General features: G+C 46.9%; 7 protein-coding genes and 1 pseudogene across 12 annotated transcripts; 4 read left to right on the top strand and 4 right to left on the bottom strand.

Annotated features, from left to right (window-relative positions):
• Positions 1-10021: 10021 nt before the first annotated feature.
• TPX2 (TPX2 microtubule nucleation factor) lies at positions 10022-61802 on the top strand. Of its 4 annotated transcripts, none has more exons than XM_081034472.1 (18): positions 10022-10111; positions 12944-13037; positions 24098-24271; positions 26114-26236; positions 29556-29682; positions 35731-35859; positions 36731-36853; positions 38212-38333; positions 39388-39539; positions 41247-41418; positions 43336-43477; positions 44126-44342; positions 53176-53268; positions 54298-54471; positions 54850-54996; positions 57776-57887; positions 58549-58736; positions 60268-61087. In XM_081034472.1, the coding sequence occupies exons 3-18, from the start codon at positions 24166-24168 to the stop codon at positions 60376-60378; spliced, it is 2238 nt and encodes a 745-aa protein (XP_080890598.1). In that variant the 5' UTR covers positions 10022-10111; positions 12944-13037; positions 24098-24165; the 3' UTR covers positions 60379-61087. The 4 variants fall into 4 exon arrangements, with proteins under 4 accessions (XP_080890598.1, XP_080890599.1, XP_080890596.1 ...); XM_081034473.1 differs by having other exon boundaries at positions 10026-10111; positions 58570-58736; positions 60268-61802; XM_081034470.1 differs by lacking the exon at positions 10022-10111 and having other exon boundaries at positions 12933-13037.
• Positions 13416-14384, bottom strand: LOC308490958 (eukaryotic translation initiation factor 3 subunit F-like; annotated as a pseudogene). The gene has a single exon. The product of its transcript is annotated as a eukaryotic translation initiation factor 3 subunit F-like (transcript).
• Positions 61803-75431: 13629 nt separating the features above from the next.
• On the top strand, positions 75432-91518 carry MYLK2 (myosin light chain kinase 2). Its single transcript, XM_081034100.1, has 13 exons — positions 75432-75531; positions 75629-75728; positions 76161-78012; positions 78789-79090; positions 80684-80789; positions 81343-81436; positions 83669-83778; positions 83862-84003; positions 87111-87181; positions 87313-87441; positions 88001-88153; positions 88302-88434; positions 89447-91518. Exons 2-13 carry the CDS (start codon positions 75677-75679, stop codon positions 89525-89527), a joined length of 3225 nt encoding a protein of 1074 aa, XP_080890226.1. The 5' UTR covers positions 75432-75531; positions 75629-75676; the 3' UTR covers positions 89528-91518.
• A 7748-nt stretch (positions 91519-99266) lies between these two features.
• Positions 99267-104524, bottom strand: FOXS1 (forkhead box S1). Its single transcript, XM_081033764.1, has 4 exons — positions 104199-104524; positions 103505-103623; positions 103116-103284; positions 99267-100599 (listed from the first exon to the last, which is right to left on the bottom strand). Exons 1-4 carry the CDS (start codon positions 104424-104426, stop codon positions 99514-99516), a joined length of 1602 nt encoding a protein of 533 aa, XP_080889890.1. The 5' UTR covers positions 104427-104524; the 3' UTR covers positions 99267-99513.
• An 11382-nt stretch (positions 104525-115906) lies between these two features.
• On the bottom strand, positions 115907-124614 carry DUSP15 (dual specificity phosphatase 15). 2 transcript variants are annotated; one of them, XM_081033981.1, is made up of 8 exons: positions 124432-124614; positions 123560-123593; positions 121800-121882; positions 119700-119749; positions 118962-119062; positions 118655-118729; positions 117343-117514; positions 115907-116453 (listed from the first exon to the last, which is right to left on the bottom strand). In XM_081033981.1, the coding sequence occupies exons 5-8, from the start codon at positions 118991-118993 to the stop codon at positions 116181-116183; spliced, it is 552 nt and encodes a 183-aa protein (XP_080890107.1). In that variant the 5' UTR covers positions 118994-119062; positions 119700-119749; positions 121800-121882; positions 123560-123593; positions 124432-124614; the 3' UTR covers positions 115907-116180. The 2 variants fall into 2 exon arrangements, with proteins under 2 accessions (XP_080890107.1, XP_080890106.1); XM_081033980.1 differs by lacking the exon at positions 118962-119062 and having other exon boundaries at positions 124383-124614.
• A 6462-nt stretch (positions 124615-131076) lies between these two features.
• Positions 131077-168581, top strand: TTLL9 (tubulin tyrosine ligase like 9; the record flags this gene model as incomplete). Its single annotated transcript, XM_081033655.1, has 15 exons — positions 131077-131091; positions 133753-133796; positions 137144-137236; positions 140903-141014; positions 141721-141906; positions 148709-148777; positions 149444-149518; positions 150711-150801; positions 152381-152421; positions 153274-153361; positions 160094-160152; positions 161002-161198; positions 162717-162830; positions 164030-164154; positions 168113-168581. 15 exons carry the CDS (start codon positions 131077-131079, stop codon positions 168187-168189), a joined length of 1386 nt encoding a protein of 461 aa, XP_080889781.1. The 3' UTR covers positions 168190-168581.
• A 1645-nt stretch (positions 168582-170226) lies between these two features.
• Positions 170227-176754, bottom strand: PDRG1 (p53 and DNA damage regulated 1). The gene is made up of 5 exons (XM_081034107.1): positions 176589-176754; positions 174991-175066; positions 173889-173963; positions 171814-171894; positions 170227-171193 (listed from the first exon to the last, which is right to left on the bottom strand). Exons 1-5 carry the CDS (start codon positions 176673-176675, stop codon positions 171111-171113), a joined length of 402 nt encoding a protein of 133 aa, XP_080890233.1. The 5' UTR covers positions 176676-176754; the 3' UTR covers positions 170227-171110.
• Positions 176755-191820: 15066 nt separating this feature from the next.
• Positions 191821-216997, top strand: XKR7 (XK related 7; the record flags this gene model as incomplete). The annotated part of the gene is made up of 3 exons (XM_081034693.1): positions 191821-192404; positions 214324-214526; positions 215908-216997. 3 exons carry the CDS (start codon positions 191821-191823, stop codon positions 216861-216863), a joined length of 1743 nt encoding a protein of 580 aa, XP_080890819.1. The 3' UTR covers positions 216864-216997.
• Between the last annotated feature and the right edge of the window lie 3538 nt (positions 216998-220535).

The raw sequence follows: 220535 nt of genomic DNA, 5'->3' as shown, positions 1-220535 counted from the left end.
TTCAGTAAGAGTGAAGTTGAGAAATTTTTCATATTTATGGGTCTTCTGGGTGGGGTGTCTTGTTCTGGTGAATTCTCTGTTCATTCCATTTGCCCTTTTTTCAGTTGGTCTTTTCAACTTTTTTTCTCATGGATTTATAGGAATTTTTATCCTTTTTTTCTACATATAACTTGTAAATATTTTTCAAGTTTATTATTTATTACCATGGAAAGTTTATTTTGCATGTATCTTATCAGTCTTTTCCTTTGTGGCTTCCGGGTTCTATGTTATTCTTAGGAAGATTGTCGTGCAGGGCAGCCTGCGGAGTCTCTGGTCCCGCTCCCCACATAAGAACGCAGGACATGGTGAGGCCAAAAAGGAACACCCACGGAGCCATAGATGGGGGAGTCATACTACTATATTCTCGCTGGCGGCACTATAGTCTCACTGGAGGCTGGATCCACACTGTCCGCAACCCGCCATCCTAACTGTAATCCACGCTTGCCAGCTCAGCCACCATCTTCTTGCTAGCCCCCATTTTCTGCTAGCAAAGCCATGGCAGTTATATTAGTGGCCAATGGCTCACTGGTTACAGCTGACGGCCAACTAGCCACAGCTGATGGCCATCTGATTACAGCTGACAGCCATCTACTACCTGAGCCAGCACCTTTCCATGTGAGGCCGAGAGCCTGGAAACTGCTCTCTGGGGCTCTGTCCCCACAAAGATCTTCTCCAGTTTGATATTATAAAAATAATTCTGTTTTCTTCGAGTTTTTATATGGTTTTATATTTTATATTTCAATCCTTGTTCCATCATAAATTCACTTTGGTGTAAGGTATGAGGCAGGAATTCAAATTTTTTTTCCGAATAACTACCCAGTTATCCCAATATTACCATCTTTTTTCAACTCATTTGAAATGTCTCCATTAACACAATCTACATTCCAAAGTGTGTTTGGGTCAATTTCTGAACTTTCTATGATGTTCCATGGAAGGGTTTTAAACTGGGCAGGACATGATCTGCTTTCATTTTTAAAAACCTGTGATGAGATGATTATTTCATGGTGAAAATTAACATGATGGAAGTTTACGATGTGCTTTGGGAGCCCAGCAGAGGGCAGATCAACTCTGTCCAGAGACATGGGATTCATTGAACTGGCTCTTAAAAGAACCGGATTTTGCCTATGGTAGGAGAGAAAGGAGGTAAGGGACATTTTAGGCAGAAGGCACTGATTGAGAAAAGGCATGGAGGTCTAACGTGGGAGCCCATGGTGTGTTCTAGAAATAAATTGGGATGGCCAAGAGAGGTGTGGTCATAGAGGAGAATGAATGTAAATGTGTAAGACCCTACGTGTGCAGGACATTAAATAGGCACCAAAGGAGCCAGCCAGTCTTTTTAAACAGAAAGGACATGACGAGATTTATATTTTGGAAAGATGGATAGCGTCTTTTGGGAAAGAAACTTTACAATATTTATGAAGAGCCTTGAAAACAGCTCTTGAGAGATCATTGAGAAATGATGTTTGATTGGAATCTAATTTAAAGTAGTGAAAAGCGGCTAGAGATTTATCTTTAACAGAGATGTTTATCTATAACACAGGAAAGAAAAATGAAAACTGAAAAGTTCAATAAATAGGATGATGTTTTATAGGGGTTAAATTCACACATTACAATTGTAATTGAGGAATATGTAATAATGTGGGAAAATGCTGAAAACATAACACTGTAAAAAATAGATTATAAAACTATACTGAGAAGTATTCGAACTTATAAAAATGTATATTACATGCAAAATATAGTTGAAGGAATTAAACCAGAATCCAAAAAGGTGGTTATTGTTGAGTAGCAAGATTATGGATGCTTTTATTTTATTTTTTAATACTTTTCTGTTTTATCTAAAAATGACTGGATTTTTTTAAATTGGGAAACACTATTTTAAAAACTTGTTTGCTGAGATTTGGATGATGAGAAAATACTTATTGTCTAATGTAAAGTGAAAATAAAAGTATACAAAATTAGATGTGTGACATGATCTCAACTCTAACTAATACTGTGCATGGGAAAAAGCCTGGGAAATCAATATGATAAAGACTAAAGAAAAATGGAGAAACCCCTTGCAAAGATGCTAAAGAGGAACAGAATGAGAGTGGTCAATAAACCTGAAAAGATGCTCCCCCTCACTAGTTACCAGGGAAAATGCAAATTAAAACTTCAGTGAGATAACGTTTTATACCCACTAGATTGGCAAAAATGAAAAAATCTAATCAAATTAAGTGTGGTTCAAAAATGTGGAATAACTTTGGAAAAAAAATTTGTCACCTGGTCAAGTTGAAGATGCCCATGACCTATGACCCAGCAATTCTGTTCTTTGATATATGCCTTAAAATAATGTATAAGGTTTATAGGGCCAGACCGGTGGCTCAGGTGGTTGGAGCACTATGCTCCTAATGCCAAGGTCGACTGCCGGTTGGATTCCCACAAGGGCCAGTGAGCTGCGCCCTCTACAGCTAAGATTGTGAACAATGACTCTCCCTGGAGCTGGGCTGCCGTGAACTGCCATGGGCTGCTGAGTGCTGCCATGGGCTACCATGTGCTGCCAGGAGCGGCCGGCTGCCAGTATGAGCGACCTGCAGCCATCGTGAGAGGCGGCCAGCCAGCGAGAGCTGCTGGCTGCTGTGAGCAGCCAACCAACGATCAGCGACCGACTGCCTCAGCTGGGGGAGCACAAGGCTCATAATATCAGCATGGGCCAGGGAGCTGCGTCCTACACAACTAGATTGAGAAACAAGGGTTTGAACCGGAGGGGGGGAGTGTTGGGGGGCTAGAGGGAGTGGGGGGAATGGGGTGTGTGTGAGGTAGGGGGGGTGGGGGTGAGGGGGTCGGGGGGTGGGGGGTGGGGGGTGGGGGGTGGGGATAGAGGGTGGGGGGTTGGAGGGTGACCAGCGTGGGTGGGGGGAGGCGGAAGAAGGGGGGGGAAGAATGTTTATAGCTTCGTTACTTGTAACAGCAAAAATTGGGAAACTACCCAAGTGTCCATTATAGCAAAGTGGATAAATACATTCATTACTATTTGTTTATACACAGTACTATGATACAGTGAGAAAATAAGTGAATTTAGCTACACAGAGCATGAAAGGATCTCAGATACATATCACAAAAAATTATGCAGTATGATTCCATTTATATATAGTTTGAAAACAGGCAAACTAACCAACATGCTGTTGAGGGTTTGTGGTAGCCAGCCACCTCCAAGGTAGCCCCCAAAGATCCCTGCCTCCTGATATTCACATCCTTTTGTAGTCCTCTCTCTCACTGCACTGGAGTTGTGTGTGACCGATAGCAAATGGCAGAGATGATGGTATATCACTTCCAAGACTAGGCTACACCTATCTCTCTCTCATCACTCCCTGTGGGGGTAGCCAGTTGCCCTGTTGTGAGCAGCCCTGTGGAGAGGCTCCTGTGTGGTGAAGATAGGAAGTTTCCTGCTGAGTCACATCGGATCCTCCTGCCCCAGTCAAGCCTTCAGATGACAATGACCAACTTGACTACAACATTATTTGAGACCCTGAGCCAGAACCATTCCTTTAAGCTGGATTCCTGACCCTCAGAAACTGTATGAGATAATAAATGTTTGTAATTTTAAGCTGCTAAATTTGGGGGTAATCCACTCTGCAGCAAAGGTAACTAATACAGGGATATATGCATATGTGGAAAATTATACAGAGATGTAAAGGAACAATGAACATGAAATTCAAGATAGTCATTGCACATTAATAGGTGAGTGTACAGGATAAAGCAGGGAACAGAATTAAACTGGGAGCTTGAAAAGTCATGGAAATGGTCTTATTAAATTGTGCATATGCACAGAGAATTTGTTACCTCATTATTCTTTGTACCTTTCATACATTTTACATATGTATGCGTAAATATATTTGTATATGCACTACTCAATATCTAATAAAATAAAAATTTAAAAGACAGGAAGGAAATATATTCAAATGTTAATGGTGGAGACGTTGCCTGTAAAGCCTAGGTTATAGTTACCTCTTCTTCTTTATTATTTTCAATATTATCCAAATATTACAGCTAAGAAGGCATTACTTTTGAAATGAGAACTATAAAATGTATAAACAAATACATACATAAATATATCAAAACATCAAAATACATACCTCTGTGCATGTGTAGCTATAGCTATTTGAGGGTATTAAAAGATCTTGTATTTTCATTAAGTGATCTCTAGATACACAAAAGATACACACTCATCTTGTAGCATTCATTTTTAAACTGAGGAGTGGGATGTGTAGTGGGAGGAATTAGGTATTTTCACTTTTCATTTCATATGTATTTATGAACCCAGATGGATCTGGCTGCAAATCGTACCTGTGCTGTGTGGTTTGGGCAAGTCATGTCATTTTTCTTCAGCCTCAGTTGTTTTTTTTTTTTAATCTGGAAATCAGAAATAATAGCACCTAGTTGGTAAGGGTGTTGCAAAGATTAAAAAAAGTAATGAACGTACAGCACCTACCATATATGCTGACGCTATCATAAACATAGTACAAAAATTAATATTTTGTAATTTTAAAACATTTTTTAAACAGAAGAATCTCACATATTAAAGTACCTTGACCTAGGCACCGAGCCAGTGCCCACTGCAAATGCAGAGGATGGAGTTTCAAGGGATTCCCTCCTTCCTCCTCCCAGAATAGACAAAGGCACCACTTGAACCTGGCTACCACTGATCTTACATGAGCTTATTGAAAAGAAACCCCATGTATCAGTAGTCTCTCTCCATTCCCCATCCTCTGGCTTTCTGTCTCTATGAATTTACCTATTGTGGAAATTTCATATAAAAGAAATCATAATATTTGTCTTTTTGAGTCTGGCTTCTTATACTTAGTATAATGTTTCAGGTTCATCTATGTTGCCGTATGTATCGGTACTTCATTCCTTATATTAAAGAATATTACTCCGTCCAATATATGGTGAAGGAAAGAGAACTGACTGGGTGGTGAACACACAATGTGATATATAGATGATGTATTACAGAATTGTACACCTGAAATCTATGTAACTTTACTAACAATTGTCACCCCAATAAACTTTAATTAAAAAAAAAAAAGGGTGGTCAGATGGCTCAGTTGGTTAGAGCATGAGTTCTGAACAACAGTGTTGCCAGTTCGATTCCCACATGGGCCAGTGAGCTGCGCCCTCCACAACTAGAGTGAAGGACAAGGACTTGGCGCTGATGAGTCCTGGAGAAATACACTGTTCCCCAATTAAAAAAAGTTAAAAAAATATTACTCCATCGTATGGATTTACCACATTTTATTTATCCATTCATCAGTTAGTGGACACTTCAGTTGTTTCTCAGTCTATTGCTTTTAATCATAGTGTGCTAAGGTCTCTGTAATCCTTGCCCCAAAATAGATTCTACATCAGCCATGAAGGAAGAGACCAGGAAACACACTCAGATCTCCCTTTGCTTGGTTGAATGGAAACTGTGGGAGACAGAGTGGTGCCCCTTCCCCAGGGGTCCCTTTGATGGATGTCACCAATGGCTCACACCAGCAACCTTCTCCAGGGAAGCGTCCCTGGGTGATCGCAGCCCACTGCCTGGAGGTGTCTGACAGTTACATTGCCACCCAGAAGCAACGACTTGCTGGCATCTGTTCTCCATGAAGTCAGAGGCCTCTGTAGAGCGAGAAGTCAGGTCCAGATTTCTGGCCTGGTGACTACTGGTCAGATGATGGAGGGAGTGACAGACATAGAGTGAAGGAGCAGATTTGGAAGGGGCAGGAGGAGAAGTTGATTCTTTCTTTCTCTTTCACTTTTTAAAAATAGAGTTTGGAGAGCCCAAATAATTTTCTACCCCATTGGCTCCTCCTCTTCTCTCCTTTGCAGACTTCTCTCCCCTACCAGACTTCCATTATGAAAAAACAATACAAATCGCACAAATAATACATGGCTATATTCTTTTAAGTTTTTTTTTTTAAATAAAGCTTACATTATCTATCCTTTCTGTCCACAAGTCCAATTTAGTTCTTCCCTTCTAAAGTTCCCACACTTGTCAATTTGTTGTGAATTCTTCCATACCTTTCTCTCTACATATGTATCTACATTTAGAAGAGTCAGTGTAGAGCAATGGTTATCGGTTTGACCTCTGGAGCTGGCCTCCTTGGGTTCAAATCCTGGCTGTGTCACAGATAAACTGTGTGACCTTGGAGAAGTTGTCTAACCTCTCTAAGCCTACATCTTCTCAATCTATAAAATAAAAACGATAACATTACCTACCTCATAGGGTTATTGTTACGATGAAATGAATAAAGTACTTCAAACAGTGCCTGGCACATGGTAAGTGCTAGATGTTATTACTTATACATGGAAAAGTAATGAAAAAGGAAAAGTGGAGTATTGTTTTGCATATTTTTTTAAAACATAATGGTTTCACAATAAATTTATATCAATCAGCAATTTGTTTTTTAACTCAAAAACGTGTCTCAAAGGTACCTCCCTGTCAGTTCAGATCTACTGAACCCTGAACGGGGCTTAGTATTCCATTCTATAGATAGTTTATTGAAATAGCCCCCTACGTATGGACATTTAGGTGGTTTCCAATTTCTCACAAATACAATGCAACAGCTGCTAATTGATTTCCTTATTTCCACTCTTGTTCCCCTTCTGTCTGTTTTCAGCACAGCAGCCAGTTATTTCAGTAAAAGCAGAAAGTAAATCAATGCTCAAAACCCTCCCAGGACTCCCACCTCATTCAGAGTAAAAATCAAAGTACTTATAATGGCCTAGTTGGTCTGCATCCTGTCCCAGAATATCTCTGGGCGCATCTCCTCATACTTTCTCCTTGTCCATTTGATCCAGCCACCTGATTTCCTAGCTATTTCTAAAACATGCATGTTATGCTCCTGCCTTTGCACTTGCTGTTCTCTGTGCCCGGAACACTCCTCCTTCAGTTATCTGTATGGCTCACTCCTTCTTCTTCAGGTCTTTGTCCAAGTGTCCCTGAACTACCCTATTGAAAATTGCAAACCCCTTTTACATAGATAAGACCAACACAGTGATGGCTGAAATTGTAGATGGGATGGACCACATGTGTCTGTGCTTCCTTCCAGCTCTAAAATTCTGCTTTGCTGATTTCGGCCCTCCAGGTCTCCCACTGATGAAGAATGGGAACTTGAGACTCAGCCTAGAATGTAGCTGATGCAGAAGGAATGAGAGGAGGGGAATCCCTTAAGCCAGGCTTACCTCGTGTTAATTTGGAAGGACTTGGGAAGTTCTTGCACACATCCTGGCCTCCTGGCATTGCCTCCTTCACTCACGCGCTGGCTCACTAAGCACCTTCTGCCTAGTAGGCCTTGGAGACAACACAGGTCTGACGTCCTCTCTGTCCTAATATAAAGCAAGCTATCTCTACCTCTACGGTCACCCCATGCCTGGCCTCTCCACGGCCCTGCTTTTTCCTGGAGTTGGGGTGATGTGTTTGCTGAAAGTGAACAATCACCACAGCCCAGGCAGACCCTGCCCTCCCTTTGTCTGTCCACCCCACTTTGCCCTCCTTTTATTGCTATCCACACTTTGGGGCCTGGAGAACAAATGGCTTTGCATTTATCACCTCCTAATACACTACATCATTTATTTATTTACGATACTTCATATCTGTCTTCTCCACTAGAATGTCAGCTCCTTGAGGACAGAGATTTTGTCTGTCTTTTCACTGCTGTATCCTCCCCACTTAACACAGTGGTTGGCACATAGTAGGTCCTCAATAATTGTTGCAGTGACTGTGCCTCTGCGTGAAAGTGGATTAGTATGTCTCTTAGAACTAAACCTAGAAATAGAAATTTTAGGTCACAGGGCATATGTGTTTGACATTTTAGTAGCTGTTGTCAAGTTGCCCTCTAACGCAGCTGAACCCATTTATTCTCCCACCTGCTGAGTTACCTTGCAAATCCAAACTTTTAATGTTGGTCAATCTGAAGGGTGAAAAATGGTACCTCCTTGTTAAAATTGCTATACCGCTGGTGAGTCCAAGAATCTTTTCATGTCTTTCATGGCCAGTTTTGTTTCTTCTTCTAAGGATTGGCTGTTTTCCCCATTTTTTTCCTACTGAATTTTTTTTTGTCCTTTTCTCACTATTCATAGGACATTTTTTTGTTTGTTTACATTCTGGGTTATAATCCTTTGTTATATGTGTTAGAAATATTTCACCCCTCAGTCTTGTTTGTTTGTTTTCCTTTTGTCAAACGGAATTTTAAAATTTTGGTTTGGTCCCTTTTTCCTCTGTCTTAAGTTTTTCCCTATGTCTTATTTAAATATTTCCTACCCCGATGTCATAAACATATTCTTTTAAAACTTTAAAGCTTTTTAATTTTTAAATGTCCTTTGGGTTTTAATTCATTTGAAGTTTGTTTTTGTAACTGGTACGGGATAAAAATCTAACATAGTATTTCTCCCAAATGAAAAGCAAATGTCCCAACTCCATTATTTGTTTTGTTTCCATCTGATCTGAAATTCTACTCAGCGTTTACTAAATTCTGATACACATGGTCCAGTCTGTTTCTGGACTTTTAAACTTTTGATTTTTTTTATGGCAATACCCTACTTAAAAAAAAAAACGGTGGAAAATTTTAAACACATATCTGTATATGAGTATGTGTATGCGTCATGAACCTGTCCCTCAGCTTCAACAAGTCTCAATTTGTGGCTAATTTTGTTTCATCTATGTTACTACTTCCCTCCCCTACATACTCCCAATTATTTTGAAGGAAATTCTAGTCATTTCATCCCTACTATTTCTATATGTATCTGTAAAAGTCAGAAGTATTAAAAAACAAACTAAACCAAACCAAACCAAACCAAAAACCCTTGCAGTTTATTTTTTGAAGAAACTACATCTTTTGTCCTGTAGAGGTTTCCCACCTGGATTTTGCTGATCGTATCCCCGTAGAGTGAACCATACTTTAAAAAATTACTATAACTTCATAATTTGTTAATGTTTATGAAATATGCTATGGCAATTTCCCCCTATTATTTTTCAAAATTCAGATGCCACTTCTTGTGTTTTTCTTCTTCCATATGAGTCTTTAGAATTAACTCGGCAAGTTCTGTAACAAAACCTATTGGGATTTTCATTGGAATTGCCTTGAGCTTTTAATACGGAGAATTAATATTTTTACAATATTGGATCTTCCCATCCATTAATACAATATATCCACCTCATTTAATTATTTTTAGTTATTCAACGACGTTTTACATTTTTTGATTTTCCCATAAAGGTCTTAGGTTTATTTTTAAAATTTTTGTAGCTTCTGTTGTTATTATAAATGGCGACCTTTTTGTTCTAGTCTTTGCTATTCTTTTCTAATTGATTATCGATGAGGTATAGGCCCAGACGTTCTTAATTCAAATGCTGTCTCCTCCACTTAATACGAGATTTTAGACAACTTCTCTGAGCATTTGTTTTCTCTTCTACACTACGAGGATATCAACAACATCGATGTGCTTGGAATTAGATCAGAAGGACGACGCCTCCAATAAACCGCGGCTTTAGACCAGTAACATCAGGGAGTGGACTAGATGAAGAATTTGAGACTCATTGGCAGAGAGGCTGAGGTCGAGTTTATGTTGCATGCAGGGGAATACATATTAATTAATTAAGTGAATTCCTATGAATATACAGGTACAATGCATAACCACAGGAATAATGAACAAATCTAGAGTTTTCTTCCGTGAAAGTTTTGGGGAGGTCCAGGATGGGCGCTGTTCTGTTATCTAAATCTATTCCCCACCTCTTCAATTGGTACCACCTTCCCCAAATAGTTAGGAGCCGAGCATTCTGGGCTTTGTAGTAAATTCCTTATCTGAGTTGTCCCAATGAGCTCACGCAGTCGCCTGAGACTACATTTCCCAAGAACCTCCAGGCCCGGTTGTTTGCCTGTCCCTCATCCTGACTTCCGGCGTCGTGTGATCTCTAGGGCCAATCGGGGGGCTGGGATTGCGGGTTTCCGGCACTCTGATTGGTGCATTCGACTGGAGAGCCTGGGTTCAAATTTTCAACGGTATTGAATGAATCCCGCGGCGGTTCTTGCGGGCGCTCGGGTGTTACAGCTGCGACAAGGTGAGCCATGGGGAGAAAAGGGGAGCAGTTGGGCACGGGAGTGCCTTTTTCCTGATTTTCGAACGGCTGGTGGTCGCCTCCATGCCCCCAGTGCGGTCCATGTCTCTATGCCCGGGCTTCTGAGGCTTTGGTTGTGGGGCGCGGTCCTGGCCCGGCGGAGTCGGAGCCGGGCTTCCGGCTCCCCTTCTCTTCGTTACAGGATTTTTTCCGGGAAGTCTGTCCGGACCGAGCCTAGGAGGCTGTGTCTGCAGGTAGATGTGGAGACTGGCCGTGGGAAAGAGCGGGGAGAAGGAGTTGTGAGAGGCTGTGGGCCCCTAGTAATGGTAACAATTTTTGTTTTACCACACATACGTGACATAAGCATGTACTGGGCTAGGCATTTTCTCGTTTAATTTTCGCACCAAGCCAGTGAGGTGGGTGCTGTTCTTAACTCCACTTTATAGAGGAGGAAACTGAAGTCCACCGTCTAGATACGTTTAGAGAAATGGATGAAACAGTAGCACCGCCCTCCAGAAGTGTGGCGTTTGGTGGAGGAAAATAGATGTGGTCAGAACCAACTATATTTTAAAACGATTGCGTAAGGTGGAAAGGTAATCGAGGTGGTGTGAGAACATAATTGAGGGGAGAGTTTAATTCCACTTGTAGTTGCCTATTTGGGATTTTAAATTAACTCTGTTTTATCCACATCTGCCCAGTCCTCCCCCCTTTGCTTCAAATAACCAGGTATTAATTGCCTTTCTAATTTCTTGTCCTAGAACATTTAAAGATCCGAGAGGAATGAAGTGTGAATCAGGCTATAATATTGTTGGATTCCTCCACACCCCCCCCCTTTTTCTTCATAGATGGTTTCTTTTTCTCATATACAATTTTCTAGTAGTTAAGTACCAAGGACTTCCCCAAGATCAGTCCCTTGTAGGACAAGACAGCATCCAGGTTCAGTCTTACCTCGTCTTTGACATCCTGTTGCCTTTTTCAAAAATTTGTCTCACCATCATCATATGTCAAAAGCGAGCTATTTACTGCTACATAAGGCTATTCTTGTGTTGTGGCCTCAGTGTATCATACCCCCGGTGAGGCCACCCCTATACCCTGTTTCCCCAAAAATAAGACCTACCCGGACAATCAGCTCTAATGCGTCTTTTGGAGCAAAAATTAATATATAAGACCCAGTATTATATATATGTTATATTTATTACATAAGACTCTGTCTTATAGTAAAATAACACTTGGTATCATATTCTATTATACCTGGTCTTATAGTAAAATAAGACCGGGTCTTATATTAATTTTTGCTCCAAAAGACGCGTCAGAGCTGATTGTCCAGCTAGGTCTTATTTTCGGGGAAACACGGTATAACCCTTGGTTGTTTTGGCGTAGCATTGTTGGGTGTGTCAGCTCAGTATTAAGCTATCACTCTTGGGACCAAAATTGTGGCTCCCAGCTCACTTAGCTAATTAATTGAGCTTTTAGGGTGTGCTGTGTGCTGAGGTTAGTGTTAAATACTGTGGGTGTACATGTGTATGATGTTCTTAGGGTTTTCTGGTATGCTTGAGGACAAAAGACTGATTCAAATTGACAAGTGACAATCAGAACAAGACGAGAGAGCATCTGAGTGCTCTACTGTTTTGTACTGTAAATGCCCTGGCAATTTAGAGGAGAGGGAGATCAGTGAGGCTTAAAACAGGCAATGGTAGCTTTGTGAAGCAGGTGGGACACACATTGGCTCTTGATAAGCAGTTTGGTGAGACAGGAACTGAAACAGTGTTGGTGCATAAAAATCACCCGCTTAATATCTGTTGAATTGGATAGGCAGGAGGGCATTATCTAAATTGACTGCAAAATTGCAGGTATGAAAAACTGGATGTATTCAGCTGGCTTGGTAAATTTGTTTAAACTTTCAAATTGTGTAAATAAAACAGGGTTATTAATATTTTGACCAGCCTTATGCTTAAGTCTGTATATTCTAACCTTAATAAAGTTACTTTATCCTACAGTTGCAGTTAAGCTTCTCCAGGAGATGGGATTATGTGGGAAGGTCCTCCATTTTTTATTTAGGTACCAGGAGAGGTTTAGAGTTCTTCTATATCCCTTATATAGTTTTTCTTCAGCCTTTCCTGGGTCTGTTCCCTACTTCTTTTTCAATTGCTGGGGAAGAAGGGAGGAGGAGAGATTTAAATGCCCTTTGGCGCACTTAATATTCTTTGCCATGCGTAAAGGTAGGAAGCAGAATTGACTATAGGGAGATTGAATGGCCCAAACAAGTCTGTGAATAGGTTAGACACAGGTTTGAGAGAGGGACATAGAGATCAGCAGCCCAAGGTACTTTGTGAAAAAGGTGTATAGATAACTGGGGGGGGCGGAGGAGGGGGAGTCTGCTTTTGTTTGTTTGCATAGAGAAACTTGATTGGGGGAAATTAAAGATTAGTGAGAAAGGTATAAAATTGTATATAGGAACTTTGGAAATTTTTTTAAAATGGTATTTTTACTTTTTAAAATAAAAAAAGGTAGTAAAACAAAATTTTTTGTTCAGACTCTAAGTATGCCTACTATTTGTCCTGTTTGAGTAGGATACAAGTGCACTCTACCACCTCTTGGTGTCAGTGTTCCTAAATTGCAGGTTTTGGAAAGACTGCTTTAAAGTGGACGTAGGTAATATCAAAAGATACCAGGAGACAGCAAAGGTACACTAAAAAATTTTAAGAACGCTTTTGTACTGATGAAACAGCAATCTGTTAAGACGTTTAAAGGCATCTAGGGGGGATCCATGCTATTGAGAGAGTGGGTATCTAAATACTTTACCACAGAGTTTCATCATCTTTCTGCTTCTGCCAGGTTCTTTAAAAGGAGTACTTTCTAGACTTCAAGATTTCAGAAAAGAGGTGAAGGAGTATATTGCAACTTTGATTGGACTGACATTAAACCACAGGTAAGGTTATGTCCACAGGAATAAAGGGAACATTAATATCTTCAAAAGTGTTTAAACACGTTCAATGTATCTTTATAAAGTAACGTTTTGAAGAAAATTTATTTAATATTGGAAAAGCAAATAAAACAATATAACCCATTACCCCAGTTCTCATATAAACCATGGCTAATATTTTGATAGATTCCTTTCCAATGTTTTTCTGTGTCTATATATATTTTTTTTCTTTTTACAAAAGTTCAGCTATGTTCATTTAGAATCACAAGCAGTTGACAGACTCAGTGTCTCAAACCACAAGAAGCCATTTCTGCTTCATTCCATTCTGAGTCCTAGGATTGGGTTCCCGAATGGCAGGAGTGCTGTTTGGGGCCCCTTCCCAGGTTACAAGTTTCTCATCGAGGCGATCTGTGACTGTGTGAGATGGGCCAGGTAGGTCACCATCACAGGTCATTGATGTTGCTGTTGAGCATGGTCTTGATGTCCTTGGGAACTATGTTGGGTACCTGGTTAACCAGACTCATCAAGAAGCGGCCCACGGTATTGTCAGCTGACACCTTTCTAGACAGTACGTCTGCGTACTGCAACACTGCTTAGGGCATCCTGGATGCGAGCTGAGGACCCTGCCACTGGCCACACGTCACTTGAGAGTCCAATCACCTGGTTGGGGCAAAAACAGGTCTTCATGCTCAGGTCAACTCCAATGAGTGCAGTGTCATAATACGCATATTTCACTCTGATCACCCCCACGGTCCTCCTCAGGACACGCAGTGAAGTGCTGCCATAGACCTTAATGCTCATGTGGCCGTTCTGGAGCCTCGTGTCCACAGTGAGGTGAATGGGGTTGGGGGTTTCCCAGCTGTAATACTTATCGATCAGCACAGAGTGCTCCATGATGTCATGGCCGGAGTGTACCAGCCCAGGATGAGCTCACTGGGAGAGACTTTCTTGTGCAATTCATACATATTCATAGCAAATCCCATGTCATCAGCCACCTCATCTTCTCATTGTGTGGCACTGACAAGCAATTGGTGACTTCCACTGAGTGCTTGTCAGTGGTTCCAACAGGGTCCCGATAAGTCGGGCAGCCCCACATTGCATCGTTCGTAGCTGTCCATGATGGAGGCCAAAATGACAGGATTCAACTGGATCACATGGTTGCCAGGGAAGGGGTCCGGTGGAGCAGGACCAGCCAGTGACTGTTAGGGTCTGTGCTGCTGCCACCGGGTCTGGGGATGAGGATGGAGCTGGCGCTGGAGCTGAGGTTGCGGCTGAGGCTGAGGCGGGACCCGCAGTCTGGGCTAGGGCTGGAGTGGCAGGGGAAACACTCGCAGGTACTGCTGGTGTGGCCATCTTATTGAGAGGGCTATATTTGGTTTTAAAATATCATGCACTAAAAACCATTATTTTTTTCACTTAATACTTAGGTTGTGAACATTTTTTCATGCCGTTAGAATTTTGTGTAGCATAATTTTAATGGCTATATGGTATTTCATTATATGGTTCTACTGTAGTATTTTACCCAGTGAAATCATTGGTCAAAAAGAATGCTTATTTTTAAGACTTTGGTACATAGCACCAAATTGCCTCATAAGAAAATTGTGCTGCTTTACCTACCTGCTAACAATGTCTATTCACATAGGCACAAATTTATATTTTAAAAAATATGTAACACATTCACACTGTGCAAAAATCAAAATTATATAAAAAAGATTTGCAGTAGTTAAAAATCTTCCTACGCTGTCACTGTCTATCTCACTCCCTGCCACCTCATAGGTAATCACTTTTTTAGATGCGTGTGTCTACTTCCCAAACCTTTTGAAGGATATAAATCTCTACAAGACTGAGGGATTGAGATTTGATGAGGATTGCAACCTGTAGCCCCACTATCAACGCTTACAAACTTGCAGCTTCTTACTGTTGGAACATCAGAAGACTCTGATATTCCACAAAAATTTCCCCTTAATCTACAAAGATCTGTGTCATTATTTGGCCTAGAGGTAAACAGCGTCATTGATTCCTATCCAGGTCCTATTAGTTGTATAAGAGTGGATTATGGTTTATAGAGTCCATGGATAAATTAAATAAAGCAGAACTAATTTTGTACTTCTTCAGAGAGATGATATGAAAATGACAAGTTTTGGAGAGAAATGATATAAAATATATTTGCTTGAGGTTTCTGGACAGTGACGAGTTAGAACAAGTGTCCATGTGTCCTGTGCTGACTTCTGAGTGGACGGTGAGGGATTGTCATTGGATTTTAAATTGACCCAATTTTGGAAGCTTCATAGATCTGTTTCTGTAAACAGATCCGATTTCAACATAGAAGTTAGCAAACACAAATGTGGAAACACAAAGTCCATTAACTTCCTTCAGACTTAGTTTGTGACTTTGATTAACAGTTAAAATTGCACGCTGGATTATGTTGCCATTTATTGACTCTTGCTGATCCCTTATGTCCAAAAAAAAAAAAAAGTAGGTGTTTTCTCCTTGGGTAAGATGAAAATAACTCTATTTAATTTGTAGTACTGTAATAGGATCTCTTATCCCTTGTGAAAGTAGGAGAGGATGTCCCTGGGGAAATGGCACTGCCTGGGATGGGACCATCTTAACTAACTACACTTCGAAATGAAGTCTTGACTTGCCCTGTTTATTCTATTAAATGACCAGTTTAATTCATGATTTTTCCTTCAATAGAAATAGGCAGGACGATGCTTGAAAGCTGGATAGTGAGTGAGGTGCTCAATTGAGAGCATCTATCACACTAATCTTTGGTTTTCTTAGGAGCTGCTAGTCCACTATTTCAACCTTAGAATGCACCCTTTTGCCACTTCCCCCACCCGCTCTGAACCTGCACCTTTTGATTTATAGGGCTTGTCAAGGCTAGTTATTTTTGGTTTGAGAGTGAAGAGAGACAGGAGGTGATGGAGGTTGATTTCAGATGACTGTGGATATAGGTTACATTGCCTCTTTTGCAGTCTTCCTCAATTGTGTACTCACATTTGTTTGCCCTTTCCATTTGTCTCTTCCCTTAGGAAAGGTCAACATTCATCCTTAGCCTATAGAGCTCTGCATGTCTGACTGTATCTTTTGGGTATCAGTTTCACCAGGAAGCCTGCTCTGACCCTTCTTCACTCTGTTCCCCTTCTCTGCACTTGCTTCATTTATTGTTAGTTGCCCTTGGTTTATTCCCCATTACAGCAGGGATCACCCTGTATCATAATTGTATTCTTCATTCAACTGTGAGGTCCTTGAGGGAAGGGATTATATCTACCCTTTGTTATTTTTTGGAAACAAAAAAATAGCTATATGGTATGGTGGATGGTACTTGATAGGCAGCTTTTAAAAGGAACCTAACTAGTTTGGGACAGGCGTTTTCCTCATGTCTATTGTAGGATTATTGGTCAGAAAGAGCTATTTTTTAACTGACAGTGTTTCTAGATTTGCAGAAGTCTGAAGCTATGGTAGATTCCGATAATTTTGAAATGTGATGCTGATTCTCTTGCTTGGCAGTTTAATTTGTTTGGGGGAATGTGGTTGACGCATATGCCTTTTTTTTTTTTTTTTCCCAGTGAGACCTGTTGACAGAAATTCAATCTTGATTAAGGGGTGCAGGAAGGCATCCAGTTCCCACCATGCGTGAGGTTCTCTCATTTAAACAGTTGGCTTTGACCCTGGCCTGCTCTATTTCCCAGTAGGCCTTGTGCTCTTTAATTTTTGAAGGTTTTACATCCTAATATTTATTATTTATGGGAGAGGCAGTGTGGTGAAATTGGCATAAGCGCGTAGTTACTTTTGGCTTTGCTCATGTACTTGTGCTGTCACCCTTTACTGAGGGGACTCATGCTTCTCAATGGATATGTATTTACTTATTTGTTCCCGTTTTGGGGCCAGGGGATGGTCTTCTGAGTTGGCCATACTACACCAAAAGATAGTTCAAAAGAAGCTTTTTTTTTTTTTTTTTTTTTTTTTTTTTAAGATTTTATTGGGGAAGAGGTACAGGACTTTATTGGTGAACAGTGTGTACTTCCAGGACTTTTTTCCAAGTCAAGTTGTTGTTCTTTCAGTCTTAGTTGTGGAGGGCACAGCTCAACTCCAGGTCCAGTTGCCGATTTCTAGTTGCAGGGGGCGCTGCCCACCATCCCTTGCGGGACTTGAGGAATCGAACCGGCAACCTTCTGGTTGAGAGTCCACTGGCCCATGTGGGAATCGAACCAGCAGCCTTCGGAGTTAGGAGCATGGAGCTCTAACCACCTGAGCCACTGGGCCGGCCCAAAAGAAGCTTTTTTTGAAAAGGAGTCCTGTTAAAAATAGTGTTTGGGTTTTACAATTTCAACTAAATAAAGATTGGGCATATTTAGGTTTGAGCCCCTTGCCTTTTAACCCTCACCATTCAGTGTAGTCCTAGATCTCAAAAGACACGCCTCCTCCTGAGGCTGACTAGCCTCTTCATGGTCTCCTTTACTTAGAATATCCACTGAGAGGCTCAGGCTAACTTCCATCGTGTTAGGTTGGTGCAAAAGTAATTGCAGTTTTTGCAATTATTTTCAACCTTTTAAAGCACAATTACTTTTCCTCCAACCTAATATATATAGTGAAAACTTTATATGCAAGAGTGCAAACTTAGCAAAAGACATTAAGGGGCTGTGTTTTACTTTAGGGGAAGATTGAGCTCAGAGCTTTCCCGGTATATTTAGAATAGGGCTTTTAATCCATCAGAATGTTTTTTATGAACAACTTGTCAGGGATGCTTAGTGTTTTATATAGAGCAGAGTTTATTTTTTTTTTGTCTAACAGGTTAGCAAGATTTGGTCACCTACTTCATTTTTGAAGGGATATTTATAGAAAAACTGTTATAGGGACCCCAGATTTTGGAATCCTACAGAACTGGCCTTAGAATTAACACTGCTACACTAGTTTGTGATCTTGGAGTAGCTTTGCTTCTCTGAGCTTGTTTCCTTGTTTGTAAAATGGTGATGATGATGATAATATCTACCTTCTATATTGTTAATTCTATGTTGTTTAAGTGAGATGATTGATGTGCAGTGCCCGTTAGGGTGCTTGGCCTGTAGTAGACATTCAGTGTTTGGAAGTTATTACCTATAAGTGGTTTTGTCTCTTGTGCCTTGACCGTTGATATTGACCTATACAGATATCTATATTTAAATAAACATGAAAGGTAGTGGATGGTGCAGTGGATAAAGACATATCCTTTAGGGCCTATCTGGGTTCAAATTCTGGCCCTGCTACTTCTTAGCTGTGTGACCATGAACTAGTAGTACTCTCTCTGTGCCTCGTTTTCCACTTCTGTAAAAGAAAGGTAATAACAGGACCTTCTTCATAGGGTTATTGCGAGGATTTAGTGAATTAATATATGCAACACACTGTCAACAGTGCCTGGCATGTCATAAGTACTCAGTACTCAGTAACTCATAGCTTTTATTTTTAACTTGTTTTTTCAATTTTATATACCATTTTGTTAAGTTCATACCAGGAACGTTTTATTTTTATACAGAAACAGAGAATGTGGAGTTAGTAGCCAATGTATATAGACTGTAAATGGGAAGCATTATTTCCAAAAATCAAGAGGTTTAACAATTATTGCTGGATTTAAGACTATTTAATAAAAATTCCAGAAATCCCAGTGTCTTATAGACTGTAAACATAGATTTAGGGGGAAATAAGTACTGCTTAACTAGTTTTTTAAACTGAAAAGATACGGATTTATACAATAAAACATATTTAAAGTATATAAAAGTTCGTATAGTGAAAAGTCTTCCCCGGATCAAGAACTCCCAGTTTTCTTCTCAGACCCAACTGCTGTTAACACTTTTGTGTCTCCTTCCACAATACTTTATGTATATACAAAGGTATATATGAGTATATATTACCCTTTTTTTCTTTTTTAACGTGAATGGGAGCACACACTTCTTCATTAGCTTTTCTCATTTAATAGCTCTGGAGCTCATTCTATACATATAACCACATATGTAGAGTTACCTAATATTAAAATTACTATTTCATTATACATTTGTGCCATAATTGATTCAACCAATCTCCTATTGGTAGAATTTGGGTTTTTATTTTTTTTACTTTTAAGAACAATTCCATAGAGTACTTTCATATACTTACTTATGCATAAATACATATCTGTAAGATAAAGTTCTACATTTGGCAAGATCTCTCAAAAAGAAAAATGCAAATTGCACTCCAAAGAGTGCTAGCAGTGTAACTCCATAATTAAAAAAAGAGAAAGGGGTGTGAAGGGTTAAATTTGAATACTTTCCAGGTGGTTTTCAGCAGCATGCTTTGGTGGAATCTGGGTTTTAGGAGGCTAAGTGGGGTTGTTGCAAGTTACATTCCAGCCTCTTCCCTCCCCCAGCTTTAGTTGTCTTCATTACATTCCTGCCTGGGAAGTGTTCCCAGTGACCTGGGTTAGGCATTAAGATCATGGGAATCCAAGATTTTCCCATGTCTTCCAGCATGTTTGTTCATAAGAATAGGAAAACTTCCTCTTTGCTGAAGGGGAATTTTAGCCACTGTCAGTCATTTGGAAATCTTTCAGTAAGCGTCTTTTGAATAGAAATGTGGTCAAGGAGAGGAAAGGTATCAGTAGGTCAAAAGACAATGATTATATCTTCTGGCAGTATATTTCATAGCACTCGAAATGTTTATGGGAAGTAGGTAGACAGAAAAGTAGAGTGACTTGCCCATTGCCATATATACAGAGAGTGCCAAAAAAAAATGGTGCCAAAAATGTATACACATTTTAAGAAAGGAATCTGTATTAAAATTGTAATCCTCAACATATACTGAAAACAAAAGATGAATACAAGTCACGTTTGACTTCTGCAATTACAAGAGGTGCTCAAAGTGGTTACCATCGGCGTCCAGACACTTTTGATTACAGCGAACTACTGCTTGAGCAATGCTGACCAAAGTGCCCACTTGTATACAGTTTTTTGGCACCCGCGCTATGTCTTGTAAATGCCGGAGACTGGGCTAGAATCCTGTACTTCTATGTTTGTTGGCTGTAAGATAAAAACATAACTCTAATGGTTTATACAAAAAGAGCATTACTGTCCGGAGGTAAATGATTGCTGATATTTGTTCATTAGTGATCAGTAGCTCAATGATCTCAAGGTCAATGTCTGTTATACCCTTGGCCATCCACTCATGTACACAATGGCTGCTATGACTGTAGCCTTACGTCTACCTTCAAGGCAGGAAGAAGGGTGAAGGGAAAGGGTGGGAACAAGGGCTATAGCTACACCTGGAAAGTAAGAGTTTTCCTGTAAATCCCTCAGCAGATTTCTACTTTCTTCTCATTGGCCAGAACTGTCCTGTGGCTACTCTAAGCTTGGAAGGTGGCATTCAAGGAGGTGACTTCCATTATAGTGTGCTTCCTGCTTTTTGGGTTTTTTTTACAACAAAGTATGTCAAGTTTTATTCATGGGTTTATGTCCACATTGACAAAACCACAAATGGCTTCTCTCAAAAGCATCACGAAGGGGATTACAATAGATTAAATTAATTAAAATCATGTAAATATATAAAAATAAAATGTCGCATGACATCATTAAACTGGGCTACTTTTGTGTTGCTGCTGAATGTCCACGGGCACAAGCTTCTAGATTTCATAGATGAAAGGCTGGGTGAAATTCCTTGGAAGTGAGTAATTGCGTAGTCCATCAAAAGGTGTTGACTAGTGTTCTCTGAAGTGGGCATAGCCACATATCGCACAGTCTGTCCTGTACCAAGAACCATTGTTGAGTAGGTGGGGGGTACGACGAAGATACTACTCAATTCAGTGCTGTTAGGTGCGACATAGGAGCTGAGAACCATACACATCCAGATGAAGTTCAGCAGAAATTGATTCCTTGGTGTATAAGTAAGTTCAGGATTGAATGGCAGTCCATCAGAGAAAATCTGTTACAGTTCCACAGAGACTAACAGGATAATCAAATTCGAGTTCACACTTGAATTGTCTAACAGCCAGTCTCTAGAAGTAATTGGTCAGGGCCTATCAATTCATCTTGATAAAATAGTGCTCTTTTAGCTATAGAGCGAAAATTAGGATGGCTGCATTCCACCAACACTGAGAAACAACCGTAGTGGCAGCTCCTTGAGACTTTATTTGCTGCAGGAGCAGAGGGCCACGTCTTTACCAGGGCACCCATACCAGTATTAAGTTCCCCAATACCTGATGTCCTTGGAAAGCTTGAGCTCTTTGAAAATAGATCCCATCTTTTAACTTTTTGTCCATGGCTGTGTGCCACATAGTAGCAGATTGTGCAATCAGTATGGAGAAAATGAAATGACTCAGGGTCTGAGAACTGAAAAAGAGCTGGGGCTGAAAATCATACTTGGGTCATTACTGTTTGGACTACATTACCTTGGGAGGTCAAAATGTTACGTCTGACCTAAACATCTCTCCAATTAGCTACTAGATATCTAAGTGGATACTTGAGATAGTCCACTCAAAAGGTACAGGTGCTATACAGAACTGATTTTAGCCCATTCTCTGTTTGTCCTCTCCGTCTCAGTCAATAGCACCATAATCCATCCAACTTCCAACCCAAGAGATGCTAGGATTTACTCCCAATTCCTTCTTTTCTCTATCCAGTCTGCCATTGAATCTTCTCACTGTTACCTTTAAAGTTTATCTCATGTCTGTTCACTTCTCCATGATCAATATCTTGGCCCAAACTACCACTGTGTCTCTCCTGGACTTCCACCATAGCCTTGTTAATAATATGCACCCTGCTTCCAGTTTTGTTCTCTTTCTAGGGCAGCTGGCTTTTGCAGAACACATCCAAATCAAGGAAACGAGTAAAAACAGCAGTCCTAACTCCACAAAGGCAATAAGAAGTTGACTGCTTCCTACTGTTTTGATGTTGTTCAATGAAAAATATTTAACTGTGGCTTGATTTAAGCCATGTTAATTTCTAATTCTCTTTATACTTATAGTTCATACTATATAATTTAAATATTGTATACTATCTTATTTATTGAGTGTGAAAGGACTTCAGCTACTGTCTAGATTTTAAATTCCTTTGTGTCTGAGACTATATCTTCTACTTTTTGTATGAGACTTAGTGTCTCATCCTTGAATATTAGTAAGAAAGGAGCTTCGACATCAAACCCGCATGTTATAGCCCTTAGTAAGTGTATAATATAAGTGGACTGCTAGTATCTTTAAAGTGAAAATATTGGGAGAAGTCTAAAAATAGGGGAAAAGTAAATTATAGTACAGCCATCAATTGATGGGATGTCGTTATTCATCGACATGGAAAATGCTTACAATATGTAAAGCAGATGCAAAACGTCAATGATCTTATTTTAAAAAGTTTCTATACAGAGGGTGCCAAAAACATGTATACACATTTTAAGAACAGAAAAAAACTATATTAAAATTACGTTGATGGTAACCACTTTGAGCACCTCTTGTAATTGCAGATGTCAAATGTGACTTGTATTCATCTTTTGTTATTGGTATATATTGAGTATTGCAATTTGTTTCCCCTTTTTCCAACTCCCCCCCCCACTCCATTTCAAGCTTTCAAGCCATTGTTTCTCTTTCAAGTCTAGTTGTGTAGGACACAACTCCCTGGCCCATGCTGGTATTATGAGTTGTGTCTCCCCCCATGCTGAGGCAGTCTGTCACCAGTCGGCTGTTCACAGCAGCTCACGATGGCTGCTGGCCACTCACGCTGACTACTGGCCGCCCATGGCAACCCACAGCAGCACTCAGCCCCTCAAGGCAGCCCAGCTCCAGGGAGAGCTGTTGTTCACTGTAGAGGGTGCAGCTCACTGGCCCATGTGGGAATCGAACCGGCAACCTCGGCATTAGGATCACGAGCCCGGTGCTCCAACCACCTAAGCTCCAACCACCTAAGCCACTGGGCCAGCCCGTAGATGTTTTTGAAAATAAAGGCTTTTTTATGATCTAATTTTTATATGAGCATGTATTTTTATAATAAAATAAGGGCTAAAAGAAAGATACTTAATTCTGTAGACATGTATGTAAATGATTACTGATACCTACCTTTCTTCCAAGATCCAGAGTACTTTTAAGTACATGTTGTTCCCTGGATGAGGACAAATGGCTTATTGGGTTTCATAGGAAATTATCTGCCAGTGAATGTGGGCTTTAGGCTATTTTTTACACTACTTCCAACTGTTTTTTTAACTGTACAAGGCTGGAGTGGGGGCTGACTTCAAGTCTACACAGGTTTCCACAGGATGGAGTGTACAACTTCGTACACAGGAGTAGGATGGGCCCATATCATTGACTCGTTCCTTTTACCTAATCTGCATGTTGTGCCTTTTATGTATTTTTTAGTCTTTTCCTTCATGGCCAGTAACAATGTTTTTATGAAAAGTGGGAAAGAAAACCTATACTTGGCAAAACTGTATTGAGCTCTTACTAAAAGTATAAGATACTTACTATGTATAAGATAAGCACCTTGGTGGATGAGGGTATACACAAGTAAGTAAAATCCATTTTTTAGGAACTTACATTCTACTAGGAGAGATGTTTGCATAGTTAACTAATATAAAACTGGATGGTAAACAAAGCACTGTGGCTTTGGAGAGGCAAAAATTATGTATGATAGGTAGAAATTGCAAAAGAGTTTATAGAGAATTGAATTGGACAGTAAATGATGAGTAGGATTTTGGTTGGTAGGTATAAAATGTATGGTGTGTTCAGAAATTGGGTTATTCAGGGCAAAGAGAGTAAATTAGATGTGGTAGTGGCTAGAAGTAAGAAAATGGTATATAGAGAGGGAAAATAAAATAATGAAAGTAAAACTCCTAGCACAGTGCATGGCACGTTGTAGGTACTAATCAGATTCCTCTTTCTAATTCCCACATACCTACCTCGAGGAATGTCTTCAAGTTACCCAAAAGAGCAGTTAACTTTTAGTTTGATTTGAAAAGTAAGACATATTGTCCAGGTGATTTTTCAGAGTTGCAAATGTGGTAGTAAAAGCAAAGCAGTTGTTATGTAATCAGTACTTTAGTTAATGGCAGCCAAGTTTCTGACCCATTTCTTTCCTTAGAAGGTGACCTGTTGCGAAGTGACACAGATACTGGGAAAAACCGGCTCTTCTGCGTTAAGGCAGGGACAATGTCACAAATTAAATTCTCTTATTCCTATGATGCACCCATGGACTTCATCAATTTTACATCTTTGAATGATGAGGAAGAAACCCAAGACGTAGATTCTTGGTTTGGTAAGTGTCTGCTTTCTCTGGCCATTTTAAGGGTTAGTGGCTTGCTTTGTAGAAGGGACTGTCTGTACCAAGATGCTCGTACTTTGTCATCCATGATATGAGAGAAATAACTGAAGTGCCCAGTATTTGGGGAATAGACTATAAGTATAAATTGATGTTATTTTGCAGTTAAGAATGACAAATATTTAAGCTTTAGGGATATATAGGAAAATCCAGAAATCCATATTTCCTTAGAAATATGATGAAACAAAGTTGAGTGAAACTCTAGGACTCAAAAACATGTCTGTAGTGATGGCAGCCACATAATAACTTGCTCTACTTGTCACTAGGCATGGAGTATAATACTACAACTAGAATACTGACATACAATTCATCCATCTTACTCAGATTTCCCATTTCACGTGTACTCATTTTTGTTTATGTGTACTAAGTTCTATGCAATGTTATCACCTGTGTAGGGTCATGTATCCACCAACAGAGACAAAATATTGAACAGATCACAAGGATCTTTGTGTTGCCCTTTTATAATTACACTCACCTCCCTCTTGCTACCCCTCCCCATTTCATTTTTAAATGGAGGGACTATGCTACTCAGAACCCAATCTCCAGAGATAGGATTGCCTGATGTTGAGTCATGTGATAATGGCACAAATCCTGACACCAGGTCAGCACTAAGGATGTGGTTATACTTTTATATTACTTTGGAGTAATATGTGAGACCAGTGATATTGCAAGCTGGTAGTTGATGGGGCCTCTTCATTTTATTCTTTCTCATGCCTTAATCCTCCTTATTAAGAGAAGTCGGTTTGTGATGGGGACAAAAATGAATCCATTGCAGCCGCACTTATCACTGATAATGGAGTGTTCAAATGTGATGGCATATGCCATTCTCTTGGAAAAAGATTTTAATGGTATCCACCAGGGAGCCTGAGAGGAGAGGTCTCTTGGAAGTGGTGTGGAAAGAAAGGTGGATAAGAGGACAAACTGCCCTGCAGGGGTCTTCCTCATGGCCTTGCTCCACTGAAATCCTGAGGAAATGGCTGGGTTGTCTGACTCTTTTTTCAAGTGTTTCTTTAAAACAAACAAGAAAAAATATTAGTATAACAACACTATTAACTACAATTTGGAAGAAAAAAATTAATCCCACTACTTTTTCAAGACCACCTTAGTTCTAATACATTACTTTCTAATTCTAAATAATCACATCTTTTTACACAGTTGCAATCAGTGTACATGCACAGTGTTATTGCTAAGGCCCACCATGTTTTTGACTCTTCTGTCTATTGGCAGGCTGTTGGTAAAACAGGTGTTTCACTGCTTTGTGCTGACTTTCGGACACAGCAGAACCGAAGATAAAATTCCTTGAGAGGGCCTATCTCGGTTCCATCCTCACACACCCCACTCTCCCCTCTCACCACCCAGTTGAGGAAGAACCTCATCTCAGATAGACTATTAAGTGTCCCTTGTAAGCCCAGCAGATCTTGGTGGCTACAGTTTTCTTTAAGAGGAACATGATGTATTTAGGTGGTAGATAAGGCCAGTTCATGCTTGGACGGTCCTAAATGTGTAGCAAGCGAAGATAAGGAGCTATTCACAATGCACGCAGAGCCTGCATGTCTCCTTTTCTATAGCACATTGTCAGTGTTGCCAGTGATTTAGTGATAGGTTTACAGTCTCTGTCTCTGATGTATAGTGTGTACTCATTTCCTTTGATCACTAGAACTTGGCTTGTACTTGCCAAATGAGTTAGATGTGTACTGAAGCCCATTTTAAGTGTATGGCATTGACTTATTTTACTTCCTTGCTGATTGTGTAGATGATGACACTCTTACCTTTTCACAGAAGAGAAGGCCAATTTGGAGAATAAGTTTCCTGGGAAGAATGGGACAGGAGGGCTTTTTCAGGACAAAACTCCTTTGAGGAAGGCTAATCCTCAGCAAGCTATCGTCACACCTTTGAGACCAGGTAAGAGAGACATTAGAAAAAAGCTCTTTGGGAGAATGGTGGGGCAGCATATTAGGAGTCTGAGGGATCTGGGGGAATTACCTAAATGCTGTATCACTCGGTTTATTATTGGTGAAATGGGCTAATTCATTTCATGGTGAATGTGAAACTAACAATGTGCTACACGTTTTTAATAATCTCTTGGAACTTAAGTTAACATAGAATTTTACTGCCAGATACATAACTGTCTTCTTTTTATGACAAGATTTAAGTAACTTCTACAGGTCTGGTTGGGAAACAAAATAGTAGGCGAGAAGAAGGCACTGCTTGCCATTGTACAAGAATTCTTTGAGTCATGTTTCGGATTTTAACAGATGATTGCCATTTAAACTGGTGGTTACTAAATCTGTGGAATATTGTCTATTTGGTCAGAACAAAAGAGGCATTCTTTAAGAGGTCATAAATCTTTGAAAATAATTATTTTTTAAAAGTTATAGCTATATTTCAATATAATTCATATATACAATTCACTTAAAGTGTACATTTCAGTGTTTTTTATAATTTCCCTTCTACTTGCTTTGGATTAAGTGTACTTTTCTTTTCTTTTCTTTTTTTTAGTTAAGGTGGCAACTGAAGTCACTGATTATAGAGATCTGAAAGCTTTCTTTTTCTTTTTTTAAATGAGTTTACTGCTATAAATTCCCCCTTAAGAACTGCTGTAATGTCATCTGACAAATTTGATATGCTGTATTTTCATTTTCATTCAATTCAAAATACTTTTAATTTCCTTTTGATATCTTTGACCCATTTTTTAAAATTGAGATGTAATGACATATATATATAACATTATATAAGTTTAAGAGTACAACACGTTGATTTGATATATATTGCAATGTGATTAACACCTCTATCGCATCACATAATTATTTCTTTTTTGTTTTGAGAACAGTTAAGTTGGCAACTTTCAAGTTTATAATACGGTATTGTTGAGAATAATGTCTATGCTGTGCACTAGCTCTCCAGGACTTATCCTCTAGTTGCAAATTACTTAGCATGTTATATTCTCATTGGGTGGAGAGTTACGTAAATGTCAGTTGGGTCAAGTTGGTTGATAGTGTTGCCCAAGTCTTCTATTTCCTTATTGATTGTCTATCTAATTGTTTGAACGTTTTTGAAAGTGGGGATATTGAAGTCTTCAACTATTACCGTTGAATTGTCTTTCTCCCTTCAGTTTTGTCAGTTTTTCTTTATGTATCTGGGTCTGTTATTAGGTACGTGTATTTTTATAATTGTTACATCTTCATGATTTGATCAGAACTTATTTTTGTAAATGAAATTTTATTGGAATACAGTCATGCACATTCACTTATATATTATTTATGGCTGTTATATTCTTACTGACTTTTCTATCAACTTCTTGTATCAATTAGAGAGAAAAGTATTAAATTTCAGACTATAATTATGGATTTGTCTTTTTCTCCTTGTAGTTTTTGCTTCATGTATTTTGAAGCTCTTATGAGGGGCATAAATATTTAGATTGTTGTGTCATCTTGATGAATTGACCACTTTATCATTTTGAAATGATCTTTCTTATCTCTGGTAATATTCTTTGCTCTGAAATCTACTTTGTCTGATACTAATATAACCACTTGGGTTTTCTTTTGATTAATGTTAGCATTGTGTGTCTTCTGTTTTAAGTGTATTTTTTATAGGTAGCATATAGTTGGGTCTTTTTAAAAAATTAATGTAATCACTGCTGCCTTTTAATTGGGATAAGTGCCTCTGTTATAGTCTTGACATAATATGTTATCATTTTTGTTTCAATATCTTTTTCTTCCGTTCATAAAAACTTATTTAGGGAATGAGCCAGATGATTGTTCTCTGGAATAAAAAATTATGAAATGTATTTTCATGGCCTGTTTTTTCCTGTCATATGTTTCGAGTTTTCTTTTATCAAATCAAGGCTTAGTTCATCAGCTACCATCAAATGCTGTTTCTTCTTCCAGCCTTTACTTGATCCTTCTCAGTGTTCTCATAGCACTTTTTTCTGTCTCTGATTCATGATGACCTTGGTAACATCAGAATATTTCATGATAAAATATCTTGTTCCGCTTTCCACCCCTATACCCAGTTTCATTTCTCAAGTGCTACATCTTTTAACTCTTACTGTTTTAAGTTGTGGTTACACCCATAATGTCTGATAATATGTTTATATTTACATTATGATTATGTAAATATTGTGTGATGTCAGGTCAGTTAGTGCGATGCAACTGCATTCCTTCTTGGTTCTCCACAGTTCCATTGTCACAGCCCCTGGGCCACATAAAGATGATCCTGACATCAAGGTCAGGTAGATTCTCTTTTTTTGAAGCTTCATTAATTGCTTAAATTTTTGTCATACTTTAGCTTGCTTCATGTTGGACAATGATCCTTGGAAGTTATAACTGCTTTGTTGGGAAGGGCATTGTTTTTCTTACTATCTTCTTAATATCTTTGCTGTCTTATTTCCTGGATCTTAAAAGACTCTTAACTTGTGTTCTTTGTCCTTCGTTTTGGTGGAATACATCCTCAGGGAACTTCCTAAGATTAGGTGCAGGAGAGAACTTTGCATTCTCTCATGTCTGAAATGTCATCATTCCATCTTCATATACAGTTGAACATTTGACTTAGTATAGAATCGTAGATTAAAAAAAACTTTTTGACTACCCTGAGGGCACTGTTCTTTTATTTTCTACCATCCTGTGTCACTGACGAGGAATTCAGCTTATCCTATTTTCCTACTTCTTAGGAGATTTCTTTTTCCCTATGGGAGCTTTCAAAATTTTATCTTTTTAAAATGTCATGAGGATGTGTTTGGGATGTTTTTCTGATGTGGTGCCTTAGGCTGGCAAATGGGCAGAGCCCTGAGTACTTAATTTCTGCTTCAACCAAAGTAGCTTTTATAAATTGCATAAGATTTCTTCTTCTGCATAAGATTTCACTGGAACTAAAGATTCCACTGATGAGGAGGCTATATGTATATACACACATATATATAAAATTTTCATTCTAGAAAATTTTGGTTGATAGTGTTGCTCAAGTCTTTTAAAATAAGCCCTACCGTATTTCTCCGGAAATAAGACCAGGTCTTATATTAATTTTTGCTCCAAAAGACACATTAGGGCTTATTTTATATTACGAGCATCTGAAAAATCATGCTATGGCTTATTTTCCAGTTAGGTCTAATTTTCGGGGAAACACGGCACGTGTGTGTGTGTGTGTGTGTGTGTGTGTGTGTGTGTATAAAATTTCCAACTTATTTCCTTGAGATTTGAGTGCTGACTAGTTTTTGCTCTCGTAGTTGACAACACTTACTACAAGGTGGCAGAAAAAGAAAATCTGGTGCAACAATCCATTCCATCAAATGCTTATTCTTCTCTAGAAGTCAAGGGAACCACCTCCAGAAACACTCAAGCCCAGTCTCAGAGGTAAGATTGTTTCAGGGCTCAAAAGAGATGGTTATATTAATAATATTAAAAAAATACTTACTGGGCAGAGCACCTAATAGTGTCCCATACTATATTAGACTCTTTGTTACCTTATTTAATCTTCATAACATTATGGGTTGTAGGTAATATGTTTAATTTATAGATACGGGCTCAGAGGTACTAAGTTGCTTGTCCAAGGCAAGTGTATTTCAGAGCAGGATTCAAACTGATTACTCTGGTTCCAAAGCCCTTGTTGTTTGCACCATCAACATGGGTTGCAATTTTCATTTAAATTTGGCTATTTGACAGATTTTTTTCTCCCCATTGTAAGTAAACTTTATAAGGGCAAGTATGTAACTCGAGTACCTAAAATTCTGGCAGGAGCAGAAGCTGAATAAATACTTAATGAATGAACAAGTGGGTGGATGATGGATAGGTTAACCTGTAATCTTGGCACTAGCAATCTCAGAACAACTAATGTCTTTGAATGCTGTATTTTACATCAGTAAATTCCTTTTGGTAACAAAAACATAGTGTTTGGTTGCTGTGAGTCTTAAGGTTAGTTGCCTTCAGATGGCACTAATCAAAAAATATTCAGATTAAATTTTTTACAACTTTGTACCATCTAATAATTACCATCAATCCAGAGTTTAAATTGCAGGACTGTTTATTGCTTTATACTTTATTGCTTGATGTTGCCTAGAATATCCTTAAGGAAGATGAATGGTAGAGTATTTATAATATTGCTCAGAAATGATGAAATTATCCTTTGCAAAGCCTTATGCTGGCATAAGAGTATCACCTTTTGAGGATGGTATTATACAAGCTTATACTAATCTTTTATGATAAAGAAGCCCATTTTAATCAAAGAATTCTTTGAAATCTCAACCAGCTAGATGTAATATCACAGTAGTCTTAAGAGATTGCTATTGGTTAACTCTATGGTTTCTGGTCCATGCTTAGATTGTCAATTGGGGCATATAGACAAGGGACCCATTGTCCTATAGGTTCCTTCCGAATCTAAGAAAGTGTTAGTGTCTTGGCCTCCCCATATAGTATATATACATGGTTACTAAAATTGTCCCTTTCCCTGACTGAATTCTAGAATGCTTTTTGGAAATGATGGTAGTACAGGAAGCCACCTGCTCTCAGAATCAGAAGACCTGAATGTTTGTTTTGTTTTTTTTTGTTTTTTTAAGGCAGGTACCCTCTACCATTTAAAACCTCAGCTTACTGAGAATAATCATCTCTCAAGCTAATTGTAAGAAAGGGCCAAATAAGATAACATTAACAAATAAGATAATCATTTACTTTGTAAATGATGCTGCGCTATGAAAATGCTTAAGAGATAAAACATCAGTGCCATTTACCTCAGATCAGAGATTTTTCTTAGTCCAGAGATGCCTAATGTAGAAAGGAGCAGCAGATGGAGCAGGATGGTGTAGACAATCATACAAATTCCCTACTATTTTATTTTCACATGATTTCGATGGATAGGCTAAAAGTGATCAAAACTCCTTTGATGAGGAATAGTTACAAGTCAACAATGCTCCCTGTAGTCTGTAATAATAATTTTTCCACGGAGCTGTCATTTTTCCACAAATACATGTTTTAATTTTTTGGAATCTCATCCCTTAGCCATTTCTCCCTAAAGACACCCAGCAATTCTTCTTTTCATTTTATAACCTCATTGTGTGTTAAATTTAACTAATGATCAAAAATGGTCATGTCTTTATGTGCTTTGCTCTTTCTAATTTTTATGATCCCCAGTCTATTTTTAAAAATTAACTAATTTTATTGGGGTATAATTTGCATATAGTAAAATGTACAGATCTTGAGTGTACAGTCTGAATAGTTTTGACAAATATATACCATCACGCAACCACAACACTACAGTCAAAATACATAGAACATTTCCATCACCTCAGAAAGTTCCCTCAGCCATGCCTCTTTACAGTCATTTTTACTACTCATTCTACCTTCTTCCACCCAAAAGCAACCACTGTTCTGATTTCTGTCACCATAGATTAATTTTGCTTGTTGTAGAGATTTTTATCAATGGAATTGTATAATGTGTATTCTTTTATATCTGATTTCTTTCACTTAGCATGTGCTTTTGAGATTCATTGATGTCATTGTGTGTATTAGTATTTTTTTGCTTTTTATTGCTGATAATAAATTTTATCAAATGGATGTAACACAATTTATCCATTTACCAGTTGATGGACATTTGAGTTGTTTCCAGTTTGTGGCTATTGTGAATAAAGCTGCTATGAGTAGTTGTTTATAGGTCTTTGCAAGGACATGAGTTTCTCTTGGGCCATACTATTAAGTGTATGTTTATAAGAAACAGCCAGATGTTTTCCAAAATAACTATACTATTTTACATTCCCACTAGCAATATATGAGAGTTTTAGTTACTCCACATACTAGCCAACATTTGGTGTTGTATCTTTTTACTGGTATTTCATTGTGTTATTAACTTGCATTTTCCGATGACTAAAGATGTGAATCACATTTTCATGTAATTATTGGCCATTCATATATAGCTGTTGCTTTTTTCTTGTTAAGGAGGGCACAGCTCACAGTGGCCCATGTGGGGATCGAACTGGCAACTTTGGTGCTATTAGCTCCACTCTAACCAACTGAGCTAACCGGCCACCCATAGCTGTTGCCTTTTCAGTCTGGCTCCCTGGAGTCCCCCCTGTGCCTGCAAGTCAGTGGTCAGCCAAGACTTAGACTAGAGTTTATACTCAGATTTAAGCATTCATCCTCTCTGTGGTTCTCTTGCCTCTGGAGTTTTTTTTTTCCCCTTAATTTTTATAAGAGTTTATTTGAGCCAAACTGACGACTGCTACGGAGAGCAAGATCTCAAATGCTCCCTGTGTATGGAGATTTGCCTCTAAATTTCCAGCTGTTCTGCCATCCCTGATGTTTGTCTTCTGACACCTCATGCTAGTAAGACTTTGGCTTTGTGCACTCATTCTATATACACATTACAGAATGCACTTAAAAAAAGCAGCAAACTGACCAGTCTAGTATAGTTACGTCTTTTAAGAATGGACACCTCACCAGTTTCTGCTTGCTTTTTCACTCGGCCCCCTGGGTCTCTCCTAAACATGCATAGTTTAGCAGTCAAACAGGAATTAGTGCAGAGTTTTGCTCAGATTTTGAGTGACACAGTTTCTGTGGCTCTTTTACTTCCAGGATTTTTTCAGCTGCTGTATTGGTATTGAGTTCTGTCTTCTGTTATCTGTAGCCAATGAGACTAGAGTTTTCTGATGTTTGGAGAAGACTCTCAGGCAAAAAAAGCTAGTAACTCATAATTCTTTCCTTTTTCAGTTGCTGTTTTTCATGGATAAATATTCCTCTGTTTTCTGCTTGCTTTTGGTTACTTTCCAGTGCCTTCAGATAGTTGGATTTTTGTATTTTGTCTACATTTTGTAATGTTATGTAGGCAGATTTGCCTGATAAATTTACTCTTCATTATTCCATGTATTTTTTTTTAGAGATTAGTATGCAAATATTTTTAGATGAAAGACATGAAATTTGGGAGAATTTGCTTCAAAATCTAGAGGAGTATATGGAGGCAAAATTGATGCGTGATTGGCTATGAGTTGATAGTTTTTGAAGCTGGATGACGAGTACCTAGCAGTCCATTTTATTCTCTTCATTTTTTAATACGCTTATAATTCTCCATAATAAAATTTTAAGTAGGTACTCTATGCAATAGCATAAAATTTTGAATATATAATTTTTACAGTGTTTAAGACTTTTACACAAAAAGTTTTGAGAGAAATTAAATGAGATCCTAATTAAATGAGAAATTAAATGAGATCCTAATCCTAATAAATGATAGGATATACCATGTTCATGGACTGGGAGACTCAATATTGTAAAGATATTGTAAAATTCTCCCTAACTTATCTATAGATTTAGTACAATACCTATAAAAATTCCAGTGGTTTTTATTTTGCACAATGATAAATTGATGCTAAAATTTATACAGAAATATCAAGGTTCAAGAATAGCCAAGATACTTTTGAAGCGTTAGTAGCTAGCAAGGCATATTATAAAACTATTGTCATTAAAGCTTTGTAGTACTACCCAAGGATCAGTGAGGACAGTGGAATCAAATAGAAACTCATTTTCTAATGTATGGACATGATGTATGACAAAGGTGGTACTGTAGACCTATTGGGAAATGGAATTTTTTCACCTCCCTCCATTAAACAATGCTTGGACAAAGAATATCCAAAAAGAACAAAATGAAACTTGGCCTCTACTTCATTCCATATAAAACAGTCAGTTCTAGGGGTGTCCGGATGGCTCAGTTGGTTAGAGTGTGAGCTCTCAGAAACCTTAATAACAAGGTTGCCGGTTCAATTCTCGCATGGGATGGTGGGCTGTGCCCCCCGCAACTAAAGATTGAAAATAACAACTGGACTTGGAGCTGAGCTGTGCCCTCCACAACTAGACTGAAGGACAACAACTTGGAGCTGATGGGCCCTGGAGAAACACATTGTCTCCCAATATTCTCCAATGAAATTTATAAAAAATAAATTAATTAAAAAAATAAAACAGTTCTAGGTAAATTGTAGAACTAAATATTGTGTAGATCTAAATGAGAAAACTAAAGCTCATATAAGGAAATACAGGAGAATATCATTATGACCTTGGAATAGGGAAAGATTTTTTTCAATAGGATATACACAGAAAAGCACTAACCATAACAGGTAGGGGGGTTGATGTGTTTGAGTACGTTTATCTATTCAAATGATACTATATCTTTTTCCCCTACAGTGGGAAAAGACATTTGTAACAGATAAAACCTACAAAGGGCACATATTTATAGTATATAAAGAATCCCTACTAATCAATTAGAAAAGGATTGACAACTCATAGAAAGCAAGCAAGAGACTTGAACTAGCACTTTATGAAAGAGGATAGTCAAATGGCCAATAAACATGTGAAAAGTTTCTCAGCCTCACTGGTAATCAGTGAAAAGCAAATTAAAACCACAGTGACATTCTATTACATACAACTAATATGGCTAAAATTAAATCATCTGATAATACCTAGTGTTCAGGAGGATGTAGAGCAATGCGACTCGTATAAATTTGCCAGTGTAAGCATAAATTGGTACAAGCACTTTCGAAAGCAACTTTAGTTTTAACCAATGTCCTATGACTTAGCAATCTTATGACTTAGTATACCCAATAGCAACATGTGTACATGTGCAGGAAGAGACACATGTGACAGTCAATAGTAGATTGTATAAATAGCGGTGCATTCCTACAATGAATGCTGTACAGCACTGAAAACAGTGAATTAAAGCTAATGAATCAATGTGGTTTAATCTTCCAAACAATGTTGAGTGAAATAAACCAGACAGAAAAAAATGCTTGCAGCAGTCGTCTCATTACATTATATAAAGGGTGTTTTTTTTTGGGGGGGGGGGTAGGGGTTTGTTTCCTAAATAATGTACCATGTTTATGGAATGCATTGCATGTTCATGTGGTAAAATGATAAAGAAAAAGTAGTGATTACTGTAAGAAGTGAAGATAGCAGCTGCTGTGTTAAGTTTTGTGTGTTTTTTGGAGTTTGTTATATTTTAACAAAAAAGGGCATGACTAAAAGAAAATGACAAAATAAATACTATAGTTAGTTTCTAGGAGGTCTGATCTCTAATTTCAATTCTGACAGCAATTAGCTATGTAACAAGGTTGGTCAAGTCACTGCACCTTTTTATACTTTTATTCTTATCTGAAAGAGGAAGGAATTCTATTTGGTGATTGCCAGTGCTTTAAAAAAATCATCTTTATTGAGATCTCATTTACAAACACCAATGCCTTTAAGTACCAACATTTTATGATGAAATTTCAAAAACTATCAGACAAGAGATTAGATTTTTAGAGTACAAATAATACCACTAAACTTTTTATAGCCCTTTGTAGTTTGACATACTTTCATATTTTTGAAGAACATTTGCATATCTGTAGTAGACATATTGATTTTAGATAAATCTTGACAATTCCTCTACCCTAGGAGATCTGTTAGGCTCTCTGCTCGGAAGGATTTGGCACAGAACGAAAAACACCAAGTAAAAACGAAAGCCAAGAGATGTGGTACTCCTGTAATCATCAATGAAATTCCACCGTCCAAAAAAATGAAAGTGTAAGTAGCCACAGCTTCTGTCTGTTGGCATAGGTTTTACCCCTGTCTGCTCCTATGGTTAATAGCAAGCAGAATATATGGTATTTGTTCTTATTTTTATCAGTTAGAATGTATTTTGTTATACTTAATAGCCTATTCAGCTAGAGTGGTTTACAGAATAGTTATTTGCTTCACAGAAGTTTGCTGTTGGCTTTGGTTCAGTGACTGAATAGTGGCAGGGTAACGTCTCTGAGTCTTAGCTTTTATGTCGTACTTGTTGCTCAAGATGGCTCCTCTGTGTTTCTTAGTTTCTTCCTTTTGCTTGGTGTCTCATCATCACCTGATAGCTGATGTCATATCCATGTTCAAGAGAAGAAGGTGGCAAAGGAAGAAGGGCAGCACCCATATCACTAAAGTGAAATATTTCCCAGAAACCTTTGTTTTACCTCAGTTGCCCAACTGTGTCATAGATCTGTCCTAGTTGCAATGGAGGCTGTTGACGCAAGTACAATACTTTTGCCTTTGTACATTGTCGCCCCAAGCAAAGTTGGAGTTCTATTAATAAGAAATAAGATGGAATAGATATTGGGAAGACAACTAGCTGTCTGCCACTTGTGCATTTGATGATGAGCAGTTGGAATTCCTCCTACCCTCCTGAAGCATCACCATACAACTAATACCTTGACTTCTGTCGACGTTCTCAAAGTTTACCCATCATAGCCATTGGTACATCTGATGATACTATTGGAAGAATCGTGCAGTTGAAACATGCTTGTTGTCCTCAAGAATGAGAAAATTTAAGCCATATATATGTGGCAGATTTGGGGAGGAGAATAGAATGGGGTATGCTTTAGGGAATTAAAAGGATTTTTTTTGTCCTTTTGAACTCAAGTTCTAACAAAAAGATGCCAGAAGAGGAAGAAGGCAGTGCTCATCAAGATACTTCTGAAAAGAATGAGTGTTCCCCAGAGAAAGCCAAGGGCAGACATACTGTGCCTTGTATACCACCTGTAAGGTACGCTTCTTTTCTGAATTTAAACATTAGGGTCAATAGAGTAAAATTACAAATGGGTACATCTACGGTCTGTTTGGTGCAAATGGCGCTTGGGAAACTCCTAAAACTTTAATCAGGGTGAGGTGAATTGTTTTGTCCTGGTGTGTTCTCAAGTCCTAAACATTGGGAAAAATACATTATTAGAGCAAATTGAAAGAAATATAAAAGGAAAAAGTAAATTTCTCTTACTATTTAAATTGAACAGTTTTTTTATTTTGCCAAGCTCCATTCTGGTCTTTATTCAAGTAAAATAAATATTTCCTGTTGAAAATGTATTTTCCAACTTTTGATGACTGTAGGTCAGTGAATATCTTTATAGGCAGATCCTCTTCTCTGAGTAGTCCTCAGGAAAAGGGAAAAAAAATCCTTGATCGAAGTTATGACTAGTTTTATGGCTATTGGTATTTATTGCCAATTTTAGTTCTGAAATTAATGTATGAATTTACAGTGTCATCAGCTTTGAATGAATATTTATATTTCCTTGTAGTCTCATCTACATTGAAATTTTTTTACTTTTAAAATTGTTTCAAATTCAATTGATATAATATTGATGGCATCAAGTTATTTTAATTTTTATTTGCTTGATTGCTAAAAACGTATTACTAATACTGTAACATTTTTTTCCATATTTCCTCTTGGGTAAATTGAGTGTTTCCTGTTCATCTAGAAGTCGTCTTAGTGATGTTCTCATCACTAAGAATGGCTACTCTAAATTGAACTGTTACAATGTGTTGAGGACTTCAGAAATGTCTCAATGATCACAATATTCTGTTGCCATGAGTATAGTCTTCATTTTACAGTGGAGAAACCTGAGGCTCAGAGAGCTTAAATTGTTTCCTCAAGATCACATAGGCAGAAAATGAGACTGCAGGGCTGGGATTTGAACGGGTTGGCTTTACTCCTAAGTCTGTCCTCCCTTTCACAGTATAAATTTTGTATATATTATTAACCTTTGGCCATATTTGTTGCAGATATTTCCCCCATTCTACTAGTGTTTTAATTTTAGTTTTTCTTGTCCATAAAGCTAATCATTATATAGTCAAATTTGTGGATCTTTTGTAATATCTTCTATAGTCTATTTTAGTTATTTTTTCTGAAAATTTGTTCAATATTTTGGTATAAATTGTGCATCTTCTCCCCCCCCCCCCAATAGGTTATCTAATTTAGTCAATATCAATCTATTAGATAATACTTTTTGGTTTGGATGATTATTTTATCACAGGTAAAGATCTAATCTATATAAAGCCATTAGATTATTTTGAATCACTGAGTCTCTTTCTCCTCTCCTCTCTTATGTCTTTTATTGATTTGCCCTTTAGGCAGAAGATTCTAAAAAGTACGGAGGAGCAAGAGTTGGAGAAGAGCCTGAAAATGCAGCAGGAGGTGATGGAGATGCGGAAAAAGAATGAAGAATTCAAAAAACTCGCTCTTGCAGGAGCAGGTCAGCTTGGTCTGGTTGAATCTGATTTATGAGGGGTGCCTCTCAAAATCTTGGTGGGGTTTTTTGGAGTCTAAAGCCAAAAGGGCTTTCTCGGTCGGTAGTTGGTGTAAAGAGATGTGCTTATATAGAAGGCTGGACGTGGGTACCATTTATATTCCAAAGATCGTTCCCTAGAACGTTTTCGATACATTGGCTCTTTCTTAGAACATGCTGTTCCTTCTGTCTCTGACTATAGAAGTTACACCCACCTTTTAAGGCCTTTTTCCATGAGGCCTTCCCTCATTTCTTCAAGTAGAATTAATTCCTCCCTTCTTTCCCCCACTAATTCGTTGTTTTAGAACAAGGAGGGACTAGGATAAAGACAGAAGATAAAGCAACTGGGCAGTCCAGTTTTTTGCTGTGTTCCCAATTTACCCGAGGCAGAAGGAAAGACAGCTGAGTGAATCTGTAGCTCTGGAGGAAAAATATGACTGTGGAGTTTGTAGCTATGGAGGGAGCTGAAGGGGCCAGAGTTCTGCTTTGCTCTGATATGGAGTTATTATTGGTGGAATCAAAGCTATAAAGCCCTGCTGACTGGGTTGAAAAAAGCGCCCCTGGAGTTTATAGGGGTAACCTCTTACAGATAGTTAAGTGTGCTTTTTTAAAGTCAATTCAGAGCTTTGCCTATCAAAAGCATTCTATTAGGTTGGTGCAAAAGTAATTGCAGTTTAAAAGGTTACAAATAAATGCAGAAACTGCAATTACTTTTGCACCATCCTAATAGTTATTCTGTGCCTCCGGAGCTATAACCACACCTGCGAGATAGGATTTTTCTCCCTTATGCTACCTCTGTAGTTTGCATCTGACTGAAGGGCTTCAAACCCAACAGGACTCAATGAATAAGGCAAATATTTGAATGTCCTTGAGGACTGTTTAAAATGTTGGGTTATATGTAGAGAGTGAACAAAGTTAGATCCATGCTAACAGAAGCACGGAAAAGACTGGATAAAAGGGGGTTTACTAATGTTCTATATTCTTAGTGATACCTGTGTGTTTCACTCTGTTCCTCACTCAGGGCAACCTGTGAAGAAGTCAGTGAACCAGGTTACCAAATCAGTTGACTTCCACTTCCGCACAGATGAGCGAATCAAACAACATCCTAAGAACCAGGAGGAGTATAAGGAAGTGAACTTTACATCTGAACTGCGAAAGCATCCTCCATCTCCTGTAAGTTGATGGATTAAATGAATATTCCTGTTACTAATTCAGTGAGGATTTCGGGTGTAGCATTTGTGGTCGCTACTTATAATATAATTGAGTTAAGATAGAGCTAAATCCTCACTTTGCCCCATTAGCTGTGTGATAAATCACTCTGTGTCTCTGCGAACCATCTTACCAAGTTGCTATGGAAACTGAATTGAGAATATACATAAAACACATAGAATTATGTGTAGCAAATTGTAAGTACAGGCTTGTTACAGCTTGTGCTGTTAAAATATTCTTGAAAAACGTCTTGTGTCTGCAAAGCTGTGTACAAAATATAGCAGGGTTTATGGGACAAATGAGGTTGGGGCAGACCATTCAAATCCTCTGCAGTTTTGTTACCAGAGCACTAACAAAAACAGTAAGAATCCCAAATAAAAATTCTAGTACTAAGAATCGCTAGTTGAAATTTTAGTCATCATCATTTGTTGTAGTCAGTCCTTTCAGTCTTAAACCTTGGGCCTTTCTTTTTTCTTTGAGATGTAGGTTCTGGAAGAGTTTTGTTTCCAAGCAGAGATCAGTTTTATCAAAATTGATCCAAGGAGTAGGCTTCTTCATCAATCAGTTATGGGGAGCATGTGTGAGAATCTTGATTCAGGCAGCTGCCTGACCTGATCAAGACCCAGAAGCCCAATCAACTTTTTTTAAAGAGTGACCATATAATTTATTATACAAACTGAGACACTTCCAAGAGTGAAATGAAACAATATTACTAATTATATGGAGACAACAGGAGTAAACCAGGACTGTCCTGAGCAAATTGGGACTAATGGTCACCCTACTCATAAGTCATGTTCAAGTGGTTGGACCCCCAGTGAAAGCATAGATTGGATGCCTTCTCTTTCTGTCTTACACGTTTTTCTTGAGTGACTTCATCCATGCCTTTGCTGTTACTTATTTCACAAATACCAGGATGCACTTCTGGGCACTAGCTCTCAAGATTGACATGAGAGTGGACCACCACATTCTCTCATCATTGTGTCTTAGTTTGGGCCTCTGAAGCCCAGAGAGGGGATGGTTCTTTCCAAAGAAGATAATTACAATGTTCCAGAAGCATCTGAATAAAATGCACCCTGTTCACTCTTAAACCACTCGGTATGGTTAATCCATGAGCTGTACTCCAAGACCAGATTCCAGAGGCAGCCACTGCTCGCCATCCTTGGGCCCAGCCCCTTAGACTAAGTTTGCTTGGTTCAGGGGAATGTGATTACTGGTCAGACTCAAAGTCAGGCAAGCTGCTCACAGGCATCCTCCCAGTTCTCTGCCAGAGGACGACGGTGGGCACATGGCAGGGCCCCAGTGGGGGCTGAGGAGGCCGTGCCAGCGGGATGGGGGAGGGCTGGGGTGCCTTTCAGCTTTTTTTGTTCTTTCTAATAAGAAAACTTGCTCTTGATTGCTTCAAAACATTAACATGCTTGTGAAAAATCACCTTATTACTATTGCAGGACAGACAATTTACTAAGTGCTAGATCCTGTCTTGTTTTTTCTTTAAAACACAAAGGTGGGAATAGACTTGTTATACCCAGTGCTCAAGGACTGATAGACTTAAGAATACTGAGTTTGGTTTTCCCCAGACTCTATTTCTTCTGATCCTCTGTGCTGAATATGTGATTTGTGGTAGATCTGAGCTTCCATGTCATTTCATTTGGGAAACAACTTGTTTCTTTACAGGCCCGAGTGTCTAAGGGATGTACCATTGTAAAGCCTTTCAACCTGTCCCAAGGAAAGAAAAGAACATTTGATGAAACAGTTTGCCCGTATGTGCCCTTTGCACAGCAGGTCGAAGCCTTCTATAAACGAACTCCTAACAGATACCACTTGAGGAGCAAGAAGGATGATATTAGTAAGTTTCTTACCGATATCATAGCTGGCTGGAACCTTCCCTAGAATTCCCTTTGCTTACATCTTAGGCATAAATTTGCCTTTAGCTGAAAGCTTAGCTTTTGAACTAAAGTATGGCGTGTGCCTATATGCAGACAACTGATGTATGGTTGACCATTTCTCAAACTACCCGGCCATCTGTCCACTTACGCCCATCATCCACCTTGATCTTCCTGGCTAATAAATGGCCAAGGGGAATCAAGGTTCCCTGCTGTGTTGTTACACATCAAGGATATCTTTGCCATGTATCACCGTGTCACAGTGCATTTACTTATAGAAAATGAAGGCATTCCATTCATTCAAGGGTGTTTTCTTTTTGTTCAGTGATTCAACAAGTTTTTTTACTAGTACAAACCAGGCACTGTGTTACTTAATACAGTGGGTATAGAAGTGAACAAAATGGACTTGGTTCTACTCAACTCAACATCAAGTTTTCAGTGAGGGACATAAACAAATAGATTATTACAAATTATGGTAAGTGCTATGAACGGGAGGGAGATGTCAGTCAGAGGAGATGGGAGCTAGGTAGAGTGTGTGTCTGCATGCTGAGAAGTCCCTGGAAGAGAAAGAAGTTGAAGATATAGGGGAGAAAGGAGATAACCAATGGTTAGGTCCCTGCAGAGGCAGCTAGGGATTGGTCCTTAGCACAGGTAGAGGGATCGTTGCTTGCAAGGAGGATGGAAGAGTGACGGGAATGGGTGCAAGTGGGTGTGTAGATTTGGTGGTGAACAGATGAGAGGATTGTAATCTAATAGCGTCTATTTTTATGAAAGTAATTACTACAAGAGGGAAAGGAAAGAAGTTTAAGATATGGAAGTGATATAAAGTACTCGTAGTTGTTCTGAATATCAGGCTAGCATTCTGGATAAAGCAGAATCTGATAAATTTGCCTTCAAAGGTCTCAGGTTTTTCTAGCCTCGCATAGACGTTGTTTAGTGCTTTGTTAGGGAGCCAGACAAGTTCTTCTAAGTACAGCATATTTTAATGCTGTTATTATATTATTCTAGTAGCATTTTTCAGATTTTATATTATGAAAATAAAATGTATCTTTTTATCCTACTGGAAATTTATATATTAAATGTGACTCTTCGAATAATATATGACTTTCGAAGTCTGGTATGTCCTGCTCTTAGACTGTCAGTCCTGGCAAATAGGAATAAAAATTATTTTCTGTAATTTTTATTTAAAACTTTTTACAGTTATAGCTCAATAATGATTATATGTATACTTGAAGCCTGGCTTATTTCTAAAATAGACTTGGTTTCTATCTTCTGATCTTATGTGATAAGATCTAAATTAGAGGATTCATTCTATATAATTATGAAAATTTGCAAAATTGTCCCTGGCCAGGTAAATCAGTATTTTCTGTGAGTGGTAATGATGATCTTTATATTGATGCTTTGGTGGATTTTTTAAATTTCTCCATTTGATTTTCTATGAGAGGTGGTCTTGATACTGTGATATAGATGCTTTTAAGAAGTTTATAAAATTAGGAATTGTCACTTGCTCTTTAGAAAGACCTTATTTTAAAGCTGGAATAAGCAAAAATATTGTATCAGTAACAAGCAAAATAGTTGGCATTTTCAATAGAAAGGCAGTGCAGGCCCGTGCAGTTAGTGACAAAGAATTTATCAGACACAAGTGGTTTTTAAGTTCAGAAGATGATAGTAGAGTTTACCCAAAGTCTCCTTTCATTATACCTCGCAATAAAGAGTGACAGGGAAGAAGGGACTGAATGTTTGTCAAGTTGACTGACAGGAACTGGGTGCAGAAGGCCAGCCACTCTGGTTGGGCATCTCTGGGCTGCCAAACTGAGTCAGCACCCACAGGTAAACATGGTCTTGGGAGCCAGGTGAATATCTGTGATCTCCGTTTACAGCTCTGTTACCCTCCAAATCTGCTGTGGCCAAGATTTCCAGAGACCCACAGACTCCTGTCCTGCAAACCAAAAAACGCGCAAGGCCTGTAACCTGCAAAAGTGCAGCGGAACAGGAGGCCGAGGAGCTCGAGAAACTGCAACAGTAAGTGGCCATGTTTGAGGAAGAGTTCCAAGAACCTGCCCACTTGCTTTTCAGTTCTATAAGGGAACAGTGCTATTTTTCTTGCCATGAGAATTTATGGCGTTTGAGTTCCTGGCTCTGCAGGCGGTGCCCTGTCTCTGTGATTAAAGGATTGAAAGTGGGCCTAGGGAGATGTCCTGGAATGTAAACTGGTGGAAACCTAATGCAGAGATTGGGGTGGGAGAACTTACGATTCCAATCAAGGAGTGTCCTCTGAGGTCAATCTCTGAGTAGATCCCACCCTTTCTTTCATGGCCATCCAAGGGACAGTTTAATGGAGGGAATTGGAACTTAATGTGGGTAGCACTGGAGTTTGTCTCCTGTAGCCTTCCTCTATTCCTTTCTGTACTTTTTTTGAGAAGGGGGAGCTTCCTCTGTGAAGAGAAACCCCGGTCTTTAGAGAGGTGGGAATGTTAGCACTTGGTCATTTATTCTTGGCTCCAGAGGTGGAGGTAATGGCTGTGGGGAGAGGGGAGATTTTGCTGTGCATGATGGCCAATCTTAATGATGATTGTTTTTCTGGTTTTGACCTACTTTGTTGTTTGTGTAGTTTTCATTTTATGAATTTTTTTATTGTGTCGGCGGTTGTCATTTAAACTCACTTTACAGGTACAAATTCAAAGCACGGGAACTTGATCCCAGAATTCTTGAAGGTGGGCCCATCTTGCCCAAGAAACCACCTGTGAAGCCACCCACTCAGCCTGTTGGCTTTGATTTGGAAATTGAAAAAAGAATCCAGGAACGTGAGTCAAAGAAGAAATCAGAGGATGAACACTTTGAATTTCATTCCAGACCTTGCCCGACTAAGATCTTGGAAGACGTTGTGGTAAGAATGGTTGAGGCACTGCGTGCAGGCGGAAGTGTCCTGCTCTGGCCACATATCCACCCGTTTGCACATGTTTGAGTAGATACTATGATCAGAGCGTCATATTAGGAGCTGTAGGTGATAAAGAAATATATCAGAGGTGGATTTTGGAAACTTAAAATCCAGTAAGGGAGACAATACGTGTGTAAATAATGTAAAATGAGACAGAAATGTTCTAAGAGAAACAACAGTTAAAAGTACTGTCGGAATTCAAAGGAAATAATGGTTTCTTCCCGATGGAGGCCTCAGGGATGCTTTGTGAAGAAGGAGCCTTTGACCTGAGCCTCAAGGCTGTGTAGTCGAGGTTGCCCTGGTTGTCATCATATCGTTATCACTGTCATAATAGCTCAGACTTTCACTACGTGCCAGGCACTGCTCTAAGCCCTTTTCATATATTAAGTCATTCGTTTTGACCACAAGCCTTCAAGTGGTTTACTCTAATTATCACCAGTTTGAGATGAGCCAGTTGAGGCACAGAGAGGTTAAATGGCATTCCTAGGACATTCAGCTAGTCTGGTGGAACAAGGGTAAGAATTCAGGCACTTTGGTTCCAGAGTTCAGGATCTTGTATTGCCTCTCTCTTCGTTATGTGGTAGAATCTGGAGTTGTAGAAATGCAAATGATACGGACCGACGGGGCATTTCAGGCAATGGGAGTGACAAAAAAAGCCTGCAAGTGGAAAACATGGGGCAGTTACTGAGAACTGAATGGGTCAGTTAAGTTGGGAAAAGAGAAGTATATCAAGAGGAGCAACTGGAAACTAGATTAGAGAAGTGGGTTCCTATAGTTTGATGGTGAGGAAGAGATGCCACAGTCCAAGAATAAGTAATGGGAGTTCCGCGTTTGCCTAAGTGCAAAGATGGTTTTTAGATCCATTTCCAGGTAGATGAGGAAACACCCTCTCCCCTCAGTTTGGATTGACTTATGTTTAGATACTAAGAACTCTGTTTTTCCTGTCCTCTTTCTTTGTACTTGCCCTTTAGAGTCACCATGGTTTCAACTAAAACTGCGCCAATATATTGCCTTGGACTGGGTACTTTTGTGTATTCTCTCTTCTTAGCACTGTCAGAGGCTTTAAAAAAGCATGATAATGTTTAGAAATGGTTCTTTCTCTCTGCCTACCCCATATCTTCTTTCACTTGAGAGCTTTCTGCATTAGACCTCTTTTCTAGTCACAATGTTTTCTTCCTTCTTTCCTTCCTTCCTTCCTTCACTTGAGAGTTTTCTGCATTGGACCTCTTTTCTAGTCACAATGTTTCCTTCCTTCCTTCCTTCCTTCCTTCTTTCCTTCCTTCCTTCATTTTTGTTTTGTTAGTTTCAGGTGTACAAAACAACATAGTGATTAGACATTTACACCCCTCACAAAGTGATAACCACCCCACCAAGTCTACTACCCCTCCGACACCATACATAGCTGTTATGATAACACTGACTATATACCCCATGCTGTACTTTACATCCCATGACTATTTTTTTAATTATAGTTGACATTCAATATTATTTTATATTAGTTGCAGGTGTATACTGTAGTGATTAAACATTTATATGTTTTATGAAGTGATCCCCCAATAAGTCTAGTACCCATCTGGCACTGTGCATAGTTTTTACAATATTATTGACTACATTCCTCATACTGTATTTCACACCCCCATGACTATTTTGTGACTACCAATTTGTACTTCCTAATCCCTTCACATTTCTCATCTCCCCCATCCTCCCAACCCCCCTTCCATTTGTTCTCTGTATCTATGAGTGTATTTCTGTTTTGTTTGTTTATTCTGTTCTTTAGATTCCACATAGAAGTGAGATCATATGGTATTTGTCTTTCTTAGTCTGACTTATCTCACTTAGCATAATACCCTCTAGGTCCATCCATGTTGTTGCAAATGGTAAGATTTTATTCTTTTTTATGACGGAGTAATAATATACTTCATTGTATAAATGTATCACAGTTTCTTTATCCAATTGTCTATTGATGGGCATTTTGGTTGTTTCCATATTTTGACTATTGTGAATTGCGCTGTAGTAAGCATAGTAATCCAATTAGTGTTTTGGATTTCTTTGGATTGATATCCAGGAGTGAAATTGCTGGGTCATAAGGTAATTCTATTTTCAATTTTTTGAGGAACCTTCATATTGTTTTCCATGGTAGCTGCACCAATTTTTAATCCAACCATCAGAGCACAAGGATTCCCTTTTCTCTGCATCCTCACCAACACTTGTTTGTTGATTTATTGATGATGGACATTCTGACAGGTGTGAGGTGGTATCTCATTGTGGTTTTTATTTGCATTTCTCTGATGATTAGTGATGGTGAGCATCTTTTCATATATCTGTTGGCCATCTGTATGTCCTTTTTAGAAAAATGTCTCTTCATGTCCTCTGCCCATTTTTTAATTGGAGTGTGTTTTTTTTATTCCCTTTGGTGTTGAGTTATATGAGTTTTTTTAAAAAAATATTTCAGGTATTAACCCCTTATCAGATGTATCATTGGCAAATATCCTCCCATTCAGTAGGAAGTCTTTTCATTTTGTTGATGGTATTATACCAACTTTTAAGAAAACTCTTTCCACCCAAATGATTAGTCTTTAAAAGCTGTGCCACGTTTGTCATTACCCGCCAAAGAAACAGAGTTCTGAATACAACAAGGAAAATGTAGGTTATATGCAGACTTCAGAATCCTAGAGCCCTAAGGACTCAATGTTTTCATTTTACACACAGAAAATCAAGGCCCAGAGGAGAGAAATAACTTTCTCCAGATTTCTGTAATATTCATTTGGCACCTTGTTTTTAATAACATCTTCTTTTCCCCCTGCTACAAGTTTTTATTTAATTCACATGCCACCCTTTCAATTTTTGGTACTATATTCTTGTATCTCATATACCAATATTGACTTTACATATTCTTAAGATCAACTCATTTTTCAAGTGATTTTAAAGGGAGCATTAAATCACGACGTAGATGGAAAAACAGTATTTTTGACATGAATAACAACAAAAATAGCTACTACTTGTATAAAGCTTATAAGGTGCCAAGTTTTAATCTAAAATCTTTATATAATAACTTGCTTCTCATAATAACCCTGTGAGGTAAACACTGTAGGTAATATTATCAATGTATTTTATGGTTAGGAAATATGGAGGTTAAATAACTTGCCACAGATAAACTAGCCAGGGGCAGAGCTGGGATATGAATCTAGGGAGCATGGTTCCAGGGTCCATGCTCTTGAATTAAAATAGAAAGTTCTTAGGAAAATATGTGATTATTTAAAAAGCAATCTGCATCCCACCTAACATCCTCTGCCATATCACTAGTCATACCTGTACTTCACTTTTAGAAACTGATTTAGGAAATTGGTTTGGCAATTTGTTGTACTTCGGAAATACTTGTGTCAAGTGGTAAGTGGGGGAGGGTGACTAGAATTCATTAGGACTTAGTTGAGATCTTAGAATAGCGTTGTACCAGGTTATGCCTTGTTGAGAATTCTGGATGAACAGATCAGCACATCACTAGTAAGTAAGTAAGATGCAACTGAATTGGTGTGTTACGCTGCAGGGAAGTGGGCCAATCCAGCTGGTTCTCAGAGTCCTCTGGGGATCTTGTTACGTAAACAGATTCCTGGGCCCCGCCCCTGGAGTTTTAATTTGTTAGGTGCAGCAGAGATTAGAGAGAACCCGTGAGGAGTTTAGTGTCTGACACGGAGTAAGCAGGCCTGTTATTAATAATAACTGTCATTTTGTTGCATGCTTACATTGTACTGAGCATTTTATGTAGATTATTTTATTTTTCATAACAACTCTTTTAAGAGGTAGGTTCTATTTTTGTGCTTATTTTTCAGATGAGGAAAGAGACCTAAGTGGTATCTAGTATGCAGAACCAGGATTTGAACCGTCATCTCCTTAAGCACTATCATTCCACCCCACAGCGCTAACTGTGAGCGTTGTTTATTTTGGAGAACATAGTTTTTGAGTTAGACGTTGGCTGTTTGCGGTGCTCCCAAATTTCCAGTGATTTCACTTCAACTCTTGGTTTCTAGAGAAGCAAAGCATAGGAGACATCAGATGTATTCACTTCCACCTCTTCATATTTTAGAAAGGGAGGCAGTGGAAGAGGAATGTGACTTGCCCATTTTTGAAAGTTGGTGGCAGAACTGAAATTAGGTCTCTTAACTTCTAGTCTTGGATTTGTATAGCAGCGCACAGGAGCCTGTCTCCCAGAGCCCAAATGGAGCTTGTCTGTCTGCCACTGTTGTTCCCCACTCGAGCCCTCCTGGTGCTGAAGCTCTCTGTTCATGTTCCCTTACAATATTTCTTGTGCTCTCCCACCTGTGGTTGATAGGTGGCAAGGAGACAACGGGGCTGATGAGAAATGGGCTTGGGCAGCAGCAGGCCCGGAGGCAGAGATGAAAAAAGGGCTCTTGGGGCAGAGGTGGAGTGATGAAAGCCTTGAGCCCCAGGGTGTGAAATGTGAACTTGGTGCCGACATCTAGTGTGGGAGCTGGGGCACCACAGAGGTGGATGTGGTGTCAGTGAGGCCAGTGAGTAATTTTAGCAGTGATATTTTAGGGATGACTTGGGGAGACCAGCAGGCTTTTTTTTTTCTGCTCCCTGAGATAACACTGCTTCATAGCAATTTCCTAACTACTCTGGTACACGCCTGAGAACTTGTCCCAGGGTGCTTGGGGGCATATCCTGCCTTAGGGAGAAGTGCTCACCCCTAACACCCCCATTCCCTATCCTGGGCTGCTTTTTCTAAACGTGTCATCTATCCACCCACATTGCCCACTTCTGAGGACTCATGTCATTCTAAAATAATCCCTCTTTTTCCTATTTTCCCATTCTGCATCCTCTTTAGAGCTACCTTCCCGAGCTTCCCATTAGAGCTTCCCTCTGTTATCCTTTAGTTCCCTATCTGCTAGGTTTCTTCAGAGCACTTGTGAAAATTGGGAAATACTTAATTTGTTCCTTTTTCATTGTCTCTTTCCTCCACTAGAATGTGAGCTCCCTGAGAGCAGGGACCATGGATATCTATATTGTTCACTTCTGTATCCCCAGAACCTAGCATCACAGCATAGGCACTCCAATATTGATAACTGAGTAAGTGACCATACAAGCTGAAATGCTCCAGCCTATGTTTCTAGCCTGTGTTAGAAACTGGAAATTTAAAGGTGGAATATGAAACAGTCCTTGTCCTGAAAGTGTTCACTGTCTGATGGAGCAGATTGACTTGTAAACAAATAAGGATAGTAATATTAATCAATCTCTGTTCATTGAACAATTACTGCTACCTGTAGGTGCTGTGGAGAATACAATTGGCAACATCGCTGCCCTGAAGGAACTTATAACTAAAAAACAATTTAAAATAGAAAAACTAGAAGCTAACTTTGTTTCTATAAACCCAGTTTTTTCTTAATTTCTGGCTGAGCCTTTAGTTGATTTTGGTTGCAGTGGAGATGGGGTGTGGGTGGATAGTTGCTGCAAAGTTGATTTTCATAAATCACCCTTCTCTCTCTCCCAACTAATTAGGAAGATTTTATAAGTAATCTCTTTCATGGCTTACTTACTAGAGATTTCCATTGCTTTTCTTTTAAAATGCACATCTCTCTTCTGGGTAAGTGCACAGGAGAAAAACAGGAAAAGAGGGATTATTTTAGAACAAAATGAGTCTTCAGATATTTATTTCCAATACTTTGTCTTATGAAAAGAAAAAAACAAAAATCTGAGGCCTGAAGGCTATGTAATGTGCCCAAGGTTATACTAGTTGGAATCAAAGCTGGAGCTGACTCCCTGTTCACTGTTCTTCCCACTCCCACGTGCCCTGGTGTGTTCAAGCAAGAGGTTGGTGCCCACCTTTATAGGATGTAGTAGAACAACAGATTTTGTTTTATGTGAAGCGTTATTTGAAAGCTCATTTCATGGACCTTTGTCACTCAGATGACAAGTTTTGCTATATTGGATTTCACTATGCTAGTGCTCCTGGCTTTCTTTAGGGAAAATATGAGAACTTTCACTGCAAAATGAGCATTCCCTTTGCAGTGGCACCTTGGGAGGGTATAAATTCTTTCCAGTGATTGATATTGTCCTAAGCATTTTGGAAAAGCCACTTGTCTTGGATCCTATGGCACAGTCTTTTGGATCTCTTTAGTGATGGAAAATCTTTATATTTTAAAGACTAATTTGCTTTTAGAAGCTAGTCTAAAGCTAGCTTCTAAGTAGACTAGCTAGTTTAAAGCTAGTCATTTGGAACTGAAATTTCAGAGTAGTCCAAGATAATAGATCTGGAAACGGTTTAAAAGTAAAGATTGAACGACTGCCTTCCATGGCCAAAAAATGGACTTTGAAAGCCACTCTAAGAAAGACATCCCAAACATGTTTTGAGCAGTTGCAGTGTTGCTGGGATTAAGGAGAGGTCTCCCAAGGTATAAATTAGAGTCCAAGAGTCTTAGAGTCCAGGGTATAAATTCTATTATTATTATAGTCATTCAACAAACATTTATTAAATGTTTGGCCTTATACTTGTTAAGGTCTGTGTTAGGTGCTAGAGATGATGGAATACCAGTCCCCACTCTCAAAGCACTCAGGCTAACAGGAGAGGCGTATCTAAATAAACAAGTGCAATGAAGTTTTGTATGTACTGTGATAGAACTGTATACAGGGCAGAGAGGGGTCAGTTCTGTAGCTTCTGGAAGTGGAGAGATCTATTGAAAGGCTTTATAAAGAGGAGATGCTTCAGTGGAGACTTGAAAAGAAGGGTTAAATGCTCCCAAACATTTCAGAGAGAGCACAAGCGGAAGTATTGAGTTGAGAACCAGTGTTAGATTTTGGCAGCTGCCATGAAGTAGATTATTGTTGTTGGACGGTGATGCGGAAGATTGGGTGAGAGATAAGGCTGGAGAGTCAGGCAGGGTCCCAGATTATGAAGTGCCTTGTACTTCATGCCAAGACATTTGTTACACTGTAGGCAGTAGGAGCCATTAAAGAATTTTAAGTCAGGAAATAACATCATATGTGTATTAGAAAAATAACTCTGACTATATACAGGAGATGGCTTGGAGGAATGAGATGAGAGGCTGAAAGACTATTAGAAGGCTTGTGGAATGGTGGCCTGTGGTATGGCAGTGAAGAGTTAGAGAGGAAGCAGAATGGAGAGCTGATGGGGGCAACATATGCATATGAGAGAGGTGTTGTGTTTTTTCAAATTGACCTGGTCATACACTTCTTTCAAAATAACAGCCCAAGAGATACTATTTTGTAGTTGGTATTAATTACCAGATTCATGATAGAGTATAAATTCTATGAGAATGAGAAAAATGCTTATGGAAGGAACGTCTTTCTAAAATGTGTTAGTTTTGAGTGATGTGCTCAGTATGGTACACATAATTCAGTGTGCAAGGATTTGAAATGTTGACAGTGTTTTGGAATCATGAAGGGAAAAATCTTTGGAGTAGTTGAATGTATTAGAATTACAGAATATAGAAATTACAGAATATAAATACCTCTTAATCCACTCTCAAAGAGATGTGAGAGTTAACGGCTTGGTGTTCTTTTCAGAGTTTATTTTCTATGATTAGATTGATTTTATATATACATTTTTAAAACACACAAAAACAATATTCTCTGTTTCAGGAACTTGTTCCTCCTCCCTTAATACCGTGAACACTGTCTTATGTTAGTAATAAAGATTTATTTTATTTTTTTTGATGGTTGTATAATATTCTGTTGTGTGTATGTACCACAAGTTAAGAAAGGATAAAACCGATTCTTCTTGATAAATAATTGAGTTATTTGCAATTTCTATTCTTTTAAAAAATGTATTGAAATATACCAAAAAAACCCCAAAACTGAACTAAACAAGAGATCAAATACTGGAGGTATAATATTGGGTGAAAGAGTATGACCCTGTAAAAATGCAATACCTAATTTCCAAAGGTCATACTGGTTTATGTCCCATGCCCTTAACCCAGGTGCCCACTTAACACATACCAACACTGGTATTAGTCAGTCTTTTAAATACTGTGTTTCCCTGAAAATAAGACCGGCTCTTATATTCATTTTCACTCCAAAAGATGCATTAGGGCTATGTTCAGGGGATGTCATCCTGAAAAACCATGCTATGGCTTATTTTCCAATTAGGTCTTATTTTCGAGGAAACACGGTATTAGTCTTATAGGTGAAAAACACCTTGTTTTAATTTATATTGTTAAAAATTATTGAGATTGATCCTGTTTGACTATCTTTGTGAACTGCTTCTTCAGATCTTTACCTATTTATTTGGCAAAAGGAAATTAGTCTTTTGCCCAATTCTTTCCCATTTGCCTTTTGAGGGTAATGTTGTTGAACATAATTTCTCATTATAGAGCTATATGTGGAATAGGTTTGAGAGGATGGACAGTGTCTGCTGTAATCTTAGATGCATTTGGAAGGTTTTTTGTTTGTTTGGAGGGATTGGGGTATAGAAAAGAAGAGAAAATATTGGCATTAATTTGTCTTTGTTATGGTGTGTTTTTCATAAATACCAAAAAAGATTTTGATGAATTCTAGTTTTACTGAATTTACAACTCACACTATGTCCCTGTTGTCTGCTGCTCTTTTGTCATGACAGTCTGCCTTTGGAGTGCTACAGCAGACAAGGTCTGCCTTGCTCTTAGCTGGGTTAATAATGACACAGTGAAATACTAGCCTTTTCTTGATTCCTGGTATGTGAATTTCCTTTTAAGCAAGGGATTTAATCTCATCACACAGCCTTGGGGGAGATTGTTCTGGGATGTCTAATTCAGTTGCTTACTCCTTCAAGGGTGTTCCTGAAAAGAAGGTGCTTCCAATTACTGTCCCAAAGTCACCAGCCTTTGCATTGAAGAACAGAGTCCGAATGCCCACCAACGATGAGGTAATTTCCTTGGGGTGGTGGTTTCTTCTTCCTTCTGCATAATCAATCTGTCAAGCATTATTCTTTCTTAAACTTAATGGAATTCAAGGCAGTCACTCTTGTCTGGAGTTGTCTTTAACAGTGGGTAAGAACATTTGATCATCTTTTTTGCTCCTTTAAGAGCAAAGCAGTTGGTAAGGGTATGCGTCTTCTTGCAGTGGTAACTGTTTGCAACATATTGGAGGCCTGTCCCTTTCTATAGCTTTGAAAATCAGCCTATCATTGTAACACGAATCAAACATTGCCCGATCCCTGTACTCTGTTTTGACTGAGCTATTGTCACCATTCAGTGAGGACTTCTAAATTCACACTAAGCAGTTTCACGTTCACCTGCCCTATCTCCATTAACCCAGGGGTTGCAAAGGTGACCGTGTGGTGATGGTTCATGAAATATTGGAATACATATTTGGCATTGAAATACAACTAACTGCCATTGGTCAGGCTAGTTTCTTGTTACATCGCCCATTTTATCTATAAATATCCAGAGTTAGGGTAATTTTATAGCAGATCCCAAGCATAAGTCTTTTTATAGGTTCATTTGAAACTAAAATACACAGTAATCTTATGTTACCAGCTTAAACCCAAACAACTTACTTCATCCTATTCTGAGTTTGGCAACCCATTAACTCCCAGTCACATGTTTTAGTGGAGTCTAGATGGAGGGTGGGTCAAAGAAGAGACCAAGGTGTGTGCTTGTTTCATACTTTCCTTCACACTGTTTATCTCATTTAGTTTAAAACCTTCTGTGAAAGACTTTAGACCCCTTAAGAATAGTTGTGTTAGGCCTTTTTTATATGCTTTCACATTGGCCTCATCCCTGTGAGTTGGTAGGTGACTTAAGTATTATTCCAATTTGACAAGGAAGCTGAGACACCTCAGAAGTTGAATGACTTGCCTTAATTAATGACTTCTCTCAAATAATGTCTTCTGACTCCACATTCTGAGGAAGTAAGAGTGAGGAGTCTTGATAAACTGTACTTTTTTCCTTAGGAAGAGGAGCCGGTGGTGATAAGAGCTCAACCTGTCCCACATTTTGGGGTGCCTTTTAAGCCCCACATCCCAGAGGCAAAAACTGTGGAAGTATGCCCTTTCTCTTTTGATTCTCGAGACAAAGAACGTCAGTTACAGAAGGAGAAGAAAATAAAAGAACTGCAGAAAGGGGAGGTAGGTGTTTCCATTTCTACAGGTAGCATAATACTATTTTTTGATTCCTCAAAGGTAATCTTTTGTGTTGTACTTTTAACTATAAAATCGCTGACTTCCTTTGATCCCTTTAAGAACCTTATGAAGCATAACTAGGACAAGTAACTTTAGTAACCTTTCTGGCACGGGAGGTTAAGTGTCTTGCCCATGATTATGCTGCCATTGCTGCCAATATTGGGAGGAAAACCTAGATTTCCTTTTAAATCTTTTACTCTTTCTGGTACACCACGTTACATTGAAAACTAGCCTTTCCTATTTTTCAGATTCATCCAAGTATTCTGGAGCAGCTATTGTTTTCTGGCTAGGAAGTCCTCATCTTAACTCTTTCTGTCCTATCAGGTGCCCAAGTTCAAGGCGCTTCCTTTGCCTCACTTTGACACTGTTAACCTGCCAGAGAAGAAAGTGAAGAACACAACCCAGATTGAACCTTTCTGCTTGGAGACTGACAAAAGAGGTGCCGTGAAGGCACAGACCTGGAAGCACCAGGTAAGGGACGGGAGAGCAGCTAAGATGTTAATTGCTCGATTGTTGGTTTGTTAGAATGGGTAGACCTGCCACACTGAAATTCATCTGGGAACTAATACACTGGATTATTTTAAGGTCTCTTGCTCTAAATCAAGGGTCAGCAAACCTTTTCTGTAAAAGACCAGATAGTAAACATTTTTAGGTTTTGTAGGTTACATTTGGTCTCTGTCACATATTGTGTGTCTGTGCGTGCGTGTGTGTGTGTTTCAACTCTTTACAATTGTAAAAACCATTCTTGCTGAAGGGCTGTGCAGAAAGAAGTTGTAAGCCGGAGTTGGCCTACAGGCTGAAGTTGGCTGAGCGCTGCTCTGAGTGCTCATCTAGGGAATGTGTGAACTGGCGAGCTTTTTTTTGTGTCGGGAGTTTCTTTAAGATCTCATCTATTTCATCTGTTAGACTTACTCATTAAATATTCACTCCCTTCTATTGGTGTTCTGAAAAGAAATGGTGAGAATAGATTCTCAATATGATATGCTGTTTTCTCTACATAGTGTGCTATTTGCTATTTATAGATGACAGGTGATTGATAACAATTAATTGGTTGTTGGCTGGTGTAATTGTGTTCTAATTCTGACTTATCTGGAAAAAAATTTTCTTGAATCCCTAAGTTTGTCGGTATTTTTATTTTTTATTTTTTAATTTAATTTAATTTTTTATTAGTTTCAGGTGTACAAAACAATTTCAGGTATACAAAGCATTTCACCCCTCACAAACTGATAACTCCCCTCCCCCAATCTATTGCCCCTCTGACATTGTATATATTACAATTCCATTGACTATTCCCTATGCTGTACTCCATATCCCGTGACTATATATATATTACATTATAGTTGACATACAGTATTATTCAGCTTCAGCCTCAGGTGTACAGTGCAGTGGTCGGGCATCTACACCGTCCATGAAGTGGTCTCCCTAAATAAAACAAGTGCCCATCTGACACCCTACAAAATCTTTACAACATTATTGATTATATTCCCCAAATTGTCTTTCATATCCCCATGGCAATATTGTAATTACCAAGAGACTCTTTCTGTTTACCTCGCTGATTTATTCAGTTCTTTAGATTCCACATATAAGTGAGATCATGTGGTAGTTGTCTTTCTCTGACTGAGTTATTTCACTTGCATAATGTTCTCTGGGTCCATCCATATCATTGCAAATGGTAAGATTTCATTCTGCTTTATAGCCGAATAACACTCCATTGAATAAATGTACCATGGTTTCTTAATCCTGTCATCTACCGATGGGCTTTTCGGTTGTTTCCAAGCACTATTGTAAATAGTGCTGCAATAAACATAGGGGTGTCGGTATTTTTATATCATCACTTATCCTGGACTCTGCCGTAATTTTTGTAGGAAGTCACCCCTCTCGAAGCCCAAGAGATGTGATTGCCAACATGACTGAACATAGGCCTCTTGTTGGCATCTCCTAGGAAAGCTTAGGACTGTTGCTTTGAAAGTACTACTGAGTCTCTCATTCAAGGACCGTGATACAGAAAGTCTGTGTGGTGTATTTTCCATAATAAATTTTTTTTTTTTAAGTTTTTCAGACATATACAGAAGTAGAGAGAATAGTATCATGAACTTCCATGAATCTGTCACCTGGTTCTATAATGATCAAAACATGGAAAATCTTATTTCATCTATACTTCTACCTACTTTTCTCTACACTAGATCCTTCTACTTTCACGGGATTACTTTGAAGCAAATCCTAGGTATCAGCTCATTTCATCCAAAAAAATTTCAGTATGTATCTTTAAAATATAAGGATTATAAAAAAGTAACACTATTATGATAGTAAAAATATTAATCCCTTGATAGTGACAAATAGTTAGCATTCATTATTTCCCCAAATCTTTCATAATTTTTTTTTTAAACAGTCGAATTGTTCAAATCAGGATGCTCAGAATATCCACATATTGCGTTTGTTTGATAAATCTCTAAATCCCCTTTAATCTATAGGCATTTTATGTGTTGAATAAACTGGATTGTTTGTCCCATAGGTTTTCCACAGTCTGGGTTTCGGTGACTGCATTCCCATGGTGGTGTTTAATATGTTCCTCTATCTCCTGTGTTTCCTGTAGATGAGCAGTTAGAGCTAGAGGCTTGATTAAATTCTGGTTAGATTCTTTTTATGGTTGGCAAGCACTTTACAGGTGATTACATCCGGGAGTGTACAACGTCTGCTTCTTTTGTGGGGGAGGATTTTAAGATAGGATTTAAAAGTACAGTTGACCCTTGAACAACGCAGGTCTGAACTGCACAAGTCCACTTACGTGCGGATTTGTTTCAGTAAATAACTGTACATGTATTTCTCTTCCTTATGATTTTCTTAATAACACTTTGTGTTCTCTGATTTACTTTATTGAAAGAATACAGTATGTAATACATACACAAAATATGTATCAATCGATTGTTTACATTATTGGTAAGGCTTCTGGTCAACAGTAGGCTATTAGGGAAGTTTTGGAGTCAAAAGTCATGCGAGGATTTTTAACTGTGTAGAGGGTCAGCACCCCTAACCCCTGCACTTTGCAAGGGTCAAATGTATCTTAAAGGTACTTTCTAGTTCTCAGTGGGTTTAGATGTTGTCAATCTGATCTACCCATTGTAAAGCAGGTTGTAAGTGGGGTTTAGATGAAATCATCTGTCTTTATTGACGAAGCAGTTAGAAACATTAGAACTTGAGCCCTGGAGGTGGTAGTCATGGCAAGTTATCTGACTGACTTTCTTTTTAATAGCTGGAGGAAGAACTGAAACAGCAGAAAGAAGCAACTTGCTTCAAGGCTCGTCCAAACACTGTCATCTCCCAGGAGCCCTTTGTTCCCAAGAAAGAGAAAAAATCCGTTGCTGGTAATATTACATGTACTCTTAAGGGATTGGGGCAGAGTCGTCAGCCTTCCAGGGGGAATGCCTGGGACTCAGTTGTGTCAGTATAACAAGAAGCGTGTGCCTTAAGAGGATCTGGTTGTTCCCCCCCAGACCCAGTATTTTGCCTTTCTTGAACTCAGCAGTTATGTTGAGTTGCAGAATGTGGTGGGGCCAGATTCCTAGAGCAAGAGCCTAGGCAGAGGCAGCTGGCATTTCAATAAGTTCCAGGCTTTGCCCACCCAAGGGGTAGCAAGTAAGTGAGGGAGGGAGAGCTAGGACCTCTTTCTGGAGTTCACCCTGAAACAAGTCTTAGATACTAAACATTTGATTCCTTAAGCATTGGGCAGAATGTCAGAAAATGGGGATTCTTCTCTTACATCTGTCTCAAGATCACTGGTTTTGAGCAAGCTACTTCACCAGTGTGGGTCCTGTTCTTTTCCTAATTAGATGATTTCCGGGGGCCTTTCCACCCTCAACATTCTAAGACTTTGTACATGGTTTACTCCACTTGTCTTTCAATAAAGGTTCCTTAGAGCTCCGCTCTTCTGTGGCCATGCATGTCTGTGCCTCTCTCTGCATCTGTGGGGCTAGGTTTATGCAAGTGCTGCTTGTGCACCAATCTTCTCTCTGTTTCTGTAATCAGAGAGCCTTTCTGGTTCTCTAGTTCAGGAACCTTTTCAGCTGGCCACTGAGAAGAGAGCCAAGGAGCGGCAAGAGCTGGAGAAGAAAATGGCTGAGGTAGAAGCCCAGAGAATCCAGCAGTTGGAGGAAGCCAGGCAGCAGGAGGAAGAGCAGCAGAAGAAGGAGCTGGCCAGGCTACGGAAAGAACTGGTAACTGGGCAGCAGGAGTGCTGACTGACCTATGGTTGGCTGTTTTGTTTTATCTGTACCTTGCCTTGTTCCAGAAGGATCTATGGTGGTCTATAGCAAAGACGAGTACAAGCAGGCAATCACACAAACCACGGGTGGTGACAACATGGAGATGTGAATGAGGCTAAAGCTGTGATCCTCGTGTCTGCTAAGTTTGAGCCATAACTTTGGCCCTTTTTAGGAAGCAACCTGTCAGTTACAGAACTCACAGTGTTCATGAGATATAAAAAAGCTAGTTGTTTTAAAAGTACATTTATCCTTAGTAACTAATTTAGATAGAATTTCTTCCAAGGGTCTTCATAAAGAGGCATAACTATACACAGTGACTCATTACTTGACTTATTTTTATTTCCTTAAGGCTTAAGAAAACCAAGGTGTTTTACAATTAGACAAGAATATACTTAGGGAAGGACATGGGAATTGGGCAGTAACTGTGTTTTCCTTTTCCTGTTAATACTTGCCTCAAATCCTTTGGAGTAATAGTGCATATCGGTCCATGTGACCCTGCATGCTAACACTAGCATAATGATTTAGATATTACTTATCCAAAAAGAAAGCTTAATTCCCATTAAGGCGCTTTTCATTGATAGGGCAGCAAACCTCATTAACCGCAGTAATGAGGAAGAACCCAGTTTTAGATGGAACTTCATATGATTAATAAAAGGATGAATATAGAAATACGTAAGTTGTTGAGATTTTGTCTAAAAGTGCTAAGCCAGCTGTGGATACAGTGGTTGGCAGAGGTGACTGTGGCCGCAGGAAGGCTCTAAGGACAAACTATTAAAAGGGACTAGCTTCTCGGCAATATTCAAGCTATCATTTTCCGATTGGATGAAAAAACAATACAATCCCCACTCCACGTACACTCGCAAAACCAGCCTTTTTTTCCATCCTCAGGTTCTCTGATTTTTCTTCACCACTTAGTTATCCGCCTCTTTTGTTTGTCCTCGTCCCCATCATAGAGCTGTTTCTTCCAGCGACTATCCCACGGCACAGTTCAGCCAATGCTAGTTAGCTCTCTGCTAATCTGGCTTCATTCAGCATTGATTATAGACTGCCCAGAAGGATGGATGGGACCATGCCTTCTCCCTGCAACCCTCCCTCCTTAGTGTTTTTTTTGGTCCATGCTTTTGGTGAATATTAAGACTAAATAAGTTTAAGATTGTACTCGAGCGAATTCTTAGCATGTATCTCTTCTCTGCTGCAAATTGAGTCCAGCCCCATTGCACCCTAGTAATAAACAGTCAAATGGGGATGGGTTTGACATCTTGAATGTAAGCTGAGGGACTGTGCAGACTGGAATAGAAACCTACTTGGGCTCCAAAGCTCATGTGCTTTTCCATTATACTTTGTTGCCTTTTCCCCCCTCTTTAAATTAGTGACTGGGATCTGTCAAATTATACTAACATTTTCTCAAGGAATAAAAAAGAAACTGTAAGCATAGTTTTCTAACATTCTTATCAGTGGTAACTTTATTTTCTTTACTTTGCAGGTGCACAAGGCAAACCCAATACGCAAGTACCAGGGTGTGGACGTAAAATCAAGTGAGCAGCCTCTGACTGTGCCGGTATCTCCCAAGTTCTCCACTCGATTCCACTGCTAAGCTCAGCTGTGAGCTGCAGACACTCCTGGGAACAGGAGCTATTCTTTCCATCAGACCAAGGGCCTTGTTTCTTTGTCACCAGGGCATGGAGAGAACCCATTGCTGCAGACTTTTCTTGACCAGTGCCAAGCAGAACATACCTGACAAGTGTGGGCTCTGATTTTGTTGGGAATTGTTTTCCTACTTTACTGAGGCTAATAATGAGACTCAACTCATCTATGTCTCGATCAGACTCCATGTAGTTACTTCCTTTGAACCGTCAGTTGACCTTTAATATGGGTTTTAACTCTGACTGGAATTTAAAGTCTCTGTATCAGCACAGTGTAATTTCTATTGCCCTTTCCCTCACTCCTTTTTTTTTTTCTATTTTAATCAGAAAATAAAGATAGTTAAATACTGAGATAGGATTTAAGTCATGGCTTCAATGAGGAACAATCAGGGTATCAGATTCTTTCCTCTTCTGTGCACAACCTGAATTTAGAGTTAAGGAGCCCCTTTGCTGAGTGAGGGGGATCGCCTCACTGCGCAGCCAGGAGGAGCCTGCATGGAGTGCTGGCGAACCTTACAGCCGCCGTCTGCGGGCGTTGGGCAGAGCTGCTGCTAAGGCATGGCCTTCCCTCCCCTGTGCTTAGAACCACGGAATGCTATGCAGCACACATTTAAGTCCTCCAGTAACCTGGGCTGGAATAAATATGTTTGTCTTCCTCTCCTTGACTTTGTAATGTGATCTTTTAAAATTTGTCAAGCCCCTTTGGAGGTCACATCTTATTGAGGAAATGGGTATTTTGAGAGGAAGGTCCAGGAACTTTAGAAAGCACAGGCTTTCCCTAAAGGAAAGTGCTTTGTAACGTTTCTGTCTCATGTCAGAATATCCTTCCATATTTGTTGACTCCCTCCTCCCTCCCTCCCAGGAGCCACTCAGGAAGGCAATCACGTGTGTTACGCCTTTGCATAGGCTGTGCCTTCTTCCCTAAGTGTGCTTTTTTTCATCTGATAAACTCTTCCTTATAAGACTCAGCTCAAGTAAAATCTTCATGAATCATTCCTTGACCACCTGGCCTCCTCAGGTAAGGACTCTCCCGTTTTAGTGCCTCCCACATATTCCTTGTTTATATGTCTAGTATAGCAGTTACACCACTGGTGACTTGTATTCGTTCACAAACTAGTAGGGACATAGATATTTAAAATTATCTCAATGCTTGAAGACAAAGATCTTAGTCATCTCTGTATCTCTTGTAGTTGGCACAGAATTCACCAGGTCCATGTTAAATAGTATATTTTCTTTTAGACTTGACATTGTTTGTGGACTCGACTCTGTACCAGTCAGCTAATCCTGTGCCAGGAGATGTAAAAGCATCCATATATTCTGGCCGGGCCAGTCCTAGGTACCAAGTATAATATTAAACCTGTTTTATATTCCTTTCATTATTCATTCAGTGAGCATTATGTACAAGCCATTGCAGATTCAGCAAGATGTGATTTGCAGATTCCTGGGCCTCAAGTCCCACAAACTGATGCAAAATATGGTGCCTTTATTCATTTCCTGAACGTACATGGTGTACAGTTCCTTAACTACTTACATAGTTCATTTAACAAATATTAATTTGGTGCTAACTCTATATAACTTGTCAGTGTTCTGGCCTCTGGGAATATAGCAGTGAACAGAAATAGAAGACCTTGTCTTCATGGAACTTACTTTTTAAGGGAGACAGACAATAAGACAATAGCAAGTGACTGTCCTCTCTGTCAGGTGACAAATGTTTCCCTGACTGACTGCTGTGTGGAGAATAGACTGGGGTGGGGAGAGGGGCATGTGAGATTGGAAACGGAAGGTGGGGAGGTTCCTGCAGTTGTCCAGGTGAGAGCTAAAATGGCTTGGGCCAGGGTGATAGCAGTGGAGGTGGTGAGGAATGGTTGGATTCTGAATGTATCGTGAAGTTGTAACTGTCAAGACTTGCTAACAGATTGGACGTGGAGAGTGAGAGAAAGAGGGACGTTAAGGAGGGCTCCCAGGTGTCAACCCCAAACAGATACAGAGTTCTTCATCCCTTGTGCTCTGAGAAATCCAGTTCTACCCCAGGCCTCATATCTCCTGTGGATTCTCAGGGTTCTCCTTTTTTTCGTCTGATCACCTCTTGCTTTGGTTTTTCCACTTCTGTTCGTCTCTTAATTCCCCTCTGTGTTTGTCCCTACTTTATACCAGTGGTTCTCTTCTAATGGTTGACTGTCATTCATACATTTCCATCTGATATATTTTCTTCATTGTCCATTTTTTGGTTTTGGTGGTTTCAGGTAGGAGAATAAATCCAGCCCTCAAGCTGAGGGTTTTGGAAAAAGCATTATTGACAATTATGGACCTATGGGATCCTTCCATCCCATGTGCTTCCTTCTGGATTACTCCTCCAGACACATGCACATCAGGGTGTTAATATGTGACAGTCTTTTTAAGACAACAAGGAGGGATTACATTAGTTTAGAGCAAATAGCATAAAATCGAGGTGCAGACATCCATTGTCTCTTGCTTCCCAGAATCTCTGTTTCCCAGTGGCTCTGCTTCTCCTCCGCACGTCTGTCTGGTATTGAGTCCTCTCTGGACCTTCTCACAGGACCTTCGTTTTTCTAGTACAGTCTCCCCTTTCCCCTGGAACACAAACTCTCCACTCTTATTTTACAGAGAAATTCAGGTTCTTTATCCCGTCGGGCCATGTCCTAGAGGGAGCCTCTCTTTCAACACTCAGGTCTCTGAAATTTTCCTAAATAAAGAGCATGTCCTCTGATAGGAATTTACTGAATTCTACTGAGATCTGACTGTCACACTTTGCTTGGCAATTTTGCAAAGCTTCTAGCATGTACACATGCAAGTTGTTAGAATTCCTACAGTTTCTGGAAGTACTCTTTATCAGTGTTGTTTTGACTTGGTCATGGATTCTCATTGCTAATAGCCTTGGGCTAATTAATACAAGATTACTGTTCACTCTTAATTTCAGTTGTCATCTAGTTCCTGTGCAAATGCTTTGTTGCCATCTTGACTGCTGTTTTATTTCTCATGGGTTCTTTTCCACAGAGTTTTGTCCCTGGAAAGTGGAGCTTGAGTGGTAGACAGGCTGCAGTTTCAGTTGCTCCAGCATTTAGCAGCGAGCTGTACACAAGTAATTGTAATACAAGATGGATGTGATTGAGTAACTTGAGACAGAACAAGTGCTGAGGGAGTTTAGAGATTCTCGTTGGAGGTGAGGTTGCAGTTCTCAAAGATATTTCTTTTTTAAGTAAAAATTATGAAAGTAGTACTGCTGTTTAGAAACAATTAAAACAATACACACTACATAGAAATAAAACATGAGCATCTTCTTACTTCCCTATTCCCCAGGACTCACCCACAGTTAACAGTTGTGTATTCTTATTTTTTATGTACACACAGATTTATAGATCATTTTTCTTTTTTATAGCGATAAGATTATAGCATTCTGCATTTGGTTTAAATTTTAATTTGTCCTTTGAAAGGTTATACATTCACATGGTTCAAAATTCAAAAGCTACCAAGGTAAGTCTTTCTTCCCCTCGTGACTCAGTTTCCCTCCACAGAGACAGTGCTGCCAGCGTGGTCCCTTGCCGAGACGGCTTCTGCGTATATGTGTTCCTACCTCTCCCCTCCTGTTAGTTTCACACAAATAGTGCCATACTCTCCACTCTGTCCCTTGATCTTTTCATATGTTGTGCAGTGAGTGATGTGGTTCAGCTGCTGTCTTGGGGGGGCCTGTCCCGGCTTCCTCCCTGAATGAAGTATGAAGCCTCTTATTGGAATCTAGTGACAGAGGCAGACCTGTAGTGGGGTCTAGTTCCTCTGTGATGTCCTAGGCCAGTGACCTGAGGTCCCAAGGACTCGAGGGCAGCTGGGCAACACCTGGTCTTTTAGCTCCTGGCTTAGCTGAGCCCTGGGGGCTTATTGGCTTGAGTATCTGGTTAAACCTGTGTATCACGTTAGATAAATCTTGACGTTGCTTTCTTTTTAGTTCCCTTCTGAATCTTGTCTGCTGGAGAAGTTCCTCATTGCTGAGGGTAGCAGTTAAAAAAGCCGTTCGTTAGCCACGTGGCTGGGTTCCTATTTGTGCACAGGCCGGCTGGGTTACAGCTTGGTGTAAGATCCAGGTAGGACTCCGTCAGCATTCTGAATCCTGAGCTGCCGTCTGCCTTGCAGCCTGCTGGCATGCTCAGTTTAGACAACATATAAAGTTTCCTGGATATGGGACAGACCCAGGCCTATGGAAAGAGCAGAGAGGTTAAAGTGTGTGGTACTTTGAGCAGTGACGAAGGCATCACCAGGGAGATGACATGTTTGCTCCAATGCCAAGAATGCCAGGACAATTTGTTATCCAGCTGAAGCCAGTAGAGTTGCTACAAAAAAGAAGCCTGCGGACAAACACATACTTTTTCCTTGTTACCTTTGTCTTCTTGCATACCCACTCTTTTTTAGTGCTGTAGTGCAGGTTACCAACGTGGAAAATGTCTGATGGTATTTGCTATTCTCTTGCAAGAGAACAAGAGGCTGGACTGAGACCAAAGCATGGCTTTTATGTGCTGAAGGTATCAGATTCCTGAAAGGGCTTGACAAATGCTGACATTTCACTCGTAGAAACCATAGTTGGAAGGGGAAGGGTGAAAAGCTTAGGAAAATACTAGGTTTTATTTAGGAACTATTTCACCAGACTAAGCCTAACCTGAAAACATCAATTTCCCTCTCCCTTTTCCTTCAACCTTTGATTAGGAAATAAAATCCTGGCCTGTCCGATCTGCAGAGACCCATGTTAGTTATGGGACTGGTATTCCAGAACCTCACAGGCAGGTGTGTGAATGGGCTAAGAACGGTAGCCAAGTGCTGTTGCCCAGCTTGTTTTGGCACCAGTGGTATTCTCACAGGTCTTTCAAGAGCAAGGGTGGGAGCCGCAGTTTGCAGTTGGTCAAGATACTAAATAGTCAGAGGTTGTAAATTATAATATGAAAAGCAGTTTGGGCAGCATTGTTCTGGCTTGCTTGGTGGTAATAAGGAGAGATGGAACTCTCTAGTCTGACACTGACAGACTTTCACTCATGGGCACTCATGCACACAATCTCTGTCACATAGAAAACCCACTAAGTGAATAGAAAGTGACTAAATTTGCTCTATGCAAAAATCTCACAACGTTGTTTTCAGTTGTTAAACTGGGGTTTATTGTTAATTATTTGCAATCCAGACTATACCTGGTAATAGGAGGAAAAAAAAAATCCATGGTCCAATTACCCATCTTAAGCACTGGTGTTTGTATAATCTCTTGTGTGTGTGTATATAAAACTTTGTGTTTCTACATTGTAAGGTTTTTCTGTATATATATATTTTATATTCTGCCTTTTACACTTAGCATAGCAACGCAAATATTTTTCTTATATTACTACATTCTTTGTCAGTACCAATTTTAACAGCAGCATACTATTCCACTGTTCCGAGGGTGCTTCTCTCTGTTGAAAATGCTTGTTTTGCAAAGGATTTTTCTAGACTGTTTTTTTGCTTCCTTCTAATGTATCATGACTGTCTCAACTTTAAATGACTGTTTCAAACCACTTAGTCAATCTTTGTAATTAAAATGTTTAAAGGAAATCTAAGCCTCTCCCAAAAGCATAATTAATGATACTATTCTGGCATACACATTTGCAAAATGGAAAGCTCCATTTGGCTGATGTAATGGCAATGTAACTGGCACTCATGCCCAGTGAAAAAGTTTATTGGCATTTAGCAAAGCCTTTCTGGAGAGAATTCTAGTTCTGTTATTTTAAAGTCTTGGAACTTCAGACACACTCTGAGTGTGTCTTCAGACACACTCACACAGTGGATGGTTGTCTCTAAGCGTTTAGATCAGATTTGAAAGGAGAACACCCTCGGTTGGGACTCTAGTTGGGGCTCGGTTGGGGCTGTCATGTGTCTTTGGGGAAGAGTAGGGACAGGAAATATAATCTCACTTCTGTCACTGACACCCTGGGTGACCTTTAACAAGTTACTCCCCTTTTCTGGACCTCAGTTTCCTCATCTGTCAAACAAGGAGATTGAACTAGAAAGATTAATAAGGCTCTTTTCAGCTTGAATAGTTTCAGAATTTTTTTTCTAGGCTATTTATTCTCACCACACCAGCCCTACTTCTGCATTTATATTTTTCTATAGTCAGCTGCTCACATCACTGCGAGAGCGTGCCTCTAGCAAACTTACCTGTCCCTGGATTTCCACTTGAATTTCAGTGAAGTATGTTGGAGACCAGCGTGCTGTCTTGTTGAGAACTTTCCAAGGGTGGTTCTGGAAGCGGAAATCTAGCCCAGATCACTCCAGGGGACTAATCCCTGAATAATGTCCTCTGACACACACACATATTTTCTGATGTTTCTCTTGACCTTGGACCTGGTTAAAGACTGCACAAAATGTTCAGTGAATTCTTACAGACTACTGCACAAAGTCCCATCCGTGGTGTTTCCAAGGCATGAAATTATCTGGAGGTGGTTCTTATATTGTGGGAGGCACTTTAAGGACGTCACAGTCAAACATGCCCTTGCTGCTCTTCTGTCTGTCTCCACCACAGTTCCGTTTGTACAGTGTTTGTGGTCAAAGGGATTTGGATGGTTTGGGGATAAATGTCACAGGGTTCAGGAGGAACACAAAATTATTTAGTGGAATGAGCCCTAGATTGGAAACTGGGTGAGTGGTTTCTGGCTTTGTGGCCTTGAGCCTGTCATTTGAATTCTCTGGGCCTCAACTTTCTCATCTTAGAAGTTAGAATGCTCTCTCTAGAAGGGACCTTTCCTCCAGCTCTGTGGATGAGGATTTGCTCCCAGCATGACCTAAATACCCTCTGGGCAGCACCGATGAGTGTCACATTGGGCACTTAGTCATCTCTTGGCCAGTGTGACTTGGTCATATATTCAGTATTAATTGTCAATGGGTATGTGTCACCAGGGGTTGTCAGAAGCCCCTGCTGTTTACTCAAAGTTAACAACCTAACAGGACAGGGCCAGCAGCTGCTAGTTGACAGCCAGCAACAGGCGGAGGGAGACTTTTCAGGGAGGAGGCCACATGGGCGTTTGTGCAAGCAAGAAAGACAAGGGATTTGAGTTGAGCTTCTAGAAATCTCTTACTGGCTGGAGGTTGTCCACACTGTAGGCTTATTTGCCGAGTCTTATTTGCTCCATAGCCTTTCTCTGTCATGGTGATTTGTTAGGGCAGAATCGTAAATGAATGCAGGAAGCAGCCCAGAGCAAGCAGTCAGATAGCAGTGGGGAGGCGCTACCAGAACCGCCCCCTTTCACCAAACAGCTTACTTTCTGTGTATCTTCCTCCTTGAAACATTAGTTGTACTGACAGTGGAGTCTGAGTGTTTGTGTTTTCCTCATGCAAATACCCAAACCCATAGGCCTCATGCAAATGGATAGGGATTGGCAGGCTGGCAGCTCAGCAGCTTGGGCTGGGGGCCTTTTCTCTAGGACAGAAGTCCTCAGTGTGGTCTGTGGACCAGCAGGTCAGCATAACTGAGACTAGAAATGCAAATTTGCTGTCCCCACTCCAGACCCCCTGAGTCAGACTCTCTGGATGTTGGGGCCCAGCATTGTGTGTTTTAACAAGCCCTCCTGCAGGGGCCTGTGATGCACGCCCAGGTGTGAGGACCACCGCCAGGAGGGCGGGGCCTACAGGTCTCCCACCCAAAGGGCTCTGGGCCGGGGAGCTAGCAGCCGCTCTCTCCTGTGACCCTCAATGTCCAGGCCAAACAAGAGCCTGTCTGGAGGGGAAGAACACCCCTCCCTCCGGAGCTTCTAGCGAGTCCCTTTTTGTCTATTCATGTTATACAGGGCAGCTGCTGAGTTTGTTGAGTAGATATTTATCTCCTTCACCAAGACTTGATGACCAGAATGAAGGTGGAAGGAAGAATGTCTTTCCCGATGTCCTTTCAACAAGTTAGATGAGGAAACTGAGGCTCAAAAGTTAAGTTACTTTCCACCAGTCCCAATGCTAGTAAGTGGCAGAGTCAGAATTTGCACCCAGGTGTCTGTCCTCAAGTGCCTTTTCCACCACATCAGTCGCATTCTCGAGTTTAGCCAGCTGTAGGGGATGGCCATTCTCTGTCACCAGGGTTTGCCCTAAGTCCCTGCTGTTTACCCAAAGCTGACAAGCTAACAGGACAGGGCCAGCCAGCAGCTGCTAGTTACCAACCAGCGAAAGGAGCAGGGAGACTTTTCAGAGAGGAGGCCACTTGGGCGTTTGTGTTCCTCTGGCTCTTTTTAGAATTGAGTGACTCTTGATCAAAGACCCCTGGGTGAAGAAGAGATTGTTTCTGTCACCCTCCAGGGCCAGCAACTGGACTTCCGAGCAAATGTCTTGTGAAGTGTGGGGCCTGCACTGAACTCTTGACCTTGCTGTGGAAACCTCCAGCTAAGCTTCCCAGCGGCTGGGAGGCAGGTCCTCTCCTCAGTTTCACACAGCAGGCGTCTCCTCAGACCGTGCTGGATGCTTGGGTTCCTGTCAGGGATGTGCTTTCTGCCAGTCAATTAAGTCACAAGCCTCAGCAGGCCCGAATGATAGCCAAGGTGGTCACAGTGCCAGGCTCCTGCAGCCAGGTGGTGTTCGCCTGGCCCACTCCTCAGCCTTTATTTGGGTGCCCCTCAGCACCCCACACAGGGCCCTCTTCTCCCAACAGCCACTCAGAGCTTGCCATGCAGCCCCTGGTTCTTTGGGTAACTCAGTTTAGCAAACGGACCTAAATAGCATCATGGTGGGCGGAGAAGTCAGCCTGTGCAACAGGACAGAACACACAATCCCAGCCTTTTGAGCCGTTTCCCGGGATCCTGTGACCGGAGAGACTTCTGATGCAGATAAAGTTGAATTCCTCTCGACTCCCGGGTCCCTGCTCTTCATTCTTGCTTCTCCTCCTCTATGTGTTTGTGTTTGTCCCCTGCCCCCACCAGGCCTGCCTTCCTGAGGTGGGGCTTCCAAGTCTGCTCCTGGGACATTTCCTGTTCTTGGAACAGCTGCACCAGGCTGGGGTACCCTCCTGCCACTTGATCCTATAGGGAGGTGTCCAATGGCCGTGGGCAGTTTTCAGATGACCTTGTTCCTCTGACATCATTAGGTGGCTATTTTTGGCTTTGCTGTTTATGCTGCTGAGAAGTTGGGCTGAGATGGGGGAGAGGGAGAAAGAGTGAAGGAGGAGCTGGGGTTGGGTGCCCATGGTCCCAGGGCCCTACCAAAGTAGGAGCACTCAGTTGTCAGGATTTACAGGGCACCGACTGAATGTCAGACCCTGGGGCTACCAAACTGGTAACATATAGTCATCTTCACTCACAAACGTGTTTTTCAGTGGGTCTTCGTGGAATCGAGTAGTACGTCTGAGGGCTCAGAGCCAGACAGTTAGGGTTTAAATTCTGGCCCTGCTGGAATACTATCTGAAACCTCAGAAACCTGGGCAAGTTACTGCCCTGTGCCTCATTTTCCCCTTACAAAAGGGAGTGATAATAGTATCTACCTCGTACGGTTGCCATGAAGATTAAAGGAGTTAATGTCTCTGTCTAGCGCATGGTAAAATACACAATAAATATGAGAGGCTATCACTGTTAACACAGCACTTTTTGTACACGACCCTTGGCATACAGAGTTGACAGACGTGGTTCCCGTGTGTTTTGAGCTGCCATGTGCATCTCCTAGAGCCTGGGACAGTGCCCACAGTCAATATAACAAGTCAGGATGGAGCCCCCACCACATGCACCGCTTTACCCTAACTTGGGGGATTCCAGGGAAGCAAGGTGACGTCCAGCCCTGGGAAGTTCTCAGAGCAGTGGCTGTCAACGCTGGCTGCACATCAGAATCTTCTGGGGAGATTGAAAAAACACCCACAGCCGGGGCCCCACCTTTAAACATTCTGACTTAATCGGTCAGAGCTCAGGAGGGGCTCAGGCTTCGGGAGTCGTGAAAGCTCTCCAGGCATTTGCCCTGTGCATCTGGGTTGATAAGCAGGCCCAGAGGGCTCTAGTCAGACATGTGTCCTGGAAGTACCACCGGCTGCACCAGTGGGACACTTAGCAGGTTTGCCTCAACGCTGGCCCTCTGACGGGCTTCTCAGACTTGGGTGTGCATGGAAACCACCTGAAATGCTGGTGACAGATTCCTGGGGCCCCCTTCCAAGGAGGCTGCACACGGGCCTGGACACTGAGAAAGCCTGAACTAGCCATGCCTTGGGCTGAGAAGTCATTCTTGATCAGAGTCCCAAAGACGACCCCTCTGAAATCCCACTGTGTTTTAGATCCCATGTGTAGCTCTGACCATTTTGTCTTGAAGTGTAGAAATCTGTGTCCATGTTGATATGTTTTGAATTTATTATTAATCTGCTCAGTTATCAACGGTCATTTCAAAAAAAATTACAAAATCCAAAGACTTAAAAACCATCTGTACTCCCACACCTGTTAATGTGTGTATTTCTATCCCTCCAGACATTTTCTCTAAATATTTTTAATAAAGAAAGGATCCCACTTCATGAATGATTTTATATATATATTTTTCACCTAAAATGCACTATGTGGTGATTCTACAGCTTTTCCCCAACTCCATCCCTCTGTCCCCAAAGTGACCAGTTTAGTCCTTACCAGAGAGTAGAACACTCAGTAAATAATCTTAGCAATAAAAGTCCACAGTTCTGGGATGGAACAGTGTGTCATTTGAGCTTCCAGAGAAATCTATGTCCAATTGGCGACACAGAGTGTCCATAGATCTGTTTACCAGCCCTGGAAGGAAGGAAGGAGCGAGGGTCTGCTGTAAGGCTCAGCCTTATCTCAGGCTTTCCCAGAGGCCTGAGAGGTACAGCCAAAGCCCAGGCTTAGGGGCCCAAGGTGGGCGAGGACAGGAGAAAACAGCCCTAGTGGCTTCCATACCAGGACCAGAGGAAAGTTGTGAGGGGATGTGGCTGCTCTCTTTAGAGTCAGAAAGGTCATTGCTCAACTCCCTAGATTTTTCCATCACAGCCAAGCAGGGAGAGGGTCAGGCTGGGAAATGTCTCCTCTGAGCAAGTCCTTTTAAAAGCTTCTTGGCTGGATCAGTTTCCTCCTAGTAGCCAGGGAAGCAATGCCCGACTGGAGTTAACCCCTCCCCTCCCAAGAAATTCTCCCAGGAATGGGTAAGCCTGAGAACCCAGGCTTCTGGAGTCAGAGCCATCCAGGGCAAGAGGCCTAAGGAGCCGTGAACTCTGGCTGGAGATAACTTCCCTCTGGCCTTGTTAAATCCAACAGGCATAATTGCATCCTGCTGACCTTAATTCTCCTGGCGGGTTTAATTGGTCCTGGCATTGCCCCACTTCCTACAAAGAGGGTGGCTGCACAGCTGGTGCAAGGCGGGAAAGCCCCTTTCTAAGGGTGGGCAGGGGCTCTGGCAGCCCCCATCTGGGTGGAGGAGGTTTCCCAGTGCCCTACCCTTGTGTCTCCAAGGGAGCACTGAGAAGAAGCTCGGGGACTCCCAGGAGCAGCTGGCTGAGCTGAGCTCAGCCTGGGCCGTGAGCAAAACTACAAGCAATCCCGTGGACCCGGACCCAGGCCAGCCTCTCATCCCAACACGAGGGGCCACGGACACGTGCTGAGGTAGCAGGTACAGCTGAGCCCTCTGTTGGGGTGTCCATAACTTTATGGAGGCCTCACGGTGCCTCAGGTACCGTGCCAAGCATGTTGATACATGGTCTCACTAAATGCCGCCCGCTACCCTCGGGGAGAGGCCACAGGACAGAGCGGTGATGAGCTGAGCCTTGGGTTAGATGGTTCAAACCCAACTCTGAGTTTGCACTGTGACTCAGTTTTCCTGTCACATCTGTGAAATGGGGTTGCAGTAGCTGACACTTATAACGCACTTACTATGTACCCATGAACTGTTTCAAATGCTTTATATACCTCCCCCGTGAGGAAGGTGCTCATCCTACAGATGAAGAAACAAGCAAAGGCATTTGCCCAAGCCTCAGTTATTAGTCTCGGCTTCTTCATTGACAGCTCCTAACAGGTTGTAAGAATTGAATGGAAGACACTCATGAAGTTGCTTACACAGGGTCTAGCCTGCTTACATGAGTTCAAGAAATGCTAGTTATCATTTGGGAATCATAACAGTGACAAATGTAGCGAATTAAGCCTTTTATGTTGTCCCAGCCTGGATTTTGGTCTCACTGGGAGATGGCTCAGGCTTTGAATCATGGTAATTTGAAGCTACTCAAGAGCTGTGTGACTTTAGGGACAAACCTCTTACCTTCTCTCAGCATTAGTTTCTGTACCATTAAAATGGTCCCCTTGAGTCATTTGGCCCCTCAAGTTCCTTGGGAGGATCCAGTGAGCTGGGGTGAAGCCTTTGGCAGAGTCAGGCCTGGCCCTTAGTGGGCATTCACTCAACAAATGACTGGTATTGACAACAACACTAATAATAAAGGGATGTCAGCAAGGGCCATCACAGCAAATACCATAAACTCTGTCCGGACTCTTGCTAGTCATTCATCGAACACTGATTGTCAAGTACACTTTGTGCCGGGGACACACATGAGCAGCATACAGCCCCTGCCGTCCAGGGCCTCCCAGACAGTGCCAATAGTGGGATCAACCTGGAGTTGAAGGCCAGAAGAGGGTGGGGTCCAACATTTCAGGCTAAACCAGAACATGCTCTGGGGACGACCAAATGGAGAGCCGGGGGCTCCCAGTGATAGGCATGCACAGAAAACATTTCAACTTTCAGAATGCTATGCGACCCCATCGGGAGAGGGGTTGCTGCATAAGCTGGGAAATTATACGGAAGAAAGAGGACCTTGTGGAGTGACTCTGGGCAAGTTACTCAGACTTTGGGCGTTACTCTTTTGATCCTCCCTGTCTTCATCTTGAAAATAAGATGAAAGTTCCCCACAGAGTTATCAAGACGATATTTTAAGAGTATATGGATAAAGCTAATGATAGGAGGCACTTAAAAAAAAATGGGGGCCTGTTCGGTGGCTCAGGCAGTTGGAGCTCTGTGCTCCTAACTCCAAAGGCTGCCGGTTCGATTCCCACATGGGCCAGTGGGCTCTCAACCACAAGGTTTTCAGTTCAATTCCTCGACTCCCGCTAGGGATGGTGGGCAGCGGCCCCCTGCAACCAACAACGGCAACTGGACCTGGAGCTGAGCTGCGCCCTCCACAACTAAGATTGAAAGGACAACAACTTGACTTGGAAAAAAGTCCTGGAAGTACACACTCTTCTCCAATAAAAAAAAAAATCCTGTTTTTTTTTTTTTAAAAAAAAAAAACAAAAACAAAAACAGGAGCTCCCTTCCCTTCAGAGAGCCTGGATTCAGATACCACTTCAGCCCCTTACAAGCTAGATGGATTTGGGTAAGTTACTTAACCTCTCCGTGCCACAGTTCCCCCATCTGTAGTCTTACCGACCTCATTGGGTTGTTTTGAAGATCATATGAGGGAATCTACACAAGAGCACTTAGAACGAGGCCTGGCACACATGGCAAGTACTAGATAGACATTATTATTAGTTATTATTTTCGCTTCCTAGAAGAGGCAGGCTGTCAAATTGGACTTTGAAAGAGAGAAGTGGAGGGTGGGAGGGCCAGGTCAGAAGGTGGGGAGGACCAGGCAGAGCAAAACTTGTCAAGACGGGGGAAAGAGCCCCAACTCTGGTTTTGGCTAGCCTCTACCAACCTCCCCAACATTTGCTCACTATAAAAACAAAAACAAATCACTCATTTTGAACAGTAACCAGTTCATACAGCTCATGGTTCAAATAAAAAAGTTAAAGGGTATGCATTTGTCTCCCTCCGACTCCTGGTCCTGTTGCTTGCTTACCTTGCCAAAGAAATTCTTACGTGTGTGGAATGAAAATGTATTTATTGTTACATATATTGTTACGTTAAATATTACATATTTTATCCCCTTGTGCCCAAATGATAGCACACACTCTACGCGACATGCCGCACCTGGCTTTATTTATTTATTTTTTTCCACTGTGGAGGTTGCTTCATGTCAGTTCATTCACAGCTTCCTCAATCTTTTTTCTAGCTTAGGCGTAATTTCCCATTGCTTAGACTTGCTGCGTTCTTGAGTCATTTCCTCCTTTCTCCCATCTGAGGGCAGCGGTTGTCTCCTCCGTTTGACAGAGCAGCTGAGGCTTGCCACAGTCAGGACCTGAACCCAGACACCCACTCCAGAGCTATTTCCACTGCACTCAGCTCGGCTGATTCTCAGAGAAAGGCTCAGGGCAGACAGTCCCTGGTGATGGCAGCCCCGTGGGATCACACCTCATCCCGTCCCATCTCAGCCCAAACACCTCGGGCTGGAGTGGCCCCTGAGACACCACGGTGGGGGAGGATCCTTGGAAAAGACTCTCTCTCCATCAGCCCCCTCCTTCCAGGCAGGCCATTGGAGGCCAGCTTCCAGCAGCTCCGGGGAAGGGCCCTACAACCCTGACTGACCTACAGCCGTTTGGGGGCAGTCTCCATCTCCTCAGGAGCCCAAGAAAAATATTTTTCAAAAGAAAAGGTGCTGAGGCCCATGGGCATGTTGAGCAAGTTCCCCTGAGACAATTTCTTACCCACAGATGCTCCAAGTAGGTCAAATAGCTAGGGGGCAGGGCTCATGGGCACAGAGCTGGGTACTAGGGTTTGGGGGATTATTTTTGGGACTGCATGGCTCTGACCAGGTTCTGGGGGACCCCAGGAAATCTGGCACGCCTGTGGGCAGAGCCAGGGCCCAGCCGGGACATAGTCTTGCCCTTCAGCCTTGCCTGAGAGCCCCTCTTCTTCCAGGCCCCCTCCTTGATCTTATTCAAGCCAAGGCCTGGGGAAAGGCTGCTCCCCTGGGGCCCTAGGTGCCCCCTCCCTTTTCTCTTCCTGCTTGTTCCAACACCACTCTCCCCCCACTCGGTCCATGGGAAGAATGCCGTGTCCTCTGAACAGGGGCCAAGAGTGACAGGTGGTGGCAGTCCGAGCTGCATGGCCCCTGGTGTAAGAGAGCCTCTCCTCCGTCCCCGCCTACCCTGCCTGCGCCCCTGCCTCCGCCTCTGCCCACCGGCCCAGCCCGTTACAACTGCCCCAGGACTGCAACTGGGCAGCCGCTGCAACACAGACGGCCACCAGGTTGCCCCTTTCTGCTCCAGGTACCTCTCTCCCTTCATTCCGCTGGCTCTGGCCTCCTCTCAGCCTGATAAGAGGAGGAATCCGACAGCCTGACACACCTCATGCTTCTTTCTGCAGCTAGAAAGACTTGAGTTAGGCAAGCAGAAGCACACGCCTCCCTACCTTATGGCGACAGAAAATGGAGCAGTCGAATTGGAAATCCAGAGCCCATCAACAGGTGCCAAACTGGGGCAGGAGATGGAGGGAGGAGCTTGGGAAAGGGTGTTTGAATCCAGGGTTGGGCTGGTTCCTCTGTGGGAGTTCTAGGCCCTGTTTGTATGGAGCATGGGGGACACAGAAATCAGATTTATCTATGGGTAGGGTTGGGCTGGGTCAAGGGCCTATACGAATCCCTCTCCGGAGAGACTGAGAAAATGGGAAGCCCCGGTGGATGGCACCTAAACAGCAAGGGATGGTGGGGTATCCAGGCCCACCTGATGACCAGAAGCCTCCCATACAGGCCTCTGAGGTGGCCCTAGAGGCTCAGGGGGACAAGCATTTGTAAATTCTTGTCTGGGTGGGGACCTGGGCCCAGAGCTGGTCTCTGGCCAGCCTGGCTGGGGAAGGAGGGGGAGGAGGATGGATCCTAACTGGTGTCTCATCTCTGCAGACAAGGCACCCAAAGGTGCAATAGGCGAAGGACCCCCAGCTGCAGAGAAAGACCCTAGTCCCCCAGACCCAAAGAAAGAACCTGGTCCCCCAGGTCCCGAAAAAGACCCTGGTCCCCCAGAGCCAAAGAAAGACCCTGGCCATCCAGACCCAAAGAAAGACCCTGTCCCCCCAGAACCAAAGAAAGAACCTGGCCCCCCAGACCCAAAGAAAGAACCTGGCCCGCCAGACCCCAAAAAAGAACCTGGCCCCCCAGAACCAAAGAAAGACCCTGGTCCCCCAGAACCAAAGAAAGACCCTGTCCCCCCAGAACCAAAGAAAGACCCTGTCCCCCCAGGCCCAGAGAAAGAACCTGGCCATCTGGGTGCAAAGAAAGAACCTGCCCCCCTAAAGTCAAAGAAAAAACCTGCCCCCCCTGACAAAGAAAAAGAACCTACCTCCCCAGGCCCAAAGAAAGAACCTGCCCCCCCAGATGCAAAGAAAGAAACTGGTATCCCCAGCCCAGAAAAAGAATCTGACCTCCCAGGCCCAAAGAAAAAACCTGGGCCCCCAGACCCAACGAAAGAATCTGTCCCTACAGACCCAAAGAAAGAACCTGGTCTCCTAGGCCCCGAAAAAGAACCTGGCCCTCCAGGTCCAAAGAAAGAACCTGTGCCCCCAGACTCAAAGAAAGAATCTACTTCCCCAGACTTAAAGAAAGAACCTGGCCCCCCAGACCCAAAGAAAGAATCTGTTTCCCCAGACTTAAAGAAAGAACCTGGCCCCCCAGACCCAAAGAAAGAATCTGTTTCCCCAGACTTAAAGATAGAACCTGGCCCCCCAGACCCAAAGAAAGAATCTGTTTCCCCAGACTTACAGAAAGAACCTGGCCCCCCAGACCCAAAGAAAAAACCTGGCCCTCAAGACCCCAAAAAAGAATCTGTTTCCCCAGACTTAAAGAAAAAACCTGGCCCTCCAGACCCAAAGAAAAAACCTGGCCCCTCAGACCCAAAGAAAGAACCTGCCCCCCCAGACCCAAAGAAAGAACCTGGCCCTCAAGATCCAAAAAAAGAATCTGTTTCCCCAGACTTAAAGAAAAAACCTGGCCCTCCAGATCCAAAGAAAGAAGCTGTTTCCCCAGAACCAAAGAAAGAACCTGGTCCCCCCGACCCAAAGAAAGAATCTGTTTCCCCAGACTCAAAGAAAGAACCTGGTCCCCCAGATCCTGAAAAAGAATCTGGCACCCCAAGTCCAAAAAAAGAAACTTGCCCCCCAGGCCCAAAGAAAGAACCTGGCCCCCCAGACCCAAAGAAAAAATCTGTTTCCCCAGACTCAAAGAAAGAACCTGGTCCCCCAGATCCCGAAAAAGAACCTGGCACCCAAGGCCCAAAAAAAGAACATGGCCCCCCAGGCCCAAAGAAAGAAATTGGTCCCCCGGGGCCAAAGAAAGAATCCGGTCCCCCAGACTCAAAGAAAGAACCTGGCCCCCCAGGCCCAAAGAAAGAATCTGGTCCCCCAGACTCAAATAAAGGATCTAGTCCACCCACCCTGAATAAAGGTGCCAAAGCCCCTGCCCCAGAGAAAGGGGACGGTGCCCTGGCCCAACCCTCAACTATCAGCCAGGGCCAGGAGGGAGAAGACGGCTTGGGCAGTGGGCCTGCGGAGGGCAATGCTGGGCCGCAGGCAGCCCTGCCCCAGCAGAGCGCAACAGCAGAGACCAGTTTCACGGAGCCCAACGCTGAGCAGGGGACCTCAGGCAGCCAGGACCCTGGAGAGCCGAAAGCACAAAAGAAGGCAGCAGAGTGCCAAGAAGCGGCCAGGAGGGGCTCACCTGCCTTCCTGCACAGCCCCAGCTGCCCAGCTGTCATCTCCAGGTGAATGCCCCCTGTCTGAAAGTCGGGAGGGGTCCTGGGCTCTGTCCCCAGGGATCATGCTGAGCTCTTCTGTCCTCAGAATTGCTGTTTTTACATTCAATGCTGCATTGGGTAGTTTTAACGTCCAGCTCCTTCTGTCCTGAGTAGGCATTGGCCCTACCTCCTTACCTCCTTATCCCTGGCAGTAACCAGGACTGCGATGGTTTCTGACAATCAGAAGCCTGGAATGTCAGGCAGGAGAGGTCCTCAGAGACCTCCTAGATGGAACTCCTCTTTTCTAGGCACCTAGAGTACAGAGTTCCCATTAGTCCATGAACTTGGGTCTAGCCAAGTTCAGGTATGCTTACCTGAACGTTAATCATATTAATGAGGTCATTAATGATATATTGGAAACCACAATAGCACTTACCATATTAATTTGAATTATGTATTAATATTAATTGCATCGACACAGTTTTTATGAATCAAGAGTTACATAATCTCCCTAATTATATCCATACTGATTAACCATATCAACGATCCTATTAATGGTTTTTAATGATCTAATAGTGTGTTGATAGTCAAGATAATGACCTCAGACATTTACGGTGTTATTACCATCCCTTGATTTTGTATAAAGTGAATCGGTCTGCATTACCCCATGCACTTGGGGTGGGAGGCAGAGTTGTATTAGCCCCAGGTTGCAGATGAGGCTCTGGAAGCATTGAGACTTGCTGGAGGAGCCGCAGCAGGGCCGTGGCTGCTAAGGGCATCACCTCTGTGTTCTCACCTTCCAGCCCCGAGAAGCCGCTGGCCCAGGAGCCCCCAAATGAGGCGTCAGAGCTCATCTTTGAAGGGGTGCCCGTGACCCCCGGCCCCATAGATCCCGGGCAAGCCAAGGCAGCAGAAGGAGGGGAGAACATCCTGGAAGGCAGCCAGAAGGAAGCAGAAGAGAAGGCTTCAGGCCAGGCTGGCCAGGCTAAGGTGCAAGGGGACACCTCGAGGGGGATCGAGTTCCAGGCTGTGCCCTCGGAGAGATCGGAGGTGGGGCAGGCCCTCTGTCTCAAATCCAGGGAGGAGGACTGCTTCCAGATTTTGGGTAGGCCAGGGGTGGGTGGGGGTAAGGGGGCTGGGGCTCCCCAGGCTGAGGGAGGAGGGAAGAGGGCTCCCCATGTCTCCCTGTTTAGAGGACTGAAATGCTCTGAGCCATGCCACATCCAGGCTGATTCATCCAAGTGTCACACAACGCCAGGAAGTACGAACTTCTAGTCCCTATTGATAGATGGGGAGACTGAGGCTCAGAAAAAGGAAATGGAGTGAGTGCCCAAAAACCTATAGATAGGACAGGATTTGAATTCATCAGGACGGCCCGACTCCAGAACTCACTTTTGACTTTCTTCTACTTTGACTAAAATGGGGCTTTAAAAAAAGATGGGCAGGTGGAGCAACATCCACTCTCTACATAGTGGAATTTGAAGTCAGTTTGTAGAAAGGCTGGAATGTCAGGCTTAGGTAAACTACGTCCTGGACGGGGTGGGGAGGGTCATGGGAGCTATAGAGGGTTTATCAGTCGAGGAGCACACGTGTCTGTGTATGGGAGCAGTGACTAAGGAAGCTGGGCACGTGAGATGGGGCAGCATTGTGGAATGGCTTTAACTGACAATCAGACAGGGAGCCAGAGGGTTTATTCAGCGGGCTGCAGGGAGCCACTGAGCATGCGTGAGCTTGGCGAGTAGGTGAATAGGGAAAGGGCTTGGGCAGGGATGCGGCAGGGCTGGGGGTGGGGTGAGATGGGGTCAGGAGAGCCCAGAGTGTCCTGACAACCCCCTCTCCAGGCTGAGGTGCTCTGGGAGACCCGCCAGCCTGCCTGGTGAGCGGCACAGTGCCACCCAGACAGGGTGGGAGGGCCTGGCGGCTGGGCGGCAGCCAAGAGCCCTGCCTCCTCTCCCGAGGAGCCGCAGAGACCTGTGCCCCGCCCCGCCCAGAAATCACATCCTCAGGGTGACAGGACCTGAACAACCTCCAAGGGCCATCTGATTTATCATCAGCCCGGCTTCCCTGCCGCCTCTTGCTATTTATAAAGAGGTTTCCATTCCCGATGATTCAGCCTGTGGACGGCCAGGACCAGCTGTTCCCCGTGGTTGTCACTAGGTGGCAGCCTTTCCCTACCAAACTTCGCCGTTCCGGCCTCCTTCCCGCCCACCCCTTGCCCCTGGGCCATGCCCAGGTTGGACACCCATTTCACAGGTTTCCTCCAGCTGTAGTATTATTAGAGGAGATGGTAGGCAGTTTCCATCACCTACCGCATCAGACATAGTAACCCCTATCTGGCACTCCACCATTATAGTTGTCTTTTTTTCCCTTCAGTGGAAATGCAGATAGCTTGGAACCCAGTCTTCACACCTTATAATGTGGGAGGGTCAGAGAAGTCCAGTCAGTCGTCCCCATTGTGCCAGGAGAAGCTAAGCCCCCCTCTGTCAGAGACAGAGGCCTCCCGAAGCCATTGTGTGTGTTGGTGGCAGAGCTGAAATTGGAACCTGATTTCCCTAGCCCCTGTCTCGGAGCCACCTGTCCCCCAAGTATCACTCAGTGAACGTCCCTGTAAGGGCCCAGGCTAGACAGCAGGGGTTGGTGTCAGGGTACATTCTCAGAAGCTCTTGGCACGGTTGTGACGACTGCTCTGCTTCCCCAGACGACTGCCCACCACCCCCGGCTCCCTTCCCCCACCGCGTCGTGGAGCTGAGGACTGGGAATGTCAACAGTCAATTCAGCATGAACTCCAAGGAGACACTAGGCGGGTGAGAGCTGGGACCCCAACCCAGCAAGAGATCACGGAACCCCCTGGTGCCTCATGTCTTCCCCGTTCAAGGCCCAGCCACACCCCATTAGACATGGCCCACATGGACACAATTGCTCCTAGAGGTCACACCTGCCATATGCAGACTGTCACATGGCTGATGTACAATCGTGTCACTGTCACTCATAGACACACCATCACTGTTCCCCATGGCAAGCACACAGGATTTTCCTGTCTCTCAGTTTCAGGTACCACATTAACACCCATCAAGGTGATTCTAGCTTTGCAAAAAGCCCAGAGCCCCAGGACCCCTACTTGCCACAAGCCTGTCAGTTGTCACATCAGGAGTCACCCTTCGGATGAGCCTGCCCTTCCTATACCCATGATTTGTGTGGTTCAGCCATTGTCCCCACAGTAGAGGTTCAAGAGGGAGTGAGGGCTGGCTGAGGAGAGCACCCTCATCTCACACGGGGGTCCAGATGGGAAGAGAGCACAGGCCCCCTCAGCCATGTGCCCCTGGGAACTCCCTCACTCCCAGCCTCTTCTCTCTCCAGCGGCAAGTTTGGAGCAGTCTGTACCTGCACAGAGAAAGCCACAGGCCTCAAGTTGGCAGCTAAGGTCATCAAGAAACAGACACCCAAAGACAAGGTAGTGGGGGTGGGAGGTGCTTATGCAGAGGGGGAGGGGATCTTTGGAGTGAGAGCCTCTCACCTACATCTACCCATGAGTCTGCACCAGATAGACAGACAGACAGCCCTGCCACAGGGGCCTGATGCTCCTAACCATGAACCAGACCCTCCGTTAGTAAACTTATACCTGGAGACTTTCCCTTCCAGGCACAGCATATTCGTGCCCCTGCTTGGTTCAATTCAACAAACACTGATGAGTGTGGACTCTGGGCCAGGCCCTGTGCTGGGCACTAGAGGTCCTGAAGTGAAGTGAATGTGGTCCCCACCCTCTGGGAGCTCCAAGATAAATAGGGGCTGCTTCAGAGCTCTGCCCCCAGCACCTTGCCCAGGCCTGGTTCATAGGAGGCTGAGAGCAGGGCTTGTTGAAAGAAAGAAAGAATGAATGAATGAATGAATGAATGAATGCAGGTAGAGGTTCATGTGCAGTGAAGGAGTTGGGTGTGTGAGAAGGTAACGACAACTTACCCACAGGGTGTGGTGAGCTGTAACTCCAGAAAGCTAGGGTGGGGATAGCAAGGAGGGGGCAGGCTCCTGTCTTGGCCCATGGGGTCAAAGAAGTTCCTAGACTGGCTGTCTCCTGAATGAAGGCTATGAAGGAGAAGGAGCTGTTTTCCAGTGGAGAAGGCAGGGAAGAGTGTTTTAAGCAGAGAGGACTGTGGGAGGAAAGGCCTGAATGCTGGAAACAGCAGGTACCTGCTGGGGGCCCTTGAATTGAGGCAGAGGGAGTGAGGTTATGGGCATTCCAGGCAGAGACCACAGCATATGCAGAGGCCTGGGGCCTAGAACCTCTGAGAAGCTCCAGACGGCTGTCGCCCTGAACTCCCCATCACAGCTCTAAGCACATTTGGAAGGCAGGTATTTTCTATGGGATTCTGTCTTTCTCTGCCTCTTCTACTTCCCGGGCCTGGATCCATATTATTGACTGTGGGTCCTCAGGCTTCTATCATGGACCTGGCTCATCGCAGATATTCCATCCATCTGTGCTGTGTAAATTAATTGGAGGCAGCTATTGATTAATTAATTATTAAGCAATTTTTCTATGCCATTCAATGTGCCACGTGCTGGGGAAATGGCAGTGAACTGAGAAAGTCCTGGCCCTCATGGGTTGACATGCTAGAGACGAGAAACAGGCAACTGAAAAACAAAACAAAACAAAAAGCATGGTGTCAGGAACTGAGAAGTGCTAGGAAAGAAAATAAAGGCAGGTAAGGGACCGGGAGTGCGGGGCCGATGGGGGCTGTTCAGATAGTGGGGTGAGGTAGACCTCTGAGGAAGGTACATAAGGTGAAAGATGAATGAATGAATGAATGAATGAATGGAATCACGGGAGAAAGAGAGCCATGCGGGTATTGATATGTTGCTCTGGAGCCACAGTTCTGGAAGAGGCCTGATTTGTTGCATTTGCTGATTTCCATGGTGTAACTATTTCTGCCACAGCTGATTTCAAGCTACCAATGTGACAACTGGCTTGCCAATTTTCTGAAAGTGACAAATAGTGGCCTAGTTTAGGCTAGGAAAGCAGCGGTGGAGGAGGTGAGAAATTATGGGATTTGTAATTTAGTTTGAATGTAGAGTGAAAGGATTTACAGCTGGAGAGGACGTGGGGTCTGAGGAAGCAAGAATAAGAGAGGAATCTGGGATAGCTCCTAACTTCCAGTCCTGCACACCTGGGTGAAGAAGGATGTCCTTTTCCTGATGGGCAAGCTGAGGGCAACTCCATTGTGGGGAAAGGGCAGTATCAAAGGTTTAATTTGGACATAAGAGATTTGAGATGTCTGTTAGACATCCAAGGGAAATAGCAGTTGGGCCGTGGGACATATGGGTGTCTGGGGTTGAAGGGAGTGCTCAGAGGTGGAGATATGTATTTGGAGATCAGTCACATTTGGAAGGAAGGTCAAGTCCAGGGGCTTAAGGAGAATGCCCAGAGAGAGAGTGTAAGGAAGGGAGTGATGAGCAGGGGGGACCGGGCCCTTGGCACGCCAGTATTCAGTCAGAAGGAGGAGGGGAAGAACAGCAAAGGCATGGAGCAGGAATGACTGGGGTGAGGCTTGGGGGTAGGGTGAGCTGGGAGGCAAGGAGGCCAGCAAAGAGCAGGAGGCTGGGCGGTGGTTCAGGAAAGGGCGCAGGCACAGCGTGGAGGGCGGGGAGTGACGATGCGGTGATGGTACCCCTGACTTCCCTGTTCCCCCAGGAAATGGTGATGCTTGAGATCGAGGTTATGAACCAGCTGAACCACCGCAATCTGATCCAGCTGTACGCAGCCATGGAGACCCCGCATGACATCATCCTGTTCATGGAGTAGTGAGTGCCAGCGGTGGGGGCGGGGCCACGGGTGGGGGTGCCAGAGGCCCAGAAGCAGCCTGTACAGGGGTCTGTGCACACAGCATCGAGGGCGGAGAGCTCTTCGAGAGGATTGTGGACGAGGACTATCAGCTGACGGAGGTGGACACCATGGTGTTCGTCAGGCAGATCTGCGACGGGATCCTCTTCATGCACAAGATGAGTGTCCTGCACCTGGACCTCAAGGTACCGGGGCTGGGCCTGCTCGCGAGGGGACAGGAGCATCCGGCCCCTTGAAATCAGTGGTGCAACCAGCCATTCCCTCCATCCTCCCTCATCCCTTCTTCTCTCCCTGCATCCATCCTGCCATACGTAGATTCAAAAAGGGTTTATTAAGCACTTACTAAGGACCAGGAATCGGGGATAAAACAAAACAACAACAAAAAAGACTTGATCCTAGCCTTCAGGAGCTTCTGGTTTCCTCCTAAGTACTTGTTGAAAGGGTCTTTCGCAGCCCTGTGAGCCCCAAGCTCAGTGCCTCCCACACAGGGCTTTCTAATAAGTATTGCAAAGGCATCTCCCTTTGTGCTGGGCCCTGAGAGGCGCTGTGAGTGTTTGTTCACTTATTCCACAATTATTTGTCGAGGTCCCACTACATGCCAGGTTGTATTCTAGGTGGTGGAGGTCCAGGAGTGAACAAAATAGATAAAAATGCCTGCCCTCGCGAAGCTTCTGTTCTAGAAGGGGAGTCAGAAAAACAAATCCATACGTAGAGTGTCAGTGCAGCAATATACACGTGGTAGGTGCTCACAAAAATGTTTAGTGAAAGAACATTTATATCCCTCTTCTGACCTTGTTTGGTTCCTGGCACAGCAGGTTAGGGGGAGCAATAGCTTTTAGGATCAATTTGTTAGTGGCTGCCTGGAGCTCTGGAGCTTGGTCATGGGGACCATGTGTGGCGCAGGCAGGAGCAGCATGAGTGCGGGCTAGTCCCATCCTTATGGCAGGTGTAAATGCTTGTGGGGTAAGTGGCAAGGCGAGTGGAGATGAAATATGCACACTGAGGTGGGTTAGCGCCCATCAGCAAGGTTGATGGCTCTTGCATTCATTGATTTGATATCGGCTAGTGTGCTGCTGTGCACTGTGGGGGGCATGGGTGTCCCCTAAGGACAAGGAAGGACACACGCCGTCCCATGGAGCCTGCGGGTTTGTGGGAGGAACAGACATTCATAAAATACTGACCAAATAAATAGATCATTTTAAACCATTAAAAGCATCATGGAAAAGTGTGTGAGAGTAACGAGGCGCCATCCAAGGTGAAATGGCAGACGTGGGCAAAGGCCAGAGCATCTGAGGGCTGAAGCTGGCTATACCCACCCCCTGCTCACCAGGGGTCAGGTGCCCTCAGAGTAAGCACCCCTCCCAATAACCCATTGGGTCAGGTGTGCTAGTTTCATCCCCCTGACAAGGGAGGAAGCAAGGACATAAGGAGGTGGGTTTCAGTGGGGCCAACGTGGACGAGGCTATTTAAGAGGCTGTTGTTTTAAATTAGGAGAGAGATGGTGAGGCTGCAACCAGGAAGAGTGGGGGGATGGGAAGTGACCAGACCATGATGCATTCTGCAAATAGAGCCCTTCTGATTACTGATGGTTTGGGTCGGGGTAGAGAAAGGGGAGGGAAGGAGAGAGTGAGGGGGACCCCTCAGTTTCTAGACAGCACCATGGCATTGGAGACCAGCCATTCCCCACAGGAAATCAATTGGTGGGGGGTAGAACAGGGTCCCCAATGAGAATGCGATGCCCTGGGAAGAAGCTTAACCTTAAGTCTCGGGATCCTAAAAAGTGGTTTCTTTTCAGGATAGCAATACATTTTTCATAAAAAAGGGCTTCACGGTCAAGTAAGTTGAGTGAGCCATTTCCCAGGCCAGGGCTTCTCAGGAAGTCTGGTGTCCTCCAAAAGGAGACCTGGGTCTGTCTCGTCTCCCCAAACGATTGTAGCCTAGGACCTTTCTTTTCTTTCCCTGTTTTAGTGGGACCCCAGGTCAGCTATTAAAGCCATTAGTGTCCTGCTCTGAGTAAATGCATCAGTCGGAAAAGGGCCTTCAGGAAGCATGTCCTTAAAGGCCTCCAATCAAATGCCTACAGAGACCAAACGAATAACAGAATGGTGTTAAAGGTCCCAGGCCCTGGGGGAACTGGAGGACCTTCGTCCAACTCAGGGGTCAGTGGCAACTCACTCACTGCTCCTGCTGTTTCAGGAGGTGTTGACCATCAGGATAGCAGGGTTTTCGTGCAAAATCTCCTGCCTTTTAACCATCGTTAACTACTTAAAATGTTTCTGCCCTGTAGCCTCAGATTCATCCTGTGTCCTTGTGTGGACACAATATAAGAGGAGATGGCAGCCCAGAACAGGGAGGGACTAGCCTCTCAGTAACTTCATTCCCACACTCACCTGTGTTTGGAGCACAGAATTCTGGGAGCCTTGGCTGAGCACCAGTGTCTTTGTTAGACACTGAAGGTGGGGAGCAAGGCGGCTGAGAGAAGACGGCTCTTGCCCTAGAAAAGCCAACCCACAAGCGTCCTGTCTGCCCCCGCCTCCACTCTGTAGCGTGCACCATGGGTTCTTGTTGGCCAGTGGCAGGCAGACCAGTGCTAGAGTCAGAGAGTCCTGATGTCACATCCTGGCTCCATCACATACTTGCTGGGTGACTGTGGCCAAGTCACTTCTGGGTCAGCCTCAGTTTTCTCAACTGTGACATGGAGATGGGCAGTCTCTGCCACATAGAGCGGTTGGGAGGATTAACGAGTTAACACATGGAAAGTGACTGACACAGAGCCTGATATTTTGTAGGTGTCGTTATCATTCCTAACTGGGGAGACAAGAGTAGCATATCTTAGAGCATACCAGGAGCAGCGTGAAGCCCCTCTGTTCCCAAGAGGCTTCCTCGGGGAGCCCCGATCTGGTGTTTTCTTTCTCGGGTCTCTGGAGCTCTCTGTACCTGGTGGCAACCCTGAACTGACCTCTCAGCCAGGGTGCAGCTGTCCTCTGCGGGCTTCCCATTTCTCCAGTCTCGGAAATGCCCTAACGTTGTTATCCTTGCATGGCCTTAAATGAGGGGAAATCTCACCTGAATCCACCCAGAAGCCTTGTGCTACGAGGCCTCGTCTGAGTCACTCTTGGGCCCTCAGGATCCTCATCTGTGTCTGGAGCAAGCCGGTCTGAGGGTCTCCGATGGGCCGCACTTTCTGGCAGTCTGGGCCTCAGGCCCAGGGAGCCTGGGACTCGGGTGGACCTGGACGGGGAGGGAGGGTGAGCAGGGTCAGAAGCCAATCCGGGCCACCCCTTCTCCTTAGCCAGAGAACATCCTGTGCGTCAACACCAGAGGCCATTTGGTGAAGATCATTGACTTTGGCCTGGCACGGAGGTACCACCTGGGGGTGGGGTGGAGAGGGCAGGGCAAGCCTCTGAGGAGAGCAGGGGCAAGGGAGGCGTGGAGGGCTCCTGGGAATGGGCTAGGAGCTGGGTTCTGAGCTCTTGGTCTCCCCCCCCCCCCAGGTATAACCCCAACGAGAAGTTGAAGGTGAATTTTGGGACCCCGGAGTTCCTGTCACCTGAGGTGGTGAATTACGACCAAATCTCCGATAAGACAGACATGTGGAGTATGGGGGTCATCACCTACATGCTGTGAGCCCCAAGGGAGCATGTGTTCCTGGGGTTGGGGCACCTGGGTGGGAAGCTGAGGCCAAGATTGGCCTGGGGGTCCTGGTGAGGTGGTCCCACCTCCCCAATTGTTCAGTCAGGGGTTTGTTGGGGGTTGGGAATGCTAGGGAGAACCAGGAAAGGGGAACTTTATACCCATTTTATAGATGGAGAAACCAAAGCCCCTAAAGGCATAGCATCCCAGCCCAGGGCTCTGGACAGATCTCTGATGACCCAGGGTGGGGGCAGAAGGGTAGTGGACATTTTTTTTGCACTCACCATTCCTCTTCTTCACTGTAACCCTGGGAAGCTGGGATGATTATGCCCATTTTACAGATGAGAAGAGTGAGGCTCAGAGAGGGGAAGTGACTTGCCCAAGGTCACCCAGCCAGATTCAAACTCAGGTCTGTCCCACTCAAGAGGCTGGGGGTCTTTTCAGCACATGGTGCTGCCACCTAGGATCTGCCCCCACCCCCCAAGCCCCCAAAGGTGACTCAGCATCTCCAATCTCACCTCCCTGTCCTCTGCCATCCCTTCCCTCCAGGCTAAGCGGCCTCTCCCCCTTCCTTGGAGATGATGACACAGAGACCCTAAACAATGTTCTATCTGGCAACTGGTACTTTGACGAGGAGACCTTCGAGGCTGTATCAGATGAGGCGAAAGACTTTGTCTCCAGCCTCATTGTCAAGGACCAGGGGTGAGACTCACTGTAGGATGTGAACCCTGTGTGTGAGAGCCCAGTGCATGCGTGTGCAGGCAGGGTGGGAACTGGGCTGGCAGGCTGGCGAGGCTCCCATGTCTCATGGGCATGCCACACACCCTTGCCACACTGCCCCTCCCTATAGGGCCCGCATGAGCGCTGCCCAGTGCCTTGCCCACCCCTGGCTCAACAATCTGGCAGAGAAAGCCAAGCGCTGTAATCGACGCCTCAAGTCCCAGATCTTGCTTAAGAAATACCTCATGAAAAGGCGCTGGAAGGTACCGCTGGGCTGGGGGTGGGGCAAGGGAGGGACTGCAAGGCGGGAAGAACTCTTGGCACCAGATCCCAGGCCCCACCAGCCCTGCCTTGGCAGGTTCTGTCGACCAGGCCTGGCCTTGTCTGCAAAACAGGGTTGACTTTTTTCTCTTTGTCCTGGCCTGGCTCCTGACCCTCCACCCACCCCCTCCACCCTAAGGAGGGGCGTCCATTTGGGGCTTGGGCTCAGGAAAAGCTCTCTGACCTCATCACAGGCTTCCTCCCTTCATTTTACAAATATTTATTGAGCCTCTACTGCTTCTAGGCACTGGGTATACACCAGTGGATAAAAAAGGCAAGGATTTCAGTCTTTGTGGGCTGACTTTTGGTAGGGGATGGGAGATATTAAAAGACTTTAAGGAAGGGCTGTAGAAAAAACTAGGGATGGTCAGGAGTGCCAGAGGAAAGGTTGCACTTCTATTTAAATAGGTGGTCAGGGAGGGCTCCCTGAGATGGAGCATGTGAAAAAAGACCTGAAGGAGGTGAGGAGTTAGAGGTGCGGTACTACTGGGGGAAGAGTGTCCCAGGCAGAGGGAACAGCCAGTGCAAAGGCCCTGAGGCAGAAGCATACTTGGCAAGTGTGAGAAATTGGTAGGGAACCAGTACGGATGGAATGGAATGAGCAAGGGGGAGGGGTAGGTGAGGTGGGAGAAGAGCGAGAAGCGGGGTGTGGAGAGACTCGTTGGCCATGGCGAGGGGTTTATCTTTTACTTGGAGCAAAATGGGAGCCATTGGAACACCTTGAGCAGAACAGTACTTAGGTCTGGCTGAGAAATCTGTTGAATGAAGGAATCCTGGAAGATGCAATGTCATGGCGCCTCCTGTGGCTATTTTGGGCACTGCACCAAAATGCCCAAAATTCATCCCTGGCGCCTGGCCCCCCAGGATTGGAGGACACCTTAGGAGACACTCAGCTGTCCCACAATTTCTCCCCTGCCCTGATGCTGACTGGGACTCCTCTCCCTCATCCCCCAGAGAAACTTCATTGCTGTCAGCGCTGCCAACCGCTTCAAGAAGATCAGCAGCTCAGGGGCACTGATGGCTCTGGGGGTCTGAGCCCCAGGAGTGGCTGAGGCCTGGACGCAGCTGCACAGTGGTCAGGGCTGAGGCCACACAGCCCAGAAGGCCAAAGCAGACGGGCCAGACCCCAGGGAGGGCTGGCCAGGACAAGGCTGCGTCAGGCCGGAGGCTCGGGGCTCCCCACGCCTCCACGCAGTGACTGCTTCCCCGACAAGAGCCGCCTCGGATGTCGCCTGAAGCCATCCTGCTAACGCTTCCCCAGACAGGGCTCTGGCCCATCAGCCACAGCCTAGATGCCACAGGCCGGGCCCCATTGTTCCCTCCCGGGCTTCCCCGCTTGGAACTGCTGCCCTGGTGACCCCTGCTTAGCCCCACCTGGGCATCGCTGGCCTGGGCTTGCTCCTAGCTGAAGTGGGAGGGCTGGGGGTCCCAGTGTGCGGGGCTCCTGGGGTGGTGGATGGGAGGCTTTTGGTGGGGCAGGAAGGCAGCAAAACCGATTCCTGAGGCCCAGCTGCCAGGGAGACAGAGCAGGCTTTGTGAAAGAGGACCTCCATGCCCCGGCCCGCCTCCCCACTCCCAACAGATAAGGCCTAGCACACACCATCTGGCCCAGCCTGGCCCCCCGCCCACTTTCCTTGCGACCACCAACACACAGGAACTCGGTGTGAGAGAGAGGACAGCCAGGCCTGGATGAGGGGAAGAGGGGGGGCCTGGGGGACATGGGAGACCACCCCCGAGCTTGCCTGAGGGCCAAGCTGGCTCAATCCAGCCACTCCAGGCCCCCATCCCAGGGGTCACCCGCAGACTCAGATGAGGCTGGTTAGCAGGCCCAGGAAGAGTGAGAAGGCCATGGGGCAGTCCCCAACCTGCTCTCAGCTTGTGCCTTGTAAATAAATGTACAGGTTGCATGTGGCCTCCTTCCCTCTGTACTCACTTGGGTGAAGTCACAGATGACCACTGTTCACTGAGAACGACTGTGTGCCAAGAGCTTTAGTGACGTCAGTCAGGTCACAGTGTGGTCGTCACCAGTGCAGCCTCAGCAGCCAGACTGCCCGCTACACGATCTGGGCAAGTGGCTTCCCCGCTTGGTGCCTCAGTTTCTTCATCTGCGAAAGGGAGGTCACAGCACCAGCTAACATTTATTGGGTGATTACTGTGTGTCAGGATCTCCTTAAGCATTTGTATGTATATTAACTTGTTTACTCTTCAGAGAAAGCTTATGTGGTAGATGTTATTATTCTTATTACAGAAGGGGAAACTGAGGAACATAGAGAGAAAGGAACTTGAAAGCTACTTAACAAGTCAGGATCTGGGGCTTGAAATGAACTCTTCTGTTTCCCAGACAGGGCCCTGCTCATGAGCCCACCCTGCTTCTCACCAGAACAAGGTGTGAGCAGAGAGCAGTCTTTGCTGGACCCGCAGTGATGGGGAGTCTCCCAGGAGGCCTGGGAGAGAGAGCTGTTCTCTGCTGGGCCACAACCCACCTCACCCCAGGCCTGCAGTGCAGAGGAGAGGGCTCCATCTGCTGGAGGGGCAGGGCAAGAGAGCTTAACCCTAATGGGGTGCAGCCTTTCTGGCGGCGAGGACAACTGAGTCAGAAGTGGGACTGGCCTAAGTGGGACAGCTGGTCTGCTGGCTGGGGGCGTAGCTATCTAGTGGTTCCAGCAGGAATGGCAGTCACAACAGTTGACACGCATTGAGCCTCTGCTTGGTGCTGGTCCTGGCCCCACTCCGTGGGTTCATGATCACGTCAACTGCTCACGGTGACCCTGCTTAGTGGGCGTGGTGCTGTGCCCATTTCTCAGATGGGGAAGCCAAGGCTCGGGGAGGTAAGCCAGTTGCTCCGGGTCATATAGCTAGTCAGGGGCAGAGCTAGGATTTGTACCCAATCTAGGCCCAGAGCCCCTGCTCTTTTTTTTTTTTTTTAATTAAAGTTTATTGGGATGACAATGGTTACGTAGTAAAGATACACAGGTTTCAAGTGTATAATTCTGTAATACATCATCTATATATCACATTGTGTGTGCAAAGCCCCTGCTCTTAATTGCTACACTGCTCGCCTCCCAAGAATCTTGGACTTGCCCACATTGTGAGACCATGACAGTTCATCCCCTCCGTCCCCTGCCTCCATGAACATTGGCCTGGAGGGTGAGACCAGAGTCCTCGCCACCACCCCTTCCCTCTTCCAGCAGGTGGGTAAAGAGTCCTGCTGCTGCAGGTGCCACACAGAGCGGGTGACTCTGGGCTCTGAGCCGGTGGGGTTTGTAGTCAGGGCTTGGGGGTCCTGGGGATCCTGACTTGGGCTCTTAGTGCTTATGGGCAAGGCCCGCATGGCCGTGGATCCCTGCTCCACTGCCCACCCACCTGCCACCTGCCAGCTGGGCCAGGCCTGTGGTTTCCTCTGAGTTTTCTCGGCCTCGCTGGCCCCCACCCAGGCTGAGCCTCGGCCACACAGCGTGATAATGAGGGATGAGTCACCGCTGTGGGGTGGGTGGGGGGAGGAAATGAGATCCAGCGAGAGCAGAGATTCAGGGCCTGGGTCCAGCTGGGGAAACTGAGGTCAAAAGGAGGAAAGCCCCTCAGCAGAGAGAGCGACAGCTGGGACTAGAACCCAGGACTCCTGACTCCCACACGAGCCTCAGTTTCCTCCTCTCTGATATGAAAATGACAATCTCAGCTTTGCTCTCCTCTGCCACTCCTAGGGCCATTGTGACAATCAAGATATGAGATTTGGTATTCATTCACCATATTTCACAGGTGAGGAAATAGCTTCAGAGAGGGAAAGTGATGTGCCCAAGGCCACACAGCTAATGGACATGTCCTGGGCAGGAATTCCACCCAAAACCAAGGAACAGGGCTGATCACTGCCTTTACTCCTATGCCCTCCCAGGAGTACCTTAAAAAGCCCTTTTTTGATTCATTAAGTGCCTCCTTTGGGCCTCCCCTGGCCCCTAGGGTTAACAATACAGATGGGGAAATGGGGATTCAGAGAGATTGTGCACCTTCTAAGGGCCATAGAGCACACGTCGGAAAAAGCTGGGATTGCAGCCCTGACATGGGACTGAGTCTGTGCCTCTGCCTGGGCCCTGCCTCGGCCCTGCCTCCCCACTTTCACTAGAGCTCACATCCGAAGAGCAGCCTCAGGGAGGGAGGCCAGGGGGAAAGCTTCTTCACCCCAGGAGCCACCCTGATGGTGGGAGTGAACCCTCAGCTGCTTTGGGCCTGCCAGCTGGAGCCAAGGCCAGGACCAAGGCTCTAGGTCTGGCTTTCTGCAAGTCCCGGGTGCCAAGCTGTGAGGGTCCCCCGCACCTTGCTCGGTGTGCTCTGCCCTCTATGGTGCCCGTCATAATGCCAGTGCTGGAAGTGAACTTCCCTGCAAGGTGCTCTGTGCCTCCTGAGGCCAGGGCCGTGAGGTTCCCCTGCCCAGGTCCTCGGCCTCCCTTTTGGGCTAAGAAGGGTTAACAGTCTCCATGGGACAGCTCCTCCTGGCTGGCTCCAGCCCAGAGAGCGTTCCTCCAAGACTATTTCCTGCCTCTGGGCCTTGGCCAAGCCCACAGTGACCACCCCATGGGTCTGAGGCTGCATCTGGTTTGGATTACACCAGGGCTGGTGACGCTGCCTCTTCCTGTCTGTGTCCAATGGCCTCGAATTCCACCGGCCACCTCAGACCCAACAGGGCAGCAGTGGGAAAAGACCCAGCCAGTGACAGGGCTGCCGTGAAGGTGTGAGTTAGCCCAGGCTGCCCCGAAGGAGGTGCCCACCTGGACCAAGCTCCCGTTCGTACAGCCTCCCACCAGCTTTTCCTTCCTCTACTCTAATGGATGTTGTTTATTGAGCACCAGACACTGTACCGTGTGATTCCATGAATGAATTCATTTCGTCCCCATCCTAGGAGTGAGTATTTTCATTACCAGCATTGCACAGATGAGGAAATTGAGGCTCAGAGAGTTTATGGACGAGTCCATGGTTCCCAGGCAGGAAATAGTGGAGTCCGGATGCAAAGCTGGCCGTGACACATCCAGCCATTTCAGAGCTATTTGTTGAGCCCTTGTGCTGGGCCTGGCCCCATGGTAGAGCCTGAAGATGAATTAGTCACGGTCCCACCCTCAGGGAGTTCACAGCCTCCGGAATGCCAGCCGGTAAGACGTTGGAGATGACAGTGAAGCTGGAAGGACACAAAAGAAGACACCGCTACTCTCTTTCCTCCAATGGGAGTGACAGCCAAGCTGAGAGGAAATAGGAGCAGGGTCTTTCCAGATCAAGTGAAGAAGGTGTTTCCGGGAGAGAGGGTCGCATGTCCGAAGACTTGGAGATGTGAACAAGCTTGTCTCGGAGCATTTCAGTAGGGCTTTTGCATACAATGAAATAGGGACTAAGTCTGGAGACGTTGGCCGGGCCTCAAATGCCAGGCTGGATCAGGGCAATAGGGAGCCATGGAAGGTTTTGAACAAAGGAGGGGCATGGTTAGATCTGTGGTTCAGAAGGCTCCCTGCAGCCAGGGAACTCAGTGAGTGGGAGAGAGAGACTGGAGATCAGGGAAACCTCAAGGGAGGCTGGGCCGTGTCTGCTTGAGAGGTTTTGAGAACTGTGGGGAGAGGAGGAGGGAGACAGATCTCATACACTTCTTGGTAGACAGGCTGATGACAGACTGGGTACAGGTCAGACAGAATGGGGTTCCATTCTACTTGTTTGCCTCTCTGAGCCTCAGAGGTCTGTTTGTGAAATGACGTAATAATAGTACCTGCCTCCCAGAGCCAGTTGCAAAAGTTACGTGGGATGTGTAGATACACGTTGAGCAGCTGGCACATGCCGCTGACCTTATGTTCATCCCACAACTATTTCTCTAGCCCCTACTATGTTCTAGACACTGTTCTAGGTCCTGGGGACAAGCCAGTTGGCAAAAATCTCTGGCCTTATGAAGCTTCATTCTGGCAGGGTGGTGCGGTGGTTCAGGAGGGTTTCTCTGAGGATGTGAAGGGCGTGAGGGAGTGAGCCCTGTGGGGATTAGTGGAAGTCTGTTCCAGGCAGGAGGAAGGCCAAGTGTGAAGGCTATTTGGAGTGAGGGGAGGGCAAGAGGCCAAGATGAAGCCAGGTCACACAGGCCCCTCAGGACTTGGGCTTTTGCTCTGAATGGGTGGGGAGCCCTAGGGGCTTCTCGGAGATTTGATCCATGGTGAATGGTTGAATGGGGGACCATGATTCCACTTGCCCGCTCAACAAACCTTTATTGAGGGCTTGCTTTGTGTTGGTCACCAGGTTAGGGAAGTGGATACGGTGAATAAGGCAGACCCAACCCCTGCCCCCTGCAGCTCACATTCTAAGGTAGAGACACAATAAAAAGTGAATACACACAGAAATGCATAATACCACTTTGCAGCAAGTGCCGTGTGGAGGAAACAAATAGGGTGCAGAGAAGGAGAATAATCTAGGGGCCTGTAATCAGATCAGGAGGGGAAGCTTCCTTGAGGAGGTGATATTTAACTTGGGCTCCAGATGTGGAGAAGTCAGCCAGTGGGGCGTGAGTATTCCCGGTGGAGGGAACAGCAAAAGCAAAGGTGTAGAGGTGGAAAGGCACTCACCAGGGAGTCAGCTGTCATAAGTCTTGAACTTGCAGCAGGAGAATCAGCCTCTCATTTTTATCCAAGAGAGATCAGGGTGCCGTGATAATGTGGTCAGGAAGAGCAGCCCTGGCCTTTCCAGGGGCTACCAGGCAGGGTTCTGGCTGACTCTGGCCTGTTTTTAGCCTGGAACTGTTTCCTTCAGCCCCTCCAGCTCCCTCCCAGTTACCAGCAGAGCAGGAATAAGGGATTAGGTATTCCTGGACCTGGACCTGCGGAGGATGGAGGTTTTGCCACATGCGAAGAAAGGGGGAGAGAGGACTGGGCTGAGGGTATGAGGCTCTCCACTTGGGATGTTTGATGTTCCAATTTCATTCTTGTTGGCTAAATTGTACACATAGTGTGCAGGACCAGGTTTCCCAGCTATCAGTCAAGAAGGTTGGAATCATTGCCCCCATTTTACAGATGAAGAAACTGAAACTGGGAGGTGAATCCACTTGGTCAAGGTCACACAGCAAGGAAGTGGAGATGCCAGGAATTGAATCCAAAGCCTTGTCAATATAAGTCTTCCCTCCCTCTGCAGACCACCCCCCACCTCCATAGCAGCTGGACCTTCCCCTGGGGATAAATCAAGTTAAGGGGAAATGCACCCCCCCCCCGCACAAATATTTATCTATTGTACTTAATAAACACTTCTATTACACTTTCCGTGTGACAGACTCTGTTCTAAGCACATTACTTAACTCATGTAATCCTCACAACCCCGTGGATATAGGTACTGTTTGTGTCCGTATTTTATAGATAAGGGAAACACAGAGAGGGGAAGCAACTTGCCCAAGGTCACACAGCTAGAAATTGATGGAGCTGGACTCTGGACCCAGGCAGTTGGGCTCCTGAGCTCCCGCTCTTAGCCGCTGCACCTCCTGCCTCTGGCAGCCTGGCCTTCAGGGAGGTGGAAGCCTGTGTGGGGAGGAGAGGTTTGGCTGAGGCCTGGATTCCTGGGTTCTGTGCACTCCCAGTAGTCAGACATGCCAGGCTGGCGGACACAGCCTCCCCTTCCTTCTTCCTCATCACCACAGTGGCCTCCAAGAGCCCCGCCTTCTGCGGGAGAGGGGAGAGGGTCTCCCCACCCCTGGCCCAGGCGCTGCCTGGGGTGTGGGAAGGAGTATTGAACTCTGGGCAATGGAATGCCAGAAAGCAGGGAAGGAAGCGGGTGGGCGGAGAGCAGAGCGGAGGGGAGATAAGATGTGGAGGGTGGGGGAGCCTGCTGAGGAAGACCCAACCCTGTGGGTGGGGGTGGCCTCCTCGGGGGCAGGGAGAGCAGAGACCAAAGGACCAGCAGGTGAAGGACTTGATGACGGTCCTTCAGAGCTGCCAACCTGGGGGGGAAGGGGCTGCCTGTGAAGGCAGGAGACTCCCCTTTCCTGGAACCCCACAGGGTAGGCTTGACTTGGTGTAGAGGGGATTCAGAAATCGAGCAGGAGATGTTCTTTCAACTCTAATATTCCAAGAACATGAGCTGGAATATTCAGAAATACCACTGATCCTACCGTTTTCAATTTTGATCTAACAAGGTGACTCGGTACCCTTTTTTGTTCCAACCTGCTGGGAAGAAGGAGTGAGAGCTGGGATCCGCTCCTGGTTTCAGACAAGCCTCCAGTGAGGAGGGTCCTTGAGGCAGAGTCAGATGGGATGGCCCTTGTCCCTTAAGAGCATAAGGCAGCAGAGAGGGGACCATGGACAGGTACAGAAGACAGTTCCGCTCCTGCTGTGTGGCCTTGGACTCGTCACTTTCCATCTCTGGCCTTGGTCTCACCATCTGTGCCTAGGTGCCCTCTCTAGGTTGGCCCAGCTTGGGCATTTTGAATCTCCGCTAAGCACTGTACACTCCCTCCAGGTGGGGGTGGCCAGGCAGGAGCCAGAGGGTGTCTGTTGGTCATGGAAAGAATGTGAGGGCAGGAGGCCCAGTGGGTGGGGTCCCCGGACTGGGCAGCGAGCAGAGGGCAACATGAGATCATGGTGTCTGGTCCCCCTGGTCATCACCTCTGGGGATGGGATCCTCTCCAGGCCATGCCCCAGGTTAGACCCTCCCCTGGGACCCAGTCTCAAAAAGTCAGGCTGCCCCACCTCCACTCCCTTGGGCAAAGGGAGTGAAATCAGGGCCAAAGAGATGGGCACCGATCCAGTCTCACGCAGCGAGTCCAAGGCAGGCACTAAGCGCAGGATCCTGCTTGGGGATTGGGGCTGAGGGCGCCTGTTTTCACTTCTTGACGATGTTGGCGGCCAGGGGAGGATGTGGAGAGGGGGCTCCCGCCCAGAGTGGAGTCTGTGCTCCTGGGTGGAGATGACATTTTTCATGTTCCTCAGGGCAAAGGGTGGGCAGGGGACACAGCTTTCTTCTCCCCAAGCCCCGACCCCAGGGGAGGGCTGGGCTCCCCCAGGCAGGCCAGCCTCCCCATCCTCCTACTAGCTCAGGACACAGGCTGGGAAGGGATTGGGGTCACCAGGTCTCCACAGGAATGCACCACAGGGAACAGTGCCCGGCAGAGGCCTCTTTCCCTGACCCAACTGAGAAAGAACCCCCACCCCCCAGAATCTGCTTGTCCTTGTCTCTATAACTGTCTGTCTCCGTACATCATATACACACACACCCCGAGACATACTGACCCGCACGAGCACACACCATCATACGAACCCACACACACGCCTCCTTCCCCCTCCCCACCCATGTCCTCACACATAGGACCTTTCTCTCCTCCCCTTTCACTTATGCGGCTGCCTGAATGCAACAGGATAGACCTTCTCTCCTCCCCATTGCTAGATGGGTTCCAGGCTGGTGTCCCGCAGACACGGTGGGGAGGGTCCCCACAGCTGGGCAGGCATTTTCCCAACCCCTCCGACCTCAGTGAGCCCCCACCCTGCAGGTCCCCCTTCCACCCTGGCTCTGGAGTCTGTGGGAACCAGACAGTTGGGGCTGTCCAGCCGGGCTTGCTTCCTCCCAGGCCCCAGGGGACCTGCTGAGGGAGGAGGGAGCAGCAGAGACTGAAGTCTGTATGGCTGCCTGCCCAGGAAGGGCCTCTGGAGGGGATGGGGTTGCCTGCACGATGAAGGGGTCTCCAGCCCCCTGGGTGTCACTTCGTGGGACATAAGACCCTCGAGGCCACTACACCAAGGCCAGAAAGGGGTTCCCCAGTATCCCTGGACCTCCTCTCCCTATACACATGATCCAGATGGAGGCTGGGGACTGAGGCTCCAGAAGGAAGCCATTTGCCTTAGAACTCTGGTATGAGAGGGTGTGGGGACAGTGAGATTTCAGGTCCCTAAGTCCATTCCTCTGATGGGGGCCACGCATACAGGCATTTCTACTGCTTTCCCAAGGGGTCAGCTAAGGAAGGCCAAAGGTCAGGGCTCTGTCACTTCTGATCTGTACCCAGGATACCACCCCCTCCCTCCACGATAAAAATGCTTCCTTAAAGAGTTACCAGGAATGCTCAGAGAGCTGGGGGCTCAGGGAGATCCCCAATCCTGTGGGAGATCCAGACAAGAGGATCTGGGCTGCTTTTTGAGCCTTGCAAGGCGTAAGGGGTGCCTTTTTAGCACTGGCATTCCAACACTCCCCCTTCCCTGTCACCACCAGCTCTGCTCCTACCCTGTGTGGCACCCCTGTATCCTCTCTCAAACTGCTGGTCAGGGGCTGAGGGCAGAGCACGCAGATATGGTTTTGATTTCCTCTCTGCCACTCATGTGCCATCTGGAGTCAAAACTGGTGAGCCTTAAACTCCGCGCCCATTTTCACCACTTTAAAATGGGGATACATTTCCGTATCACACCAGCTTCGCTGAAAGGAGATACATATACATATATATATATGCCTGGGACAGAATAAATGCCACTGACGTTCATGGTTATCCTGACCGCTCGTGATGGGGGCAGCTGAGTCGCAGAGTTTGGGGCTGGAGAACCAGCCCCTGCGGCCAGGCCAGCCTTACCCTCTGCCTGGCGTCTCTCTTGCTTGCATCCTCCTCTCTCCCATTCTCTGCTCCCTCTGCCTTCCTGGGAAACTCCCTGAGAAAGTCCCCAGCAGGAGAAGGCCTCTTGTGGGATATTTCCATTCGGGATCCCCCACCCCGGCCACACAACCCACAACCAGAGCCACCCCACACAGAACCAGGTGTCCCGGCCCTCAGCCCCCAACCATGCAGCAAGCTGATCCTCATCATCACACTGCTTTATTGGCCCTGAGAGCCACAGAGTAAATCCCAAGGGGGCCCCGCTTCCCCTCACCCCCAAGTCTGTCCGGAGGTCCTGGGGGCTGGCTGAGTGTTCACCACTCCAGTCTTGGCTTCCTGTCCTGGTTGTCATTGGCTTGCCAGGCCTGGGTCCTTTGAGAGCTCCCAGATCCTAGAGTCAGGCTCAGCCTTGTTGGCAGGGGTCCTGCAGGGACTGCCCAAGGCCAGGCTGGCTTCACTCAAAGAAGAACATTCCTGGCGTCCGGTATAGGCAGGGGGTCAGCCCCAATGGGTAACCAGAGCCTCCCTGGACAGGAAAGCTGCCTGTAACCCAGGGTTCCTTGGGATCAGCTGGCAGGGGCAGCGGGGCCCGCAGTGAGGCTGGAGGGGTGGGAGGTGCAGGGGAGGGGGCTGCTGACGCCAAGAGGTGCTCAAGGCCTGGGTCAGTCCCCATGCAGAAATTCAGGGCCTGCAGCCGGCACTGGTAACTGCTCCCAATGCCAGCCTCGGGGGTCAAGATGGGTGTAGGGGCCTTGCTAAAACCCTCAGCCTCAGAGAAACCAGCAGAAAAGCCAAATGCTGGGCATGGGGAAGACGAGGTAGCTGCAGGGAACTCCCCTGGGCCTGCAGGCTTGGGTGTGGGCATCTCTTTGTGCTCCATGGATGGCCGGGGCCTGACTTCAGTGGTTGCTGGGCACATGCTAGTTGGCAAGGCCCCCACCAGGCCCCCAAAGCTTAGGCCCTTGGCCTCTGGTAGCTCCACTGGGAATGGGCACTGCCTGCCAGTCGTGGTGTCAGAGACTCCTGGGTCCTGGCTGGTCACTCTGAGGGGTCCACGGCGTGCTTTGGCAGGGCCCTTGGAGCCCCCAGCACCTGCCCTCCTGGTGAAGCGTCGGCGTCGGCGCAGAAAGCTGCCGTGCTCAAACATGTCGTGGCAGTCGGGGTCCAGTGTCCAGTAGCTGCCCTTCCCTGGCTTGCGGTCATCGCGGGGCACCTTGACAAAGCACTCATTGAGTGACAGGTTGTGGCGAATGCTGTTCTGCCAGCCAGGCCGGTTGTGGCGGTAAAAGGCGAAGCGGCCCATGATGTAGCGGTAGATGCCGCTGAGCGTGGCTCGCTGCCCTGGGGAGCTCTGGATCGCCATGGCGATCAGGGCTATGTAGCTGTAGGGAGGCTTGGTTGGCTCTGCCGCAGGGGCCAAGGGTCCCGGTGGGGGCGGCTGCTGCATGCTGGCTGGGCTGGCCGTGCTGGCCACACTGGCGGCTGCTGGGACCACAGGGGCCAGGCACGGCGTCCAGGGCTGGTGTCCGGCACAGCCTGCCTGGGCTGGTTAAAAGGCCCACACTGGCCCAGCCTCCCAGCCTAGAAAGGCAAAAAGGGGTGGGCCCACCACGCTGCCCTCCCTTCCTCTCTGGCCCCCCTCCTTCAAGGCCCAAGAGGGGCGGGCAGGAGAGGCCAGGATTGGGAAGCTGTAAGCAGCTGCCAGGGGTGAGGAATTGGGAGGGAAGGGACTGAGACCCTCAGCCCACATGTGCTGGGTGGTGTTGGCTGGGGGAGGAACAGGATGTGAATTTGAGGAAGACAGAGATAGAAACAAAAAGAGATAGAGGCAGGGATGTAAAAAGAGAGAGATACTGAACAAAAGACAGACAAAGAGAGGTAGAGACAACAAAACACAGGAACATGCAACGAGAGATAGAGGCAGAGATAGACAGAGACAGAAAACACAGACACGCACACAAAGATGCACATAGTGTACAGAAAAAGAATCACTGAGAGAGAGAAATAAAGAAATCTACAGAGATAGAGAGGAAAAGGGAGATACAGAGAGAGACATAAGTACAGACACAAGAGAGGGAGGGGCCGAGAGACAGAGAGACACTCATCTCTGATGAGAACCTAGAGAGGTAGAATCTAAGTGCTGAGCTAGACACCTGGGAGTCTCCATGAGAAAAGCCACAAGGGCCTCTCAAGTCCTCACCTCCAGTTCCCCTTTTCTCCTCTCCTCCTCCCAAGTCTGTGGCCTACTTCTCTTCCCCGCAGTGCAGAGCCTTTGAGGTCACACTATTCCCGGCCCTCCTGGCACCAGGCTGTATGCAGGGCTGGGCACCTAGGATGGTGATGAGAGCTCGCCAAACTCAGTCTGCTGAGCCCTTGCGCCCTCTAGCGACTAGTATGGGGAGGACAGCCATCCTGACAGACATCCCCCACTCCCAAGAAGTGCCTAGAGCAAGTCCCTGATCCAGGCTGAGCTTCAGTTTCCCATCTTTAAAGTGGCATTGGTGACTCTTCAGCTGTCCGGGCTGTGGTGAGGAGGCAACAGGCTCCCTTACATGGAATCCAGCATCCTTCAAGAGCCTAGCATAGAGTAGGACATTGCTGAGGACTCTGAACTGAGGCTTCCTGCCAGCTGCAGCCTTGGGCCAGGAGTACAGCAAAGCCCAGGACAGAGATTCAGGCCTTCTGAAGGATGGGTCAGCCTCCTCCATGCTTTCTCACCTACAAGTAATCAAGTCAGAGGGCACCTACTGTGTGCCATTCTCCATGGTAGGCCTGCTCACCTCCCCTCTCCACATTTCCTTTTCAGACCAATGCTGCTCCAGAGGCCTTCATAGCTTCTTTTGGCTAGATTAGGAATCTGAGGCTCAGAGAAGTTAAGTGACTTGCCTAAGGTCACACAGCTAGTGAGTGATAAAGCTGGGATTTCAACGAGGATTCTGTAACTCCTTAACATTACTCTTCCTGTGAGGGGCAGGGGTAGAGGACAGTCTCTAGGCTCCCACTGTAGGGACCATGTTGTTTTGCTCTATCCCCAGTGTCCAGCATTGTCCTGGAACAGAGATGGTGCTCAATCAACATGTATTGAATGAAGTAAAAAAATATGTAGATCCAATTGACTTCTGTCCTTTGTTGAATCATGCAATTTCACCCCATAAAAGAAGCTTATTAATGTTATCACTGAAAGAGATTTATTACATTGCCATTTGTCGGAGGAATCCTATAAAGTCAGAAATCAGAAATGGAAAAAAGGTCTGCTATCCGGGGCAGAAAACCGTGACTGACTGACAAGGCAGGGTCAACTGCCTTCCTGGCTGAGGGGCTTCCACCCAATTCTCAAGGACTCCCTACAACTTATAGTTTGCAAATGTTGGCAGGGCTTGGGGCGGTGGTGGACTCCTGGCTCCCACTTCGGCTTCTGCCTTCGTGCTCTGTTTGGGGGCCTGCCTCAGTTTCTCCAAAGACAGTATGTACCGGTGCTGTTAGTTCAGTGGTTAGCACCCAATGTCCTGGGTTCAGGCCAAATCCTCTGTTTTGGGATTTCCTCCTCTCCACACATATCCCCCCAAAAGGAGAGGGGGCACTAGATGACCCTCATGGTAGGTGGGAGGAAGGATCTGGAAACTCAGCCCCTCAGAGGCCCGGCAATTCTGTTACTAGATGACCCCACTCTAAGCAACCCTGAGGATCTATTTGTCAGTAAACTCAGCTTTCAGCAATGCTTATAATGAATCGATCACTCGTAAGGTCTGCTTTAGGCAAACTGTTACAGGCATGTTGGGCTCTCAACAAAAAGATGAAGTCTTGCTTCTTCTGCCCTAATTGCTGTTTTCAGAACCTCAAGGTCAAGTTCGGTTTTCACCTTCTGCCCCAGGCCCAGTTGCCAGGCCAGCTGCCTGGGTGCTGCTTTCCAGGGCTCCATCTTGGCTGACAGGTTGAAGGTCACAATGGGTTTCTGCTCTCCCAACACACCTCGGCAGTGGGTGGGGGGAGGCTCCAAGTCCACTGGCTCAGTTTGGGCAGGGTTGGGGTGAGGTCCGCACCCTATGTATGGGGTGCTGACTTTAGAGGGTAGGAGAGGAGGAGGTGGTTGCTTAGGGCTGACCCAGCTGTACCATCAGGTGAGTGACACGTTTGAGCTGAGGGACTGGGAACCTGCAGCTGCAGGGGCACTGTGGCTGTGGCGCTTCGAGTGCAGGAGGAGCTCTCGGGCGAAGACTGGCTCCACCTGCAGGGGATGGAGTGGGGGGCAATGAGCCAACTTTCTCCATTACCAGCCCCCTGTCTCCTGTGGGAAGTCACAACCCTGGTGACAGCCGCCTCCTCACACGTAGGGTTACACAAACCAGAGGGTCATATAGCAGGTCAGGGGCAGAGCTGGGACTAGAGGGAGCTGTCAGGGGCTGTCGGGGCCCAGAGGGTGTGGTTCTCCGGGGTAGATGACTCACGTGGGCCATGATGAGCCTCTCCTCAGGCTGGTCTGGGGGCCCCGGGTACTCCTCGCCAAAGCACAGACGGATCTGGTACTCAGGTTCCGGGCAACCATCCTGCAAGTGGGCCCGCAGTTCTACGGGCACAGAGACTGTAGAGGCTGAGCCAAGACAAAGCATCCCACCTGGTGCCCACCTGTGCTCATTTCCCATGTCCACATCCCCATCGGGCACCCATTCCCTAAGCACACTTCCCCATCTCTATGCCTGTCTTATGTCCCACGTCTGTGCCCACTTCCAGTGCTCATGCCCCATGCCTTGTGCCCCATGCTCACTGCCCACACCATGCCCATGACCACTCACCTATGCCTATCTTGTGCTCAGTGCCCTGGTGCCCACCGTATCCTATGAAAACACGTGCCCAGGTCCTATGCATATGCCCCACACCCAATGCCCCAAGCCTGCCCTGTGACTACACCTCCCATACAGTATTTCCATATCTGTGCCCAGCCATCCTTATGCCGGTATTTGTTCCCACTCCCAGTGTGTTTCACGTCCTTTGTTTTGATGTCCACCCATGCCCAGAATCCTTAAGCCCATTCCCCTGTGCCGACATCTTGTGTGCCCACTCCCTTCTGATCACTCGTTTTGCCCACCCTGCGCCTCGCCACTCTGCGCTGCTCTACCAGCGGCCCCACTGTCGCGCTCTTACCCGCAAGGAAGCGGCGCGTGTCCAGCAGCTGGCAGGTGCGCTCGCGCTCCAGTTTGTTGGGCTGTGTCCGGTGCGGGGCCAGCGGGCCGCGCCAGTAAACGCGGCCCTGGCAGAGGCGCTTGGCGAACACGCCCTCGGGCGCCACCCACAGCAGCACGCCGCGCTCCAGGTGAGGCAGCAGGCGCTGCAGCACGAGCGCTTCCGGCGGCGGCTCGGGGAAACGAACATGCGCGACTCGCGGGGGCGGTCCCAGCAGGCACTCGGAGGTGGAGGTGGCGCCGGCTGCCCGCGCGCTCAGTCGGCAGCCCTCGGCCGTCCGCGCGACGGCTTCGCGCACCAGCTCCGCGCCGTAGAACAGCCGCACGTGCAGCCAGCAATCTGCGGAAAGGGGGCAAGGGGAGCTCAGAAGGCTGCCTCCTTTCCCTGCTACACACACAGCAGGGCAAGGGACCCCGAGGTTCCCCTGGCTCCCATCTCGGGAATTTATGACATTTCCTCCCAATAAGTGATAATAATTCTAGGGGTGGTGGTGGTGGTGGTAATAATTGCCGCTTCCACTAAAAACAAACTGGTAGTTGAGCTTCAGAAGCATAGGGTCCAGGGCCCTCTGTACAATGGGGGCATGATGACACTGAGGCCCTCTCAGCCCTAACTTCTGAGATTTTAGGAGCTGCTTCCCAGCAAATAACAACAACCACAACAACCACAACAACACAGCAGCCTCCCATGTGAGAAACCAGCAGTGTGCTCAGTGGGCAGGCCCTTGGATTCTAATCTCTCACTGCTACTGAGGAGCTGTGACCTATTAGTAACTCTCAGGTTACTAACGGTGTGATCTTGGGCAAGGTTCTTAACTTCCGTGTCTGGCTTATGCATCTCTAAAATAGGGGTCAAATAGGGTATCTCTCAGCTCTGGCATAAACTAAGCCCTCAACACATGGTGGCTGGCATTGTTATTGGGAGTCTGGACCGGGTGCTTTGGGTGGGAGACAGAGGCTAGCTGGCCCCAACCACGGCCCTCCCCATACAGCACAGCAGTCAGAGGGGAGGGCCTTCAGATTTCTTACCAGGGTTGCTGAAGTTCTCAGAAGGCAAGGGGCTCCAGGGGTGTGTAGGGTCTTGAGCCTGGTACCCTGGGGAAGGAGGGGTAGTAGTCAGGTGCCACCTCACCCTGGGTCCCTTGACCCCTAGATCAAGGTCTTGGAAGAGGATGGGAGGAGACAGGGGTGGGTGAGGAGAGCCAGTCCTTACTGTGGTCAGCCAAAGGGCCTTGGAGCAGGGCACCTGGAGGCCATGATCCCTGCTGGGCCAGCCTGAGGGGCTGCTCCTTGTCCTTATCTTCTGTGGCTAATCCAGAGCCAGCCTGAGCATCAGGAGAGAGGGCCATGAGGGTGGGGGAGGAGCCCCCAAACTGTCCGCCCTGGAGCGGAGAGAGATCTGGGCACACTGAAACTCAGCTGGGGTTGACAGGGACTTTGAGGTTTCAGAGCTCAATACCCTTCCCCTTAGAGAGATAAAGAGAGAGTTGATGGGTTGTTAGAGGTGATGGGGTTGGAGATGAAGCTCACTGTCATAGGGGGAAAAGTGCTAGGAGTGAATGGGAAGTTGAGGAAAAGAAGTGATAGGGATAGAGGGACAGAGTGATGGAATGAATGCTGATAGGGGCACTAGGGAGAGTGGAATGGACCAGGCTGATGGGGGGATGGGGACAGAGCAATGAACCACCGATGATGGAGGAGAGGTGATGAGGTCTAGATAATAGCAGTGATGCAGACAGTGATGGAGCTGGAGATGATGGGGGTAATGGCAACAGTGAGAGAGTTAGAGGTGATGAAGGGGGAGGGGATACAGTAGTATAACAGGGTCTGATGGGGTGAGTGGGGGCAGAGTGATGGATCCAATGATGACAGGGGACAAGGGGTGAATTTGGAGAAAATAGGGTTGATGCAGACAGAGTGATGGAGCTGAAGATGATGGAGGTGATGGGAACAGTGACAGAGCCAAAGATGATGGAGGTGAAGTGAATAGAATGATGGAGCTGAAAATGATGGCAGAGATGGAGTCGTGACAAGAAGAAGTAGAGCTGATAGGAGGGGTGGGGATGAGATCATGTGCTGGAGACTATAGAGAGGGTGGTTTGGGTGAGAGATAACTGAGCTGACAAGGCTGCAGGGGCTGAAAGGGACACTGACCTGGTCTGTCCTGCAGGCTGGCTCCATCACTTCTCCAGGGGGTTCCTGCTGGCTCTGGAGAAAGTCTTCCTTTTTAGGGAGAGCACAAGTCCTGGTAACTGGATGCAGGAAGAGATAGCTTGTTGTTTCCTGGTTCCCAGGGGGAATCCCCTCAACTGAGATGATGTCAGACAAGAGCACCCCAGCTCACTGCATGATCTCAGGCAAAACCCACCTCTCTCTGGGTTTCCTCCTTTTCAAATGGGGAGATAAACTGGGTGGTCTAAGGGTCCTTTTGTGTTTATCTGCCCATGAGCTTAAACTCAGTAAGTCCACCATGTCCCATTTTACAGATGTGCAAAGGGAGGTCTTTATTGCCCAGAAAGCCATCCTTGGCCACGACCTCCAGGAGCAGGACAGTACCTGGGCCAAGGGCACTGTTGGACATAATCCGGTAGACCTTGTAGGGGTTGGAGATGTCCAGCTGGCTGCGTTCACGCACCTCACAGAAGTCAGCACTCTTGTTGAGGGCACAGCGGAGCCTCGTCTTCCAGGTGGAGGGGTCCTCCTTGGCAGCACCCTCTAGGTGCTTACCCTTGTATATAGCCCAAGCCTGGGGAGGAGCAGGAGTACTTGGGGAGGAATAGCCTGGGGGCAGGGGGCTGGTGTTATGCAAAGGGATAAGGGCCTGCCTTGCCTTTCACCCTTCTCTCTCTCCCTCTTACCCTCTGTCTCTTCACCCCTCCATTCTTCCCTCTCTTTCTCCCTCCCTCTCTCCAGCCAACACATACTCCTTGACCTCCTACTGTGTGCCAGGCCCAAATTAGGGACTGAATGGGGAACAAGACAGATATGGTCTCTGCTCTCAAGGAACTTAAGTCTAATGAGAGAATATAGCTGCAAACAGCTCAATGGAAATAACCAAATCCAAATTATGGATTGTGATAAATAAAACATAAATAGGATAATGGGACATAAAATAATGGCTGTGGTTTGCTATCTGGAGAACCATAAAACAAAATCCCTACCTATTGCTACATACAAAGTAGACTCCAGATGATTAAAAAAACAAAAGAAGTAAAACTGTGAAATTAATAGACGATAATATAGGAGAAAATCGTCTAGGGGCAGAGAATGCTTCTTAAACAAAACTCAAAGTCATGAACTATAAGGCAAAAAATTTGCAATGTCTGAAATCAGCAAGGGGCTAAAATCTGGAACACACAAAAAATGTCCACAAATCAACAAGAAACAGAGAGCATCCCCCAAAGAAAACATTCTTATCAAAGGGCAAGAATGGGTAGTTTACAGAAGAGGAAACCAGAAACCCATAAGCATATGAGTACTTAGACTCATTAGTGTCAGAGAAATGCAAATAAACATATGAGATATCACTTATAAGCTGACAAGATCTAGCCAGTTGCATAATGCCAGGAGTTGGTTGGGACGTGGGCACTGTCGGTGGGTGTGGAATTGGTGCAGAGCTTCTGGATGGACATCTGGCATGCCCTGTGAGCAGAAATTCTAATTCCAAGGGAATTCTCACACAGGCTGATGATGGGACCAGGGCAAGGATATCCACTGCAGCATGACTTGTGGTGCTGGAAAGCAAACTTGTGTCCCTCCTTGGGAAAGTGGATAGGGGTATTGGCGTAATGGATGTCCATTATAGAGTCTATAAAGCATCTAGAAGCACCTAGGAGTAACAAATTAAATGTACAGAGAACAAGAATAGATATTCAGAGCATGATCCTGAGTGCAAGGTAAGACAGAGTGAGATTTATAACACAACATGATGTGTAGAAGTTAAGAATACACACAAAATAGCAATGCCCATTTTGCAAAAAAAATACAAACCTAAGATAGTCATTAAACACATTAGAATGACTGTTTGTTGTAGTAGAGGGATGAAATAAATGAATAAGAAATATGAGTGGCTACTTTAGAGAAGGTGACCAGAAATGGCCTGTTGGAGGAAGTGGCATTTGAGCTAAAGCCTGAATAAAAAGAAGGATGGAATCTGACAAAGAACTGAGGGAAGGGTGTTCTAGGTAGAAAGAACAGCAAGTACAAAGGTCCTGAGGTGGGAGGAGATTGATAACCTTAAGGAAGGCCAGTGAGCTGGGGGCAGAGTAGTCAAAGGTGAGGGCAGTCGATGTGTTGTTTGCATTAATCACATTCAGAGCTTGGGGGTATTTAACTGATGAGTCACACTTAGTCATTGCCCTCAGGCTATGGGAAAGTGGACACCAAACAGAAGATCCACATTCCTATGTTGGTGCCAACTTGCCAGTGATGAGACCTTTAAGGCTTGATTTTGTTGTCTATAAACTGTGCCAACGATACGTAACCTCACGCCCTCACGCGGTTGTGGTGGGTGTAAGATGAGCGGTCTATGTAAAGTGCTAAGCACGGTGCCTGGCACACAGTTAGTGCTTACTTATTATACTACTTATTCATGATGTTAAGGCTACTCTAACTCAAAGGTACCCTGGGCACAGAGCACAGGGTGCTATCACCATGATGAGAGAAGGATCTTTGTTTTGTTCACTGCTACCATGTTTCCCCGAAAATAAGACCTAGCCGGACAATCAGCTCTAATGCGTCTTTTGGAGCAAAATTTCCACCCCCCTTCTTCCTTCTCCTCCCTTCTCCCACTCCGGTTCAAGCCGTTGTTCCTCCATCTAGTTGTGTAGGACACAGCTCCCTGGCCCATGCTGGTATTATGAACCTTGCACTCCCCCCGCTGAGGCAGTCAGTCGCCAGTCGTCGGTTGGCCGCTCAGAGCAGCTCTCGCCAGCTGCCCGCCACTTACGCTGGCTACTGGCCATTCACGCTGGCTACTGGCTGCTCATGGCAGCCCCGGGCAGCACTCAGCCCCTCACGGCAGCCCAGCTCCAGGGAGAGCTGTTGTTCACAATCTTAGCTGTAGAGGGCGCCGCTCACTGGCCCGTGTGGGAATGGAATCAACCTCGGTGTTAGGAGCATGGCGCTCCCACCACCTGAGCCACCAGGCCCCTCTGGAGCAAAAATTAATATACAGTAAGACCCGGTATTATATTATATTATATTATATTATATTATATTATATTATATTATATTATATTATATTATATTATATTATATTATATTATATTATATTATATTATATTATATTATATTATATTATATTATTATAAAGACCCAGTCTTATATTATAGTAAAATAATACTGGGTCTTATATTAATTTTTGCTCCAAAAAATGCATTAGAGCTGATTGTCCAGCTAGGTCTTATTTTCAGGGAAACATGGTATTATATGTCCTTAAGCACTTAGAGTGATGCCTGGCACACAGGAGTGCAATAAATATCTGTGAAATAAATTGAGCTGGGCCTTGAAGGGTGAGTAGGAAGGTGCCAGGTGGAGTGACATTCCTGGAAGAGGGAATAGCTTGAGCAAAGGCCTGGAGGAGTGCAAGGGCATGGTGCCTTCAGGGAACAGTAAGCAGCATGGTTGGTATGTGTGTCTGAGGGTATTTGTACAGTCAATTCTCATTATTCATGGTAGTTATGTTCTGGAAAATCTACACAAACACTGAATTAGTGACTACGGAACCACTGCTCCTAGGGAAAATACAGGGCTAGATGGGTCACACCATTTTCATCAGCTGATCAATACATAACCTTGTTTTATGTGTGTTTCTACAGGACACCTTAATTAATATAAACTGTGGATTCATTAACATTGAACTCCTGGCCAACAGCACTGTAACTCATTCATGCTTGAACGATGCTTATCTGTCTCCTATTTTCTCCATAAGGCACCACACAGCCTTCTTGTGCTGAGAAACACCAGACAGCACTAAAGCACTACGTAGCCTTGGGGGCCATTTTAAATTGTAAAATCACCAACAAAAAGCAGAGAAATATTAAAAATATGGCACTAACTAGACTGTGGAAAAGACATTTGTTTACAGCAGGGGAGCTGAAACAAGAAGGCAGAGCGTTCCCTGTTCACCCTCAACTGGGAATGTGTATGTGGGTGAATCAGATTTTTCACTCTTCTGCACATGTTTGTGACAGGCCACAAAAGTGCCCTGAGTATGGCTTTTGGGATTACAGACTTTAGTAAGTGAATGTGCAAATATGCAATCCACAAATAATGAGAATCAACTGTATGTGGTGGGGGGAAAGAGAAGAGGAATTAAGAACAGACAGGTTGAAGCTGGAACATGAATGTTCTCAAAGGCAAACTTTATACCATGGGCTTTGGGGACTGGGAAGGTGTGAAGCCAGGGAATCACATGTGTGTGTCAGTGGTGAGTTGAGGGAGGGGTCAAAGCCGCCAGAAGGGGGAAGGCCAGGCCCTAGAATCTGTTTCCTCTGAACAACAGCGCATAAGTCTTTAGGAACAGGTCATGTGACCACCTATTGAACACTTACTGAGCACCTACTTTGTGCCAGGCACTGTGCTCCATTGTCAAACAGCTGGAGGAGACAGATTCATACGAGGCATTTATCATTCATAGGGAAAGTTGTTCCAGTGGGGGAAACAGAAGGAATCCGGGATGGCTTGGGAGAAGCACTGAGTTGGAGCTTAATAAATGCATTAAACAAATGAATACATCAGGGGAGACTCTTGAGGAACAGATGTTTAAGCTGAGCACGATGGCAGTTGGCTAGGTGACTGTGAAGAGGAGAGGGTGTTCCAGGAAGAGGGAATGGCATGTGCACAGGTCTGAAGGTGAGGGAAACACGAAGCATTTAGAAACTGAAAGAACTGCCAGGGCGGGTCTGATGTTGGGGAGGGGAGGGAGTGGAAAGAGATGTGGCTGGGGGGAGGGGCAGTTCCTGTCCCGACTTTGAGGCCATGGGGACTTAATCATAAGGACAGTGAGGAGCCCTGGGAGGACTCTGAGTAGGGGAGTGTCAAGGCAAGATTTACATTTAGAAAGATCCCTCTGGATGACTGAGGGGAGAGCCGAGGGACAGGGGGAAGCAGGGGGCTCAGTGAGGTCACTGAGCTTGTCCTGTTGAAAGATTGCAGAAATGGGTCCAAGTAGATGGACTGAAGAGAAGTTCTGCGAGAAGGGCTAGCAGGCCTTGGTACTGGAGTAGAATGAGATTGGAAGAGAGGGGAGCAGCTAGGGTTGAGGTGCCTGGCTCTGGGGTCTGGGTGGCAATGGATACCACCTTCCATTTTGGAAAACACAGACGTTTGTAGGGGCAAGCTGATGAGCACAGTGTTGAGAATCTGCTGAATCTGAGAGGTCTGCAGGACGCTAGACCAGCAGGCTTGGGACTCCATGCCGAGGCTGTGGAAAGGGAGAGTGGGGCATGAAGAGGGAGGGCCAGGGGCAGCCGGATGGCTCAGTTGGCGCGAGCTCTCAACAACACGGCTGCCGGTTCAATTCCCACATGGGATGGTGGGCTGCGCCCCCTGCAACTAAGATTGAAAACGGTGACTGGACTTGGAGCTGAGCTGCTCCCTCCACAACTAGATTGAAGGACAATAGCTTGGAGCTGATAGGCCCTGGAGAAACATACTGTCCCCCAATATTCCCCAATTTAAAAAAAAAGAGGGAGGTCTAGGAGAGCCCCAGGAGAGAAGGAGAGAGGATGGAGACTGAGAAGCAGGGGCCAGGAAGTGGGAGGAAACCATCAGGGCGAGGGGTGGGGTGGGAGGCAAAGATTCTGGAAACCAAGTGAGAGTGTTTCAAGGAGGAGGGAGGGTCCTCCTCCCACCAGGGGTCAAAAAAGATGACAGTGGGCATCCTTGGATTTGGCACCTAGGACAGAGGGGGGGTGGGGAGGGGAAGAAGGAATAGTAGGGGGCACTAAGTGAGGAAAATTGGTGACCAGGAGACTCTTTCCAGGTGCTTCAAGCTGTGAAATGAGAGGGGAGGCCAAAGGATGGTGAGCTGGAGGCACTGCTGTTTGGGGGTGGGGAGGTGGGGTGGAAACTCGACATGTGGTTGGTTGGTTGGTTGGTTGGTTGGTTGGTTGGTTGGTTGGTTGATTGGTTGATTCCTTATTGCTCACCAGAGAGATTCTCGAGTTTAAATGTTATGGAAAGGAGCCAGTGAGGAGGAAATTAATGATTATTGAGGAAAGGGAGGGCATCCCTGGAGGGGTCTCTGAGAAGGAGCTGGTGTCGGGAAGCACAGAAAATGCCCCCAATCTTCTGGGTCGGCGATTTGGGGATGGGAAGTTGAGGGAGTTCCCTTTGGGGGCATCTAATAGCTCCCTGGAGAGGCCCCCCTGAGAGGTGGAGGCGGTGCAGGTCAAACAACCGCGGTGATTCTGTTTTACAAGGGTGTCTGAGGGTCTCCCATACATGAAGAACACTACCCTCAACTTAGGGACGACTGTGGCTAAGGGCCGTGCGCATGCAGAGCCTTCCGGGCCGGGCCGGACTGGCATCCCCCGACCCCCAGCCCCTTACCCTGAAGAGCGCCGCGTCGTGCTGCGCCTGGTAACCCTGCTTGGCTGCGTGCTTCCAGGGGATGCGGAAGAGGGTCTTGCCCGCGTCCTCCCAGCGCAATCCCGCGTAGCGCCCGCTTTCGATCTGCGCCACGAGCCAGTCGCGGAGACGCAGGGGACCCCCGGTTCCCTCCGAGGGTCGCCTGTCGTCGGCGCCCTTCCCTTCCTCCCTCCGCCAGGGGTCGCGGGCCATCGGGGATGCAGGGCTTCGGCAGCGTGGTCCGCGGTGCGCGGTGATTGTACCCAGCGCAGTGGGGACTCGCGGAGCCACCTGCGTGACGCGCGGAGGCGGTGAAAGCGAAAGTCTGGCGGGGCAGGTTTCGCTTTCTGTTCTGTCCCCTGTCCCGGGAGGCCCTTTCATGTCGCCCGTCCCCGTGTCGCCGGGCCCCGAGGGTGTCAGGCTTCTTGCCCCGAGCAGCTAGAGGTGCTGTGGGACGCCGAGACTCGGGAGGGTGTGGCGTGGGGTCGCCCCGGCGCTGCCTGCTCCTGGCCCCACCGCTGCACCTGTTTTCTGCTCTTCCCAGCCTACCAAAAACTTGTCAGTCCCTTTTCAGAACCTGGACTGTAGAGTTGGAACCGTGTAGTGCTTCTCAAACTAAGGCCCACCAGAACTGGGAAGCCTCCATTCCAGCCAGACCTGCGGGAGCAGATTTTAACAAGTTCCCTGGGCGATTCTGTTCCAGGGACCACACTTGGAGATGTGTTACTTTAAATCTTGGGAGTCCCCATTTACAGATGCTCACCAGTTAAAGCCTTTCCTGCGATGTCTTGATTGGTTCTCAAAACAGCATGTGAATGAGGATAATTACTAGTTTATTGTTAAGACTGAGGCTCAAAGAGGTTAAAATCCTATAAGGTAACAGAGCTAGTGGGTGGGGGGGGGCGAGGATCCCAAACTGTGTCTCCCTGTCCCCAGAGCTCAGGAGCTTAAACAGTGCCTCACGGTGTCTCCCAACAGCTATGCCTAAAGTTTGCAGATTCCTGGTGGGGTCTGTGACCCCCTTGAAAATGTATGCAATTTTTTTCATATCGATGCATTTTTCTAAGGTTTGTATTTTTTATTAAATTGCCAAATGGGGTTTGTGCTATGAAAGAAGTCACAAAGCTCAGACTGCTCCACACTTTGCTGCTGTACAATGGGGAAAATGAGGGTCCAAGAGAGAAACAACCCCTGTCTGCAGTGGGCACCAACCTGGGCACCCAGACAGCATTGACGTGAGGCTGTATCTTATCTGTCACAGTGGCTTTCCTGCTCCCTGTAGTCTGTCCCCATAGTCCAGCAGCCACCCAGTTTTCACACTTCCAGTCACAGCCAGGATTCAAACTCAGGCCTATAGGACTCCAAAGGGGCACAAAGCATTTCATATGATTAAATACAAAAATAGTTCAATAATACAAAATAATTGCATCAAGGCAGAAGTCTTGAGTGTGTCAGACAATCTCTTCATTTTTCTAGGTGGCAGACTTGTAGTAATTAGGACGGTGGCATCCATAGCCAGATTGCCTGGGTTCAAATCCCAACTCCACCACTTGCTAGCTGGTGATCTTGGCACAAACCTGTTTCCTCATCTGTTAAATAGCAACACCTGTGTCATAGGGTTGCTTGAGGATAAAATGAGATGCAAGTAAAGTGTTTCACACATTGCTTGGCCCATAGTGAGTGCTCAGTAGAAGAGTAGTGTTGTTGTTTTTGAGTCAGAGTGTGGTGAAAGTAATGGTGGAAGCAGAGGGAGCATCATGAAGAACCAGGAACATCAGATCAAGGTGCTTTGTTTCATCCTAGGGATGATGGGGGCCAGGAAGGTTTTTAAACAGGGGAAGACACCAGTAGAAATAGAATGGTGTTTAAAACCCAGTGGATGGTGACACCGCTAACTAGCCAGGACCCCCTCAGGCTCCCTGCACTCTGATGAGTCCCAGCCATGGTGCTCTTCACACAGGCTTCCATCTCAGGGCCTTTTCAATTAGTGTTCCCCTCTGTCTGGAATACTTCTCCCCAGATAGCATAACAGTTCACTCCCTGACTTATTTTTTCTTTTGTTTATCTGTCTATCTGGTGTCTTTCCCACCAGACTGTCAGCAACATGAAGGCAGAGGTTTTGCTTACCCTTGTGTCCCCAGTGGCCAGCACAATGCCTGGCACGTAGTAAATACTCAATGGACATTTGCCGAATAAATGCGGAGCAGAAAGTTGGGCAGCAGGTGGTTATTTCATCCATCTCTTCACCCCCAGAGCTGGAATCGGAGCCTCCCCTACAGCCCTGAACACAGTGCTTGGCGCATAATAAGAGCCCCATACAGGTGGCTATAGATTATAGCTATTTCAGAACTCTCTCAACTCCAGGTTAATTTTACTTTAGGAAAAATCATCCTGGAAACCAGTTTGCTGCTTTATTGGGCTGCCTGGCCTATAAACTCCAGATGGGAAGGGTCCTTCCCACTAGCTGGGGGTGGATCTTCCTCTCCAGTAACCTCCAAGACCAGAAGGAGCTGCTTCTTAACAACTGTCATGGGATGCAAATTGCCTTGGTTCAAATCCAGCCTCCCCTTCTCTAGCTGTGTGTCCTTAGGCAAGCTGTGTAACCTCTCTGAGTCTCAGCTTTGGTCCTGGGATTAAGTGAACTCCTGTTTGCAAAAGGTCAGGCATGAAAGAGGCACTTACTAGTTAGTATTTGGGAATACGGAAGGGGAGGGAGCTGGAGGGGCAGAGGTGGCTCAGGGAAGAAAGGGGCTCAGCGAGGGGAAGGGGGTTCAGAGAGAGGGAGGGACTCAGGGCCTTGTCTGGAGACCAGGGCAGAGACGGGGTTGGGGGAGACGGTCAGAGAAGTAGTTTCAAAATTCAGCCCTGAAGACAGCAGTTTATGAGGGTGGCAGGCTCGTGAGGCCCCAGGGAAAGCAGATCCCTTTCCATGCCTGTTTCTTGCAGGCTCCTGGCCCCCGGAAGAGTCCACTGCCCCACCTTTTCTCAATGACTGGGAGGCACTCAGACCAGCAGCTTCTGTGTCTCTTTAATATCCTCCAGGCCCATCCAACCTCCCACCTACCTCCCCGCCCACCCACCCACCCACTTGCACTCGCACAGCCTTTAGGAGGGGAGGCCCGGGTGCCTCCGCCCCTAGCCCAAGGATTAAGGCACCAGGTGGTTGCAGCAGGCCGGCCCAGACGCGGAGACGCACAGACGAGGACACACTATTGCAGACGCAGACAAGCAGGGCGGACGTAGGGGGCAGGGGCAGGGATCAGGCCGCCGCGGGGCTCCCACAGGCTCTGGGCCTGTTCTGGAGGCCGTGGGAGGCCCAGACGGCCCCCCCCCCGCAGGAGACCAGTCGGGAAGAAGAGGGGCGGGACCCTCACTTGCCGCCTTTGCGGGACAGACACCGCGGAAGGCAAGAGAAAGTCTGCTTGACCCGCGCCAGCAGGGGCAGCGGCCCGTGGGCCTCCCGGGGCGTGCGCGGCGCCAGGCGCTGCAGGGTCCCCTCGGAGGCTGAAGGCTGCGGTGCCGGGGAGGCGGCGGCGGTCGCAGGGCCGGGCCGGCAGCGCTTGCACAGCGGCAGCAGCGCGCGCATCTCCTCCTCGTCGCGGAACGGGCTCTCCCCGAAGCGCTCCTCCAGCTGCCGGCGAAGCTGGGGAGGGAGGGAGGGGTGCCGGGGTCGTGCCCGGCCTCCAGCCCGGTCCCCTCCCCAGTCCTCAGGGCTTCCGCCCTCCTTCGAGCTTTCCACACCTCGTTACGCCCCTCGCCTTCCTGAGCGCCCTCTTAACCTCCCTTCTGAGTTTTCATCGCCCTCAGTGAGCGCCCCCTCCCATGATTCCCTGCCCTCTCCCCAATCCCCTTCCCCTTTGATGCTCCATCTTCCAGAACTGCTGAAGTGACTCCCCTGCCTGGACAGTGGGGACCACATTAAGCCCTTCTCCTGCACAGCAACTCCACTTACACGGGGCCTCTTCCTTGCCTGCCTCTTTCCTAAAGCGGCCTTGTAGATAAGCCTGTGGGCACCAGCCCACCACCTGATGAGAACCTTCCTGCACTGCTCTTCTCTCTGTCTCTATTTCTCATTCCTTGTTCCCAGGGACGCCTCAGTTCCTGACATCTCCATGTACCATGTGCCCAGTGGCATAATAAGAGAAGGAACTGCTTTGGCTTCATCAAGGACCCACAGGTGGAGTAGGAGATGGACATTTCTCCCCAAAGAGGCCAAATACTCAAATGCCGTCATGTTCCAGGCAGGTAGAGCAGGCAGTTCTGGGACCTGGGTCCCATCTGCTTCAAAGGCATTCAAATTCTAAATTAAAAAGGCGAAGAAAACATCTGGCTATCCAAACAAAACACACCTAGGAGCTATATTAGCCAAGGGCCATGGGTTTGAGACCCCAGGAAAATCTTCTGCGAGGTCTGAAGTACAGGCTAAATTCTTTCCAATCAGTGCTCAGCTCAAGTGGGAAGAAGAGTCTCCCACCACACCCCAACCCCTGCCTCTGCCCCATCCCTGTCCCAGCCCCTGCCCCAGCCCCTACCTTCCGTGAACTGCCCCAACCAAACTCTTCGAGCTGCTGCCTAAAGCCTGGGTTGGGGTTCGCAATGGGCCGGTTGGATTTGATGGCTTCAAGCACGTCCCGCCAGCCTAGCCCCGTCACAGTCATCACATAGGCCGTCACGATGGTGGTGCTACGGGAGATGCCTGCAAAGCTGGGACACACACCCCCCCCAAGCTTTAGGTAAGGTCCAATCTCCTCTGTGCCTCACCGCTGACATCCCATCCCCACTTCAGCTCTCCCACCCTTTCCTCCTGAGCTCCAGCCACAAGGAACCTGCCTGGACCTGTCTTCCCACCTCCAGACCTTTGTCCATTCTGTTCCCTCTGCCTGGAGAATCTCCATTCTCCCACATTAAAAGCTTGAGTGAAAAACATCATTTCATTCATTCATTCATTCATTCATTCATTCAACCAACACTTCCTGATCATCTGTTATTTTTCAGATGATGGGGATATAGTGGGGGAGTAAAATAGACATGGTCTCTACTGTCCTGGGGCTTACAGTATGGCTGGGGGAGACAGACACTAACTGGGAAATGATTTCAGGAGGTGGTAAGTACTCTGAAGATGAGTCCAGGGGCTAGGAGATGGTATAGAAAGAGTTATTAATCTACTGGTTGCTGGGGGAATTAGGGAAGTTGTTCCCAAGGAAGTGATATCAAGCTGAGTCCTGAAAGAGGGATAAAGATTAATAATGTCTGGGCAGTCTATAGGAAGACCATGGGGTGGGAGCCTAGTGGAGTTGAAGAACAGGGAGATGGCCTGTGGAAAGGAGGAAGAAAGAATGAGAGATAAGCAGAAGGGAGCTGTTCCTATGGCTGGGACTGCCGTGTGGGGTAGGTACTCAGTGAAAAGTATGGAATGAATGACATCCACTGGGCCAGGGGCCCCTAGGAAGACTTGGGGGTTCTGTTTCCCATCCCGGGGGTTGCCACTGCCCTGCACTATCGTCTCAAAGTCCTGGAGGGGAGGAGAGGAAGCTGAAACTATGGGAGGGTGTTCAACTACCTGCATGACCCCACCTATCTCTCCCAATAGCCCATCATGTCAGCATGCTTTTCCCCATTTTACAGATGAGGAAATGAGGGAGAAACAGCTATTTGGTCCTGGCCACACAGCTGGTAAAAGACAGAGCCCTGCTTTGAGTCCCCTGTGGGTCTCTATCAGATGAATGGTGGATTGTCAGGCATTGTGATAGCTGGACAGGTTCCTCCCTCCTCATAGGAAGAGTGTGTGTTGGGGATGAAGAACAGCTACTTATTTCCTTTCCCTCTACTCTCCTCATGACTTACCAGTGTACAAGGCAGTTCCCTCCACTGAGGCGGCAACAGTGGATAAAGTTGATACATTCTTTGAAGTGCTTTTTGCTAGAGAAGAAAGCAATAGGGTCGGGAACAGGTCTCCGAGGAGTTGTACCCCTCCCCATTTATGGGATGGCAAGACATAAAGAGCTTAGGGGTCCTCGGGTCAGCTAGCATGTGCTGTGAGCAGCGGCCAATACTATCATATGGAGGGGTGTGTGTGTGAAACAATAATGGTGGCATTTCAGGGGGTGAGAGAGGCCAATCATGGCAGAGCCCATCACAGAAGCAGGAGTACCTCCTAGTGGGTCCTGTGGATCCTGTTTTCATGAGGGGTTTATCTTGACCTTTCAAGGAAATGGGTGGGAGGAAACAGAGGAGTCCCCTTTCCTCTGGGGTCTGCAATCAGAGTACACGGGGGACAATGCTGGTCTGCGAGGAGGTTAGCAGCAAGATTCCCAAGGGGTCGGGGTGTCTTGCCTGGGTCCTTTCTAGGCTGGGGAAATTGCTGCTAACACGAACAAAAATCCTGTGTTCTGAGCCCCCATTATATTCTAGGCCCTGTCTTAGACCCTCAATCTGTGTCACCTGATCTTGGAAAGATTCCTTAATGCTAATCATGCCCCCATTTTCCCTCTCAGAGAAGGGAAGCAATTTGCCCAAGGTCACACAGCAGGTAAATGGCAAAGCCTGGCTGGAACCCAGATGTCTGTCTTAACTCCAAGGCCAGGAACAGGCTGAGTCTGACCTTTTCAAGTCTGCCGGTGCAACTGATCCTGCGATACAGGGTACATTCTCTATATCATAGCTGAAGAGACTCAGCTCTGGGAGGTGAGGGTCTTGGTTAGGGGCGTAGGCAAGGGAATGGCTGAGACGGAGTCAAACCTGGGACTGGATGACCAGCTGTGCTGGGGTCCCAGGACAGCTTTCTGGCCTGAGTCCTCTCTATCCTCCCTCAGACGCCCTCCCTCCTTCCCTCCCACCACCACAGGAGGCAGCTGTCTGTCTCTCTGCAGGTGTATCCCAGGGAACTTACATGGGTACCTCAGGGGTGTCAGCCACTGGGATGCGAAGGTAGGTTATGTCCTGCAAGTACAAAACACACACAGGCAGTGGGGGGGGGCTTGCCTGTACCCTCTTACCCCAGCCTGGGCTGCCCAAGCACCTCCTGACCCCAGGCCAGTTCCTGCCCCTCTCTGGGTCACTGTTCTCTTTGTCCGAAGAGGGTAGATGTCATCTCTGAGGGCTTCTCAGCTCTGACCATCTGTAATTCTAGAACCTCCTGAGGACTTGTTAAAAGGGATCCAAGGACCTTTCATTTAATAGCTGGGAAAGGGCCACTTAAAGCGACACCCCTCCAAATGAGGATTACAAAATTACATAGTGAGAAGGACACAGCAGATTTATTTTCTGCTTTATTTATTTTAAAGAAACAAAAATTATGAAAATAAGTTTATAGTTCATGAACTGTGGTTATAAAACTTTGTGCTAATCATTAAAATAATCAAACAGTGAATTGTCAGGGGTTTTTCCAACAAACTTCCTTCGACATCCTTCACTTCATGCTTCACCTCCACACAAGACCATAAAGAAGATTTTTGCCCATGTTCCAAGGACCTCATCACTTTTCTCAAGGACCTCTCTTAATCATTTGATATTCAAATGGTTCTTTTCAGGTGCCTGGGCCAGTGGCAAAGGGACCCCCCCCACCCGCATCCCCCCAGATCCTCATTTGTGAATGGCTTCATGTGAGAGTCCAGCCTTTTTCTAACTCACTTTCCCCAAGGTCACACAATTTTGCATCTTTTGCAAGGTTTGCAATTTCATTCTGCAACACATTTGGCTCTGGGTTTGCACGGCATTACCAAACCCTAACTGGTAAATTCACCGATGGATGAGGCAGGACAGATGCTTGTGAGAAGAGGGGAGGGCTATTGGACCAGGGATTCATTTTGCAAGCACTCGTTTCATTAGTAATTGTATTCATGACTTGACAACCTTCCTCATGCAATCTAGTGACTGCAATTACTCCCAAATGAGCCTGTACTACAAAGCAAAATCAGACTCGATTGACCTGGAAATTTCTTCTTTGAATGACATTGAGAATCGCAGATTATTGGAGGTTGCTCTTAGAGATTATCAAATCAGACACATAGGGAAACTAAGGCCCAGAGAGGGGAAGGATCCTGCCAAGGTCACAGAGCATATCTGTGAGAGAACCTGGTCTGGATCTCAGATCTCCAGAACCCTTTCCCGCCCACAATTGTTTCCCTTCAGAAGGTGATAGACACTCTAACACACAAGAAGGAAGGGATTCTGTTTATGGGATAAGAGTACAATTAACTTTGTTATTTTATTAGCTGTAATTTGTTGAGCAGCTATCCTGTGGCCCTCAACAACTTAGTGCGGTCGGTACTGTTATAAAATTCCTTTTACAGATCAGGCAGCTGAGGCTCAAAGAGGTGAAGTCCTGTGCACAAGGCTACAGAGAGAATAAATGGTAAAGATGGGCCTCCTGACTCCAGCATCTGTGGTTTGGATTTCCTGCTTTCCTCGTCTGGGTTATGACACTCTTACTCCCTCTTTTCCAGGACTCGATATTACCAGCACCCACCACTCCAGTGGGGTGGCCTTACAGCATGAGAGGCATCTTCACCATCCCACAGCCCCTTTGCCTTCTCACAACAGCCCCCTGGGAGCAGATAGGGCTGAGGCACCAGAGGCCCAGAGAGGGAAAGTCACAGCTCCAGGTCACACAGCAAGACACAAAGCCCAGAATCATTCATTTGGAGTTATCTATTCAGTTGGGCAATGGGAAGCCTATGCAGGGGACTTTGTATGGTTCATTGTGAGGTGTCTGGGGCCAGATGGCCTGTGTTCAAATTCCAGCTCCTTAGCTTCCTGGATGTGTGTGTTTCGGCAAATTACTTAACCTCTCTGGGCCTCAGTTGCCAAATAGGGATCAAATAGGGATACTAACATTCAACAGGCCAGTTTTTAACTGAATAAGTTAGCATGGGTCAGGAAGGCAGTATAGGACATGGCACATAGTAGGTACATGGTAAATGGGTCCTGTGGGGGTTCAGAAGCTCCCCTCCTCCTCTATGCACAGCCCTGGGATGGGGGTAAAAAGTACCTGCAGCAGAGGCTGGGGTGACTCATGAATGGAGATGATATGTGTGATCTTATTCCGGCCCAGTTGATCCGGGTCTTTGGCATCTGAAAGAAACATGAAGCTTGAGCCAATCTGGCAGGTGTGACTTATGTGTTCCTGGTGGCCAAGTGAGACCGGAGCTCCCTGCCAGCTCTCCTCCCCCACCTTGGCTGACCCTCCACCAACTCCCCACTCCTTTGCTACTTCCTGCTCCCAGCATGACAGGTCCTGCCAAACCCCTAAGCTCTGGGGCACCCACAAGTCACAGTCTGGCATCTCCCCCACGTTGCCCACGCTGTTCTTTCCATCGCAAAACCCTTCCCTGGCATATCCTTGACCCAGCAATTCTACTTCTAGGAATCTTGTCTAGAGAAGCATTTGCTCACACAAAGGCCATGTGTAGAGGGCGACAGTCTCTGCAGTGCTGCTTATAGCAGTAAACACATCAGAAATAGTTAAATATGAGAATAAGCTAAATGTCCATCAAAAAAGAGCTGGGTTAAAAAAAAAAGGCTTATGTTTGATTACTACCGTGTTTCCCCGAAAATAAGACCTAACCAGAAAATAAGCCCTAGTATGATTTTTCAGGATGACATTCCCTGAACATAACCCTAATGCATCTTTTGGAGCAAAAATTAATATAAGTCCTGGTCTTACTTTCGGGGAAACATAGTATGCAGCCACTAAAATGATCTCTATGTGCTGATGTGCATGGATGTCCAAAATATATTATTATGTGGGAAACACAGGTTACAGAACAGCATGCAGCATAGGTTTACATTTTGTTTTAAATATGTATTTACAAAGAGATATGAAAAATGACCTCGGGGTATCCCCCACGTTGCTATCAGTGGTCATCTCTAGGGGCTGGATTTCACAGACCTTTTATAACCAGAGTAAATAATACACATCCTCTCTTTCTCCATATGTCCACGTCTTCATTCAACACATTTACTGCGTGTTTACTATGTGCAGCCTTGGCTGGGCAGGGGAGTACGGGGTCAACTTCACGGCCCCTGCACTCATGGGGATTCAGACTTTACTTAGCCAAAAACTCAGAAATCAGTGTGGAGTGAGCTGCTGAGTTAGCTCCAAGGGAGGAAGGAATCAGGGTTTATGAGAGTGGAGCACTTAAGCCAGTGGGGACAAGGTGGAAGGCCCTGTCCCAGTTCAGATGCCTCTCCCTCTCTGAAGCTTTCTCTGACTCCACAGATAGAAGTGACTTTTCCCACCTTGGTTCCCCTAAACCCTGGAGCAGCTTGTTTCTGTGACCTGAGACAGGCAGAATGCATGGCCTTGGGACAGAGTGGGCAGTGCTCACCAGGGAAATTTCTGAGGTACAGTCCACTCTTCAGCCTCTCCTCTGAGCAGGCAGTTGTGGGGGAAGGGTCCCCAGTTTCCCAGCTAGAAGCAACACCTCCAAACAGACCTCACCCCAGAACCTCAGAGCTGGAAGAGCCCATAGAGGCAGTGGGCCTTGTGCTGAGGGAGAGGCAAAGGCTCAGGGCAGGTGCAGGCTTGCCCAGCATCAGTGTTCTGAGCCCTTTGCACTGGGGCACTCCCTCACCCACTTACCCTTTAGTCCTCAAGAACTCTTTCCCCCTCCTAGCCTGGTATCACTTCCCTGCCCCCAGCCCCATTCCTAAGCTCCTCCAAGGTGCGTGGGCCAGAGCAGGAATGGTGGACATGGGCCTGGGACAGGCAGAGTGCCATGGCCTTGGGACAGAGTGGGCAGTGCTCACCAATGAAGTTTCCGAGGTAGAGTCCAGGAAGTACCTATAGGAGAGACGTCAGGGTTAGCAGGGTAGGGGAACAACCCTTCCCACCCCAATGGCTGGGGCCTGTCCCAGCGCTTCTCTGTCCCGTGAAGGGTGTCTGGACCTCAGGACTCACGGAGCACTCTCCTCCCTCTCATGGGCCTGGACTCTGTGAGAGGGATGAGGAGGGCAGGAGTGGACACCACGGGAGTCTGGCTTTGGTAGAGGCGAAAGAGGACAGAGGGGCTCAAAGACCTTGGGGGAGAGGGTAGGAGGAGCATAGAGAAGGGGGCAAGGGGAGAGGTGAACCTGCCAGGGTGGGTGGTAGGGAGGTCTGAAGAGAGTGGGAAGGCAGGAACAGGAGGAGGGTTATGCAGAGGGAGAGGGTGGGAAGGATGGACAAGCAGCTCCAGAGAGAGGGTCCAAGGAGTCAGAGACAAGGGAGACAGACACATGGAGCCAGAGAAAGAGACTGAGGGTGGGGAGGGGGGTCCTTGGGGGGGTACGGTCTGGGAGTTACAGGGAATCACAGAAAGACACAGCAAGAAATACAGAGTCATGAAACAGGCAGAGACAGACACTGGGAGACAGAGACCACAGAGAGACAGAGACACAGAGATACGCAGCCAGAGAGGGACAGTTGCAGAGTATGTATACCATCTCAGAGTCCTAGGGAGACAGAGGCGTAGACACACAGATTCAGGGAGAGCCGGAAGGTCAGAGGGGGGCAGAGCGACCCAGCCCTTGGCGGGCACCGGGGTGGGGACGGGGGTGGGCAGGTGTGGGCTGCGCGATCCCCCCACCCTACCTTGGTCATGCCATTCCCCATGATCCCGGGGGCGGGGGTCCGGGCGCACCCCCAGCTCGCCGCCTGGAGAGCGCTCGAGTTACAGCTGCCCTGATGGCCCAGGCCCAGCTCCTGCAGCCTGGCGGGGAACAGGGGGCCTGGCGTCCGCGGCCCCGCCCAGCCCTGCCCAGCAGCTGCCGCCGCCGCCGCCACTGCCCGACGACTGCGGGCTAAGAAGGGAAATGATGGTGGAACCGCCGCGGCCGCTGCCGCCGCAGGCTCCTCCTACCGCCTCGGTCATGTGGGGGCCCCTCCCGTGGGTCGCGGCGGGGGGCTGGACAAAGCCCCAGTGTGCGGGGCCCAGAGCCCGCGGGACAACGGCAGCTTGTTGGGGCCGCGTGGGACCAATACCTCCGGAGATGGGGGCGGGGGCGCTCCCCCCACCCTGGCACTGTCAGGCGCTGGCGGGGTTGGGGGCGGAAAGAGCCCCCAGCCGCGGGCTCAGAGACTCAGATTCCAATTCCGGTTCTGCCTGGACTTCCCTGCGGGCCCTGGGGCAAAGCACCCAGCTCCTTCGGCCTCGGTTTTCTAGCAGAAACGTGATGGGGGCTGAACTTTGATGGCTGTGGGTCCTCTGATCTTCAGATTCTGTTTGAGACAAGAAAAGTGGGTAATTACTTCCTTCAGTAATCACGTCTCCCGACCTGCGCCCTATGAAGGCATCCTACCAACTAACCATCCTCCTCCCCCACTCACACAACTATCTGTCCTCCTATCCGGAGGTCCATCCATTTACTCGTCCGTCCGTCCATCCATCCATCCATCCATCCATCCATCCATCCATCCATCCATCCATCCATCCATCCATCCATCCTTCCATCCATCCATCCATTCATCCTCCCATCCCTTCCTCCCATCCACTTTGGTTTCTATGTGGATAGTGCCATTTGGGTCAGTTCTGCCGTGAACCAGGCATACCTACCCTCAGGGTCCCCAAGAAGTCAGAGGTAAATGTGAGGGGAGGATTGCAGTCGCCTAGGTCCCTGGGAGTAAAGGTGACTACAACAGGATGTAGTTGGAGGCTAGAGTCCTAGAAGGTGAGTATGGAGACCAAGGTACCAGTCCCTATTCACCTCTAACCTAGTGGGTGACCCTGGGCAAGTCCTCTTGGGGTCACCACTACCCTATCTGTGTGTCTCAGTGTGTTGAGGTGAGCCCTTCCAGCTACTAGGACCAGAGCTGAGACCAGACACCTCCTATGGGCCTGAAATAGAAGCAGTGGAACCAGCTTGGCTCCTCCAACCATCAGCCCCCCACCTATAGTAGCAGGTGACTGTAGGAGGAATGTCACTACAGAGCAGGACAGACAGTTGACCGAACCTGTTTGAAATACAGCGACTGGAGAAAAATGAAACTCTTTTGTGTTTCTTTATTCTTCAAATTCACAATGTACATGGAACTGCCTGTCTCAGCTCTGTGTGTACCCAGGGCTCTCATAAAAACCAAATTATTCAACAAATACTGAGCACCTACTACATGGTAGGTTCTGGGGACACAGGTTTCTACCTTCACTGGCTAACAGTCTAGACCAGCGCTGCCCAATAGAAATACAATGTGAGCAACATGTGAAATTTAAAATTTTCTAGAAACCACATTAAAAAAAAGAAACAGGTTGATAGTAATGTGTTATTTAACCCAATATATTAAAAATAATTCAACATTTATTAAGTCAGTATTTAAAATTTGTTAATGACATATTTTACATCCTGTTTATTGTATTAAATCTTTAAAATCCAGTGTGTATTTTACACTTAGAGCATACCTCAATTCAGAACAGCTACATGTCAAATGCTTCATAGCCATATCTGGCTGGTAAATACACATTGGGCATCTCAGGTCTAGGAGGGAAGGAAAACAAAATAAGCAAATAGACAAATAAAGCATTTACAAATGGTCACAATTTTCTATGAAGGACCCAAAAGCAGGGCAGGAAGAACCGCTCCAAACAAGTAACATTTAGATTGAGACCTGGCATAGATGAAGAACCCAGCTATTTAAAGAGTGGAGAGATTTCCAACAGAAAGAACAGCATGGGCAAAGTCTCTTAGGTGGGAAAAGCTTGGCCTTTGGGAAGAGCCAGTGGGACTGGAGGGGAGGGAGCCAAAGGGAAGTGGTAAGAATGAGGCAGAAAAGGAGAGTGGCAATCTAGCGTGCAGGACCATGTATGGCCATGATTGGGGGTTTAGGGTTTTCTCCTCCGTATGATGGAAAGCCAACTGGAAAATTTAACGGGAGAAGCCATATCATCTGATTTACATTGTAAGCCCATCAGTTTGGCCCCTATCTGGAGTGTAGATTAGAAAGGCAAAGCAGGGAGGCCAGTGAGAAGGTTACTGTGGCAGCCCAAGCGGGAGATGATGGTGCCCTGGAAAAAAATGGGGGCCTAGAAGCTGGAAAGAAGGGGACAGACTCAGTATATATTAATATTTTGGAAGTGCAGCTGATAAGATTTGCAGATAGATTGGATGTGGGGCGAAAAGGGAGGAATTCTAGAATGATTCCTGGTTTTCCTGCCTTGGAAATCATTGTCTGTGCTACAGACAGTGGCTATTCATCCATTCAACAAATATCTATTGGGCACCAGGTTATAGATGAAAAATTGCACCAAAGATATGCTGATTTCTCAGAATGCCCCACCCCATGGACGACCTAAAGATATTCTGATTAGTGAACCCAAAGTCTAGTTAGTTCCTCATCATGGCCCTCACCTTAGCAGCAATGTGAAACTGGGCAGGTGACCAAATGCCCCTGGGTCTGTTTCCTCATCCATAAAGGGGCAATTATAAGAACACTTTAAACTTCTACTTGGTTGTTGGGAAAAATAACCAAGTCACATATATGAAAGAACTCTATCAGGTTAAAAGACCTGAAAAAAATAACCCAGGTATAGTTATTAGATTTAACACATTTAATATCTATGAACTGTTCAGCCTTTGAAAGTGTTATTGTAGCAAAGACCAATTTGTTTTATAAAACCAATAATAAAAAGATACTAAAGTGCAGGTCTCACCTTGTCATTGCCTTGCTTAAGCCCCTTCTGTGGTTCTTTGTGGTAGGCAAAATAATGGTCCCCTCAAAGATGTCCATGCTCTAACTCCTGAAAATTGTGACTACGTTATGTTACATAGAAAGGGGGAACTAAGTCTACAGATGGAATTAAAGTTGCTAATCTGGGGACCATGAAATGGAAAGATTATCCTGGATTGTTCAGGTAGGACCAGTGTAATTACGAGGGTCCTTATAAGTGGAAGAGGGAGAACAAAAGTCAGAGGGAATGTGATGACATAAGCAGAGGTTAGAGTGGTACTATTGTTGGCTTTAAAGATGGAAGGGGGCCATGGGCCAAGAAATGCCGGTGGAAAAGCAAAGAAACAGATTCTCTCTTAAAGCCTCCAGAAGAAACTCAGCCCTGCCGACACCTTAATTTTAGCCTAGTGAGACCCACTTTGGACTTCTGACCTCAAGGACCATGAGCGAATACATTTGTGTTGTTTTAAGTCACCCTGTTTGTGGCAATTACAACAGCAAAAGGAACCTGACACACTTACCAATGTCTCCTTAGGAAAAAGTCCAACCTGCTTAGTATAGCGCACAAGATCTGGCTTCTGTCATTGTGACCTCGAGCATATTTCTTAACTTCTATAGGCTTCAGTTTCATCATCTGTTTGGGGAAGAAAATATTCTTATAGGTTGTAATGAGATTAAATGAGAGGGCATATTTATAGTACCTTGTAGAGATTGGCACATCATTATTGTTATCATGGAGCAAATGACAGGGAGTTAGCAGGCCTATTTCTACTCCCCTTACTAAGGCTTCATTTCCACATCTGTAAAAAAGGAAACAAACAAAAACATACAGGTTTGGAAGCCTCATCTCTCCCTTCTTCTCCACTCTTTCCTGGTCATTGACCTGTGTTCACTTCCTCAAACACACTTCATTCTCTCTGACTTCTGAGTTTGCACATGCCATTCCCTCTACCTGGAACGCTCTTCCCATCCCCTTTATCAGGGTAATTCCCATTTCCTCCTGGAAGTCTTTGCTGACCCCAGTTAGAGTTGGTTAGACCCCACTGTTATGCATTTCCAAAGCATCCTAAAATTTTCTATTGTAGTATTGATTTTCTTTCATTGCTATGGCTGGTGTGCTTTTTGTTTGAAAAAAAAACAAAAAATCAAATCCAAATGAGAATACTTTGACCTATTTGCTTCAACCGTGTTGTTTAAATAAAACAAAACATCCCAAATAAACTGGAAGTAGTTAAAGTTCCCTTTCCTCTCTCTTTCTTCACTCTCTCCTCAGAGGCAACCACGATTATGAATTTGGTGTGCGGCTTGTCAGTTCGTATTTAAAATTTTTTAATACCTATATACTCATAAATATATAGAATGTACTTTTGTATGTGTGTTTATAGTTAATACAATTTGTAACCTTTAAAAATGTCATTCTACCACTTGCTTTGATTCACTCAACAATAGGTTTTGGAGATATTTCCTTCTTAATATAAATTCATTTTTATCACTGTGTAGTATTATGTTATTAGAATATACCCCATTTTATTCACCTATCACCTTACTAATGGACATTTAGGTAGTTTCTAATATTTTCCACTATTATAAAGAATGTTGCAAAGAACATCCTTGTACATATGACCTATGCACAAGTGTGAGAATTTCTTTAGGAAATGTTGTCGCCTTGCACATTAGCAGCAAGATGATAGGTAGCCCACAGGTTGTACAGATGTATTTGGAGAGCCAATACTAGGATATACGTCTAGTAGTGGAACCGATGGGTTATAAGTTGTGTGCATTTTCAACTTGACGAGTTATTACCAAATTGCCTTCCAGATTGTGAATGTAACAGCAGCATATTAACGTTCCCATTTCCCAACATGCTCACAAACACTTGGCATTGATATATGTTTTTATTTTTATCTACCTTGACTTAAATTTTTATCTTATAGTTGTTTTGATTTACATATCTCAATTTTCTTATTGGCTATTTGAGTTTCTTCTGCTGAAAATTTCTTATTCATATATTTTGCCCATTTTTATTTTCTTTTGCAAGTGTGGGGGGGTTCTTTTTCTTAATGGTTTGTAGAAGTTCTTTTAGTACTAGTCCTTTGTTATATATGTCACAGATATTTCTTCCTAGTCTGTAGCTTGTCTTTTAATCGAATCGACGGTGTCTTCTGCTATCTGGTCGTTTAAATTTTGAGAGAGTCACAGATCAGTTTTTTCTCTTATGAGCAGTGCTTTATTATTGCTTATCTAAGAACTCCTTCCCTATCCTGAGATCATACAAATATTATATATATATGCACATATATATTTCTAAGAGTCTGATATATTTGTTGGCCTTATTTATTCTTTAATCCACTTGAATTAGGCATCTATTTTTCACTCCAATAGAAAGTCAGTTTCTGGATGCCATTTACTGAGCCCTCCATCCTTTCCCCACTGATTTATGATGCCACCTTTATTGTACACACACACACACACACACACACACACACACACACACACACACACAGTGTGTTTCTAGGATCCCCATTGTATTCCATTGATATTTGCCTCTCCCAGCATCATACTGGGACTTTACAGGCAGAGAAATGTCTCCTGCCCCAACACATACATTTTGTTGTTTTGGTTTGACAAGGGCTCTCAAAAATCCTTATGGAATTTGGGAAAATACACATCTTTATGTTGATATTGAGTCTTCTCATCCATGTTTGTGGTATAGCCCTGGATTTATTCAGGTCTTCTTTAATGTCCTTAAATGTTTTTTAAAATTTTATCTATGAGAATATAAACTCCACAAGGGCAGATACTTGTTGGTTTTGTTCACTGCTCTATCCTCAGAGTCAAGAATGAGACAGGACATAGGGTACATGCTTAATAAGAATTTGTTGTTTATTGAAATGTCTTGCATATATTTTGTTAGATATATTCCTACATAACTTATATTTCGTTGCTATAAAACAACAATAAAAGTGAAAAACAAATAGTTTATAGTTAGCTATGGTTGGTATACAGATCTTGAGGTAGTGAAGTGAGAGGCAGGTAAGGACCGGGAGCCAGTGCAGGGTGCAATGACCAGTAAGTTGCCACTTCAGGTTACACGCAGGGGACAGACAAGACCGGATTTGTGTATTAAAGAGCTCTTTGGCGCAGTGCAGAGAATGAACTGGAAAGGACAGGGCAAGAGTGGTCACCAGTAGACTGGTCAGGTGGCTACTGCAGGCGTTGCGGTGAGTCCTCGAATTGGTGCCTACTAACTGAGGGACCGAGTAAGGAAACTTAGAACCGTTGCATTTACCAAAAGCTGACGACTTTTCAGACTCAGCGCTCTTAAGTCACGCCAAGTGCAGCTGAAAGAGGCGCTAGGCAGTGAACGCCCGCGGCGGAGAGCCGGTCTTTGGCCGGGAGGGCCCCAGGGTCGCCGACCCGGGCGCTGAGAAAGATTCGGGGGTCGGGCCTGACGCGGCGAGCAAGGACTTCCAGCGTCTCGGCTTTGTCTCCTGAGCCGAAAGGCGTGCTCTTGGCTCGTCCAATCAGAGCGGTAGATCAGGGCGTCCGCTCCGTCGCCTTGGCAACGAGACTCACAGGCTCTCGCGGGCGAGGCGGCGGTTTGGGTCCGGCCCTGGGGAATCGTGGCATGTCGCGACCGAAGGTAGGCGTGCCGCCCGACCCAGGTGGTTTCGTCGTCCCCCGAGAGAAGGAGGGAAGCCGCTGAGGGATTCAGATTTGGGGGGACTCCTCGCGGAGGGACTCCGGATACAGAGCGAAAATGATGACTTCAGAGAAAAGACTACAAGTCCCGGCTTACCGCGCGCGCTCGGAGCCTCTGCGCGAGCCCACCGAACCAGACTTACTGGCGGGAAGCCTACAAAACTCTACAATTCTAAATTGTACTCACCAATTTTTGTGCCGCCGGGGGAAGCTCAGAATTTTGGGTTTCCTGACTTGGAAACTCTTAGAGACCTATTCATCCCGTCGCCCGCTTGCCTACCCATCCATCCATTCATAATGCATCTAGCCAAAAAAACGCGGATCAGTGCCTTTTCCAAGCCGAGCCCAGTGCGGGCCAAGGGGACACAGAGGTGAATCAGACAAGCCCCTACCCTCTAGGAGTGTACAGGCCGTCTCCCCCATTTTAAGAGTGGGAAAAATCAGACCCAAAGAAGGGAAATGAATTACTCTAAAATCCATCTTCCTCCACCCCAACATGTTTCTTACCCGGTATTCCAACTCTCATGAAACCACCGTTGAATTCCCTCTCACAATAAAAAATGAGTGATTACACTCAGATAATCCAGAATAATATCTATTTTAAAGTCAGTTGATTAACAACCTTAATTTCCCTTTGCCATATAATGTAACTTATTTAAAGGTTCTGGGGATTAAGACTTGGACATCTTTTGGGGGAACATTTTTCTGCCTACCTCAATATACTATCATCAATTTAAAAATGAAATTAAAAAATAATATTTATAATAGTATCACAAAATCAAATACCTATGAAAAATTAATTTAAAACATTTAAGACATATACTGAAAACTAGAAAACATTGTGGAGAGAAATTAAAGAAGACTTAAATTAATAGAGAAAGGCCATATACATGGATTGCAAGATTCAATACTTTATCATGTCACTTCTTCCCAAAATGATCCGTAGATTTAATGCAATTCCAATCAAAATACCAACATGCTTTTTTGTAGAAATTAGCAAGATGATTCTATATGGAAGTGCAAAGGACCCCAAATTGCAAAGACAATCTTGAAAAAAACAAAGTTGGAGGACATGCTATCTGATTTCAAGATTTACTAGAAAGCTACAGTAATGAAGACAGTGTGGCAGTGACATAAGGATAGACAAATAAGTAAATAGAACAAAATAGAGTCTAGGGATTGACCCACAAACACACAGTCAATTGAATTTTGACTGAAGTGCCAATTCAGTGAGGAAATTTTGCAACCAAAGACTCTAGAGAAACTAGATAGACATATGGAAAATGGAATTGAAAACGTGAAGGAGTATAAAAGGTAAAATAAAAGATGGGACACTTGACTAGTTTTGGAGAAGTTGGTGGGTGGGGCTTGACAGGACCAGTGGGATAAGATTTCTCTTGCTTTTGTGGGGGAGCTCACTTCTGCTAGTTTGTAAAGCAGTGTTTTCTATCCCCCTCCACCACTCTTTGAGTAGGGTGGTGTGGTAGGCACAATTTTAGATGGCCTCCAACATTCCTATTTCCAGTGTGCACATCTTATATTATTCCCGCCCCTTACGTTTGGGTGGAGCCTGTAAATTTGATGGGATACTCTCATAATTATGATAGGTTGCGTAAGACTCCATTGTGGCTAACTTGGAGGGTGGGAAGTCAGAGCATGTGCTCTTGCTGTCCTGGAAGAAAGCAAGCATCCATGTTGTGAACCGCCTGTGGGGACCAGCACTCTCTAGAAGCTGAGAGCAGTCCTCAGCCGTTTTCTAGCAAGTCAATAAGGACCTCAGTCATACAACCCCAAGTAACTGAATTCTGCCAAACAATCTGGATAATCTTCGAAGAGGACCCCAAGCCCTGAATGAGAACCATAACCCAGCCCATCACCTTGAGTATAGCTTTGTGTGACCTGAGCAGAGGATCCAGCTAATCCATGTCCAGACTCCTGGTCCACGGAAACTGTGAGATATAAATTTGCCATTAAGTTTGTATAATTTGTCATGCAGTAACAGAAAACTAATACAGATGGCAAGTCTGTCCAAGCTGCAGAGGTCATCCTGCACAAGACCGTTCGGATTTCTTTTTTCATACCTGTCATTAGGGATCAGTCTTACCAGGGCTGAGGGCCAAGGTGTTTTGGACATGGTAGAAGCAAAATAATACCCATCACCCTTTGAGGATTTAAAGGTCCATTTTGGATAGAAGAAATTAACTTTTCTCTGAGTCTTTGATCTAGTCCCTTCCTGGATCATGGATCTAATCAAACATTCCAAGTTAGAGTAGGAGGTCCAGATCCTTTTCACAGAGCCGACTGAGCTTGGCTCTCAAAACTGGGGTTCAGGATTGGACCTCTGGAGCATTGAAAACTAGGTCATGCCTGTAGAGCAAGCCTGCAGTGAGGTGTGCCTTGGATACTTGGGTTCATTCCAAGGACCAAGTTGCTGTGCACATAGTGACCAGTGGGAACTTGGCTACTCTGGACCCTCCTGTCTCAGGATCTGGGCAGTGCTGAGTCTGATGGTTTGAGCATTTTAATATCTGCAGTAAGTTGAGCTGGGAAAGCAGGGTGGATATGCAAAACCAGTTACATCACTTTCCTTTTCTCATTGCAGATTCAAAATTACAAGAGCTATGGATTGTCAAAGGGAAAAGAACGGTGAGTGGTCCCACCCAATCTGATAAACACAGAAATAACTTCCTTCCTTCCTTCCTTCCATCTTTCCTTCCTTCCTTCCTTCCTTCCCTTCATCCTTTCCTCTCTCCCCCTTCTTCGATAACCATCATCATCATCATCATCATCATAAATAATTATTGAACTTTTACCATGTGCCAGGCCCTGGGCCAGTCACTTTTACCTGTATTATCTCATTGAATCCTTACCACAATCCTTTGAAGTAGATATGACTATTGTGTCCCTTTACAGATGGGGAAACTGAAGCTCAGAGAGGCTAAGTAACTTGCTCAAGACCATAGGATCAGTTAGTGGCAGACCTTGTTGGGCAGTTAGCTGCAGGGCCCATGTCCTACCTAACCGTGCTCTCCTGCCTCCTTCCACAACCACGTAAAGTTGACTTGACAACTCAAATGTCAACTCCACCCTGAGCCTCTGCGTCACTCTGCATCAATAACCAGCACCTCTTTGAACTTTCTAAACAGAACCCACTTGCACAAAGCAGGAGTGAGCAATGGAGACTTTACTGAAGATTTGTGCAGGGAGTTACAAGAGGTAGTTTACTCTGCACACATCATGGCCAATATTTTACACATTACTATTTTCTATTTCATTAGATATTTCCGTTCTCTCCTCAAGTCCCTCCTGGCTATACCATTGCTGGGGAGGGCCTGTGTAGTCTTCTCTCATACAGCATCCATCTTTTTCGCATTCTTTCTCTCCGTACGGACTCTACCCCATCAATTTCAAACCTCTTACTCTCTTATGCAGAGAAATTCAATTCTGTTCCAGATCCTGGCCCTAAACTTACACAAACCACTCCTACCCCAACAAAACAAAAAGCACTTTAGCTAACAGGACCCACCCATCTGTTTCATTAGGGCTGATATCAGTCAGAAATGTGTTTAGCTACACGTAACAGGAAACCCAGCTAATAGCAGTTTTTAAAAACGGTATTTATTTTCTATATGTAGCAAAGAATGTAGAGCGCTGGTGCAGTGGTTCAACGATGTGAGAGCTAGCGTTTCTGTGATGATCTTGACCTTTTCCTTATGGACACCAGTGGCTGTTACAGCTCCAGCCTTCATGTGGGAAAGAAGCTGCAAGCCACCTCTGTCTCTCTCTCTAATCAAAAAAAGCAAAAGCTTCCCAGGAACCCACCCTCCTTTGCAGTCTTATGCTTTTATCTTATTGACAAGAATTGTGTCACATGGAGACCCCTACCTGCGTGAGTGGCTAGGAATACGTTACATAAGTGGCATTATACTGTTATTATTCTGCACAAAATTTTTTATCACACAAAATCATATTTTCAGTATTTATCGTATGGGTGTATATAGCTCTGGATAAATTTCACTATTACATGTGTTCCATTGTATACCACAAGTTACTTATCTATCTTCCTATTGAAAGGCACTTCGGTTGTGTCTTACTATTGGCTCCCTCCAGAAGCTGATCCTGAGACAAAGATATGAGGGCAAGTTGTTTATTTGGAAGGTGATTCCAGTAAGCATTGGCAGGGAAGTGGCGAAGTGAGACAGCTAAGGGAAAGAAACCAAAAAAAGGTGAATTATTGACAGGTTATTGCTGTGGGCAAGTGGAGCTTAATTCCACTGGGAATTTCTAGGAGACAGCATAGACTGCAAACTTAACCCAAATGAGTGATGAGAGAGCTGGAGGATTTATCCATCAACTGCGATCATCGTTGGTTATATGCAATTGGGGGAGGACAGTTAACTCCCTGGTATTTCAGAGGCTCCAAGCACTGGCTGAGCAGACTCTGTGAGCCAGAAAAAGCCCTCGGGCAAGGAGCTGCAGGTGCTGGCCGTGGAAAACTCTCTGATTGGCATGCACAGGAATGGTGCATGCCCAAGGGATAAGGGCAGACCACCAACAGGGTGCGCTGCGGGTTAGTTCCATAAAAAAATATTAACAATTACCAATGGATATCCTTGTGCATACATTGCCTAGTACATATGCAGGGTGTCTAGGGTATAGAGCCAGGATGGGTGCAGAATGTGCGCCTACTTAGCTGTACTACATACTGTCATGTGGCTCTCCAATGTGCCTTCTACCAGCAGAGAAAGAGTTTCCATTTTAGCACATTGTTGCCAAAACTTGGACTTTGAGATTTTTGCCAGTCTAATGTGTATGAAATAGCATCTGATGGTTTTAAAATGCCAAATTGCTTTCCAAAGGTTTTTCCAATTTACACTCCCATCAGCACTGTAGGATAATTATCGTTTCTCCACATTCTTGCAGACTCTGGGTATTTGATTTTAAACAGTTTGTTTTCACATCTGGGATCTATGAGGCAAAAAGAAAACTCAGGGAATTCACCACCATGCTGTTCCTTGGCTCCTGAGGTCCCTAACTGGTCTGCGTTCTTCTGTCCACCTTACAGTCTTCTTCTGTTTGTTTTATATATAATGTCTTGGGGATTTAGTTGTACTTGTGAGAGGAATAGGGAAAAGTACATCTGCTCTATCTTCCTGGATGAGTGCCAGAAAAGGGGACTTGCAAGTACTTATCATTAAATATAAAGATGACGCATGGCACATGTAAAGCAACCAGACCATGCCTGGCACATAGTAGGCACTGAATACGATGATTGCTATTATTTTTCAATGATCCAAAAGATTCTCAATTTGATTATTTTTTTTTAAAGATTTTATAGGGGAAGGGGAACAGGACTTTATTGGGGAACAGTGTGTACTTCCAAGACTTTTTTTTTCCAAGTCAAGTTGTTGTCCTTTCAATCTTAGTTGTGGAGGGTGCCGTTCAGCTTCAAGTTGTTGCCTTTTCAGTCTTAGTTGTGGAGGTCGCAGCTCAGCTCCAGGTCCGATTGCCATTTCCTAGTTGCAGGGGGCACAGCCCACCATCCCTCGCAGGAGTTGAAACCCGCAACCTTGTGGTTGAGAGGATGTGCTCCAACCAACTGAGCCATCCGGGAGCTCAGCGGCAGCTCAGCTCAAGGTGCCGTGTTCAATCTTAGTTGCAGGGGGCGCTGCCCACCATCCCTTGTGGGATTCGAGGAATTGAACTGGTAACCTTGTGGTTGAGAGCCCACTGGCCCATGTGGGAATTGAACCGGCAGCCTTCAGAGTTAGGAGCATGGAGCTCTAACCGTCTGAGCCACTGGGCCGGCCCCTCAATTTGATTGTTTTAAGTGTTGCCTGCTATGATGCAAAATTCTGAAATTCAGTAATTCTACGTTTTGGCATTTCCAGGTTATGGAACTTGACCCTTCTTCCTTCTCCTTTTCTCCTGTCCTTGGACATCCTAGAGAAACAGTTGATCTTCAGTAAGCATTCTGTCTCCTTGTCTTTCAGAGAGCAGAGAGCATCAATCCGGTTCAAGACCACTCTTATGAATACACTTATGGATGTCCTTCGCAACAGGCCTGGATGGGTGGAAGTGAAAGAGTAAGACACCACCCCCACCACCTTGCCCCTCCTTCCCTTGGTCTCACAGGTCCTTGTTTCCTTTCATTTTTCTCCCAGTTCCCCGGAGTGGCTACTGGACTTGTCCCAATTTGGCTGTAACAGGAGCCAACATTTATTTAGCACTCACAAAGTATCAGGCACATGGCTGCCACCACCTGTCTTATTTAAGCCCTGCAACCATTTAGCAAGATAGGGTTATGTTCAGAGGTATTAATCCAATTGCGTAAGGTCACACAGCACATAAATAGGATTCAAACCCAGTTCAGTTTGACTATTGTACAGCCAGGCAGAGTGCTAGGCTCATGTCCACCCTGTTCTAGCAGTGTGCTATGGCTAGAAACAAGGAATACAGCCATCGTAAACCAGTTGGCTTGAATCCTCCAGACAGTCCCAAGTCAAGGGCTGCTCTTCCCTGGCCACTAGTTCTGTGACCTTGAACAAGTTACGTGTCTCCTAAGCCTACGTTTCTTCTTCTATGCTGAGTCCTGGGGATACTGAGATGAACAAGCTTACAATGGCTGGCACATGGTAGGTGCTAATATTAGTTACTAGGGTTAAGGGTTGGATGCATGTAATAGAGACCCAAAGTAAAACAGGCTTTGACACGCTAGAAGTCTACTTACCTCTCCCATTGATGGAGGATGTTCAAAGATGGTATGAAAATGTGGGAACCACTTGTTTCTGTCTTTCCACTCCACTAACCCTCGAGTGAGGCCCTCGTTCTCATGGTCTCAGGTGGAGCTCCAGCCTTACATGCACATTCCAAGAGCAGTAGATAGGAAGGTGGCAAGAAAAGGCATGCCCTGCTCTCTCAGGACACAACCCAGAAGTCTCTCCCATTTCACTGGCGGGAACTGAGCCATATAGCCTCACCTAGCTGCAAGGGAATCTGGAAAATGTAATCTTTATTCTGGAAAATGTAGACTAGATTTTCCCAGGTAGATGTTGGGTATTTTGTAGAAAAAGGGGAGGATGGATATGTGGGGTGAGGGTAACCAGCTGCCCAGCCACGGTGCTTAGTAAATATTTGTTGCATAACAATAGTAAGCCTGCTAGACCCTCTTCAGCACTTTGCATGCACAACAATGTCTTTGACTCATCCAGCAAACCTTCCAGGTGACTGCTATCATCATTCCCATCTTACTGAAGAGAAAACTGGACACAAAAGAGTAAAAAATGCCATGTTTGAGGTCACTCAGCTTGTAAGGGCTTGGGCTGGGAGTTGTACCTAGTCTGTCTGTCTGCGGAGTTCCGGGCTCATCTTCGCCCTATTCTAGCAGCCTCTCAGTGAATGAAGGAACCAAGGAGCCGAGGGATGAATCCACGATTCCCACTGCCTGGTGTAATTGAGGATGGGGGAAGAAAGTGGGGGGTGAATTAGAGGAGAGTGAAGTGACCAGCTGGTGAAGGTGGTGTATAGGAAAGGGCTCTGTCCTGACCTGCTGTGTGACCTCAGGCCACCCGCTGCCCCTTCTCAGCCTCACGCCATGGTCAGGTGGAAGAAGGTCTGAGGGTTTGTCTGAGGGGTGCTGATGGTGTGGGAGTCCATGAAGAAAGTCGATCTATGGCTGATCTCAAATTTTCTCAAGGGTCCTCAAATCAGGAAGGGCCAGAGGCCAGAGCCTTTACACCAGACATGGCTCTGTGAATTGCAAGGCCTCATCCTTTAGGACCTTACCTGGGGGTCTAGTATTTCTAGATAGAATGAGGTTTCGGTTCAGACCATCAGCCTGTCAGGTCAGAGTTTGGAACAGATGTGCCCAGAGCTGTCCCTTCCCTTGCTTCCCACCAAGAAAGCTGACACGAGGTCTGGACCTGCAGCAACCATCTTGTGACCCTGAGGTGATGAGCACAAAGACAACGTGTTAAGGATGACAGAATGGGAAGGTGGAAGGAACCCAGATCCCTGCTGCCTTGTTGATCAATGTCTTCCCGGGTGATGTAAAAGCAACTTGACCATAATAATCATGAAGATGATGTACATGGGGCGGCCGGTTAGCTCGGTTGGTCAGAGTGCCGTGCTCTTAACAAGGTTGCCAGTTCGATCCCCACATGGGCCACTGTGAGCTGCTCCTCCACAACTAGATGGAAACAAGTACTTAACTTGATACCGATGGGTCCTGGAAAAACACACTTAAAAAATAAAAAAAGATGTACAATGAAGGAACTTTCAGAATTAGAAAAGAATCCAAAATCCACACCGTGGCCTACAAGGCCCTGCTTTATTGAGCCCTACCCCACTCTTCAGCATTTTCCTGACCTCTCTCCTCCACTCTGGAATTTCTTCACATCCTTGAAGGTGCCCTTTGCAACCTCAGGGCCTCACTTCCTGCCCTTCCCTCTCCAAGAACCCTCTTCCCGTGCTCTTGACCTGGATGTTCCTCCTTACCCTTCATACCTTGGCTGAAATGTCACCTCCACAGGGTGGCCTCCACCCAACAGAGGTTGCTTAGCTACCCTGCCTCATGGCCTCCTCCTGGATTTCTTGTGGCACATTTCACAATTCCTCATTATAGTTATCTGTTTCCTTGTTTATTCTTAATCTTCACCATGGTATTATATGCACCACTTGGCCCAGAGTTTTGGTTCCTCCTGTATCCTTGCACTCAACAATGTCTCTGACACCAAGACAACCTTAGCACGTATGTGTTGGATGAATGAATGAATGAATAATACATTATTTATTCATTCACCCATTATTTATTCACTCATCTGAAACACAGGGTGGTGAAAAAGCATGCTGTGAAAGGAAATAAGAATGGTTTTAACTACAAAGCTTGGCCTCTGGAGCCTGATGGCTCGAGTTGAAATCCTGCTCTGCCACTTACTATTCATAGCTGTAGGAACTTGAGCGAGTTCCTTAACGTCTCTGGGCCTCAGTTTCCTCATCTGTAAAATGGGCTTAATAACAGAACCTAACACTTAGGATTGCTATGAGAATCAATGAGTTAATATTTGTAAAGTATTTAGAACAGTGTCTAGCACATGGTAAGCAATAAGTATTAGCTATGAGAAAGTTTTAAAAACATGCCAAACAATGTTATATGCTACTTATGGATATACACATAATTAAGATGAGGTCCTTTTGGGGTAGAGTGGGCCCTGTGGGGACAGAGCCCCAGAAAGTAGTTTCCAGGCTCTCGGCCTCACATAGAAAGGTGCTGGCTTGGGTAGTAAATGGCCATCAACTGTGATCAGATGGCCATCAGCTGTGGCTAGTTGGCCGTCAGCTGTAACCCGTAAGCCGTTGGCCACTAATATAACGGCTGTGGCTACGCTAGCAGAAAAAATGGGGGCTAGCAAGAAGATGGTGGCTGGCAAGCGCGGACTGCTGTTAGGTCGGCAGGTTGCAGATTATGTAGATCCTGCTTCCTGGGTCTCCAGCCCAGCCGCCAGTGAGAATATAGTAGTATGACTCCCCTACTTATGGCTCGGTGGGTGTTCCTTTTTGGCCTCACCATGTCCTGCGTTCTTATGTGGGGAGCGGGAGTAGAGACCCCACAGGACACCCAGCACGACAGTCACCTCCTTGAGACTGCTGATAGACTCACTGCTACTTACCTCTCAGCTGTACCCCCCTGGACCCGAGGCCCCCAGCAGTGCTGAGGTCCTCCCTTCATGACCTTTGTCCCACCCCACCCGCAGTGAAGGGGAGTGGGATTTCTACTGGTGTGACGTCAGCTGGCTCCGGGAGAACTTTGACCACACCTACATGGATGAGCACGTGCGGATCAGTCACTTTCGAAACCACTATGAGGTGAGCTGAGCTGGGTAGGCCACGAGGATGGAGTCAGCCAACGCTTGTCACTGGGTGTGGAAATGAACAGGAGCTGGTTTGTGCTTACAAGGACCAGAATGAAAAGTGTAAGGGAATTTGGGGTATGTGCCAGGTGGAGACTATATGCACTAGATATGTGATGAGCTAACTAGTAAGAGGGAGTAAGGAGCTAAGGCCTGAGGCACAGGTAGTCCTGGGGTGGGGATTGAGGTCACGGGCTGGTTGGCATTTCAGCACTAGAGATGTGAGGGCCAAAGGAGCAGGATGCCTGAGCGATTGTGGTGATTTCAGAGTAGAGACAAGCTGAGCAGTTTGGAGTCTAGAGTTGGGAGGGAGGTTGGGTAGGAACCAAATCACAAAGATGGGGCTGGAGGAGCCAATGGTAGGAGATGTGAAAAGGTTCGTGCAGCTTAGTGGTGAGAAACATGAACTTGGGAGTCACACAGGTGTGGGTCAAGCCCTGGCTGTGCTGCACATTAGCTGGATAGCTCAGGGAAACGGACTCAACCTTTCTGAGCCTCAGTTTCCTCACCTGTAACATGGGCTAGTTATAGCAGGCTCAGTCAAAGTTATTTTTACTGTTGTTATTTTGCGGGCCAGAGGATGGAGGGGTAGTTGGGGTTGGGAGGTGGACAGGACAGTGGGCAGAAGCACTAACAGCCTGCCCACCCATCCTGCTGCCCAGCTGACCCGCAAGAACTACATGGTGAAGAACCTGAAACGGTTCCGGAAACAGCTGGAGCGCGAGGCAGGAAAGCTAGAGGCAGCCAAGTGCGACTTCTTCCCCAAAACCTTTGAGATGCCATGCGAGTACCATCTGTTTGTGGAGGAGTTTCGCAAAAACCCGGGAATCACCTGGATCATGAAGCCTGTGAGTGTCCAGTGCCCGGGGAGGGGGGCTGGGGGCTGCGGGGCGGGGGCATCTCAGGTGCTAGAGTAGGGATCCTTCACGATGCAGCTCAGGACGGGGCTCTGCCTGGGGGTTCAGCCTTAGACCATCCGCCTCCCCTGAAGAGCCAGCTTCATCTCCTCTCTGCAGTATGTGGACCCGCAAATATGACTGCTAGTATACAGCAGGAGCTCAATAAGTGTTTACTTGATGAACAAGTGATCCTCAGGACACCAGGACAGGGAATCCAGTGTCTTGCTGGAACTCAGATCCCTACCTCTGTTCCTGACATGAAAGAAAACCACTGCCAGGAGAGACGTGCTGTATTTGCATTGCCCCAGGTCCCATACTGGTCCTTGGGAGGGACTACTACCAGCCCCATTGTAAAGGTGAAGAGTCTAAGACCTATGTATTCAAGCTTTCTGCAAATACTTACTGAGCACTTGCCATGTGCCAGGCACAGAAAAGACTGAGCCAGGATTTACCCAGGCCTCCTGAAGGGGAAAGCTGGCACCCCCTTCCCAGGAGGCACAGCGACGAGGTCTGGAAAGCTGGAGCTGAAGGGCTTAGGCAGCTGAACACTGCAACCCACCTGCGGATTCCAGCTCCTGCCAGGCATTATCCTCTCAGACAAATGGTAATTTGTACTAATTGGGAACAAGCAATTGCATATTAAGTTGATTCCCTTCCCAGCCCACAGCCTTTACAGCTGTAATTAAGAGGCGGAATCGTGTATGCATGTGTGCGCCTGCGCGTCCCCTCTCGTGAGTAGCTGAGGCTGCCTGCCAGGGGCATGGGGTGTGGAGAGTGGGTGCCTCTAGTCAGACTACCCTGGCTTCTAATTCTGTATCTGCCACTTTCGAGCTGTATGACCCTGAATGGGTCACTCAGCCCCTCACAGTCCATTTCCTCATCTGTAAAATGAAATGAATGGGTGTGCCAGCTGCTGGTCCTTGGCCGACACTTTGAATCGTGAGACTATAGAGAAGTAGAGAATTCTCAGACTTGAGAGTGGGTCAGAATTTTCTAGAGAGCGTTAGCTTATTAAGGCACCCCACCCCCACAGTGTCTGATTCAGTGGTGTGGGGTGGAGCTTTCCTATCACTCTCAGGGGATATAAGAACAAACCCTTGGGTTTGCAATGTAAAAGTCCAATCTAGAGTTAAACTGCACACATCCAAACTCTTTTTCCATCTAAGCATTCTCCCCTCCCAACAGCTCAGGCCCCCTAGGTTGGCAGGGAAGTGAGCAGGATCCAGATGGTGGGGACCACGCTTGCTCCCCCAGCCTCCTTCTGGTGGCTGGGAGGCAGGTGCTGGGCTGTTAGGGCCGGGACCTGTCAGCCTCTCTGTGTCTGCAGAGCTGGTCTAACACTTCACTCAGGGTTGTGAGCGTCCTGGGCAATTTGGATTGTTCTCAGCTTTGAAGGCCTCTGTCTAAACTGCAGGATAGGAAGAACAGTATCTTCACCTTGTTTCACAAGTTTACCCCAACCAGAGCTTCTCACACTTTTTCACTGAAATCTCCTAAGAGTTGGAATGCTTTGGGCAGCAAATTAGAGAAAACAACAGTAGCTCAAACAAGAGTTCTAAACTGTTCTCATGCTTTGGGCCTCTTTAGCATCTGGTGAAATATGTGGACCCTATCACAGAATAGTATTTTTAAAAGCATACAGTAAAGGATATTCGATTATAAAATAAAGCAACTATATTGAAAAACAGTTATCAAACGGTTAGTCTGGGTCCTCTGAGACGCCAAGACAAGGTTCAACATGCAGAATTTTGCCTGTGAGAGAACAGGAGGAAGGAGCCGGAGAGGCTGGGAGAGCTGTCAGACCCCAGTGAGAGGAGGAAGGTTCGGTAGAAGCTCCTAGCCTATCATGCAGCCTAAGTAGAAGTTCGGCAAGGCCGAGGAGTCGCTGTCAGAGGACTGAGCCCCCCGGCCCCAGGAGTGGGCCAGCCTTCATGTCCCTGCAGCCTTTAGCTGTTGGCTGGGACCTGGGGCCTGATTTTAGCAGCATCAGCGGGGTTCGCAGTCAGTCACCCTCGGGCCATTAGAGCCCTGCGAGTGTGTTCTCACAGCCACCACACAAACTATTCAAACATTCTTTATGCTGTAGTAATATATGTGCTTTTCATTAACAATGAAAAAGTCAAACAGCAGGCTCAATAGCTACCATAATTTCAAAGTCCTCATAAGCATAAACAGTATTTGAGATACCTGCAACAATTATGATGAGGTATGTAAATAACAACTGTGATTTCTTTTGAGAGCAAAGTCACAGTCACGGCCAACTCTACTATGATTTGTTGCCTGTATTCATGATGAAAGGAAATGTGAAAATCTGGTTAGGAGTTAATGAACATAAAGATGAAAATGTTTTTCTCATTCAGGATTACCAACCCCAGGGAATTTCCTTTAATGATGAAAAGTTGACTCCAGGGATGTTTTTTTTTGGGTGACTCCACATCATCATCAATTCCCAGGCCAGTGGGCTGGCTGCCCCTCTTAGTCACAACATGGCTGCCGCAGCTCCAGCTTCACCTTCTCACACCTCCACCTGCCACAGGAATATAAGAGCACCCTGGTCTTGTGTCCCTTTTGAAGAACACACAAACTTCTCTGACTTTCCCTGTCATCCTGCTGGCCCATGCCTGAACCAATGGAGTGCCATGGGGCCACCGTGGGGACTCAGGCCTCCCCAAAGGGCAAGGCCTCTGGGAAGAGGTGATCCAAACGGGGTTCTGTTGGTAGGGAATTAAAGGGAATGGTCGCTGGGAAGACCACCAGTCACATCTCTAACACCGATGAATACCATGCAATGAATGTCACATAATGCATGGCCCCCAAGCGCAGGGCAGGGGATGCCAGGGTTTGAGGGCTGTAAGTGGTCACAGATGGTGCAAAATCAAAGTGGTTCATTCTAATAATCCATGCATATAGTTTTCCAACCAGTTACATGTCTTTTTACAAAAATAATACAAACATATTTTCCTCCCAAATTATCAAATTATCCAGGAAGTAGCACTGTGTTTATCATGTGATTTTTGTGTACTGCCTGGCACTTTGCCTGAGCCCCAGGCTTGTGAAGCACAGATTTAACTCTGCTGGATATGTCTGTCACCTACTGGCTGGGTAACCTTGAGCAGAGTGCTTGACCAATCTGTTCCTTGGTTGCAAAATGGGGATAATATTAATGCTACATATGGGTTTGGGTTTTATTTTATTATTATTTAAGTTTTAATGAGGCGATGTGTGTAAATCCTTGTGCCTGGTATGTGGGAAATATCTGAGAAGTATTAGCTGCTGGTATTACTATTGTTACGAACCATTCCCCTAAACTTAGTGTTCTGGTTCTATTGCTGCAGTCCAAAACTCAGCGGCTTAAAACAACAATCATGTCTTACTTAGCTCATGAGTCTCCAGTTTGGGCAGCGCTTGACAGTGAAGGCTCATGGCTGCTCCCGCAGCTACTGGGGTAGCTCCTCTGAGGGCAGGAGGATTCGCTGCCATGCTGGCTCACTCACTCAGCTGGCAAGTTGGTGCTGGCTGTTGGCTGACCGCTCAGCCAGGGCTGAGGCTTGGAAGTTTCAGTTGCTCTCCCTGTGGCCCTCTCCATGTGACCCGGGCTTCCTCACAGCATGGTAGCTGAGTTCCAAAGCAACCATCCCCAAAGAGAAAGCTGTGTGGGAGCTGTATTGCCTTTGATGACCCAGTGTTGGAATCCACACAAGGTTCCTTCTGCCATACAGTTAGTTGAGACAGTCCTTAAGGCTCACCCAGATTTAAGGGGAGGAGACATTGATCTTTTGATGGGCGCGGGGGTAGCAAGGTTCTGGGAAAACACAGGGGACTGAAAATATTGTTGTGATTGTTTTTGGAAACTGCAGTCTGCCGAGCTAGATATTAAGTGATCTCCACTCTTAACAACCCTGGGATATCACCATGCAGCAGTTTATTTTCCACGTTTTAGGGCTATTTCCTTAGGAGGATAGTTACTAACAATGCTTTAAATGACAAAGGCATTGCACTATCTCAGATAAGAAGAAAGCTGGAAATCCAAGTTCCAGGTTTGGGGATGTGCTCAACAGAGCTGCTAAAAGCCCAGGCTCCTGCTTTTTGTCCACTCTGTGTCCTCAGTGTGTTGGCTTTCTGTCACCAGACTTGTCATCTCATCAGTGTCATATGGCTGTTGTAGCTGCAGGCATCACCTCCTCAGACTGTAGTATTCTAGAAAAAAAGGAAAGAAGCCAGGCATTTCTCTCTCTCTCTTCCTCTCTCCTTTTTCCCTCCCTTGCTCCCTCCCTCCTTCCACACACCACTTTCTCTCTCTGCCTCCCTCTGTCCCTTCTCAACCCCAATATGTTTAACAAGGACGAAAATCTTTCCCAAAACCCCAAGCAAATGTCTCCTTAGGTCTCATTAGCCAAAACAGGCACATGGTTTCCATTAGCTGCAAAGGAGGGTGGGAAAACAAGTATTGGGTCTTTCCAGCCCCCATCTTGAGAGGTGGATTTGCCAGCCAGGAAAAAGAGGCAGAGGAATGGTTAAGGGGAAGGTAATCAACAGGGGTGGGGCTGGACATTCTTAGATCAAACTGTATGTTTCTTTAAAAAAAACAACAACTTTGAAGTTTAATAAAACAGAACGTGCCCAAATTAAGGAGGTACAGCTTGATAAATTTTCACGAAGTGAACATACTCGAGTAACCAGCAGCCAGACCATAAATAGAGTATTACTAGCCCGTCAGCAGCTCCCTTCGGACTCTTTTCCACTCATTACCCCCCAAGTCACTAACAGCATAGATTTGCATATCTGCTTTTGTGCTTTATATAATTGGAGTCATATAGTATGGCTGCACTGTGTCTGGTTTCTGTACCTCAATCAACATCATGTTCATGTGATTCACCCATACTGATGTGGGTAATTGTAAATTGTTAATAATTATTATTGCTTACTATTCCATTGAGTGAATAATTATCCATGTGGGAGTTTCAAGTTTGGAGCTATTATGAATCGTGCTGCCATGGACGCTCCTGTACATGTCATGGGTGGCCATGTGCACCCATTTCAGTCATGTAGGTACCTAGGAGAGGAATTGCCGGGTCACGGGGCTGCCCATGTTCAGCTTTAGTGAATTCTGCCAAACAGTGTACATTCCCACAGCACTTGTGAGAGTTCCAATTTCTCCACATACCAACACTTGCTATTGTCTGTCTTTCATTTTAGCCATTCTTAGGGCGTGTGTGTGTGTGTGTGTGTGTGTGTGGTATCCAATTGGGGTTTTCATTTGCATTTTCCTGACGACTACCAAAGTTGAGTGCCTTTTCTCTGTTTACATTGTGTATTCAATCCTCTTTCATGAAGTGAATTTAAGTCTTTTGCATGGCTGTGAACTGTTGGGAGCCCTTGATATACCTTTCCAAAACAGCTGTGCCCATGTGGTTGCCCCTGACTCACCATAGTGCTTCACAGTGCCAGTCTTTTAGGCACCCCATCTTTGGGTACACACACCTCCCCAAACCAGGGTACACAGTACAGCACTCAATGCAGGGCTGGGTTGCAGCTCCTACTACACCCCTGACTGGGAGCCCTTCATGCAACGGACACCCTGTACAGGCATGCGGACGTGATAGCTCTGCCCACCCCTACATTGTACAGAGAGCCCCACATTGACCAGTCGGGCCATGCTCAGAGGAGAACAGAGGGAAATGAGAGTTTGCACCTCCTGGGTGCCTTTATGCTGGCACTCAGGGGGACCTGTTGAATGGCTGCAGATAACTAAAGGGCTATTCTGGAACCCAGGAATCAGATTTGTTCTAGGAGGCCCTAGAGGCCAGAGACAGGTTAGGCTGTGAAAACTGCATGAGGTCTGGATTACTGCTACAGCATAATGCCCAGCACACAGTACTATGTTTCCCTGAAAATAAGACCTAACTGGAAAAGAAGCCCTGGCATGATTTTTCAGGATGCTCTAATATAAAATAAGCCCTATTGTATTTCCCTGAAAATACGATCGGGTCTTATATTACTTTTTGCTCCAAAAGACGCATTAGGGTTTTTTTTTATATTACAAGCATCTTGAAAAATCATGCTACGGCTTATTTTCCAGTTAGGTCTTATTTTCGGGGAAACACAGTAGACACCTACTGTGTACCTTTTGGATGATGCTTACTTAATAGAGCCATCCTGCAACAAATGGGCTGTGTCGGGAGGCAGGGGACATGAACTTTCTGGTTCTGTGGATGTGCAAGGCCAGGCAGGTGACCATAGCAGAGGGATGTCACAGGAATAAGTAATGTCTTTGGTGCTGACTGTTCTGTGTGATATTAAAGATTCTCCCAGCCCCTAGACACGGTGAAGCTATGAATTATCCATGCTGGCATTCAGTGAAGGCAGACTGATTTCAGTATTAGCCGAAGGAAAACCTAATTAGGAAGGCAAATTGATTTCCAAAAAAAGAATTGGATGATGTGTTCCCAGGACTGTGAGAAATGGTTTTTTAATTGTCTGCTCTTTTGTATTATTCATGCAATTGTATGCCTTTGTGAGCTAAGTTGGTCTGTCACTTTCCCCTCGGCTTTTCTCTCTCCCTCCTGCCGGGCTTAGCACTTCTCTGTTCCAGCCCCTTCAGGGTTGGGCTGGGCCATTCCTCTGGGGATAGCTGGGGGCCCATGAGGCAGATGGAGACAGAGAAATGCTGGGGAGGGGCCCTGGGCATCGGGGTGAACAAGGAATCACATAGAGCTGAGAGCTGACCTTTCTGCACCCATCCCCATCCCAGGTAGCCCGGTCCCAGGGGAAGGGTATCTTCCTCTTCCGGAAGCTGAAGGACATCATGGACTGGAGGAAGGTGAGCTTGTCTCTTCCCATTCCGCCCCAAGCCCTACTCTGCCCTCACTGGGACAAGGGGCCCGTCCTTCCTGCCCTCAAATCTTGGAGGGTTGGCAGAGAAGCTCTGCCCACAGCCCTACCCATGGGTGTGAGGTCTCTGGAGCCAGACTGCCTGGGTTCAAATCCTGACCTTGACACTTCATAGCTGTTTGACCTTGGGCAAGTGACTTCACCTCTCTCTGCCCAAGTAAATGGGGGATAGTAATAGTACCTGCTGAGAAGGCACTGAATTATTATAGTATGCCTAAAACCTGAGAACATTGCATTCTCTGCTCGAACCTCCTGCTCACCTGACTGGGGGTAGTTTGACTAACTTCCTCTGGGTCCTAGACTGAGCCTGAGGTAGCTCCCCTCCTCCCCTCCCTCCATCTTTGTCCCAAGACATGGTGTAATAAAAATCCTCGTTCCAATCCTGCCTCCACCATTCAGAAGCTGCGTGATTTGGGGAAAATTGCTGAACCCCTCTGAACCTTAGAGATGATAATGGTACAGGGTGGGTGAGAGGAGCAGGATGACCAAACTTCTATACAACCAGTACCTGTTGCACTAGCAGGCTCACAGCAGTTGCTCAATAAGTGAATCCCCCCCCCACCATGTGTCCTGATTCGTCCCATGAAACTGTCAGGGCACTGCTGGGAAGAAGCTCACCAACCTGGAGGCCCAACCGGCCCGGAGCGCTGTCAATCCCTCTGGCAGCCATGTGAGTATATGTAAGGGGTGGCCCGGGTCCCAGGAAGGGAAAGCCTGGCTGCCTCTGTCTTGAAGCAGCCTGGGGTGAGGGAGTGAGGATAGGTGTCAAAAATTCTGCCCTTGGGGCCAGAAGCCCTGGGTTCCGGTGCTCCCTGCCGCTAGGCTGTTGTGTGACCTCACTAAGTGTGTGACACTTGCCTTTGGGCCTCGGTTTCCTCACCAGGTTACTGTGAAGGGGACAGTGGGTGGGCAAGGGTTTTGCAGACTGTGAGGTGTCATGCACATTTGTGAGAGAGCATTGCTTTCTTCTTCAGCTGGGCTGGTCAGGAAAGAATTAGCAGGCAGGGAAGGGAGAGAAAGGGGCCTGTGTGGTGCTCTAGGCAGCACTGACCAGTAGAACTTTCTACAGTGGCGGAAATGGTGCATATATGTGCTTTTCAATACAGTGACCGCTAGCCACGTGTTGATATTGAGCCACTGAAATGAGACTAGTGTTACTAAATTTTTAATTTATTTCCTTTTTTTATTGTGGTAAAATATACATAAAATTTATCATTTTAACTATTTTTAAGTGCACAATTCAATGGAATGAAGTATGTTCCCATTGTGCAACCATCACCACCATCCATCTCCAGAACTAATTTTCATCTTCCCAAACTGAAATCCTGCACCCATTAAACACTAACTCCCCATTCCTTCCTCCCTCGAACCTCTGGCAGCCACCATTCTACTTTCTGTCTGTGTGAATCTGATTATTCTAGGTACCACATATAAGTGGAATCATACCATATTTGTCCATTTCTGTCTGGCTTATTTCACTTCATATTATGTCTTCAAGTTTCATCCATGTTGTAGCATGTAATGTCACTTACTTTTAATCAATGTAAATGTACGTAGCCACATATGGCTAATGGCTGCCCTACTGGGTAGTGCAGGTCTGGAGATTAAATCCAGGCTCTGAACCCAGCCTGTCGGTCGACTTCCCACCTGTGACCCTGACCAGCTGTGTGACCTTGGGCTAGTCACTCCCCGTCTCTGTGCTTCAGTTTCTCATCTGTGAATGAGGATAACATTAGTACTTCCCCCTGATAGGGTTGATTTAAGTATCAAATTATATGCCCCAAGTAGAGTGCCTAACACAATGCCTGGGACACAGGAAGTGCTCAATGAATGTTAATAATAATAATTACTATTACAACTAGGACACAAGAAACTCAGATGACCAGAAAGAAGAAATTCCTGTGGAGAACTACGTAGCTCAGCGTTACATCGAAAATCCCTACCTGATAGGAGGTGAGATGCCTGTCTATGTTCCCTGCCCTTTCAGTGAACGGTCCGTCAGTCAGTCAACAAGCCTTGACTAGCCCCCTACTGTGGGCTTGGCCTGACACCAGGCATGACGGGAAGCAAAGATGGAGACCTGTCCATCACTCTCCCACCTTCTAGCCATTGCCTATGCAGTTCCTCTGCCTGGCACGCCCTTCCCACTCCCTTCTTGGTTCACTAAAATTCCTCTCATTCTTCAAGAACCAACTCGTTCATGCGTTTATCCAACAAATATTTATAAAGAGCCTACTCAGTGCCAGCCACTGTCCTAGGTGCTGGCTGCCCACTCTGCTCTCAGGAAGCTTATACTCCAGAGGAGCAGACAGCAATAAACCAGAAACAAGTCAATAAGTTAGTTCCACACAGTGGTGAGTGTTATCAAGTAAATCAAGCAGGATGATGGGACAGAGAGTGAGGAAGGGCCTCTGTGAGGAGGTGACAGGTGAGTTGAAATGTGGATGACAACTAGGAGTCACCTGTGGGTAAATGTGGAGGAAAGGGGAGCTGTAAGGGCCGAGGGCCCGAGCCTCCCCCTGGAAGCCTTCATAGATTTCCCCCAGCCATCTCTGTATCTGCTTTTCCCACGTGGGTTCTGAAATACAGACATTTCAGGCCATGTGTGAGATGGGTCTCATTTGGAGGGTCTCATCTGAGAGGGGCCAGGTGCTATAAGGGGTATCAAACAGTGTGAATGCCACTTGCCTCCTCTTACCTCCTTGGGTAATGTCCTTCCCTGGGGCAGTCCTTGGGTCTCTTATCTTCCCTCTCTCCTTCCCCCAGTGACCCCATCCTCTCTCTGTGTCTTTAAATGCCGCCTAGATGCCAGTGACTCCTGCTTTCTGGCTCCAGCCAAGACCTTGCCCCCACACCCCAAACCCTGATGTCCCACAGCCTGTGACATCCCCTCCTGGGCATCTCCCAGCAACTCAAACCCAAGGCCTAAAATCTAGCCCGTCTCCTCCCCCAGCCCTTGGCTTCCCCATCTGGGCACACATACCCTCCCCTCTCACCCCCACAGTTGCTAAGCCAGATACCAGACTGTTCTGGGTGCGCCTTTCTCTTCCCCTCCCACATCCCATTCTTCACAAGCTCTTGAATCTGTCCAGCCACCTCCAGCCCAGTCCTGGCCTCTGTCCTCTCCCTTCTGGAAAGCTGTGCTGGTCTCCTCACTTGTGCTTGCGGCTACTCTGGCCCCCTTCACTCCACAGCGGCCAGAGGCATCGGCTACCTTTCCACAGCTTCCTTGGTAGATGGCACAAAATCCAACATTGCACATGCCCCAGACTCTGCTGAGCCCACTAAGGAAGGAGTGAGCTCCTTGCACTCTGCTCTTGGACCAAGCTCTTTGCCCCCTCGGGGCCCCTGGCCATGCAGTTCCTCATGCCCCAGGACCCTGTCCCTCTGGACTAGACAGGCACCTTGTACCTCGTGTGGTTTTATTGGGATTCATGTCTGTCTATTCGCTGCTGTATCGCCCGAACCTAGCACAGTGTCTGGCCCTCAATCAATATTTGTCACACGAATTAATTCTTTCCTTGCCTGACAGGCCGCAAGTTTGACCTGCGTGTCTATGTGCTGGTGATGTCAGTGAGTAACTAAGAAAAGCTCCCTCCTCCTGTGGGGGGTAAGGGGCACCTGGACCCAGGGACAGGAGGCAGAAGCCATTCTGGGGCACCTGCGTGGGCTGTCTGGTTTTACGCACCTGGGAGAGCCCAGGGGGACATCTGAAGGTGGGGTGGGGATGGGTAGACAGATCTAAGTTTTACCATTTTAGATGCTCTACCATCTGTATTTGCCCTCCACCTGTCCTTCGTTCATTTAGTAATCCTCAGTAGTTACAGCTAGCATTTACTAAGCTCCTACTAAGTCCCAGGTCCTGATATTTAGCAGATTTTCTCTCATTCAGTCCTCCTACTAACCAGGGAGCTAGGTGCTATCATTCATTTCACCAGTGAGGAAACATATGGAGGGATTGAGTAACTTGCCCATGGTCACACAGCTGGTGAGTGACAGAGTTGGGTTCAGAATCCAGGCAGCCTAGCTCCAGAGCCTAGTCTCTTAACCAAGGAGTTGCTGTACTGCCTCCACTCATTCATTCATTCATTCATTCATTCGACAGACATGTCAACCTTCATGGTGCACTCTATGCCTGGCACAAGGAGACGGGGTGTCTGAGACAAGCTCACCATCTGGTGGGGACTAAGGACACACCCAGAGCTGGGGGGTTACTTGTTGATGTGGAACAGAGAAGAGGCCATTAATTTTATTCCTTTAACAGCCTCAAGGAGGCTGATGTTTGAGCAGATTCTTGAGGGGTGATGTGGGAAAGAAGGAAAGGCATTCCAGGAGGAGGGAACAGCAGGTGCAAAAACCAGGCGGTGCGAAATTGTATGTATTTATTCCTTTTTTTCTCTCCCTCCATTCCCGCCTCGGCCATAGTACATCCCCCTGCGGGCCTGGCTGTACCGGGATGGCTTTGCCCGCTTCTCGAACACCCGCTTCACGCTCAACAGCCTTGATGACCAGTGTATCCTGGGATCCCACCTCCCCACCCCAGGCACTCTGCCCCTCCCATCCTGTGGCCGGTCCTGAGAGCGCTCATCCGTTCCACAGATGTTTGCCGAGCACCTACTGAATGCCAAGTTCTGGTTTGAGCACAGGCGATAACAGCAGTGAACAAGGCAGGCCTGGTCCCTTCCCTCCAGGGGCTTACAGTCTGGTGGGGGTAGGGGAGCCGAGGAAAGCATCCCGGCTCTGCTCAGAGCAACTCACCCCAAACTATTCTGCTTGATGATCCTGCAGTGGTGTGCCTAATATTCACCTTGATCCATATTCACGGGATTGGACAGTTTGAGCCCCTTTGGAGAATGTCTGCATCCTTTTACGTGCCTTCTCCTCAGAGCCTAGTCATTGGCTCACTCATTTGCTCAAATTCAATGCCATTTTCACCCTTCAGATTGGCAGGGATCAAAAACTTGATAAGACGCTGTGTTGGCAAGGCTGGGGCACACATACGTCGCTGGTGGGAGTGTAAATTGGTACTTTTTAAGAGGCAATCGAAAAACAGAAGTGCACATTCTCTCTGACCCAGCAATTCTCCTTCTGGGAATTTCTCCTCTAGGTACACTCACAATGTAGCAACAGGGAGGCTTGAAGGTTATTCACTGCACAGCCTTGTTTGTGAGAGAAAGAAAAAAGGAAACAACTAATTGAATGACTCATTTATATAATGGAATACTACATAGCTATTAAAAAGGAATGGAGGAAGTGCTTTTATGTACTGGTATGAAATAATCTCCAAGATGCATTGTTATTTGGGGAAAAAAACACAAAGTATAGAACTCGGTGAAAAGCATGTTCCCATTTGTGTTAAAAATGATATCTCTACATATGTTTTTATCTGTGCATAGCCATCTCTGAAAAGATATATAAGAAACTGGAAACAGAAGTTGCCCTGGGGAGGAGAAATGGGTGGGTGGGGTCCAGGATGGGAAGGAGATATTTCCTCATATAAATTTTTATACCTTCTGACTCTTGAACAACGTAAATGTATTATCTGATTAAAATATCAGCATCAGAAAAATGTTTTTAAGATTTTTAGACCTGAGCATCACAAGAAAAGGAGTAAACAATCCAGAAATATATTGGAAATAGATCAACAGGACTACATTACTTGCATAAGGGAGAGATGGAAATGGAAGGTGAAACTGCCACGCTTCTGACTTGGGCAATCCAGCTAACGCTTTTAGCCAATTCAAAGCTCTCTGCCTTAATTTCACCATTCGATTAAGTGTCTGTCAGAGGTAATGCGTTTGCCTCGCCTGCATGTCAGAATGGGAGTAGGCCCTCCTGAGAATTTTTTATAATTTGTTTTTGTCTATTTTGCCAATGTCAGCATTTCTAGTGTGTTTGTTTTATTTTGTAATTCGAACAAGCATTTATCGTATGCATGTCATCAAGTTTTAGTTTGCCACTTCATTTCTTATTAAAATTACATGATACAGGTAAAGCGCTTGGAACAGTGTTGAGCCCAGAGTAATTACTCAGGACAGGTAGTGGTTCCCCACCCCCATTTCAAAGTGTTTACAGATCTCCGGGCATCATGGGTTCTTATTAAACAAACCCAGGCTCAGCACTAGTCTCTCTTTGATGAGGCTTTGCTGTTTTCACAGTGACTGAATGCATGTAATTTTCCACCCGTTCTTTTCATTGTTTTAAATTTTTAACATTGAAAGATTTAAAATATGTAGAAAACTGCAGAAAAGACTCCTATAACATAAATCCATGGAACTACATCCAAATTCAACAGATTTTCGCATTTTGCCATATTTGCTTCAGATATTACACACCAACTTTTAAAATAATAAGGCAACTTTGGATCACAGAATAATAAGATGTACATTTTTAACCTGACTTTAAATATATATTCACATATGTAGTTTACACACAGTTATTCAAATACATATGCATATGTATAGACATATACAAAGTACAAAAATATTCATCTCACCACTGTAATAGTAAAAAGTAGAAACACCCTTGAGGGATGGTGAGACGAGTGATAAAGCATCTCCATGAGGCTGCAGCTGTAAAATGCAATGAGGTCGATTGACATGTCACGGAAAGGAATCTAAAACAGACTAGGTGCAAAACAACATGCAAGGTCTAGAACTGGCGTGTTTGTCATTCCATTTTTGCTTTTAAGGAAGTATGTTTCTATTTAGAAGAAAGTATGAAAGGATGTTCACGAATCTATTAACTCTGAAAATGGCAGAGGATTAGAATCAGGTCAGGAAACATTTATTTTCAACTTCATACATTTCCCTATATTATGAATTGTTTTTACAATCAATAGGCATGACTTTAATAAAATCAATAAAACATGTAAAGGACATAGCTTTCATAATAAAAGTGGTATAACTCTTTAAAGACAGATCAGAAAATGCAGAAATGTACAAAAAGGAAAAAATAAAAGAAACGTTTCTAGTCACATTTTCTAGAGATAACTACTTACTATTTTGATGTATTTCCTCCCAGGTTTGTTTGTAGTTTGCTTTTTTGTCATTGTCTGCCTTTTATATACAAGTGACTCACTGTACAAATAGAACCTTTTTTCACTAAACATATCAGTATTTTCCTGTAGATATTTTTTATTAGTACAAAATATTCTACTGAGTAGATTTACTGGTTTAATCCTCTATGCTGCAGGCATTCGGGAAGTTTCTTCCTGGTATGACATACAATGCTGCACGAAACATATTTTTTCATAAATATTTTCCTATATTAAAATTTTTCTTTTGGATGATGTTAAAAGGGTGTAAATACTGGGTCAAGTGCATGTGGCAAGATTGTTTTCCAGAAGACTTTTTTACATTTTTACCTTCCCATTGACAGGGCTCATTTCACCCCAGCTTTCCATTACGGGGGACAATCATTTTTTTAAACTCATTTCTGAAACAATTGGCACATCTAGGTGAAACATTTACAGGCACTCATTATACCAATATTGTAACTACTCTGTGGGTTTTGAATTTTTCCAAATAAAAACAGGTTTAAAAACATGTAAATGACTTGATGGGGAAGGAAGGTTTTTGCCTTAGAATTTCCATCTCTTCCAATTTACATTTTTTCCTATTTACATCCCTTTAAAATTGTATGTATTCTATTACTAGAACCTTTGAGCATTTTCCAAGATGGTCTTTTACCAGTTATATTTTCTCTTTTATGTTTTCCTATCCTTTATTTATTAGGGTCATAAAATTTTATTGTTAACAATTTATACGGGATTTTCATGTGACAAAAAAATCAGCCTGCCATATTTGCTACAAATCTTTTCTCTGGTCATGTTTGCCTTTCGTTTTTGCCTTGATATCCGATTATTTTTATTTTGACATAGCTGACTCTATCCACTGATTTTCTTTGTGATTTCTAAGCTAAGAAAATTCTTTCCCCTGAAAGATTTCACAGCTAATCAATTCCACTTCTCTATGGATTGGTTTGAATTGTTCGTTTACTCTTTCCTACTTGGCCGTTTGGTCCATCGGAAACTGATTTCAGGTCTTGCTGTGGAGAGGGGAGGCTCTGAGGTCAGCTGACCAATTACCCACTCTCTTCTCTTAGCCCCCTTCTCGCTTCTCCCCCGAAGATAGGGAAGTCCCTGATTTCTCCTCCCTGAAGGATGGAGCACTGTGTGAAGTGCTGGAAACAATGCTTCCTCCATCACAAGGGGGAGAGGTCCCCTGTTAAGCCAATAACTCAATTTGCTTGAACATCCTCTTTTCCTATTTTTTAATTACAGCTTTATTGAGATACGTTCACATACCACACAATTCACCCACTTAAAGCATACAGCCCAATGCTTTTTATCATATTCACCCAACCATCACTACAATCAGTTGTGTTTTTTTTTTTAAAGATTTTATTGGGGAAGGAGAACAGGACTTTATTGGGGAACAGTGTGTACTTCCAGGACTTTTTTCCAAGTCAAGCTGTCCTTTAACTCTTAGTTGTGGAGGGCGCAGCTCAGCTCCAGGTCCAGTTGCTGTTGTTATTTGCAGGGGGCGCAGCCCACCATCCCTTGTGGGAGTCAAACATGGCAACCTTGTGGTTGAGAGGACACCATGGCTCAGATGGAGAGCTCTGTGCTCCTAACTCCGAAGGCTGCTGGTTCGATTCCCACATGGGTCAGTGGGCTCTCAACCACAAGGTTGCCAGTTCAATTCCTCGAGTACTACAATCAGTTTTAGAACAATTTTGTGACTCCCCAAAAGAAACCCTGTACTCGTTAGGTTCTATTTCCCATTTCCTTTCAAACCCCTTCCCATCCCTATGCAACCACATTCTGTCCCTATATATTTGCCTATTTCAGATATTTCATATAGATGGATTCATACAATATGTGGTCTTTTGTGTTTGACTTCTTTCATTTAGCTTAGTGTTTTCAAGGTGCATTCATGTTGTAGCCTGTGTCAATACTTCATTCCTTTTTATGGCCAAATAATATTCCATTGTATGGATGTAGCACATTTTCTTTATGCATTCATTTGTGGAGGCACATTTGGGTTGTTTCCACTCTTTGGCTATTATGAATAATGTTGCTGTGAACATTTATGGACAAGTTTTTGTGTGGACATATATTTTCCTTTCTCTTGGATATATACTAGAAGTTGAATTGCTAGTCACATGGTAATTCTATGTTTGACTTTGAGGAAGCACTAGACTATTTTCCAAAGCAGTGCACCATTTTACGTTCCCACCAGGATGGTGTGAGGATTCCAATTGCTACATATCCTTGTCAACACTTGTTATCATCTATCCTTTTTATTATAGCCACTCTAGTGGATGTGACGTGGTTTGGATTTGCATTTCCCTAATGATTAGTGATGTTAAACATCTTTTCATGTGCTTCTTGGCCATTTCTAAATCTTTTTTGGTGAAACGTCTACTCAAAGTCTTTACCCATTTTTTAATTGGATTATTTTTCTTTTTAATTGTTGAGATGTAAGAGTTCTTTATGTGTTTTTAATACTACTCCCTTCTCAGATACATGACTTACAAATATTCTCTCCCATTCTGTAGGTTGTCCTTTTTTTTTAGGACTACGTTTTTAGAGGAGTTTTAGGTTCGTAGAAAAACCGAGAGGAAGGTACAGAGCCTCCCCTGTTATCAACATCCCCCATCAATTTGTTACAATTCATAAACCTACACTGACATATCAGAATCACCCGGAGTCCATAGTTTACATTAAGGTTGCATATTCAGTAGGTTTGGGTAAATGTATAATGACATGTATCCACCATTATTGTATCATACAGAGTGTTTTCACTGCCCTAAAAATCTTCTGTAGCCCACCTTTTCACTTTTTGACAATGTCCTTTGAAGCACAAATGTTTTTAATTTTGATGAAGTCCAATTTATCTATTTTTCCTTTTCTCTCTTGTGCTTTTGGTGTCCCATCTAAAAAGGTCTGCCTAATCCCAGGTTGCAATGACTTATATGTTATTCTGAGAGCTTTCAAGTTTTAGCTCTTATATTTAGGTCCATGGTCCATTTGGAGCTCGTTTTTCTCTGTGGTATGAGGAGGAAGTCAGCTTTATTCTTTTACATGTGGCTATCCAGGCATCCCCATACCATTTGTTGAAAAGACTATGCTTCTTCCCTCGCCATTGAATTGCCTATGGTCAAATCAATTGACCACAAACGTAAGGGCTCTTTTCCTATTTAGTGGTTTGTTATGTGCTTATTCTTTTGAAATTAAGGCAGAAAAACTCTCAGACAAATGTGAAAAAAAGTCTTTGAAAACCTCTAAAGAAGACATTCTCAGAAAATGGTGCTAAAGAGGATGTCCACCTTCTCTCGAGAGTCTGAAGCCACCTTCCCCTATCTGATATGCTACAAACATGGAGACACATATGTTTTAGAAGGATTGGACCTGGGTCAGTGACCTAGAGCCTCTACTGCCCAGATGTAAACTGCCCCTGTAAGTCCTGGAGAAAGTTACATCTTCTTGTCATTTCATGAGGTTTGGGGGACCCATCCTACTTAGCTGTGGCGTGGGGACGGTGTTGAGGTGCTATTCTGAATGGCTGGCCCTTAACCTCCCTGAGCCTCAAGGTCTCTTCTCTGAGATGAGACGCACGTGAGATGATGGATGTGAATGAGCTCTGTAAGCTACAAAGTGCTGCCGATGATACCAATGGTGACACTGGTGATGATACTGAAAGGCAGCCTCTCGGAACTGGGACGTCAAAGGCCATCTTGAGCCCACCCCCCAAGCTGGATCACTTCACTGTTCCTACAAAGTGACCACCCAGCCTAAACTCCTTTAGTGACAGAGAGTTCTGAATGTCCTGAGATGGCTGTTCTAGATTTAGTCTTTCTACTTGTTAGAAAGTGTTCTCTCCTCTTGATCTGAAAAAATAATATCAGCTATGCCAGGCACTGTGAGAGGTGCTTCTAGACATTATTGTACCTGATCTTTCAAATGTCCCTATGAGGTCAGTATACCAATATGTACCCCCATTTAATAGGTGAGAAAAGAGGCTCAGGGAGGTTAAGTGACTTGCTCAGGGGCTCGCAGCCAGTAAAGATGCAGGCGGGATTTGAACCTAGACCCATCTGACTCCAAAGCCCACGCCCGTGACCTCTGGACTGTTCTGTAACCTTCCCCATCAAGTCCCAGGCAAGGGCCTTAGTTTGGTTCCTGGGGCTGCATGGAGCAGAGACGCCTTTCTTGTCCTTGACCATCAACCTCTGCCAGATGTTCACCTCACCAATGTTGCAGTGCAAAAGACGTCCCCCGACTACCACCCCAAGAAGGTGAGCAGGCTGGGCTTCTGCCCTCCGGGTGCAGCCTCTGGGGCTGGCTGGGGCAGGGAAGCAGAAGTGCTGGGGAGCCCAGGACAGGCCTGTATTGGGCTCAGTTCATCAGCGAGGTTAGGCCCACCCGTCCCGTTTGCAAGGCCCAGGGCACGAGCACAGATGGAGGCCCGTCCATCATGCATCTAGATATTTAAAAGTCACAATCAAACTAACACACCCTTTCACAAAATTTGTTCTATCCTTCTGCCTTCAGATATGCCTCTATCTGTCACCTGTCTGTCTGTCTGTCTATCTATCTATCTATCTATCTATCTATCTATCTATCTATCTATCTACCTACCTGCAAGGCCATGTTCAAATTTAGAACTCTGACTTCTCAGAGTAAGAGTCAGAACAGCAATGCACAGGGAGAAGTTCCCCAGTTCACACCAGCCCCCTTCTCCTCCCTCCTCTGGCTCCATCCTGTAGAACAGGGGCCTTCTGAATACCACCCACCCTATCACGAACAGCCCATTGGTCACTCCTTGAGCCTTGGGGTACACTCATGGTCAGTGTAGTCTGTTCCCGGGAAGTGGGCCCAGGGAAGAGGCCTGAGCAGGGCATTTGGGATCATGGGTACCCAGGCTGTGTACTCTAGAAAAACACAAAGGCTCTGGGTAGACACATTCCCTTGGGAATACAGAATCTTCATCCCACAAGGGGGGGGGGGTTCACTCGGGGTTCTTCTAACCACAGGACTCAGTGCTGGGCCTCTCTTGTCCAAACCTGAGGGCCCTGCTGATGATAATTGTTGGAGGGTCTATCAGGCCAAGTCCCAGTTAACTGAGGCTCCCTTTCCCACTGCAGGGCTGCAAGTGGATGCTTCAGCGCTTCCGACAGTACCTGGCGTCCAAGCACGGGCCCCAGGCAGTGGAGACACTCTTCAGCGACATGGACAACATCTTCATCAAGAGCCTGCAGAGCGTTCAGAAGGTGATCATCAGTGACAAGCACTGCTTCGAGCTGTATGGCTATGACATCCTCATAGACCAGGACCTCAAGCCGTAAGTGGGGCGGGGGGGCAAGTGGCCTGGAGAGCCAGGGGGACGTTTTACACACGCTGCACCCAGACTGCCTGGGTTTGAGCTCAGCTCTGCCACTTCCTTTTTCTGTGCCTCAGTTTGCCCATCTGTAAAATGGTTATTGTTATGAGGAATGAATGAGGTGTTGTCTGTAGAGCCCTGAGCCCCACGCCTGGCACTAAGAGGCCTTTCCTGAATATCTGCTGAGTCAGGGATCCGACCCTGGTACCAGGCAAGAAGTTCCCCTCTGTAAGCCCTGGTGCTCTGGGGATGTAAAGTGCCATGTAAAGGCGCATCGTGGTGATCCATGACAAGAATTGGGTGCACTCCTACAGTGCCCATGAAGAGGCCGAGCCGAGAAGTAGAATAAGCCTGAGAGTGCAAGGACCGCAGCAATGGCCCTCACAGATACAGCAGCACATGGAAGCCCAGTGGGGCTGTTCTGGGAGCTTGAGGTGCAGCAATAAGATGTCCAGGCCAGGGTCCCGCCTGGGGTCATAGCTGCTGGGCAGAGCTGCTCCCGATGGCACTGCAGCTCCTGGATCCAGCCCCTCCCCAGCGTCACTGTATGGTGCTGAGGGGCTTTCTGACGAGTCGTAGAGTGAGACCTCAGTTGGGCTTGGGGGTCGAGGAAACAGGGTTCCAATAGCAGCAGGTCGGTCTCCTTTGTCTCCTGGGACAAGATGTGGCTGCGGGCGTTAGAGTGGACATTGATGGGGGAAACAGGCTTGGGAGGAGGCAGCAGACAGTGGAAAGTGGGGCCCAAGTCTCCCACTGACCTGCTGGGTAAGCCCTTCCTCTCTGTGCCCCAGGTTCTTGACCGTAAATGACAAGGTTGCACAAAACGAGAGGTTGCAAGCTGGAGGTCCTAGGGCTGCTTCTGATCTGCACACACTTTGAGTTTGGCTGTCAGAATGGTTTTTTGGTTGGCTTTCATTTAAAGTCATCTAAAAATTGGGAGATGTTTACACAAAAATCTGGATTTGGGGCTTTTCTGGAAAATTCAGATGATCTCACAACTCTGGGCTCACATTCGCACAGGGCAACACTGTCATGGAGCTGGTCATAGCCACCCCTGTAGACAGTGGAACATTCTTTCCAGTTCACCCCAGTCTCTACCCCCTCCCCTATTACTTCCCAAGCCATGACAGGGCAGAGGGTGCCATCTGTAGGCAAACTTGCACTAGGAAAGGGAGGGTTTTCTTGTATTCATAGCTCCATTGGAAGAAGGAAAAACAATAGACATGAAGGCCCCAAAATCATTTTAACCCCCACCAGCTTGCCTCATTTATTGCCTAACCCCTGTGGGGATTTCAAGCTTGTGACAGTTGTTCTCAGAAATTTTAGCCACTGAAACCTTTCTTCTAATGGAAAAATGGAAAGAGCAGCTCTGATTGAATTGAGGGTGGGGCCCAGGTACCCCATCTAGCCTCTCAGTGAAATTCCAGGAGTCCCAAGGACCAGGTAACCGTAAAGCTCTCCACGCCCCTCCCTCCCCAGATGGCTCCTGGAGGTCAATGCATCGCCGTCGCTGACAGCCAGTAGTCAGGAGGACTATGAGCTTAAGACCTGCCTCCTGGAAGACACCCTGCACATCGTGGACATGGAGGCCAGGTGAGGGAGGGCAGCCTTGTTCCTACACCCCCATGCATGGCAGCCAGGGCTCCCACCATGGAAGATGGAGAACTCAGAACCTTGGGACTTCAGCGGCCCTCAGAGACAGCTCTGGTCTGCTCTGCCATTTTATAGATGGAAAAACTGAGGTATCCACACAGGGTTGGATCTGGTCCAAGGACTCAGCCCTTTCAGGGCAGAGCAAGTTTCTGAGATTTGGTCCAGCAGTGTTTCCCCAACACTTCCTGACTGTGGGACCCTGGACCAATCATATCACCTTTCTGAGCCTCAGTTTTTTCATCTGTAAAATGGGAAACATCATGTCTACCTCTCAGGATTGTTAGATTAATTTATGAAGATAATTTATTGTCAAATGCCTAGCTGCAGTAAGTGCTCAATAAGAGACTATATATTATTATAACAATGTGTATATAATGGAAAAAATCCAGGGTCTGACTTCAGGAATGACTGAATCCAGGTGCTTAGTCAGTGTTGATTGGTCTTCTCTCTCTCTCCCTATCCTTCTCCTTCTCTCTCCCCCTCTCTCATCTCTTCCCTCTATATTAGCTTTCCCACACTCATTCCAGCAAAAGTTTGAGGGTTGACTCTCATTGTTCATTGGTGGGGCTTGGGTCACATACCCATCTCTGCACCAATCATTGTGACTCTGATTAGCCAGGCCGTCTTGTGCCCGCCTCCCAGGGGGTGGGGTTAACCCCACCTGAGCCGTATGAGTGAGAGAGGAAGGAGTGGTTCTCAAAGGTAAAACTCAGGTGTACCCTTAGGCTGAAAGAAGGTGAAATGGATGCTCAGAATCTCAAGTCTACTATATCTATCATCACTTATTCATTCAACAAACATTTGAGCCCCCACTGTGTGCCAGGCCCTGTGCCACACACTGGGGACACAGTAACGGACAGGACAGACGCAGTACCTGCCTTCACGGAGTTTATGATCTGGGGAGGACAAAAAGGTGTACATTACTAAGGGCAAGAGTGAGAGCCTGGGGACAAAAATGGGGATGACCCCTCTGAGACCTGTATGGGCACCTGGGAAACAGCCAGTGAGTAGATGAACAAAGAAGGAATTCCGACAGTGTGGGAACCAGTAAGATGCAGGGCTGAATCAGGAACCTGCTTGGGCCGTAGGGCCCCATCACATGCACCTTCATTAACCCTTTGTGTCTCCTGTCTGTCCAGGCTCACTGGAAGGGAGAAGAGAGTGGGAGGCTTTGACCTCATGTGGAATGATGGCCCTGTCAGCAGGGAAGAGGGGCCTCTGGACCTGTCGGGGATGGGGAACTTTGTGACCAACACACACCTTGGTATGTGGGGCCAGGTGGGGACTGGGTACCAGGGATATGTCATGGGAGGTGCCAGGTAATCTAGGAGGCATCTTGGCACAGTGGTTAGACTGTTTTCATTTGATCTACAATTTATCATCTGTATGACCTTGGGCAAAGGACTTTAACCTCTCTGTTCTTTATTTGTAAAATGAAGATTAAACAGTTTCTATCTCAATATGTGCCTAGAACCCTGCCTGGCACATAGTGAGAGATATTAATCTGTCAGGAGGTGGATTTCAAAAGATACAGGAAAGCAAACAAACAAATGATATGTTAAGAGAAATTAAGGAAATTAAGGACTTCAGGACTTGACTTTAAACTTGGTATTTTAAAAAATGAAAAATTTTCCTGATTATAAAAATTATTCACACTTATTATAGAATATTTGAAAACTAAAGAAGGAAAAAGCAAACCATCTAGACATAACCATCTTTAACAATCTGGTGTATTTCCTTCCAGTTTTTCAAAAATGCATACAGTCATACTTTTTCTTTTACAAAATTGGCATTGGGCTGGAGTTTTGAGTCACACTTTCCCATATAGCATTTTCCACGTCATTCAATAATATTAATAAAAGCCTCTCTTTTGGAAATATGTTTTGGTCAGGTCCAGACTCAGTATTTTACATATGTTATCTCATTTCAGTTTTAGGCTTTTATTATTTTACAGATGCGGAAATGGTCTCCAGATGTTACACAACGTAGTTAAGGTCTCGGTTATAAGCGGTGAGCCAGGACTTGAACTCTAATCTGTGTCTAAAACCTGAATGCCTAATTGCTAGGCTCTCCTGTTCCTTAGCACAGTTAAAAACAAAGTTACCATATGGCAACAAAATATTCCAGCTTGTGTAGACGCCAAATTCGTTAAATCAATTTCTTATAATAGAGCACTTGGCCTGATTTCAGTTGTTTACTTTTATTAACAATGCCATAATGAACATCCTTTCACATACAGCTCAACTGAAAACCTGGCTGTTTGTTTAGGACAGATTCCTACAAGTAGAATTACTAGGTCAAGGGATGGACTTATTACAGCCAAATCGCTTTCTAGAAAGATTATATGAATTTGCCAGCTCTGAATTAAAAAAAACAAACGAACAAAACAAAAAACTCCACCAACTTGTGCATTCCATTGATTACTGGTGAGGTTTCAGATTTTAAAATTTGCATTTCTTCTTTTGTAAGCTGTCCATATTCTCTCTCTGTTTTTCAGTGGGTTGTTTACATTTTTCTAAATGTATAAAGGCCTTCAATATTAATATGTTGAGGACATTACCCCTGTCAAACTTGCAAACATTTTCCTGAGTCTGTAATTTGCTTTTTCGATTTTGTTTGTGGCATCTTTTGTTAATGAAAAGTTTTAAATCCTTTTGAGGGTTTAGTATGATTTAGGATTGGGCTTGGCTGCAAACAACTAAAAAGCCAACTAGTAGCTGCAGAGAGAGGGACTGATTTGTCTTGAGCCACAGGAAGTCTTGAGGTTGGCCGTACAGGGCTGACATGATGGCTGCACGATGCCCCCAAGGACCCAGCTTTCCTCTGACTGTTTTGCCAAACTTGGCAGGTCGCCTTGGCGCTCCTGCTTGTTGCCTCATGGTTGCAAGATAGCTGCTCTAACTCCAGACACTACTTCCTTGTCCCAGGCAGGAAGAAACAGGAAGGCCCTGGGGCCAAAGCCTTTCCTTCAAGCTTTGACTCTTTATTCCAAAAGGGAAGCCCTCCCAAGGAACTCTGCTGACATCTTACCCACCAGAACTAGGCCACATGGCCAGCCCAGCTGCAAGGAAGCCTGGGATATCAAGTAGTTTGCCTTGAGGAAGTCGAAAGAGTCGAGGTTTGTGAATGGCTTTTTCACAGCATATCCCTAGTGTCTGCCACATTGCGTTGTTGGAGGATGACTATACTGTGTAGTACTTTCAAGCTGTGCAGAGAATCACCTGGAAATCTTATTAAAATGCAGATTATGATTCAGCAGGTCTGGAGTGAAGCCCAAGATTCTGCATATCTAACAAACTCCAGGGTGATGCTCCATTAGTTAGCTGTTACTGTGTAATAAACCTTCCCTAAACCTCACAGCTTAACACAACTATCTTATTTGCTATTCATTCTTCAGGTGTCGCCTAGGGTCACTCATAGGGCTGCGGGCACCTGGCAGATTTCCTGAGACTTGATGGCCTTCGATAGCCTCATTCACATGTGGTGGTTGACAGTTAGCTGGGCCTCTCTTTTTCGGTGGCCTTTTGTCCTCCAGCAGTGCTGCCCGGACCTCTTCACATGATAGTCTCAGGATTCTAAGAAGGCAAGAGAAGATGTAGCAAAGCCTCTTGAGGCCTAGGCTTAGCCGTCCCACAATGTCATTCTGCCACAATCCATTAGTTAAAACTAGTCAAGCCCAATTCTCAGGGTGAGGAAATAGACTCCACCTCTTGGTGAGAGGGGTAGCACAGTCACCTTGCAGAGAGGTGTGCATATAGGAATGGGAGAAATTGTTTCAGCTGTCTCTGCTAACAGTCTACCGCAGATATCCATGCTGCTGGTTCCTGGACCCTGTTCAAACAACAAAGGTTCAGAACAGTGGTTTTCCACCTTGGCTGCCTATTGGAATCACATGGGAGCTTTAAAAAAGACCGATGTCTGCGGGAGATAAAGATACAGTTGGTCTGGACATCAGTCTGTTTTAAAGCTCCCAGATGACTCCAAAGCACAGCCTAGGTTCACAGCCACTGCTTCAGAAGTCTCTAGAATAATTCCCAAGTCTCCAGTGGAGTGTCTGGGCAGATGGTGGTGAAATGAGGAGCTGCTGGGGGTGGGAAGAGTATTGAGACGAGTTTTGAGACGAGTTTAGGGATGTGTTGAGGGATCTCCTGGTGCAAAGATCAGCAGATAACTCAGATGAGTTTAGAATTCCAAGGAGAGATTTGCATTGGACGTGAAGATTTGGGAGTTACAAATGAGCCAATTACAGGTAAAGCTAGGGTTCCATGGAGGTTACTGTAGAAAACCCTGGGGATGCAGATAGTGGGCTCTCAGCTCAGTGAAGCCTTGATGACCAGTGAGTGCCCCGGAGGCAGGCACTCACGGGGCTTCGAGAAGGATGGCTGACACCTCCAGGTCAGTCATTCAACCAGCATTTGTGAGGGCCATCAGTGTGCCCGGCACAAGATTCGGTGATGAATGGAGTTGCCTCAAGGGTCAGCTCTGAGAGCAAATAGGAAGTAGGTAACGCCGGGAACATGCTGGGAGAGGAGGTGTCTCAGAAACTCGAGTCAGCCTCTCAGCATGAACTGCCTGGGACACACTTCCAGGAGAGAAGGGGCAGCTGTGGGGAAGATTCATCTCTTAGCCAACTGGGCCTGACATAGAGCGTTGGCCAAGGGAAGAAAGCTAACACTTCACCTATTAGGTGCCAGGCACTGTGCTAGCTTTAAATACATTTTCACTGAGCAAAGCCAAAAGGAAAGGCAGTGTGGGGTAGTGGTTAAAAGCTTGACCTCTGGAGCTGGGTAGCCTACGTTCAAGCCCCAGATGTACTTACTGTGTGATGTGGAGCGAATTGCTTAGCTTCTCTGAGACTGTTTTCTCTTCTACACATCATTCCGATGAAAGCTCAACAAGTTAATCTACACTGAGCACCTGAAGCAGTTCCTGAGGGAAGTCCCCAACGAATGTTACCTTTTTTTGATGATCTTTACACTCATCCCATAAAACAGGTATCCTGGTTTATAGACGAGAAAACTCGAAATGGGGCTCAAAATGGAAAATGACCTGTTTAAGTTCAGGAGTGCAGCCAGGATACAAACCGCAGGCCATCCATTGTTTCATGGCTCCTGCTGTCCCCTCTTCCCACCAGACAGTGGACGCACAGGCCACAACCCTGCCCCCCCAACCTCCTTTTCTAAGAACAGGCAATCACAGCCAATATTCCACTTCCCTTCCAGGTTGCATCAATGATCGGAAAAAACAGCTGAGACAGCTATTCTGCTCCCTTCAAGGTCACAAGAAAACTTCCAGCTAATACCCAGCCACTGGGAGGAAAGTGACCCTGGGAGGTGCCGTGCCAGCCAGTCCCCTCTCCACTCCATTTCCAGCACAGCAGCACCTCAGATCACTCGCCTCCCTCCCTCTGGCTGGGCCACAGCTGCTGCTTGCTGTTTGCGCCAAGCCCCCCTGGTTTCCCCCACCCCACCCCGGGGCTGAATGGGCTTTAACCTTACAGACTGGCTTGGTGATCAGGCTCAGAGGATAAATGCAGCAAGTTCTGCTACACCAGAGAGATCACGTCTAATAAATGAGCACAGGCCTTCCTCAGCCATTGGGCACCGGGTCTGGCTCAGGGGATGTCAGCTGCAGCCACATCCTCCTGACTTTGACCTATTTGGTCTCTCAGGTCAGTGCTGAAAGCATCCTCCAGGAGTAAGGGTTCAGGAGCAGTTATTTGTGTTTATTAGGGGTCTGGAGGAGGACTGAACCCTAAGTACATCTTCCCCTCCTTGTAATACCTTGACCTTGCATGTCAGGGGAACACACTGAGCTCTCAACCACCTGAAAACCAGGCCAGAGCATCCCCATTTCTCAGATGGACAAGGTAAGGACCAGGAAGGCAGAGCTGCTTAGTGAAGGTCCCTGCAAAGGTGCACTTATCTAAACCAGATGGGTGACATGGGTGCCTCAAGTAGGCTGGGAACTGAGCTTTATAAACCAGAAAGCCTTGGGCTAGCGGGCAAGGAGATGGCTCGGGGAGTTGGTTGCCAGTAGAAATGTCTGCATTTTCCACATTCCTATGCCTCCTTTTGGTTTAACAGGGGTTACACCAAGAGTGGGCTGGTGGGCTAACTGCTCAATGGAGGACACCAGGCATCTTCCTCTACCACTCTCCCTGCTTAGGACAGTTCTTTTGGCTGCAAACAGCGGAATCTGACTGCCCAGGGAAGGAAAATACTGGCAAAGCCATGAAGTGAACGTTAGTCTTGAGAAGTCCAGAAGCCCAGCCACTTTGGGTCTCCTGCCTCCAGGGCACGGTGACTTCCTTCCATCCCTGTGACTAAGGCAAGCTCAAACAGCCCCAGGTACGGGGCGCACCTTTCCAGCAGAATCTGATTGGCTCTTTTTTGGCCTGGTATCCACCTTGCCAGATAGGCAGGGGCAATGTTCAGACAGGAGAAACTGTGAGCCAGGCAGTCATATCACTTTATCTACCAAAATAAATGCTGCAACTCCTTACTTTTAAGAGTTACATTCAAAACTATGCAACACGACAGTGACATGTTCTTCCCGCCCACCTAACCATGCAGTTTGTTCCGAGGGAACCACATAATTAGTGACTGCATACAAATCACCAGCTTATTAGATACCTGTCCTGCCCTTGCTTTTCTCACTTAATGTTGGAGCTGGTTCTAAATCAGCGCTCCAGAGGAGCTCCCTTATTCTTGCTTATTGCTGTGTAGTATTTCACTACCTGGAGCTATCAATTCTTTTAGTCTACTGTGCACAGATATTTAGTTTCCAATTCCATCTTCCTACTTCTTAGGGCCACCCTGAGAAAAACACAGCAATTTCTACCAAAAAAACAAAACAAAACCCAAGAGGATGCAGAATTGTAAATCTGAGCCTAATTTGACTTATCTAAGGTATTTTGTTTAGCCAACACCCAAGTTTAAAAAATTTTTCTGAATTAGTCAGCAACATTTAAAAGACAGAAAATTTGGGGGTGGCCGGTTAGCTCAGTTGGTCAGTGCGTAGTGATAATACCAAGGTTGCCATTTCGATCCTCGCATGGGTCACTATGAGCTGTGCCCTCCTTTAAAAAAAAAAGATTCAACTTAAAAACCCAAATTTCTAGCTTCTCTTGAAGAAAACGTGAGACCTGTGTTCCCATCCAACTATCAGCAAGAGCCAAGGGAGCGAGGGGAACGGTGCTGTGCCCTCTCCATTTTGCCATGTTATTGCCCGTCTAATCCTATTTCAAGGAACCACGGCCCGTTCCCAGGCGGATCCAGGGAGTGAGTGGTGTGCCCTGGTAAGGACTGAATGAGGTAAAGACTAGAGGCTGCTATTCATGCACTAGGTAACGTTTATTGAGCCTTCAATGAACAGGAAAGACACCGTGGTGCCCTCACGGCACGTCCACGTCAGGACCTGAGACCACTGAAGGCGACGGGAACTCGGCAGCGCGGCCCAGGTCCTGCTTCCAGAGGGCGGCGGGCATCCTGAACGCGCAGTCGGCAGAGACAGCCCCCTCACCCGTCTCGCGTGCAGGACTGAGGCGTTCTGACTGAAGAGCCGCTGCAGAGGGGCTGACAGGCAGCACGCACCAGCTCCATCCGGGAACCAGCAGGAGAAGGGGCGGAAATGGAGGCAGTGGGGGCATTGGTGCATCTGCTGCAGATGCTGTGGCCAACCACGACGCACCAGGATTCTGACCTTCGTTCAGAAACCACCTGTGAACCTCCTGTGCTTTATTCCGATTGTCACACACGCTACTGGGCAAGGTCTCTCCCCCTTTGAGAGGAATGTGGAATGAAGCTCCCACTCTTCCCCTTCTCCTTTCCTCCCTGCCCGGGGCCCATTTAAACAGCCTGCCACTGTTGAGAAGTATCTGCTGCAGTCATTCTCATACCCCCACAGGCGCGGGCCCCACCCACGCATGGCGGCTGCCAGGGCCTGTCAATGGGTCTTATGTCCACCCAGCTCCAGGGGTTAGGCCGTCAGACACTGGCAGGCTGAGGGTTCCCTCCCACCGTCACGGAGCAGCCAAGTGCTACAGACAAAGAGGCTTCGGACAGGAGCCAGGGCCGGAGTCCTGCCGTCTGACCCCTTACAGGGTGGAGCCTGTCCTTTTAGGTTTCAAGGTCGGAGAGTCCTGGGTCCTCCATGAACCCGGGGGGGCGGGGGAGTGGGGGGTGCTGGTCATAGGTCCCCTATCTTGGTTCTTGAGTTTCATCCTTTCAAGATGACCTTGAGAGCTTTCAGCTCATCCTGGTTGAGGGGGTTCAGGTTAAAACCCTTCAGCTCCGGTTTGCCTAGAGCGAGAAGAGACTCCATCAGCAAGCTGGGCCTTCCGCTGTCCACTCTCCTGGCCCTGGAGTCTGGCCCAAGAAAGGGGCTGACACCGCCTTCATGCTGCCAAACACGTGGCCCTGAGGCCTGACAGGGAAGAGCCGCACCTCCGCAATGCACTGAAAAGGCCCATGGATGCGCAGCCCTGCGTTACCAGAACCTGCATTCCTGGCTCTGCCACCCGAAAGCTCTCGATTTCTGCCCGACCTGTGACCCATCTGCAGTGCTTTTGTTTACCTAGAAATTCAGCTCTGACCTAAACCATCCGCCCGAGACCTTCTGCGTCCCCTCAGTCACAGCTATCCTGGTGCCCACACCACTCCCTGGCATATACTGTGAGATACCCCAGGCTGTTCCAGGCCCCTGGAAAAGAACTGTGACAGGAAGAAAACCCCCCAAACTTCCTTGTCTGTTCTACCTTGGGACAGCTAGAAACAGCTCCTGCCCGCTGCCCAAGCTTCAGTGCCACTCACATGCTGCCCAGGCCATCGCCCACCTGGGAGGGGCTTTTCACCCCTGCCCTTCCCAGTCTGTGTTGAGGGTTCTCTCCCCTCCTGCTTTTCAGTGCCCCCCAGGCCAATACCTTGGGCCTCAAAGAGGCGGTTGACCTTCACTTTGAGTTGTTTCCGGAGTTTCTCTATTTCTTTATCCAGATGATCCTGATCTGAAAAGTGAGGTGGGCAAAGCCGATGAGGTTCTACTACAGACAGACGGACCCAAAGGGGGTCTGGGATGCCAGCCGCTCTCCAGGCCCCTTGCGCAGAAGGGCTTCTGAGCGTTCAGGAGAGCAAGGGGACTTCAGAGACCACCTGAGGCTCGAGAAGGGACATGACCTAACCACAACCACTGAGTGAGCCAAGGACCTGACCTATTTTCATGATGCGAAGTACTCTGGGCTGGTCCGTGGACAGGGAAGGCAACATCAGGATTTTAGGTCACCCTCGTAGAGCGAAATTATGGAAAATCCAAATGTAAGAACAAAATGAAGAACCTACACCCAGCCTACCCTAGGATGGTTGGAAAATGGGTGGCTACGGAAATTTACAAACCCAAGTCCATTAAGGTGAGGGGTTTTTAGAAAAGCATGACTGGTAACACCAGACAGACCTAAACAATCAATGGGTGAGCAGAATGCTCAAGCTTAACCTAATTAGCCAGAGTGACTAGAAAAGGTTATTTCACCTTAATAAGACTGCACTTGAAGACACACTGCATTATGAGAAGTACAGGCTAAAAAGCTCAACGATGCAAATGACTAATGACACCCAACCCATTATACCTGCTCATGAGTGACATGCTAGTTAGTCTTCCCCACATACTTTCCTTCTTTCTGATGGGGAGAAGCCCTGACCAGTAGAGCCTCCTGGTCTGGGCAATGGTTCAACTCAGTGTTTTAAAATGCTTTACTCAATGTACATGAGTAACCAGTCTCTCCTGAGCTTGTTTAGCCTATGTCGATCCCTGAGAAATAGAGATAATGATGTCCCAGAATGCCTCCAGGTTTGGTGACAAGACCACATGTGTGCCAAGAGAGCTGAGGACCAGATCCTGAACCCAGGCTGGAAGCCCTCAGGCTGTTTTCAAAGGGGGCCCTTTGAAAACAGCCTGAGTGGCTTCCAGCCTACCACACAAGTGCAATGACAACTCTTAATTTTACAATCATAATGTTAGTGTATGTTTTTCAAAAGAATAGCCGGAAACTTTTCCTCCAAGCTGATCTAGTTTCCTCTGCGAGAATTTTGATTTTAACAGGGATAGAGACACCCTGTCATCAGGGATGGAGGCAATTTTGCTAGTCCTCTTGGCCCTTACGTTTTCAAGGGTAGGAGCGAGAAAAGTATGTATAACCTGCCCTTTTCCCAGCTAAAGACCGATTTGCAGCCTGACTTTTTGCCTTTATGATGCTTCTCCAAAGAGCTTCAGGGATTGTGGTTGTGGAGATCTGAGTAACACCTGTTGACTGCTCAGGCTGTGGCAGACCCTAGACGTTCACTCTCCTCAAGCCCCCATTTTCAACCCAGTTTCTCTTGCAGGGGATGTAAAAAATAAAAGCTCACTCTGCAGGGCTCTCTTGCAGCTATGGGTGGCCATGTGACTTAATTCTGGCCATAGAGATGAGCGGAAATCCCTGAGGAGGACAGCGTTATTTCTAAAACAGAAGGCAAGACCACATATGAAGAAAGCCCTTTGCCTTTCCTCCAGCCTGGCATGTGGACATGAGGCCTGCAATGATGTACAACCATGAGAATATGCTACGCTGGCATGGCTGAAGTAGTGCCAGTCCTGGCTGCTGACCTCTGGACTTCTCACCTGAGAAAAACAGAACTATATTTTCTTAAACCTCAGTTTGCTGGGTTTTCTGTTATTTGTGGTCTAACTTGTTCCTCTCAGACAAGCAAGCACTATGCTAGACATGCATACTGTTTTCTTTCAACTTCACAACAGCTGTGCTATGGAGACACGCAACACCCACCCCCTGCTTTAGAGATGACGAAATAACTCAGAGGCAGAGCAGGGACTGAAAGCAACATCAGTCTGAACGCTTTAACACAGGCGCTTCTCAGCAAGCTGCCCGAAGCCTGATTCTCAGTTCTGTGTTAAGACTAAGGCTGGTGGGGAAGGCAGCTGTGTCCCTGACCCACGTCCAGGAGGCCTTACCTTTCTCAATCATTTCCTTTGTCTGAGGGTGAGGCATCTTGATAAACATGTTCCCGAAGCAAACCATCACATCGTCTGAAATGGCAAATGCATTCCTTCAGCAAATATTTCGGAGCACCTACTACCAGCCAGGCACTGTTTTAGATGCTGAGGACACAGCAGAACAAGACCAAGTTCCTGCCCTCATAGAGCTTAAGTCACAGTGGAGGAGGAGGAATAAACAAGCAAAGATGTATCATTTGTCGGACTCTGACAAGCCTAACTACTGTGGAGAGGAAGACACATGGGCAATGCCAGAGTAGGGGAGGGACTTCTTATACCAGGTGGTGTAAGAAGGCCTTACCAATTATGTGACATCTGGACAGAGATTTGAACAAAGTGAGGATGTGAGTCCTGCAAACATGGGGGGAAAGAGTGAGCCAGGCAGAGGAAACAGGAAGAGCAAAGATCAGTAATGTGCTTGAGGTGTTAGCAACAGCAAGGAGAGCCGTGAGACTGGAGTCAGTGAGTGAGGGAGAGGGTAGAGATGATGTTGGAGAGCTCAAGGGCGTCTGGCTGACATGGGGTCTTGCAGGACTCTGGCGTTTACTCTGGTGAGATGAGAAACAACCGGAAGGTTTTAGACTTTCCAATGCACTTTAAACAAAATTCAAACTTCCCTTCACTGTGGCCTGGCCTCTGCCCATCTTTTCCAGCCTCATCAAATGCCCTTCCCCTATGCTTACTGTTACAGCCACTTGGCCTCTAAAGAGCCCCCCTTCCCTCCTCCAACAACATGTCTAGTCCCTTCTTCAACTTCCTCACAATTTTCAATTATGTGTTTACGTTGTTCTACTCATCTGTAGAACACAAGGGCAAGAACAGCAGTTTTTATACCTCCCAGCACTTTCCTAATGCCATTGGTGAGCCAGTAGCTAATGGCTTGTCATGGAGGTGAGCAGCTAAAACCCTGAACCACAGTGTCAGACCTGTGAAATGCTCTCCCCGTCTCCCAGGGCAGGCTGTGTCACATACCTGTGGCCTCCTGCCTGGTCTCTCTATTAAGTACAAGGTGGAAAACTGAACAGGCCTCGTGGGCTGCAGTAAGGAAGTCGTGACTTACCAGAGAGGCTGAGATCCTTCTGCAGGGCCCTGAGGCCCTCTCGGTTCTGATTCCTTTTGGTGTCCAGGTCCACAATCTGAAAAGTTCAGAGGCAGGAGGGAACGCAGTTACCTCTTGCCCCAGCCTATCACCTCACAACAGACCAGGGGCTATTAAAACCTAACAGAGACAACAAGGCATTATTCCTGGCTGACTTCCAGTGTCCTGTCCAAAATGGGCTGATGTGTGAATATATATTTTCTCCCACTTAGCTTTCAGATCTTTAAAGACCATGTTCTGTACAAGTGTCTTCCCCGTAGAGAAGGTGCTGGGAAAATGTCTGGTAACTAACCGGATAATTTTTATTATCCACTGGAGTGCTGGTTCTCAGGCTTTTGGGCATTTCAGAACCACCAGGGGAGTGGAAACCTCTCCCTGCACAAGCTCCTCCAGCTGATTCTCAACTAGTATCATAAGAAGTAGACCGGCTCAGCAGGGGTGGGCCACTGAGATGGTGGTAACAACACAACAGAGCTACGAAGGAAGCGAGGAGGCGGTACAATGCGCTGCTTGAGAGCGCTGGCTCTGGCGCCAGAAGAGCCAGGTTTGACTCCTGCTGCCCGCTGTGCGCTGTGCAATTCCACCTTCCTACTGACCGGAGATGCAAACAGTACCTACCGCACAGGCATTGAGCCAGGAGCAAAACGAGTTAGCACAGGAAGGACTCAATACATCTTCGCTACTGTTACCATGGCCCAGGACACCTTGACGCAGTGATGAAGGAGCTCTTCCCCCTCCAAGTAAATACCAGACCAACCAATCGTTCGGTCATTCTAACTGGACATGAAGAGTCACGCCTCATTCCTGACTCCTACGCTCCCACCCCTAAACGTAGCCATCATCAGGACTAAGTCCACCTCCGAAATATGTTTCCGACCCCTCCGCTGTCTCCATCATCCCCGCCCAGGTCCCAAACGCATCCCTCACCCGGACTGTGGCCACCGGCCCCCAGCAGGCCCCTGCCTCCTTACACCCTGTGCTCCACAGAGCAGCCAGAGGCATCCTTTCATTAATAACACCTAAAGCCAATGATTTCATCCTCCCGCCCGCCCCGCCCCCATGAGCTCCCTTCCAACACCCGGCACTTCCATTAGGACCGGGCCCACAAGCCCCTCCACGACCCCGGCCTCACGCCCCTCCCGCGGGCCCACCCCTGCGCAACCACGAACCACTCAGGCCTCTTTCCTGTCCCTCTTCTCCCTTCAAGTCACCGAGAGTACCAGGAGCTGCACTTTGCACAAGGGGCTCGGGTGCACCGCCCAAAGGGGTCACGGAGCAGGGTCCGGAGAGCACGGCAAGGGCCGAGGAAGGACGGGGAGGGGACGCCCCGCCCGGGGCGGGCGCGCCTAACACGTGCCGTATAACTGGGAGCGCGGCGCTGGGCCACGCGTTCGGCCACGTCATCTCACGACTGCCCCTGTCTGTCCTTAGGGCCAGGGGGTCACCCACCGCCAGCCGGTGCTGCAGCCAGCGTCCGGACCCGCGCGCTCCCCCGCGCCGCTCGCCACCAGGCCCCAACCGCCGAACCCAGCCCCCAGCGCCGCCGCCGGGCCTCCCACCTGCCGCTTGTCCGCCAGCACCGCCTCGGCCAGCTCCTCCACTTCCACCAGGTACCGCAGCACCCGTTCCGCCTCGGGGGACAGCATCGTAACCGCCGGCTGCAACTCCGCAGGGCCGCGACCCCGCTCCGCGTCGGCTCGAGCTCCGCTTGCGCACGCGCCGCTCTGAGAGGACGCACAGTGCGCATGCGCAATTGAACAACGAGCGGCGGCGCGCAGGCTCCAACGCCAGCGCGTCAGCCGAGCGCGAGAGGCGGGGCCCAGCTTTGGGGGCAGGGCTGGAGCGCCCCCTGCAGGCCCAGGGAGCACAGTCCGCAGTGTGGCCTCAATCTCTTCTTCCCCGCATATGTTTCTTGAGCACCTATTATGTGACAGGCAGTTTTAAGTACTGAGGATGCAGCAGCGAGCAAAACAAAAGTCCCTGCCCGCATGCAACTTCATCCTAGGAGGAAACACCAACAGTTAACGACAAAACAAATAATTGTATACTCTGGCAGGCACCGATAGGGCTTTGGAAAGAAACAAATCTTTCTTGCCCTGTTTGGCCAACACCAAGGAGGCCCATATGGCAGTGCGACTTATATTTAATCTGATACATTCAGTTTCTGATCTATAAAATAGGGGTTAATAAAAATCCCCCTCATTGTCTTTCCGCAGGATCAGGAGGCAGGAATCATTTTTCATGCACTTTGACTTCTGTGTTGGGCCCGGTGTCTGGAGGAGTTGACCTAGACCTAAGGAAGGGGCTGGAAAACCACAGGCAGTGAGTAATGAAGTTCCCGCTCATTAAAGAAGTTCTGTACGTTCTGGGAAGCGAATCAGTGTGGGCTGTAGGATCGGGGAGGACCTCCAAGAAGAGGCAGGCAAGTGGCAAGTGGCTGCCGTTCAGAACCAGAGGGTTCCCTAGAGATCATGCCCAAACCCCTCGTTGTACAGCTGGAAAAACCAAGGCTCAGAATGCGGCAAGGACTTTTAAACGTCGACAGCGGACCTGATGTTAGAACTCTGATCTGTTGCCTCCAAGTCCAGCATTTTATTCTACCCTTTTGGCCCCTTGTGACCAAGCCCTTGCACAAGCCCTTTCCCTTACTTGAATTTCACAATAACCTTTGTATGGAAAGGTTATTCTTGCCCCATTTCACAACTGCAGACTCCGGGTGGGAGAAGGGCCATGCTTTGTCATCTAGAATGTCAGCAGCAAATGTGGGTCTAGAAGCTCTCTGGCCTCCATTCCACAGCAATCTCTGGACCCTGAAAAAATGCCCTCTCCAAAACTGTGGCCCTAGAAGTTTCAGTGGCATCTCCTCTTTGCCTGGCCGTTGGCTGCCTTCAATTGCCTGAGGCAGAGCTAATTTTCCCTGCAGCTGCCTGGTATAGGAAAAGAAGGAGATTCATTAAAGATTCCTCACTGAGGGTGAATTTGTCGCCAAACCCAGGATGTTTTGTGTAAACACCTTCTGGTTCAGAAATGCAGGCACAAGCCCTGGGAAGGAAGGGGGAACATTTGCCAAAGGAAAAATGGGGCTCACCAGGCATTCCTGGGACCTAGACCCCAGAACTGGGTCTCCTCCACTTTGGGACCCAAAGAAGGCTGGACCAGGCTGACCTTTGACCCCTGCCAAATGGGCCTGAATGGGGAAGGGTTGAGGGAGGCTCCCAAATTGACAAATTTTTGGCTGTGACTGGGCCTTAGAGGGCACCCCTGGCAACTGGAAGTGTTGGACAAGGTCATATCCAAGACATTGACACAGTTAGACCTGGAAGGACTCTTGTTTCACTACCATCGATTTTACAAATATTTATTGACAGCCCAGTTATAGGGATTCTGCCATGAACAAAACAAGACATGGTCCTTGCCCTCAAAAAGTTTCCAGTCTGGTGGAAGAGACAGACAAAAAAACACGTGAACAAGTAAATATATCATGTCAGGTGGTGATTAAGAGCTCTGAAGAACAATAGAGCAGGGCAAGGTGGAGAGGGAATATGGAGGGGTTATTTGAGATACGGTTATCAGGGAGGGCTTCTCTGAAAAGGTGGCATTTGAGCAGAGAGATGGAGATGGTGAGGGGATGAGCCATGTGGATATCTAGGGGAAGAGCATTTCAGGCAGAGGGAACAGCAGACGCAAATGCCCTGGAAATTGGAAGAACAGCAAGGCCATTGTAGGTGAAACTTAATGAGCAATGAAGAGAAGGTAGGAGGTGAGGACAGAAAGGGGAAGGAGACATTCAACATGTAAGGCTACGGAAGCCCTCCTTGGAAGTCAGCTGCAGACATTGCTGCACATGCCTGTGGCTTCCTGCTTCTCTCTGCTCACAGATACAGGTTGTGTGCAGAATGCAGTGAGTCAATGTCCAGAGAAATGGCCCTCAACTAAGAAGAGAAAGGAATTAGTGGCTGCGTACCCCAGCTTCTTTGCCCCTCTGTGGGATAGAATGGTCGCTGGACCAGGGGTAGTAGTGGGGATGGTGAGCACTGGTGAGATTCTCAGGGACCGTGCACACACTCCTCAGTCAGCCTGGATTAATTTTCTCCCACACCTTTGTACCTGTGTAACTACTACATATCCCCCACTGTGGGGACAAAGCCCCAAAAAGCAGTTTCCAGGCTCTCGGCCTCACATAGAAAGGTGCTGGCTCGGGTAGTAAATGGCCATCAACTGTGATCAGATGGCCAACAGCTGTGGCTAGTTGGCCGTCAGCTGTAACCCATAAGCCATTGGCCACTAATATAACTGCTGTGGCTACGCTAGCAAAAGAAGAATGGGGGCTAGCAAGAAGATGGTGGCTGGCAAGCGCGGACTGCTATTAGGCAGATTATGAAGATCCTGCTTCCTGTGTCTCCAGCCCAGCCGCGAGCGAGAATATATTGGTTTGACTCCCCTATCTATGGCTCCGTGGGTGTTCCTTTTTGGCCTCACCGTGTCCTGTGTTCTTATGTGGGGAGCAGGACCAGAGACCCTGCCGGATGCCCCGGCACGACACATGGCGTAGTCGGCAGGATACGGTGCTGGCCAGAGCTCCCCGAAGGGCAGTGGAGCAGTGTGTGTGTATGAAAGCTTAGTCTGAGGAAGACCAGGAGGAGCAGCTGCCGGAGAGCTCGATCCCCGCAGAGGGGTGGGAAGATGTGGATAGTTCCCCAACCAGCAGTGGCCGGAGAAAGCGGAGGTTGTTGCTGCCCTGTGGGCTGGGAACTGCTTGCTTAGGCAGCCGGGATGCAGGACTTGTAGTCCCAGGAGGAAACGCTGAGTCCTCCTTGGGAGATGAGGGTGAGGTCAAGGACACCTCACCCCCAGGACAGCCCTGGCGAATGACTATGGACTATAAGGAATTGCCTTCTATCCCTGATTTAATGGACGCTTGACTGTTTGGGAACATACCACCATGTAGTGGGACTGGCGGATGTTTGCTTTTGAGTCACCGGCCGCCATCGAGAATATGTAAGCACCTTGACTGTGAGCCGCTGTTGTTCCAGCATGGTACCCCGAGAGGCCCAGAGAGAGAGCGGCAGTGCCCTGAGAGGCCCTGGCTGTGTCCGGGAAGTCTGGCTGTGTCCAGAGAGAGTGGCAGTGCCCTGAGAGCCCTGGCTGTGTCCAGGAAGTCTGGCTGTGTCCAGAGAGAGTGGCAGTGCCCTGAGAGCCCTGGCTGTGTCCAGGAAGTCTGGCTGTGTCCAGAGAGAGTGGCAGTGCCCTGAGAGGCCCTGGCTGTGCCCGGGGAAACAGCGGACTGCTGTTAGGCACATTATGTAGATCCTGCTTCCTGTGTCTCCAGCCCAGCCGCGAGCGAGAATATATTGGTTTGACTCCCCTATCTATGGCTCCGTGGGTGTTCCTTTTTGGCCTTACCGTGTCCTGCGTTCTTATGTGGGGAGCGGGACCAGAGACCCCGCCGGACGCCAGACGCACGACACCCATTTATCAGCTTGTCACCTCCTTCCACAGGTCAAGAGTCCCCTCTTGTTCCCCACAGCTTTCTGGGCTTCCCCCATCTCTGCACTTACCTCACCATCTTTTTTTCTCTAATCATCCCCCTCTCTAGTTGTGAGCTCCTCAAGGCAGAGACCTTGTCTGTCTTGTTCGCTGCTGTGTCTCTGGAACCTACAATGGTGCCTGGCACACAGTAGGTGCTCAGTCAATGTTTACAGAATGAATGAATGGACTCAATATGAAACAGAATTTCTAAAATCCAAAATATCCAAAGACAAAGAGCTAACTCAAGGGTAAGTGGTTCCCATCCCAGAAGGTATTTAAGGCTGGACTGCCACATGGTCGGGATATTGCAGAGGGTGAGTCCCTCTGCAGTCCTGAATGGGGATAATACCTACTAAGTCTTTTCTAACCAGATAAACTCTACCTGGTCACACTGGCATATGCCCACCTCCATCTTTAGCCACCCGAAGCCCTGGCCAAAAGAACATGCCTGCTGGGGCTTTGGGGACTGCAGCTAAGAAGAATGATCCTTCACCCATTTGTCTCGGGTCCCTTTTTACTGTTTCTGTGCACCCCGCTTGGACAAGTGTTCAGTGACCAGTACCCACTTCCCTCCTTGGGGAGGACTGCCCTCAAGGCTGCTGGAGCCTCCTGGGGAGATTTACCCTTCTCCTAACCCCTCCTAACCCTTCTCCTAACCCAAGAATATGAAAGATGACCTTTCTTGCTTGGGCAGCTGGCGGGGGTGTGGGTGGATAACTCTGACGTATAATTACACTCAAGTTTCCCTGTGGGCCAGGCTGAAGTGGCCACCCACGAGACATATGCAAGCCCTGCTTGGCTTCCTTCCCTTCCCAGTCCTGCCTCCCCGACTCCCTTGTGGTCAACCCACCTCAACAGTCCATCTCACTCAGTAAAAGTCAAACTCCCCACCAAGGCCTTACCTCTCTGAGGCATCTCCCACCTCCTTGCTATTCCTCAAACATGCCAGGCACAATCCCACCTCAGGGCCTTTGCACTGGCTGCTCCCTGTGCCTACACTTCCCCTGACATCTGCATCCCTTCCTCACTTCCTACAAGTGTTTGCTTAAATTCCATCTTCTCAATTATGTCTGCCCTGACCACCCTATTTAAAACTGCAACCGTTGCCCCGCCCAGTACTCCTGATCAGCTGCCTAAATAAAAACACCAAAAACCTATTTTTTAAAATAGCATTTGTCACTTTCCCATGTGCTACGTAATTACATTTATTATTAATCTCCTTCTGCTAAAAAGGAAGCTCCATGAGTGCAGAGATCTTTGTCTCATTTGTTACTGACATATCCCAAATGCCTAGCATAGTGTCTAGCCCATAGTAGGTGCTCAATAAACATTTTTAAATGAATGAGAAAAAGAACCAGAATCCTAACCAAGGCAGATTCTCTCTGAGGCCAAGCTCTTAGCCCCAGTGCTGAAGGTGGGGGAGGGTGGAGGGCAGGAATGGCAGATCATGCTAGACTTTGTTGGCTAAGGTAAGGGGATTGTGTTTTTCCCCCCAGATCAGTGTGAAGCTACTGGGAGGTTTTGAGCAAGCACAGAATGTGATTGGGTTTATTTTGTGAAAGTCCCTCTGTCTGTGGGGATAGGACGGGCTAAAAGAGGTAAGTGTGGCGCGGTCTTCTGGGTGTGTGTTGGGGGGGGGGATGCGGGCATGGAGACGTGATAGGACTGTGGCTGCATGGGGGCTGGGGCAGTGAGAAGCCAGCTCATCTCCTGTTTCTCTAGGCAGCTGGAGCACTGCCCCATGGGCTCTGGCCTATGAGTAGTCCAGGCTGGGCCTCCCAGCTGCTGACAACATGGCCCTGTCCCACAGATGGGCTGTTTGCTTTCGTGGGTGGTCCCCAGCTCCTCCCTCTGCTTCCTTTGTGCCCTTGGCTTGGCAAGTGGAGGGGAGGCCTCCACCCCCTCTCCTCCCCTGACCCAGAGAATAATCCCTTATATTCATGAGATTGTCCTTGTGCCCTTACTTCATCCTCCCACATCCCCGGGTAATGCAGAAATCTGATTCCCATTGGGCAGATGAGGACATTGAGGCCTGGAAAGGGGATGGGACCTCCCAAGGTCATGCAGCCAGATGGGGATGTCAGGTGGGGACCTGTCTCCCAACTCCCCACGCCTTGATTTCATTAGACAACAGATGGTCCCAAGGTTTGACTTGAAAAATCTTAAGTGACCTCAAAGAGAATATAGCCCAGAACATTCCAAGCCTCCCTGAGCCGGTCTTTAGCACTACCTTTAATACTAAATCTATTCGTTTAAAATTCCATGAATAGATTCTTCTTATTGAAAATGAAAACATCACAGAGAAGACTCAAGTTCCTTTTTGACACCCCTCCCCCATCTCAGTTCCCTCCAGAGTCTTAATTTGGATGTCTTTTCAGAACTGTGGTATTCATTTAAAGACATAGTTAGGAACCCAGAGAACATATGTAGGACTATTATGTACACGGCAGGGTAGGAAGGTGGGATGGAGGGCATTGCACCCAAATGTATTACTTTGCGGCCTCTTTGCTCTTGGGCATCTTTGATTGGTATATTTCAACCTCTCTCCTATTTTCTGACAGCTGCAAAAATTCTGTAGTATAAACACTATATTTCACTTGTTTATCTAATGTTTTTTTTCCTTTAAATTAAAGTTTATTGGGGCAACAATTGTTAGTAAAGTTACATAGATTTCAGGTGTACAATTCTGTATTACATTATCTATATTTCACATTGTGTGTTCACCACCCACACAATTCTCTTTCCATCACCTTATAATAGACCCGATTTACCCTCTTCTAGAGGGTAAATCTCCCCCCTTACCCTGTTGTCTATGTCTATGAGTTTTTGTTTCTCAGTTGTTTGTCTTGACCTTTTGTTGTTTTTGGTTTATATACCACATATCAGTGAAATCATATGGTTCTCTGCTTTTTCTGTCTGACTTATTTCGCTTAGCATTATACTCTCAAGATCCATCCATGTTGTCACAAATGGTCGTATTTCATCTTTTCTTACTACCAAATAGTATTCCATTGTGTATATATAACACAACTTCTTTATCCATTCATCTATCGAAGGACATTTTGGTTGTTTCCATGTCTTGGCCACTGTAAATATAGCTGCAATGAACATTGGAGCACACTTGTCTTTATGGATAAATGTTTTTAGATTTTTGGGGTAGTTACCCAGGAAAGGGATTGCTGGGTCCTAACTTTCTAAATTAAATTTTACATTTATTTTTTCATGTACTACAGGATGGAGGGTTGAATTAATCCCACCTCTCAGTTCTTAGCTCGTGGTCTGAGTTAGTCTGCAAAACCGCTCTCTTATTTATATTATTTTCTCCCTTTCCCCCATCCCCACTCAATTCTGACCTCACTAAATCCCTCTCTGTTGTGTTATATATGTCCTTAAATACTTGAGCTTTCTTTCAAAATGCATAGTAGTTGCTTTATGTGTTTATGTATTTTTAAAATTCTTATTAAGGTCTAGCACACAGAAGAGTGCACAAATCGTAAGTTCATCATTCATGATCTTTCAAAAACTGAACATAACCATGTAACCAGCACTCAGATCAAGCAACAGAACATCAGCAGCTCCCCAGGAAATCCCCTGCAAGCCCTCCTAACCACTACCCCAAGGATAACCACTCCCCTGACCTCTAACACCATGCACTGGTTTTGCTAGTTTTTGAACTTTATAGGTAAATGGAATCACAGTGTGTGCTCTTATGCCTGACTTCTTTCATTCATCATTTTGTTCATGAAATTTCTATCTACTGTAGTGTGTACCTGTAGATTGCTTACTCTCAGTGCTGTTGAGTATTCCACTGGATGAGTACACGGCAGTTAAACCATTCAGCCATCAGTGGACATGTGCTGGTTTTCAGCTTGGGGTTATAAATAGTGCGGATGTGAACAGTCGTGTACGTGTGTTTGGGTATACACACAAATGTATGTATTTCTATTGTATGTACACCTAGAACTGGGGTTGTTGGGTATGTTCAACTGTAATAGATCCTGATAAACTTGGTATGTATTTTTAATCCATATACATATTGTTGTGCTGTAAGTTGTGTTTGTTTCCTACTGGTTTTTTGCTCATCTCCCTTTTTCTATGATCTGTGTACTCTGTTCCTTGCTCCTAGTAGCTCCAAAGCACCCAGAACTGCTTGCCCCACATTTCACTGTCCTCTCCCTTGGTTGTCGATGTTTGAGTTCCCTTTCTGTCCCCATCGACATACACAGGGCTGCATACACAGCACTGAATACCCTCGTGTGCTATTTATTGCCTTGTCAGTGGACATGCATAGACTTGTTTTTCTTAAATCCTGCCACATTCCGCTCCAGAATGGTTGTACACTTCAACCAGGGTTGCACATCCTCCCCGACATTAGGTACTGTCCGCCTTTCTACAGCTTGCCAGTGTGGTGGTTGTAAGGATCACATTTACCGAATCGATCTCCAGTGAATGGACATTTAAATTGTTTTCCACCCTTCAGGATTATAAGAAGTGCTGCTACAGTGATCCTTCAGGGATGGACACGTCTCCTGGTACTTCTCTGTGAGTTCAACTGCTTCTTTGCCTCATCTTCCTCCACTCTTCTTGAATCCTACTTCCCGAACACACTCTGACTTTCCGCCTTTTCTGCTTTTGCTGGGGCTGTGCCCTCTGCCTGGAATAGCCTTTGCTTTCCTTCTCCACTTTCGAGTGCCTACTCCTCCCTTAAGGCCTTTCCTCCTAGAAGACCCTCCCTCTCCGACCTGACCCCTCAGGAAGCTCACTATCCCTCAGATTTTCCAGAGGGACATTGGTCCTCCTTTTCCTCTGGCATCAATAACTTTCCTCTGTAGGAATAGACCTATTTTTTTTGCCATGTCTTTGGTTTTCTTATCAGCCTGGGAGCGCATTGAGGCCAGGGGCTCCGTGGGCTTTCCCTTGGGTGCCCAGGACTCTCAGAGGATACCTCAGAAGAGGGCTGCTGAATGTTTGAGTGAGGCTGTGATCTAACCATGCCTCGGAGAGAGTTAAGGGTGCAGTCTGTCTGTCTGTCTGTCTGTCTGTCTGTCTGTCTGTCTGTCTTCTTTACCAGCCAGAACCTTTGAAGAGTAACTCATTTCACTGGAAAGAGGGAGGAACATAGAATCAAGACTTCCCCTCTCTTGGGTGGGGATGAGTGACTCGACCCATCTGTAGAACGGTACTGGCAAGGTAGGAGAGACAAACGTGTCCCTTTTGTACCTTTGAATTTTGCACTATGTGAATGTATTAACTATTCAATAAATAAACACAGTCATGTTTGTTTACAGGACTTTCACTTTCTATAGGGAAGAAAGTGACATCGGAACAGAGAAGACATTCCAAGATGACTGAATTGAAGGTGTCTTAGTGACACCCTTATTTTACAAACGAGAAACTGAGGCGCAGAAAGGGGTGACTTGCTCAAGGTCACCTAGGCAGGCAATGGCAGGATCAGGAGTCGCCTGGATTTTAGACGGGGGTGCTTTTCACATCACAGCTGGCTCAGGGGGAAATTACCAGGAAAACCCCTTGGGAGAGGCAACATTTTAAAGAGCAAGATGGAGCCCATGCATACCTGCGTGAATAGCAGGAAAGAAAGCTGGGTGGCAGTGAGAAGGTTGGAGTGTTACAGGAATAGCAAAGGGTCAGTGTGGCTGGAACAGAATGAGCAGGGGAAGATGGAAGGAGGTGAAGTCAGAAAGAGCGTGAGAGAGACTCCAGGCAGGGCCGAGGACTTTGGCTCAATGGGAGGTAGGAAGTAGTCAGAAGGTTCTGAGCAGACATGGGACCGGATCAGATTTCCTCTTTTAAAAAGGTGCCTCTGGCTAATGGTGGAAATGGAACATTAGAAGGGGAAAGAAAGGCTGTAGGGAGCTCAACGAAGAGGCCCCCAACAATCCAGTTGTCCAGGTGAGAGGTGGTGATAAGGTCATGGCCTGGGGCAGTATGGTGGGGAGCAGAGCTTGGTCTCCCCATCTGTGCAATGGAGGGGTTGGATGAGATGATCCCTTAGGGCCTTTCCAGCTCTGGCATTTTGTCATTTGGTAGATTATCTCAGCACATATCAAGTAGGTGCAACCAAGCTTATTTTTCTTTTCTCACAATCTCTCGGTTTCTCCTCTTGGATTTTGCATCTTGACAGAGCCTGATAATCTGAGGCTCAGAGCGGCAACTCCTGCCCACCCATCCCTGCCAGCCCCACTCATGTCCCCACCTCCCAGGGACAGATGGGTGGGCAGCAGAAAGCAGCTGGGCCTTGATGCCTGCAGGGCCCCAAGAGAGAAAATTATCTACGAGTTCATAACCCTCTCTGCCTTGCAAATCTTGAGTTAAAAGCCCCAAATGTCACCGCCCCAGGGGGACAAGGGTTGGAGGGTGGCAAAGGGCAGCACAAGGCACTTTTCTGACCTGCACCTGCCCACTTGAGGGCACAGACCTGGGATGCTGAGAACTCCAGCCCTGGGAGCAGGAAGCCATTAGCACTGAGGCTGAAAACTGGTGGCCTTCAGGCTGTGTCTGACCCACTGACCTATTTACTTGGCCTGAAAAGTGTTTTGAGAAAAAAAAATGGGAACAACATTTAAGAATCAAGAGATTTTACAATACAATCCAGATTTCTGGCTTCTCTCGAATAATGAGAAAATCTGACCACACCGACTGCCTGTTCCCATATGACAGCATTCAGCAGTAGCTGAGTAGCAGCTGTCCCCATTATTATGCTATTTTACTAATAGGTAAATACATTCACATGATTCCAAAAAAATTATAAATTGGCATGTAATGAAGTCTCCCTCCCATCCTTGCTCCTCTTCTGCCCAGTGCCCCCTTCAGTAATCTCATTTTCTTATATATACTTCCAAAGTTTTTTTATACGTATACAAACAAATACAAATACAGATTGTTATTTCCCCTGCTCACCCAGCTTTGTCTCTTGTGCTGTCCCGTGCTTTTCCCCATGGAGGCCTCTCTGGATTAAGAGACTTTCTTCACTTCCTTTACTGCCACATGCTATTTCATTGTCAGGAAGCCCTGATTTATTTAGCCAGTCCCCTACTGATGGGCATTTGGGTCGTTCCCAATATTTGCTGTTATAAACCATGCTGTGTTGATTATCTCGTGCATAGTTTGCACAGGAACTAAAGGAATATTATTAGAAACTGGTCCAAGCTGAGGGTGCAGTAAGCATGTACTGAGCTCTCAGTTTATTGGGGAAATGGGATGAGGGCTGTTTCCAAGAGTGATTCCCAAAAAAGCCCCGAGACCATGTTCCTGGGGACTAAGGAAAGGCTCCCAGATTTGCTTCTGCCACTTGATAGACATGGGACTTCCCTCTGGGCCCCAGTATCCCCATCTGTAAAACTAGACAGGGGCTCAGGGAACTGGAAGAGATCTCAAAGGGCCTGTCCATTTCTGACCAGCTGTGGTCTACCTTCTGCCTCCACACCAGTCAGACCCAGCCTCATCTTCGCCTTTGTATGAGCCTGGCTCGGCCCCATTACAGAACCTTTGCCCAAGCTGTTCTGCCCCCCAACCACCACCCCTACTGCTTCTGTACTTCCTTATTGGATCTAGTCTGAATCTCTGATCTCTGATCTCAGGCTACTCAGAACACACTAATCCAAGCTGCTTAGGGCAGTGTCCCCTCTACAATGCCACTGACAGGTGGGGCACTTCCACCTGACCCACACTTTAGACACCCCATCAAATTCTTCCCCTGTGTCATCAGTCCCTGTTGCCTGAAGTAGAGTTCTTGAATGCCAGCTCTGCTATTTCCTAACTAATGGCATTGGGCAAGTGACAGCACCTCCCCAAGTCCTAATTTCTTCACCCCAAAAATGACTGGTTTGAGGATAATGTGATAATCTCTGTAAAGTTCTTAACACAGCTCCTGACGTAAGAGGGATGTTAATTCTATAAGTCACTGCTCTTGTTTAGTTACCGTTTTATAAAATTGAACCTATTTCATAAGGTTGATCATTCATTCATTCATTCATTCAATGATTTTTATAGAATACCTATTGAGTGCCAGGCACAGCACTAGATGCTCGGTGATTTGGTTGGTGAAGAAAATAGATGAGGGGCGACCAGATGGCTCAGTTGGTTGAGCGCAAGCTCTTAACAACAGGGTTGCCGGTTCGATTCCCACATGGTCCAGTGAGCTGCGCCCTCCACAACTAGAGTGAAGACAACAAGATGCCGCTGAGCTGCTGGTGGGGCGGCTCAGCTGGTTAGAGCACGAGTTCTTAACAAGGTTGCCAGTTCAATTCCCACATGGGATGGTGGGCTGCGCCCCCTGCAACTAGATTGAAAATAGCAACTGGACTTGGAGCTGAGCTGCGCCCTCCACAACTAGATTGAAGGACAACGACTTGACTTGGAGCTGATGGGTCCTGGGAAAAACAACAACACATTGTTCCCCAATTAAAAAAAAAAAAAAAGATGAATTATTCCACCACAGCAGCCATTGGCTCTGTGCCACCCCAACCATGGGCCACAACAAGGGCCACAAAAATGTGACCGAGCAAAGGCACAGCCACTGCTGTTTGTGTGGGACATGATCTGAGAGGTGTGCAACTTCACCATATATGAATGGTACACCAGTGCGCTACTCAGTTTCCAAGGACAAGCAGACCCTCAAGTTCATCAAGAAAAGGATGGGGACACACATCTGTGCCAAGAAGAGAGAGGAACTGAGTAATGTCCTGGTGGCCAAGAAGGACTGAGCTCCCTCCCCTTTGTGAGTAATAAAACCTTTTCAGAAAAAGAAAAAGAAAATGAATTGTCCCAACTTTCATGGAGTTCCCAGGCAATTCCAAGTAGGCAAACATAAAAAGATAAATTGCTAGTGTACTGAGGTCAAGAAGGAAAAGACTAAAGTGTCATGGAAGCTCATAACGGGAGTGTCAGGGAGACTTCTCTGAAGGATAGGGAGCAGGACACAGCTGGGTGGGAAATCCAGGAGGGCTTCCTGTGGGAGACATCACCCTAGCTAATACCTGTATTAATTGTCCTCACTACAACCCTAGGAGGAAAGCACTTCTCTTCATTTTACTTCCTTTTCTGAAGCTAAGAGAAATTGAATGACTTGTCCAAGATCATGGAGACAGGAAGGGGCAAGTAGGTTTTGAACCTTGGTTTCCTGGCTCCAGAGTCTCAGACATAAAAGTGTGTCTTCAACTGACTGTTTGAACAGCGTGATCCTAGGATTTAGACATGAGAAGTAAAGGAGCTCCCTCCGTGGGGGTGAGGGGGTGCAGAAGTGAGAATCTCATCCAGGTACCGGTGAGAAGGCAGAGATCCAGACACATGCAGAGTTGTCCCATGGCCATAAGGAGGTCTGGGATCAGATCTCTCCGCCCAGGCTCTGTGCACTCCATGAGTCTCCACGCCTAGGGTTGTAGGAGAGAAAGGACAAAGAAGAGATATTGCTCCTGCTTAAATCACATTGGGATTCACACTCCCCTCAACCCAACCAACAAAAACTCCCACTAGTCTATACATGCCTGTGGATAGAGACTGTCAGCTTTGAATCGAGCCTGGAAAACTCCCTTAATCTCCTAATTTTTCCTCCTCCATTTTCAGCCTTGGGCAACAGCTGGCACTACAACCTCCTGAGCATTGCTGGGACCAAAACAGTCCCTAGCCACGAAGGGATGCTGGGCTGTAGAACTGCAGATGGCTGTTCTTTCCTGACCCAGGGCAGCTGTCTCCCTTCATCTTCCCTTCCCTGCCACTCAGGCAAGGCGGTCCCCAAACCTCCCATCCTTCCCTCTGCTTTCCTCTCCTCACCTAATTCTCCTCCTACCCTAGGGTAGCAAAGCCTATTCTGGAGCCAGGTTATGGGTTTGAATTTGGCTGTAGCACTTACTGTCTGACTCTGAACTAATAAGTTAACTTCTCTGTGATTCTGTTTCTTCATCTGAAAACGGGAGGGGAAAAAATGTAAATTACCGCACAAATTGTGAGGATAAAATGAGATAGTAATTGTACAGTGCTTAGAACAGTCCCGGGCAAAGAGAGACTGTTATATGAGTGTTTGTATAATAAATGGCCTACCTAGTTTATCCACTCTGAGCAAAGCGGGGGTGGGGGATGCAGGGGGGTGGGGAACTGGGGGTATCCAGGGTATACAGTTCCTTGTAGGAGGAACCCTACCTGTCTTGGATTACTGTTAATATTCTGGTCTCTCCATCTCTCCACCCTCAGGCTGATTTGCTGTGTGCCCTTCTCTCCTCTGGCTGCAGGGTCTTCTTTCAAAATCCTGACTTGATCACATAACTCGCTGCCCCCCCATCCGGTCCCTCCCCCCTGCTGAAATTCTGCAGTGGTTCCCCATTGCTTCCTGGATAAAGCATACTTCTGGCCCTTTCGGATCTCATCCCTCAGAACTCTCCAACCCCAGCTTTCCCAGCTTTCCACCTCCCTGGATCTGTGATCTTGACTTCCTTGAAAACATGCCCTCCAGTCTCAAGCCTCCAGGCCTTTGCACTAGCGCTTTCCTCCACCTGGTGTTTCCTCCCATCCCTTCCCCTCTGATGTTGCCCCATTCGCTGCCCTTACTTTACTAGGGCTGTGGCCAGGTGAAGGTAGTCCTTAAGGAGAGAAAGGGAAGAGTGGGGAAGAGACAGTAACTCTCAGAGCTGCAGTTTTCTCAGCTTCAAAACAATAAGAAAGAGACAATAAGAAAAGGGACCTCTTTAGATCAAAAAGGGGGTAGAACAATATGTGAACACTCTGGAAACTAGGAAGTGGCCTGTCAGCATCGAGTGACTGCTAAAGGGTTACTGGGGTGTCCCCCTAAGCAGCCCCTTACTTCCAAGTTCCTGGTCCCCCACCCTCCTCAGACCCAGGTCACCGGAGGTAAACAGAGGAGATAAATTGGAAGAGGAGAGAATGGTGGGGGGGGGGGGAGGTGAAGAAAAGAGAAAGGAAGGCAGTGGAGTAGGGTGAGGGATGAGAGGCAGAGAGCATGTGGCTGAGGCCCCACACCTCTGAGGAAGGAAGGAGAGGGTGTCCTGGGATGCTCTCCCCTCGCCTCTCCGTCTCCCTCCCAGGAGGGCGCCCCGACCGGCCACAGCCCAGGCAGGGTGGGGGAGGGGCGAGGGCGGCGCCGAGGGGAATGAATAATTGAAGTAGCGGGGAGGAGGCAGAAGGGAAGGAGGAAGAAGAGGAGGCGGGAGCCACCCGCGCAGGGCCCTCCCCACTCCGTACCCCACCCCCTCCGCCTCCCGGAAGTCGCTCCCCGCCTCCTGCTCCGCCAACATGGCCGCGAAGTCTGATGGAGCGGCGGCTGCGGCCGGCCCGGGGCCGGAGGGGGCGGCCGGAGGAGCCCGGGGCAGCGCGGGCGGGCGCGGGGAAGCGGTGGCAGCGGCCGGGGGCCCGGGAGGGACCGGGGCGGGAGGCTCGGGGCCGCGCTACGAGCTGCGGGACTGCTGCTGGGTGCTGTGCGCGCTGCTGGTGTTCTTCTCCGACGGCGCCACGGACCTGTGGCTGGCGGCCTCCTACTACCTGCACGGTCAGCGCACCTACTTCGGCCTCACGTTGCTGTTCGTGCTCCTGCCCTCGCTGGTAGTGCAGCTGCTCAGCTTCCGCTGGTTCGTGTACGACTACACGGAGCCCGCGGGGGCCCCGGGACCCGCCGTCAGCACCAAGGACAGCGGCGCCGGCGGGCCCTCCATCAGCACCAAGGACAGCCCCGTCGCCTTCCGGACCAAAGAAGGCAGTCCCGAGCTGGGTGCCCGGCCCGCGCCCTCCTCTGCCAGCGCCTTCCGCCGCCGCTGCTGCCGCCTCTGCGTCTGGCTGCTGCAGACCTTCGTCCACCTCCTGCAGCTCGGCCAGGTCTGGAGGTAGGAGAAGTGCAGGTGGAGGGAGCTGACTCGAGGCGTGGGGGTGGCGAGGGTGTGTCTGCCGCCCCAGCCCTGCTTTGACCTCCCCAGGCCCCCCTCGTGTCCTGACCTCTGCCCCGCCCTACCCTGTGGCAGCTTTGATTTCTTCTCTGCCTCCCTAACCTCTGCCCTCAAACTCTGACCAACCCCACTGCTATTCTCTCTGATCTGGACATTGAGGGAAGAGGGGATGGGGCAAGAAGAGAGAGAGAGAGAGACTCAGGGGTGTGTGAATGAGGAGGGCCCTGGGCTCTTAAGGATGAGTATGAAGCTTGGAACAGGGCCCCAGGGCTCCCTCCAGCCCTGACCCGCTCCTTTCTGCCTGAATGCTGAGCCTGGGTTTAAGAAAGATCTCAGAAGTCCTTCCTTGCTCTCAAAGATTCTCAGTTCAGAATTGCTGTCTATTCCCAACCTCCCAGGAGAAACGTGGAATTTGAGGAAGCTAAATGAATATCGTGCCCAAACTTTTTGGACTTTTGGGACAAGGTTTGCTGAACCCAGCCCAGAAGCTGTCTAGTTCCTGTTTCTTAGGATTTCCCCAGTTTCCCCAGCACCACAACCACGCCCTCAACAGGGCCAAGGATTTGGGATCTTGAATCTGAGATTTGATGGCCACTAGCTGTCCTTTAATCCCAGGACAGTAAGACCAAAACTGAGGCTTTGAACAAGCAGCCTTACTTCTAGGCTTCTTCCTCTGCCAAGACTGATGGTGCCTGTTGAGCTGAGCTGAGTTAATTGGAGATGGGGAATTCTGAACCCAGTGTTCCTCTTGAATCAGGATTGCTCTAGTAGCTTAGGCTCTACTTTGCACTGACAGAATGAACTTACCTACTCTGTAATCTTAGGCAAAACCCCTCCTCCCACCAAGCCTCAGTTTCCTCACCTGTGAAATGTGGGAGAATGCTTAGTCTTCTCATCTCATTGGTCTACCATTCACATTTTTCTTACCTGGTGAGGTGGTCAGGTGAGAGAAGGTCGGGGTGAAGGCCCTGCAGACTGTAACATATTTTAGGAATGTAATAGATTATCATTATTATCACAGATGTGAGAAAAGCATGGAAAAAGTCAAAGTCACAGTAGAGATGTAAAGGGTGATTATTGCTGTTCTTACATATTTATTCTGCTACTTGTTAACACATTCTGCCTAACTCAGAAGATTCAGTTCTGGGCTGAGGGTTGGAAACAGGACAGACACCCAGGGTTTGTCCCAGCTGCTCACTTGCTGTGTCACCCTTGTTGTGTTGCCTAATCTCTCTCTGCCTTTGTTTCCCCATCTATGCCTTGCCCAGATTGATGTGTATATTCTGTTTAGCTTGCCCTGGGAGAAAATGGGATGGAGTTGTATCCACACAAGGTGGTGTTATTATTATTAGCTTGACACATAAAAATATTCGTGTCTACATCCAGGAACTAATCTGCATTTATCATTCTGTGCCCAAGTGGACAGATGGTAAAAGATATTTTTAGATTCTGAAATGGTAACTTCCTATTCTTGGTAGCCAAAACTTCATTCCCCTTTCCCTTCAGCCTAAAGTGGGCCAGCTGCCCCTTGACTCATTGGCTACTTCAAACACCCCTCCTCCCCTTGTTCAGAATCTACTTATAAGAAACTAATACTTCTTTCTTGAACATAGAGTTTCCCCTCAAACAGGGCAAAAAAATGACCATGGGGTGGGAGTGGGGGTCTCAGGGGAGTGGCTGGAGATGGTTGAGGGTCCATTGAGCTCCATGGTTTCTTAGATGAAAGGGCTAGCTATTTCCACTCACCCCCCATTTGTGAAGTGAGGGGGTTGGGATGAAATGATTTTGCAGGGATGACAAACTAATGGTCCTTAGGTTGAACCTGGCCTACAGAAGTGTTTAGTTTGGTTTGTACATTATTTCAAAATTCCAGAAGTCCTAGCTTCTCTTGAAAAACAAACAAAAAAAGGAATCTAACAGTATCTGGGCTGTAACAATTTAGACAGGGTATATGTTCTCCAGTTTGTCCAGTTCCATTTCCTTTTATCACACCTGGACCATTTCACATAAGTTTTGGGAGCATGAGAGCCCTAATTTACAGTTCTATAACAATTATTTTATTAAGCACTCACTTCGTGCCAAGCCTATTGGTTGCCTTTTTATGTTTCATTTTCTGTATATTTCCTGAGAAACCTCTGATGTGATTGTATTATCATTCCTACCTAACAGATGAGGGAATGGAGGCTCAGAAAGGGGGCATCCTTGCCCAAGGTCACACAGCTAGGGAGTAGGATAGCTGGGACTCAAGACTCTGCCTTCAAAGCACAAGTTCAACTTATCCACCCTGCAATTCTGTCACTAATGTGTCCCCCAAGCTCAAAAAATTATGAGTCTGAGATCCCAAGATTCCAGGATGATAGAAAGTCAGGGCTTCTGCTGCACTGAGATAAGAATGTGAAAGGAGGGGGAGGGAGTTGGACTATGGGAGTAAGGATGGGAAGAGTGTAAATTGTAGGGAAAGTGCTGGATTGGGGCAGTGGATCAGGAAACGTTCGTGTTCATTTGGGTTTGTAACTAGCTTGCTAGGTGACCTTGGACTAGACTCTTTCCCCATCTGGGCCTCGGTTTCCCTGTATGTCAAATGAGAATATTAGATTTGATGATTTTAAGAGCCTTCCCTTTTCTGGAATTCTGACTCTGGGTCTAATTATCAGAGCTAAAGCCTCTGGGCCCCTGTCCCAAAAGCTTTGGCTTCTAAAATGGCTAAATAGAGGAAAGTCCAGACAAGGTATGGAGAAGCCAGCAGGGCTGGCATTCCCAGAAATTAAGCAATGTTGGCACAACATGTTTGCTTACCATGTGAAATAGTCCCACAGTGAGCAAGTTCACGGTTCAGCAGCACGTGGTGCAGATGTTCTGAATGGTAGAACCTGGGATAATGAGGAAGGAGATGAGTGTCTGAGACTTCCGGGATCAAAGCTGGGAGACTGGCCAGTCATTTACCTCCTGATCCCACGCCCCAATTCTGAATAAAATCATCTGAATCCTAAAGATATCTTTCAACTCCTCATGCTTGTACAATGCTGGATCAAAAGCTTAAATATTTTGAGGAGTGTCAAATATTTGACACTCACCTGTGTCAGTACATGGGTGTCAGTCAAGAGGACGTTATAAAGTAAGCAGTGTTTTAGGGAAAGGGAAGCCACTACCCAGCTCCAGCTGATGTTGCCCTGAGAAGTTATGGACCCACTGTTGTCAGGTCTTCTTTCTCAAAAGAAATGGGAAATTGGGTTTTTTGTGTGAATTCTTCCAATTTTCAACTTCTAGTTAAGATATTTTAAAAATAGTGTCAACCAAAGGAAATACATTTTTGGGCCTGTCGTCTTTGTGACCTCAGTCTCTTCACAGTTGATAAGGTCCTTTCTTATTCTATCCCCAAACAACCCTGCAAAATGAGTGTTTGTATTATTTTAAACACAAAATGGGGCTCTGAGGAGGGAGAGGAGGGGAGGGAATTCATGGACACCTCTCACCCACTGTGTCCCGTGTGAGGTGCTCCAGGCACGTGACCTCCTTTTACTCTGAAACTGTGCCTCTATTGGCAACTGATATACCCATTTTTAAGACAAAATAGTGAGTCTCAGAGAAGTCAAGTAAGTTGTCCAAGGTTACCCACTAAGGAAGTGGAGGAAGGTGAGGTGCCAGCCCAGCTTTGCCCAACCCCCAAGCCCAAGCTCTCTCCCTGACACCACCACACTGGCAGCATTGGGGGTTCCCAGAGCAGTGGCCATGTACGGAGACAGATTGACCCCCGAGAGAAGAGTACACAGATCCTTTGCTGGGACATGAAGCTGGCTGTGGGCTAGACATCAACCTGTGTTTTCATCCCTCCCTGTGCCTCCACCTCAACCCTCTGAGCTATTAAGCCACTCATGACTATTAAGCCAATTAAAGTCCTAACCCAGTCTCCTCTGACCCAGTGGGCAGCAGAGCGGTGAGCCATGAATCCTGCTTTCCCTAATCTTTGAATTCAATGGGCTTCAGCTTTGCCCAGATCAGCACGGTTTGCTAAGCCAATTAGTGGGAGGTGCTCTGGCATGGGATTCCTCCCAGGCTGTCAGGATCTGGGGATCCCAGAATAGGGAGGAAGGGAGGCAAGCTGGGCTTTGAAGGCCATCCCTCTAGTACCCTCTCTATGTCTATGCCCCCGTACTGCTCCCTCTGCCTTCTCATGAGCCTGTGCTCAAGAGAAGCTCTGAAATGAGTTAGTGACTTACTTGGTGTGAAAGTCAAGCTCTGGGTCTCCTCTCTGGGAAGCCATATTTTTGGCATAACAGGTAAGCATAGGGACTCTGGAATCAAATGTCGTCAGTGAACTTATAACTTCCTATACGTGACCTTGACAAGCCATGTGATTTCTCTGTTTCTGAGTTTCATCCCTTGTAAACTAGGGACCATAATAGTACACCTCTTGGGTTGTTTTGAGGTTTAATGAGATAATGTGTACCAAGAGTTTAGCAAAGGGCTTGTCGCATTGTTACATATTCAGAACCATTGGCAGTGATGAGTGCCATCAGCCTGGGCTTTGTTCCCTGCAGAAAGATGTTTGTTCACTGAACAGGTGGCCAGGGAGGCGGCAGGGAGGGCAAGAGGGCCTCAAAGGCCCCTGAAACCATAAGGACATGGCAGCTGTTCATTTAATCTGCAATCTTTCATTCAGCAAAATCTTTCATTATGGAGCTCCTGCTGTATACCAGGCACTGTGTCAAATACTGGGGACAGAGTGGTGAACAAGACAAAGTCCCTCTCATGGAGCCTAATAGTCACATGGGGGAAACAATAAATAAATAAAATATAATATATATTATATTATGGGGGCACATACACACAAAACAAACTTTCCTCCAACCTTCTAAATTCTTCTAGCTGGGCTAATAATCAAATTGAACAGAGACAGATTAGCAGGAGAAAATGTCCCAAGTTTTTTATGGATGTAGATGGATGGAGGGGTGCCAGAAGGTATGAGGCCTGAAGACATCTCGGGCAGCTAAGGTTTATATGCCATTTTGGACAAAGGAGAAGGGATTTCAAAGAGAAAGCAGGTAATTCACAGGGAAACAACAGGTGGTAAACAGATTCTTGCTGGGCCACCCAGAATCAATGGGAAACAGGAGAATCTAGTCAACAGATTTTTGCCTGGGTCCTCCCGGTTTGCCGCACTTAATTCAAACAGGCTAAGGTGACTATGGTAAGATTCCCCTCCTGAAGCACGTTCTTCTATCTAAATGCTGTTAGGTAGGTGAGAGGGAGGCTCAAACTTTCTTTCTTTTGTTTCTTAAAAACCAGCTTAAAATCAATGTCCCCCAAGGCATATTTTGGGGTGGCAAAACTTTGGTCCCCATAAAATATAATGGGTCCAACAGTGGTAAGTACAATGGAAAAAGTGAAACAGGGTAGGGGGCTACAGAGGCCCGGGGAGGAGGGTGTGGTTCTTTGAGATAAGGTGGTCAGGGCAGGCCTCTGCAAGGAGGTGGCCTGTGAGCAGAGGGCTGAATAAGGTGAGGGCAAGCTGTGTGGCGGTCTTGGGAAGGGTGTTCCAGGCAAAGGGAAGGAGAGTGAGGAGAAGGCCTGTGTGGCAAAAGCAGGGAGTGGAGGAGATCATGGTGGACAGGTTGGCTGGGGGTTAGATCACACAGGGTCTCACAGGCAATGGGGAAGACTTGGGCTTTCACTCTGCTTGGAGTGGGGAGTCCAAGAGGATATGAGCAAAGGCGAAATAGGGGCTTGACTTATGTTTTACAACGTGCACTCTGGCTGCTGGATGGAAAATGGACTGGAGGGAGGCCAGGGTAAGCCTGGAGACCCATGAGGAGGCTGCTCAGTGATCCAGGTGAGAGCAGATGGGGGCTGGACCAGGGTAGTAGCAGCAAGGATGTGGGTCTGTTTCAGGCAGAGAGGACATGATATCTTTCCTTCTCTGGTCAATTTCCCCATTGGGGACAGACAGTTAATAGTTAAGAACCCATACTCTGGAATCAGCCATGTCCTGTGTCTGCCACTTTCTATGACTTTAGACAAATGGCATAACATATGTGCCTCGATTTTCTCATCTGTATAATGGACATTCTAATAATAGTACCTATCACATGTGGCTTGGGGGAGTAGTAAATAATGTATAGATAGTGTTTAGCACAGTGCCTGGGATACAGGAAGTGCTCAAATCTCCTTAGCCATTACTATTTGTATTATTTATAAAATGGGACAGGGGTTGGATTCCACAGTGGTTTTCAAACTGTTTCCTGGCCTTGCCACCATCGTTTCAACCTGAGTATCTCTGGGTTTCTCTTTTTTTCATATGTTGGTTATATGTCTAAGATTTTGTTCAGACAGCCCCACAGCTGAAACATGTTTACAACCCCTGGAATTCTGGTGACTACCCACCAGGGTCCTCCCTGCTCTCACTTTGCAGGCTTGTTCCAGTCCAGCCTCACCACTCACCTCCTGGGAGACCCCTCTCTGGGACTCCACCCTCACAGCCCTCCTCTCCCTGCCCATTGGATAGCAACAGGCAATTAGAGCTGCTCCTAACAGACATGGTGGCGGCAGTTGGGCCCAGCGTCCCGGTTTGATCTAGAAAGACCACACAGGAGAAGCCCTGGGGAGAGGAGGGAGGGCTGCCAGGAAATGGCTTTGAACCCGCAGCTGGGGCGAATGTCCCTGGGGAGTGGAAGGAGGATGGGTTAGGTTCCACTCTGGCCTCTCCGTTCACCACCCTGCCTTTGTTCGGGCCTCCGAATTCTCCCCTGGGAAATCCTATCAGCCTCCGGTTCCCCCCCACCCAACCCCATCCCGCCCCCACCGGTAACCAGAATGATAGTTGTGGAATCCATGTCAAAAAAATGGCAGAATGATCGTTGTAAAGCTCAGATCTGACCCTGCCACTCTGGAGCCAGAGGGCTGGTACTGTCTTCCCTCTGCCCCTCAAGCAAGGCCAAATGCTGTATCCTGGCATCAGGCCCTTTGCCTCCTGCTCTTGTGTCTCCTTATTGTTCTACCAGCCCCGCAACAGCCACACCCTCCTTTTCCTCACACCTCTGAGCACTGCCTGCAGTCCTTCAGTAACACCCTTTCCCATTCTTCTCCCAGGGAAATTCTGCACATCCTTCAAGGCCAAGCTCAAACGCCACCTCTTCTGAGGAGCTTTTCCTGAATAAACCCAACATATGCCACTGTCTGCCCCTCAAACCCCACCTCCCATTCCCCCAATCAGGGAAAAGTTGTTGTTTTTTAAAATCTGAAATGGAAATTGCTTGGTTGTTTTGTTCGTTTATAAAAGGGTAGTACAGTTTTGTTGAAACCTCAGGCAGCACAGAAAAGATATAAAGAACACTCCCACCTCTGCTGATTGCCTCTGGAGACAAAGAAGTAGGGTTAGGGGGCATTTCTATTTACTAATTAGATATTTCTTGTACTGCTTGAAGATTTTACTCTGGTTTTTTTTTTGGGGGGTAATAGTGGGGAACAGTGTGTTTCTCCAGGGCCCATGAGCTCCAAGTCGTTGTCCTTCAATCTAGTTGGGGAGGGTGCGGCTCAGCTCCAAGTCCAGTCACCGTTTTCAATCTTTAGTTGCAGGGGGCGCAGCCCACCATCCCATGTGGGAATTGAACCGGCAACCTTGTTGTTGAGAGCTCGTGCTCTAACCAACTGAGACATCCAGCTGCCCCCTCTGGCAGCTCAGTGGCAGCTCGTTGTCTTCAATCTAGTTGTGGAGGGCAGAGCTCACTGGCCCATGTGGGAATCGAACCAGCAACACTGTTGTTCAGAGTTCGCGCTCTAACCAACTGAGCCATCTGGCCGCCCCTTCTCTGGTTTTCAATGAACCAAGATATACATGTACACATTCATCTGTTGTTAAAAAGTCAGATATTACGGAAGATTATAGCTACCATTTATAGAGACTTAGATTAGATCATTCCTCCTCATAACAATCCTGTCAGGTAGGGAGTGTGGTGAGGAAGAAGTAAGACTGTGGAGCCAAAACTCTGGCTCTGCCACTTAGGAACTGTGTGACCTTGGGCAAGTCACTTAACCTTGCTAGGCCTCAGTTTTGCTCATCTGTGAAACAGAACAATAATCTCCCTAAACAAATGGCTATTGTGAAGGCTTATTGAATTAATATATGGAACATGCTTTCCACATCTGTAATATGGGCCAATAATGCTAGCTAACACTAACTGAGTCTCTCAGTTAGTAAGTAGCAAAACTAGGGGTTGAAGCGATACAGTCCGGCTCCCAAATCCATATGTGTAACCACCAAGCGATACTGCCTTCCACTAGTTAAGTATATTCTTACAAAACAATCCATCCTGTATTGCTTTGGGAAGAGGGGAAAAAAATCAAAAAAGTATTTTAAAAATGTTTTTTCACTATAAAGTCCCCACTGTTAACATTCTGGCTTCTTCCTCTGAGCCTTTCCCCCAGGAACGATTACTCATTCCCCGTCAGCCTCACAGTCCTGATCATATTCTGTTGTGATCATCTGCCCACCTGCTTGGTTTTCCTACGAGATCACAAGCCCCTGGGGAACTGAGGCCTTGTCCTTTCTTCTCTCTGTCCCAGAGCAGACCCTCTGTTGCTGTTGGTGGCCTTGTACCCAGCCAGCTCTGGCGAGGTCCATGGCAGTTTCTTAGAACTTGAATTCTGTTGAAGCAGGCTTTGTGTCTGTGTCTAAAGTAGAGTTGCTAAGGCAGTGTGGTCAGCCCTTTGCTATTGTGGACATGGCCCTGAGGTCAGCTCGGCCTGCATCTGCAGCCTTCCAAACTGTCATGGACAAATGCAGGCTAAGGGCCATGCATTTGTACTTGTGTAAGAGGTACTGGGCACAGCCCTGGGTTGAGTTCCCGGGAGGATGCCGGTGTGGCTGACTTAGGAGATGAAGGAAATAAAGTTCCTCGTATACAGTAGGTGCTCAGTAAATGTGCAACCTGAATAGACTCTTTGAAAGCAGAATCTTGAGCAAGACACACTTCACTGCCTGGGGTTCAGTTCCCCCATCTGTAAAGCCCAGCTGGAGGCTTGAAAATCCTGCATGCGTTTTCCTAGGACTCAGACAAGAGAGCAAAGTAGCTGAGGGCTGGGGCACTGGTGCAGCTCATGGCTATGTGGCTTCTAGCTGGGTGACCCTGCGCAATTCACTTCACCAACCAGAGCTCTAGTCTCATCTATGAAATGGGGATAGTGGTGGTATCCACCTCTTCAGGTGGATAGCCATCTTGTAAAGATGTCTGGAAATCATGTAAATGCACAGGGCTTGTCACATACCATATGCTCAGAAAATATTCACTACTGGCCTAGGTTGCAGCCCATCCTACTTACTTAGTAATATGCTAGGGGTGGGAGAGGGCCATCCCAATACTTGCTAACCCTCTCCCACTGTCGCCCTCTCAAGGAAGGAGACTTGTTATGTGGCTCCAGACACAGATGGTATGAGGACAGATGACAACCCAAGGTTAAAGGGAGGGAGAATTTGTCTGAATAGAAGCAAGAACGCCTTGACAATCAAGCTGCCCAGAAACAGAGCGGGCTGTTCATGTGGCTGTGAAGTCCACACCAGCCAACGCACGCACGCACACAGAAGTGGCTGACTTCGGCAGGGAAGCGGTAGCAGGCTCCCGCATGGGACTGGAGGGTACACGAGAAAATCTCTGAAGCTCCCTACAGTTTTAAGAGTCCGTGCATCTAACTTGGGGGCTTTATGAGGACGGATGGCCGCACCACAGGTTGCAAATCAGTAGCCAACGGGCAAATCCAGCCTGAGGATGTTTTTGTTTGGCCCACAGGTTTTTTTGTCCCCTGCTGTTTCATGAAACTTTTTATTAAGGGAAAAAATTGAAATACACCAAAGTAGAGCAGGATCATGATCCCCCATGTACCACCCCCCGGCCAACCTGGCTGTATCTGGGCCAGCACCATCCACTGGAACTTTCTGCAGTGGTGGAAATGCTCTATATCTGTGTTACCGGAGAGTGGGCTGTTCTTGGCGTGGTGTCCAGGTTCTTGACGTCTCGAGCAAAGAATTGAACGAGACACAGAAATAAAGTGGTGTAAGAGTAGTTTATTAGAAGCGATCGTACATTCCAAAGAAATAGGAGTGGACCCGAGCAACAGAGAATGGCCCAACGGCCATTATCAGAAGAGAAAGTACACTCCAAAGAGTTTGGGGCAGGCTCCTGAGCAAAAGCAAGGCTCCAAAGGCTCAAAGGGCTCAGACTGGCCAGGACTTGGAGTTTTTATCTTTTTTCTCTAGCATGGGCTGTTCCTTTCCGGGACGTGGGACCACTTGATTGACACCTGTGATTGACAAGAGGCTATTATCTCATCTTTTTAGACTGTGCATGTTCCTTCCCAGAATTCAGTCTGTTATAATGATATTAATGAACTTCTGGGCATATGTATATTATTACCATGATGGTATAATGAGGCCCCAACTGCCTGCCTTGTTTTCCCCTTGAGAGACATGATCCCCATAAAATCTCTATAGGAAGTTGAGGGACAGGAGCTCTTTTCTTCTGTACCTGCTTCCTGCTGGGCAGGGGTGTAGAGCTGTCCCTCCCTATTGGGGGATTCATGGAACTCTCGCCCTATCTGATCTCAGATGAGAGGAAGGGGTCTCGAGATCCACCTGGAAGAGTGCGTTGGCTTCTTTGGTTACGACTGGCAACTTTGCTGGGGCATGCTCCGCATCCCCAAGGCCCCTGAATGAGGAGACATAGATTTTAATTAATAAATCCATTAGCTCTATAGAGACCGTGGCCATTCAACCTGTCATTTAGGTGTTGTTAATTGTCCAGGAGTTAGGCCCAGAATGGGTAGGAGAGAGAACATTAGATTTCAATTACAATCAACAAGTATGAACCACAAGTTTTAGGGTAATTATCTAAAGCAGGGATAGGAGATTTCTATGATTTAGGTTAAAAATAATCTATTACTTATGATTAAGAAACTAATGGAGTTAAAAAGAAAGAAAACTTAGAGTTTCTGTAGTGAGAAGACCTTTCATGTGGCCTGTATCATCTGCACTGTCCAACATAGTAGCCACTAGCGCACATGACTTTTTTTTTTTTTTTTTAAGAAGGGCGCAGCTCACAGTGGCCCATGTGGGGATCGAACTGGCAACCTTGGTGTTATTAGCACCACGCTGTAACCAACGGAGCTAACCGGCCAATCCCCCACACATGCCTATTAAGCCCTGAAATGTGCCTAGTGTGACTGAGGAACTGCATTTTCAATTTTAATTTTAACTGATGTTAAGTTGAAATAACCACGTGGCTAGTGTAGGACACACAGGTGTTGGAGATCATAGGTCTAGACCTGACCCCATTTCTTTCCTTTCCATGTTATTTTGAGGCAAATCTCAGACATCATATCATTGCATCTGTAAATATTTCAGCACACCTCTAAAGACATAGAATTTTTAAAAATTTAATTAAAAGATGTAATACTGTTATTATACCTAAAAAAGGAATAATAATTTCTTGAAAATTCATATGGTATTTTTAAAATTAGTTGCCAACATTTCCAAATTGGGATGACGTTTTTATATAAATATTCTAATTTCCAGCTATTCTTGAAAAATTGAAATTCTAGCCACACTGGATTCACATTCTCCTAGGGCAGCAGTCATCTGGAGCTGAGGGGCAGCTGCCTTTTTAGACAGGGCCCCCCTCTATTGTTCTCCAGAGTCCCTCATGATGATATCAGCTTGGCCCCTCTACCATCTAGGATCTCACACCCAGACCAGGGACAGATAGAAGAAGTGCTTTCTCCCCACCTCAATCTCTAAGTACCCTCAGGTGAAGTGACCAAAGCTACCGGGAGAATGGACTCTTAACTCTCTCTCCCCCAGATGGCTCATGACATCCCAAACTCTGCCCAGGGATATCAGGAAAAGAGAGAAATGGGGGGTCGGGAGGGGAAAGTATTGGGCTAGAGTATGGGTTCTTTGTCCCCATTTCATTGGGCTAGAGTATGGGTTCTTTGTCCCCATTTCTCTGTCCCCATTTTACAGCTGGGGAAAGTGAGGCCAGAGAGGCGAAGCAATCTGACTGCACTCACACAATGAAGGACGTAAGAAGCAGAAAACTGATCCCAAAGTCTTTGCTGGAGAGGGATTGCCTGCTTCCCTGCTCAGCAAAAAGAGGAGCAGTGGCTGGGAGCTGCTGGTGGTGGGTGGGATGGGAGAGGGTCTCCGCTTTTCAGCCAACCCTAAAATTAAAGGCAGGAAAATGTTTGGCTTCGGCTCAGCAAAAAAAGAGGTGCTGCGACTCTCTAGGGGCCCACTAAGGAGGAGGGAGACAGCCCAGCTCCAAGCACCACACAAAATGGGAGCTGAAATGGGAGCCGAACGTGTAAAATCACATTCTTTACTGGCATTTATGACTCATTTGGCTGCCAACCCCGGGAAGGTCCTATTTTGAATCTGTGCAGCAGTGCTTAGCATTGAGCAGTGGGCAGATGGAAGGGGCCTCCGTGCCATTGCCTCAAGAGCTTCCTGGGCCACATTGCAGATGAGGTAGTGTATGACTTAGGGCCCAGGGTTTCCTGGAGAACCCCCAGACGGTATCTGATCCCCAGGTCTTGGCTCCACTTGATTTGTACCCTTGGTGAAATGGGGGCGTGGCCTGGCCCTGATTTAAGATGCAATTCTGATGCTTCTGGCCATTGACCTTGGGCAAGTCACTCCTCCAAATGCCTGCTAAATGTCTCTGGAGTCCTTTGCATTCCATTGGACCATCTTTACCTCTCACCTGGTAACTGGTCTTCCACCTTCCACCCTGGCCTCCCTCCAATCTGTTCCCCACAATCAGAGTACTCCCTCTAAAATGCAGAAGTGCTCTCTAATCCCGTCACTCGCTGGTTTAAAACCTTCCAGTGGCTTCCCATCATTCTTAAGGTAAAAACCAAATCCTTCACCAAGGCCCACCTCATATCTTGATTTCTTATCTCCTTCTCTGAGCTACAGCCATTTTGACCACTTACTGCTTCTTCCCAACTCAGGACCTTTGCCCCTGTTGTTCCTCTGACAGAAACTCCCTTCTCGCCCTTCACCTGGTCAGTTCCTATGCCTGTTTCAGATCATGGCTCACTGGCCACGGCCCTCAGAAAGCCTTCCCTGACTGCCACCCCCTTCCCAGGCTGGCCAGACCCTTCTCCAGCAGCACGCTTTCCTCTGTGCTGGCGCATGGAAGTCTGTCTGCAGTGGGTCTAGAACCCAGGGAGTATGTTTGTCATTGCCTGTTTCCGTGACGATTTAATTAAAGTCCAAGTGCCCCACAGACTGACTACCAATTGGGCTGGTTTGGTTCCGTTCACCATTGTGTCCACTGGCATTTTAGCACAGTTCCAGACACATTGTAGATACTCAGAAGTGCTGGGTGAGTAAATGTCAAATGAACCTCCTCTCTTCTGAGACTCAGTTTCCTTTTCTGGAAAATGGGAATCATGCCTACGAAACCTCACAGGGCTGCAGTGAGGATTTGGGGAAAGTACATACAGAAGGTCTTTGATGAGTGGCAGTTATTTTTAGGGGGAGGACAAAGACCCCAAAGAAGACCCTGCCCTGTGAGCTTGCCCCAGAGGGACTTCGCTGACCCGCTGTCTCCTGGAAAACACCAGGGAAAGCCAGCCTAGGAGTGGGTCTGAGCTCTACCAGAAACTAAACTGGAAATTACAAAGCCTCCTCCTCCTGTTGGAGCCTCTGAGTCAGACAAGTCCTTAAATTCCCGCGGGTCGAGTGCCCGGCACTGGGCCGGGGATTTTATATGATCACCGCTTTCTGATTTCACAGCTGCTATAATAAGGTGGGCATTGAGTGGAGGGGCTGAGAGAGGAAAGCAACCTGCCTAAGACTAGACAGACGTAAGTGATGGAGTCAGCATCCGAGGCTGGGTCTGCCTGACTCCCAAGACTGGGCTCTTTCCATTTGACCTTTACTCGGGGAGCTTATAAAGCAGAGCTTGTAAAGTATATTCACACTCTTCATTCATTCACTCTGTTCAATTCGTTCAGTGCCTGGCACATACTGAACATTAACTATGTGCCAGGCACTGGGGACATAGCAGACAACAGGACAGCCATGGTCGCCATACCATTGGAGAGACAGACAATAAATATGTAAGAAGTAAATTAGACCACTTGGGTTATGGTGTGTGTGTGTGTGTGTGTGTGTGTGTGTGTGTGTTTGTTTTTGTTTTATTGGGGAATGTTGGGGAACAGCGTGTTTCTCCAGGTCCCATCAGCTCCACGTCACTGTCCTTCAGTCTAGTTGTGGAGGGCTCAGCTCAGCTCCAAGTCCAGTCGCCGTTTACAATCTTAGTTGCAGGGGGCGCAGCCCACCATCCCATGTGAGAATTGAACCAGCAACCTTCTTGTTGAGAGCTCACCCTCTAACCAGCTGAGCCATCTGGTTGCCCCTCCAGAAGCTCAGCGGCAGCTCATTGTCTTCAATCTAGTTGTGGCCCATGTGGGAATCGAACGGGCAAACCTGTTGTTCAGAGCTCACACTCTAACCAACTGGCCGCCTTGATGTGTGTTTTCAAGAAAATAAATAAATAAGGTAACATGACAGGAAGTGGCCAGAGGGTGGAGGGGTGAGTAGAAGGGCTTTGGAAGGGGAATGAGGGGGATCTAGGAAGGACTCTCTGAGGAGGTGACACTGAGCTGAGACGGAAAGAATGAGAATTTGCCAGGCATTGGTGAAGCCCTTCCCAGGCAGAGGCCTTGAGGTGGGAATGAACTTGGTGTTCAGGAAGCAGCAAAACCAGTGTGGGCTGGAGAGGTGTGAGATGGGGAGGGTGGAGGCAGAGAGGTCCTGGAGGTGGAAAAGACCTCAACGATCACGGTGAGGATTTTATTCTTAGAGTCATGGGCAATGGCATGCCCTGATCTAGGACTTTGCAGGATCCCCCAGCTGCTGTGTGAAATATAAGCTCTAAGAGGGCAAGTATGGGAAGGAGATCCACCAGGGCGAATGGGGGCTGCTGGTGCTTGCAGTTGGCTGGCTTAAACCAGAGTGGTGACGCGAGACAGGGTGGAAAGAAGTACTTGGGTTCAGGCCATAGCTGTTGGACGTTAACCAGAATTGGATGGGTGGGGAGATGGACCTGATGAAAACGCCTTGGGGTAGGCAAGAATCAGATTACTTGGGCCCATTTTGCAAAGGAAGACTGAGGCCCACAGAGGCCCAGAAAGCTCAGTGAAGGACTTGAGCCTGGGTCCCCTGACTCCAATTACCATTTTTCACCCCTCCTGCAGTTTTCTCTAAACCCACATAATCCCAAGCAAAGTTTTTAGGTCCATCTCTGCCCGACATGGGTCCTCCTGGGCAGCAGTACAGCACGCTGTCTATGTGACCAAAGCACCTTCTCTAGTGCAGGGGCCCATGGAGAGCCAAGTCTGAGTCCTAGGTGTGGCACTCACTTGCTGGGTGACTTTCTATAAACCCCAGTCCCTTTCTGGGTCTCAGTTTCTTCATCTGTAAAATGGGGATAATAATAACACCCACCTCAAAGATTTGCTGCGAAGAATAAACAATATGTATGAAAAGGCTTAGCATAGCCTGTCATGCAGTTGGTGCTCAATAAGTGTGAGCTATTATCATTATGCGCACTGTCCCCCTACAGACCTACAGAGCACTAATGGGCCCAGCTGGTGTGGGGTGTCCTGTTCCTTCCCATTAGCCCTACTTCCCCAGGTGCGCTCTGCTCACCTGCAGAGGTCTGCAGGCCTAGCCAGTGTGGGGTGGGGGTGGCGGTGTTCCTGGATGGAGCAAGAGCGGGGGCGCCTCTGGAAGCTGCTGTGTTTTTGGCCCAGAGTGTGAGGAGGAGTGGAGAGGGGCGAGAACACACTCGGAAACACCGAGACCGACAGATGGAGAAGCTGAGGATGTGAGAGACGCAGACAGACAGAGAGAGACGGAGTTAGGGAGACGAGGGCCAGGCAGGGGAGGAGCCGGAAAACTGGCAGGCACACGGAGCTACGAGCTGAGCAACAGACCAACAGATGGACCGAACAGCCAAGAGACTGACAGACAGACCAACGGGCAGACCCAATATCCAAGGGGACAGGCAGGCTATCCTGACACCCAAGGGACAGACTGACATTCCCCGTTTCTAAGAACAGAAAAGCTGACCCAGGGTCCTGGGTCTGAAAGACTAATAGATAGACATAGTTTCTGAGAGAAAATATGACCCATTGTCCAAGGTATAGACAGGTAGACTGACTGACACACAAACAGATTGACTGACAATAAATGAGGAACAGATAAATAAGTAGGCTGACCCTGCATTCAAGGGACAGACACAACAACAGGCTGATCTGAGCCACAGACAGAAGAGCTGATGGCCCCGGAGCTGAGGGCAGACAAAGGGATGGGTCCAGGCTCAGGTCCAGCTCCGACCTCCGCATGAGGACTGAGGTCCCAGCCAGAAACTGACCTAGTACCAGGGACTTGGGGTGAACCAGGAACAAAGAACGGGAGAGAGAAAGAATGGCCCAGACGCTGGGCCCAGCAGCTTCAGGGCTTCGCAGGGATGTGGGATCCCCTCATCCTTCCCCATTAGAGAGGGATGCTGGGAAGTTCCTGGGTCACGAAGGCAGCCAGGCCTGAGAGAAGAAAATGAGCTCTCTCTATTTCTTGACCCTGCTCCCTGCTCGTGGAGGCAATGGGGTCCAGAAGGGTCCAGCTTTCTGGATCCCTGAGTGGAGGGATTTCATACCCCAACTGCTGGTTTCTCTCCTTTCTAGAGTTGGATTTTTTTGCTCCTAACCCCACCCTCAACAATATACACTATCTGTTCTTCCAGTTTCCTCCCAGACATGCTTCTTCTCTGAGCACAAGACTGGGAGTTGGCAAATTAGATCCAAAATAGACCTCTGAGCTCCTCTGTTTCCTCACCTGTAAAACAGGAGTGGTAGAAGCTATCTGTTAGGTTCTGGCTCACGCTGGCCTCAGGAAGTTGAAGGCTGGGACCTGTCAAAGTTGGGTAGGCCCAAGCATGCTTAGGAATATCAGGGAAAGCGTTCTGGAGGAGGAGGGACAGAAATGAATCAGTGAGGACAGGGCAGCTGCCTGCGAGGTATCCTGGCTCTATGCAAACGCAGGCAGAAAAGCCCCTGGGCCGCCAACGTCAGGAGAGAGACACATGCAAACACTCACATTTATTCATTCAACAAATATTTATTGAGCGCCTACTAGCTGTGCTAATGCTGGGGACACAGTGGTGACCAAGACAGACAAGGTTCCTAACTTCATGGAACCTCAGTGGTAAAGTAGAAAATAAATGTATAGATTAATCAATAAGGTTGTTTCATACTGTATGTTACGAAGCAACGTGATAGACGAGAGTGATGTGGCTAATGTAGGATGGGTGACCTGGGAGGCCTCTCTGAGAAGGTGACACGGGAGCTGATGAGGACCCAGCCACAGGAGGATCTGGGGAAGGGGGTGTTCCAGGCAGAGCAAGTAGCAAGTGCAAAGGTCCTGAGTCAGGAACAAGTTTGGCTGGGTTTCAGGAACCCCCAGGGTATCTGCAGTGCTAGGAACAAATGACACTTGTTTGAGAGCAATAGAGAGAAATAGGCAGGGCCAAATAGTTTAGGGCCTGCGAGCCAAGGGGAGAAGCTTGGATTTTGTTCCAACTGTGATGGGGGGTCCTTTGAAGGTTTTGAGAAGGGGAAATGACATGATCTGACAGGTTTTAAAAATACCCTGCTAGTGGCTATGGAGATGCAGGCAGCCCACTGAGTAGGCGAAACATGATGGTGGTTTGGACCAGGGTGGTGGCAGTAGAGAGAAGGGTGGTCTGGGGATGTGTTTTGGGGGAGAGCAGATACGTCCCCCCAGGCTGGATTCCTTGCCCCGAGATGGAACGTCCTTTTGTGGACTTGGTATCAGTCCCATTGTGGTGAAGATCAAGTTCTTCCAATTTCCTTTCAAATAGAGTGGAATAGGGCAGGCTTCCTGGAGGAGGTTTCAAGAGAGGCTGCTTGGTGATCAGGAGCCAGAGGCCTCCACCTAGCATCTACTCCCCCTCTCTATGTGCACCTCCCTCTGCAGTTCACAAATGCTCACAACAAGGAGGAAAATGAGGCTCAGAGAGGCAGAGAGACTACCCAAGGCCACACAGCATTGAGAGCAGAGCTGGGCAGCAAACCCACAAGCCCGGCATATTGCCATCTTGCCTTTCTGATACTCACCGCAAGGGCTGTGATGGAGGCAGGAGGGCAAGTGCTGGCCCCTTTTCAGAGAAAGTAAAACTGAGGTTCAGGGAAAGTAAGATGCATGTCCTGATCAGGGCTGTTTTAAGACTTTTGTGGGCCCCATATCTATCAAGCATATTAAAATGCAGCCATATCAAACATCAAATGTAAATTATGTATAACCAGATAAAAGCCAAATTGCAGTTGACTGGCTGATATCATGTTCTGTTTTGCAGACATTTAATTAAACATTTATTAATTTTGATTCTGCAGTTTTCCCCTGTTTTAGAGCCAAATTTCTTTTTCTGGCCTTGAACATTTTCCTAGGCCCATAAAAACCTCACAGGCCCTTGGCAGGGAGCATGTAGTGCGGCTGGAAGGAAGAGCCACCATTTGTGGTCCTGTTGCCAAAGCAGGCAGAGCGATGCTGAACCTAATCCCTTTCATCCCCAGACTACGACATGATCTTTCCACGCTCCCCACTGACCCCATATTTTTGGGTCTCAGAGACTTTCTTTCTTCCCCTAACTCTTTCCTGCTTTGGCCCACTGTGGTCCTGGGCTAGGTGAGCCCTTTGTCTGCGGTTAAGTGAGGCGTGGGGGTGTTGGGAACTGACAGAGAATGGGGCAGGAGTGGGCGGGGAGGTGGGCAGGCAGCCTGTCAGGTGGTGATGGATGCTGGCTGGGCCAGAGCCTCCCTCATGCTGACCAGGGCCAGGAAACAGATGGTCTTCCAGCCTGAGAGAAACTTCCAGGGTGTCACCCTCCCCCAACTCCCCAGGCCCCTTCACATTGGACCAGCTGGTCTATCCTTCCTGTTCAAAGTCAGAGCCACAAGAATGGGGAAGGGAGTGGAGTTGGGGTTTGGCGGGGTGTGGGTGGAAATGGAGGCTGGGAAAAGTAGTCTGTGTTCTGGGTCCTCAGAAGCTCTGGGGGCCAGCGTGGTCTCTCCCCCACCCCCCACCCCTGATCTCTGGCCATTTCCAGCTCTCTTCTCTGCCCCTCCTCTGTGCCCTGCCTTAGCTCAGCCCTGTCATTTCAGGCCTGGACCAAACACAGCCTCTCCTGGCTTTCCTCCAAGCCAGCCTCCAGAGCAAGCTTTTCAAGCCACTGAGCTTATCACATCATCCCTGATTCTGGGATAGAACTCATATTTAGAATAAAATGCGAACTCTTCAGTCCAGAATTTGATGCCCTTCACAATTCTAGACTGTTTCTGCCTCTGCCCATGAAAACCCTCCCCACCAGGCCATCAAACCACTGGCCGTTCCCCTAAAAGGACATGTCCCCTCATGCTTCTATGCCTTCGCCTCAACTGGTTCTTCCAACCCTGAATGCCCTTCCACCTCCTGTGTGCCTTCAAATGCCTACCCATCCTTTAACACTGAGGTCAAATGCTTCTTCCTCCAGCAAGTCTTCCCTGACCCCCTTCCCCAGCTAAAGTTACCCATCTTTTTTCTGGGTTCCACGGCCTCTTAGTGCATCTACTTCAGCTCTTACCTTGTCTCTCTGCCATGGGACTGTGAGACGCTTAAGGGCACAGGATGTGGCACATAGCAAGTGGATAAAATATGCTTGCTACATGAATGAATGATTCTGGCTACAGGGATCCTTATGTCGGGGGGTAGGCAGGGGTCCAGAGAATGGAAGACACAGGGAGACAAATTTCTGCTCATCATAGAAACACAATCCATCTGGAGCATCTCAGAAGCCAAAGACCCTGCTTCAAGAGGTGGGGACTCCCTATCGTGGAAGTGTGTGAGCAGAGGGTGTAAACGCATGGCGCTGGAAATTGCTAGAGGAATTCCATCGTTGGATGGGGCTGTTAGACGGAGGAGCCTTTGCATTTCTTGAATTAGCTTCTGAGAGAACAGCCGTCTTCCCCATCCCAGCTGCCAATCCCAGACTGTGTCATGGTGAGGGTGTGTCTACACCTACCATTGGTGCTGGGAGGACCAAGGATGGGTAAGAGAGCCCTAAATGGGATGTTTGCAGCCACATTTTAAAGGGAGAGTTTGGATCCTAGAACATTAGCTCTGAAAGGATCTCCAGAGTCATCAAGCCCATCAGATGGAGGAACTGAGGTCCAGGGAGGGCCGCACCATTGCTGAGACTGGGATACTCATTGGGGAAACTCTGGGTATCAGCTGATCCCAAATTCCAGGGAGCACTGTGGTTCCTCTCTTGGGCTGGCAACACACAGTTGAACACAGTTGGCCTCCAAACAATATTCTGAAAATGCCAGCACTTCATATCTGGGAAATCCCTGGTTCCCCAATTTTGGATTCAAACAATAGGGTCACTAAATATGTTGGGATTTTCTCCTCTGGTTTCTGGGGGGATCACATCTAGAGAAGCCCTCTCTGGTTTCAACAAAGGTTATGCCTGCCCCATGAATCAGAAATTGGGAGCCGGGGGGGGGGGCAGTATCTGTGACTGCAATAGTCAGGGGTGGAGCTGCTGGGCAAGGCACCAGGGCAGAGAGAGGAAATCAGACCCAGAGGTCTGTGTGGACTGTTCCCTTGTCACCAGTAGGTACAGTTGCCAAGTATCTCCTCATCCATTTAATTCTCATAGCTACTTTGGGAGGGATTAGCTAGGACTCAGAAAGGGTCTTATTCAAGATAACACAATAAATAAGAAGCAAAGTCAGGAATTGAACTCAGGACTTCAGGATCCCTTCCATACCCGCTTCCTGGGTTACCAGAATTACATTCAGTTAAACAAACTTGCGATCATGAAGACATTCATTCATTCATTCATTCAGCTAACACAGATTGGCACTGACTGTGTGCTGAGAACGGAGAGTACAACAATTAGCGAGCTGACCTAGCATCCTCACGGAGTTCACAGTCTGGGGCAGACGGGTGCGTAACCAGGTACTTACAACGCGCTGTGACACGTGCTGGGTTGGAGGGCAACCTGCGAGAGGCCTTGTAGCCCAGGTCAGCAGAGGCTTCCTGGAGGAAGTTATGCTTCTAAGCTGAGCCTTGAAAGAAAAGTCTCATATGCCAGGGCCTTCCCTGTGCCCTGTGGGGAGAACTGGGCACTCAGAGGTGGGGTTGGGAACAGGCCAGGAAGCTGCTGGTGGCAACAGAACTGGGGGCTGGCACCAGGGACTGTCCCCGAAGGAACCTATGTGTGGGCGAACATTATGGCATATGGGGAGAGGCAGAGTTGCCTAAAAGAATGTGAGCCTTGAGGCCAGGCTTGCCTGGGCTTGCATCTTGGTTCCACTGCTTCCTAGCTGTGTGACCGTGGACAAATGACATACCTCTCTGAGCCTCAGTTTCCTCATCTATCAAATGGGGATAATAATAGGGCTATGGTAGGCTTAGGGCACTATAAGGTGTCAGGAACCCTGCGAATAAAGCAGGCCCCGAGATGCTGGAGCAATAATGATGCTGAGAAAGCTGTATGAGTTTGTGTTGAGTTTGTGAGTTTGTGTTAAGACTTTAAGCTAAAGAGCCCATCAGGAGCCCCCCACAACAACAACCCCAGGAAGTTATCCTTTCAAAATGCTCATTTCACAGTTAAGGTATTAGGCTCCGTGCAGTGAGCGACTTGCCCAGAGCTACACGCAGCCGCACTTGCCTTTTGCGCTTGCTGGGGAGCCAGGGTCGGGTTGGGAGTGGGTGCCTAAGCGCCGCGTCCCTCGGCAGGTACCTGCGCGCCATGTACCTGGGACTACAGAGCCGCTGGCGCGGGGAGCGGCTGCGGCGCCACTTCTACTGGCGGATGCTGTTCGAGAGCGCCGACGTGAACATGCTGCGCCTGCTGGAGACCTTCCTGCGCAGCGCTCCGCAGCTCGTGCTGCAGCTCAGCCTCCTGGTGCACCGCGGCGGCCAGCCCGACCTGCTGCCCGGTGAGCCCCGCCCCCACCGGCTCCCCGCCCGGGACTCTGGGGATGCCCTGCGCCCCCTCCCCGGGCTCACTCACCTTCAGCCAGTATTCAGTCTTCTTACTGTCCCACGTGTCCACTCTCCCTGCTTCAGGCCTCCTGGAGATATCCTGTGCACCCCATTACACTGATCCACTCACTCAGCGTTTTGGAGGCCCTGCCCCTGCTACTCTCCCATCCAAGTACCAACCAGGCCCCACCCGGCTTAGCTTGGAGATCAGATGAGATCCGGCCTTTCAGGGTGGTATGTCCGTAGACAACCCCTTCTACTTTCACCACCCTCCAGGCCTCGGGAGACCCTGCTAACTTCCCTTCAGTGGCCCACTTAGCCTCACTGTTAGGAGACCTGGCCCCTCCTTGCTTCCTCTCAGGGCCCCTGTGGGATTCCCCTTCCTGTCCTCCCCCCATTCTTCACTGTCAGGGAAGACCAGACCCCATTTCTGCCAAGTCCAAAGAGGCTCAGACCTTCCCCTGTCCGTTTCATTCTCCAAACTGTCCCAATCCCAGCCTGCATCTCCTGGAGATCTCCTGCCTCACAGACCTGACCAATCCATCAGTTTCCAGAGAGCCTATCCATCTATCTCACTGCTCTTCAGCCCCCTGAGACCCCCTCCCAGGCCTAGTCCTGGTCCCCATGCACTCAGCCCCATCTTGCCCGTTCCCTAACTTCAACAGACCAGGCCAAGCCCTTCCATGTCAGAGAAAAATCACCTCCCCATTCTCCCTGGAGCTCCCCATGTCCTCCCACCCAGACTCTGTCCAGCCCACCCTCAATGTCTTGAAAGACTCTGTCACCACCTACAGGCCCCTGGGGATCCCTTGCCCCAGATACTGGGCCCCAGTCAAAACTCCCCACCTTAGATTTTCTGCCCATCCCCTTAGCTGTGCTCAGCTTGGCTATCTCTCTCCACACCCCAGCTTCATTCTGGGGACCTATAGCTTCTAACAGTCCTCTCCTGGCTCCTCCATGCCCTAATTGTGACACCCCCCGCCCCTTCACCTCCTTTTCTACTCCCAGAGTCCTAGACCCTAATTTCCCACCCTCCTACCAAGATCCCCGAACCCTAACAGCTCCATACTAGAGACCTGGACCTGACCCTTATGGAGACCCAAATCACCCACCTTCCTTCTCCCTTTATGCTCCCACCCTTGCAGCAGGCTCCATCCACTCTCCCCCCCCATCACTGCTCTTGAAGACCACCCCCTCTGACCCTCCTCACACCCTGCCTGATTTATACTCCTTTCCCTCACACCTCCTCAGAGCCCAGCTCCTGCTCCGGAACCCTCCCTTCTACCCAGACCCACCCCTAACCCAGCCTGCCCCACCCCCACCCTGTCTCTGCAGCCCTCTCCACCTCCGCTTCACTTGTGTCCCTGGCCTGGACGCTGGCCTCCTACCAGAAGGTGCTGCGGGACTCCCGGGACGACAAGCGTCCGCTGTCCTACAAGGGAGCGGTAGCCCAGGTATTGTGGCACCTGTTCACCATCGCAGCCCGCAGCCTGGCCTTCGCGCTCTTCGCCAGCGTCTACAAGCTCTACTTCGGCATCTTCATCGTGGCCCACTGGTGCATCATGACCTTCTGGGTCATCCAGGGAGAGACGGACTTCTGCATGTCCAAGTGGGAAGAGATCATCTACAACATGGTGGTAGGCATCATCTACATCTTCTGCTGGTTCAACGTCAAGGAGGGCCGCAGCCGCCGCCGCATGGCCGTCTACTACTGCATCGTGCTGCTGGAGAACGCCGCGCTCACCGGCTTCTGGTACTCCAGCCGCAACTTCTCCACTGACTTCCGCTCGCTCATCCTGGTCTGTGTGGTGGCGTCCAGCTTTGCGCTGGGTATATTCTTCATGTGTGTCTACTACTGTCTCTTGCACCCCAATGGGCCCATGCTGGGTCCCCAGGCGCCTGGCTGCATCTGCCCTGAGGCCTCAGAGCCCTGTGGCCCCCCTGCCGACGCTGTCACGAGTCCCCCGAGGTCTCTGCCAAGGACTACAGGCAGTGAGCGGGACGGGGCCTCAGTAGGGGGGGAGCGTGCAGGGACCCCCACGCCACCTGTCTTCCAGGTGCGGCCTGGCCTGCCCCCCACCCCAGTGGCCCGCACCTTCCGGACAGAGGGGCCTGTCATTCGGATTGACCTGCCTCGTAAGAAGTACCCCGCCTGGGATGCTCATTTTATTGACCGCCGGCTTCGGAAGACCATCCTGGCGCTGGAGTACTCCTCGCCTGTCACACCCCGGGTGCAGTACCGGAGTGTGGGGACCTCCCAGGAGCTGCTGGAGTACGAGACCACAGTGTAGGCCACAGTCTCCCCCCAAAAAAGGGATGGGCTTTGCAGGCCTCATCAACCACAGTTTTGAGCCTGGAATTTCAGGGCCACCAGGCTAAGGGGGGAGTGGATCTGGATCAAGGGTAGGGTGGCCCCTTGGGTTCTTTCAGGGCAGTGGGCAGCCTCGTGGAGGCCCCCGCCCTAAGCCCTGTTTTCAGCCCTGTGGCCCATTTCCTAACCGCCCCCTTGAAACAAGGCCCGGGGAATCAACTGGTGCTACACTCCTCCTGAGCTGCCTGCCCCTCTTTCATGAAGGCCTCCATTACCACTTCTGGTGCTGGGGACCCCACACCCTCTCCCCTGCCTGGAGTTGCCCACGTGTCACTGCTGGTAGACCTGTCAGAGCAGGAGCGCTGTCTGGGGTCCATGACTGAGGAGGCCCTGTGCTCCTGAGGGGCCGTTGGGGGCGGGCTTCCTCTGAGGGGAGCACATCTCTGAGGATCAAGGAGGGTACACAAGTGGGTGTACACCCTATGGGGTCCAAGGTCAGGAGCCTGGGCAAGAGAGGGATTAAAGGAGGGAGCTGGGCTGGGGTAGGGAGTTAGGGGTGGGGGGCTGACAGTGCTTGAGCTGGACAGGAGGAAGGACCCTGAGACATGTGAGAGGTTCAGGCTGGCCGAAGCACGAAGGGGTAGGAGATAATGCTCCCTCTAGCAGGAGCATAGAGAGAATGTTCCCCAAGTAAACTCCTCCAGAGACACCCTTATTGTGGGCTCTATTATGGATGAGGTTCCAGACACCTCAGGTGAAATGCTTCCAGGAGCCTTTCTTTGTTCTAGATGAGCATAGAGAACATTTCTTCTAGACAAAGGTCTTGAACACAACAGATAAAATGTCTAGGAAGATACTCTGGGCTCTTCCTAGATGAAGTTCTAGCACATGTAGCAGAGGAACTGTTCTAAAGAGACGTTCTTAGTTCTGGATTAAGTTCTAGAACACTTAGCTGATAAAGTGTCGTAAGGAGTCACTGATCTGGATTTTCTTATGAGGGTGCGTGTACTGGAGCCCTGCTGCTCTGCTCTGGGGGAGTCTAGCTCCTGATGTGGTGGTGGAGGGGCCTCTAGAGTGGAGTGGAACATTCTAGGACTAGGTACTCCAGTTCTAGACTCCTGGGGTTCTATATAGTAGTTCTGTGCCCCAGTCTGCCTTGGTCCACAGCCATCTTCCCAAAAGGAAATTTTCTCAGAACCCCTGATACATTTCAACTGCCAATTGGTTTCCAGCTAGAAAAAAAAGAGCTCTGGGGGCATGACATAAATGTTGGCTCTCAGCCATGCTGAAGGTACGGTTCCCTGGGGCGGCGGCTGGAAAACTGCTTGGTTTTGCCCAATCCTCCAGCACCTGTGGTCCATTCCCAGGGCCCAAACATCCCGGGACACCCACGAGACCACTTACATGGGGCCCCTCCTCTCCACTTTGGATAGCCTTCCTGCACGGGGTGGGGGAATGTGGGAGAAGGCAGTGCTGGGGGGTAGGAGGACACAGCCGCTAAGCAGAGCGTGGAACAGCCCCCACCACGTCCTCACACCCTCCCGCCACTAAGGTGCGTTCCCCACAAGGGCACAGGAGGTGATGTTAAGGACATATGCAGACCTGGGCTGGGGGTGAGGTGGCCCACGAGAATCCTAGACTATGCAAATTAGGGGAGCACGTAGCCCTCTCTGGCTCCGCCTTCCTTGGGTCATTGATGGGGATCCGAGGCCCAGAGTGGCAGTTAGCCTCACAAGGTCCCAGACTCCTGGCTGTCCTGTCAGCTAGTGATAGGTGACAGTGAGTTTCCTGAGGATGCAGGGAGAGGGCCACACTCAGGATACAGGGGGACCCCAAAGGCTGAGCGGAAAGAACCACACACATACATGTAAGCACACATCACACCCGAGACACAGTCACCTCACCCCCTGGCACACAGCTGTGATGGTGTGGTCATCCCTCCCACCAACGCACAAAGAATGCTTTTCCCTCTCTTCTGCTTCCCTGATCCCCAAGGAGCCTCAGAAACCAGGCCTCAAGGTGATGGGTGGCGGGGAGGCTGAGGCTGACCCAGACCCCTCGGTGCGTTCACCCATCCTTGTTCTCTGCCCAAATCACTTTTCAGAGACCGAATTCCATGGCTAGTGACACACATGTCGCAATCCTTGTGAGACAGGAGCATTTAGGATGTGGACCCAGATCTACCCGACTGTTTCTCCAGGGCTGACCATGCCAGTTTTCACCCCATGTTGTTTCACCTAAACTTGCCCCTGCTTTCAACTTCCCTACAAAAGAGGTATTATTAACCCATCTGATGGAGGAGGAAACTAAGTTTCAGAGAGGTGACATGAGGGTCACCCTTGGCAGGTTATTTTATTCCCCAGAGTCATAGAATGGCCCGTCAGGCTGCCCCATTCTTCAGCATCCTAAAAGGAAAAGTTAAAAATATCCTCCCTGAGAGCTGGGAGTCCTTCTGGCTCCAGGAGACACCCAGAGAACCAGGGAATAGGACAGAGATGGCAGGCTGAGGGGTAGCTTGAAGGCTCTCAGGGAGGCGTGGCCACAGTTTGTGGACCTTACTCCATTCCCATCCCCAACATCTTCTCCATCCCACAAAACCTTCCTTCAGCACCTCTGCCTGCGGACATCTGAGCAGCAGAAATGGCTGTCAGAGAGGGCTGCAGGCATCTCCTGCTTCTCACCCTCAGGAAAGAGCTTAGCCCCTTAACGACCCCCCTCCCCCCCACACATCCAGGAGCTCAGGACCCCATCCGTCCCAGGCCTGTGGTCCCCTGTCCACCAGCCTGGGCTCTACTTCATCTGGTCCCTGCCAGTTCTCTTGTTTCAGTGGGATCGAGGAGTCGGAGTAGAGAAGGGCACCACCCCATCTGAGCTGTTGTTTTGTTTTCATTTCACAACACAGTCTACCTCAGCCGGTCTACTCCCCACCAGAATCGGAGCCCCTGGATCTCTGACTCCTGCTCCTCGTTCCCTGCCTCCCACCCCAGTCTGCTTGCTCAGTCCTTCACAGAATCCCTACAGGGTCCTTACAGTGAGAGAAGGCTTTAGAACCACAACCCAGTGAGATTCTTGGGGTCCCCTAGGCCACCTGCCCTCCACACCCCCTGTAAAGGAGAAAAAGAGAGGTCCAGAGAGGGCAGGAGACATGCCCGAGATCACACAGAAAGTGAATGGCAGAGTTAGGTTTTTTTCTGAAGGTTAGAGGTAATTGGGTCTCTCTTAATCTTGCCGGGAACAGAAGAGGAGAAGATACTCTGGGTACCCAATATGCCAGGCTCTGCCCTGCCCTCAGTGTTTCCACCCCCAGGAGACCAGTGTCCTCATTCCCAGGGCAGACTTCTGCCTCCTAATTTTCTTGAACTGATCTCACAGGCTCCTCACTGTGCTCCCTAAACCTCCAGGCACCACACACCCCTCCATGCACTGATGTACCACGTGCCTTGTAACTGTCACCCCTGGTTGAACAGCACAGACCTCCACCCCTCCCCAACAGGGGGTTCCCCAACAAGGAAGGCTTTCTGGGTCCCCACCTCTCATCTGCCTCATCCTTGCGTCTTCCCAAAATCTGCCTTAGCCCCAGTGACCTCCCTGCTACACTTGTGTCCCACAGAGGTATGTCACTGATGAGAGTTGGGGAAGGCAGAGGGCAGGG

The sequence above is a fragment of the Rhinolophus hipposideros genome (genome assembly GCF_964194185.1).
Source record: "Rhinolophus hipposideros genome assembly, chromosome: 22".
Taxonomy (NCBI): Eukaryota; Metazoa; Chordata; class Mammalia; order Chiroptera; family Rhinolophidae; genus Rhinolophus; species Rhinolophus hipposideros.
Note: the sequence above shows the minus strand (reverse complement) of the source record. Positions and strands in the feature narration are given on the sequence as shown.

What these genes read in the sequence shown, in the direction of transcription:
- TPX2 (XM_081034472.1), top strand. Translation starts at nt 24,166, where the DNA reads ATGTCACAAATTAAATTCTCTTATTCCTATGATGCACCCATGGACTTC. An exon ending in CCTTGTATACCACCTGTAAG is followed by an intron (nt 36,854 to 38,211) that starts GTACGCTTCTTT and finishes TTTGCCCTTTAG; the next exon opens with GCAGAAGATTCTAAAAAGTA. An exon ending in AGATCTTGGAAGACGTTGTG is followed by an intron (nt 44,343 to 53,175) that starts GTAAGAATGGTT and finishes TACTCCTTCAAG; the next exon opens with GGTGTTCCTGAAAAGAAGGT.
- MYLK2 (XM_081034100.1), top strand. Translation starts at nt 75,677, where the DNA reads ATGGCGACAGAAAATGGAGCAGTCGAATTGGAAATCCAGAGCCCATCA. An exon ending in ATCATCCTGTTCATGGAGTA is followed by an intron (nt 83,779 to 83,861) that starts GTGAGTGCCAGC and finishes CTGTGCACACAG; the next exon opens with CATCGAGGGCGGAGAGCTCT. An exon ending in GGGGTCATCACCTACATGCT is followed by an intron (nt 87,442 to 88,000) that starts GTGAGCCCCAAG and finishes CCTTCCCTCCAG; the next exon opens with GCTAAGCGGCCTCTCCCCCT.
- FOXS1 (XM_081033764.1), bottom strand. Translation starts at nt 104,426, where the DNA reads ATGTTCGTTTCCCCGAGCCGCCGCCGGAAGCGCTCGTGCTGCAGCGCC. An exon ending in AGAGGCTCATCATGGCCCAC is followed by an intron (nt 103,285 to 103,504) that starts GTGAGTCATCTA and finishes CATCCCCTGCAG; the next exon opens with GTGGAGCCAGTCTTCGCCCG. An exon ending in TCTCCTACCCTCTAAAGTCA is followed by an intron (nt 100,600 to 103,115) that starts GCACCCCATACA and finishes TAACCAGCCCAG; the next exon opens with GCAGGCTGTGCCGGACACCA.
- DUSP15 (XM_081033980.1), bottom strand. Translation starts at nt 124,403, where the DNA reads ATGGGGAATGGCATGACCAAG. An exon ending in CTACCTCGGAAACTTCATTG is followed by an intron (nt 121,883 to 123,559) that starts GTGAGCACTGCC and finishes TGTTTCTTTCAG; the next exon opens with ATGCCAAAGACCCGGATCAA. An exon ending in CACCCCAGCCTCTGCTGCAG is followed by an intron (nt 119,750 to 121,799) that starts GTACTTTTTACC and finishes TTGTACTTGCAG; the next exon opens with GACATAACCTACCTTCGCAT.
- PDRG1 (XM_081034107.1), bottom strand. Translation starts at nt 176,675, where the DNA reads ATGCTGTCCCCCGAGGCGGAACGGGTGCTGCGGTACCTGGTGGAAGTG. An exon ending in TGCTGGCGGACAAGCGGCAG is followed by an intron (nt 175,067 to 176,588) that starts GTGGGAGGCCCG and finishes TGAACTTTTCAG; the next exon opens with ATTGTGGACCTGGACACCAA. An exon ending in CCGCCTCTTTGAGGCCCAAG is followed by an intron (nt 171,194 to 171,813) that starts GTATTGGCCTGG and finishes TTCTCGCTCTAG; the next exon opens with GCAAACCGGAGCTGAAGGGT.